The sequence below is a fragment of the Tachypleus tridentatus genome, chromosome 7, assembly GCF_004210375.1.
Source record: "Tachypleus tridentatus isolate NWPU-2018 chromosome 7, ASM421037v1, whole genome shotgun sequence".
NCBI classification, from domain to species: domain Eukaryota; kingdom Metazoa; phylum Arthropoda; class Merostomata; order Xiphosura; family Limulidae; genus Tachypleus; species Tachypleus tridentatus.
Genome location: NC_134831.1, coordinates 149,441,923 through 149,730,280, shown reverse-complemented (window position 1 = coordinate 149,730,280; position 288,358 = coordinate 149,441,923). Strand labels below are relative to the sequence as shown.

At 32.8% G+C, this 288,358-nt stretch overlaps 5 protein-coding genes across 6 annotated transcripts; all 5 read left to right on the top strand.

Annotated features, from left to right (window-relative positions):
• Positions 1–66,217: 66,217 nt before the first annotated feature.
• On the top strand, positions 66,218–73,041 carry LOC143258165 (uncharacterized). Its single transcript, XM_076517174.1, has 3 exons — positions 66,218–66,458; positions 68,081–68,545; positions 72,635–73,041. The coding sequence occupies exons 2-3, from the start codon at positions 68,093–68,095 to the stop codon at positions 72,653–72,655; spliced, it is 474 nt and encodes a 157-aa protein (XP_076373289.1). The 5' UTR covers positions 66,218–66,458; positions 68,081–68,092; the 3' UTR covers positions 72,656–73,041.
• Positions 73,042–91,226: 18,185 nt separating this feature from the next.
• LOC143256890 (trafficking protein particle complex subunit 14-like) lies at positions 91,227–122,425 on the top strand. The gene is made up of 10 exons (XM_076514709.1): positions 91,227–91,316; positions 95,656–95,766; positions 96,333–96,395; positions 99,900–99,999; positions 106,558–106,720; positions 107,938–108,098; positions 110,651–110,760; positions 115,343–115,470; positions 116,364–116,577; positions 120,179–122,425. Exons 2-10 carry the CDS (start codon positions 95,676–95,678, stop codon positions 120,196–120,198), a joined length of 1,050 nt encoding a protein of 349 aa, XP_076370824.1. The 5' UTR covers positions 91,227–91,316; positions 95,656–95,675; the 3' UTR covers positions 120,199–122,425.
• Positions 122,426–129,618: 7,193 nt separating this feature from the next.
• On the top strand, positions 129,619–233,024 carry LOC143256889 (serine/threonine-protein kinase mig-15-like). Its single transcript, XM_076514708.1, is given in 28 exon segments — positions 129,619–130,225; positions 133,212–133,277; positions 160,633–160,689; positions 173,536–173,580; positions 175,018–175,098; positions 177,038–177,086; positions 178,474–178,535; positions 178,842–178,932; positions 180,469–180,541; positions 182,452–182,509; positions 183,442–183,496; positions 183,937–184,019; positions 184,021–184,186; positions 184,857–184,932; positions 189,736–189,917; positions 193,900–194,078; positions 194,599–194,870; positions 199,681–199,733; positions 202,008–202,096; positions 205,203–205,427; positions 208,153–208,342; positions 210,972–211,183; positions 214,741–214,807; positions 219,693–219,943; positions 220,633–220,711; positions 221,678–221,758; positions 223,100–223,239; positions 225,787–233,024. Coding segments are annotated over 28 exon segments (3,129 nt in total). The 5' UTR covers positions 129,619–130,162; the 3' UTR covers positions 225,871–233,024.
• A 9,198-nt stretch (positions 233,025–242,222) lies between these two features.
• On the top strand, positions 242,223–243,215 carry LOC143257835 (protein FAM200C-like). Its single transcript, XM_076516866.1, has one exon. The coding sequence runs from the start codon at positions 242,223–242,225 to the stop codon at positions 243,213–243,215; it is 993 nt and encodes a 330-aa protein (XP_076372981.1).
• A 7,895-nt stretch (positions 243,216–251,110) lies between these two features.
• Positions 251,111–288,113, top strand: LOC143256888 (5'-nucleotidase domain-containing protein 3-like). 2 transcript variants are annotated; one of them, XM_076514705.1, is made up of 14 exons: positions 251,111–251,335; positions 255,067–255,242; positions 255,862–255,936; positions 256,861–256,916; positions 259,486–259,576; positions 264,381–264,509; positions 268,595–268,652; positions 274,913–275,015; positions 276,604–276,705; positions 282,174–282,258; positions 282,691–282,831; positions 283,446–283,532; positions 283,622–283,680; positions 284,429–288,113. In XM_076514705.1, the coding sequence occupies exons 1-14, from the start codon at positions 251,113–251,115 to the stop codon at positions 284,631–284,633; spliced, it is 1,590 nt and encodes a 529-aa protein (XP_076370820.1). In that variant the 5' UTR covers positions 251,111–251,112; the 3' UTR covers positions 284,634–288,113. The 2 variants fall into 2 exon arrangements, with proteins under 2 accessions (XP_076370820.1, XP_076370821.1); XM_076514706.1 differs by having other exon boundaries at positions 251,113–251,335; positions 283,602–283,680; positions 284,429–284,567.
• The last annotated feature ends 245 nt before the right edge of the window (positions 288,114–288,358 follow it).

Below are 288,358 nucleotides of genomic sequence, written 5' to 3'. Positions count from 1 at the left end.
TACGCTCAAACAGAAATAAATCCTTTAATGTTTACTTAGAGGCTAATACAATAAAAATTAATAGAACAGAAAGTCTAGATTACCTTCGATACACTAAATAACGTAGTAAGCCTAACATAATCAAACTTTATTCACCTTTTTTGTGTCAAAATACATAGAAAAATAAAAAACACAGTTTTGTAACAACATTTGAAGGCTTCATTCTTTATTTAGTTTTGCACCAAAGCGGTTTGGAACCATGTTTCTTTCGTTATGAGTCTACGTGAGCAAGTGTTGCAAAGGTAAAGCGGTAAAGCTGAAATACGGCAATTTTCACCTCAAGTATTGAGATTTTTTTAAAAATTAATTTACGACGCTCAACTATTAAAGATAACACAGTTTAATGATATATGAAGAGGGTAGATAAAAACACATAACACCATTCATTAGGTGGTAGCAATAGCGTAGAAAGTAGATTCCAAAAGGATAAAAAAATTATATCAGGCTGCCATTAGGTATGGTCAATTGACTCTTATTAGTAGCACATAAACTGCACAAAATATACAGTTAGTTTGTGTGTGTTTGTTATTAATCACACAACTTCAAAATGGGTTATCTGTGCTGTGCCCATCGTCGGTATCGAAATCCTGTTTTTAGCGTTATAAACCTTGAGACGTTCCGCTGTTACTGGAGAGTTACATAACTAGTTCGCGAGGACAGCTACTGCGAGCCTACAGCACTAAGCTCTTCAAAAATTGCACAAACTAACACATTTTACATTTATTATAAATAACGTAATTAATGGTATTAGAGAAGAGATATTGTCAGATGTAATAAAAACGTTTTTCACAAATACCCCCGTCAAAAATAAAGGATGAAAATAAAAACTTAATATGACATACTTTAAGAAAGAAAAAGCTGTAACACGAAAACCTTAAAAAAATCGGTAGTGAAATCATAAGAAATATAGGATTGCCCTTTTTCCTGATTCTGAATATAGTAAAATAATGAGAAAATAACTTCATTAAAATAAATTAATTTGCTGTATTTTATCGTTTATATCACTATTGCATAAAATACATATTTTTCAAAAATTGTTCAAGGATGATATATATATGTAGAAATCAACCTATTATTCTATGTTCGTAGATGTGTACAAGAAATCAAGACACTGAAGTTTAAAAGATACGTGTAGATGTATTACTGGGTTACAAAATGGCGGCTAAGGTAGTTAGCGAAAATTGTATTGTATGAAATAAGGTAAAGAAATGATTTGATAAAGTATAATGTGAAACATTGTGGTTCATATCTTTTGTATTGTACTAGATTTATAGTAAGAGGTTTTGTAAGTTTTTGAAAACAAATAGATCTATACTGAGGTTATAATAAATTTCGATTTGAAAAAAATTCAGAAGCATAGAATTAATGACAATCATAAACTAAAGTATATGTAACTATAGTTTAAGTTTATTATTGTTACAGATAAAGGGAATTAAAGAAGGTACTGACTGACTTAAACACTATCTAAAAGTGAAAGTTTTAATTCTAAGAAACATGATGAAACGTAAAGTAAAAATAGTTTTGAAAGAAAATGATTACGAAAAGAAGTTGAAAACTTGAAAGTAAACGTTTAGTTAAGAATAAACTTTCCGAATATAATACACAAGTTTAATGAACTAGAAAAACAAAGCTACAATTAAAATCTAGTAATCATAAAATATCCAAAGTGTTTTTTGAAGAATACAGAGGTAATAGTTAAGAAAGTGGCTACTGTCTTACACATCATCGTGAGACCTAGTGATGTAGAAATCTCGCACAGAACAGTTGTAAAATACACAGCGAAGAAATTTAGAAAACCTACGATAGTAAAGTTATCAAGAGGCCTTTTCGATAAAAATTGCTATAAGCTATAAACATAAATAAATTATAACAAACGAAGTAAACATTGCTAATGTAGAAGAGAAATACCTAAATGAACACTTATCGACATTTTTAAATATTGTGTACTCAAGGTGAGGAATATGAAAAAGGAAAAAAATATAATTTTCTATGGGCTAATAATGGTAGGGTTTCTATCAGAAAAAGGAATCAACCAATACTATTCACATAGAAATGTAAATAATCTCAAAGTATTGTAAAGTAATGTATTTGTTTTTACTTTTAATAATGGTTAGTAATTTAAGTAGTGTCACCCATTTACATTAAAATGTTGATAATATGGGTGGTTTATATTGAAATTGAAAATAAAATTGGTAATTTTGTTTGTTTGTTGAAATATAAATGGAAAAAGTCTGGGAATGAATATTTGTAATATTTTATTGAAACTACTGTGTATAAAATTTGAGTTTTATTTGTTTATCAGATTCACAGATAGTGATTTAATATTTGATATTCAAGGTAACTCCACATATTTTTCAAACAGGCAAGAAGAAAGGAGAGACATTGCAACTTAACTTAAATAGGAAATATTATTTGATATTTGTCGAAGCTAATTCAGTTTGAATGATGGTATTGAATTTGTAAAATTAAAAGTTAATAATTTTAATTGAGGCTGCCGGTGTAGGCCGCTGAAACGTGACTTAAGAATATTTATGGAAAATATAGCAAATTAATTAGTTATAATAAATACGAAATAAGCACAATTTATTATACATGAATCTTTAATATTAGTCGTTCAAACAATTAGGAAACGCATGTAAATGATGTGTAAAACTTAGTTTATTCTGATCACAGTAACATTATAAGCAAATTTAGCAACAAGATTAAGACCAAAAAGTATTAAAGTACTTGATAATGCTTTCTCTAAGTTTTGAACTTGTTCAAATGAAAGTTGTATCTGATCATTATTCTAGTTTTTGTTTAATTCTTGAAATATTTCAAATGGGAAACAAAAACTAATGGAGAAATCAATGACATGAATATAACGAAGTTATACAATAAGCGAAGTATAATTAATTTCGGTACTCTATACAGTATCCATGAGGCTTACTAAAGTAGTTAAAAGTTTCTGGAGTTATTACAATAACTTTTTGGCGATAGTAACAAGGAATGTTACATATAAAAAAAGGTATTGCAACTGATAAAAATTAGCCTTGGGTAAACAATCAAATAAAAAATAGAATCAGAATAACTTACCTTTTAAAGCTAAATTATTTGATAATAATGATGATAGAAATAAATATTGTGTGTTTAAAAATAAATTAAAAAATTAAAAATATATTACAAATACCAATAAAAGTTATTGAGGTGGTGGCTTACTTTCACCTAGTAATACAAAAAGTAAATGGAACTGCATTAATACGTTATTATTCAATAAATCACAAAAGGCTTTTTTTCATGTTTTAATTGTTCATAATGTGTATGAAAAAAGATTTACTAAGCAAAGCAAATGCATTTAATTGTTTTTTGTTGTTGATGAAATAGAACAGTTAGTGAGAAAGTAATAAAAAAATAATAAACACAAATCTGATAAACCTAAAGATTTATGTTGCGAGTTTTATGTAAAAGTATTATTGATAAAACGAAGAAAATTGAATTTGTCATTACAGTTTATTTGTTTAGAATTAAACTACACAATGGGCTGTCTGTGATCTGTTCATTACGGGTATCGAAACCCAGTTTCTAACGGGTTACTGTTCAAGATTATTAAATATGTGTTATAAATGAAGTTGCTGTTGAAGGTTAGTTGATATGCATTACAAATAAAATTACTGTTCAAGATTAGTAGATATGGGTTACAAATGAAGTTACTGTTGAAAATTAGTAGGTATGCCACAAATTAACTTACTGTTAATTAAATTTTGATAGACATTACGAAAATGAAGTCATTTAACAGGTTAAATTTTGATAGATAAAAAGACATGAATGTTGGCACATAACTACCGTAAAAAACTACGTTAAAATTGTTGTAAAAGAGATTGTATGAAATATCGATAATCTATAGAAAAGTAAGAAAACGTATGCTACGTTTCACTTGTTATAATTTTATAAATTTAGAGAATTGCCACATTTATGATATGCATTTTCAACTTAAACTGTTTAGATAAAATTCCATTTTTTGAGTGTAATTATACTTGATTTAATTCTAGTATATTTGGTTAACTTTTTTTTTATATCTCAGTCACATAGTGGTGGGTGAAGGATATTGTCTTCGTTTCTGTGTGAGAAGAGTAACTTGAAAAGCTTTCATTTAGATTTGATCACACTTGATAAAAAAAAATGTGTCTCTCATTGACCAAATAGTTAGATTTTGTTTAATGTAGAGGGGGTGAACAAAAAGTGGTTCCCCTTCAAAATGTTGTTAATTTATTATATCTTTTATTAAATAGCAGAAAAATATGTAAAACTATACGTTTTTAGAATACATTATGGTGGTTCATCTTTCTGATAATAGTAGTAAAATGAGGTTTTTGAAAAGCGACCAAAAATCAAGAACAAATTAAGATTAAAAAAAAGATAATAATATAGCTATATCTATATTCTCTAGGGTGAAGAAATGATTGGTGTATATTTTAGGATGGCTACTTCAAAAGTAAAAAAAAACAAAAACAATGGGTATAGGGAGGTTGTACTCTCTTTACCCACCAATTTTGTTGTTTAATGTGTGAAGAGAAATCTTTAATTAAACCGAATGCTTGTGTATTGGCCATGAAGTTTTTAAAGGTATTCAATAAAAACAGATCAGATTTTTTAAACGTGCTTTAAGCCACACATTGTCATAGTTTGTTCAAAGACAACAATAAACTTTACTGTTAGATTAACGAAGTACGAAGTATTCATAATCTTCGGAATTTGAAAGCAACATAAATAAAAAAGTGTATTTTTATGTTATTTAAATATTAGTTGGTACAGAAAATTCCATTAATGTAACAAAACGATTAAATTCGATTAAGTTAGAAAATCAGTGCAATCACTGATTTATATTTTGTAGTACATATTTTGTTTAAACATTGAGCCTCTCATGACCTGGTGGTTAATAAGCTCGACTCGCAATTTGTGGATTGCAGGATCGAAATCTATCACTGAATATGTTCGTGGGTGGTATAATGCTACAGTCAATCTCACTCTTCGTTGATAGAGAGTACCTTAAGTCTTAGGACTGGCAACGTTGACTAGTTATCTCTTCTCTAATCTGTCAGTTTAAAATTAGAAATGGCTAGCGCTTAATCTACAACACTCAAGTAGGTTTGCGCGGAGTTCAACAAACATCGACTCAGAGTCACCGCTAAAACTGTTTCACGCAATAAGCAAGACAGGTTTAACTTGACCTCACACAGTGTGTTGTGACGGTTGACAGAACATTATGTAAAAAAAATATCAACTGAATACAAAATTTGAAGGCTTTGTTTAACCTCTGAAGCGAAAACTATAAACTTTTTTGTTAATGAACAACACGAAGTCATAGAACTTGCAGTTTGATGGCTGAGAATGGAGGGTGTAGTTTCAGATGTGCATGCGGAAACTAAATGAAATGATCTAATAATCAGGTCACTAAGTTTGTAGTTTATTTTTTATCTACAATGTTTACATATTCTTTTGTGTTTTTTATATTAGCTATTTACACTTATTTTATACAGTTACTGTTTATTTTGTTTTTAAACACAAAGCTACACAATGAGCCATCTGTTCTGCGGGTATCGAAACCTCATTTGTAGGCTCTTACATTTATTACTGAGTAACCCGGGAGGTGGGTTGTTTAGTGAGAAAATTAAATGTTACTTACAGAGAATAGTCAGATTCTAAATTTGCTTCGTTAGTTTCATTAAATTTACAATTATTTTGTTTGTTGTTAGGCATAAACTCACACAAAAACTATGTGTGTGATAAAAGTAACTGGAAAAGCTTTCATCTGATTTTGATCACACTGGGAGAAAAATTATGTGTTCTCCATGGACCAGCTAGTTTGCTTTTGGTAGTTTAAAGGTCAAGATCACGATTATAATCAATCACTTACAATAGTAGCAAATTGGAAAAGTGGTTAAAAATAGATAATAGATTAAGATAGGGTCTTTACAATTTTACAGATGATCTTGTATTTCGTTTCTTGTAACATAAACTGCCTTTAATGAAGATTACTGTAGTGACGTACCAACTAGCGTTGTTTTTCAAACGTTATTAATTAAAAACCATAGGAAAGTAAGGAAAGTAAAAATATAAAAAAATAAGAAATCAAAAATTGAGAACAGTAAATCTGTGTTTTTGAAATTACGAAACAAAGACATTTAAAAATAGTCTAAAACTATGTTACCCTCACAATAAACATATGAAAACACTTTTAAAGTTATAAATTGTAGGTTTGTAGGTACTTTTCTACTAATAAGCAAACCTTTCAATACAATTGACCGAGATGAGGTGGAATTACTCCCGAAAATATCTCATTAAACGCAACATGTTTGATTAAAAGGAGAATTTATAAGAATAAGAAACTCATTAAATTACAAAATATGATTGTAAAGTTTGTTTTATAGAGTATAATTGGTTCAAGTAATTGCCATTTCATATTTGATATATAGATTATGTTTTATATAAATTAGCAGTTTATTATTGTAATACTATTTTCAATTTATATAAGAGCAATCGGTGTCTTCTAAATGAAACTATCTTTAAATTTTCGTTTTTCATCTGAAAAGGTTGCTCTTTTGTAAGTTTATAACATGTTTAAGTGAACATGAATTGAGAAGTTTTTTTGTTTGTTTTTCTTATAGCAAAGCCACATCGGGCTATCTGCTCAGCCCACCGAGGGGAATCGAACCCCTGACTTTAGCGTTGTAAATCCGGAGACATACCGCTGTACTAGCGGGGGGCATTGAGAAGTTAAATGAGATCCAAAGCGGTATCAGCATGGCCAGGTGGTTAAGGCAGTCAACTCGTAATCCGAGGGTCGCGAGTTCAAATTCCCGTCACGCCAAACATACTCGCTCCTTCAGCCCTAGGTGCGTTATTATGTTACGATTATTTCCACTCTTCTTCGTAAAATAGTAGCCCAAACGTTGGCGGTTGTGGTGATGACTAGCTTCCTTCCATTTAGTCTTACACTGCCAAATTAGAGATGGCTAGCCCAGATAGTCCTCGTGTAGCTTTTCGCGAAATTCAAAACAAACCAATCCTGCGAAGATTTTAGATATCGTAGGTAGATTAATGCCCTCAAGCTAACAAATAATTTCTAGTTTACGTGTTTTAAATTTTAACTTGCTGTTTCATGTAAGATTTTTTATCACATGTTCATAACTTTGAGCTGCAATGGTATTTATTTCTAAAACCTTTATATTGATTAATAAGGTTGTCGTCCTTTGCTTGTAAAGTCACTATACACACCTACATTTCATTCTACATAATACTTGTGAATAATTAATATAAGAGTGGGATGTCTCTCATTTTCCATTTCGAACATATTCTGGAATATCGGTTTTATATTTCTGAAACTTTTTTTTTTTAAATGGTGTTTCCCTGTGCACGTTATGGTTTGTTTTTGAATTTCGCACAAAGCTACACGAGGACTATCTGCGCTAGCCATCTCTAATTTTGCAGTGTAAGACTAGAAGGAAGGCAACTAGTAATAACCACCCACCGTCAGCTCTTGGGTTACTCTTTTACCAAGGAATAGTGGGATTAACTGTCACATTATAATGACCCAGTGGCTGAAAGGGCGAGCATGTTTGGTGTGACAGGGAGCACGTTATGGTGAGATATAATTCACTAAATGATCAACATAAAGCTCAAATAACTAATACAACATTTACTAAATACTAATCAATACTTCTCACTATGTAAATACTGCATGAAAAAGCTATATGTCCATGCAACTTTGCAGAAAATAAATGTCATTGCACTGTACTTATTCCATAATAAAGGTATCTATTTTACTTAAAAGTGTGCATTGGAAAACTGGAGTGAATTTAAACATTAAGCATACATTTTAATAAAAGACTACCAAAACTAAGTCTTCCATATAGTATTCACGTGAGAAATATTTATTCTATAAGATATTTACTGTTTTATGTGAAATTATAAATTAGCTTTTGGATAAAGCTCTTGTAATAAAAAAAGATTCGAAGTATCTTTGTAGTCAAATACAAAACTACACGATGGGCTATCTGTGTCTGCCCACCACAGGTCTCTAAGCCCGGTTGTAAGACCACAGTCATACCGCTTTGCCAGTTGTGTGAAGATTCAAATTATATGTCATAGTTGATGTTTTCAATCTATTCAGTGTCAGGCTTATTAAAAATAGTAACGAAACCAAAAAGTTCACTTGCTGTGTTATAAGCGAAATGAACTTGAATTAAAACAGATGACAGCAAGGTATAAAACATATTAACTCTATGAACAAATCCTAAAATTCATCCTTTACCAAAAAATAACTTTGTATGTATATATTTCATAATAATCAGCAAAGTTCATAATTATTTTATCAACTTGTTAGTAATTTCGTAGGGATATAAAAAAGAATATGATAATGTGTTTAAGTCGTGCGAATAACAGTTTTATCACAACTAGACTTTGAAAAAACTGACTTCAAGGAACGCACAACGTAAATTACATTTCACTAAAACTTATATTTTATGAGTTAGTTCAGCCTTCTGACATTCGAAACCTACTTAGGTTTGTAAGACTGTTATAACTAAACTTTATCCATCTGACTGTGTCAATATGTCTTTGGAGCCAAACCGTCAACTTAAGCTTCATACAACACAAGCCAACTGCAAATAGAGTTACGATTTGAGGTTTTCACAAATTCCGTAACCGTAGTCAGGGTTGATGAAGTCGTTTCATGCCTTTGTTATTTCTCAACGCATGGGTATATTTGTTATGCATACAATAGATAATTTTTCGGGATTTTATTGAAGTGTGTTCGAAAACATTTTTTTTTTCAGCCAGAAAAAAAAAAGTCTTTTATGACGTAACATTTAAGTCTGTAGTCCCTGTTTCTGTAAACAGCGTTATTTCAAATCAGAATTTCCATGAAACTGAGCTGATAAAGAAGGAAAGTTTTAGGACTAACGTGTAATCGAGGTAAGAGTAATGTATGGAAAACTTCCTAAACACTTGTCTTTCATTAAAACTCTTCTAGTGTTCTTACTTTAGGGTAATATTTTTAAACAATTGTGTTACTCTGTCAAGTAATATTTCGAATTAGGCTGAATGTATTAATATTTCCACGGTTCTGACATATATAAAGGACATCCTTATTTTATTTTTATGCACCAGTTCGTAGTGTCTGATAATTTATATACATGTATACGTTACTAAAATGCTGCAGTAGTTGTATATGTCTCAAAATTTGTCAGAAAAAGTAGTTATTAGGTTTTAGATTTTATGTTTTATTAAACTTTTTTAAACATTTTATTATACTGTAATTTATTATTTGCGTTATTCTGTATTATAATTATCATGGTATACTTATTAGTTTATAAAGTGGCTTAGAGATGGCACTAGTTTATAGTTTTTGTTCTGAGTACGGTAAATTACACATATCAATTTTATTTTGAAAGTGTAATATTGAGCTGTTAGCTTGTCTTTGTTTTAAAACGTGTAAGTCATATAATATAAATATACTAAAATGAATTTGCAAGTTTAGTTATTTTACTTAAATTATCTTATATTCTTCTTACTGAATATAACAAAAAAAAAAAAATCCTTATTCCTGCCACCTCATCGGAAAAAAACAAACGTTCTTACGTGCTTCTCATATTGTCAAAAAAGATACTAAAGTACTTGACAATTATTGGGAAATTTCCTATAAACTCTCCCATTTTATTGAAAATGTCGTCTTGTAACCTATCGGTTCAGTAAATCGTTCCTATACACCTGACATTTTGTGGAGTATCTGACTTTGTTGGAAATTTGCCCATAAATCTGCCATCTCATGGCAAAATTCATATGAGCTTGAAGTTCTTGAAATGATTCTGTATATTCGTACAGTGAAAACTAAATGTTATGGACTTCTTCTTTAATACTTTTAGTATTTGTTGATTCCAAGCTAGCGTTTATGGAATTTTTAATAACGCCAGTTAAACTTAATAGAAGAGAAATGATCCCCTTTGAACAAATTGATATATCAATGTTTACGACGTGCTGCCATCTAGTGTGAATTATATTTTAGGAAATATTTAGTTGATTTCAAACGGTGAGGATATTTACAGACGGCTGAATATGCCATAAAGGAAATACCAATCAAGGTCATTAATTTCTTATGACGTGAGTTGTTTGTTTCTGTAAGTGTCATACGGTAAGACGACCTTTCGCCCTGGCCGTCTTACCCCACATCAGTGACATATATTTGCGTAACAGGCTTCTGATGCAATGCACCAATGTATGCCATTGCTCTACACTAGTACCGGAATGATTTAGCACCATTGTTTTTGGCAATCATTATTAAAATACAAAATACGTGTATATGGTATACGGGTTTTCCAATCCCTGCTAAAAATATTGAAATCAACATTTATTTTAAATTGGACTTATTATGAGATAGATGATGTAATTTTACTCTAAGTTTTCTCAGATCTTTCACTTATTGCCCAAATGGCCATCACCCCAATAAGTAGAGTGGGGATTCGAATACGCGCCCTGTAGATTGCAAGTCAATTGACCCTAACTCCTTAGCCATGTCGTGCCCCAGCTTTCTTTCCCTAAAATATATTGTTCAAAAAGAAGCGTAATAACTAGCTAATAATATGATACATTCAAATGTTTGTACTTTTTACTCTTAACGTTGAATACAGTATTGGTGTTCGTATTTTGAATTTCGCGCAAAGCTAAACGAGGACTACCAGCGCTAACCGTCCCAAATTTTGAAGTATAAGTCTACAGAGTTAAAGGAAGGCAACTATTAATCACCACCTACTGCCAACTCGTGAGCTCCTCTTTTACCAACGAATAGTGTGATTGACCGTTATATTATAACGCCCCCATAGCTGAAAGGGCAATCATGTTTAGTCTAACGGGGATTTAAACCCGTGACTTTCAGATGACGAGTAGAGCGCCCTAACCACCTGGCCACGCCTGCTCACAGTATTAGTGAACTAAAATGTATGGAAGTTCAAGCATCTTACCCAGAATGAGTTTTGAGAAAAAATGAATTGTTGTACATATATAAGTAATAAAAAGGTGCATACCTAAATAAAGTTATTCACTTTCAGAAACAATTATCAGATATTTGATATGTATACGTACATGGTCAGATATAGCTTAGTTTCTTCATATTTTCTTTACCTCTTTATAAAACTTGTTAATTATAGAATAAGCAGGATCATTAAAGGCAACGCTTTTAATGTCCGGTTTTTGAGTTATTATCAAATCACTTACATAAGCATCTTGATAATTTACCATAGGCAACATTACTTTGTGATTCCTTCAAACACAGGTTGTTTCACCGTTGGTTGGATATTTAGGTATTGGGATAAAAAAACAGATTTTAACTATATTTTATCCATTATTTATAAACAAATAACTTCTTTAATAGGAATTTAATGTTAAGTCCTGAAGATGATCTTATGAATATCAAAATAACATTTACTACTAAGAAAAACAGGTGTAGTTCAGAGAAGCTTTGAGGAAACCATGTTATTTACGTTCCATAATAAATTTTTATTAATTATATATTTCTTGACTACTTAGATAAAAAAATGATGCGTTTATGCCTACCACCCTTCATTTTTTGAAAAAAATGGGATTTTAAATTTCTTACTATGCGAAAAAACACCTCTTTAAGGTTTATTGTCTAATCACAGTATCTCTTAAAAGTTGTCCATAACTTTCAAATACACGAAAGACAGGGTTTCAAATACAGAAGGCCCAGCATGGCCATATGGTTAAGGCACTCAACTCATAATCTGAGGGTCACGGTTTCGAATTTCCGTCACACCAAACATGCTCGCCCTTTCAGCCGTGGGGGCGTTATTATGAATCGGTCAATCCCACTATTCGTTGGTAAAAAGGTAGCCCAAGAGTTGGCGGTGGGTGGTGATGACTAGCTACCTTCCCTCTTGTCTCACACTGCTAAGTTAGGGAAAGCTAGCGCAAATAGCCCTCGAGTAGCTTTGCGCGAAATTCAAACCAAACCAAACCAATGAAATACAGAAATGATCGATAGGGTGGAAATTGGGGAACACCTCGGTACAAGTGATTATTGCTGCATTAGTTTCAATGTTTTGTTGCATATGGAGATAAGAAATAATGATATTTTGTTACAAATTTATAAAAAGCAAATTTTGAAGGGATGCAACAAGAATTATCTGTTGTGGATTGGGTAACCGAATTATTTATAGACACCGGTCGTATCTGGAAAATGTTTAAGGATAATATTCAAGTTAAGCATATTTCTTAGAAAGAAAATAGTAGCTGCATGTAAAAACCAGGTTAACTCACAAAGAATTTAAGAGATAAAATTAAAGAAAGACATAAGAAGTTTAAATTGACTGGTATGGCAGGAGATTTTCGAAGATTATAGATGATCAAAAACGTTGTTTAAACAGAAAATTAGAACATCAAAAAGGATGTATATATGAGAAAAGATTAGCTGAAAATATAAAAATTAACTGTAAGGATTTCTTTAAATAAATTAAGGATAAACAAAATGTTAACATGGGGTAGGACCCTTAGGGATAATAAAGAAAGGCTTGTATCTGATAATTAGGAGATGGCTGGGTTATTAAATTTTGCTTTTTCTTTGGTTTTTACTGAAGAAGATTTAAGCAGTATTCCACATCATGGACAGTTGATAGATGGAAACGAGATGACTGCATCAATTCTGACTGTTTAAGAAAGAATTGGGAACTTTGAAAAAAAGGTAAAGTTTCTTGTTCAGATAATATTTCCCTAAAGATTCATGGGAAGTTAAATATTGGAAATGTGAGTCATATGCTACTATTTTTGTCAGTCCTTGAACAGCAGACAGGCACCAGAAAATTGGAAGTCAGCTAACGTAACTTCACTTTTCAAGGGAGATGATAAAAGGTGTCCCTATAATTATGAACTCACTAATCTTACATCAGTTTTGGAAAAAGTTTCGGAATGTCTATTAGAATATGCCTTGCAAAGTCATTTAACAAATTTTAGAATTTTACTGAATGGTCAGCATGGTATCGCTAAGGGAAAATCTTGCCTTACAAACCTTTTGACATTCTTTGAAAAGGTTACTGCTTATGTAGACAAGGGTAAGAGTTTGGAGTTGGTGTATCTGGATTTTCATAAATCATTTTAAAAGGTGACACATAAAAGGCTCGTAAAAATCTCTATTGATGTGGGGTATAAGTTAACAAATTAGATAAAAGAGTGTCTGAATGGAAGAAAGCAGCGAGTTGTTACAAATGGAGTTCAGTCAAACTGGATTAATGTTGCAAGTGGTGTAGCTCAGGGCTCAGTCTCAGGGCCATTGCTGTTTTTGATATACATTAATGACATGGATAAAGGAATGGTCAATAAATTACTTACATTTGCTGATGATGTCAAAGTCTTAAGTGTTGCTGACTGTGAAGAGGATGCTGCTGATTTACAAAAGGATTTGTTAGTCCACATTTGGAATATAGTGTTCAAGTCTTGGACTTCTTACCACAGAAAATACATTGAATTGTTAGAAAGGATTCAGAGAAGGGTTACTAAACTGGTACCTGCAATGGAGGGGTTGTGAAGTTAGGAGATATTACGACCCTTAAAATTCGTGATGACGAGAAAACCCACTTGTAGAGAAAATATATATGTGAAAACGGCTGGTATGGTTAGAGAAAGCACTATGTAGAGGAACGAACAACGTTTCCTGACGATAACCGAAGAAGGTCGAAACGTTGTTCGCTCCTCTACGTAGTGCTTTCTCTTCCAATACCACCCGTTTTTACCTATATAATAACCCTTAAAATTGTTTCCTATTGAGAAACAAAAGAGTTAAAGGGGACCTGAATGATTTTTTAAATATTATAAAGGGTATTGATGGTGTTGATGCATCGTCTTTTTTCAACTATAACAAAGAGAATAGTAGGGCTAGGAGACACAGATATAAATTTTGTCAGGATATGAGTCATCTTCAGCTAAGACAGTTTTATTTTTCTAATAGGGTGGTTGGTCTTTTGAATGGGGTGCCTTCGAATGTTGTGGATGCAGTAAATTTAATTGATATTATGAAAAAGCTTAATAAATATATAAGTGACAAGGGATGACGATAAGGTTTTTTAAAATTTATTTATTAATAATATAGTTTAGAGGATGGAACAATAGAGATAGACCAATAGGTGCCATGTTGTCCTATAGTGTTATGTTATATTAGAAAATGTATGGTTATATAGCTACTAGTGGTGGTTATCGAAAACTACTAAGTAATGTCGAACTTGGTTTATTAGTAATTATGATATACATCTTAACTCGAATACGCTAACACATTTTGTCTGGGCAGATGTTACAATTCAACTGTTTGAAAATAAACCATTAAACCAAAGATCTACTCATGGCTCTACTAACATTTTTTTTTATCAGATACATTTTACACCGTTTTAGTGCGTCCTTTGCAAAATACCTTTCAATTTTCACACCAACAGAATAAGCTACACTTTAAGTTAGCTGAAGCATATGACTGGTAGTTTTCACAGGTACATTTATTTACTTTTAAGAAGTAGTCTGACGTTAATGGTGCGTATTTTAGCAACAATACAGATTTTTTAGTGTACCTGTCATCCATTTCTACGTTACAAGATTTAAAACGGTCACTTTGAGGTTCTGTGACAGTTTTCTTAATACAAGCTTGTAATTGGGCTCTCCTACCATTCATTTCAAATGTCCCAATTGTTGTGTTAGGGATATAGCCCACAGCTACAAATGTGGGCGATTCCTGTATAATATCTGCGTGTTTAAATTAAAATACAAAGATTGCTGAACGTATAATCCTTCACTCACTTCCAATAAACCTGCACACATTTTGCCCAAATGCAGTGGATAAAACAAATCTTACGTGACCTCCTTGGTGTGATAAAATGAGACATATATCACTTATACTTGTAAATACATATCATAAAAATATAAACTATGCAACTTCGATAGATGGGTAATAGTGAGTGGAAAATAATGCATTTTCTGCAAAATAGTTAAAGGTGCCTGGTGGGTGTTCCTTCAGGTCATTTACCTACTTGGTCAGTGTATACAAAATGAAGAAAAAATCGTAGTTGAACCTAAATTGCAAAGTAAGCCTAAAATTTTTCAGTTTGTCTGCCAGACTAGTGCATTCAATATAAATTTCCAACTTATAAAATTATTTTATATGAATTATTGCAATACGTTATTTGTATTGAAGTGTTAAAATTTTCTGCAGATAAATACGACAGATTATATAAGATAAGGATAAATTCGAATAAAATATTAATTCGATAGGATAAATGTTTTAAGATAGTTTATGTACGAAAGGACGGTAAATTTTGTATTGCTGGCCTGATGGTTATGGTAGTCGACTCGCAATGTTTTCAAGTCTCCGTCAACGGATATACTTTTCAGCCGTTATAATGCAATGGTCAATCCCACTGTTTGTCGGTAAAAGAGTAGCTTAAACGTTGCCGGTGAGTGATGTTGACAAGCAACGTTCTATTTTGGTTGTCACTGCTAAATTAGAGACAGCTAACGCAAATAGACTTCGATCTTTTTGGGCTAAATTTCAAACAAAACTATTTCTTTGTATATTAGTTATAGTCACTTGTTTTATTTATATATATATAATATGTTGAATAACAGCAGTTTCTATAAAATTAAAATAAAGTATTTTTGTGTATAAACAATTAATCATGGTAGATAAGGAAATGAGACAATATTTCACAGTACGACACCAAAAGGCGTTCAAAATTTTAAATTATTTACAAGAAAAAGTTACATGCTTTGGGTTTTAAATCCGAAATGAACAATTTAACCGGAATTTGAAGAAAAAGTCTACAGTTAACTTGATTTTTTTCAAAAAATTTAGGACTATTGGCATTTTAAACCACAAATTTTAAAAAATGTATAAAGCATGCATTCAGTCGCGGTGAACTGCTTCAATATGGAAAAGTATTTGCTATAAATACAAAGACAGACCGACATGGCCAGGTGGTTAAGGCACTCGACTCGTAATTTAAGGGTCGCAGATTCGAATCCCCGTCACACCAAGTATGCCCGTTGTTCCGGCCGTGAGGACCTTATGATGTGACGGCCAATCCAACTATTCGATGGTAAAAGAGTAGCCCAAGAGTTGGCGGTGGATGGTGATGATTAGCTCCTTTTCCTCTACATTGCAAAATTAGGGTCGGCTAGCGTAGATAACCTTCGTGTAGCTTTGCGCGAAATTCAAAACAAACAAATACGATAATATTAATATCATTTCCAAACGTGGTAGGAGTCATGATATCATTAACATAAATGCGACGAAGTGAAATCGCTGAACCAAAGAAAAGCTAAGAGGTAAACACAGTGTATGTACAATGTCTATAATCTATTGTTATCACAACTTTAATAGACACGAGTCTACATAAAACTCTTTGAAATTTGGGTTTTAAGAGTAAATGTCGTCAGGATATGTGAATAAAACCTTTTGTGACATGATTTACTAACCTAAGCTTCTTTTGTTTTGCAGCTAACGTCGCTCTTAGAAATGTTGCTTCTTATATTTTATAAGAAAATTCTGAATTGTATGATATACATTAATCTATGTGTATGTCATTTGGTAGGCCTACTTTATCCAGTTGTATGGATTAATACTGATGAAGTAAAATGCCACCAGTGAAGTTGATCCTGCCTATTTTATTGTTAGGCATAACAACAACTGGCTCCAGCAGTTACCACAATCATCCAAACACCATTTATGTGACGAAATGGCAACCAGACTACCAGGACACTTATAATTCTGAGAATCGCTATACTTACATTCCTCATGTAGGGTTCGTCAATCCAGGAGCATTACTACTGATTGCTATTCTTCCAGTGGGGGTTCTGTTAGCTTTAGGAATTTTTCTTCTTCCTCCTCTAGTAATAGCTCCAGTAGTTTTAAACTTCCTGTTGACTCAAATACCGCAGGTACTTCAAGGATTGCAGACCACACTTGGAATAGGACGTCGCTGAAGAGAAGTCCATGATGTCCATGTTTTATTAAATAGCAACTTAGAAGAATATTTAAAAATCTTAGATACAGCACTCGAATAATATTCTGGTTGTTAGAGTACGATTAAATAAACTAATAATGTATTAAAGCGATAAAAGTGTGAGTGTACTGATATCAAGTATATATCAATCCTACATCAAAAAAGTGACAATTAGTTAAAGACAGTGTTTAAAAAAACAAATGTATTAGCCGAGAAGCAAGAACTGTAAAATTTATGGTGAAGTAAGATAAATTTGACAGAAATAAAGTAAAATTATTAATTAGTCGTTAATTTTTATACATATATACTAATTAATTTATATCCCACGTTTTGACTGCTCATCTGCTGCTACATTCACTGAGAGGGAATGTTTATAACAGTAGATACTGGGAATCGATGTTGGATCTTCTTGTTACAAAGCAAATACATTGTGATATGCACTGCTGGTATATTCCATCAGGTCAGAGGTCTCTTCGAAAACATACAGGGTTGTTAGAGCAACATAAAATCAAAATAGTATTCATGAGCCACAACACACTACGATTGCAGGTAGCGTAAAAAAAAAAAAAAACATCTTTGACTAAATGGAGAGCAAAAACATTTTGAACATCTCATGTGAGTGCAGACTCCAAGACATTGTATAAAGAAATATGCTAATAAAGGTTATAATTTAGAAGCTTAATAAACATAAGATACTATAATACCAATCTATTTACAATAGTTCATCATCTTAGGAAATAAATCCATACAACAAAATTAAATAACATTACAGTGGTGGGATATGAACCATACATGAGAAAAATTAAAGAAACCCACAGCATCCACCTAACTCATTTCATATACTTAATCTAATACAGAAGTAAAAAAATGTGGATACCCTCCAAGCTAGAGACCTCGAACACGTGGGTAGCGCTTCCGTCTTTCTAACAAAAAAATTCAGACTCGAATCCCGGCATAAACAATAACGTTCAGAACCTCCATGCAGGCGGCAGCAGTTTAACAACTGAAATCTACAAATGCTGTAATGTTTTGAAACTATACCCAAAACTCGACCGCCTTCGAACAATAGTCAACTATTCGAAAGCAATCGAGTCTGGGATTTCGTGTGAAAACATGAAAACTGTTTATATTCGATCGGTACAATATTACGGTGTCAAGAAAATATAGATTAATATCCAAATAAAGAGGACAATTGGAGACAAAGTCAAGGTTTCAGTGATGACGAGAAACCCAATTGTTGAAAAATTTATATGCAAAATCGGCTCGTTTGGGCTGAGAAAAGTGTTTTCTCAGCCCAAACGAGCCGTTTTTGCATATAAAAGTCAAGGTTTGTTGAATATTTTAATGTCAAAATAAAGTTTATGCAGTATTATAAAATATATGAGAAAATTAAAATGTCTTCTACTGAAAAGATGACACTGTTTCCATCAAGCCAAATAGTGTTTGTGAAATCAAACTTGATGACGAAATATGCGCTTTGAGGCAAATAAAGATTGGAAAAGGCTTGAATGAGTAATGAATAAAACCTTAATACAACTGTAACATATTAACAAATGTACAAGGCTTTAACATCAGGTTCCTTTGTATTTTTGTTTTTGTTGATTATTCCAAAATTCCTGGTATGTGCGAAGTAGCTATCTTCAGGAACGGTTTTTTGTTTCAGTGAATGAATATTTTAGTACAAAATTATCTATTTTTGAATTGTAGCTAAATATTACACGACTTTTTTAAAAGATGTAACTTGGCCAGAAGCCATATTTTATAACATTTTAGTAAAATGTTCAAATAAAGTAAGGAAATAGAGATTAATCTATTATTAAAAGATAATGAGCATTTATTAACATTCTCATCAGTAATAACTAATCTCAGTGTGAGAACTAGTTAATATATCATATAAAATTATTTTTAAATATTTTAATTAAAACTTGATTAAGAGAAATGACAGAAAAGTGACTTATATGTTAAATATTGAAAAAATCCTAATATTATTAAATGATGCATCTTTTCCAGTCATTGGTAAAGATGAAATATAGGAACGTTAAATGGACTTTTTTTGGACATTAAAACAAGTGTTTAGAAAAATAAAGTTCCAAGTAAAAAAGTCGTATAAATGTGTCCTGAGAGTAAACTGTTTTATTTCGTGCACATTATGGATTATTTTCATAAAGATACTTGAAAGTTGATGTGTTTAGATCCATTCATTTGTTTCTTTATTTACGGTTTTTCGTTTTCTGCAAATGAAAAACTTTTTATTTGTTTTTATTTATTTATTTATATAAATAAAAAACGTGTATATTATTTCACCTAAGAGTGGGTTTGTATGTTACGTAGTAACAGAGTTTGAAATATGCTTTAAGAAAAACATAAATTGTGTGTTTCAAACAGTTTCTATGCTTATGTGACATAAACAGGTATAGCATTTGAAGTGTCTATTGTTAATTAAACACTATTTTCAATACATTTTAGGAAATGAGTTTCAATTGTTTTGCAAATATAAGTGCAACTTAAACTCATTTGAAACCTTAGTTCAAATATACAAACGTTGAGTACGTTACGTTAAAACGATTTTGAAATCTCACCATGATGTTACAGTCAATGTCACAACGTACGATTATGCTTTAACTGAGAACTTGCTCCTACTCATAATCAGCGGCTAGACCAGTATGTCTTCGTGTGGAATAACATGGAGATATATATTTCGTTCTTCAGTTGCTTGTAGCATAGAAATGTTGAACTGAAATGCCATAAAAGCAACTCGTGTCACATTTCCAAACTGAGATGCTTCTTGATTACGTTGTGCCTGAGACAAGTGCACTGCTTTTGCCACTGATCTTTGCATTCTTAGATCCTTACCGGTAACAAGGAGCCACACTTTTCTTGTTGCGGCTGAGTTACGACTTGTTAAATGTCTTTTTTTAATGGTTTTGAACTCTCGAAATGATCCATCTTCCTTTGTTTTCCAATGTCATTAAATATAAGAGATATCCCCGTTCTAGAAGTTCTAAATATCCGGTCTGATCTGAGTGTATAAATATCTTGCATCGGAAAATGCTACATGCTCTTTCCAAGAGCAATCAATTTTCGGTGGATTCATACTACGAATTTCAAACACAGTCAAATCTAGTTCTACTACGCATGGCCAAGCGCGTAAGGCGTGCGACTCGTAATCCGACGGTCGCGGGTTCGTGCCCGCGTCGCGCCAAACATGCTCGCTCTTTCAGCCGTGGGGGCGTTAAAATGTGACGGTCAATCCCACTATTAGTTGGTAAAAGAGTAGCCCAAGAGTTGGCGGTGGGTGGTGATGACTAGCTGCCTTCCTTCTAGTCTTACACTGCTAAATTAGGGACGGCTAGCACAGATAGCCCTCGAGTAGCTTTGTCCGAAATTCCAAAACAACAAAAAAGTTCTACTACACGCTATGCTACTGTTACTTTATATCGGTGGTGTTTGTCACGTGAATTGCTGGTTTGCATATTCAAAACTGTTTTAACATAATGTACGCATCTTTTTATATTAACATTAAATATAAATGAATAAATACACCAATATCAAAGTTTTACCAGTTGTAAAATATTGCTAACGGTTAATCCTAACTGTATTTATTGTTCTAGCATCTAAAAGTGTTTGAGATATTCTGTCTCATTAATATTTTTTACTTGTGTATTTGAAAATAATAAACATACAATAGTAAATAATTTGTGTTCGTTATCTTTATGTGCATGGGAGTCCTTTAAATGTCATACGTATAGCATAATACTAAATGTACATTCTAGTTACAAAGACACTAATACACTACAACATATAATCAATTAAACAAACACCTGTAAGCTTTCAACAATTCACAGTCTATTGAAAAACTTTACACTAGCTAAACCAAGACTAGCCTATCTTTAATTTGAAATTCATAATACATGGATTAAGAGGAATGTGGAAAGCTATAAACCATTTGTAATCTAAGTTATTTGTTATAATAAATATCAGATATATTGATCCAAGTGCTTTAGCAGTCTTGATCATTCAAACTGAAATATTGATATTTTATGCTACCTATATATAAATAGCATTTCAGATAAAACTTTGACTTTTATCATCTAGCCCCGATGACGCATTTTGGTATTAACAATAGGTCTCCTAGGTAGAAACTCGTGTGAAACAAAAATAGCCCTGAAGTTTTATTTCTATATGCTTTTGATTTGAGACTCGTAATCTGAGGGTCGTAGGTTTGAATCCCCGTCACAACAAACATTATCGATCTTTCAGCCATGGGGGCGTTATAATGTGATGGTCAATCCCACTATTCGTTGGTAAAAGAGTAGCCCAAGAGTTGGCGGTAGGTGGTGATGACTAGCTGTCTTCCCTCTAGTCTTATGCTGCAAAATTATAAACGGCTAGCGCAGATAGCTTTCGTGTAGCTTTACGCGAAATTCAAACCAAACCAATCCAGCCTTTTGATTGGAAATCTATAATACACAAACTAAGAGGAAGAAAAAAGTCTTCTGAAGCCTGAACGACCTTTTATCGCAAATATTAGTTCTGTTTGTAGTAAACCCCTCAGAATCAGTGTATATATTATAGCACGATATAGTGTATTACATTAACATTGTATTACTATTATGTTTTAGAATCACTATAATTGTATTTTGTACAAACTGAGGTTTGCCGTATTACCTGGAATAGACCATTTTAAATCTATTTATGCAAATATGTAATTGCATAAATTCATATAGAGCAAGAAATTACTAACCCACAAAGTTAGCTCCACGTTAACCAACAATACCATACAATTACTCTAGACGATGGCACACTAGTTGGATTTTAATAGCTGATTTGGATGGGTTTGACTGGCGTTGGAAATCCAGGGAAATTTATATACAATAAACAAAATCCAATAAAGTAGATGAATGGTAGAACCATACTGCCTAAAGTTTAGATCTTGTTTTACAAAAATTTTTAGTAGGGAGAAAGCCGAGAAAGAGGGTTAGAGCATCAGCAATCTTTAATATGATATAGAAAGAAACTTGAGTTCCAGCGAATACGTAGGTAAAGAAAATGACAACTTACTATGAGACAAAACGTATAATAGGGTTTGTTGTGCTGAAACAAAGACTGTCAGACAAGGATTACATGTTTAATTTTAAAGACTGTCAAACAAGGATTACATGTTTAACTTAATCAATAAAACACTCGTACAAAGGACGATAAGAAGAATGAGTTAATCCTATTTTTGTGTTCAGTGTAGTTTATATAGCACATTTCAAGTCGCTATTTGCTCTGAAGAAGAACCAAAAATTTAGTCAGAGGAAAGAAAAAAATTACAGTGATCTGGGATTGTTTTGTCGTCTTGAAATGTTTAGTTGCTCAATAGTAATTTCTGTAGGCTGAATCTGAAAATGATATGCATTTTTCTCCATCACAAAATTTTTTCACAAAATATCATACGCGCTTTTGCATAAGTGAATAATTTTAATTGAAATAGGGTCATATTTTGTTATGCTTAAAATATTGACAAACACTAGCTACAGATTTCTCTAGACCAAACGCGACGTGAGGGTTTTATCGATCATTCTAAAACACACGAGAAACGTGACAGTAGTATATAAACGGTTAACAGATCGAATGATGTGTCATTTATGGATAGTATTTAGTTGTGCGTGTACTTTGACATTATTTTTTTAATTTTCAATATTATTCATTCATTGCTATGGCAATAAGAGGTTGTGTAAATTACCCAAAGATATTTTGTTATATTTGTGGCAAATTAGTTGTAAAGAAACGAAGGCAAAGCATGACAGAATTTGTCAGAAAAGCGCATTATGCGTACATTGAAACTAAATTTGGGGACCAAGACAAATTAGCCCTCTTGTAGTTTTGCGCGAAATTCAAAAACAAACAAACCAAGAAAAATCATAGGCGCTGCACAAAGTTTGCAACACGTGTGTTGAAGAGTATAGACAATGGACTGATACTAAGAAAAAAAATCTTTGTATTTTGGAATTCCAGTGGTCTGGCGTAAGCCTAGAAACCACAGAGATCACTGATCACTGCTATTTTTGCATATGTAACGTGCAAGGATACAATACTCGAAATAAAAAGGAACTTTCTTATCCAAACCTTTGGCTTTCTATAAGATCTGCTATTCGTGAACCTGATGTACCTGTACCTACTCCATTGGAGATTCATGATACAGTCTATCTGATTCTAAATTAATACCAATAAATAGAAGCTGTAGTCTGTGAACCAAGTGAGTAGCTATTGTTTATTGATTCCTCCAAAAGAAGTCTAAATAGGGGTCTTCTTCACCATGGTAGCATATATACATCTGTTTATATTGCTCATTCCAAAATCTCAAACTTCTTAATAAGTTCAAATACAAAGGGCGTGGTTGACTATTTTGTGGAGACTTGAAAGTTCTTTGTACGTTGATGGATCAACAGTTCGGTTATACGAAGGTTCCATGTTTGTTTGTTTTCGTAAAGAGCACAGCAGAGCACCAAATCAGCACTGAATAAAGAAGCAATTGCCACACAGAGACAGGTTGATACTAAGATAAAAAACATTAAATGTGAATATTCGTTGACACAAAGAAGGTTCTATTACATTTACTTTACATAAAATTGGGCTTGATGAAGCAGTTTATAAAGGCCTTAGCAAAGATGGCGACTGTTTCAAATAACTATGTGGGTAAATCCCAGCTCTTTTTGAAGAGAAAAATGTTGGGCTCTCATATTAGGAGAATGACTTCGGATGAACAGTTCAAAAAACAATGACAAAAGTTGGAAACAAGTGGTGATTGCCTTTAAAGATGTTATTGACAAAGTTTAACGAAACAAAAAGGTCTCAAATTACGAAAATATTGTCAAAACGTTCTTGATAAATTCAAAGAGTTGGTTGTAATATGAGCTTCAAAGCATATTTCTTAAACTCACATATTGACTCGTTCCTCGAAAGTCTCGAAGCCGTCAATGAAAAACAAGAGAAAAGGTTTTTTCAAGACATCAAGGAAACGAATAGAAGGTATCAGAAAAGGTGGAACATCTGATTACTGTTGGCCATTGAAACGAGATTCTCCAGGCGCTGTGCATAAAAGAAAAACCCCTAAACGTAGTAGTTTTAAGATAAGAAAATGTAGATTTCAAACACACACAGAAAATCGGGATGAATGATGATACATATCTGTCTGACTTCCGATTTTCTTCAGTTTGTTTTCTATCTTTGTTAACAATCATGGAAATAAAAATATTCATGATGGTAAACAAAATAATAATTTGATCTAAATAAGATTTTTTTCACGATTTGTAAAAAATCTTCACGTGATAGAAAAAAATTAATATTATTATCGATATCTGAGTACCTAAAATGTGGAACATTTGTTATTAAAACTAAAACAACTTTTATGAACTATAAATTCCCAGGCCTGTGCAATATGGCTACTGACAACAGCTCCAAGAAGACTTAAGCATTCTGTTTAACAATCCATACAGAAAGGTTCCGTTTAAAGACAGAGCACTGGAGAAGAAAAGTGTGATGACTTGTCTTATCTGTCTGTCATTTCATTCCCTGTGGTCTCAGTTTGTCCAGTAATCCGGAAACAGACAATCTAGCGATCACCAGAAACTATACTATGATAGAGAAGACAACACACACTCAGAAACCAGCATCATTATTAAAATTATAAATAACACAAAACGTTAAAATAAGTGTTCTATTAAAAAATTTAATTCAGGTCAATATATGACTATTAAAAAGTCGACTCTACATATTTTAACGTTGCAAGGTCATCTTCAAGAGTGAGCTGCAAAACATAATCGTGTCTTATCTGTACCTTTTGTTGTTGTGTTTGTTTTTTGAATTTCGCGCAAAGCTACACGAGGGTTATCTTCGTTAGCCGTCCCTAATTTAGCAGTGTAAGACTAAAGGTAAGACAGCTAGTCAGCACCACTCACCGCCAACTCTAGAGCTACTAATGAAGGTAGTGTTTGTATGATTGCTAGTAAATTGTGTTTGGAACTTTACATTTTAAATTACTAATTGTAGTGTGATATTTATAAAAAGAAATTGCATTATTAACACGTTATTCATTTGGCATTTGTCTTGAAAGTCTATTCTGATTAGTCAAATAAAGTGAGAGTTATTTTTATGTGTACAGTAACTATTAATTAAAGCATTGGGTTAGAAAGGATTTGGCGCGATGGGCATTCCAACCCGAGACCCTCAGATTACGTACGAGTCGAGCGCCTTAACCATCCGGCCATGCCGAGCCTTTCTTGTTGTGAAATAGATCATATGATCTATTTAGAGGTTTGCAATCCCCGCGGGAAAATTTTAGAGAAGGTTCTCTCATATTTTTGCATAATTATTCGCTGGACTTTCGTCTTTATTTAATAATACGTGATCCTTTTTATATTTAATTGTTTCCAAAATTCTCAAATATTATTAGCTATAATATCTTTTGTTTGAACTAATATCACAGTATTTTCCCACAATAATGCATGTTGTGTTTCATCTTCATGCTCTGCCATAGCTGAATATTTATTTTTTTTATTTTTTAGGTATCTTTTATGCAGTATATTTGCGAACTTACAACGCTAGAATCCTGGTTTCGATATCTGTGGTGCACAGAGCACATTAATCCGTGATGACGAGAAAACCCACTTGTAGAGAAAAATATATATGTAAAAAACGGCTGGTATGGGTTGAGAAATAGTTGTTCGCTCCTCTACATAAAGAAATTTTCTCAACCAATACCAGCTGTTTTTCACATATTTTGATAATCCATTATTTAGTTTTGTACTTAATTACAAACAAACAAAATCATTAAATGAGATTTTATATTACGTTTAATCTGTCTAATATAAATATTTCCACACTTTTTGTTGACCTAAAGATGACCTAAGAAGAACAGAAAGTTGTTCTTTATTTTAATAAAAGTTTTAGCACCCATGCCAGCAGTCTTGAGATACATTTCCACACTTACATTTAGTTTTAGACACTCCTGTTTTTTTCATTAATTGTGCGCTATCTTTAGTACATAAATTTTCCTTTATCTCACTAATCGATTTAAATAAAAGATAAAATGTTTGTTGTTTTTTAAACACTTCAAACACATTATTGGTTAAACCTGGAATATTTGGCAAAATTAAAACTTTCTTTTTAATTTTTTTCATAAATGGGTTTCAAAGCAATTCTTTGATCAGTGATTAGTGAATTTTTTAACAGCTCTAACTACAACGTTCTGATTAAATCCCTTTTCAGTTATATATATACTAAACAAGAACTGAAAAACCAGTTGTTACTTTTTTTTTAATTTCGCGCAAAGCTACTCGAGGAGCTATCTGCGCTAGCCGTCCCTCATATAACAGTATAAGACTAGAGGGAAGGCAATAGTCATTACCACCCACCACCAACTCTTGGGCTACTATTTTACCAACGAATAGTAAGATTGACCGTCACATTATAATGCCTCCATGGCTGAAAGGGCGAGCATGTTTGTTGCAACGGGGGTTCAAACCCACGATCCTTGGATTACGGGTCGAACGTCTTAACTCACCTGGCCATGCCAGGCACCAGTTGTTGCTAACGAAACTTTAACGTTTTGTGTTATTTGTTATTTTACCATTATACACAAGTGCAATGATATAATACTCAGTATCATTATTATTGTCATGGTGTTTCTAAACGGAGAGAGCTATTAATCGAATGAGCACAGACTCGACCTATTGAACCAATACCTTAGTAAAGAAATACTGACTATAAATCCAAATCTATCAGGTGTGACTACACGAACTGTACTAAGCTATTAGTGAACAGTACGAGTCAGTTGTACACAAAAAATCAGATGTGTTAAAAAAGTATTTGTACGAATGATGTAATTGCGTATTAATAAAGTCAGAGTGCATGTATGTTCATGTGGAGAAGTGAAATATTTTTGTCCATTCTAAAGTTTGCATACTGCATAACTTCTATAAATTTGTTTCAGTATTTACTCCCATCCACATCCTCTAGTGGATTAGTCCAGTAATTTTACGGACTTAGAACGCTAAAATCGGGAGTTCAATTCCACCTAATGGACACAACAAAGAATAGCCTGGTGCGACTTTGCTATAACAAAACACACTCTTCTACTACGAAATGTGGCTACATCAACAGTTTAGAGTAAAATGAATAGCTTATAAGTGTATCATCAAAAGCATAACAACAAATTTAATGGAATTCTGAAAAAGGTAGTAAAAGGGTCAAATAATCAATAAACATAGCTATATGCTCTTTTCAGTTGTAGTACTAATTTGTAACTGCTTTGTTACAGCCATAATCTTCCCGTTTCTTGGACATGCGTGATTTATTAGTAGATCCATCGTTGAAGGACATAAATTTCTCATTTTTGGTACTGAAAGTTGTATCATTTGTGTTGATCTCATAATTCACAAATTATTTTAATTTGTTTGCTTACTTTTTCATAAATATTAAATTTGTTGTAGAGTTTAACTTTTTTTCGCCAGTAAAATTAAAACATTGTCTTACTAACACTGTGAAACAGAATAGAGATTACACTGTTTTGGGCTGATGCCCTGATTCAGTGATATTCATTTTCACGGAACGTCAGGCAACACCAACCGGATATTATATTTTCTTTACAGCTGATTGCTTTATCTCCAGAAACTTCCGTTACCATTAAAATATCAATTATTTGTAGGTATGATATCCAAACATAATCTAATATAGCTGCATAATGTACGTATAACAAAACGTTGGAGTGGAGAGGACAACAAACATTTTTTCTCAATAATTTTGATAATGTGGTCTGCTGGGAACGTATTAGCTTCCCCATATTCCCATTATGATAATGACAAACTCTTGTAATTAGTTTTCTCAAGTCAGCCATGTTAAAGCTAGATGTTATGCGTAAAAATCTTTACCGTTTACATAGTCACCAAACACTATAAAGGACATGACCTTTTCACTAACTTGCGTTTCTCTTTGACATAATGTAACCTTGGTAACCCTGAGGTCACATTTTATATCACGTTGTTGTTTTGTTTTTTCTACCTATGGCTGTAGCAAGCATGTTAAATCAAGCATGGATCTGTATATAAAAAAACAGCACATTTTTTGCATCAACATTAAAAGTGTTAAGTTATCAAGATACACTGGATCGTTATTGTTACATTAACAATTTCAAAACAGCGCACAGAAAACCAAGGTAAGGGGCTTGTACAATTGTATATTTTGAGACTTAACAAAACATATCACGTTGCTGGCTAAGTTAAATTTCAATCAGTTAGAATATATTTTCTGAAGTCCGCTGATTATTGTGTTTTAATTGCTGTACAAGAAAACATATTTTGATTGCTGGAAAAAAGTAACTAGTCTGTTTATAACTTAAACAGAAATATAATTCTATTTTTCAAAAATTTTGCACGAAAAAATAAGTTGGTTTCAAATTAAACTTTTCAAACTTTTGACGCATAAAGAAGATTTTGAGTCTTCTGTAATGTTTGTAATGTTTTCTCCGTGTAGAATCTAAAATCAACAAGTTACAGCTAATAAGATTCGTTAATTCTTCCAGTGCCACGTTTATAAATAAGTAACTGTCAGGTTTATTTTTAAACATACAATATAAAATAAACGTGAAACTTGAAAATGGCAAACCTCGAAAAGGAATGTCTTTCTTCGATATTCGTGTTTAAATGATATCATACTTTTCAAAACTAAAAGAAAAGTCATAAAATTCGTCTCATATAAATATTTGTGACAGAAAAAGAATTAAACTTAAGTATAAAAATTGCTTTTTTCTCTGAGACAAGATTAAATGATAACAAATTGTGCTTTCGAGAGACACATACGGGTGTGTCATACGACCTAAAAACATGTAACAGCTTCTTTCTGCTACGGGAGTATTCGTATAATAATAACGATATAAAATGATATTGTAGTATCAAAGTAAATGAATCTTTTGTAGGCTGTAGGTAATTTATTTTCTAGAAAAGTAATTAGATTTCTGGGATTACAATGGCGAAAATACGTTTGAAATATAGTTTTTTCTTTTATTTCTATAATTATCAAGTAATGTATTAAGATGATATTGAAAAATGAGATCCATTTATACGGAAATTTATTGAAATTTAGTTCTCTCTTAGAGTGCTACTCTATTTGTTTACAAATAAAACCTTATTTAAGTTGTAGTAAAGAAAAGTATGTAAAGTTAGGAATAAAAGTTGAAACGCATGCTTGACACACGTTTATTTCAACTATGTCTACTTTTGCAGATATGTTCTCCTTCATTAAGGCGGTACTCTCAATTCATTTATACCTTCTTAGCGTTGCTGTAGCCACGGAGCTTCCGTCTAAAACTTCCGAATCATCAGAAGTAAGGCAGTTGTTTAGTGGACTCACTTCTGGATTAGGACTTTCAGATCCACTGATTATTATTGTATTAATTTTATTGATTCCTTTGATTCTTGGAATTACTGGCCTGCCTTTTTTACTTCTACTGTCCTCTACGTTGACAGGTGGTTTATCAGGAATTTTTACGGGAAGGAAAAAGAGAACCACTGCCCCAGGGACTACGAACGAACTTGGAAAACAAGCAAGAGATGTTTGGTTGCTTTTCGAAAAAGCACAAGAAGCTTACAATCAGTATGAATAATTTCTACCAGAAACGACAGATTTTGTTGAAAACTGAAAGTGATTGTTGTCGAAAACAATTACAAAGATTCACAATCATTTGGATTTTCCATATTCTAAGTGTTTAAAAAGTAAAATAACGTAATTTATTTTGTTAAGTTTATTGTGTTATTTATATATATTTATTAATGATTCTGACTTGAATTTAATTGCTGAGTTTTGATAAAGATATATCTTTGAGAGCATAATGTATATACAAATATTTATGTATACGTATAGCTTCATTGAGAAAGTGCGCGAAATAAAATACGATAATTTTAATTAAGCAACATATATTAATGAGCTTTACGTAACTTATCAATGTTGAATCTGTTTCTAATAAAGATGTAGATTTCACTTTTAATTCAATTAGTGTAAGATTTCATTAACTCTCTGTACAGTTTTTGAATAAGCCACATCATGAATTATTTATAAATATCGAAAATAAAATATATATTTAACACATCTTACTAGCTTTTTAAATTACAGAAATAAAGTTAATTTTTAATGTATTTTTACCGTCACATAAAATCTCTCAAGTAACCTGCAGTCTATCAAAAAACGCACTTGTTTAACATGCTAATACAACACTTCTTGGTGTCATTTTAAATGGTAAAACGAATAGTGCGACATTAGTATAAACTGTTACAACGAACTAAATGCGATCTGTCCACCACAGGGAATTGAACCCCGGATTCATAAGCCGATAAACTTACCGTTGACCTACCGAAGGACAGCATCCGTGAATTACCCAACGTACACCCTTATCCTAGGCATGGTCTATAAGGTCAACGTTTGCAGAGCATTAATATGTTTCAAAGATTGTAAACAAGTATTTTCTAGTTACTCCATTATCACTACAGTTTGACAAAGCATTAAGACAGTTTATTCATGCTTTGATGATATTAAGAATGTTCATGAAACAATAGTAAGACGTTTTATCAACAATGCATTTAGTTATTTCAGTATGATGACATATTTCTATATGAAAACAGATTTTTTCCAGAAGAAAACACAAACACATAAATATATTTTATTCTTTAAACACCGAGAAAGCTGGGGAAGGATTAATAGAAACCAACAGGCCTTACATTTATCATAAAAATCAAAAATCATAAACTCCTAATGTCTCTCTTTCCGCACTCCTCTCATGATGACCATTTTTGATTTAAAAAAACGAAACAGATGCGTGTAAAACTAGCATTTTATATTTTTGTATTTTTGCTACCACCAGTATTTGTCCACGAGGACGTTCATTCAAGAAATACCTGGAGAAAAAAAAACGATTTACGTGTTTTTTATCACAACTTTTAGGCTTCGAGTTCGTTTTTATAACAGAAAATATATTTTGTTTATAAATACAGACATATTTATCAAAAAATATTTTGTTAGGACAGCAATAAAAATTTCAGTAAGTAAATAAGACATTGTTCAAACATAACACACATAAACAATTTTTTAGGCTTAAAAACATCAAATATGAGGCACCTTGTAATGCGTTTTCACAGTAATTTTCACTTCTCAGTTTTTGATAAGTTTGATTACCTACCAAAAATCTCTTTATTGACTAATTTATATGTAAAATTTGTAATTAGTATAAATATTTAAGATTTATTGCGCAGTCTCTGAAAGTACACCAAATTCAAGAATAAATAAAACCAAAATTAAGATATACAAATATTTTTATCTCTTACCTTTGAAGTTCATATACCATGCTGTGTTGTAGCCTACATAGTGCACAATTCTTCTCATGGTTTATGAAATGTGCTCATTTTACTAACGTTACAGCAATACATATTGCAACGTTAAGCATCCCTTATGTGAAAAGGCCCGGCATGGCCAGGTGTTTGAGGTACTCGACTCGTAGTATGAGGGTCGCGGGCTCGAATCTCCGTCACACTAAACATCTTTGCTCTTTCAGCCGTGGGAACGTTATAATGTGACGGTCAATCCCATTATTCGTTGGTAAAAGAGTAGTCCAAGAGTTGGCGGTGGGTGGTGATGACTAGCTACCTTCCCTCTAGTCTTACACTGCTAAATTAGGGACGGCTAGCGCAGATTGTCCTCGTGTAGCTTTGCCGAAATTCAAGACAAACCAAACCCTTACGTGACGGCATTTTAGTTTCTACTGACTGACTGACAGACAACACACTACTGTACACTTGTGCTAGTGGTTAAAACATCTGACCACGCTAGATGACATTCGACTCTCTTTCGAAGAAATAATATCATAATAGGATAACTATTATTATGTACTGAGTTTTCAACTGTATATATAAAGTCATTTAAAAATACAAATGAATGATATTATAGACAGATATAAATAACTAAATTTTATTAATTCTCTCGCTGTACGTTTCATATTCTAATGATAATGTGCCATAATTTATTTATTTTTATTTTCAAGTCATTAAAATGTTTTACTTATCTAAAATAACCACAAACCTGATTCTCGTCTAAGCGTTTCTGCACAGGTTGAAGATGCATGCTCTTCTAGTTTTACTCAGCAACGTAACTGAGCTCTCGAACTAATTATTTTTAACTGATCGATAATGATTATGCAATCCTGACGGACTCAAGAACTCTTTATTCACCAACGTTATTGCTCAAAAACCGTGCTTTCTCAAGCTTGCACGAAAGTGTTAATTTAGTCTTTTCTAAGATAAAACCAGTCAAAGCATTAAATCACTATTGTCTATTAACCAAATCAATAGCTAACCGGATTAATCATAACTATTAGATATAAACCAATTTTTGATACATACTGCATGAAAAATACAGAGTATTCCACTACGTGATTTGTAAATGTTATCGACTCATTCGGATTTAATCAGTGAGCTATGTAAAAAAACAACAAAAAAACTGGAAAATGACACCACTCTGAGAAACAGACACAATTCCGATACAGTGACAGTTATTTCACATGGCCCGACGTGGTTTTGCTATAAGAAAACACCCAAACACACTCAAAAAAGGAATAATCAAAATGCTAAAATAATGCCTATCGTCATAAAGGGCCGAAATGTAATTTGGTTTTATTTTTTCTTTGTAGTTCAAGTTTCCCTAGAATAAATGTTTTCTTTGATTTTTTGTTTGTTTGTTTTTAGTGCATAGTTGTTGTGGTTTGTCTTCTTGTCAACAATCTGTATGGATCGTGCTCAACCGCACTTCGCTTTCCCTTCAACTTTGTTAAGGTTGTATTTATTTCTACAAAGCTACACATCGGGCTATATATGCTTTGCTCTCCAAGGGTATCAAAACCCGGTTTCTAGCCCTGTAAGTCCTAAACATGCTGCTGTGCTACTGGGGAGCATTTTATACATAAAGCAATAGATAATTGTCAAAATATGTAAAGTTAGTTATTGGATGTGTATAATATTTATCTCGATTTCAAATGATGAATTTATCTACGAGTTGAGATATTATGTCTGAGAAAACGTATTACATGACATATGTAATGCAAAGTATCTGTTTGTTATAACAATTGTCTCTTTAAATCAGGTCTCTGACTTGTAAAGTATTGAAACTTTTCTGACACATGGAAATTAATTATTAATTGAAAACAGTCAGCTATATTAACTGTCTTAGTCAAATATATGCTTTACTAGTAAAGTATTAAATACATTTTTTATTTAACTACAGAAATAAAGACCACATTCTTGATGACGAGAAACCCACTAGAAATAAAAATGTATCTCAGAACAACTGGTATGGGTATTTATTAGTAACGGCCCGGCATGGCCAAGCGCGTTAAGGCGTGCGACTCGTAATCTGAGGGTCGCGGGTTCGCATCCCCGTCACACCAAACATGCTCGCCCTTTCAGCCGTGAGGGCGTTATAATGTGACAGTCAATCCCACTATTCGTTGGTAAAAGAGTAGCCCAAGAGTTGGCGGTGGGTGGTGATGACTAGCTGCCTTCCCTCTACTCTTACACTGCTAAATTAGGGACGGCTAGCATAGATAGTCCTCGAGTAGCTTTGTGCGAAATTCAAAAACAAACAAAGAGTTTTCTGGAGTAAATATGGGATGCTCAGATCTGTTAATAATTGTTAGATGCACGATGCTTTTAGAAGAAGAAATAATGCTCATATATCTAAAAAAAACCTTGAAGAAAACATATCTTAGAAAAAAATGTTAAAATAGTACATGATTTTTCTAATCAGATGCATCAAATGTTGCATGGCGATGTGAAAAGTCAGAATTTGACATATAAAACTAATAATAAAATTAATCATGGCATTTCAAAGAATTGGCATTCAGCTCATAACAATGCCAAATGCCATTAGAGACAAGAAAGACTATAATAGTTAAATATATTTGAAACTCTCCTCTAGATTAGCTATTTCGAAATGGAACAAAATTCTACTTTTCTCACTTTCGTTTTTCTTCTTATTCCTGTATTTCAAAGTTATTTTTTCTTTAACATGTAAATTTTCTACTTTTTGAATAAAACTAATATTTTAAAAATGATAGTAGTACTGACATTCTGTGTTTGACTTCTTAGTAAGGTGTGCCAGGTGAATAGAAAACAAATTAATATTTGCCTTAGAAGGTTTTATGTTAATAGACTGTATATTTAAATAAATGTTTCTCCCTCTACACTTTTACAAGTTATGAAACTACTTTTTTTTTTCTGCCAGAACAAAGAACTCTTTGGGAACTAGGTTCCCAGATTCTTGTATTTTTTCAGCTCTAATCGTTTTGCAAAATCATAATGATTAATTATTGTTTACTTTTTAATTGTTCGTGATTTAAAAAAATGTATTGTAATTTATACATATATTCGCTTTATTATGGTAACACAACTCCTGTAAACCCAGTCTACGCTTAGGTGTAGTTTAAGTTTAAATGTATTATTTAATAGCGTGTGTCCACACTGTTCAAAGAGGGGTAAGGTAAATACACAATGTTCCCCACTCTCATTGAAAATTATTCAAAAGCTTGTCTTTCTCGAAATCACCAATCCTAACAAGGTGACCAAGATAGCTCATATGTCGAAGAAAATCCGTTTTTAGCACGGTAGTAGTAATATTTTTTAAATTTAATTATATAAAAAGACTAACTCGTGGTTTAGACTTATATAATAATCGATTACTCGGTGTTATTGACCTTATTTGTGAAGAGACCTATTGAGAATTTCATTTATAATATATAAATATAAAATATACGAGTTTGCCTACATATTTGCACACGTTAAATATTTGCGCTATAACTTTTCATACATGTCTTTCTGCACAAAATACAGTAGACGTTTAGTAGAGATTATAAGTATTTTGTACACAAAAAATCAGATTTTTAATGGAATATTTTACTAAATATTTATTTGTGCAAATATCGAGTCTGTTTCGTTATTATTCTGAGTACAAAGTGATTTCGTGTTATAGTTAAAAACTATTGTTCATCCCACAAAATATCAAATTTATTATATTTTATTTTATATTCTATACTTTAACTATGTGGGATCTGTCACTTGACCAACCTCATAACCACCATAAAAAAAGGAAGAAATATAAATTATGCTTTTTATCGTGGATCGGCATGGCCAGATGGTTAAGGCCTCGACTCGTAATATATACTAGATGTATTTGCGCAGTCTCCGAAAGTACACCAAATTCAAAAATAAATAAAACCAAAATTAAGAAGTACAAATAGTTTTATTTCTTGCTTTTGAAGTTCATATACCATGCTGTGTCGTAGCCCACATAGTGCATACTTCTCATAATTTATGGAATATGCTCATTTTACTGACGTAACAACAGTATATATTGCAACGTTAAGCGTACCTGATGTGGCAAGCCCCGGCATAGCCAGGTGGTTAAGGAACTCGACTCGTAATCTGAGAGTCGTGGGCTTGAATCCTCATCACACTAAACATCCTCGCTCTTTTAGCCACGGGGACATTATAATGTGACGGTCAATCAAGAGTTGGCGGTGGGTGGTGATGACTAGCTGTCTTCCCTGCTAAATTAGGGACGGCTAGCGCAGATATCCCTCGTGTAGCTTTGTACGAAACTGAAAACACACAAGCTTTTTTCGTGCTAGAATGACTTTATATTGTAAGACAAAAATACAAATGTTTAGTTTAAGTAGCTTAAGTTTCATAAACTATATATATTTATTATTTTTAATTATACTGACCTTTTAGTCATGTGTAGCTAACATTACATAACTTGAAGTGAAAGGGTGAACTTGCACTCGTATTAGGTATCCAATAATATAAAACTGAACTTTAGTCTTTCCTGTCTTGACTTTTTTAGTGGACTAGTATTTTTAATATACAGTTACATTTCAATTTTTATATATTATATATGTATATAGGTTGTTAATTTAGAAATAAATAATTAAGCTTGTTTTTCTTAAAATAACAATAAATCAAGAAGTAAAGCAATCAATTATCTCTTCCAGGTACAATCTTTGGATTCGGTTGCTGTTGGACGGAGGTCGCTAAGCCTTTTTGAATTTCATACGTGGAGGATATTTATAAAAAGTTGTTTTTTTTAGTTTTAGGCATACAGCTGAATAACATAATATATAATAACTATACTGATACCATAGAATTCCACCATAATTTATTAAACTTAGTAACTAAGATGTATTTTGATTTTTTTTTTAATATTAAACTTTGAGCAGACTAAAGACATGACCTACCTTCTTGAAATCTTTGTTCGAAAGAATGTGGTAGCATTTTCACAGGTTAACATGGCTGAAGAAACTACTAGGGGTGAAATAAAAACTTTATAACCCGAGCACTTTCGAAAGGTGAACCTTTATTCTTCTGGGGCAAACTGGGAGCTTTGCCATTTCTATCAAGCTTTATTGAACCTACGTGTCTTTCTAACATCATAAAAAATCACTAGGGGTCATTCTAAACTGTCAGTTATTTCTTCACATGTAAGTGTATATAAGGGACCGTTTTCAAAAATGGAAAGAAGTGAGCTGGACCAATGCGTTTGATTCAGTACATAAGCCATATATCAGCAAAGTAATGAGATATGATGTTCTTATTTTATATTCTATCTCGTTAATATTGGTAATTTGAGTTCCTGATTTGTATGAAATTATGTACTTAGTATTTTTGACATCACAAACATCTAAATTTTAAACAGTGCTACATGCAACATACCATGTAATTCACTGAAATCTATATTTAGGTGTATTGTCTTAATATTTACTGTTAAAGTAAGAAATTAGCTGGTATATAATATTAAAATTTGAATTATAATCTATAACTAGATTCCATACTTAGTGACATAAATTCGTAAAATAATAGTTCAATAAAATGTTGAATTCAAGTCAACAAACGAGTTGACATTGCCTTTGACCCGTGACCCGTCGCGAAAGGAGAGATCTACAAGAGGGTGAAGCAATGACTACTTATGCTTCAAGAATAATAAGAAACTGAAGAAAACAGTTAACCTGTCGAAATGTCTGGTTTTATAAGCTTAAATGTATAGTATAGTGAGCCATTAACAAAATAATGCTAATTTGTTATGTCAGCTGCTATAAAACTTATTTAATTTGACCAACGTTTCAACCAGTCCAATTATTTTCTAGAAAAGAGAAAGAATAGTGTAATCGACCTTCTAATAAAAATGATATTTTATTGTTTATAATTAAACTCAAAGCTACACAATAGGCTATATGTAATCTGCCAACTACGGGTATCGAAACCCGGCTTATAGCGTTGTAACTTCTCAGACATGTCGCTGTGCCACTGGGAGGGGCTCTAATAACTATAACGATTCAGTTAGTTTAGCCAAAGTTTCAACCTGTCCAATTGTACACCAATGAACAAATCTACTAAACTTGAAATAAACAGAGTCAGAAAAGAAAAAATAAATATTTTTGTATTTTTTCTTCTCTTACATATATATGCGTGAAATACTTGTTTGGGAATGGAGAACACAATTAGCACGTTTCTTTCTTGGTTTATGTCATTGAAGTCAATTCATATACCGCTTCGTGCTAGTATAGCGGTAAGTCTACGGATTTACAACACTAAAATCAGGGGTTCGATTCCTTGCGGTGGACTCTGCAGATAGCCTGCTGTGACTTTGGTATAAGAAAACACATGATTCACATAAAACCTTTTATTACAAAATTCAGAATATATTTCTTGAAATTCTAACAACACTGTAAACAAAACAACTAAGGGTTAAATAATATAAACATATGAAAAACGTAGCAGTCAAAAGTACAGACTGTTATATTTTTTCATTCGACATCAATTTTTCACACTACGATATAAAATCCTGTGTTTATTTTACACTGAAGAAATCGTGCAAAGACAATGCACATTCAGCCAGTTAAGGAAATCCTTAATTGGGTGAAACTTGTCATTAGTGTGTTTGTTTGTATTACATGATTCTTCTTCTTCTGTGACTTGGTCAACAAAACTACAATAATTCTATTGGTTCCGGAAACTTGCGACTTCCTTTTCCAAAAAGTTAAAAATCTTAACTATACAAAGTTAAATAAACCTTACCTTTTCAATCTGCAGTGAAATAAACGGAGGTATATAAACGCTCAGATTTTCTACTTTTATTATAGTTTTGTATCCCTTTAAATATATCTTTTTGAGCTTTTCTCATTGTTTCTGTATATAAGCGTGTTTGGGTTGAAGCAGGTAAGCCAGATAAACAGCGTACTATATTTGGTTTAAAATCTAAGAACTATCATTGTGTTAGTTGTAAGCTGTAAAATCTGTTTGGTTGCTTGTGCACTAGATGTTGTTAAATAATTTGACTTCTGTAAATTTTAAGAACTATTTCATTATTGTTGAGCTACTGTCTGGTTGCAAACTGTAACAGCTATTTTATTATTGTTGTTAAGTTGTTTTAACAGAAATTATATCTAGTATATGTACTTCAGCACCCAAACTTTGCATAAGCTAGCCTTCCCAAAAACGTTTGAAATGTATATTATTCCTACCTGCTGAGCAGTTGTTGGACCAAAGCTGTTGTAATATCAACTCTCAGAACTATGATTAGAACTGAAGAGTTGATTTATGCGTAAGAAGAAAGATAAATTAATCAAATCAACTTAAAATGCACACTTTGTGCTGACTTGAAGGATATTAATCATCTAAACTACCACCGTATGTCATTTATTGTTGTACTTCACAGACATTTCATCATATAGATCACTTTCATACTGTTGTTTACTGTACGTTTTATTTATTGTTTTATTTCAACAACATTTTTGTAATCTAGATCACACTTATTACTTATTTTACACAGAGTGATGGAAGCCACAAAGATCATCCTTTTATTCCACTTCTTGGTTTTGTTAGCTTCAACCGATGTCCTGTCTAAAAACCAAAACAAAGACACGTTAACATCATCACGACAGTTCATTAACAATGCACTGGATAGTGGTTTACTCGATAATTCATTTGGAAATGTTTCACCTTATGATCCTTTAGCTGTTATCATTGTTGTTGCTATATTAACACCTATTGGATTAGCGGTTTTAGGCTTACCGTTACTTATGGTATTGGCCATCCTAGCAGCTCTTCTCCAGACATTTACAGGAAACGCTAGCATACTATCTACTACTGCAGCCGGTCGACGCAAGAGAGGGACTCCGATGAATGTTGCTTCGTTACAGTTTGATAAACTTACAGAAACGTTAAAGAGTTTGGAGAAAGCCATAGAAAAGTTTGAGTATTAGCTGGTCTTTGGAAAATCGTTTTGATTGATTTACATACCTTGTAGTAGAAATTTGTTGCCCACCTTTTATAAGCACATACAAGATTTATTTCCTCTCTCTCAAAATTATACAGCATTTATTTCCTACATATAGGTATTTAATAATATAGTAACTGTATACTGTGAATACCTAAGCTTATATTTACTATAATATATTTGGATCATGTGTGTTGTTTGTTTTTCTTATAGCAAAGTCACATCAGGCTATGTGCTGAGTCCACCGAGAGAAATCGAACCCTGATTTTAGCGCTGTAAATCCGTAGACTTACCGCTGGACCGGGAGGGGCATGTTTGTTGTTTAAATTATATTTAGCGTCACAGAAGTACACTGATAATTATTTAATAAAAATCCTTCAAACGTATTTTGATTTCCGCGGTGTGTACCGCTCAGTCGTTCACTGTGCGGCTCTAAGGAAACAAACATGCTTTTAAATTAATTAGTGATATTTTGAAAACGAGGTACCTGTTGCTGATAAAATAAATGTAATGTGGTTAACCTTTTAGTCAAAACTTGTACCTAAATCACAAATTTGTTTCAGCTAATCCTAAATACTTATCGGACTCAGGAGATAACCCGATGTGGCTTTGCTATAAGAAAACACACACACACACACACAAATACTTATCTGTTTTACAATTCAAAATTTGAACCTTGCTAATTTGAAAATAAAATTGTAAATTTATCTTTTCCCACGGGTTTTCACGTTTCCAATTATTTGTGTTCTTTTTACCATTTTGTTCTTAATATTTGTATGTATTATAGATCTATAATAAAGGATTTCAAGTCTATCACTATATAATTATTAATTAATTTCATTGAACACAACAAATATGAATACTGGTTGAGTGCAGTTACAATAGTTCTTATTAAATTTCTAGGAAAATGTTTTATGGGGCTACTTTAACCTTCAAACATAGAAAAGGGATAAAGTAAACAGACCTCCCACCCAGCCTTCCATTGGCCAAGTGTTTAGGGCTCTCGAGGTGTAATCTGTGACCCGTGGGTTCAATTCCTGTCACACCGAACATGCTTGACCCTTCATCCGAGGGGATGTTATATTGTTACGGCCAATCACTGTTTGTTGCTACAGGAGTAAACCAAGAGCTGGCGGTAGGTAATATTGATTAGCTGCCTTCCCTCTAATTTATCACAATTACATTATAAACGGTTAGCGAAGACAACCTTCGTGTAGCGTTGCGCGAAATTAAACACAAGCCAAACATAGATCATACGAAATATATTAGTAACTACAAAATTATTATAAATCAAATGCCAAATTAATATATTTTAAAATCTATGCTTAATAAAGGAACTAAATATCATCAGAGGCGCATCGAATGTAATAGGTTCTGTTCAGAAAAGTTTGAACATGGTACAATGTGTTTCGGGAATTTACGTTGGGTTTTCATTCTCAATCAGGAAACCTAGTCTATCCCCAAGTGAACCAACTTCAAGATTAATTTGTTCTGGACAGTATTTATTGATCTTTTCAATATTCTGAACGCTAACACGCATTACATTGAATCAATTAATCTCGTGTTGCTGGGAGATTTAAAAAAAAAAGAGAAATAAAAGCAATTATTTGCGAGAAATGCGAGTTAAGCATGCAGAATAAAATGGTTTTGAAACATACGGTACCGTGTTAAACTTTCTTGAATAAATCATATGATCCTCATTGTGTAATTTATTACTCCAGACAAGTTAGTTGCTTCTTAAAACATAATATTCGTTTTATAATTAGGCTTTAAATATTCGCGTCTCCATATTATTCGTTTTTATATATTTATGAATATCTTACGTGCACTGTGGTACTACCTTTTTGACGGACCATGGTAACCTTTAGGTCACAAGGTACAGGTTGATTACTAAATTAGAAGATACTTCATAATCTATATCACGTTTCCTAAGTGATCTACAGTTTGAATCTGTCAGTTTGCTCTGCCTTGTTGGTTTCTAGGTTACTAGACGTAACATCGTTACCTAGAAGAGCTGGTCGTAGTTGCCGAAGGTCAAACTCACCTTGTAGTTAAAGTTGATGCTTCCCCTTAGTTACTCAAGAGTTTATCCAGCATTCTAGTTCGTAATAACCCGGACTAAATGTTATCAACACCGAACTGGTAATTTTGCAAACAAGTACAGTTCCCCAAAGGCTAGGAAACACAACACACTTTGTATTAAAATTTAGGTAAAATAATAAGTTATAGATTTTGACAATTTTTCCCCTAAAACAATGCAACTAGGCATGAAAAATTCTGTAACGGAAGCTTCATTGTAATTAAAAGTTTGGTTCGGGCTTATTGATATCATACAATGAACAATCATCATACAGTTACGTAATGTGGAGTTTATAAAACATTAAAATAATGTTCCTGCGGGTAATAATGTCTTGCCAAAAAAAGAAGTTTTCAGATATATTGGATGGCTTCCATATATTTAAGGACTTCGTGTAAATGCGTTTTCTGATAAACTGGGGGAAGCTTTAGAACGTTTTCAGTAACATATATATTGCGAATTTTTTCTTTTTATAATAACATGACGGGCCTGGCATGGCCTAGCGCGTTAAGGCGTGCGCTTCGTAATCTGAGGGTCGCGGGTTCGCGCCCGAGTCGCGCCAAACATGCTCGCCCTCCCAGCCGTGGGGGGCGTTATAATGTGATGGTCAATCCCACTTTTCGTTGGTAAAAGAGTAGCCCAAGAGTTGGCGGTGGGTGGTGATGACTAGCTGCCTTCCCTCTAGTCTTACACTGCTAAATTGGGGACGGCTAGCACAGATAGCCCTCGAGTTGCTTTGTGCGAAATTCCAAAACAAACAAAATAACATGAAATAAATCGAAATAAACTTAAAACTGCAGAGTGGTTTTGAGAATACCTCACAATAGTTTTGAAACTTGAGAACGTTTTCTTTACAAACATAAAATTCAAAGCTAGAATTCTCTAAATATTACATCAGACAACAACAAATTATCTCATACGAATGCCTTGATGATATCGTTAAAAAAAGTCGATCACAAACTCACTGTTTACATTGGTACCAAATATGCAAATTCTCTTTGATTCAAACATATAAGAGCCCGGCATGGCCAGGCGGGTTTAGGCGTTCGACTCGTAATCTGAATATCACGGATTCGAATCCTCGTCGCACCAAACATGCTCGCCTTTTCAGCGGTGGGAGCGTTATAATGTGACGGCCAAGAGTTGGCGGTGGATGGTGATGACTAGCTACCTTCCCTCTAGTCTTACACTGCTAAATTAGGGAGGGCTAGCGCAGATAGCCCTTGTGTAGCTTTGCGCGAAATTCAAAAACAAACAATCAAACATAAAAATTATAAACTTTTTATTACGTTGTGAGAGAAATATTTGTTTTTGTTAATTTGTTGAATTCGTGCGTCAATAATGAATATAATTAAATAATAATAAACTAATCCAAAAGTTATAAAGTAAAAAAACAAAAAAATATCAGATTATGGAAGTCTGTGTTGAAAATTGTATTTAATAGCTTGTGTGTCACTTTCGAGCAACTGCTTTTTAAGAAATAACATCTGATATTAAAACGCTTTGCTACCATTCAAGTTTAGAATAGTTTTATTATTTTCTGATTTGGTGAGATTATAGTTGGAAAAGTTTAAAGCTGAATAAAAACTTATAATTATCATGACAATTAATTATGTTTGATTTTGACTTCTGGGTGACATGATAGTACCACTTTCTTTGGTACTTCTGGCTTATTTGCATATTTCGACTAAACACTGTGGAGATCTAGAAAGCATGATAGGAAGACGATCTAACGATTTTGTCTAATTTACTTTTTATCCGAGATTCCTAAAGAGTTTATACCCTGCCCTACAGATTGCAAAACGATCGTCTTTAGCAACATAGTTCCAAGAATTTTCTCACTCTCACCACTACCATCAGATTCTTGATATCAAAAGTAAAAATGTGTCTTTTAGTTATTTTACAGTTCTACTCACAAGATTACATTTGTTTTTTTTTCCTTAGACTCAAGTATACATTTAATAAATTGTCTATCAATTTAAGTCAGGGGATAAGAAACATTTTCCTTAAAAATACAAGTAATTATTTCGTATCTTCTTAATGTGATATCCAGATCAAAACTTATCTCAGATCTTCAGTAAGCTCTAAATCTCCAAACGATTATTCTGATCATAATCCATGACAAGTCTTCAAAAGATATTCACACAGTTATCATTCCAAAGGTTCTAACTTTGCACTTATATCAAATATTTAAACAATAATTCCTCATTGGCATTCTTCTCAAGTTTGTAAAAGGCAAAATTCATTTTATTTTCTTTCCAATCCCCAAAAGGGAATGCGCATTATCCATTGCACTAGAATAATTGCAGCTCATTATCCTTCTCATGTCTTGAATATGATAACTCCAATTTATCACTCAAGTCTCCAAGAAGATATATCCAGATCTCTTCTGTCCCAAATCTTCAAAAATAGAACTAAATTTGAACGAAATGTTCCTTAACTAAAACATAAAAAATTTCATTTAGTAAAATAAATTTATCTAGTAATCCCAGCAGTTAATCTAGAAAAAAAACATAAATAATATTTTTTTTAATGTAGGTATGTAATCCTTTTCTTTAATTCCTTTTTGACGACAATAAAACTTTATTTGAAAGAAATATTTTACTTTCATTTTATATATTTTAGTTACATAAATAAGATTGTAAAACGGTTAATTTGGATTTAGTCACATATTTTTTACGTTATACTTCTGATAGCCTAAAGTAATGATGTTCTTGTCAATTTCTTCAAATAAAATCAAAATATTGACGTTATCTCACTCATTAAAAATATTTGTATTTTTGTATTCTGAAAAATGAACACAAAACTTACTATTGACGGTTGGTACATTCTTCAAAAGTTGCCATGTTTAGTTTCACTTATTCACATTACAAAACCTTTACTTACAAATTAATTTTTACGTCAGTATTATAAACGCTTAAAAAAAACATGAATATTAACTTTTAATACAGATATTTAGATATATAATGTGATTCACAAATTATATATATATAACGACCTGAAATCATTTGTAGTAGATAGGGGTACAATTTAGTAAATTGGTTCTTAATAACATGCCTATTATTAGTAGTAGCATAATTTTGTGCCTCTAGCAGCACATAAGACATACAATTCCGAATCCAGATGTGGTTATTTGAGTTATATAAAATGTTTTGATAGTTTTAGAAAAACATAGGTGTGAGAGGAACCGTTAAATTTATTTAAAAAGTTTGATTTTAACATAGCTTCTTTCTTAGTTTTTTTAATATAAAGCTATATGCTTGATATATCTCTCTCTAGGCCTGGCGTGCGACTCGTAATCCAAGGGTCGCGGGTTCGCGCCCGCGTTGAGCCAAACATGCTCGCCCTCCCAGTCGTGGGGGCGTTATAATGTGCGGTCAATCCCACTATTCGTTGGTAAAAGAGTAGCCCACGAGTTGGCGGTGGGTGGTGCTAACTAACTACCTTCCCTCTAGTCTTACGTGCTAAATTAGAGACGGCTAGCGCAGATAGCTTTCGTGTAGCTTTATGAGAAATTTTGAACAAACAAACATACAAAATTCAAATTAAGAATACAAAATTCGTTGTTGAAGAGTTATCCTTTGTCTCTCTCTATATATATATATGTTTTATATATTTTTGTTGTTTTAAATTTCTAGTTGAAACATAAATGGACCTTTAAGACAATAATAGCCTCACCATAGTTTGACTTTTAATAGTTTACAAAAGTTTAATATAAATGCCAGTGACGGTTTATAAGTGAGAAACAAATGGAGCATTTCGATGATTTTATAATGTTACTCGCCGTGCTAAGACTTTTACAGTGAACGTGTGATCGAATGCTGTTCCTCTAGTTTCTAAAATTTCTCGTGCTATACCTAATGAAATCATAAATTCATTGTATTTCCTTTAAAAAAAAGAGTTATTGGACAGCAGGATCATACTGTAACCTCAAGGAAAGTTGTGTCATTACTGTGTCGCTGATGTATAATCTCGCTTTGTATCGATAAGTGTCCAAGAATTAAGGATATGAACACATTTGAAACATAGAAAAGTAGTGCGAAAGAGTCTGGCATGTTTCCAAGGGCTATTAATTCATCTGTAAAGGAAGTTAGAACTAGATAGTGGTGAGGGCAAAGATAATCTAAATGAAACAAAATTGAGATGTAAAGGAAAGTTAATACAGGAAATCAATATAAAAGTAAGAATAGGCTTAATTGTTATTATTGTAATACTAAAAGTATAAATAACAAAATAGATTATTTTAGGGCACTAGTAGAAATAGACGATTTTTATATTATGAGAATAACTGAAAAATGGTTACGTGTACATGATTTTGACGGTAGAAATTTCTTTGAAATGCATGGTTATAAAATATTTAATAGTGATAAAGCAGTAAAGAGAGTGTTAGGAGTGACTCCATTTGAAAGGTGTGAGTTACATCCTGTAAGTTGAGAATATTAAAAATAATAACAAGGAGACTGAATCCATTTGGGTTTCTGTTAGTGAATATCAAGGGAAAATGTTGAACAGTGGACAACTACCAACAGATTAGATATTAGCTAATATGATTTTTATGTTCAAGCGAAATAATAGAAGTTATGCCAGTAATTATCGGTCTATTAGTCTTACATCAGTTGTGGGAAAAGTTTTGGCAAGCCTGAAGGAAAAGATACTTTGCAAAGCCTTTTAACAAAGTTTAGAATTTTATCGGATAATCAACAAGGTTTCCCTAAGAGAAAATCTTGCCTTACAAATCTTTCGACATATTTTTAAAATGTTACTGCATATGTAGATGAGAGTAATAGTACACATTTGATGTATCTGGATTTTCAGAAAGCAATTCACAAAGTGCCACATAAAAAGCTTGTAAAGAAACTTATTTTTATATATGTGGGGATAAGTTAACTAACTGGATGTAAAACTGGCTTGATAGAAGAAAGCAGGAGATTGTTATAAATGGAATTCAGTGAAACTAGATCACTGTTGCAAGTGGTGTATCTCAGGACTCAGTCTTAGGACCAGGTCTTGAGTGTTGCTGGCTGGGAAAAGAACTGCTTTACAAAAGGATTTAAATCATTTAGCGAGTTAGTCAAATAAATGGCAGATGGGTTTTAATTATGAAAAATGTAAGATATTTCTTGTGCAATATAATAATTTGAATTACAAGTATAATTTGGATGGAAATATCTTTAACAATGCCATGAAAGAAAAGAATATTGGTGTAATGGTTGATCAGTATCTTAAGACATCCAAACATTGTGCTGTTGCTTGTGGTATGGAAAATAGTAGTTTAAGTTGTATCTGCAAAAATACTGAATACAAGTCTAAAGAGGCTATAATTTCATTGTATAGGCCACTGATTAGGCTATTTTTGGAATATTGTGTTCAGTGTTGGTCTCCTTATCTTAAGAAAGACATTGAATTGTTGGAAAAGGTTCAGAGAAGGGTTATTAAAATGGTACTTGGAATGGGTGGATTGTTATATGGGGAGAGATTAAGATCCTTATAACTGTTTTCTCTTGAAAGAAAAGAATAGTTAAAGGGATTCTGACTGAAGAGTTAAAGAATGTGAAAGGAGTGAATAATGTTGATGCATCAACATTTTTCATACTTAACAGCGAGAATTACAGAACTAGGGTACACAAATGTAGGCTTAGGCAAGGTAGAAGTAGTCTTTAGCTGGGACAATTTTATATACGAGTGAGTTTAAAAGAAACCTTGATAGATCTGTGGATGGTAAGGGCTGGCTTTAAAACACTATTTTCTAAATTGATTTATTTAATAATTATAGTTTGGTTTAGAGTATGGGACAAACTAGACGGACCAATAGGTTCCTTGTTGTTCTTAAATATTATCTTAAATATTATTATACTTACAGTATAAGTTCTTTTAGCTTTGGTTAGATCAATATTATATAATATGCAACCATGTCTATTGAAGTCAACAAGATGAAGTTTGATTTGTTTTTACATTACAAGCCACATTGGGCTATCTGCTGTTTCCATCACGGTTAATCTAACACCGGATTTTAGCGTTATGAGCTTGTAAACTTACTGCTATCCCACTAGAGCACATGAAGCTTGAAAATATTTCTTGCTTGTTTTAAAAATCTACAGTTGTCTTTTAGTTATAGATAGTTGCAGTAAACTGACCCATTAGGGGACAAAATGTATGACAGAAGAAATATTATGAATACATCGTAAGTACTCAACATGCTGATAACGATTTTAAACTTAAGTTAGGAAATAAATGTATCTAAATGTTTGACACAAATACGATATAGACTTTAAAGGTTTCGGGTAAAAACATGAGAGATGTGGATCAAAAGGTTAACTGAATACAACGTAAAAACGTAACTACGATGCCTCAAGAAAAAATTCCACAGAGTTTCAACAATAAGCTTACGAACTTATAACTCTAAAATCCATGATTAGATTCTCCGTGGTGAACAGAGCGGGCAGTCACTTGTGTAGCTTTGCGGTAAAATAAACATAAAAACTTAAAAAGAAAATAACATATGAACTAAGAAATAACATATCGTAAGGACGGTGAGCTTTAACTGCAAATCTCCAATATCAGAGTACAAATATGCTTTAAATCGTGTTTACTGCGCCATTAATTTCTAAACGTTTTGCTTGTGGTCTTGAAAACCAATTAATCATCAGGGTATTCGTACAATAAATACCATATACAAAGGATTATACTTTACATGTTCTTAAAGAACAATTCACCAAAGGCACTTTGAGAATTGTAAGGTTTATTTAGAAAAGTTTAAACACAGTACTCGTGTTTCTAAACCATGTTACACTGTATATCTAATTCACTTTCATCAAAACTAGCATTTCTGTTCAATCTCTTTCTGCCAACAGTTTCAAGATAAGATCAATGGACATTATGCTGACAAGATAATGCTCGCAGCAGCTTCTTTTAGTGACAAGCTTAACAGGAATCAGAGAAACATACTGAACACCTTACGTAAATTTATAAGCCACGATATACGATGTCCAAAGCATTAATGATTCTGATGAAATGTACTTCTTCTGGAACACGTAAACTTAATATCCTGATGATAATCGCATATGAAGAGACAAAACTTATAAAACATCAATCGTTCGTTTTTGAATAAATTAACCAAACTTTTTAACATCCTTTCAGCTCTTTAAAAGTTAAAATAACTTATTTTTATTTCTAGTAAGTTATATGAGCTGTGATGATTGCAGCTGACCCATTATCAGCAACAACCAACATCTGTCAAACTATCATCATTTCTTGTAGACACCCAAACATCTATGGCATCTATCGTGATATATATAGTCTGTTTCAAAATAAAAGTTTAGTTATATAAGAGAGAGAAGTATCAAAATACGTAAATAATAGCTAACGCCAGACAATAACTGCAGAATAAGAGAGATCCTGTTACATAGTCTAAAAAAACACGGCACAGTCGTCTTATAGGTCATCATCTTTGTTCTGTTCATTCACAAAAGAATCTATATGGTGTAAATAAAGACATGAGAGAAATCAGATCACATTTGAAGAATCATAGCTTGTAGTTCACAACTGATATTTCTATTCGCGCGATTTTAGCTTATTGAAGCGTTTATGTATATTGTTGAAATGTTATGCCTCACTTATCAGGTGATGGGTCTTGACCTAGGTGCTTTAGCTCTTTGTTCGTGTTCCTCTTCCTCTAAGTGCAAATGTGTTTAGTGTGCACAGTGCGTCGCCACCCTTAGTACACGGATTAGTTCATTTAGCATTTCACTAGTATTTAGATATAATTCTCACACAGCTTGTTATGGCCTTATAACCCCTCCCCTCTTCTCGAGATTTTATTTTTTTCCATTGTTTCATTGGTTCAAAAAATTACCTCGAGACATTCAGTGTGTGAAGGATTTTAAAATTGTCACTGTATTTATTACTCACTGAATTTTAAACCTTATTTGGTCATATATCCGCTTCTTAGACTATTTAAACGTCAAGGACGTTTTAGAACTTGTTAGTTCATATGTTACGAATGCCTTTGTTGTAATAATTTAGTACTGAAAAACCGTGAACGATTTCTTTTCCACCCTCTACTGCAGTACCCTTCAGGTAGGTTATGATATCTCCTAACCTAGTAATTTGTACATATCAGCAAACTTCGTAGAAAGATAAATTACTTATGATTTTCTGCAGAAATTGAAAACTTGTCCATATGGAATTCAAATATTTTATGTTTTAGCAATTCCAATTTTTAAAGATAAAAGTTTCAGCTTATGAAATATTTATATTTATCTCATCTACTTGATTCCATTTATTTTTATTCTCTTAAGCGTAGATGTAGTAGAAAAAGTAATGCTTGTTTCTTCTAAATCACAACCGTTAATTGAATATGACTTTACCTCTTGACTGCATGATATTTTAAAATCCACTTGAGAAAATTTCAGATCTCATGCATTTTTTAAAACTTCAAATTATTCTACCAATCACAAAACAACTAACTGTCATCCTGTATTATATCTTATTTTATAGTGCTTTGCCTTTACTTATTATCATTGGCTTTACCACCATTACTTATTAATCATCTTTGATTGTCAAAAGACTTTAACGAATTAATATTTCCATTGAAAACTCATAGAAAGCTCCATATGAAATATAACATTAGGTTTAACATTTGTATGTAATATGTTTAATTTTTTCCACATATCTAAGATGCAAAATACATTAGCATTATTCAAAAATAAAAATCAATAATATTTCCAGAATGCATTTTCGTGTGAGAAGGTTTCTACCTCTGATGGTGGCGTTCGTTACACTTTGGAGTTCTACAGTTTTATGTGAGAAGACCAAGAAGTCAGATAGCGAAATAGAACGTCAAACTAATACTTTTGGGACATTAGGAACTTCTGGTCTCAGTTCCATCATTGTTCCGATTCTTATCTTAATTGGTCTTGGTTTTATTGGAATTCTCGTTATCCCAGTTATTGGAGCTATTATCTCTGCCTTTGCTGCTGCACTTGGTCTTGGAACGTCGAGTTTAAGTTCAGGATTTGGCACAGGATTAGGAGGAACTAGTGGATTTTCAGGATTAGGAGGAACTAGTGGATTTTCAGGATTAGGAGGAAGTGGAGGTTTTTTTCCAGGAGTAGGTAAAAAGAAGAGGTCCATAACGGAACCGTATTCACTGTTCCTTCAAGAAAACATTTTGAAAGTTTTAACAGAGGTGGATAAAGCTCTTGATTTGGTGACTAAAAAATACAATAGTCAATAATAAAAAATTATAAACCATATAAAATGTAATTCAAGCTCTTTCATTCCACTTGAAGAATTTCGGTAAAAATGAACCACAACTTTCGCCTTATTCTCTGAAGACCACAAAAAAAATGTTTCCTAAAGAATCGATCTTACTTTCTGTAACTATGAAAAACCACATAATAATGGAATAAAGTATCCGTTGAAGGATTATGTTTCAATTATATCTCTGTGAAAGCGGTTGAGTCTATTATTCCTATTAGTTGTGTACGATAGTTATATTTCACCTTCACATGATGTAGAAGTGTTTGTCTCGGTAGCTAGCTTACTACGTGTGATACTCCACATATTATATTTAGTTTTTATTAACTTATATTTTGAACAGTGTTAGAAAGAGCTCAAACTGATAATGTAATGAAGTTTTTAAAGTGAATAAATCATGACTGGGTGTATATATTTCTCAAGTACTTCTCTTGATATGATATTTACGAATTTTGAATAAAAATTTGCATTTTTTTCTGTCATAAGTTCAGGATGTCTTTCATTACAAGAACTCGTTAGCTGACATGAGCTTATGACAGCCAAAAGTATATCTGAAATATCACTTATACTCTCATATATCACTGTAATAATTTTCTTTCAGTACATGCTCATAACATCGATATACAAGTTTAATTTTTATGTTTATATAAATGATTTAAGAAAACATTGAATATTAGTGATTTTTGTTGGTGTCGTTACTAAATTTTGAACTATGCATTTAGATTACACTGTTTCATAATTTTTGTTAAGAATACGTTTTTGGACTGTGGTAATTCCAACACTGGAGTACATTATAGTTTTAACTGAAAATACAAAGCGTGACATTTAAAATATCAAATTCGGATTTTTTATTTTATTTTTATAAAATTAGCGTGGGATAAAATTACTTATTAAAATTAAAATTACTTAATAGCTCGTCCATACGATATGCTTCGTAAATTGTATAATAATTCAGTAATGTTTGTGACAAATAGCCTGTTCCGATACCTTATCACACAACACTCACTTTTTAGTGTTTCAGAAAAAATTATTTTAGAACAGTTACAGTGTTAAACTTTTAATTCAAATGTATTTTAAAAACTTCTCGAAAAACTAGAGGTGTGGTGAACCGACTATAGTCTTTTAAACCATAAAAAGACAGATGAAGTAAAATAGAATGTAACAAATGACCTAGAAACTTTAGTTCTGTGGATTGAGATCCTTCTAATACGGCTATGGTTTGTTAAAATTGTTATTAAGTAGTAGGAATGAAGTAACAGTTACATTATAGTTTAAACACTATTCGAAAATTACTAAATATTTCGACTTTCTTTCTTCTCTGTTAAGAATATTTGGGTCTGTTTAAATATTTTAGTTATCTAGCCGTCTTATACCATGGTGTTTGAAGTCGATAAACTTTTGTATATTTTAAGCTTGAATGTTTAAGAGAGTTAAAATAAAGCCATATGCTCCCCCATAAAATACAAACATGTAACAAAAATTTCGAAATTTCTATTTTAATTACCGTACATAAATTACATGTAACATATTTTATCCTTAGACGACCAAAAGTTATTACTGAAAAGGTTTGTAATATGCAATTTTTTAAACTTATTACAACGTATTATGAAAACTATCTGTTAAACAAATCATTGATTCTTTGTTTTGTGGTTTTAAAGAATTTGGTTACAGGCTATCATCAGTAGCCGTTTTCCAATTTTATCATTGATTTCGGATTTTTACGCAATTGGTTATATTAGTTGAGAGATTAAATAATATTTGCATCTAAAGTAATAATATAATTTTGGGGTCACTGATAAGAAGTTATGAAGTGATTTCCAGTTAATGTTTTGTAATTTTAATGCTTAGATGTCATTACAATATTCAAAACTTACCTTAAATGTTGACTTTTCTCTTTAAGAAAACAAAAACACTTACCACTAACCACGGTCTAATCGTTCCTCTTATCCATATAGGTATTACTCTAATGAAACTTCGTAAAACAAAAAAATTGTATCTCGAAATGTCAAATGTACTGCAAGCACAGGATAAGCCAGTGAGAAATATCCTACTGATGTTCCATTGGAAGTATTTAGTACACCAACGACATAAATATACGTTACTGAAATAGAACACTTAGCTTGTAACGATGTCAGTTAGAATATCTGGATTTTAACGATGTATTCTACCAACTTTATTGCGTTTCTCAATTCTGGTAAATGATCTTCTCGCAGACTTTTAGAGTTATATGCTTACCACACTAGGTGATTCTATCCATGAGTTTATTGATAGTCTATATTTTTATCGACATACACTTTGTCTTTAATGAAACATCACAAGAAAAAAATCCAGTGGGACTACAATTGATAAACGAGGAAACTCTTTCATTGAGTCATTTATACTTATACAGCTTGCACACGTGACAGTTAACTTTTCTACCATCGGGAGTGTTCCGTCCTGCTGGAAATGAACCTCACGAACAGGACTCCCACGCTGATGTTGCCTCAGAAGAACAAACTGAAACAGTATCAGATATTCCTCATTACTGACAGTATCTTATGGAAACAAGAATAGCTTTGCTATCTTTTCGGTAAACAATATGCACCATATATTAATTCTGGGGGAGACCAGTGTATGCCATGGCTCATGAACTGGTTGCTTTTTCGGCCCATATCACGCAGTTATGTTTATTGGCATAGCCAAACACTGGAATATTGCTTTTTCTGTAAAGAACGGCAGCAATTTCATTTCTTCAGATCCAAACATAGCGATCACCTCTTATGATACTTCCACTTGTTTCAGAAAATCTGTGCTTACATCAATACAAAATGTGAATATGAAAAGTTTTCAAGTTCAGATCATCGTGCAAAATACGGAACTCATTTCCGTAGAATATTTCAACTCCAGATTTCCTCTTCGAATGAGCTCCTAAGAACTGTTCGGAAGAGCATTGTGCATCCGCAGCATTTTTTCTCATAAGAGTATCTGAGATTGGCTGTTATGAGTATTAACAATTTTACTAATAAAGCAGAGAACAACGTTTCGACCTTCCTAGACCATCTTCAGGTTGGGCCCAATATGGCCAAGCGCGTTAAGGCGTGCAACTCGTAATCCGAGGGTTGCGGGTTCGCATCCCCGTCGCGCCAAACATGCTCGCCCTTTCAGCCGTGGGGGCGTTACAACGTTACGGTCAATCCCACTATTCGTTGGTAAAAGAGTAGTTGGCGGTGGGTGGTGATGACTAGCTGTCTTCCCTCTAGTCTTACACTGCTAAATTAGGGACGGCTAGCACAGATAGCCCTCGAGTAGCTTTGTGCGAAATTCAAAAACAAACAAACCATCTTCAGGTGAATAAAGGGAAAGTTTGCAACTGACTGCTGTCGGGCGCACGTCTTAGGGACGAGAGTATGGGGGGCAACTATCAATTCCTAACTTTCTCTTTGTTAATCTGGAGATGACCTTGGAAGGTCAAAGCACTGTTTTCCGCTTTATTTTAGTAAGTGTTAATACCCACCAGCTGTTCTGAGATACATTTTTATTTCAAGTGGGTTTCTCGACATCAAGAATTTTCTCATTAGTGCTCTTTACTTTGATCTTTCCTGGATGTTGTTTAAACATACCAGATTTCACTGAACATTTTAAGAAATTTGTAAAGTACGTCCAAATGTCTCTTGAAACGAATGCTCAGTATGTACAAGTAAGTTATGTATGAGGAGATTACATTCAAGCCACCACGTTCTTTCCTTCACGTAAGATAGGGAGCCATCTCATAAGTATTTCACTTAAAAACAAAATAAAATATGGTTACCCAAAAACTTTAGAGTATTACATTTTCCACATTAGAAATCAATATCCATTGTTGGATCACCCTGCACATTTAACCTTATTTTTCTGTTTGAACATACATAATTCACACTATGTCCTAGGTAAAGTTCGGCATGTGTTAGGTGATTGTGGTGTGGTAATGTCTATGTTCAAGGTGAGGTTCGGAATGTACCAGATGATTGTGGTGTGGTAATGTATTATATTCAAGGTAGAATTCAGTGTGTGTGTGGTGATTGTGGCTCGGTTATGTTTTATGTTCAAGGTGAAGTTTGGCGTTTGATAGGTGATTGTGGTGCGGTAGTGTCTCTTACCATGCTTATAATTCTAAAATTTCAATACTATCTTATTAAAGTTGTTGTTAATTTTATAACATATTACTATTTTACATTTTACTAAACAACCCTTATACATAACACAATTAAACACATTATTTAGCTGGGATCTGTAATAATAATTCGTTAAAATACAAATGACAACAACAAAAATAAATTTTCATTGTTCCTCTATTTCAATAATTAGCCCTTCCCTCTGGTGGTTTAACAGCTTATAGTCCTAAAAACTGAATTTTTGTTCCCGTGGTGGGCGCAGCATAGATCGTTCATTGTGTAACTTTGAGCTTAATAATATATATTCAGTAATTACAATTAAGTTGTGTGTACTATTTTACTTTGTTATTTGAATTATATCTAAATAAGTGATCAAAACTTCATTTCAAAAATGAATTAATAAATCGGTTATGTGATTTTAAGTCCTTAATAAATATTATGTAAGCACGTTTTTTTTAAAATCCAGCGAGTCACTCATAACATTCCTTGTAATTCTGAAGATATTGGAAGACATTGTTACATCACGATTATGCGACAAATGCTGAATTCCATAATGAACATGGTAGAAAATACTGCTGCAACGCAACCACTCGACCCACCTTGAACACGAGGGGAGACACTTTATCTGAAATGTTGAACTTTTGAAAAAAATTAAAAACTGAAAGAATCCACATTCTCCAGTACTTCATCTTTTCATATTTTAGTAACATTTTCAACGTAGAGAGTATGCGAAGATAACAAACTTTTGTTGGTGTTTTATAACTGAATGTATTTCATCAAGTATAAAAATTTTAATCATTAAAGATGATAAATATTCAAAAGTTATGTGTGATAATATTTTCAATAACTAGGTTTATAATTCAAGTAAAGCAATATTAAATGCAAATTCAGAGTTACTCTGTGCTTATATTTTTTCTTAAATTTGGATCATGAGAAATAGACAGCTCTACAAAAACGTTTCGTTATATTACGAGCTCAGTTCCTAAAAGATAAGATTAAAAATTGCAATATCTTTATATTTACTTAAATAAACTAAATCAAATGTAAAATAAAGTTAATTAATGCATAAAGAAGCAGCATGTTTTTGATAGGTTACTTACTACTTAAGAACTCAAGAAATAAAAATTTAATCTTATTTCCCTGTTTTAATAGCCATACAAATTCAGAATTCTTAAAAATAAACTACATGTTTCTTTGTTAAAATTAAACACAAAGCTACAAAAAAGGGCTATCTGTGCTCTTCCCACCACGAACATTGAAACTCAGTTTCTAGTGTTGTAAGTTCGCAGAATTGGCGGTGTGCCACTAGGGGGCTGAGAATTGTTTGTTTGCTTTTGAATTTCGCGAAAAGCTACAGGAGGACTATCTGCGCTAGCCATCCATAATTTAGCAGTGTAGGACTAGAAGAAAAACAACTAGTCATCAACACCAAGGGCCAACTCTTGGGCTGCTATTTCATCAACGAGTATTGGAAATAACTGTCACATTATAACGCCCCCATGGCTAAGAGGGTGAGCATGCTTAGGTGTGATGAGGATTCGAACCCCCGACCCTCAGATTACGAGTCGAGTGCCTTAACTACCTGGCCATACCAGGCCAGGGTGCCGCGAAATAAAGTACCAAGTATCGTTCGAAATTTTAAACTATTATGTGTGAGAAATCAACCTATATTATACTGACTTATCTTAAGCTGATTTCTTTTTCCTCACAAGAACAGAATTTTGTTGTCATAATAATGTCTTGTTTAAACTGTCACAACTTTAGAATTTCTTTTTCTTTGGCTTGACTAACAAATTCATCAGACAAACGAATTAGAATGATCATGGACATGGTAACCCGTTGCTTTAATTTTCATTCGGATCAAAAGAAACAAATCAGAGAATATCACGAGAGAATTGGGTTGGTCTAGTAGCAAAGCTATGGAGTTATGAGATAATTAAATCGGTTCGAATCTGTATTATACCATAAAATATTTCCCAAACTTAAAGATGTTGGTGCATTTTAAAACTAACAGTCAAACATTAGTGTGAAGGCTGGGTTTTAGGGGGCCGCTGATCGACTGTTTTTATTACAATTAGTAGTTCAGAATTATCGAAAATAGTCTTAGTAACTTTACATCTTGCATCAGTAAATATGGAAAGTAACGTTTAACAAGGGTTAAGACACAACCCCACGTGATACTGTTCTGAACTTTTCAACTCATAGCTCTTCAATTTCAGAAGAGAGAAGCTTATTGACCCTGCAAGATGACATTGCAAATATGTTTGATTTATATGTTTCTTGGGTGTATTTACATTTGTGTTTAACATCCTCTCTTTCGCTATAAAGCTGAGAGACAACTATGGATATCATACGGGAAACTTACTTCATGGCATGCTCTTATAAGTGTTTCAGAGCAGCTCGGAAAGCCTTTTAATATTTGTTTTGTAAGTGATATCGGCTTATCCTCCTATCTGTTTGCTTCAAGTATATTTCAAAAGGTAAATTATTTTCATTGAATTGTTTCATGAATAATTTTTAATTTGAAAACTATAACGTTTAGTTTTACTCTCTTTTTACTTCTTCTTGTATCATTTTGTTTAGCGCTATTATAAGCCTGTTAAATGACTTTCTTTGGAATTTGGATAAAATCTCTCTCTGTGTTCTTTGTTTTGTTTTTAATGTTTTACTCCACATGTATGTTTTTATGTGTTTACAGATGTGCTTTAAGATAAACTCTGCATTTCCGGTCATCTGTGTTTGTCTTCTGCTACACTTCCAGCTGTATATGACAGAACAATCCAGTCAGAACCACAATCAGCAGTTGAAGGGAAGACAGTATGATTACTACGGCGCTGACTTGTATGGTTATGCCAAGGTTCTATTTCCCTTCCTTTTGCTTTTTGCTGTCGCTGGTGTGACAATGCCCATTATGCCAAGTCTCATCACTGCCATTAACAATTTAACAGCCAGGTCCTTCAAGTCCAGAAATAGTGACATCTTCGACTATTTAATAATATTTATTCGTGCATTGGAGAAGTTTTCAGAACAATGAAAAGAAAAGACAAATTAACTTTTATTAAAAGCATGATCTCTATTTTACGTATTTTAATTCTGGTAACTTGTGTGTTTGGAAACGATTTATAATGTTATCATTCTCATGTGTAGCTTCTGACATGTGTCATGCAGGAGCACCAAGAGTTCTTGAAATCAAAATTAATCATATTTAATAATGTTGTATTCAGCTCTTTTATGAATTCTTTCTCTCAATTGTTTTGATTATAGCTAACTTATAAAGAGTGTATTTAAGAATACAATAAAACCATGTCAAAGTTTATAGTTTTGAGCAAGATGTTTGATTTTTATCAATTAATTTTATACATTTATACTGTTAGACAATTACCTAAATTAATCAATGAAACATTTTTTTAAGAAACAATAACAAGCTCCAGATTAAAAATTACAATGATCAGAATTGCTTAATGGTAAAAAGCTAGTTGGAACTTCTCATAAACGTTTCATAAACATAACAGGTATGGCTTAATATAGTTTGCACTGTTGTAATGCTTAAAATATATAATACATAAGCTCAGAGCGAAAACGAATAATTAGAATAAAAATCACTCCTTTATCCCTGAAGATGTGAAAAGCTGAAAAGAAACTTTGAATTCGATTAATCAGTATCATTTTAATACGTAAAACCCTAATATGGTCTAACATTTAGAAAAACAAACACAAAAAAAACCTGTCGTTCTCATTACCTGTAATGTGACCATCCTTGCAACCCCTGATGAACTCAACTCTCAGTAAATGTTACTATGTTTATGAACATCTGATTTATTGTTCATTTCCTTACTAAATCTTGCAGACTTTCAAAATTGCCATTTATAGATCTAAATAGTTTCTGCTTCACTGTTTCTTCACAAAAATACTAATTTCAGTTATAATTATAAATAGTTTATTACTGTATTTGTCCAACAACCCGGAAAGGATCCTCTAAAACTCCGTGACCTTGTTTTTGTGCTTCGGTCAAATATAATGGTAGGTAAATATCGTCCATGCATGATGAGTAAAAACTAAATAAAACATATTCAGTTTCCGGCTTGAAAGCAGAAACAGGCAGATGTGTCTTTAGAGTGTGGAAGAAAATACATATTTTTTTCGCCACTTTGATATTATTCACCGGAAAAGAAACAAAATTATTCGTAATAATATTGGTTACATTTGGACAGATAGAGTTGGTAAATGTATTTCTGAATGTTCATTGATAAGTATTCTGTTTCAAGACTAAATTAAATCATAATTAAGAGTAAGAAGTATTTTTATTTTTTTGCTTTTGAAGTTCATATGTCATTATGTATTATAACCTACAGAATGTATCATTCTTCTCAAGATTCATAGCATGCGCAAGTTTTACTAACATCACAACAGTACAAACTGTAACGTTAAGTCACATATGTGACGTCATTTTAGTGTCTACTGACTGATTGACAGATAACACACAACTGTATGTTGGAGGGAGTGGTTAAAACAAATGACTCTTCCAGGCGGCCTTCGGTTCCCTTTCGGAAAAAAAAATTATAATCTAAACTACATATATTTCAACCTCGACAAGACAATAAATATCTTTATATTTAACGGTATTGCTTAGATACCTTGCTTCACACATATTATAAAGAACAAAAACGAAGTTAAAGAGTAGAATGACTTCAACGATAGTTTCCTCTTTTACAGAGCTCGAGCTTTTGAGTTGTTTTTAATCTGACCAATATAGTCATTGAGTAAAGACGTACGGTATGGTATCGTTTTATTTAGAATTGACTATACATATGTATTGTTCTAAGTCAAGGTATATTATTTACTTTTAAGTTGTTTTAACCTGTTAAGTTCAACACAAAAAGATAGTTGTCACGAATTGTGAACACAATGGGATAATGTTAGTGTGGTCTGGTGATCCATTCACTGAAATGTTGTATTAAACAGGGCATCACAAGGCACTAGACCATTAAAGATAATTATATATTGCAAGTTATCCTCGTATTATTTTCTAATATAAAATAAAACGATGCCGTTTTAACACATTGGTGTCTTGAAAATGAAAGACAGACAACCCTCCAAGTAGTTAAAAATATTTATTCCTTTCATGATAGCAGGTAATAAAAATCACCTTTACAATTTTAGTTTTGAGGCGTCTAGCATGACACCTACTCTTCAGAGCATTAGAAAGTTGATTTTATGCGATAAGCTAGATGGCTCTCCTAAAATAAGGCTAATAAGTAATAAGCAAATGCAGATGCAACAAGATAATAAGCGATAATTTAAGATGGTTAAAAAAATGTCATGGGAGAAAAACTGTTGCCATCATTTTCGATAAGTAAGCCTTAGCTCTGAAAGTATTTTGTTTGGGTCAGAGCATTGGTCATACTTTAATGGTTTTTTCCTCTCTTTTGCCTTTAGAGAGTTAGAGTTTCAAAGTTAACCTGGATACTATAAACTTGGTGTGTTGACATTTTGAAATAGTTTAAAAACACTATTATTTACACGTTCAAGTAAAACTTCTCTTATGTACATGTTCGAATGATTCTTGTACGCTCTGTTAGTTGTGTAGGTCGTCAATTTATCTAATGTCATCACAAAATTATAAGATTGTAATTTTTTATCCCGAGCTAGCATAGCCTGGTGGTTTGGACGCTTCACTTAAAACCTGTGGGTCGCGGGATCGAAAATTGTAGTTGAATAAGCTTTGCCTCTTTCAGCGCTGGGGTGTGAAATATGACAATTAATCCCTTTAGTCGTTGATAAAGAAGCGTTGATGATTGGGTGTTGCCAAGCTTTCTTCCGTCTAGTCTATCAGATCAAAAAAAAAACCCTTCAGTGTCGTTAGACAGAAATCAACAAACTTTTTTTTTTGCAATGAAGAGAGTTAATTGAACTGTAGACCACTCTTGAACTAGGATAAAATATTGAAAGATAATAAATTATTTTTAGGTACAGCCCTGATGATGGTAACTAATTAGCTCAGGTATTAATAATAAGACATTTATTCTTCACTGAACAGGAAACATATCGACGTTTATTTTACTTCACTACAGAAAAATTCCATATGTATTAATATATACTTGAAGCTAAGAAAATAGAATCCCATCGAGTAAAGATTTTTCTGGTTTTGAATTTATAATAAAGAAATGTTGTATACAGATCTTTAGTGAACAATGAAATTATTACATTTAGTTCGTTCAGTTTATATGGATAACCTATTATTATCATTGAGATCTAAATAAAAGGTTCGAAAGCATTATGTGACAAATGCAAACCTAGCGTACTCCCATTTCGAGATGCCCTTCATAAGTTAGATACCATCAACTTAAACTACGATTCAGAATCAGCTCTACATAAACTATTGTTTATGTATATAATAACCGTCAGGTTTTATCAAATAACGAAGATCAGTTGAAATTTACAAACACTTTGACTTCAGAACACTTTATTTTCTAATATTCTTGTAACTGTTTTGGTTTCTATTTTTAATCATATTTTGATCACATAACGTTTAAGAACAATCGGGGACTTAATGGTCCATATCGGCTACCCATCCTCTAAACTAAACTAAAACTATTAAATAAATAAATTTTAAAAAGCCAGCCATTATTATTCAAGTATTATTAATTGCCATAGCCATGATATTTATCTTTTACCACAACAGTTGTCTTTCAGTTAAGACCAAAACACTTGTTTACCCTACAGAAAAAAAGGTGTATCTAGTATCAGAATGATAACCTAAACCTCCCTAAGAGTGAGTAACAATAAATTATCTAATCATTATCCGTACTTTTCTCCATTATCTAAACAATGTACTAACCATCGAAATACTTTGAAATTATTCATAACCCATAACCCTGTTTTCTTTATATATTTCTTATTCGTAAATAATCATATACAAAATTTTAAGATGTATTTTAGTAAAATAGACAGTTTTATAATATTTGCCTAACGTAACTGATTGTGCCAAAATGTTTAATTTATTTTTTGCAGTTTTCATGCAATTATAAAACTTGAGCCACATATAGGCGATCCATCTTTAAGGGACAAATAAACAAGTGCATTAACACGTAAAACACAACATAGAAGATATATATAATATATGTCGTCCGATGCAAAAAAGAAATAATGTATTAAAATACATTATGTCCCCTCAGTGGCTCAGCGGAAAGTCTAATGGCTTATAAAGCTAAAAGGAGGTTTTGAAACTCGCAGTTGGCAAAACACTCTTATTGTGCTTATCAATAAACAAACAAATCATGTTATTTAATTCTGAAATAACCATCGTTTGTAATATCCCAATTAAAAAAAACAAAATAGGAACTTTAAGCCACTGTTCTGAAAACACTTAACGACTATCTTCTGATTTATTATTTCTTCACATTACACAGGCAAATTACGTGAGCCCTAAATGTGATTTTAGAAATAGACACCAGATATGTGTCCCAACACATCAGTTACGTGGCTGTGGAATGTTTCTCTCCCGTAACGTGACAATGCACAAACTTGCTAAATACAATGATGACAGTGTGTGAAAAAAGATACTAAACGACACTCAATCTATGTTTAAACTACGTTTCATTTCGTCTTTCTGAAAAAAAAGATAGAAAGATATGAAATATTTCAGCAACAAAGATATCTAGAACTCTCTTTTGTGTCCATACACACGCACCTTATAAACAATAAATAAGCAAAACTCCATGAGGGTTACGAGTTAGGATTAACTTAAGGATTGAGCTTGTACCTGTTACATTAAAGCTTGTTTGTTTGTTTGTTTTTGAATTTCGCGCAAAGATACTCAAGGGCTATCTGCGTTGGCCGTCCCTAATTTAGCAGTGTAAGACTAGAGGGAAGGCAGCTAGTCATCACCACCCACCGCCAACTCTTGGGCTACTATTTACCAATGAATAGTGAAATTAACCGTGACATTATAGCGCTCTCACAGCGGAAAGGGCGAGCATGTTTGGTGTGACGGGGATTCGAACCCGCGACCTTAAAATTATGAGTCGAGCGCCTTAACAACCTGGCCATTCAGGGCCACATTGATTTTATTAATAATGAAATTAAAAATAGTAAAGTGTAGTGCAGAAACACAAGAAGTGTTATTTTCTAAACGTTCTGATAAAAGTGATAGTCATTAAATCTGCACCCCAGTGGCTCAGCGGTGTGTCTGCGGACTTACTACGCTAAAAACCGGGTTTCGATACCCGTGGTGGGCAAAGCACAGATAGCCCATTGTGTAGCTCGGTGCTTAATTCAACAACAACCACATTAAATCTGATTCCTAAAAAGGATTCGTTTCAGCATATTCTTCAGTAATAACTGGTTGAAAGTAAAGATGTGTTGTACATATCGCGCTCCTAACGTTATACTGGTAATAATGACATTGGTGCTGTACGTTCTTACTTCTGTTTATTGACTGAATATAGTAAAGGCAGTTTCCTACAGAAACTTCCCTGTCCTATGTAAAAACTATGTAATTTATTATTGCGACAAATTTTTCGGTAAACAACGAAAATATCTAGAAAATTTCAACTAAAGGTGATAAAAATTCCTAAGTAGAACGTGTAAAGCACATTAAGCTGTCGACGGTTCTAACATTTTTAGCACTTTATTTTCATTAGGCATCTTCTTGTTAAAAATATCCAGATTCTTCTACTTTGCATACAAATTCAGCCATATATTCCCTCCACATAAATATAGACACGTTGCTTCGTTCCTGGCGAATATTGGTATATTTTGATAGTAGTTGATGTTTTTTATGAGTAACGTTGATCCCACAGCGGTACGAATTATAACTCTAAAAATCGTATTTCGATACTTGTTATGACCACAGCACAGAAAGTTCATTGGGTAGATTTGCGCTTAACAACAGAAAAACATACCTGTAACAGATTTTTATAAGCTATAAAAATGTGATCCTTTGTAATTATCATTAAGATGTACGAGTTATATAACACGCTGACTAATAACGTAAGCACTAAACAATTATATGTTATAATATAGAATTGTAAGACACTCGTCTGATCTTAAAACGTTTTCATGGAGGTAATTAGTGAAAATTTGAATTTTTGCCAACAAAGTCGATTTTATAAATTTAGCCCTTTCGCTACGGGCTTGTTGTAATATACACGAGTTCGTCTAAACATTTGTATACGTCAAATATTTGCACTGTAACTTATGATACCTCATGTGTATCTTCATAAAATTTGGGATGCCTTTTGTTAGTAAAGAGTACAAGTTTTTGCACCAAAAATATGATTTTTTAATGACATATTTTTACTAAAGATTTGTTTGTGAAAATAGAGTGTGTTTCGTTACTGAATGCAAAGTGATTTCATGTTATGGTTAAGAAAATTATTCTTCGTCCTCAAAATCAGTGCAATCGATATAACTAGCATACAAGTTCAAACAGGGCGATCAGAAATGTCAGTTTTTCCTCAGTCCCGTTCGCGGAATTAAGGTAAGGTGCTACTAAAATATAGTGATGACAATACCAGGAGGGTATAGTTAATACCGTAATACTTGGAGTTGGTCTAAGTTTATGTTAACATTATAAACCACAGGAAGAGCTTTGAACAAGGACGGAAAGTAGAAAAGGATAGGAAGCTTGGATGATAGGCAGTGGTAACTAGGTCTTCCATGAAAAGCGAAGAAGACCAAGGCTGTGACGAAATAGTGAGTTCTTGGATTATGTGACTATAGCTATCAATATAAACTTATTTATTGTAACAGTAGATTTAGATTGAAATTTGCTTGAAGCTGTGGTAGGAATCACCTTGTTCATTCACGGTCTGGAGTTTTTGTCTTTCTTGACGATCCGGGTTTGAGTCTTCTTACTAGATGTTGGCTGGTTGTTCATAGGGGACGTCATGTTGACTGTCTTCATACATATGGTGTGGATCTGGGACGTGGTAGATTGATAATGTTTAAGTGAATTTGGTACTGGTTGTTTTTGTTGGTAGACTACCATGTGTGATCGTCTGCGTGGAGTTATCCTGTGGGACAAATAAATTGTGTTAATGATAGGTGGCACTGTGCACAGCATCATGTATCTCCTTGTATATCACACTTGCTGGACTTCAAGAAATGTAGTGGCGATCAATGATGGTGGGCGTTCGGCTCCAAAGTGAAAGAAATGAAAGAAACAGCCATTAGCTAGAAGGTGGTTATTACTTTCATGAACTGGGTGAGGAGGCCTGTAATTCTGGACTGGATCCGATGATATGGAGATTCGATTCAGTGGCTGCTTAGATTGAGTGCTAAATATCTCCTGGGTGAATGGAAGGGTGGACGTTTCTTAATAAAGCAGGAAAGAAAGAAATTTGGCTTTTATGGGAAGAAAACTTGACATTTATACCGGCATTCCAGGGTCCAACGAGTTAAACAACCTGTGAAATTTAGTAGTTCCTGTGTTTTATTCATTCTTTTTTCATGGTTCTTGTGTTTTTAGTCAAGTTACAAAAAAAGTCTAATAAAACACTAATGTTACGAAGTTTTTGTCTTTTTTTTACTTCTTGCTCAAAATAAGTATTTATTCCACTCAGAAATGTGTGTAAAGATATCGAACTACAAAGACTTACCAGACGAAGGTAGTTCATACTCCACATGTAAAGTGTTCATTTTAGGTCCTGCTTTTTTGTCTAGCCTTCAATTAAATTTTAACCCATAAAAAAAATCAACTTTCAAAGAAATTCATTTCTGAATTCGTCAGTTGCTCTCTTTAAAGGTTATAAATGCATTCAAAGTCAGTCAGGAAGAGAAAAAAACAGTCTCAACACTGACTCTAAATCTGCTAGTTTATCTTCTTATCAAATGAGAAACCGGTTACACTAATACAATATGCGCATCTGATACACAGAACGAAAGTCTTTGTAAGGTAACACTACCTGTGTCTGTTTTTCTGATCTTGCAAAATCCACCCATTTGTCTTGTCAAAGCCTGAAATGTGAGCACACTTTTATTTTTGTCCAGGTCAGTGTGTGAGAAATATGGCACAGTTCTGTTTAGGAGAAATAGAAAACATTCTCAAACAAGGTAAACAAAGAAATTAATTAGCATAACTTATAATGTTTTTCCAAGTCAGCCCGTTTAATAGCACTAAATAAAGAGAAGTATGTCTCTTCCGTCTCCTGTTCTACATTAGTTCAGTTATTTCTCGCCTCGAGGTGAGAAGAGAAGCCGGCAGTGCTATAGAGACAAGCAAGATTGTAGTATTATATCTATATTTATCTTGATTTACGTGCCAGCCTTCTTCGAGTCTACGTCATTATAAAAACCTGATGGTTGACTTGACTAACTAAACAGGTTACACTTTGAGCGAACTAATGGACTGCAAACCCTTGTTTTTTCGCTCCTACTTGGGTAGGTAAAACTGATTAGGGCATCGTGACGACATTGCTCATCAGGTCTTGTCTCTATATATAAACACGAGAATTTGCTTCTGTTTCCTTAAACTTGCAATCTGTCGGAGAAATATTCACGTAGCGTAGACTGTCTTGTTTTTGGGTGAGTTGGGGTGTTTGAATTGTGGACTACTATACCAGCGGCTACAGAATTTAACAGGTTTGTATAAAACTTTTGAGTTTGACAAATACTCATTCGAACTTCGCCTACTTGTGGTTAAAATGAATTGTGCAATTTACTTTTTTGAAATAGTGCATTAAGTAAATCCTTGTTCACAACATCGTGGCACAGTGCATGTAAATATATGACTTGATTATTTAAAATAGTACCTCGATTAAAATCATGAAAGAAAACATCGTAGCGTGGTGCATGTGAATTGTGTGATTTATTTGAAATAGAATCACCACTCCTTAGTGCTTTAGTTTTAATTTTCTACTTACTTAATAATTAGAAATTCTAATAAGTTTAACAGTGGAATTCATTATATTAGTTTTAATTTTCTAGTTACATTATAATTAGAGATTCTAATAACAGTGGAATTCATTATATTAGTTTTAATTTTCTAGTTACATTATAATTAGAGATTCTAATAACAGTGGCATCCACTATTTTAGTTTTGATTTTCTAGCTAGTTTATTATAAGAGGTTATAGTAGTTTTTTTATGAAATGCCAGTTGAGATTCTATGTTATATTTTTAAACAATATTTATCAGGTTAAATTATGATTCTCATTTAAGAACCTACTGTACGGAGTTTTCTATAAGCCGGTAATTTTTTTTCCACCGACGTATTTATTACTAACATCTTTTCTATACAAATAATTCACAGATATATTTGAATTTACTTCTGTTCATATGAACATATTTCAAAGACTGTGAAACTTCATTGTAATAGATCTTACTGTGCGTTTCAGAAGTTTGTGTATTTAAAAATAAATCGTTCTCGTATTTCAAAAAATTGGTTGAAAATAATATATTCGTCTGTTGAAGGTGAATACAGCTTGCTCGTGATTAGAGCTTTGATGAGAAATGTTGTAAGCAACAGATTTTTTGGACAACATATTAGTCCCTTGCTAAAAGGGCAAGACATGGCCTGGTGGTTAGGGTGCTTGACTCGTCACTGAACATACTCACCCTTTCAGCTGTGAGGACGTTAAAATGTGACAGTCAATTCCACCATCCGTTATTTAAAAATAGCCCAAGAACTGGTCGTGGGTAACGTTGACTTCAAAACTATGTACGGCTTTTGCGTAGGTTTGCCCGAAAATTCAAGAAATTTGCTAAAAGCGTCAACAAGAATATCAAAACCTTCTTCAATATGCTTCTAGGCCCGACATGGCCAGGTGGATTAAGGAGTTCGACTCGTGATCTGAGGGTCGCGGGTTTGAATGCCCGTCGTACCCAACAAGCTTGCCCTTTCAGCCGTGGCTGCGTTATAATGTGACGGTCAATCCCACTCTTCGTTGGTAAAAGAGTAGCCCAAGAGTTGGCGGTGGATGGTGGTGACGAGCTGCCTTCCTTCTAGTTTACACTGCTAAATTAGGGACAACTAGCACAGATAGCCCTCGTGTAGCTTTGCGCGAAATTAAAAACAAACAAACAAAACCATATGCTTTTATCATATTGTTTTTTTTTTTGCTCAGTTTTGATTTTAAAGCTCAATTTTATTTCGTTCTATAGTAATTAGACACTAATTAGAGAATCCAATGTTATTCTGTAATGAGAAAGCTATTAATTGTTTTATAACATAACGTGTCTCTTCTTTTTTTTTAACGCCGACAGGTTTAAACCAAAATGAAGTTTGCAGTATTCTTGTTATTGGTGTGCTGTTTTCTCCCTGCTCTTACTACTGCTAGAAACTCAGGTAAGAATGAAGTATTAAGACAAGAAACTGCCGCTGCGGGTGCTGGGACCAACATTATAAACACCATTACCAACCTTCTGTCATCTTTACCATCTTCTCTTGGTGTGCTCCTGCTTCTACCACTGCTGCCGTTGTTACTTATTTTGTCAGGAGCTGGACCACTGTTTTCTTCACTCACTAATAGTGGTTTAGGAAACCTGGGTGCTCTAGGTGCTGGTGCTGGTGGTCTTTCTAACCTGTTAGCTGGAACAGGAGCAACTGCTGCGGCTGCTGCAGCCAATCCAGGATTTTACTACCGCGAACAAAGATCAGCTAATGCGGATGGAGGAAGCAGCTTTTGGGAAATCTTGACAACAGTGGACAACGCCCTAAAGAAGTACGAGGTTAGTGATCGAGAATGTCAGCTTCGCTTGACCTGTGAAGTCCATCGACAGGGTCTTAGTTCTTCCACAGGTTCCTTCGCCGAGAAGTTAGTCCAGGCTTTTGGGTAAGGCCTGAGATTGACTCTAACTTCTTTCAAAATCCTCCTGTAGATAGATCTCTTAAAAACTACCTATTTATGTCCAATCCTGAAATTAATCGTAACCTCTTTTCTTTTTTAACACCTATTACGACTGAGCTTCGAATACCTAAAACTACTTTCTTGGTTGTTTCATGATCAATCCTGAAATTATTGTATTTTTATTTTTACTTTAGGTTTACATTTATTCAACATTTAATCCGAAAAAAATCCCAACTACTTCCTTAAGTCTTCCTTTAAATCATTTCTTTGCAGGCACATAGTGCTGTTAATATATTAGAAGTAAAACACAAAATGACTTTTTTATATAATGGAAAATAAAGTACTGTATTAGTTGTTTCAGCTGAAAAGTTTCAGTAAAATAGCCCTGATGATGGTAACTATACTATCAAAACTAATCTATCAAAACAACTAATAAAAAGCTTTATATTTCTTACTGAGCCAAACGATATCGTTTTTTAGTTCCCACTTCTAATATACTTGTTTTATATGTTTTTTTAAGAAATATATCTTACAGCAAACCCGAAGAGACTGTAACTTTTGTTTTAATCTAACTTTATATATTGCAAAGTAAAATAAAAAACTAACATTAGACTGTCCAACACTCTTTTCACATTTCCTTTCTTCTACTTCTTCTTGTATGGTTAGAGGTATATCATTAAACACAAATGCTTCTTAAAAACTAAACATTAGTCACGTATTCTATACATGTAAAAACGGCTGGAATGGTTAGAGAAGGCTCTATGCAGAGGAGCGAGCAACGTTTCGACTTTCTTTGGTCATCGTCAGGAAACGTTGTTGGCTTCTCCACATAGATCTATCTCTATCCATACCAGCCGTTTTTACATGTATATTTTTCTCTGCAAGTGTGTTTTCTCGTCATCACGGATCACGAGTCATGTTCTATTTCTGAAGCCTTTTTTCTACTTTTTCTTCACTACATTTTTCATTCTAAATGCCTAAGCCATAGTTTATTTTCTCTTGCATTTTTTCTCTTAAATTAAGTAAGAATGCCCCTAGTGGCACAGCGGGATGTCTGGAGACTCATACTGCTAAGAACCGGGATTCGATTGCCGTGGTGGGCAGAGCACAGATCGCCCAATGTGTAAGTTTTTAAATTACGTAAAAATAGCCCCCCATGGTCACAGCGGGATGTCTGCAGACTTATACTGCTAAAAACCGAGATTCTAGTGCCGTGGTGGGCAGAGCACATATAGTCCATTGTGTAAATTTTTAAATTACGTAAGAATGGCCTCCCAGTGGCACAGCGGTATATATGCAGAGTCACATTGCTAAGAACCGAGATTCGATTGCCGTGGTGGACAGAGAACGGATAGTCCATTGTGTAAGTTTTTGCTTAATTTCAATCAATAAATCAATTAAGTAGGAATGATGTCGAACATTAAGTACTTCATACTAACCTCTTACAACATAATACATCATATTAACCTCTTACAGCATAATACTTCATACTAACCTCTTACAACATAATACATCATATTAACCTCTTACAACATAATACATTATATTAACCTCTTACAACATAATACATGTTTTATCATAGAAAACAGTCTAGTGATTCAGCGGTATGTCAGAAAACTTATAACGCTAACAACTGGGTTTCGTTACACGTGGTGGTTACAGCACAGATAACTCATTGTATAGCTTTGCTCTTAACAACAAAGAAACAAATAACATAGAAAAAAGGTCAATCAATATTTTAAACACATTAATTTAAAACTAGTAAAACATTATGGGTTATGTTACAAATTTTGTATTGTACAATTTATATATATATATAGTAGCGTGATTGACTTATAATTCTTTTGGGTGTAACTACAAAAGTTATTCTATCATCTCTATTACTATCCTTTTATAACACTTCAAAGGGCAAAAACTCATAAAATACGAGAAATGCTTTAATTGTAGTGCAACTGTAGATTTAGTGTTAGAAAACTACTTACCCTTTAAACAATACATCTTGCACAAACTGTAATAAAATCAAACTCTGAAGAAATAAAAAACTACGAATACATAAGGATGGACTTATAAACGTTCTACACTTTGAATCACTAGAATAAGTTCTGATTTAGAAATGTCTTTGCAACTTCCAAGAAAGGAAAAATTATCAGCATATGCTGTTAGGGAGAAATTGTATTTTTAATTTTAAATATATGTGTATTCAGAAATACTTGTACATACAATCGTTAATTAAAGTCAAAATGTATGAAGATTCTTACAATTTGTAGGTTTAGATTATCATTATAAAGCGGATAAATTGGAAGAAAACACTGCCAATAAACTTGATTTTTCAGATTTATTTGTTAGCACAGTTCTTAAGGTAAGAGTCCCACAGAGGGTCAGTGATTACATTGTGGAATTACAACACTACAATTTCGGTTTCTGTTTCCCTGAATTAACTCATTATGTAGTTTTGTGTTAAAATGAACAATCTTTAAAAAATCCTAGTGTTGGATAATGATATGATCACTGGATCGATAAAATAAGATTGATATTTAGTTTCGCATGTTGACACGATTATTTGGGTTCATGGACAAGAAAGAAATTTGGTGCTAGATGTGAATAGATCACTGCATTGATCAAATGAGAAATATATTTGTTGTTATTCAATAACAAGATCATTAGACTGATTAGATAAGAGAAATATTTGGTGCTATACATTGATGGATATAATTTAACATTTGAAAAAGCAATATAATTTGAAAAATGAAAACTGAGACGATAATTTAAGAATACAAAATAAACTTCCAAATTGGTCAAACATAATGTAGTAATTGAAATAATCGTAGTATTATTAATTTTAATTCAACCTCCAGGAGCAGAACGGTATGTCTACGGACTCACATCACTAGAAATCGGGTTTCGATACCTATGGTGGGCAGAACACAGATAGTCCATTGTGTAGCTTTGTGCTTAATTCCAAATAGTCGATCAATAATTTTAGTTCGTTCTAAAGTACTTGATCTAGGTCTGTTTCTTGTTTCAGTGTTTCACAGGTTAATTTTTTTGGAAAATACTTAAATGCTGTTACCACCTGTGTTGTTGTATAAAATTTATCATCTAATTAATTGATATATCAGTGCAAATGTTATAGTTTTATATTTTCATCTGTATTTAATGTTTTTATATAATAATTACTTCAGTTTTATCTCCATTTACAAAAAAAAACAACGAAAAATTTGTCTTCATAGCGATATGATAATGTTTGGAGACAGCTTAAATTGATAACAAAGAAAACGTTTTTACGATTTTAACTCAGTAAGCAAATGTACAGATTTAAACCAGATTTTGTCATCATCAGATGGAAAATCTTGTTGAAATGTTGCAGATTTGCTTCTATGTTAAACATGCAATGAAGTTTTCTTCGTAATTCATTCAAGCCATGTATGAGCTTTATTAATATCATGGTGAGTTATGAGCTTTATTAATATCATGGTGAGTTACTCATCACCGAATTTATTCACCAATATACTGGTTGTATACATATTCTTCTGTTTGGATTTTCAAACGAAAATGTAAAATTAACGTTAAGTTATTTTTGCTGATGATAATAGATGTATAGAACATATAGACACTATGTCATATTTTAATATCCATGCACAGTAATTAATTCAATAATTACGAAGAGTATAATCCACTATTATCATTGTCAAGGTGATGTGATGCAGTAAAACAAATGTGATAATTTATAAACCTTTTTATATCTAAAAGTCAAAATTATTCTGTAAACGTGAAAGATGCTTTATAAAATACAATGGTTTAAAAGTATGAAAACTGAAAGCATGATAAGTTGTAAGTTTTATCATGAAACTAAGATAGAACAATCAAATATTAAATCAAAGGAACATTTAAAATATTCGATCATAAAATATTTATTATGTTAACTTAATCACAAAATATCAATTTGTTCAATCATCTCTTTCTTCAACAGAATAGAGAGTCGAATAGCTAAATCCAGTTTCGGCAAAAGTACGAAAAAGGCTATGAACGACTTTTTCAAGGCTGCTCGATACGGAATGGCCCATAAAGATTGTGCTTCTATTTACTTCCGCTGTACGGAGTATCAGAACTAACCCATCGAAACATTTGAAGAAACCTGGTTTGCCTTTATTTCTGTACACTGGTGATCACAGCAGTCATTTAGAAATTAATATTAGGAACTATAAAAAAATAAAATATAAACGGGTAGAGCTATTTCCATGAGCAGAATATTTTATATTGGAGTATATATTTCTGTTTCTCATACTTTGAGAAATAAAAACAGTTATCTAACTTTATATAATGAAAAACTGCTAATGGTTTCTTATACGTACAAAATTTTATCTTAAGGAATCTATAAAAGAAATACGTATAAATCTCAATAAATAATTCAGCAATAGTTAAAATAAATGGCTTATATGGTTATACTTTCTAGAAGAATAAAGCTATTTTTTGGATGACAGGTTATATATAACTCAAGCATTTCGCCTCATGAATGTTGTTTTTTATGTAACGCTTTGCTATCAATGCGTTTGTTTTTAATTTCTATGCTTTTCAACGACGTTTTATTTTTCTTACTCATATTACTTCATATTAAAATTAAACACCACCAACCGAACTTGTTTTGTATCTTTTACAGTCTAATATTAGACCTCAATTGAAAAGGAGACATTTTTTAAATTTTTTTTTCATAAAACAGGGTGGTCAAGCAATTGCTCAAAAATTGTGCTTGGAGGAAGTTCTAAACTATTGTAAAATAGTTTTTCCAAGTACTTTACCAACCGACTACTATCACACTTGGTTGATTTCTGCCATGATAATTGTTCTTTGTTCTGTTTTCGTTTTGTTTTTGCGAAACCATTTTAGTATTTTTGACTGGATAAACAATTTCCCCAGTAAGCATTTTTGTTTAATTAAAACATCTTTTGCAGAAAATAAACGTTACAAAATTTCACAAGTAAAAGTTTTCATCTGTTGTCTCGTGATTGTTTCTCATTCATTCGTTAGGTCAAACGTATTTTGTGTAAATAATTCTATTAAAGAATTTCTTTATTACCTGAATAAAACATTCTATTTTATAGTATTAACATATTTATTACCATTTGATATAAGTTTCCTTCCCGTGTATTTTATATTTTACTGTAATTATGATATAATATCACATAATTTTCCCATTTTTACTATAGGATTTGATTTTGAAGTTTACGTTGTATTTCGTTAAACTAAAAAACTTTTTTCTGTTGGAAACACTATATTATGTGATCAGTGATGTTGAGAATATGTAGGTGTTTGTGTGCGTATTTATTGGTTCGCTTAGTAAATCATACAATGTAACAAAATTGTTTTACATGTATTTTGGGATCGTTTTTACATAATGTCTATGGGTACTACCATCCAACTATAGTTGAAAAACTAATATTTTTCTTTTTTTCTATGTTATTTTGTAAAGTGTTATGCTATACTTTCTTGCGCGTGCAATGTTTACAAGTATCTATTACGTCAGTCGATGGTTTGATATGTTATTGTATTAGTTCTGCCATTTTCAATTAATAAAAAGGAATTTTAAAACTGATTTTTCCGTTTTCCTTCTGAACAAAATAGGGCGTTATTAGTAACGATAACAAATGTGTAGCCTAGTGGTTACTGTCGAACTGCGGGTCGAAATGTCCGGGGATCGAGGAGTGGTGACACTAAGCATGATCTGCATTTTCGATTCTGAAAGTGCTATAAAAGTAACATTCAATCCTGATATTCGACTTCAAGAACCAGAAGTCGATTTGGTAGCGAGTGATTCAAGCTGGCTGTTATATCTTTGATCAGTAGTTCAAAATAAAGGGCGATGACATTTAAACTCCAGATATCTCTGACCTGTACGTCTAGCCCATGTGCTCATTAGGTGTCGGTTTTGTTTAAAATTCCAGTGTCGAAAACACGAAGTAGGCTTAAAATCGCGCAGCATGACTTGTTCTTTTCTAAGTATTCCTGAATTAATACACTGAAAATGGGACAATTATTTTCTACATTTTTAGTTATATATTACAATTTATCCTACAAAAGTCCCGAATGTATTACGTAACGTACTATAATTTCGACTAGCCTGAAATTGAGTTAAATGATAATTTAGATTTGGAAGCTAAATAAATGTCGATATGTATCCAATTTATGATACTAACCAACAAGATTGACACACATAGATTCTTTCGTTTTTGATACAAATATATTTTACTATTCAAACAACAACACAATTTACAGTAATGGTTAATACAAATAATGATTTATGTACAAGAGTTTTACAAACTTACAAACAATATTGAGTCCTTTATCTTCTCTGAGCTCCCTTGGTATCTTATCGAGAGTTCACGATGAGCATATTAATTTTGAGTTAATTCACTTGACAGGAAACTAGCTAGCTCCGCGTTCTTCGCTGATCACACGTCGAATATTCCACTGCTGAAGTTGTACAATGTTTGCGTATAATACCAATGTTCGATGTAAATCTGCTGATGTTAAATGGTTTACGGTGTTCGAAATTTGGAAACGTTCCTGGTCAATTATCTTAAGTTCCCAATTAATAAGTGTTAATCACAGTTATAGCTTCGGATATTTTTTGTACACTAGCTATAGCAAACCAATATTATATATTGTGTATTAGTGTGTCGCCTTGGTTATATTTATAGGTGTGAGGAAAGCTTTTAGAAACTTAAGTTTAGGCAACAATATAAAAGATACATTAGTGCTTACGTACACACATATATCGTAGATTCTTACACTCAAGAATCTTATACAATTTTAGTGGATATGCGGGAATTTCGTAATACGGATTTAACAAGATAAGTTATTCACGTTTCTAAATATAAATGTAACTTAATCAAAGACTGACATCGAAATATATTTATGATAAAAAATACATCACATCTCCATCCTTATAGAATTAAAAACTGACTTTAGACAATTTTAACTAAAATATTATATATATGTATATACATTGACAACAATAGATTAAATATAATACATTATCACAGAATTATACAATTTCAATAAGGCTATTTGTATAGATTGTGATTTTAAAATTACATAGCACGTGAAAATGCATCAGCACAAATGTTATCAATCCCATTCACATGGATTATCTTCAAATTATACTCTTCTATTTTATCCATTAACTTGATTGAGAAACGTCAACGGGTTAGGATCAGTGTAAATGACAATAGGTTGTTGTGATACAGGTACACATACATTAAATTGTTCTATAACTAACACCAAAGTCAATATTTCTTTTTACATAGTAAAATAATTCTTTTACGAAAATTAAAGCTTTTAGAAAAATAACAAATATGGAGTCTAATTGTAATAGAATGGCATCATTAACAAAACTGCTGGCATCAAGAACTAATGCGAAAGGCTTATCAAAATCAGGTGTCATCAATACAAGGTAAATGCACAATAAAGATGTGACCTTTCAAAAGTAAATTGACATGTTTCAGACCAATTGAACTTTTGATTTTCGATCAGTAGGTTTGTTAATGGCACAGTAATGTCAGCAAAATTTTTTACAAATTTTCCTGTATTAAACAGCTATTTTTAAAACTCTCATCAAACTTTTCTTGTTGGTCAGAATTAGATAATTCATATCACAATCAACCTTGGCTGAATGTCAGAATTACTCAGTTTCATGTTGCATTCATCTCCATTTTTTTCTCAAATTCACGGGTGTCTGAGTCAAAGCAATTGTCATCAGTATCAGAAGAACACTCAACGGTTAAAATATTTTCGGATATATCTTGGATGTAATAGGACATCAAATTATCGATATGACAAAGCTGAGTAGCCTTTCAACAACTGGGTGATTTTACAACATAGTCTGTATCATTGACTTTCCAAACAACCTTACAGGGACCATGGTACCTACCTTTGAGTAGATGTTCTACAGTGAGTTACAATACTAACACCATTTCACCAGGACAAAAATTGTGCTCTTTAGCCTTGTGGTCATAAACGTTTTTCATTTTAGCTTAAGATGAAATCAAATTTTCCCAAGCCAATTCACAAGTGTGTAAGAATCTCGACTAAAATTTGGAAACGTAACCCAATAAGTGCATTTATCTCGAGTAATTTTATAATTATTGTTCCTTCAGCAACCTCAAATTGAAACAAATTTCTAACAATATTGGAAAAATTTACACTTTCTCTGTAGTAGAATTTTGTATAAGAAAATGTGTAATTTGTCTTCGCTATTGAAGGACAGGTGGCACACTCTGAAATATAAAAAAAATAAAATTATTTCCAGCCTAAAAACACCTTAAGCAACACATAAGCTAAACGACCTGGTTAAAGACCTCTAGAATGCAAGCAGAGTCATTCCTAATTTAAAACTGTCGACTATAAGGAGTGCGGCAAGTCGGCTAATCCCACTGCTTATGTTACTGCTCTTCTCCGAATAACGTAATAGTTTTGTTTGTTTGTTTGTAATTAAGCACAAAGCTACACGAGGACTATCCGCGCTAGCCGTCCCTAAGTTAACAGTGTAAGACTAGAGGGAAGGCAGCTAGTCATCATCACTTACCGCCAACTCTTGGGCTACTCTTTTACCAACGAATAGTGGGATTAACCGTAACATTATAACGTCCCACGGCTGAAAGGATTAGCATGTTTGGTGTGACGAGAATTCGAACCTGTGACCCTCGGATTACGAGTCGAACGCCTTAACTCACCTTGTCATGCCGGGCCTTAGCGTGATTGACTGACACAGTTAAAACGTACTACGGCTGAAAGTAAGGATCGTATCGCGGCTTGAGCCTTGGACTTTCTGATCCGAAGTCTGAATTATTAGACCCCTTCCCAGCATGATTGATATATGGTGAAGGTAGTGGTTAAAAGTGAATGAGTAGTTCGCTCTCTCTCTCTTATGGTTATTTGGGAATTTGTGATTATATACCCCAGAAGGTCAGGTTTCGTCGACCTCTTTCTCCTTCCTATGTATTTGTTTTAGCAACTGTCAAGTGTATTTATACATTGTACACCAGGGCCAGAGTAACCTGCACTTACTCAGGCCCCTGCCCCCACAGTGGCTCAGCGGTATTTCTGCGGACTTACAACACTAATAACAGGGTTTCTATACCCGTGATGGGCAGAGCACAGATAGTCCATAATTGTGCTTAATTCCAAAACAACAACAAAAACAACAACTATTCAGGCCCCTATCAGGGCAATATCCATGCATTATCTACATATACACTTGGTGCAAATATATCATTTCTCTTTATAGTTCCATAACAATTTGAACTATCCTTAGACAAGTATCAACTATAAAACATTCACATAAATCCCTTTCAATGTTTATTAGCTATTCTTTAACTAATGTGGAGTCTAGTTTATAGGTGATCTTTTTGTTTTACTTAAGAAACAAATAATTAAAAAATACTGACTGAAAAGACATATTCTTATTAAACCAATAATACACACATGAGCCCTCTATATTTCAAAACGTGATCATGTTAGCGATTTCTAGGGTTTATATAAAATAAAGCGTATTTTCCTGACGCTAATGTTAAGTAAAAATAAGAGGAAATTTGTCAAACGTTAAATATTTATTTAATGAATTCATTTTTCTAACTTTTTTAATTCATATGTAAAAGTAATGAATATTCATAAATCGTAGAAATCTTTCTATTTCTAATTCCACGTATTATGATGGCTATGCATAATAATTTAAAACAGAGTCAGTAATTACGTTATTCTGTCGTAAATCCCATAAAAATGAATAGCAATAATGGAAATATGTCTGCAACAAGGTTAAACATAGTAAAATAGATTTTTAAATGTGGTTCGAGTTTTCTGTAAGAAAATGGGATTTATGGGATTTCTTAAACAATGCGTAAAGTAAATGCCCACACTACCTGACAGCTTTACTATTATTATTATTATAAAAACTCAACGCTCATATATTATAGAAGTATTAAAATATCTTTACAGAGACTCAAATCCCAAGTATAGTGTTGGTGGGAATTAGATGGGAATCCCACTGACTTCCTGAAAAATTTAGCAAACAAGGTCACGGTCACGGTCACGTGTGTTTGCTGTTGTAATACTTAACGAGACGGAATGTTACGTTATTTCATTCAAAGTCCTGCCAAACCACACCTACCATGAACTTGACCGGGAACAGAGAACATTGAACTCGTTGAACAAACCAGAAAATTTAGTTGTTAAGTTCATTACCAAAACGAATCTGTGTTCCGCAAAAGGTCAGGTTTGTTAATCTAAATTTGAATTATGTCATTTATTTTAAAAAAAATGAATTTTTCAATAACGTATTTTCCTTGTTATAATTCTTTATCATTTTTATCACTTGTTAAAATTCCAGCACGCTACATTAATAATGATTTAAAATTGTAGACACCTAAAATTAAATTAGACAAAAAAGAAAAATCAAATTAACTACAAATCTGTATTTCCAAATTAGTCATGTGTTTTTATAGAGATTTAATGTGAAAATATAGACTGTTACTATTTTAAGGCTCGGCAAGGACAGATGGTTAAAGCACTCGTCTCCTCATCCAAGAGTTGCGGGTTCGAATCCCTGCGCACCCAATATGCTCGCCTTTTTAGCCATGGGGCGTTATAATATGACGATTAATCCCTTTATTCGTTGGTAAAAGAGTAGCCTTCTAGTCTTACACTGCTAAATTAGGAACAGATAGCCCTCGGGCAGCTTTGCGCGAAATTCAAACGAAACTAATATTTTAAATTCTAGATTGTTCTATCTTCTATTTTAGAACAAATAGTTTTGCATGTAGTCGGAGTTATTGAATATATATTGTGTATATATAATATACAATTACTTCTTTAAAATTATAATTTTTGAAACTTCCTTTCTACAGCGTATTACATAACATATAAAACTGTGTATCACTTTTTTTTATCACTATTGAAGGCCACAAACACTTGTGTTAACAATTAACACATGGATGCATATACATAATTATCATTCTTTTTACTGTAAATCAACGTTTCCCAAGTCATCAACGACTCCTTAAACAAATATGGTTTCTTGCGTCCCCTCTTTTTTAAATGAATAAAAAAGTGAGTTAAGTGATGAGATATAATACACGTTTACACATTAAAATGCTATATGTATTTTAGTAATCACGTATTATTTTCATTAATTAAAAAAACACATTAAAATGCTTAATTTTGTATTATCCCACTATTGACTTTGCCCTGATCCTTCACTCCCCAAACAAAAGATTACTTGCTCTCCCCCTGGCGAGATGTGCGCTACACACCTTTAAAAACGTTGCTGTAAAAGACAGAATGATACCGTAATGATGATTTTACAGAAAATAAAATGATAATTATTCAGCAGAGTATTAATTAGAACGATTTATCCCAAAGGTAATGCGGCCGAAAACTGGAGGATAGTGCGTGACCTTTTGTTATTGCGTAGTATTGCAAATCTGAAAGTCAAATATTAAAGCTGCGAAAAATTACTCAACATGCTACACGCAATCAAACTGGGGATGTTATAACTACGAGAATGTGTTTGTTTGTTTCGTTATTTTCGCGTAACGCCACACAAAGAGGAATCTACGTAGATCCGTCTCTAATTTTAAGATAACAGAGAAATAATCTAGTCAACAGCGGCCACCGACAATTCTGAGGCTACTCTTGTGTGGCCAAATAGTGGAATTTGACTGTTACTCCTATAATACCCCCACAGCCCAAAAGAGCGCAATGCGTTTCTGTGGCAATGTGTTACAAATCATAAACCTTAAGATCCACAGTCAGTGTACGTTTTGAAGTATATTTGTTGTTATTAATAAATAAATAGAAATCATACATAAAGTATGATAGATAATCTGAGCAAAACACTTTATACGTAAAAAGCAGGCAAGTTGTAATATACAGATTAACTTTATAAAAATATAATATCCACACACACTCAGAAAATAACCAAGTTAAATTAAATTCCAAGTTCTGTAGAAATGAAATTAAGAGAAAAAAAAAGAATATATGTGGAGACATAATGTTAAATCGACTAAGTTACACACTATATGTGTCCTCTATTGACTAATGGGTAAGTCGATGCACTTACAACACAATAATCTGGGGCCTGGCATGCCAAGTGTATTAAGGCGTTCGACTCGTAATCCGAGGGTCGCTGGTTTGAATCTCGGTCGCACCAAACATGCCCGCCCTTTCGGCCGTGGGAGCGTTATAATGTGACAATCAATCCCACTATTCGTTTGTAAAAAAGTAGCCCAAGAACTGGCGGTGGGTGATGATGACTAGTTCCCTTTCCTCTATTCTTACACTGCAAAATTAGGGACGGCTAGCGCAGGTAGTCCTCGCGTAGCTTTGCGCGAAGTTAAAAACAACCATTTTCGGGTATTGCCACAGAAGGTAAAATAATTAATAAAACTGCAAACCATTAATAACTTTTAAGTAGTGTGAATTGAAACAATAAAATTAATTGTGAGAACTGAACAATCTACCAGCTTTTATTATGCTTGGCTTATTTCATAAGTTTTACAGCACCATGTAAACAGTTGGTTCTCATTAAAAAAAATTTTTTACGTTGAATTTTTCGCCATTTAAAAAGAAATCAGTCTTCTTGCATGATCAGTTAATCATATTGAATTGGATTATATAAATAATTTGCGTTTGATTTATTAAACAGTTAGGTATATCTTATGTCCCTGCAGATACTATCCATAACTGTTTGTTTTTGAAAGTAAGCACAAACCTACACGATTCTAGCATTTTAAGTCCGCAGACAAACCGCTGCAGCATGGGGAGGGGGGAGGTGACACGATCCATCCCTGAGTATTATTAACACATCCATGTATGATGCGTTTTATATAATCCAATTTAACTAAGTATTAAATTGGTGCTATCCGTTGGGTAAGTGGTAAGTTTACGTACTCACATCGCTAAAATCTGGAGATGAACAAAACGAAAATAGCTGGTAGTTTGTCTATGTAAGAAAGCAAACACATCTAGATTGCATTGCCCTCCAGTGGCATAAGTTGAAATGTCTACATTTTCTATAAAGTCCATTGTGCCCGTACTAACAGAAGAATGCATAAATGGAACAAGGTCGGAATAATTTGTGAACATATTTGCATATACATTTGCATAATACTAAGCTAACAGTAGGTAAAACCACGGAATAAAACATGGACGAACATTAGTATAAATGAAAATTCACAAATTACTATAACTAACAGAAATATCCGCCCTCAGTTGCTACTACTTCCTGCGGCATTTTCCAGAATCGTCAGACAGTTCCACAGCAATGTACCCATATTTGACATTCAATTAATGTTTACCATCCATAAGAAAAAAGATGTTATTGAAATTTTAGTTTAAAAATGAACTACCATCACAGCATTACATCACAGAGTAACTTTAATGAAGTATTTATTCGTAGACGTAGTTAGCAACGAAAGCATCTTGCTTTTCTGTTGCAACACTCACGAGATTTTCACTAAAGAAAAACAAATATTTTTAAGCTTGTTTTGTGATTGTTTTATATTTGAAACTTACACCTTTTTGTCATTTTTATTGTTTGAATCTGAAACTCCATTGTGTTTGTAAATTTTATTGGTTAAATCTGAAACTCCAAGTGTTTGTAAATTTTATTGGTTAAATTGGAAACTCCATTGTGTTTGTACATTTTATTAGTTAAATCTGAAACTCCATTGTGTTTGTAAATTTTATTGGTTAATTCTGAAGCATATTATTTTGGGGGAATATTAGTTGTTTTACTTATTGCTCAGTTCTAAAAATGTTACCCAGTTACGATCGGTGCGGTAGTTTCCGAGATCTGAGTTTAGGATCTATACATCACAAGCTCCATTATAAGATTGTGCTGAATATTTTTGAGAGTTAATTCTTTGTTTTACATATACTCTCTGTTCGTAGTTCAAACAGAAGAAAGAACACGACCATAACGGAATAAACAAATAATTTCAACTACAAATGTGCTGAAGTGCTACTGACTTCCCACAGGAAAGTAGGTAAATCCATAAGAGAAATATACCTATTGCATTAACAACCACGTGTTTAGCATTGGTTGTATTAGAAAACAGGAAGTATAACACTAATTATTTTATAGTGACTAAAAAAAACACGTTAATTCTAACATATTTATTAATTTAAACAACCATAACTTTTAAAAGGTCAAAAAAGTTTTACCCTAAAGAAGGAAGGTCCACTTTTCGAAAGCGCTCGGATCACAGGGTTTCTATTTCATTTTTATCAAGACTTCTTGAACCTACGTGTTTTTCTAACATCATGAATTTTAAAAGGTCGATTTATAATTTACCGAAATATTTATATTTTGAAAACGTAATGTTTCTCTAGAGTCCAAACGAGTTAGCTGATCTTTAGAGAAAATGTACTTCTTTGTTGTAAATTACTCCCCGTCGCGCCAAACATGCTTGCCTTTTCAGACGTGGGAGCGTTATAATGTGACGGTCAATCCCACTATTCGTTGGTAAAAGAGTAGCCCAAGAGTTGGCGGTGGGTGGTGATGACTAGCTGCCTTCCCTCTAGTCTTACACTGCTAAATTAGGGACGGCTAGCACAGATAGCCCTCGAGTAGCTTTGTGCGAAATTAAAAAAAAAAACTTGTTGTGAATTACAAAGCTACACAATGGGTTATTTATGCTTTGACCACTATGTGTATCAAACCCAATTTTGGTTTTAAAAGCCACCAGAGAAACCAGGAAATGCAAAACAAAATCTGATCAAAGCTATAAAAACTACTCAACATCTCAAACAACCTTGTAAAGAAATAATGATTTTTCAGTTTTTTTTAGCATAGTAGCATCCAAAGGCGAAGCCAAGATTGGATCCGATCGGGCAGGTACCAGCTCAATGTGTCAGTGAGCAGTTATAACTTTATGATTTATAAAGGAACTGAAGCGTATAAAATGGTTTGTTGCAATGGGGTTGTACCAAAGGTGATGAGGGGAAACAAATAAACAAGGAACTGATTGAATCACGTATTAGTGTGTATCTAAGTTTATATCATTTAGATTCTAAGATTAAACGGTCTCTGTGCATAGAAATTTATTTGTTTGGAATTAAGAGTAAACCTACACAATGAGATATCTATGCTCTGCTGACCACGGGTATCGAAACCCGGTTTATAGCATTGTAAGTCCGCAAACGTTCCACAGTGCTACTGGGGGCCTGCGCGTAGAAAGGATGGCCTGGCTAGTTTTGTATAAAATCCGGTATATTTTTATGTAATCAGATAAAATGAAATGCCAAAATCGGTGTTAAAAATAAACTGATAAATATTATTCTATTTTTAATTCTGAATCTAGGTTTTAAATAATATAAATAAAATTGACAATAATTACAATACCCTTAATTAATGTAGTGACACTATAATGGTTGGTTTTCATGAAACTGACGATTTAAATAGTGTCTCAACCATTTGTGTATCTGTGGTATCTAAGCCAGTCTGATGAGCCCCGCTGTTGAACGAAAGGCTTTCTCGATGCAGTATAGCTGCCATATTGTTACATATTTTATTGTCCTATTACTCATAAGTCCTCAGAATTATTTCTTTGACCACGGATTCAAGGATGTTATGTATACAGGAATACCAAAGTGTTGTCAGCAATATAAACGTACCCTGGTGGTAATAGAGTAACTTGTCTGTACCACAGGTCACACTACCTATACCTATATTTTTTATTTCGTTGAATTTACATAATTTTAGTTAAGTAGTTTCCATCTTTGCAAGATCACTTATTCTAATCTTTAGAAAGCCACCTAAAATACTGTAGGTAGCAAACAGTACGGTCGTATTTTTTATTTATTTCTAGAATGGGAGGATTTTAGAATAGAGAATATATTTTTTTAACGTAACTTACCTGTTTCTTATAAAATATTTGAAACTTTATTTGTTTTCTCCCTCCCTCTGTGTACTTACCTCTTATGATGTTTTATATAGTTTTTCATCATTTATTTATTATACTATTCGGAAAAACAACTTACACTTTATTGTTTTGATTATAAAAGGTTTCAGATATTTTTATTATTTTCTTTCTTTCAATATTTTACACAAAGCTATAAAAGAACTATCTTCGCATGGCCGTTCCACATTTTAAACCGACAGACTGGTATACCGGGACGGTAGCTAGTCAACAGCACCCATTGCCAATTCTGTATCTCAGAATGGCTGGTATGGGTATTAACACTTTTATTGATAAGCAGAGAACAACGTTTCGATCTTCCTGAAGATGACATAGGAAGGTCGAAACGTTGTTCTTTGCTTATCAATAAAAGTGATAATACTCTTACCAGCCGTTCTGAGATACATTTTTATTTCAAGTGAGTTTCTCGTCATCAAGAATTACAATACATTGTCATTCTGCTGCTACCGTTTCTCTCCTTCTACACAGATGGCGGCACGGTCGAGGGTGAAAAATATATTGCGTAATATCCAGACTTTTTTTAGCAAATGTAATCATTGTATTTGCTATCTAATCAGTGCAGCAGTATGATGCAAACTGGTTCCTTTCCAGGATCAATGTAATTCTTTATTGATCTGGATCCAGCCAGTGGTCAACAAACTATAATGGATTATAGAAAGCTGATAACATGACCAAAACGTGAGTTTTTTTTACTAAAGTGTGTGAACATGAGAGCTCTGAATCAGCATAAGTACATGAGCAGTTGTAGCTCTGATTCACCTTCAGTCTGCTGTGGTAGATAACTGAATAAAATACAGTATTAATAAGATTATTGAATTTCAAGATTGAACTTAAACTTGAAAGTTCCAAAAACTAATTAAATTTAGAAGTGAATTTACATCAACTACGAGTATCAAACCCCGGTTTCTACTGTTATAAGCCATCAGACTCAACGTTAAAATACTGGGAGATTACAGTATAGTATTGTAGGTTTTCCTACAACAACAGATCCAATGCATAAGTCATTGCAATATGTCTGTGTGCTGTAGTTCATTCTAACCAACTTCAAGTATAGAGCAGTTGATATATGTGATAATATGCAGAGTTGTTAGTTATTACTAAACCAGACCTGAGTGATAATAATAATAACTTTGCTTGCGTCATACAAAACGTTTAAAGAATGATTAACCTCAACGGGGTTTTAAAGGTACAACGCCCTGTCCTTAACATGACTGCATTTTTTTTTCCTGTTAAGTATAACATTTAAATTTCAGTCCTAATAACAAAGAATCATCTGTTGTGATGGTGTCTAAAATGCAAATGCTATCTTAATGTTGTAATCTACATATTAAAAAAAATTAATGCGTTTGTTAATTAGAGAAAGCAGTAAGGTTTAATGGTACTTTTAAGTTAGAGAACACAAGGTTGTTCTAGACATAACGTTCCAATATACTAAACGTAGATTATATAGCGATATTTTGTGAAATATAAAGTTAGTTGAGACAAAAGACAGGTATTATACTAGTTTATGCAAGTAAATTCATTAATTGAAAAATGTTGTTTTGAATGAAGCACAAAGCTACACAATGGGCTATCTGTGCTCTGCCCACCATCGGTATCGAAACCCGGTTTTTAGCGCTGTAAGTCCACAGACTTACCACTGAGCCACTGGAGGGCAAATGAAAAATGTAAAAGTCTGTAAAGAAGCATTATAAAGGAAAACTGATTTATCTTTTTCTAAAGTCAACCAGGTAATTCTTAAAAAAACATAAAGAACCTATATTATAACTGACAGTACTCGCAATACAATTGCATTCAAAATTTTAAAAATGGGCTGAATGTATTATTCCCAGTTTCTTATATGTGAAAAAAGTACTTAAATATCCTCTATTTTATTTTGAGGTTAAGTACTACACTTCACAGTAAATCTACCCTTACAAAATTTCATAGTTCTAAAAGAAACAAACTTGCATAATTTTTACTTAAAAAATGCCCTGTTTTGTAATTTACAAGGACTTCTGTAAAAGTACTGTGAAGGTTTGTACTCTGTATCCAGTTTCTAACTTACATATTTATTTAAAATGCGACCAAATATACAGCGAGATTTTAAATATTTATCAACTAGAATGTTTACCGTTCTTCGTAATTTTACAGAAAACTCTTAGATCCTAACTTCTAACATAAAAGTCAACAATTTTAAGCTGGTATAGGATAACTTTGTTGTTTTTTTTTCTTCAGTACAAGTTGAAATATTTTGAAAGTATTTTTGTTGTGCACTTTATAACATAACTAAAAGTTTACTATAATTTTGGGTTTTCATCATCCCAAACGAAAATGTTCATTAATCAAAACAAAAAACAACGATAGACATTGTAAAAAACTACTAAACTCATTTGGTGTTCATGCGTGGTACAAAATAATGTACCGTGAATTAACAGACCGAAATATAAACTGTAAGGTAAGAAGTATAAAACAGAAAATAAACTATTATTTATTTAATTCATTATATCATCATATTTGAATAGTGTTAATGTCTGTAATAGAAATTTGTTACTCATCTTTTGTGTTCTGGAAAAAACAATTTCTTCGCTTACTGTTGAACTACTTGATAAATATAAACCATAATAATCCCATTTATATTCAAATTATATCATCATCATAAGTTGATTCAAGTTGTACAAGGTCAAAATGAAATAAGAAAACACAAAAGCTTTGTTAAAAATACGGGCATTTTTATACACATAATGATGTATTGTTTGGGATTAGAATTTTGTCTGTTAGGTATTAAACTATTAATGTTATTAAACTGGTGGATATATTGGCTAACATCTGAAAGCTCTTTTCATACATACACGCGATAAATTTATCTTTCACTTGGAGTTACAACCCAATATCATTATGATATGTAATATTCTCAAAAACTAGATGCATTTTACTATGTTTGTTTTCATGTAAATACTAATGAGCCAGATATTATTATGAAAACTTTACAAGATATAAACCTGCAGAACAATGAATGCTTAAATAGAAAGATTATTGTTCGGTATTTCAATGCAATTTGTCTTGGCAGTGGATTAGTTGCTGCAAACTCACCCAGATGGCAGGCCTGTATTTTTTTATTTATTGAAAACTGATATTCAGCACGAAGCTAAACAATGAGCTATTTGTGTTCTGCCCACCACGGGTATTGAAGTTCGGCTTCTAGCGTTGAAAAGTCTACAGATATATTAATGTGGCAATTTATAGGGCAGTGTATTACTAATACTGTGGCTGCATACTTATAAATTAGATACCTCAGTTGTATTTTAGTTACTGTTTGATATATCACGAAATTCATTAAAACTCAACTTCGCTGACAACACTGGTCAGTACAGAATTAAGTTGGCATTTCAGCAACGTGTTAAAGAACCGTATTGTAAAAAAAAATCATAAACGATGAGTTGTGTTTTCATTTACTTATCAAATAATAAACATTAATGAGCATTATGTAAAGTTTGTTACAAATTTAAAAAGAGACAAGCACTTCCACACATTTCAGGAAAATTATTACAATTAAGTTGGATTTTAAGTGGTTTTTACGAAATACGAATATCACAAACTTAAATAAGAAAACATTGGATGTACTAGATTAGAAGCTAATAATGTAAATTCTTGTGAACTCCGAACTCAAAATTACTGTGAGATTAGTATGTTAAATATGTTTGTCCCATGAGTAGTTTTACAAACTTACCATGGGCCACAAAAAAATTAATGTGTTTATAAATTTATGTATGCGTTTGTCATCCTATAGCTGCCATGGGTGATCTTATAAACTTAAACAGCATCGTCTTTAAACCTTCTTTTGTTCAGAAAAAATCAGATATTTTATTCTTATAAAATATCCCTTCCTTTATCCCACATATCATCCTTTTAATCTGTTCTGAACTCTGTCTAATAGGTCAATATCCTTTCTTGGATATGGCTCCCAAAACAGTGCGTAGTAATGATTTGTATGAAGTGGTAATTACCTCTTTCCACTTCTAAACAAGATATATGGGTAATGCAATTACAAACATTACTAGCACAGATAGGCTACAATTAGCAAATGTTATCAGTCCATCTTAGAATTGCTTTGAATGAGTAGATACATTTTCCTCTTCTTTAATGCTCTGGTGAGAGTATTCTTTACTCAGCTTCTTTAAAATATCCACTCAAGTAAGTTGTAACTAGTTAAGTGTAGAAGTTGCTTCTTTATTCTATTTTCTTTCCATCTGATTTACTAACTTTACAAACCTATGTAAAACATGTTTTGTTTCGAAGTCCTGAAATTGAATTTTACGGTATTATGTTTTGTTTTAGAATTCTAATACGTATTTTACAGAGTTCTTGTCATATATTTGCACGCTGTAAAGCATTACCTGATAAGAAACGGTTTAAGTTTCTTTATTTATGTTACTTTTGTAAAACTTGTAACTAAATTGCACAAAAGTGTTTTCAGAAACAGCCATAAGTTTACATATGAAAGGTTTTTATATAATGATACGTCATTTTCTATATAGTCTTTGTAGTTTTATAACATTTTACTTTTAGTAAAACCGAGCACTTGTAAGAAGGACCACCTTATCAAGCTGAGCGGCGTTACGGTAGTAGGGTAGAGTTACCAGACAATCATGGATGAAGTTGGGATGTCAGATTTGATTAAATTGTAATTAATTAAATTCTTAGGACTGTCTGCCGAGGCTACGTGTCGTAAACTTCTTATCATGCTGATAGGGTTGTTTTGTTTTTTTAATTTCGTACAAAGCTACATGAGGGCTATCTGCGCTAGCCGTTCCTAATTTAGCAGTGTAAGACTAGAGGAAAGGTAGCTAGTCATCACCACCCACTGCCAACTCTTTGGCTACTCTTCTACCAATGAATAGTAGGATTGACCGTAACATTATAATGCCCCCACAGCTGAAAGGGCGAGAATGTTTGGTGCGACGGGGATTCGAACCCGCTACCCTCAGATTACGAGTCGTACGCTTTAACCCACGTGGCCATTAGTTGTTAAATATTAACGTAAATCTTCATGTGTCATAGTTTGTAATTTTTATGTCACATTTTACAAAATCTTGGAAGTAAACATCTCCAGTGTAACATCTTAAAAGTAATTATGCTGCCACTAGATGGCAGTACAGCGCTAACACACATAGATATAAATAACGCTATTGGCAAGTCACTATAGTTTATTATTGAATTATTGAGAGGAATGTGCCAATGTTAAAGTTTGAACTGACAGAAAATGTAAAATGGCCGAGAGAGCCAGTTACTGCCTACGTAACGACCGGAAAGAATGAAGGTAACACAGTGCTATGTCATTAACTTACAAGTACCATAACAAAGAGTCGAAGGCGGAAGATGTTACATTCCACCACTAAGTAAAACTTTTTTCTGTAATATATGAAGTTGCAGTGGAAAACATCACCGTAGTAATTAATGATGGCGATATTGAACTGTCGTGGGTTGTGTATCTAACACCGCCCTTTATATTCCGGCACTCAGTTACACAACTACTTTCAAACATGTGGTCAGCTTCCGGTCAGTTACCTCTTTCTTTCTTTGTGAACCTGACGATGACCGAAGAAAGTCGAAACGTTGTTCGCTCCTCTACGTAAAATATTTTCTCAACCCAAACGAGCCGCTTTTATATATATATATCTGACCACTATGTTTACTCCACCGCGGCTGAATGTTTTAATCTATGCGCATGCGCTAATGTGTTTTAGATACACGTACGTATCTGCTCAGAAAAATCGAAGTTACATTTTGCGCGCAGTAAACAGTTACGTATGATTGAGAGTTTGGTTCTTTTTTTTTAAGAAATAAATTGTAAGTAGTAGCAAATTTAGGGCAAAAATCAGTAGATTAAATAGTCCATAACTTCGACAGCAGTTCTAAGCTTGTAGAAAGGAGTATAGTGGGCCATTATATCGACCAAAGTAAGTAGTTGTAGTACAATTAGCTTTCCATCGTATTTTTAGTCCAACTTCTCCTTGATGAATTTCAAAAGTATTTGCACAATAAATTTTAGCCGCGACATAATAGTTCGAAGAACGGATCTGAGGTTTTGGTTTTTTGTTTTTCAAGTACAAACTTTCATCTCGTAGTCCGTTACTTTTTATCGATTTTAGATCCAATTACAGTTTTGAATTCAGGAGGTTGAACCCTTTTAGTTGGTGTATTTAATCACGCCTATTGTATTATAGATTAATTTATTCAAATTCTGCCTGAAGGAATTTCAAGTGCCGCGGCTATTGAGGGTTCTCTCTACTTTTTTAGAATATATGTGCTTATTGAAGAACAATCCATGTGAATTTTACAAATGTTTAAGTTTATAGCATGAATACAAACCGGTTAAGACAATAATATATACGAAGTAGAAAAATTTTGCAACTAGAACGTTATTTGAATAAATAAGAAATGTAACATTTTTTCTTGGCTGAGGACCAATGGAATATGCTAAAAACCTTAAAGCTCGATTCACACAGAATCATGTATGTCTTTTTGGTGAGTCAGCCTCGCATGAGTAAATGTACAGCTGCAAATATAACCCTGCATGTGTTGAAATATGCAACGATTTCTGACAATTTATACTTCTACCGTTAACATGCTGTGCTGGTGCCAGACACACCATAAAACCACCAAGAAATCAGCAGCAGAAGGGGGTTGTAAACCATGGTGAGCAATAAAGGAATATTCACAAAACAAGTACACTTTCAAAAGCTATAGATAATGTTTCTCCGTAATAGTTTTGACATATTGTTAGAGCTAAATTCCTACTTCTGTTAGTTTAGCTTTATTGTTGCGGATTTGAATTTATTTTAGCCGCGGCATAGTGGCTCATAAAATGGCTCTGAGTTTTTTGTTAATTTTTTTTCAAGTAAAATCTTTTAGCTCGTAACTCCATCACCTCTTGACCGATTTGAGATATAAATACAGTTTGGACGCAGAAGGTTAAACTCTTTAGTGTTACATATTTGACCACGCCCATAGATTAATTTGCTTTAATCCTGCCTTAACCAAATTTCAATTTGAGGGTCGGCTGGTAAAGACCCAGATGGGTTCGAATCCCCATTGCATCAAACATGCTCGTCCTATCAGCCATTGGGGCGTTGTAATGTGAGGGTCAATCCCACTATTCGTTGGTAAAAGAGTAACCTAAGAGTCGGCGGTGGGTGGTGATGACTAGCTACCTTCCCTCTAGTCTTACACTGCTAAATTAGGATCGGCTAGCGCGGATAGTCCTCGTGTAGCTTTGCGCGAAATTCAAAAACAAGCAAACAAAGACCCAGATGAGTTAAATATTTGAATTGGGTATACGCGTGCCCCACACTACGTATTGCTGGCGCACAAAAATGTAACTAATAATAAGGGGAAAAGGTCATATACATTAACTTAATCTAATTCTGCTTAAAATAATTTCAAGTTCTGCGGCTATTAAAGATTCCTTCTTGTTAACGTAACGTATGTATACAGTTATAAATATCTTAAACAGCGATTGGAGAGATACATCATCGACTTTTTTTAAAATTTCAATAGAAAAAATGAATATTTTACCACATATCATACTTACAGAATAAATTAGAAGTGTTAAGATTGAAGCTCAAGTTGTCCAACCTTACGCCCCCTGGTGTTTTTATTAACCTTATAATTCTGGGTTTTACAGTTGTAAAAGAGAAACAAAATGATCTCATGAAACTTTTGTCAGTTATCGTTTTTCTTTTTTAATGTATTTTTTATTTCTTCGTCGTCACTTGTAAAAAAAACTGTAGTTTCCAGTTTTTAAATCCAATTTTTTTTCATATTATGTTAATTATGTATTATGTTTGTAAAATCCGTTTAATGGGATGGTAACAACGCAGTCGGATTGTCTTAACACTGAAACGTTACGAAAATACAAGCGCTAGTTTCATTGGAATGTAATTTAGTTAGCATAATAGACATTATAAGGTTAAAATTTTCAACAGTCTGCATCTATTTTACACCCCTGTGCAAATTAATTGAAACAAATGGTCATTTTACAATATTTTCAGCATGGCGCCAGTGTAGACTCGCTGGTCCCGCTGATTTTCTTTAATAGTCATTTTTTCACACAGACAGCGTCATTAGCTGTGTTTTGCAGTACGGTTGACCTATATTTGGGATATATGACGAAATTTTGAGGAATATTACGTCATTCGAAATTGCGTTAGAAGGGCAAGGAGACCAGTCACAAAACAACTTCTTACCAACTCAATGAAGAAAAAACGGTATCAATGTGGTCTGAAATACAAGAAATGGACGCAAGAACATTGGAGGAAGGTGTTATTCAGTGACGAGACTCATTTCTTTGTACAGGGTCCAAGAAGTCTGCATGTTCGCAGATCTCCAGGTGAGAAACTTCGAAAATCTTACATCAATCAGTTCGTAAGACATCCCTTGAGGAAGATGGTTTGGGGCTTTTTCAGCTACTTTGGCGTCGGAGGCTTAAATATCGTAGAAGGTATGATGCGAGGACCACAGTACATCGAAGTTTTGCAGAGAAGAGTCGTTCCAGAATTGAAAAAGAGATTTCCAGATGGATCTGGCATTTTTCAGCAAGATCTGGCTCCGTGCCACACATCGAAACTTGTGAAGAATTTTATGACTACAACGCGAATAAAGGTGCTGGACTGGCCTGGAAACTCTCCGGACTTAAATCCTATTAAAAATCTTTGGGTGATTTGTAAAGAAAGACTTCGGGGAAAAGACTGTACTACAAAAGATAAGCTAATTGAAGTGTGGTACCGCAATCCAAAAAAGATAGCAATCAACTCATGGACTTGAAGCCAAAGTGAATTAATGATCTTTTGAAAAATAATTTGTGAGTAATTTTTGGATTCTCAGAAAGAAAACACAAAAAATTGAAAAACTCGTAATTTTCCGTCTTGTTTCAATTAATTTGCACAAGGGTGTATTTTGTATTTGGAGCTGAGTGTCTTTCGGTTTTTTGCCCTCAAGATACACAACAGAAACAGTTCACAAGAATTTGTAAATCTAGTACAAATACGAGAACTAATTTGATTCCTGAACTAAAATAAACATTTGTTATTTTCCAGTAACTGTATTTGGTTGTGTTTTTTTTTTTACATTTCTAAATATATTTTGATTGCATTACCAATTTTTTGTAAGAACTAGTACTTATGATAATTGGACTGTACACACTTCAAAGAAAGTACAGGAAAACTAAATTCAAGATCACATTGATTGTTAACTATCAGTAGAAAAATTAATATTGAACAAGTTGCGCCGAATATCAGAAGAATGGTAAGGGTAGGGTTTGTTTGTTTGTTTGTTTTGGAATTTCGCACAAAGCTACTCGAGGGCTATCTGTGCTAGCCGTCCCTAATTTAGCAGTGTAAGACTAGAGGGAAGGCAGCTAGTCATCACCACCCACCGCCAACTCTTGGGCTACTCTTTTACCAACGAAAAGTGGGATTGACCGTAACATTATAACGCCCCCACGGCTGGGAGGGCGAGTATGTTTGGCGCGACTCGGGCGCGAACCCGCGACCCTCAGATTACAAAGTACACGCCTTAACGCGCTAGGGGTAAGGGTAGGGAGAAATATCGGTGTAGAAACAAAAATTCACATAAACTATTAGTGTATATGCTAATGTGTAGAACCTACAAAGTTGACTGAATTTGAAATTATCTTTGTTTTCATGTCATACAACATTGAAAACCTTTACTTAGCCTAAAAACATTGTTTGTGTTCACCTGTTTCATTTCTAAACACAGTTAGGCCTAAAATTTTATTGTCAGATGAACTTTGATTTTTTAAAGAAACGCCTAACAACTTTTTCTCAAGAAAGAAATTAAAATGTATTTAAATAACAAATTACTCATTGTCATAATAAACTGTTTTATGATCCTTTATCATGATTTCCTGTCCCCCGATTGGACAGCAATAAGTCTTCGGATTTACAACGCTAAAATAAGGGGTTCGATTCCTCTCGGTGGACACAGCAGATACCACAATGTGGCTTTACTATATGAAAACACATAAAAATTCATGAATCCCAGTTGATGATGTTATAAGCTAAAAATGTCGAAAGGTATTTTCAAACATGTTGGTCCCCCGGTGTGACAACGACAAGTCTATAGACTTACAACGTTAATATTTGGGGATCGATTCTCCGCGGTGGGCACGTCGGATAACTGAATGTGACTTTGTTCTAAAACAAACAACAAATCAAACATGCTGTTCTTCAATTGTTCACAATTAAAATACAAAGTATCAGGTGCCTTCCATAACTAGAATATAAAGTACCTGGTTTCTTCCCTAAATGCCCCCCTCTAATACGGTATGTCTCCGGATTTGCAACGCTAAATTCAGGGGTTCGATTCCTCGCGGTGGGCTCAGCAGATAGCCTATGTAACTTTACTATGAGAAAAACACACACATATTCTTCCATTACATTGAGCTGGATGTTACTTTAACAAAACTCAGAACGATTCAGTAAATACTTAAGTTCGTGTTGTACTGTTCATATCCTAGTGTTAGTTTATAATTTCACTGTAAATTGTGTTCGTTTTCTTGGATTTTTTTTCGTGATTATTTGTTTCTTTGCCTGTTGGTAGTCACTCCCCAGTGGCACAGCGGTATGTATATGGATTTAAGCTCGCTGGATACTAGTTTTAGTGTAGCTTTGGGATTAACTACAACCAAACAAAGAAAAAGCTTTTTTTGTAATCTAACGGCATTAAATTTATCTATACATGATGTTAAAGTAGCACCTTGGCCAAACTTCTTACAGTAAAATGAGTTTTATTAACTTGTCATACATCTTGGTTGTTATCATACCCTTGTTATGAACTGAAATTTAAGAGATGAATAATAAGAAAAACTGTAATCATGATTTGCTTTCACGTTTAGTTTATGTTACATTTAACGAAAAACTTCGACTGTAATTATATGGCTTGTTGTTAAATGTGTATGCAGACGAGCATGAGAAAGTAATTGTCGTGTGTTATATTCGTCTTAATAATTTTGTAGAAAAACTGAAGAAATCAAACATGGAAAAGTCTCATTCCTCGATAGCTGAAGAACACGATGAGGCTGCGAAAATACCACTTGTAGATGTCAATGAAGATCGAAATTCCACCGGTAAGCAATATATTGAAAGAAAGGAGAACATGAATGAACACTGTTTCAGTTACTTCAAGATATTGTTGTCTATTGTACTATTCAGTCAATGCAAAGTTTTACAATGGAAAATTTTCGTTATAAGTTACTAATACAATCCCTTAGTGTAAACTGTGAATGGTAAGATGCTGGCGATTGGCTGCCTTGTGTCGGGTCAATAACGCAAAATTAGGAATGGCGGCTGATAGCTTTAGTAATTTTGCCATAAATACAAATTCAAGTGACTGCCTGCTATGTTAATGCTTAACAACACCTATGTTTAAGTACGTTAAGCTTACAAAATTTGATTGAAATACAATCTATCATGCAACAACATTGCTATTAACAAATATATTTTTTTTCACAACATTATATTTTTAGTGATAAGATAAAAATTATTATTATGTTCTTCAATGTACACCAACTCCCATACTTGGTACACTAATACAAGTGATACTTAAATTATTTTTTTTAATTTAGCTGCAGGGTAAGCTGAGTGTTTTATTATTATTATTTGCTTTATCTTATTCATGTGTTGTTTTTTCCAGATTCTTTGGCTGTAATTTCCAGTTTTTTCACAGTTGATCGGCACCACTTTTGCTGTATTAACTGTAAGTGAGTGTGTATTTTGGAATAACCTTACATTCAAATTATAAAAGGAATTATTTTATTTGTAGCTTGTTGGTAGCTTAATCCTTTGAAAAGCTGTTTAGTGCATTTTGTGCAAAGCTGCACATTGGCCTATCTGCCTGGTACCCACTGTGGGTATCAAACACAGGTTTTTAATTTTATAAGCTGTAAAGCTTACTGCTGAGCTACTAGATATGACAGTAGTCAGCCATACCAATCAAAACAATTGTGGAAACAGTGATTTAAAATGGGTGTCAAATATAAACATTAAATGAAAAATATCTGCATCACAGTACAATAACATATCAATAGTTATTGTGATTGGCTGTCATTAAACCAATTCGACAATGCCACATAAGCATATAGTGTCCAAAAATTAATAATAACTACTGATCAGAGTAATCTATGTACTTAGAGCGAAACCCAAAATCTACCTGGTTTTAGGAGAGCTAATTTAATACATTTTTCCTTACGTTTCTCTTTGTACAAATAATGTGATGCAATGTTATGCCAGTTGTTAGTTCTAAACAAGTATTTTAAGCAGTACTAGTATTCCAATTATAATGCCTCACAGTATAAAAATGTCACATGATTAGTGTGCATACATGGTTAAAGTTATTCCATCTGACTGATTGAGTGGAAACTTCACGTTTTGAAATTAAAGTGGGTATGTGAAGCTAGTAGAATTGAGAATAGAAACATTTGAAATGGAGAACTCAGACTTTTCAAAAATTATGTTATTTATTATATGTTCTGTACATGATAATTTAGTGTATATATATAGAGAGAGAGAGATTGTCAATTCCAAAGCTCTGATTGAATATGAACACCATAACAGTGCAATAAACATTAGTGACTTTACTGGGTGTATAGGTGTTCAAAAACCATTGCTTACAGAGATAACCAAAGCAAAAGACCGAAATGGACATCAAATTTCAAACAATGGGATTAACAAGGCTAGGCGAGGCTGCTTTTCATAGGTGTACTTAAATTAAAATTGCTTGGAAGCAATCAAGAAACATGGTATAATGGTCAACGTAACTTCTGCAGCATTGCATCTCGGCCACTGGTGCTCAAGATCTACACAAAATTAATGTCACCTTGACTGTTTAGAGGTGCAAGTTAATTTTTAAGCTTCATGGCATTTCCTATTAGGCACAGATTCTTCTTCCATTAAAACACTGTTATGATATAAAAGGCTGTTTACTGTAGATATTATTAATTTATTTATTTTGACAAAAGGAACATATGGTTACTGGAAGAGCAGTATATGACTGTGGTAACTCACTTTATAATTGTAAGTGAATTATACACGAAGTACTAGTGCGATAGAAATAGAGAAAAGTTGTTCGACTTGTAAACTGAATTTCCAAAGCAATTGATTAAACCTAAGCGTACGTTTGACAACAAGAAGAGAATTATATATAAAGTTTATAATATGCCTATCAGCTCTACAGGGTAAATAATTTGTTGTACATATGTTTAACTAGTTCTAATATATTATTTTAAAGACAAGTTGACACATCCATATACTTATTCACTACATATATACAAACTAAAAAGTATGTCTCTGACAGATACTGATCCCATGCATGCAGAAATATTGTGTAATGATGCCTGAAAGCAGAAAGAGGAAGACAGAGTATTTACAATTATGGCTTGTTTAGGTAAAGTCCTGATATAAGACTATCAGATTTACTTGGAAACTAAAATGTAAAATAGCAACCTAATAAATTAACTTAATTGTGGATAGTAATACAGAATATTTTGGAACAGTATTTCGTAATCATACATTGATAAGCTTGTTGTGTCATAAAAGCAGGATGTGCCGTTCTGTTTAAAGCACATATTAAAGACAAGTGCATTGTATTTTCTATATCAAGTGTTTTATTAGCGACGAGCCCATAATTTATTTGCAGTTAGTCATTGTTTATGACTCCATTGAGTGTATCACTTATGCATTTCTGTAATTATTTTTAAAGTTTGTATATTGTTTGAAAAAAAAAAAAACATTGTACATAAAATTCAATGTTGTCAGTGTTTCACTGAAAATGTTTGAAATAAACAAAGACATAATGAAAGTTGTACACCCTCGTTATAATCGTGCTTAATATAATATTTTATGGTTAGTTTGGTGTTTGTTGAATTTCGCGCAAAACTACTCGAGGGCTATTTGCGCCAGCCGTCCCCAATTTAGCTGTGTAAGACCAGAGGGAAAGCAGTTAGTCATCACCACCCACCGCCAACTCTTGGACTACTGTTTTAACCAACGCATAGTAGGATTGCCGTTACATTATAACGCCCTCATGGCTGAAAAGGCGAGCATGTTTGGTGCGACGGGGATGCGAACCCGCGACCCTCAGAACGCCTTAACCCACCTGGCCATGCCGGGCTTAAATATAATGAAATATCTCAAACTAGTATTATAAATAAAAGAGACTTTAAAACATGAAAGATAAATTTATATAAAAGAGGTAACAAATTTATTTGAAAATTTTAAATAAAGGAATTAGTTTTATTCATGCGCCCAACCTTATACTCTCATCTCTGTAAAATGTTTGAGGCTGTCCTATTTCTTGACTTTCGTATCTGCTCAAAGTTACGATGTTGTTAGATTAAGACAAAACAAGAAATTCGCGTTAAGTCAGAAAGCACGTGTAATGACTACCTCAGATATGAAGTTTTAAATTATTTCGTCTCTTTTTTGTTTTTCATTTTACTTAAGCCTTTTTATGTTTAAGCTATTGGTAACTGCATTACTGCTAAAAACTACACTAATTTGACAGACGTTGCGTGTTTTATTCTTTGTTTAGTGTAGTCGCTGTTATGCGAGTAGAAAATTTTCAATTAAAAATCGTAATAAAAACTTAAGATAAGAATCATATAGATGTCTTTATTTGAATATTTTTAACATTATTAGTTCTCGATGTGGCCAAGTAGTTAGCGTGACAGACTGAAACCGTAGGATTTACAAATCACATCCCCTTGCCACGAAAACTTGTTGGGCTATGTTCTTTGCGATTGTGAGTTCATTGTAAGATTGAGAGTCAAATGCCATTGTTCGATTAGAGTACTGTAGTCCAAGAATTGACAGTTAGCGTTGTTCACTACATGTCTTCCCTTTAGTCTTTCAATTCAAAATTACGGACTGCTAGCTCTATGTGTAATATTGCGCGAATGTCTGAAGCCCAAAAGCTTTGGTTATTTAGGTCATAACGAATGTGATATGATTAACCCATAAATATCTGATCACATGTAATTTACGATATAATTAAAAACATACAATAATACTTACCACTAGAAACTGGATTCATATGTTTCATTTGAGTCTAACGACAACGCGAATAAATTGGATTTGTAAAATATTAAATAATATATCATAACTGAGAAGTAAAACAGCAACAATAAAAAAGGAACAAATAGTGTTTGTATTTATATTTTAAAATATACAGTTCAATTAAATAATTATTATTTAAATTATTTAGTAGTCAACGCAGACGAAGATATTGTCATTCAAAGTCTTCATATTCAGACTGAAGAAAGAAATGATCTACTGGTGCGAACGTTCTATAACAGTGAATCCAGGTGAAAGAATTTCCATTTTAGTAGCGTATATGTAGATCTAGATTTACTGGTTATGCTATTACTACAAATTTAAAGATACAAATATCTTGTACAATACGTATCAGTTCTCAATTTTATCACATGTGACTCATATACAAGTTAGGATTTTTCGTATTACATGTTCTGCAAGTTTAGAAAATGATGATGTTGTTGTTTTTGGAATTTCGCACAAAGCTACTCGAGGGCTATCTCTGCTGGCCGTCCCTAATTTAGCAGTGTAAAACTAGAGGGAAGGCAGCTAGTCATCACCACCCACCGCCAACTCTTGGGCTACTCTTTTACCAACGAATAGTGGGATTGACCGTCACATTATAACGCCCCCACGGCTGGGAGGGCGAGCATGTTTGGCACGACTCGGGCGCGAACCCGCGACCCTCAGAGTACGAAACGCACGCCTTAACGCGCTAGGCCATGCCAGGCCCCTAGAAAATGAAACAGAAACACATGAAATAATAAACAATAAATAAATAGTTCTCTAGTCATATAGTGGTGAGAAAACATTTTATGACTTTCCTTTAGTTGTGTCACCCCCACCCCACAGCAACCTCTGTAAAAATAATCCGAATTTTAAAATAACACATTGTGTAAGATAAAAGGTTTCAGTCTATTCTACGGTTTAGTTGGGAAGATAGGCTTAAGCCTGAGATAAGATGTGCTCTCTTCTTGATTGGATTGTTAACACAGCAACCCTGATATCTCCCTCTTCCTGCAGATGAGATCTCTGTTTCAGTTTTTGTCACTTAAGTCTGTGAACGATCTGCGTCTGTTCCCCGTAATTAACAACTCTGTAAGTGAAACCATATTTTAGATCATTTTACTGGTACTTATGCCCTCTAGTGTTTGCTATGGTGTTCAGGTTACTGACAAAAGCTGTAGAAATGAAAACTGAAGAAGTACTTGGTACAGCTACGGATCCATCATTTTGTTGTTTTTCGTTACTACAATCACTTATCAATTTCTTTTGTTTGTTTAATTCTTAGCCGACACTGGAACAAACAAGAGATTGTTTCTTGCCGATCTATAACATCTATTTATCCACGTTTATTAGCAAACTGGTAAATCTACAAAACAAAGAAATAACAAGCTGGGAAATGTGTAAAAAATCTCGATACCAAGGTCACTCAATCAACAGTCACATTTCTTTTTACTTATAATTAGGCACGACTGTGGCTACATTTCGGTGTCGTTGGCTTAAAAATATTATTATATGATAATTGGGGCTTCATGTTTAAACACCTATGTTCTGTGATTAGGAAAGGGGTATTATTGCCTGGATTATAAAATGCTTCTAATAAAATGAGCTTTTAAAACGTAACACTTCTGTGTAAATAGCGTAAATGGTTATTTTATTCCAAATTATTTACATGTTTTCTTTAGCTGAAGCAAACACGCGCAGGTAAAACAATAAATACTAAAGAAGTTTAATTAGATAAATAAGAATATGATAAATTAAACAGCTTCATGGACTGATCCGCATAACCTATCGGTTCCTAATTTAACAGTGTAAGACTGGAAGAAAGATAACTAGTCATCACTACCCACCGTCAACTCTTGGGCTACTCTATGCCAACGAGTGGTGGGATTAATCGTAACATAATAACTCTCCACTCAGCTGAAAAGTCGAGCATGAGCGTGATTTGAACCCGTGACACTTAGATTGTGAATTGAGCACCCTAACCACGTGGCCATCCAAGACGTACTATGCGTGTCTTATCTTATTACCTAAATAATATTAATGCATCTGTTACTTTTGAAAATTAAACTATTGCGTTCTTCTGTATATGTAAGGTTTAAGATCAGTCAATATCTTCATGTGGATTTACACGTGATAACGTACATGTTCGAGTTTCATAATGTGATGGTTTTTGACGTTGAGCCATGCCATATTTACGGTGACTTATATAGAAACGAGTTTTGTAGTAGCCTGTGTGTATGTGTAGTTAGGTGGGATAGGTAGTTTAGACACATCCTGTGCTTTTACACTGTTTTTACCAGTCAGTGACCTACATTTCATTATATTCTCGCTAATAGAAATAAGTAAGAAAGCAGATGTATTGATTATTCGTCCTAACTTCATTGCCTTCTGGTAATCATATATTTTTGATATTGGTAACTTCTATACATATAGATGAAAGGAAAATTCACGATATTAGGAAAACACGCAAGTTGAAAAAGTTAATTAAAGATTAAAAAATACGAAATCCTATGACCCAAGCACTTTCGAAAGATGGACCTATATTCATTGATTGGTCCTTGATGGAGAAAGGTCCACTTTTTGGAAACGTCAAGTTACAGGGTTATGACAAAACTACATTTATTAAACTGTATAGACAGGTGATACATAAACCACATTTTCAATATCTTAATAAAACAAATCGATTTTTAAAATAATCTGAACACTTAATATTCTAAATTGAAATCAAATTACTTTATCTCATTGTAACTACTGAAAAGTTCTAGAAACCTTGAATATTTCGGATAAATATTCAAATTAATGTTAATCGAAAGTTCCTTGTATTATTTTGAATGTTCAATCGTCATTAATGACCATATTTTCCTAAAATAATATCTCGTAAAAATTGAATACAAGTAATGAGAGTTAAAATATTGTACTCAAAGGCAAGCAAAATAAAATGGAAAACAAAAACGCCTTTTGAGCTGACGCTGAGGTTAATCATATGGTAAAAGCTTCAAGGTCTTAATAGTTTTGTTACAACGAGGTGTCTGATGTATATCGATTCATTAATTTAGGAAACAAAACAAATTACTCCTTTTTTCTCGAAAAATGTATGCACATTAAATTATAGGAATATCCCTACCTATCATAGGTTTCTAGTCATTACACATGCTTTGTATCTGACAGACTGTGTTAATACATACTGCTCAAAAAAATTAAAGGAACAAGTACATATTTCATTATATTTTTGTCATAATTAAATTTATCTATGAAATACATATCAGTTCATCCTTAAGTGTATTTTTAAGCTTGCGAGTGAAGTTTGAAGCAACTCAAACGAAACTCACCTCACTCAAGGATAATACAACTCAAGGTACCCTATATAAGACTGTTACGTGAAACTATGCATTCCTCATTAATTCTCGAAAGAAACACCAACATGGATCTTTTGTGGCTTGTTTTGTCAGTGTGTTCCTTCATCTTGTGTACCCAAGTAGTCAGGTGCCATCTGACAAAGAACGAGGTGGCCAGAGCGGTCCAAATGCTGGAAAATGGTCAAATCCAAAGGAGAGTGGCACAATGCGTCGGTGTGTCACCAAGCGTCATCAGTCGACTTTGGCGACGCTACTAGGAGACGAACTTTTATGGCAGGAGACTAGGCCAAGGCCGTCATCGCTGTACAATAGCCAGAGATGATCGCTACATCGTAAAAAAAAAATCCGAAATGACATTCAGCATTCCACTGGAACCTGTATCGACCCAAACAGTTCACAATCGTCTGCACGAAGGACGCCTTAGGGCCAGACGGCCTGCAAGAGGCGTATTCTGTCAGCGCGACACCGTGCAGCCAGGTTGGCGTTTGCTCGTCAGCACCTGGGCTGGGAACTTCGTCAATGGGCCATCGTGCTGTAAACAAACGACAGCAGGTTCACTGTGTCTCATGATGATGGACATGTCAGAGCGTGGAGACGCCGAGGAGAGCGATTTTCCACCTGTAACATTGTGCAAGTCGACGCTTATGGAGGAGGTTCTGTAATGGTCTGAGCAGGCATATGCTTGGGTGGCCGCACGGGCTTACTCATACTCGACAGGGGTGCGCTGAACGCACGACGATATAGAGACGAAATTCGGGAACCCATTTCGTGGCCTTTTGCCGATGCTGTCGGCGATGGGTTAATTCTCACGTAGTAACGCGCGAGTCCATGTCGCCAGACTGTGTATGGACTTCCTTAACGAGGAAGGAACAGAGACTTTTGAATGGCCCGCCAGATCTCCAGATTTAAATCCGATTGAACAATGTTGGGATATGTTGTCGAGGCGTGTTAGTGACGCCAGCACCCTCCTCAGAATGTACAGGAACTCTAACAAGCCCTGGTACACGAGTGGGCTGTCATGCCCCAAGATAACATCGTAGACTGATTCGAAGAGTGCCAAATCGGTGTCAGAAGTGTGTCACAGCCCGTGGAGGTCACATTAGATATTGAATGTTTCAAACATTTCTTGAATAAATGCGTATAAACTGTTTAAAGCATTGTTTCATATGGGATATCAGTTTTGGTGATATTGGTCATTTTAAAAAAATTATTACTCCATGTTTTACCCTTCATCACACATTAAATAATGGATACAGATGGAACTGGAATGAGGCAAATTACCTAAAATTAAAAATATTGTCACATTTGGAACACTAAGATAAATCGTACAAGAAAACGTACTTGTTCCTATAATTTTTAACAGTTTACGTATACAGATAAACACAAACTAAAAATACGCTCTTTTAGTGTGAAAATATGTTTTTATAAATCCATAGAGAAACCAATAGTGAAAAGAGCGTGTAAAACTTATATGTATAATGTTTTGTCCATCATAACGGTCACATCCCAATATCGTTAGCAAAAACTTTTCCTGTGCACGAGCTTATTACAGGTTATGCAATTACAGGAAAAAACCAGTACACACAAAGAGCTAAATAGCCACATGTTGGAAAAGCGTTAAAAGAGTGAAACATTTTTCACTCTAATAATCAATGAAGGAAAGTTTGTAGGCTTACTAAATATAACATAAATAAATATTTTCAAAACTACACTGAAATAAAAACATTGTCTTTTATAACAATTATCTAGCCATTTTAATATGCAATATGATTATACTTTTTAAACTATTATACTTTTAATATTTTTATTATTCCTAACTATTTGTACTGTATTAAGTTGTATTTATAAAATTGAATTTTAATCAATCAAATATCTGTTTTGTTAACAAACACTCGTTTTCTTAAAAACAACAAATAATTTGCATACAGTTCTATAAATGAAGCCTTTTCTAGTCTCAAAATTACAATCAAGCACAAATAACTCAATGTACAGGATAAAAGTCAGTAAAAAAAACCTGACGAGAGCGGAAGATGGCCTCATACTCTGTATGTTTTGACGTATACCACCGCGTAATTCTCAGGAATGTAATATTTTGCAATATAAGAGGATACTAAAATTATGCTCTAAACAGGATGACAATAATAAGTTATTATTAAATAATGGCATAGCAGTAAAAGAGGTTTTAATCCTGATATTGTCGACAGAGCTGACAAGAAACTGAAAAGCAGGGATAAAAATATTAAGTCAAAACCATTTCCTGAAAAATTAAAAAAAGAATGTTTGATACTATTATTTATACTGGGCTTATCTTATCAAATAATGAAAAAAATAGAACAAAAATAAATATTATTCCGATATACAAATCGATAAACAAAGTTAGCTAAATTCTTAATATAATTAATAATAAAATTATTTAATGGAAAATTTGGTATATATAAAATATCATCTCAATGTAGGGCCTGGCATGGCCTAGCGCGTTAAGATGTGCGCTTCGTAATCTGAGGGTCGTGGGTTCACGCCCGAGTCGCGCCAAACATGCTCGCCCTTTCAGCCGTGGGGGCGTTATAATGTTACGGTCAATCCCACTATTCGTTGATAAAAGAGTAGTTCAAGAGTTGGCGGTGGGTGGTGATGACTAGCTGCCTTCCCTCTAGTCTTACACTGCTAAATTAGGGACGGATAGCACAGATAGCCCTCGAGTAGCTTTGTGCGAAATTCCAAAACAAACAAATCATCTCAATGTAAAAAGTTTACATAGGACAAAGTAGAAAAGATCTAAAATTCAGAATCAAGGAACACAAATGTTTGAAACAATAATATTACTATTTCACCTCTAGCAGAACACGTCAGTGAAACTAAACACAGTTCAACTGGGAAAAAAAACTTTTTTATAGCACAACCTGAAAATTTAAAGAGTATTACACTACGTGAATGTATTGAGATAATTAAATACAAAAAAAGTAAATTTAAATTATAGAATAAGGATGATAGACATCATGGAAATTTTGTCAGTAGAAGGCATGAAATTCTTTCGTATATAAATTGGTTATCTGGTAGTTGTATCAATAAATGTCATTGTTTGTATCATACTCTTGAGAATGACATAATGATATATGTTAAAACATATAGAGTGTATGAGACTGTTTTTTGGTTCTCTTTGGTTGTTTTTTTAATAATTTTTATTCTGTACAGTAAGTTATTTGTATTATATTGTAATTTTGTGACAGTCTCATTTTTAGAACTGTGTATAAAACAATCATTGTTTTTTAATAAATTGAGAATTCTTAACATTGAACATTGCTCAAGTGCCAAGGAATTGTAAAAGTGTTTTGTGTTAGATTTCAAAAATGTTATTATTTCCCAATGTGGTTTTATTATGTTTGAAATACTTGTGTATATTGGTGTCCATTTCATTGAAAACTAGTCATTTCCAAATAACAATATTTTTGTTTCTTGTGTGTGCTGTAGAAATAACCCAAAAGACGAATTTAAGTTACTCACGCACTCGGTACTGACCATAACATTTTCTGCTTGGGGAAGCCAGTTTCCGATTAGGTTGAAACCTTGGGAGAAACACAGCTGCCTTTTCTTGCTCAATGTGAGCAAGATTGATTTTAAATCAATGATCAAGGTAATGAATGACCAAATAATTATAACTATAATATTTTTAAATACGGAAACAAATATAATATAAAATAAAACACTTATGGCACCGAATGCTCAATTATCACAGTTGCATCACTGGCCTATATGTATTTTTAATAGAACAGCTTCTAGAATTTATTAATCTGGTTTTAAAATGTCACATATCACGAAAGAAGTTTAATCGACCTGACCATATCATCAGAGAATGATGTGGCTAGATAGGTGTCTTTTGCTACTAGCTTTGAAGTGTACTTTGTAAGTATGATACACTATTCTTTACTACTGTTTTGAACAGTTTTCGTTTTGTAGGTATAGATTTCTGATGTTCAGTTTTCACCATTCCAATCTATCGAAATATTACAAATAAGAGTGTAGGTGTGATTAAGAAAACCGAATTAATTTGTAATACATGTATTCATTTATAACACAATAGTTTCGTGGAAACCAGAGGGAGAATCAAATATTAATAACGACAGAGAAAAATGAACATTTGCTGATTTTTCTTAACACAACCAAATTACAACTCTTCATATAATTACTGTTTAAAACAGTGTTATCTCTTGAACAATATTTGTTTGCATTTTTTTCTTATAGCAAAGCCACATCACGTTATCCGCTGTGTCCACCGAATCGAACCCCCTGATTTTAGTGTTGTAAATCCGTAGACTTACCTCTCTCTCAGCGAGGGATTGAACACTGTGTAAATTGAAATTAAAACATTAAACAACTGTTTGCATTGTAACAAAATTTCGAAACTTGTATTCACACACATACATAATGGAATTTAAAATGATATGGAACTTTTTTCTTGAACAACTTATAAAGTGAAATTAAAACAACAAAACATTTGGTTTGCGATGTATTAAAAAAATAACTTATGGTGTAAATACGTTGGGGAATATAACTGCAAATAATATAAGAAGTCTGATACTAACTATCATTAAAGGACTTTTTTGCGTTTAAGTTTTTATATATTATGAAATCGTATTTTAAAATAAATAGTTATGTCTATATTAAAGTGCGTAACAACTGAATCAAAAAACTTTTGCAAAAACGACAACAATAACAGCATATAAAAATACACAAATATTGGGTCGTTTAATTGGCCATCGTCAAAACAGTTTTGTGTGTGTATCTCTAAACGTTGTTTGCTTTATTAAAGTGCATATTGTTTGCGCTGTTTCTTTATTTCTTTATATTTAGGATATTGAAATTCAGTTGTCTGCAGTATTGCAGATAGAAAACCAAAGAAGTAATTTGCGTAATAAAACTATTGTGCATGTCCTTCCCTTCTTACGAATCAAACATCAACCACTTTTCACTATGACAGCCGAATGTAATCCACCAGTTGTTTTAGGAGACAGGTAAAAATTCAGACTTGTTATCGATATGTAAAAATACGGTACATTAAAAATTTGTACAAAGCTGGTTATGCTTGAATACGATTTTGAAATTATGTTAGTGGATAAAAAAAAACATTTTATAAATAACTGAATGCAGATAACGTAAATACCAGCTTTCACGGGTGCTGAGAAAATAGGGGTGGAAGAAATAATAATCCGTGATGACGAGAAAACCCACTTGTAGAGAAAATTATATATGTAAAAAAACAGCTGGTATGGATAGAGAAAGCATAACGTAGAGGAGAAACAACGTTGTTCTCTCCTCTACATTATGCTTTCTCTATCCATACCAGCTGTTTTTACATATATAATTTAGGGGTGGAGGAATTCATATTTGTATATGCATTTTTTTAGTTATTTTTTCTCACCATAGTGTACCTATATTTATATGGGGTTTTAAATACATATAATAATGATGCTACTAATTTATTAGTTTCTATTATTCAGTAAGCAAGTTGTATAAGGTACTAAGAATTAACCTGACGCCAAATCTATCATTCGACTCACCACCTTTTTCACTAAGTTATACAGTTCTAGGGTAAATTTACCCCTCATCAGTAACCCTGGACCGCAACAGATTGAAAAAAATATATATTGGGCTTCTTATAGTGGTAAGATGCACGTTATATCCATAGTATGTTTAACTGTCTTTTTCTCATAGAAACAAGTATAACTACGTGATAAGTGGTATATCGAATAATGGATCGGGTTTCATACTTATTTTTTAGTAAGGTTCATATTTATTTCGTTATCACAGTACAACTAAATAACCAAACCATTACTAGAAGACAAGTAAGAGTTTGATATAAAGTTTCAAACATTTTCTGGTGTATAAACTTCTGTTGGTTCTTTTATAGAAATAATAATTTCCACTCTTTCTCTGTATATCTTAATATTAGCTAGACCAAGATCAATAACAACTGTTACATTTGAAACGACGATGAATTTTAAAGTTGCGGTAGCTGACACGTGAATGCGAAAGTCTGTTGTTTGGCGGGGTCACAAAAATCCTCGCATTAATATAGAAGATAATCTACAAATAAACTAATCATCCCTTTCATTGACTATTGGACCGTTTGACTTCAGAAAATATTTTAGCTGGCGTAGAAACTCGTGCAATGACTTTCAAACCGTTTAATTTCACAGGCATTTCATTGATGACTACATGGTATAAAGCTTTTAACTTGTCAATGCTGCGAAAAATAATGGTTATAGGATTCTTGTTAAATGTATTTATATCTTAAGGTTTAACGCGAGATCTGAGACTGAATTTTTAATTTGAGTACAAGTATCGTAAAACGTATTTATGTAGCGTTTTATTCCAGTAAATACTCTTTGGAAACAGCCTTTCGGGTTCAGCAATAAAATAATCTCATTAAGAAACTTTCTTTGAAAGAGCTGTTCAGTTTTAGTGGACACCACTTTGGTTCTGTTATTCATTTTTAGGTTAAGTCATAATGATTTACACAAACTGAGTGCACGCTTGGTACTATGTTATTTATAGCTGAACGATCACCCGTAAATTCTGAAACATTGTCCAACAGTACACATATACTGACTGGTATGAAAGTAACAGATTATTTGTTTCTCGAGGGCATAAGTGCTGGCCTTCTCTAACTCCCGAAGGCCAACAAATAATGTGTTGTTTGAAACAACCAATAAATGTTTTATTTTACCCATCCGTGTTCAGTTTACTAAAATCTGTTTAATCAGTGCTGTCACATAGTATATTTAGCCTACATACCAGGACTTTTTCATGCAAATATTAAATTTTAATGTTTGACTAAAGATTTTGATCTAATGTTGAGAATTTATAATTATAAATTATTAAGGTTTAGAAACCGTTTAATTATCAAAATATGATGGCTCATCATCATGAGATAATACCAATTAAACTATGAAATACGCATCTGCTAACCTCAACATAAAATCTGTCCACAACGCTTGTGAGATTTTCCGTTGTTTGTAAAATATGCCTAAATGAATCTACATATTTTAACTGTGCTTTAGTCCCCCAATGGCATAACGATATGTTTGCAGTTTTAAAACATTAGAAACTGATTTTTTAACACCCGTGATTTGCAGAGCTAAGATAACCCATTTGTATCTTTGTGCTTAAACTACAAACATACAAACTGTGGTGCAAAAGCTTTTCGTCTGCGAAGTACTTCTGCCAAAACGAGTTGTACTTGCGTGACGTCATATATGCATGGTAACAGACTTGACAACTAAACAACAGTCATACTCCCAGCGTTTTAAGGTAATAATAGTTCAAATGTTTTATAGAACGTTATGCACTCTCAGCCAGTAACGGAGAACAAATCACGCTTAGTAACAGAATAAAGTGAGTTTCCCCAGTCCTTCGTTTGTTACAAATATACACTTGTTCCAATTTCACTATACTTGTAAGAATTTTGTTGTTGGTTTTTATTGGTTAACACCGTACCTATCATTTCATCTGTAAAACCACAAAGTTTATTATTTATTAACAACATGTTATATTTTGCATGTAGTTGTGAAGTGAAGTATACCGTAACCAATTACCTTCAAGACTTCCGAGCAATTTATATTTTATGGGATTCACCGACTCGAGCTAGACACTCCTCATTACCAATCAATCAAAGTAAGAAAAATAACCTGTGTGTTCACGATACAAAAATTAGTTTGTTTCGTATGATGTGGTTCACTAAGTTCTTAAATAAAAAAGGTATATATTTTTTTAATTTATCAAGTATTCGGTTTCCGTTCTATAACAAAATGGCTCATAAAAAGATGTTCTAATTAAATTTAATGATACTTACAAAATGTAGTCTTGCGTTTGTTGAACGTGAAGGCCCGGCATAGCTAGGTGATTAAGGCGCTCGACTCGTAATCTGACAGTCTCAGGTTCAAATCACCGTCACACCAATGATGCTTGCCTTTTCAGCCGTGGGGTGTTATAATGTTACAATCAATCCCACTTTTCGTTGGTAACAGAGTAGCCCAAGAATTGGCGGTGGGTGGTGATGACTAGCTGCCTTTCCTCTAGTCTTACACTGCTAAAGTAGGGCCAGCTAACCCTCGTGTAGCTTTGCGCGAAATTCAAACCAAACCTAAACCTCACAATAAATATCATCTCGATATTTTAAGCAATGCACTACATATTTCTACAGTCACTAAAAGTGAACCAAGTTACCATGTAACGAATTTACTGTTGTACATTTATTTTAGTGTCTACGCTTATTTCTGTGGTAGTCTTTGTTTGTTTTTGCCTGTGATGTATATTGTTAACAGTATAGTGCACAAGTCCCGCCTGTTCTGGAAATTTATAGAAAAATTTTTAAAGTGAAAAATCAACAATACTTGTTTCACGAAAGTGCACGAGAATTTTGTCGAAATTTCTACAAACTCGTATGATTCTTATAAAAAGCGGCTAGCCGAAAGACAGTAGGAGAATATTATTAGACAGGTACAGTCAGTGAGCTATAAGCCTTGAAAGCTATAATTGTGACTAACATCTATTTATTAGAAAACTACAGAATTAGACCAGGAACGTTATATATTTCCAACATTACAAATAGTTCAACTTCTGTGAATTACTTCGGACGTTATTGTTCCTGCGAGGATTTAAATATTCTTCATTATTATGAATTGTATTTTTTATGTTTGTATATTAAAATATATTTGTGTTAAACATTTTGTGTATCAATTTTGTTGACAAATAACATAAATTTAATATATAATAACATTTAATTAACTAATAACCTCAAATTCAAAATTCCAGATATTTTGAAATAGTAATATGTTAAGTGTGTAACATAACAAATCCCAGACTCATCCCAAATAGTACCCCGCTACTACAGCGATAAGTCTACGGACTTACAAAACTAAAATCGGGGGTCCGATTTCTCTCGGTGGACTCAGCAGATAGCCCGATGTGGCTTTGCTATAAGAAAACAAACACACACTCATCGCAAATAAATAATACGTGATAAATTGGGGGCTCGTCTTGGATCTGAATCATAGACAAAATTCAAAGTAAATTAAAATTCAATTTATATTTATCAGTTCCAGCAACATTTGATTTTGGCTGATTATCAAAGTTTTCTTGAACAACTAAAAAATATAATAAAACTGAATTACTTGAAACTACCAAAATTCTAGAATTACAGGCTAAAAATCAATGAGAAAAAAGGAACTAAAAAGTGTATTTTTGAAATATTAGTCGATGATGATTTGTTGTCTAAGGGAGCATTCGGGGAATGCTTTAGTGTCTCCACTAGTTAATCAGAATTGAGTGAAAAATATAAGTTAGAAATCCAGTTAAAAGCTCAAACGAATTGAGCTTAAAATCCCATATTCAAGCTGAAAAAGGGAGAAAGAGTACGCTCAGAAATAGGAAGCCCTATTGAAGCCGAAAAGGAAATTAAGCTGAAAGAAATGGAAATGAGACTCAACTCAGATCAACTAAAGCAAAATGACAACTTTGAACTCAATCGATATATTAAGGTACCAGGTACCACCATTTAATGAAAATGAAGTTGAAAAGTATTTCTAATATTTTAGAGAAATTTGCCCAAACCATGGAATGACCCCCGGAAAAAGGTCATTATAATTACAGTTGTTTAACTAGTAAAGCCCGAGCAGCTTTTGCTGCTCTTTCTCTAGAAGATTGTACCAATTATGATAAGGTTAAAGCAATTATCTTCAAAGCATACGAGTTAGTTCCGGAGGCTTATCTCTAAAAGTTTTGCGGTTATCATAAGCAAGATAGCTAAACTTATATGGAATTCGCTCAAGTAAAAAAAAAGGTTTATTTCAATCGATGATGTAACTCTATGCATATTGGCAACAGTTTTGACAAATTAAGACAATTATGCCTGTTGAAGAATTTAAATGTTGTACAAGTGACGACCTCATGACTTATTTGGATGAAAAGAAAATGAAACACTACAGGAAGCGGCTTTTCTTTCTGATGATTACGCTTTAATACACAAGACAACTTTTCATAAAATGAAATTTTTTGCTGTCTCAGCAAAAAACAATATCTGTCCAACCCACTATAGTTGGGGATTCTTTTTAAAAATTCAGCTTCTATGGTTCGAAATCTTCAGACAGTCATGATAAAACTTTATTAAAACCATCAAAGCCTGTCTTTTATTTCGGTAAAAGCCTGGTCATTTTTACCTCTGATTATTGGAGTTTGAAAACAGAAAAGAAGAGGAGGGAAAACCCAATGAGTTTGTGTTCACACAAAGACGTAGTTTCACCATATCACCCAATATTATTTATTTAACCACTGATAAAAGGCTGATGAAATAAGAGAGGAATTAGAACCTTTTGTGTCTGTTTATTCTGTGTCGTTGGTAAATGATGCTGCTAATCCCATACTCATATGTATTTTATATGATACTGGGGCGGCTCAGTCATTTTGTAAGAAGGTGTATTGCCTTTAAATTCGGGTTCTGCCACTTGTAACTTTGTTATTGTTCAAGGTATTGAGTGTGGTTTTATTACTGTTCCTCTTTATAACATTTACTTAGCATCAGACCTAGATTCGGGACCAATTGTGGTTAGAGTAAGACCTACTCTGCCAGTGCAGGGTATATCATTGTTGTTGGGAAACGATTTGGCTGAGGGAAAAGTTGTTGCCAAAGTGAACATGGGTAGCGAGCCGATCACTATTTCATCTAAGGAGAATCCAGAAGTATTTCCTTCATGTAATGTGATTCGAGCTCAGGTAAAGAAATTTAGTCAAAATGTAATGATAGACATGTGTTTAGAGAAAGAAATTGTAGATTTGTCTCAGAAAATTTTTGGGTGTGTGTTTTTTCTTATAGCAAAGCCACAATGGGCTATCTGCTGAGCCCACCGAGGGGAATTGAACCCCTGATTTTAGCGTTATAATTCCGTCGACTTACCGCTGTACTAGCGGGGAGGGGCTGCTTTTAGGGTCTGACATGGATCTTATTAGTGATTGTCCTGCTGACAAATCTTTAAGTGACAATGATGGACGTGAGAAATCTGGCTCACCTGGTGTAGTTTGTCTTTTGTTTTTTGAATTTTGCGCAAAGCTACTCGAGGGCTATTTGTGCTAGTCGTCCCTAATTTAGCAGTGTAAGGCTAGAGGTAAGGCAGCTAGTCATCACCACCCACCGCCAAGTCTTGGGCTACTCTTTTACCAACGAATAGTGGGATTGACCATCACATTATAACTACCCCCACGGCTGAAAGGGCGAGCATGTTTGGTGCGACGAGGATTCGAACCCGCGACCTTCAGATTACGAGTCGAACGCCTTAACTTACCTGGCCATGCCGGGCAGAATTCAGGTTATTTGAAATAGTAATACGTAACCTGCGTAACATAATAAATCGCAGACTCATCCGAAATAAATAATAAAGCGTAACAAATAAAAAAGTAGTCTTACAATTTTTAGGAAAACAACACAAGTGAGTTAAGCTAATTTGAAGTTTGTTTTAGAAAAATAACATTATGCCTACTCACGCCTTTGTTAAGGGTTAAGATATGTTTCATTGACAATACATTTTTATTACGTTGTTCAGAGAGCGATGTGTTTTTGTTCCGCTAAGAAATGCATCAGACATAATGTTTACTGTCACGGTGGGCTTCGGTAATAAAATATTCATAATTAGCTTTTTTATTTTAACTGCAAAGTCAACTTTATTCAGTTTAACTTGGACTATTTTATAGACTTAAACTAACGATTTTATTTGATTTTCTACGAAATTATTTTCAAAGTATATAGTAAGTTTTTAAAGTTATTCCCATGAGATATTTAATTTTTAAATTTATTACTGCGTAGTATTTAATTGATTATTAAGATTTAAAATTGCAATTCAGTTCAACATTAATGAAAATACGAGATCTCCATAGCTTAAGGGGCTTCCTTTATGCATCAAGATCTTGATATCTTCATATAATTAGGGATGTTTTCCCCTAAATTAAAATAAAAGGGTAGTTTTAATAGTTTTAATCCCTTGACCTACTCTTGATAATCAAAGTAAAATTCCATAATCTGAGAAAATTTCTTTTTCTTTGGATAAACATAATTATGTCTCTGCCTCTGTGAATGTGAGGGATATTTAGTTATAATACTGTAGTTACATAAAACTGTATATATATAAAAACTTTTTTGGCATACATGCATTTTGAAGTAATATCCGTTTTGTTGAGGTTACACATTCGCTCTTGTATTGTGATACAGGTATTAAAGCACAAGAAAGCAGGACTCTAATATGCCATAAGCCTCTTTCAAACTTGGGTTTTTGTAGAGAGGGATCAAAATTACAAACAACGGTTTGCTTCTCGGTAACCAAAGAGGGAGTTTATGAGGTAAGTTTCAAAGTAAAAAAAAAAAAAATTGGGGCTTACACGTACAACAAGGTACTGGCTGAATATTATTAGTTCGATTACAAGTATGTTTCAAACCTAAAACGTTTCTGGAAAACCAAACTTTTATTTTCTTTCAACATTAATTGTATTTGTTTATATTCGTGTATTTCGTAAGTAGAAAACAGTTTAAACACTTGAGTAAAGTGCACATTATGTTCATATAATAACAGGTTGGCAAACAATGATTCACAAGCATAAGGAAGAATGTTTCGACAGAACATTGTTCTGTTTTAATTAGATGCATACAAATATATATTACTAAAATAAGAGTAAAAATGAAAGGTTTGTTTATTGTTGTTAAGCACAAAGCTGTACATTGTGCCATCTGTATTGTGCCCACAGAACAACAGATATTCACGTTATAAAATTTGTTCTATACAGATTTGGAATATTTTCGTTGGTAATGGTCACCTAATTTCTCTTTGATCTTATAGCAAAAGATAAATCATAGTCACCTGGGAAATACACTATACCTCCAGTTTATAACATGTTTCGAAATGTACATATTTAATTTTTTTTTTTCTAATTTTACTATAATTTCTTTTATTAGATTTGCTTCGTTCCAACATTTATAATTACCATTCACTTCTACGTCTACCAATATTAATATTTTTAAACAAAAAATCTTTCTACGTATTTCCTAGTGGTACATACCTGTTGTGAACAGAACACAGTTTTGTACTTAATAGCAAACAACAAGACTTTTCTACGTATCAATGTTGTACCATAAAAATGCAAATGTATCGTTCATAATGGTGACAATAGTATTTTGGATTTACAAGTCTAGAAATTGTATATATACTAAACTGTATTGTGTTTTGAACATATTTTAGGTGGGACAACACATGAAACTGAAACTCCACTACACAACCGAACCTCTGACAATTACTAATTCGCCATCTTCTTTATTCAGAAAACCAGATCAGAAGCTTGTTACAAGTTTCTCAGATATCAATTTTCAGTCATATGATGATCAATCTTCCGTTGTCTTAGCTCTTGACAGAATCATTAAGCAGCCTTGTGAAATATATTTCTTCAAATCATTTGGTATGTGTTAGCATCACTTGCATAGCTACAGTTCTTTTAACGATTGTATTTGGTCGTGTTAAAGATTTTAGTGTGTAATCAAAACATTTGTTTGTAATTCTCATTAAAAATTGTATATATTTTACGTACAACAAAATAATACCTCTAAATAATATACGGTAAACTTAAAAGTTAAAGCTGAAAACTACAGCTGAATTCCAAATCCAAAAATTAATATCGTTATTTATGTATATATTTTACATGTATTTCCATGATAATGCAATGTGTTTTATCTCATTTTGAGCGTGTTATCCGCTCTGGAAGACAGCATACCTCTATTAAGGGCTGATTATTTCACGTTTGTTGGTCGTCTAAATTATAAATACTTTTTATAGTAAAACTGTCTAGTAAGAATGGCAAATACACGTTTTTGTTGCGGAATTACCGACAGTCAGAACTCTTCAATATTAGGAATTGGATGAGCACTCACCGATGATACGTTTAACTGAAGATGGACTCAGTTGTAAAATTTTTCAATAATAAATTTATTCTTGATACTGGATCATACTGCCACAATTGTGATAAACTACTAACTCTATGTTATGTAATAGCTTGATTTTGTCAAATATTATTGATAAGATATTCTATAGGTCATGCCCACATCTAAATTCCTTTTTGAACACCTTAAGTATCTTCTTTATGTTAGAAATTGAAGAATAGAACAGGAATTCCTATAAAAACATTCGCCGATTGAACTAAATAATGAGATTTAGAATCATAAACTCTCATTCTCAAGAGGAAGTGGTTGTGTCCTCATTAACCATTATCTCTTTCTTCCCCTCGGTGGGCTGAGCAGATAGCCCTTTGTGGCTTTGCTATACGAAAAACACACACACGTCTCTTTCTTGCGGCCCGGCATGGCCAAGCGTGTTAAGGCGTGCGACTCGTAATCTGAGGGTCGCGGGTTCGAATCCCCTTCGCACCAAACATGCTCGCCCTTTCAGCCGTGGGAGCATTATAATGTGATGGTCAATCCCACTATTCGTTGGTAAAAGAGTAGCCCAAGACTTGGCGGTGGGCGGTGATGACTAGCTGCCTTCCCTCAAGTCTTACACTGCTAAATTAGGGACGGCTAGCACAGATAGCCCTCGAGTAGCTTTGTGCGAAATTCAAAACAAACAATCTCTTTCTTTTGTTAAACGTTTTTTTTTTCATATTCAGGTCGATTCAATTAGATCCTGACTCTGAACTCTTTAAAGTTTGGTTTACTCACATTTCACTTTTTATAGCATTGTGTTGTCAAGGGAAGTAGTACTTCTGCTGTATTAATTAATACATAGTGCATCGTAAATACACTAATTTAAGCATTTGGTTGTAGAACGATTCTTCCCTGTTTAATTTTCTAGAGCAGTTCCTTTCTCTATGACACTACAATATTCACATATCGTCAATTTTCGTTTTATACCTGTAACATTTCTGGGTGTTTAAGGTGTTTTTTCTTCTTGTAACCTCATTTATAATTCTACCGTAAATGTCAGATTACAAAAATTATGGAAATTGTTTCTTTATAACAAGCAAATGATCTTTCAAACAACTTTCTATATAATGGTAATGGGCTTTATTGTCCAAAAAATACCTCACAAATAAAGGATTTAAAAAAAATACTAGTTTCAGACTTTGGCCTACATCAAGTGTCAGTTAACTGAATACAATTTTCATTGTTGAAAGAACGTTATTTTTCAAAGCACGTTCAAATGTACACGTCTTTGACCACTAATACTGACGTTCATAGAGAAAATAAAGAAACGTCAAAGCTTGTTAGATGCAATACGTATTTTAAACTTTTTCTAAATATACAAAAATATGTATTAAGGGTTAGAAAGGTTTGTCTTTATTGAGTAGCAGTCCATGCAAATCTCTTACGTAAGTGCTGAATTTTCATTCCCGCTAACGATACTCCGAGTTATTTTTCTATTAATGGATTTAAAAATGTTTAAAACTATTTCATTGTAAAAGAAATATTAGGGACAGGTTCGTCGTTGTAGTAAGGAGCATAATGTGAATTGCAAGGTTGATAGTTATCCCTTTTCTTAACATCTCTGGCATGTCTTTCTGTCTTCTTCGATCTCAATTTTTTTTTATTTCAGAAGAGTAGAAAATTTACTTCAAACTAACCATCAGCGAAGATACCCTTATCAAGTTAGCACCCGACTTTATTCGATTTTTGTTCCTCTGAGGTAGCAATCTCGGTGAAAGAGAAAAGCAAGACAGTCATGAATTTTTTAACCATGTTTTATTCTTAATAATCATTTAAGCCATGAGCGAAACGAAGATAGATTGGATAATCTCTGAACACCCTTGAATTATTTAAAATCTAAATTCCTTCCAAATGTTTGGATTTCAGTTTGGTCTTATCCCTACAGATGGAATTTCTTGACACCGCAATGACAGATGGTAAATGGAATGATAGATTGGGCTTCTTATCCTATTTTTGGAGAGCTTTATTATTTCGCTATTTTTTGTGGAACGTCTTGTTAGTTATTTATACCTCATGCATTCTTGAACGTGGTCTGAAAAGATACGTTCTTTCCAACAATGTAAAACGTATTCAATTAACTGAACACCTGATGTAAGTTTATAGCCGAAACTTATAACATATGTAAGGTAATAAACCTTATTAACTTCAAATAAAAAGTTGCTGGAAAAATCTGTTTAAGCACACTTACAAGGACACTGCGTTATTTAAATAAAATGAATATCACTTGATCAGGCCTCAGCTACCACTTATTATCAACAAAATTATTCTCTATCTTACTGGATAGACAATCTTTGATCTGGTTACATTCGTGACTCACAGTAAAATCGTAGGTTGAAAACATACAACATTTTATTTTCAATTAATAAGTATTAAAACAAATTTAAAAGAAATACTCCAGATTTTGACCTCACTAATATTACATCCGTGATATAGCTATTTTCGCACTGACAATCCAATTAACCTAAGTATAATACTAGTGAAATAACGACATATACCTCCATATATATTTCTAATGAGTAAACTTGTAGTTTATCGATAGCTCTTGATGAAGGTCTAACAGTAAATTATCGAACCAATAAAGATACATTCTGGAGATATAGATCGTTATATTATTTACCCTAATAGAAATGTATCGTAATGTACTTGATTTTGCGTTAAACACAGTTAAGAGTAATGAATTATAATATCGTAGTTTGGCAGGCTAGACTGTGTTGCAACTGAACGCACATTCTACTAAACTATTAGTTTAACACTAAAAAACTAAAGGTTAAGGGTATCCCTCGCTATACCCTTTAGTTTACTGTAAATGTAACTGTAAGTTTAAATAGTGCTTCACCTTTAAAATTTGTGGTATAAACAATTTATTATGTACTTTACGTTTCTCAAATTAAAATTGTATGACATTAATTCTTTTCAAACATTTTCCGTATAATGTTTAACTTTTTTTCACCAATAAATTTACCTTGAATAAAGTAATAATTTGTAATAGCAGGAAACTAAATAAACATATATTAAAAATTCATTGTTCAAAAATCGCAAACTTTGTGTCATTATCTTTACATGTTTGTTTGTTTTTCTTTACAGAAAAGGTATGGAAGACGTGACTACAGTTTCCTACATTAACAGAAGACACTTAAGAGAACACTGTTCTTTGCGAGAATTTTTACATCAGAGGTCGTTGCTTAAAATATGAAATTAAAAATATATATATATAACTTTATAGCTTTTCTTAAAGCTAGAAACAATCATTGGGTTTCGCTTTGAATTAGAACGTTTTTTTTTTTTTATAAACAACAGCTAATTGACATAAGTTGAGGTTTAAACCACTGGTCTGAATATCTATTGGTAGCAAACGCTATTATCAAATCATGGTAGGGTATGAAGTTACTACCTACAGCTGTTTTCCTGCACTCGTACAAAGTCAATCCCACTATATTATAACTATTACTTTTTAGTAATTTTGATCAAGATGCCTTGTTGTTCTGTCTTTGGATGCAGCAAAATATTGACCTAAGGATGTAGAAATACTTTGTACTTATAAGTATTTACTTTATAAAAGTTCATTATTTATTAGTTAAATTAATTTCATTATCTTTATATCGAGAATGAGTGCTGTCTGTAATGCACGTGTGACAAACACAAATCCCATACATTTTATGTACGCGTGTTAAATCTTACTTAATGTAAGATACATATGCCTACATTAATGACCACTGCTTACTTGATAAATTTAAAAAAATGAAATCGTGCTCAGAATAATGTGTAAAACTATCTTCCTGAGGTCCTTCTGGCTGTAACATGTTCATTCAGCCTCTTCAGCACTGGGTAAATTTTTTTCACTTTCGTGTGTATAATTTAACAAGCCATTTTGCACAGTGACAACTGTTTGTTTGTTTGTTTTGAATTTCACGCAAAGCTACACAAGGACTATCTGCACGAGCCGTCCCTAATTTAGCAGTGTAAGACAAAAGGGAAAGCAGCTAGTCATCACCATCCACCGCCAACTCTTGGGCTACTCTTTTATCAACGAATAGTGGGATTGATAGTAACATTATAACGCCCTCACGACTGAAAAGGCGAGCATGTTTGGTGTGACGGGGATTCGAATCCACGATCCTGAAATTACGAGTCGAGTGCCCTAACCACACTGGCCATGCCTGACCCAGTAACAAATAAAACGTTAAATTAGATCGGTTACTAAACATCTTTTTAACTATGCTATTACCCAGAATACAACTCATCTGGGCACGTGTAAAGTAGGAGGAAACAGCGACTGCTCAATTAAATGCAACTAGAGAAACTGTAAGTATTGTAATGAGTAACTGTTTTGCGATATTTAAATTATTTGCTGTTATAGTATATAAACTTTTATTATGTAAACTATACATTGCTGCTCTCGCATAATGCGTATTTTCAGCAATGCAATATTTGATAGACTGGTTTCAAAATGGTAAAATTAAACTCCTATCTTTCATAACGCACGCAACTCAAGCGCATGCTGTATACACCCCTTTGATGACTTACATGTTTGACTTAGAATCCAACAGCAATTATATCTTTCCTTGATAAAGTAGATATCTTTATGCTTTTCCAATATCAGGCTACAATACTTGATCTGGTCATTCGTAGGCCCTGCCACTGGTAAGCTAATGATAAAGACTCATTTTGTTTAGGTACAGTTGGAAATTTGTAATTACAATGTCTCAGAACTTCATTATCTTTACATAAAGTTATTCATACAGACCTTTATGCCAAACTACTATGTGCTTGTAGTGTTATTGTAAATTATGTTTGAATAAAATAAAGTTTATTTTTTGCGTGTAATTGTTTTAGAGAATTCATTTGTAATCTAGTTTATGTGTTTTCGTTTATCAACACATTGTTACACCGATCGGAGAAATATTTAACTTGTCAACTTATTTAATATATTTGTCATATTTCTAGTTAATTAGCAGTTTACTTTTTTCTCCACCACCAAAACCTTAACCGCAATAGTTATTACAGTAAGCTATAAAAATGCCAGAACCAGAATAATTGATAGATTCTATAACAACTGTGTTGTTTATCGATAATTAATTTTAATTTTTATGAAAATGTTGAGAAATATCGTAAATGTTATTTACGTTTGTATACAGGTTTCCTGTATCACATCTTTCTAATAAATCTAAACATAATCATTCAGTTAATCCGTTCTTCATTCATGTATTGATGTTTTAAATTTATCTGTACGAATAATTCCTTCATTCAGTATCAACAGAATTGGTAAAACTCATGAATAAATGTTTTTTCTTCTGTATTTCTATGAAGAATGAGAGAAATTCCACAACTGTTTTATTTGGCATACTGTTATCCATATATTAGACTCACAGTAAGCAATCTAATGTATACTATGAGGTGTTAGAACAAGAGCATTTTAAAGACGCATAATATGTTAGGCATTCTAGCATTTTGATGTAAATGTTTATTTATTTCATTGAGTCCTAATTAGTATTGGTTGTTGCTAAAATTGTAATCAACTTTAAAAGTCTCTTAGTGACTATTGTTAGTTGTCTGCTTTTATTTCTATGATGACAGAAAAAGTTACTTGAAAGGAATAATGCAAATTAAATTTTATATACTTACAGTGTATCCTAATTCAAAAGATATAATCTTGTTCATTAATTCTCAAACATACCAATGCGAAAATTTTATGTACTTTGATATCATATATCTTCATCCATTTGGAAAGGAATTAGCTCTGCTACCCTAGATAATGGCGTCATCCTTTGACTATAGTGTACACCAACTGTGCTCTCCTGTCATTTTAAATTTATAAAAATAGATTTAATGTCAACTCAGCATTTAAGGTTTTATTCAGTCTTGAAAAAAACACAAGTAAATACATATACATATTTGCAGCTGATTGATGTCGTTTGCTATAAGTTGTCCTTCGCCTTTTCGAGGCCTTTTGAGCATGAGCAATATCGGATTTGAGTTTATAACCTTCCTTTTCCAACCTGGATGAGAGATCTCCACCCTTGAGTTGCCAGTCCTCTTCTAATTTTGAAAGAGCCCAAACTTTTGTCCACTTCTCAACTTGGACCTACGAATGATGTTTGAACACAAAAAGCTCCTGAAGTGTATGTTGTGGGATACTTGTCAGAATCTTAGTTTGATGGAATGCATTCGCTGAAGCAGAGATTATTTGAGCAGTGGTGAAGCTCCCATTCATGTTGAAGTCCCAACGTTGAAGATTTGGTCACTTCAGGCTATGCAATCAACGTCATAGCCACCTTAGCCTGAGTGCTAGGATACGTTTATGTCTTTACACAATACAAGTATCTCCCAATGTCTTGCAGTCTTGTTTGGTTCTGACTTGACAGAAGCTGCCTCTGGCATTGAGTTCATTTTTAGACTATTGATGGACTTATCTCAGAGTATCAGCTTTTGTTGCGATTTCTTAGTTTTTTTAATGTCTAGAACAACATTAACAGTTAAAGGTGATCCGATTATCTTCAATAACTAAAGCTAACACATTCATCATTTTTGCAGAACTTTGAATGTCTGAGGCGTTTAAAAGCTCTTTTTCCTCCACTGAACAACAACACTAAATCAGCATTAGTAGTCCTTGGGACTGAGATACGTTTCCAAGTCACCTAGATAACCAAAAACAGAGCTCACCTCTTACATTAGTTTTCTCCTTCCACGGTACTGAATTGCATGGTTAATCAGTTACAGATGTGAATTAAAACACAACTGACAAGTTAAGTAAGTAAGGTATCCAAAAGGTCAAATATTTGGTATTATACAGAGGAAATCAGGGTTAAAGATGTGTAGTCAATCAGAAGTTAAACTAAATGTGTAGGTTTCAAAGCTGTAATGGTATAGTTACATTTAGGGCCTCATCTAAACCTTCCTCTTAGAAACACTGTTAAAGCGATTGCTCCAGTAATTTGTCATGTTTAAAGGCTTGAATGTACTCACATTTATAACATGTACTAAACAAATGCCTTCCTCCTTTGAAATTTCTGGCTCACAAGCCTTTTTTAAGTTTTACACTTGACCAACACACAGCTATGCTGTTTACTCTTACAGTTGACAATATGACAACAGCTAACACAACTACTTGTAACCTATCCACACCATCTCCACTACTCTGTGGTTATATGATCAGAACCAGGATCCAGAAGGGGTGAAATTGTAAGTATTGGCTTCTATATAAATAACCAAGTCAAACTCGCTGCAATAAAAACGTCAACCATGGGAATCTATTAGAACAGATATCTTACTTCCATTTTCGTACAGACAATGATGACTTCAAAGCAATACCGTGTTGGTTTTAATTTCTGCCTCAGGCTGTACCCTCACATTTTGCTCATTTGTGCATTTCAACTACACTCTGTACTGTTCAGTAAGTATTCTGTGAACTGCATGGCTACAAAAGTTTAAAATCTGTACGACTGAAAATATTAACTTTCAACCAACTAAAACACTGAGCTTAATAGGTTTACACTTGGCATGACACATATAGTACTATCTGTGGACTTTTACAGATAATTTTTCCCGCTTATAAATATCAAGTCATCAAATAAGTAATATCCGAAAAGTTAATACAGAAAATGCATCATCATTTCTCTCTTTGAGCTATTGCATTAAAATGTCTCTTTACACTTCTGCTGGCTCTTTGGAATTGCTTGAAAAAAATAATGGAAAATCCAACCTACTCAATGTTAAAAAAGCATTTTATTACTTTCACTACAAGTTCAGGACTTACATGGTTTTACAGGATAATGATAAGCCTAACGTCACAAGTAATGATAAACAGTCAATTACTCGCTAAATTTTCTCATATTTATGGTATTTCTCACCTCTCCATTTTTTTTTGTCAAAATATAAACACGCCCGGCATGGACAGGTGGTTAAGGCACTCGACTCTTAATCCGATGGTCGCGGGTCCGAATCCCCGTCACATCAAACATGCTTGCCCTTTCAGCCATGGGGGTGTTATAATGTGACGGTCAATCCCACTATTCGTTGGTAAAAGAGTAGCCCAAGAGTTGACGGTGTGTAGTGATGACTAGCTGCCTTACCTCTAGTCTTACACTGCTAAATTAGGGACGGCTAGCGCAGATAACCCTCGTGTAGCTCTGCTCGAAATTCAAAACAAACCAAACCAAAACTGATTAAAGTACCAGACAGAGCATCAATCCAATAATCAATCAATTACAGTTGCGGTATGCAAACATACCATATGTTTGCTACTTTCTTGTTTGAATATAAAACATTTTTAAAATTTGTATATTCAGGTAAATAACGTTTTTACAGAATATCAATCAAGAAAGTCACTAAATTCATTTTGTCCTAGATACATTGTTCAGATTTATATGCCTACGTTATAAACTTATTGTCCTGTGGGAAGGGTTCCTGCATAGTTTGAAACATTATTGTGAAAGAAAACCATGACCTTTTGCACTGTCAGATCAAGTGCTGTCTCGAAGATATATTTTCCCTTATGTTTCAGTTGAAATAGCCAACAGTCACGTGAGCCGCATTTGTGTTCCGAGAAGACTAGTATTGTTGTTTTGTGTTTATAATACTATATTTTTTCACAGTGGAATACGTTATTCAGATTTAACAAAATTAACAACTTCTTACACTTAGAAATATTTTTTCTAATCAAGTGGAAGACAAGGAGTGGTGATTACGATCAACTCGCAATCAACAGGTGGCGAATTCGAATTCCTTCACCGAATACACCCTTTTAGCTGTTGGTAAAGTGTAGCCCAAGAATTGACGGTAAGCGGTGTTTTCGAGCTGCCTTCTTCTCTCTAGTCTATCACTTCAAAATTAAAGACAGCTAATACAGACAGACCACGAGTAGCTTTGTGCGAAATTAAAAATAAACAAACTCTCCAACAGCAGTGCCATCTTTTATTCATTAAAGACACTTTTATTATTTTTGAGTGTGTGAATACAGATTGTTTCATTGTGTCCAGGCTCCTTCATATTTCATATTGAGTCGAAGTTAGATTTACTCTGTGATATAGTTCTTTATCTAACCTCCTGTTTTACTGGAGCCTATTTTGTTACTCTTGGGGAAAGTCAGTGCACCTGAGAACACCGTATTGTAACAGACTCATTACTTCATCCACAATTCAATCTTATTTCTTCAAACTTTATGGTATGTGGAGCTTTAGATTAACTATTGCTTGAAACTCAGTTATAATATATAAGTGTTGTAATATTAAAAATAGTTTGTGATAATTATGAGCAATAGATAATTATAGAGTTTGAAAGTGTTGTATCAAATTTTGTGATAACGTACAAAGTTAGGTTTTTATATTTAGTTATTTTATACTCACTCTGTGTTTAATGATTAGTATATGATCTTTTTATAGTTATATTCAAAATTGATTATCTTATTATTAATATATGTCAATAAACTTTTCATCAAAATATAGTTTATAATTCTAATTTTAATATCATCTAAATTTCAATTTTTTAGTTGAAAAACAAAAGATTTGAATAACTTCTCAGTCTTCGCTTCTTTATGTCATGTGTCAGGTTTGGTGGTGTCGTTTGTAGAATTCTGAGTCTACCATTTTCGAACCGTGAGTGTATTTTGTTCAATTTGTAAGAGTAATTTAAAATTATCGTTTTTTAAGAATCCAGATTTCAACATTTCACATGTTTTTATAGTTGAAGAAAATGTTACTTACATACTATTTTGTACACAACAAAATCCTAAGTCATAACATGCCGTTTCTTTTATGTGAAAATACAATAGATTTCTTAAATTTTCCATTATAGTATAGCAGATCAGATGAGAAGTGTTATGTTTTCCTTTAGTAGTAACATCCTCAATAAATATCTTGTAAATATATAAAATAGTTTCTTAGTCTTGGAGACACTATTTGAATTATAAATACGAAATTTCTATTTTGAATACCTAAATGTATCATATAGACTAATATTGTATTTTAAGTTGACATGGTCTAGCGCGTTAAGGCGTGCGCTTCGCAATCCGAGGGTCGTGGGTTCGCGCCCGAGTCACGCAAACATGCTCTCCCTCCCAGCCGTGGGGGCGTTATAATGTGACGGTCAATCCCACTATTCGTTGGTAAAAGAGTAGCCCAAGAGTTGGCGGTGGGTGGTGTTGACTAGCTGCCTTCCCTCTAGTCTTACACTACTAAATTAGGGACGGCTAGCACAGATAGCCCTCGAGTAGCTTTGTGCGAAATTCCAAAAAAACAAACAAATGTATTTTAAGCTGCGGTGGGGAAAATTATGAAATAGCGAGAACAGGTAATTTAAAAAATAATAATAATACAGGAACCTTGTAAGCGTGTACCAGAAGTGAAGCGTTTTATTCAGCATAAGAAAGTTTCAAATTCTAATGAAAATGTAAAAGAAACTGAAAAAAAAGTAAACTTTGATTTGAAGGTAGGAATGACTCTCGAGATTTAGTGAATCAACTTCCAAACTGTCACACGAACGGGATGACTTTTTCGTCACAAATATCGTACCTTACGAGTCCAATTACGAAATTTATCATAAGATCGCACAGTGTCAAAAAAAAAAGAAAAAAGACAAGCAAACTTAAAAGTGGCAATGTGAAAACTGAAAATATTTCACCATTAAAGTACGTTTAACACTTCATTTGACTGGAGTATTCAAAGTAGAAAGAAAATTCTTACTATTCGTTAGTAAAAGAGTAACCCAAAAGTTGGTGATGGGTGGTGCCGACTAGCTGCTTTCCTTCTTGTCTAACGATAAAATTAGGGACGGCCAGCGCAGATAGTCCTCGTGTGGCTTTGCGCGAAATTTAAAACAAACCAAATCAGTTTCATCTCCTTTGCTGTTAACCACCTAGTTAATGTTAACTTTGAATTTGACATTTTAATCATGTAATCGAAAGTCGTCCAAGAATGAGTTTTAATCGCACCTCAGCGTTTTCTCAAGGCTGGACACATAAGTCAAAACAATGTTCTAATTGAGGTTTTAAAATTGTGGGTTTTTTTTAACGGTCATTTGTACACTAATGTTCAAGCCCTTTAACGTTTAAGTGTTTATAGTAATTTTTCAACTTAAAAATTAACACTTGGATTTGAACTTAAAGTAGACAAAAAAAAAACTCAAGTTCTTTAGGAGTAATGTTTCATGCAACTCAGTCATTTTATTAATACTTCTGAATCCTGACATTTCGTTGTAACGAGTAACTTTTTTGATCAGCGGCTTAGGGAGGTAAGAGAGATCGTAGCGCCCCTTCACTTCTAAATTTAGCATTATATTACTGCTAGTTACGACTTATTATAATCGTTGGTTTGAATCCCCATCGCACCAAACATGCTCGCCCTTTCAGCCGTGGGGGCGTTATAATGTTACGATCAATCCCGCTATTCGTTGGTAAAAGAGTAGCCCAAGAATTGGCGGTGGGTAATGATGACTAGGTGCCTTCCCTGTGGTCTTACACAAATTAATTAGAGACGGCTAGCGCAGATATCCCTTATGCAACTTCGCTTTGTACCTTGTATTGTGTTTAACATATTTGTAATTTATCGCGCACTGGTATTAATACATGTTGTTTGGTATATAATATGAATAACTTTGTTGTTGTTGTTTATCTCAAATTAAAATGGTGTATGAAATAAAACAACTTCCATCTTTAAAAAATACATTTTTTGTCACGTAAATTTTAAGAGGTATTATTTTAGGACCTTGAAAAGTAAGTTAAATTATTTCAGATGTACAAACTACAACAATTTTGAAAGAACACATGTGAATCTGTACATTATATTTACTATTAAGATCATTATTATTTTTTCTTGATACCATTTACTTAATGTCTAAAATAAGGTGCTGACAAACACGTATTAGTAAATTTCTCGTATACATTTTGTGTTCTATCGTACAGAGTAATAAGACAGAGTTATCACAGCTTCTAACACCAAATGTCAACTTCAAATATTTCGTAATATCATCCAAAGTATACAATTTCCAATTTTCGATATTAGCAACATTGTAGCTCAATTAAAGTATATACTGTATACTAATATAAAAGTAGTTATTTAGCTAAAAAAGCATAACATTAAAATTATCACAGATTAAGAAAACGATCATTTATGCACAATCATTTACAAATTACTCGTAAAAAGCAGGTGAGTCTTTCAAACTGGATTCAATATTTTTAAAACACAGATTGTTTATATTCCTCGGTACGTTTAACTGTTTATTGTACAAATAATTATACCTATAATCAAATATACTATTAGCAGGTATAGCTTTTGTTAACGAACACTACTGATGTTAAAAACAAGAAGGAAATTGCATTTTTATAAAATAAGACATTTAAACGGCATGTAAAATTAACAAACAATCCTAAAAATAAAACTTTTTAAACTTCTTTTTTTTTTGAGAAATAGAATCGGTATTGGAAATTTCGCTATTTCGTTATGAGACTTGAAGCAAACAAACATTAATCAAAGTATTAATTTTTTTTTTTTGTTATTAGAGGGCAGCACAATGCGTAAAAATGAAGCACCGCGGGGATTGATTAAACCGGCGTACGCTGACTTGAGGTTAAGGCAGAAAAGTGGAATCATCGGTTAGAAAGAAGTGAAAGATGAAGTTCAAAACTTATGTTTTCGGGTATTTTAGTATTTGTTTATATATTTCTTAACATGGTGAGAGTATCTGAAGAAGACTCAACTCCAAGTAAAGTAGATTAATTTACTTTTATATCACAAATAAACCTAAAAGAAAAACGGTGAATTATTGAATGATTTATTTAGTTGTATCACTTTCCGGCAAAAGCCTGTTTACCATAGTATCAGCAATATCGGTAACAGCTGAGCAGTGTGACGCTAAATTGACTCTTTAAGAGGCGTCCGTGCATGTGTTCAATGTTAATGTATCTGAAAGTTAATATTGTGGCTTTAATAATATCAGAATCTGAGTTTAATGGTATCACGATTGAGGCTTAAATGAATGAAATACTGGTGCTTTCAGACCATTTAAACAATCTCTTGGTTATTTATTGCATTTGAAAGTGCTCATTTTAAAATAGCCGGTTGACTGTATTCGAAAAAAATGGCGCTCTCTCAACATACTATCAACTGTAGTCTGGATGATATCGATTTAAATAGTCTGAAGGTAAGTTGAATGCATCAGTCGTTATAATCATTTACAATAAAAAAAACTTTGCTTTGTGAGTTATCTTTTTCTACTCGTGTTGTTGTTAAGTAATGTATTGTTAAAGAGCATAAATATTAACCGTAAGTTAGATTTTATTTTTAGAACACTAGTGGATGTACTCGTCTGATACACGATGAGAGGTTTATGAAAAACAAATAGTTTATATGATTCATTTATTTATTTAATAAAGAAGCTCCATTATTTCGTTTTATCTATGACAATGTCTGTGCTGGGACTTATAGCTATGCAGGTAAAGGAGATATCTTAATTTACAAAAATTACGTTTAGAGATGCATTTGATTTGTCTGTAATGGTTAACAGTGATTCATTAATGAAAGGATAAAACTATTGCACATTCTTTGTTATCTGATCATAGCAAGTTATGTAATAACATACAATTATATTCAATGTAAAATATGGAAGCAATTATTTCAGTACCAAATGAACTGCATAATTTGTAGGTCATAGAACTTAAAATTGTACTTAAATAATTACATCTTGAGTTTTCATTACAAGTGACAATTTGTAAAAAGCTGCCTATGAGAAACTCTCACATTAGAAAAAAATCATTTTCAATAGACTTCACAAATCTTTTTTTCTTTCAGTTGACATTTCTAATTTTGATAAACTTTTCTTGATACTTTATTTGGTATGATCAGACACTAATTGAAATGTTAAATACAAAAATAAAAAAGTGTATATTTAGATATAATAAAGTACACACTGTTGAAAAGTGTTGTTAATGTTATGAGGTGTTTATATCAATAAATTTTGACTAGTGGGATTTGGAAAGGAAACAACCATTTTGAACATGAATATATCTTTCCTTATTCTAAATTTTGTAATAAGTATGTCAGTAATAGTTGAAGTTTTATGGTCTGTATATAAGTGTATAAATATTATATAGTATGCTATATAATAAAAGAGGAAACTGCAGAAATTCTATCAGTACCCTTAATGGCTATTCCCACTGACTGATCTGTATTTATCTATGACTGGAGCTATGACATCTACGAATAAGAAACAGCAACAAATAACAACCTTCTCACACATCCTGAATAATTTCTAGGTGCTTAAACTTTTTTTTTTCAAGTCCAAATACAAAAGCCTTGGATAAGTTAGAAAACAAAACAAACAAACTTCTCTCAAGGTATAGTGGGATGTGTTTCAACTTAGAAATGAAAAAATGGTTATATATTCTTAGAATGACACATTTAAGAACTGATTGAAAGTAACAAATATACAACATAGTGGGACTTACCATTCCTTATAAAAAGTTTTTTTTATGAATGTGAACTTAAGCATGTTGCATCTTTGGAAAAAATCTCAATTGAAAAGTGGTTACTTCAGTATTAACTTACTGGAGTAAATAATACATCAGTGATGTAAGCTGTTAAGTTACATCAGTTTTTAAATCTTGGAGTCTCCAGTTTTATTCCAAATACTTTTTAAATTTTGGTCTAGATTCAGCAAAATTAAATATTCCATTGTTTACTATATCTTAGTGGAACATTGGAAATTGAAATAATTCATTGAATATTTGGTGTGAATAAAGTGCATTGAAAATATGCACATCACAAGAATGTAGTTGTACTGAACACTATGGATCAGTAAGCATATCCATGAAAATTAAATTAAAAGAAAATCCTGATTTAGTTGGCCACTTTTTTTTCTGGACCATATAACAATGGTTCAAAGAGAATTAAGCTATTACAATTTGTGTTTACTTTAGCAGGATTTAAATTGTGTGAATTTGTTTTATTTCCCTTGAATGACAAACTGTGTGTACTTGTATGAGTTGGTAATTTTGAACATTTTGAGTGTTGTAGGCTTAAGTTTTAGAGTCATGAGTTGGAAATTATTTTTCAAATTGCTTAATTTTTTTAAAAATCAGATTAAACCTGTGCTTGAAGGTATTTCAGTCTTTGTTAATATATTGTAAACTTGTTTGACACTTTTTACCATAATGTTCCTACCACAAGGACTAATAAGCTGCTTAAAATTTACAACTCACTAATTATTCTGACACTGCGTGGTAGTGTATATGATTTACTTTCTCATCTTATTAGCAGTGTATATATCTAATAAAAGTAATATTTCGTATGATTATGCTCTAACAGAGAATTTCTATTTCACAGTTTCTAAGTGTACTGAGACATCATGCTTGATTATAAATTATATCCTGTGTAACAATTTTGTTTTATAGTTTCTGATAAATTTATGTTTTAGAATGTAGCTTTACAATACTGTTATACACATATAATTTAACCATTGTTTAAAAGTTTCTGTAGTGTATGTTTCAGTCATAATATAACTTCAAATGTATTTTCACACAAATTAGAACAACAAAAAGCCTAAGTTGACAGAAAGTCATTTTTCCTGTAAATGTTACCTGTCTCTCAAACACCAAATGGTCAAAATAAAATTAAATGTATCCTTTATATTCTTGTCTTTACCCAACAGAATTCAAAGAAAATGAGACAACTACAAAAATCACAATACTAAACCAACTGCTACACAGATTTTTACTCTCCTAAATACTCTTTCCAACATACCAACATCTTTCATATGATAAAGGGCATAAATGTACATAGTACTTCAGATTTTTAAACAGTGCATCTTGTGGTTAAGATCTATCTTCAATAACTACCACTGTATAAGACTAGTGATCACAGATGTTTTAGAACTATTTATAGTATGAGATGTTTGCTTTGTTAATGCCATTGAGAACAACTGTTGAACACCATTGGGTTGAAAATATTGTCCCTTCAGTATAAGATATACCTTTATTAGTACCATTGTCTTCTGTATGTGATTTACATCTACTGTTAGATAAAAAATACTGATTGTAAAAAAATAAAACAAGGGAGTCCTATAAATGTAAAAGCTTCTGACCAAATTTCTACTTTTTGATGTGTACAAGTGCTTGTGTATTTATTTCCAGGACCCTGCTGGGATATTTGAACTGATTGAAGTTGTAGGGAATGGAACCTATGGTCAGGTGTACAAGGTAAGTAAATTATCATCTTTGTTTGTGCTGACTTGTTTGATCTTTGGAACGGTTTTCTTTTCTCATTAAGGTTCGATGTCTGAATTTCTTAGGATCATAAAATATTTCTAAGGAATACAATTTTCAAGTTAAAATTTCATACTTTTGAAGGATGGTAGGTGTGATAACACTGTGATGATTTACTTGTTGCTTTAAATGCAGTTAAACAGTGTTGCTTTTCTTTACCTAGTAATTTGTGGTCGTGCTGCATTCTGTAAGATCATTTGAGCTACAGTTTTGGATTATTTAAGCTTGTATTACATTTTAAAATATTCTCTTTTTATTTTAAAATTAATAAACACTTTCCAAAGTAAAGAAGTTTGGCCATGAGAAATATCAAAATTTGCTATTCTGAATGTTGACTCGTATGAAAACATAATTGTTCTATCAGTTTACTTTTTAAAATATTTTATAATTCCTTCAATTATAGATTGTACCAAATAATTCACTGCAGTGAATAAATATAATACCTCTATGTCAACCAACCCAAGTCTTGTTTTTGTAGTTCGATGAACAGTCTATCATTCTGGTATTTGTTCACAATATTTTTAAGGAAAATATTAATACTTGTATTTAATGAGCACTTTATAACTGAACAGCTGCTACATATATGATTACTGGAGTAAAAATATTCAACTTTGTAAAAACTGATAGAAACAAAATTTTGCCAAAATAATTCTATAATGAGTCTAGTGATAACATTTTGGTGAAATTTTTATTATTTTCCAGTCAGAGATCAACTATTCAAAACTAAAGAAACTTTAAGAAAAAAATTGTGTAGAATAATGCATTCAAAAGCATAAGAAAAACCAATTAAAGTTTGAAAAGCCAGATCATACATAAACAAAATATTTTTTCTAGAACATACTCCATATAAAGTTTTCAATACATCAGAAATTATAATTGTTCAGGCTGTCCATTTTTTTTTGTATTATCATTAATCACAGCTTCAACTACTAATTGCAGTTTTATGACATATTCTTACAAAAGCTTATCAGCTGTAGTTTGAAAAATGGTTTGTGATATGCATTTATAAAATTATTTAAGTTTTTTATGCTAACAGACTAAACACCAAAATCTAGTATTTATTTTCATGAAAGAGAGCCAGAGGTCACCTGGAGGGGCTACCTGTTTTAACTATTAGCACCACTATACAGTCGCGTGTTTGTCAGTCAGTCAGTAGAAACTAAAATGATGTCACTTAAGGGACGTTTAACGTTGCAATCTGCACATGCCATGAAACATGTAAAGACTTCTGTACTTTGTAGGTTACAACATGACATACATGAATTTCAAAAGCTAGAATATTTTCTTAATTTTGATTTTATTTAATCTTGAAACACGATATGTTCAGAAACCTTTCAGATGTACATCTTGTGTATATCCATTTTATGCACGTGCATATTCTGTCTTAAACCACTCATTGAAATTTACAAATATTTATAGACCAGCTAGGCAATTTAAAAAAAAACTAAAACTTATGAAAAACTGTTAAATTTACTAAAATACTTCATTTTAACATAGCTGCATTTATGACACACGAATAAATATCACATACTCTTCAACTTTTCGTGTAACGTTTATGTGTACATAGTATAGTTATGATTTTAAGTTGCATTGTGTTTTTATAATCATATTATGATTATTTTTGCTGTTTGAGCATACCAATGTTTTTATCTTTAAACACCTTGTATAAGATCCAAGGAAAAATACCTTGGTTTCAATTATTACTGAAATATTTACCTTCATTTCCAAACTTCCTTATGCTTTCTTTCATTGAAATTCTAGGCAGCATAAACAGCAGTGCCTTGATTCCATATCAAACAATGGTTTTTCTATTATTTTTCATATTATTATTACTAAGTACTTGTTCTCCAAATCATTTTTCCAAGGCCTTGTTAGATTTTTAATTTTAAATACATTTGTTTTTCATATAGGAAATGGTTATACCATAAAGAAGAATAAATATAATCATTAAAAAAAGAAGCGTTTCATATTTTCGGGCCATGGGTACATTTTAAGAATGACAGTCAAATTCTACGAATTGACCCATTGGTGTGAATTCTTGCACATAGTGAGGAGACCTTCTAAAGAAGGTTCTGTACTTTAAGTTCACATACTCCGGGATCTAAACGTCGACCCACATGTTTGCTATGCGTGATGGCCCATGAAGGGGAGGAGAGGATCCTGGTGTATCCCTCCCCCCAGGATCAATCGGCTGGCCCATTTAGGCTAGGGTCAACCAAGTGCCAGTGTTGGATGTTCTCAAGGGGTGTTGTGGATATTGTGTCTGATGCTGGTTTTTTGTACAGTGCTCTCGAAACTCTGTCGTTGTTGCAATGTTTTTGTTTGCCATTGTAGTGCATGCCCTCATAGGGCTCTGTGGTGAGTGGGGTCAGTGGGCACCAAAATATTCTTTTTTTTTGTAATGGATCCCCCAACTCAAAATAAAACTAAAAAAAACAAACCATAAGTAAACGACCACATCTTGAAGGTTCTAAACAGCAATCTTCAACTTCTTCAACACCTGTACCTTATTTTCTGATATTACACTTTTTATCAGACAAATATTTGGGGCAAATGTCTTCTTTTTTCTATTCAGAAGGGACTAGAGGGGCTTGCTGGCTCTCCTTAAATCAGTCAAAAAGCTACGTTCTGGGGACATTTTGATGGAAACATCAATTTCAAAACAGAGTGAACTCCTCTTGCAATCGAAGGTATTAGGGATATACCCATTGAGGTTATTCCTCATGCTACTTTCAATTTGTCATGAGGAATTATTATTGAGAAGGATTTGAAGAATATCTTCAAGTCTGAGATCCTCACTGTTTTCTCCATTCAAGGAGTTTCTGCAGTGAAGCGTATCTCCACCCGCAAAGATGGAATTATGATGCCAACCAGTGCCCTAATTTGGACATTTAAATCACCATGTTCACCTGCCACCATCAAGGTAAGTTATTTAATATTTAATGTGCAGCCATATATTTTAAACCCTCTTGGATGTTTCCAATGTCAGCATTTCAGTCATTTGAAGACATCATGTAGTGGTTTCTTGGTGTGTGATCATTGCAATGGCAAGGACCATTATGCCTACCAGTGCAAAATGGACCATCATTGTGCTAGTTGTTCTACTGTTTACAGTAAGAAAAAGAGGCACAGTGCAGTTCACATTTCTTAGCCCAAGGCTCAAAACTTACTGTCCACCACTCCATATCAAATGTACGCTTCTGCTCTGTTCTACAAGTTCATTTGCAAAGTTCATTTGCAAACTACGTGAAGAAGCTTTTGCCCTCCATGGTTAAGAAAGTTGCAAGGCAATGTCAATACTTATATCTATCCCTACCATTTCTTCCAGCAGCTCCCTGGATCCACTTCCTTTGACTCCAACTTCTAGTGTTTCCTCAGGTCCATCTTCGTCTTTGGCCCCAAGATGCAGAACGATTATTCGTTCATGCCCTCAGTCACTGGAATCTTTATCTACTGACAGAGACCTACCTGCTTGGCTCAGGGCAAGATCCATGGAGGTTAATGGACTTTCTAATAAAGAGAAACGACATGGTCAAAAACAGAAGAGCTCTTTATCCAATTCTTCTTCACATAAGTAAAAATAACTACTTTAATACAGTGGAACTGTCGAGGTTTCTGTTCTAATTTAGATGACATCAAAGCACTGATTGATTCATACTATTCTGTGTGTCTTTCCTTACAGAAAACATTTATGAAACCTGCTAACACAGTCACCTTTTGACAGTTTTCTTTGTATAGAAATAATAGGTTGTATGATGGACGGTTGTATGGAGAGGTGGCACTGGTGATTGATCAGCATGTGCCCACCCCATCTTTGCCACTCAATACACCCTTGAAGGCTGTAGCCATCCGTGCTTCCTTGTGTCATATCATCACCGTTTGGTCTCTCTACCTCTTTCCTGAGGAAACCTATGATCAATCAGACCTTGATGCTCTCATTGAACAGTTGCTGTCTCCTGGCAGACTTTGATGAACATAATTCCCTCTGGGGTGGTGCTGATATTGATGGGATGGATCATTCTGTACAGCATATGCTCTCAGATCATATTACTTCATTACTGAGGATCATATATCTTCATTACTGGTACTTGTGCCTGTTTTGATGCACCTACTCAGTCTTTTACTGCTGTTGATCTCCTTCTGCTCCCATTCATTTTTCTCTCACCTCTCCTGGGGGGTTTACAGTGACCCACGGGCCAGTGATCATTTTCCTATCATATTGAGGGAGACTGACTCTGTTCGATGCCATTCGATCCGCGTGCCACAGTTGAAGCTTGACCAGTCGAACTGACCTTCTTTAAAAAAAAAGACACTGCTCTTTCGGAATTTGATCCTGCTGTCGTCTGTAAACCATCAATAGACGACTGTGTGGCAGCAGTAACTAACTGTATTATCTAAACAACTGCTTAATCTATTCCCAAAATTTCGACATAGGCCTGCTTTTTCAGTATAGACGGTCTACCATTGCCCTTTTTGGTTTTCGTATCCAGGCACAGTTGGTTAAATTGGGTTTGTCCTTATATGGCGTTGCTCTCCTCTGGTCAGCCCATCCCACTATGGTCTATTACCATATCCAAGTGCGACTTTTCTTTGAGTCATCTGAAGAAGATAGATACTCCCTATTCAATGTATCGTCTTATCTTTGCCGAACATCTTTTTAACCATCCTCCCATCCTAATTTAAACAGATGGTTTGAAATGAGGTGACTCTGCCATGATATGTTATGTTTAAGTGGTTGCACACAGGATCCCTTCTATAGTTTTTGTGTTCACGGCCGAACTATATGCCATTTCTCTTGTTCTGGATCACATAGAAGCTATGCAGTACACGAACTGTACTATTTATACCGATTCACTTAACTCTCTACTGGCCCTGGAATCGCTTCACGTTAGTTCTCATCCTGTTCTCGTCGATGTTCGAAACCGACTAGCTCATTTCTTTTTATTAACAATTTCTATCCAGTTCTTGTGGATACCGGACCACTTTGGTATTCGCGGGAACGAGCTTGCTCTGGTGCTGTCACGACCGTGCCTGTCCCATACATGGACTACGGTCCTGTGTTCAAGGCTCGACTCCGCGCTAGTTGGCAGATCACTAAGAGTGAGGAACATGACAACAAGCTTTTCCAAATAAAACTTTCTATTGGACTTTGTCCGTCTTGTTTCCATAAGGATCGGAAGGAGGAATTTGCTACAGTTAGGCTACGCATTGGCCACAGGTTTTGAACTCATCGTTTTCTTTTATCTGGGACTGATACCCCAATGTGTCTATACCCCAATGTGTGTCTGTGTGACACTCAAATCACAATAGCCCACATTTTACTGTCGTGCCGTCGTTACAACTCTGAACGACAGCACCATATTAGACATTTTTACCCTGGGTTCACCCTTGACGTTGGACAGTGTCATTGGTGATGGTGACATTGTCTTCCTCAGTTGTGTTTTTTTTTTTTTTTAAGGACCATTGGCTTTTAAACTCTAATTTTATAATTCAAAAATTGGACATGTAGTAAGATGATTCCTTTATACGAATTTTAATAATTCTGTGTTTATGTGTGTTTTTCATCAGGCTATTTGCTGAATCCACCGAAGGGAATCGAACTCCTGATTTTAGTGTTGTAAATCTGTAGACTTACTCGCTGCGCTGTACTAGCGGGGGGCGTTTACTAATTCCACTTTTATTTTTTATTTTTTACCGGTTGTATGGCGCAGATAGTCTAGTTGCTTTGCGCCAATAAACGCGATACAACCATTTAACCCACGAATTGACGGTGAGTGGTGGTGTGGAGCTGCCTTCCCTATTTTCTGCTACTTCAAAATTACAGACGGATACCTCGAAGATAGCCATGGAGTAATTTTACCGGAAAATAAAAAGACTGATTCCAGCTGTAAGCAAAAAAAAAAAAAAAAAGCAACAGCAAAAGGTGTTTTCTTATATTTTAAAATAAAAGTTTGTATTTTTCTCTCGTAAAATATTTGACATCTAGATATGTTTTACAGTCATCACTATTACTTTTTATTTTCATATCACTACAACAGATCTCAGGTAGCCTTCCTGTGGGTCAGCAGTATGTTTAAGGACTTACAACGCTAAAATCCTAGATTCGATTCCTTGCGGTAGACAGCACATAACCCAATTTGGCTTTGCTCCAAAATAACCAACCAAGATTTTAGGTAAATTGATAAGTACTTTGATTTACTGAGTCATAAATATAATGAAAAATATAGCCGAAGAGTTGAACATTATAATATTTTTTTAAAAGTGAAATTTCATACAATGAATGTTAGAATCTAGTTCCTTCATGAACTTTTATTAGTCGGGAAGTCAAAGGAGTTTTGCGTATGTCTTTAATCTGTATGGAAGGATTCGTAACAGGGAAGAGTTGCTGACGCACGTTAACACAGCAAGAGTTTCGCGTATATAATTAATAAGACAATTTCATAAGTTTTATATGAGGTGAGTTGGACAAACTGGCACATATGATGTCTCCAGTTGGTGATGTCAGCAGTTAATTAAGTTATGTCAACGCCTACGTATTAATGTAAGTTTGAAAATAGTGGTACAGTTTAATTCGATTTAACATCTGTACTTCTCCGTTTATTGTAGTGTTAGAAACATGGAGATGTTACAGTAGGATCCGTAGTAGACAAAAGTGTGCGAGAATGTACAAACATATAGCAGGCGCTGTAATCACAAATATATTTTATAAAGTTAAACGAGGTAACTTTAATACTAACTTTGCTTGATTGCCGAGTAAGATTTTTATTGTGCTCAAACTCGTTTAATTTTACACCCTTTCTCTCAGTAAAAAAATTAATCTTTTGACTACACTATGATCGTCATATTTATTGTAGATTTTTACTCAACCCTCATGACAATAGTAAACACGTAATGAAACTGGCTTATCGACTGCTCCAGATATCAGAACGTGATATCGGAGCTGTGACTGTGATAAGTAAAATAATTTTTTACTCAACCTTTATGAAACGTGTTTAAATATATATATGCTCCAAAAATTACTTACAGACAATAATAAACAAATGTAATGAAATTTACCTACCGACTGCTCTCCCCTCGGTGTGGATTCCTATACGTGGTGAGGGGACCTCCCAGGAAAGGTTCTGTTCTTTCAGGTTACCTCCTCTGGGATCTAAACATCCACCCACGTGTTTGTCGTGCGTGGCGACCCGTGAAGGGGAGGAGAGGATCTTGTTGGGTGAAGGGTTCAACCCTAACACACCATTTTGGCCTTTAATTCCTGTAGATGGGCGGCCTTTGGGTGAATCGACTGGTCCACTTGGGCTAGAGTCAACCAAGTACCAGTGTTGGAAGTTCTCAACGGGTGTTGTGGACATTGTGTCTGATGCTGGTGTTTGAGAATAGTGCTCAAGAAACCCTGGCGTTGCTGCAGTGTCCTTGCTTGACATTGTAGTGCGTCCCCTCGTAGGGCTCCATGGTGAGTAGGATCAGTGGGCACCTAAATTTTCTTTTTTTCTATGGATCCTCTGACTAAAAATTTAAATAAAATAGTGAAAAAACAGTCAATAGGTAAACATCACGTCTTGAAGACTCTGATCAGCAATTTTCAACATTTGTACCACCAGTAGAACCTCATTTTCTTATCCTACATTCTCCTTCAGAAAAATCTTTAGGGCAAATGTCCCCCTTTCGTATTCGGAAGGGACTAGAGGGACTTGCTGGCTCTCCAAAATCAGTAAAGAAGCTTCGATCTGGAGACATGTTGGTTGAAACATCCACATCCCAACACAGTGAACTCTTGAATTCAAAGGCTATTGGGGATGTACCTATTTAGGCTGCCCCTCATGCTACCTTGAATTCATCACGAGGAGTTATTGTTGGGAGAGATTTGAAGAACATCCCGAGTTAGAGATTCTCGCTGGTTTCTCTGCTCAAGGAGGTTTTGCAGTGAGGTGCATCTCCACTCGCAAAGATGAAGTTACACTGCCGACAGATATCCTCGTTTTGACATTTACATCACCACGTGCATCTGCCACCATCACAGCAGGTTATCTAAATTGCAGAGTACGGCCATACATTCCAAACTTTCTCCGATGTTTCCAATGTCAGAAGTTGGGCCACTGAAAGACGTCATGTCGTGGTTCCCTGACATGTGCTCGTTGTGGTGGCAAGGACCACGATGCCTCTGAGTGTGAAACAGACCCACATTGTGTCAATTGCAATAGTTCTCATCCTTCCTACTTTCGTTCTTGCCCTAAATGGTTGGAGTAAAAAGAGGTGCAGCAGTTGAAAACGACTCATAACATTACTTATCCTGAGGCAGACAGATCTCTCTGTGCCTCCAAGAGAATCGTTCTCAAAACACATGAAAAGCATTTTGCCCTACATGGTTAAAAAAGTTGATGAATCAACTTTTACACCAATCTCTGTTCCTCTCGTACATTCCAACAAACCCCAAGACCCACATCCTTTGGTTTCAAATACAGGCATTTCTTCAGATACATTTTTTTCTCCCACCCAAAGATGCAAAACAATCATTCGTTTGCGTCCTCAGTCGTTGGAATTCCCTTCCAACAACAAAGACCTTCCCCGAATAAGGACAGTAACGAAAAAAGACGTGGTCGTAAACAGAAGGGTTCTCCAGCCAATTTGCCTACACGTCATTAAAAATGGCCACCTTGATACAATGGAACTGTCGAGGTTTACGTTCTACTCTGGATGACATCAAAACACTGATTGTTTCTTACCATCCTGTATGTCTTTCCTTACAAGAAACATTTCTGAAACCTGTCGATACAGTCACTTTTCGGCAGTTTTCTCTGTACAGAAATATGACAGGCACTGTCATGGAGCGGTGGCACTGTTGGTTGATCGGCATGTGCCCACCCTGTCTTTGTCACTCAACACACCCTTGGAGGCCGTAGCCATCCGTGTTTTCTTGGGCCATACCATCACTGTTTGTTCTCTCCACCTATCACCTGGAGAGACATATGATCAATCATGCCTTGATTCTCTCGTTGAACAGTTGCCGTCTCCCTTTCTAATCCTGGGGACTTCAATGGACATCATCCCCTCTGGGGAAGTGCTGTTATTGATAGGAGAGGTTGCTCTGTAGAGCATATGCTCTCTGATCACAACCTTTCTCTTTTAAATACTGGTTCTTCCACTTGTTTTAACGCATCTAGTCAGTCCTTTACTGCTATTGATCTCTTGGTTTGCTCCCCTTCTTTATTCTCCCATTTTTCATGGAGGGTTGACAATAATCCACGAGGCAGTGATCATTTTCCTATACTTTTGAGAGAGACTGGTCGTGGTCGATGCCACCCTACCCACGTGCCCTCGTGGAAGCTGGATCAGGCAGACTGGTCAACTTTCACTGCTCTCGCAGAACTTCATCCTATCATCGTCTGTCAGCCATCAATAGATGACTGTGTGGCAGCAGTAACTGACTGTATTATACAAGCAGCTGCTCAATGTATTTCTAAAACCTCGACACGTTTTCCACTATATCCTCGTCCGTGGTGGAATCCTGCCTGTCACATGGCACGGAAGGCTCAAAAACGGGCCTGGGATACTTTCCGTAGATATCCCACACTTTCAAACTGCATCACTTTCCAATGGGCTGCACCATCTATCTCCTGCTTTTCGTGATATTCTTCAACTTGTTTTTAATTAGATCTGGCAGGAGAATGTCTTTCCTGATGCCTGGCGCCAGGCTATTATCTTACTTTCTCTAAGCCTGGGAAGGATCCCAAGTTTTCTTCAAACTACTGTCCAATTACTTTGACGAACTATCTTTGTAAGACCTTAGAGAGGATGGTTAATGCTCGTCTTGTTTGGTTCCTCGAATCAAACAATCTCCTCTCGTCCACCCAGTGTTGGTTTCGACGACAGCACTCCACCATGGGCCACCTAATTCGACATGAAACGTCAATTAGAAAAGCCTTTCTCAAATGACAACATCTTGTATCAATATTCTTTGACATTGAAATGGTTTATGACACAACATGGAGGTATGGCATTTTGCGAGACCTCCATACACATATATGGGTAAGGTGGTCATTTACCCATTTTTCTTTAACAATATTTAATGGACAGGAGATTCAAAGTTCGAGTGGGTTCAATACTTTCCCGTTATTTTCTACAGTAACTTGGGGTCCCTCAGGGCTGTGTTTTGAGTGTTACACTTTTCAGTATAAAGATTAATACCATCACTGAACAACTCCCTCTCACTGTTGCAAACGGGCTCTATTTTGACGACTCGTACATCTCGTGTCAGTCATCGAACATGAGATATATTGAGCAGCAACTACAAGCTGCCCTCGATCGTGTACTAAAGTGGACCATGGCAAACTGCTTTAATTTCTCTCTCTCTAAAACCATTTGCATGCACTTTTGCCGCCAACGGCATATTCACCCTGATTCGGTGAAGTTTCGCTGCCTGTGGTCCCTGAGACCAAGTTCTTGGGGCTTATCTTTAACCGTAAGCTGACCTTTATACCACACTTAAAGCAGCTATGGGTCAAATGCAAGCACTGAACATACTCCTGCCCTCTCTACTAGATCTGGTAGATCTAGTAATATATCTACAATAAAGATATATTGTACTCTTATTCGATCGAAACTCGACAATGGATCACTTGTCTATGGCTTTGCTCAGCCTTAAAGATGCTGGACGACATTCGTCATCAAGGACTTCAACTCTGCACTGGGGCTTTCTGCACTTCCCCAGTTCAGTGCTTATATGTAGAATCTCATGAACCTTTGCACTTTCATTGTTTGCAACTGTCTTTACTATATTCTTCGAAACTTCATTCTTTACCAAAGCATCCCACCTGGGGTTGTGTTTTCCTTCCTTGGTGGGCCATACTTTTTCAGAACAGACGATCTGCCATTGCTCCTTTTGGCCTTCGCGTCCAGGCACAATTGGATGAATTGGATCTGACCATGGATAACATTGCAGAATCCACTGGTCAGCCCATCCCACCATGACTTATTACAGTCCCCAAACGTGACCTTTCTTTAAGTCATCTGAGAAAGGCAGATACTCCCGATTGGAAGTTTCGTCTTTTAGGTACTGAATATCTTTCGAACAATCTTTCCATTCCAATTTATACGGATGGTTCCAAATCAGGTAACTCTGTGGGCTCTGCCATAGTTTGTTGCGGTTCAGTGGTTGTGCGCAGAATCCCCTTTACAGATTTTGTGTTCACTGTTGAACTGTACGCCATTTCTCTTGCCCTGGATCATATTGAAGCTAAGCAGTACTCCAACTGCATTATTTATTCTGACTCACTTAGTTCTCTACTGGCCCTGGAATCACTTCACGTTGGTTCACACCCTATTCTCGCTGATATTCAAAACCGACTGGCCCATTTCTCTTTAACATCTACTTCTATCCAGTTTCTCTGGATAACGGGCCACGTTGGTATTCGCGGGAACGAGCTCGCCGACACTGCAGCTAAGTCTATCTACTCTGACACTATCACCGCTGTGCCTGTCCCATACATGGACTATGGTCCTTTATTCAAGGCTCAGCTCCGTGCCAGTTGGCAGTCGACTTGGAGTGAGCAACGCGAAAACAAGCTTTTCCAATTAAAACCCTATACTGAACTTTGGCCGTCTTGCTTCTGTAGGGATCGGAAGGAGGAAGTTGTTCTAACTAGACTACGCATTGGTCACAGTTTTTTAACTCATCGTTTTCTTTTATCTGGAATTGATGCACCGGTTTGTAGTTTGTGTAACACTCAGGTCACAATAAGCCACATTGTACTTTCTTGTCATCGTTATGATTCACAACGATGGCACCATTTTAAACATGTTCTGTTCCAACGTTAGACAATGTTATTGGTGATGGTGACACTGTCCACCTTGATCAAGTTTTTATTTTTTTAACGGCCGTTGACCTTTGTAGTGTCATTTAAGTGTTTTATATTTCTTTCATAAACCTTGTTTTATTGTGGTTCCCTTTTAAGAGTCACAATCTCTGTAGTTCGATTTGAAATTAGAAAATAGCTGTAACATTAAATAACTCGACACCAGGACTGGAAAGGCCAACTTCAGGTGATTAACACTGCTGTTTGAATTATCCGTTAGTCATCCTGGTGAGTTATTATTACAATTTTACTGCATGTCTTTTAACACTTTTATTACTTTACCTTTTGATAATGTCCGTAATGACACACAACCTGCAACCAGGACTGGAAAGGTCAACTTCCGGTGACTGACGGTGGTTCTTGTACTAACCTGTTAGTCTTCCTGGCGGGTTATGATCATTACCATTATGCTACAGAAAGTCTTTTACAACTTCTCTTACTCTGGTTTCTCTCTTAACATTGTAGACTGGATGTCAACATTGGTTTTATGCTATTTATGTTTTTAAATGCTGTTTTATTTTACCTTCATTTCCTTTTATGAATTTTGCTACATTTACTTTAATTTACGTTTTTACTGGACGTTTGGCGCAGATAGCCTAGTTGCTTTGTGCCATAAAACACTAAATCAACCAACCGACTGCTCTAGATATCAGGGCTTGATATCGAAGCTATGATTGATAAGTGAATATCGGTTTAAATTTTCTATTTACGTTCTGACATTATTCGATTTTCCTTGCTTTAATTTATGTACTAGTATAAAAAAGAAATGTTTCAGACGTTTACTTGGGTTTTCAATACAAAGTTTCTGACTTACTGTGAGAGCCCCATGCTTTAATATTTATCATCCACTGACGAAACTCTTAACAATTGTATAACAATGAAAAATCGGGACATTGTGCGGTTTCCTTAACGTTACACGGTATTATGTTCGACTTGTGACAGTAAATCGAGTGAAGTATTTAAGAGATACATCTGTAAAGATTTCTCGTGAAGCGAGCACGGGCTCTGTATTTTTCTTAAATGCCAAAAGTTTATTCTTTTTTATCCTTTATAGTACTGCATATCATTCGTTAACGTCAGTATACAGTACAATTCGTGTGCTGAGATTTTCAACTCCCTCTGTGTTCTTTCAAGAAAGATGTTTTACAATATCATAATATACATAAGTGCTTAAACAAATAAATAAGCATATTATAGTACAAGTGTTTCTTCTGTTGTTTCTTTTCCATTAGCAAAATGTTGAACAAAATGTCTCCTCCAAGGATAAACAGGGTTGATTTTTGACAGCTCCTTACGTAAAGGCATATTTCCTGTAGGACACCGCATTAATGACATGTTTCTTAAGCCAGCCAAAAAAAAACAAATAAAACCTTCCGATAACATACTCGTAATTAATCCTGTTTCGGAAACGTTAGCAGTGATTCAGTCACGGCTTATAAATAAACAATTTATGTTGATGTTAGTGAACGTTTTATGTAAGAACAATATTTTTTCTTGGTGTCTTAATTAGTTCTCTATGCCACAATGCTTTGTTGTATTTATTCTACTGTTTTTCACCTCTTTCTGAGTGATCAACTTGACTGTAATTTACTCAGGATGCCATAATTGGATGTAAAGAGGAGATACTTTGTTTACGTTTTGTGTATTAACCTGTCAAGTAAAAATTATGTATTTTATTGAACTTGTTCTGTATTTATTTTTCAAAATGTATTTTCTATCTTTTTAAAATATACTCCTTTTGTCGCTTCTCGTTGTTTATTCTAAAAATACTTTTGTGATACTATCGTTAAAGTAAGATTAATCTGAATTAAATTTTTTGTACACACACATTGTGTTTGTATGTAACTGGCAAAAGGTGATCGCCCATAGTTTTTTTTATTGTAAAATATGTTAAAATAATTTTTGGAATTAACTAAATTATTAAAATATCCTGGAACGTATGTTATTTTGAAATTTCGATAACGAAAATGTCGAAACTAGATTTATTGGAGTTCCATTGGCGCAAATTCTACTTATACTATAGCTGGCGAACAAGGTTCGAATTTACACTGTACCACAAAATATTCCCTTCCCCTACATTTAAAGCTGTGGGTGTGTTATAAGAATAACAGTCAACATTGGCGTGAATAGTAGGTAGTTCGAAGAGTCTGCTGACCGACTTTCTTGTCCTACTTTGTAGTTCAAAGATAAAGACAGCGGTCAACAGCCTTAGTAACTTTGCCATGAATACAAAGTTCAAATAGTATCACCATCTTTTGATGGACGTAGTAGAAGAGTTAAATAATTATAATTAATAGTTCAATCAGATGTCTCGGTACGGAGACATTTTAATGTTTATAGAGCGTTACGGTGATTGATTCAGGAATAAATGCTCAAATTTTTGTAGGTTTTAAATTGTCTTTCTGAAGTTTAAGAATCCAAAACAGTTGTTACACGTTATGTTCGTAGTTTAGTGTAAACTAGAAACTTTGAACTTACACTTCTAAAAAGAATGCTATCAGCAGCAACGGCTTTCGGCGGTGTAACTCTGAAAATGAAATTGTTAATAGTAATGCTACAACTATTCTTTCGAACGCTAAACAGATCGATGACTTTGTTTTAGAGTTGCATAATAGCCTGAATATTTTATGAAATATATATCACTTATTTCACCTAATGAACTCTACATTAGGGTCTTACTACAGAAGCCAGTTACAGTGAGCTTGAATTAGATCGAGATGGGTTCAGCATTTATGGCGCTGTGCACTAAATAGCCTCAACGCCCTAAGAACATGTTCCATAAAATGTCTGCTGTTTAAAAGAGTATACAGCTCACGATGCTCAGGAGACAAGATAATGTAATATTTTATAAGATCAGACATACTGCGACGTCAACCAATAAATAACGCTTGGAACGAGTAGGATTAAATTGTTAGTTTGTAGATATGTAGGCTAGTGTTGTCTGTTTTTGTTTTTCTTTTATTCATGCGGAGAAACAAGTATGTTTAATGTTTGTTTTCATGGCTACGGATCGTGTAGGTTCTGTTTTGAAAGACATGAACATTGTTGGTTTATCGCCAATTTAGAGTTTGTCATTATTGACGTACCTAGGATAAAAGGGTTAGTTTTGTGTGTGTGTGTTTCGGATATTCACGCAAAACTTTACAAGGATACCTGCTTTAGCCGCTTCTAATTTTGAACTTTTTGTATTTGAAGGAAGTCAAGAGCGTCAGCCGCCAACTTTTGGGCAACTCTAATCGATAGGGACTTAACCGTCACTTATAACTCACCCATCGCCCGATCTTATGATAGTGGAACACAAACCGTGGACCATCAAATATACATTCCAGTACAATAATCATTAAGCCACGTTTGGGTCAAGAGAATTAACCTTGGATTAAAAGTCTTATTACAACGAGCAGAATAAATAATTGTTCATTTGGCAGTCATGTACATCTTGTATCTACCGATTTAAAACTGTTTTTGTTAATAATCCTATATCCTTATGTCTATTATATATATCTCCATATACAACTGTTTGCTCTTTTTAACCGCTATATTTTTTTGTATTTGCTAAGTTATTAGCTTCTCTGTGTATCTTTATATACGTTTGTCTTTGTTTACCTTTTAAAAACAGAATTAGTTATCAACATTAGTCCGTCTCTGTGTATATGTAGCTTTTTTTTTATCTACCTTGTCTGTTATGTGACATTATTTTACAAATGACATCTTGTCAGCAAAGAGGGAAAGAAGAGAGCAACTAGCACTTGTTTTCACAAGATACAGACTTCGTTGTGTATCTGTTTTCGTACAGATTGAAAATGGCGTATACGCTTTATAACATCTGTTACAGTTAAGTACAGTGACAACTCACAGCGGGAGATTTACTGGAGTTGAACAAAAATGTGTATGGTGTAATGTTGCGTTTATTAAGTGTTACGATTTTCTTCAGTTTGATATATTACAACATCGATTTTCATAATTTTAACAGCTACTGTTTATACTGCATGCCAGAATGTAAAATTAACTTTGGTATATGAGAAGCGGATGTTTCCATGTCTATCCATCTCGTGAGCTCATTTGAGGAATTTGCTCAAATTAAGGTTAATTTTCTTATTTTCTTTGGTCCGGCATGACCAGGTAGTTAAGGCGCTCGACTCGTAATCTGTAGGTTGCGGGTTCGTATCCCCGTCACACTAAACATGCTTGTCCTTTCACTCATGAGGGCATTATAATGTGACGGTCAGTACCACTATTCATTGATAAAAGAGTAGCCAAAGAGTTGGCGGTGAGTGGTGGTGACTAGCTGCTTTTCCTCTAGCCTTGCACTGCTAAATTAGGGACGGCTAGCGCAGATAGCCCTCCTGTAGCTTTGCGCGAAATTCAAAATACAATATTATTTTCAGCATTTTTTAAAGATTTTATTTCAGCGCCGTCTTAAAACAAGTATTCGATATGTTGTTCATCACGTAAGATGTGGTAAAATTGATATGTGGCATGACATATTGTAAAGACTGGCCAGTGATTTATGTAAGTATAACTTTGAAATGTAATACCTCATGACATGCAGAAAGTATAAATGTTGAAAAATTTGTAAACAACTCCTTAAGAAGACGTAGAAGGCGTCGAAACAAGTAACGTATAGACTATATAGGGTGTTCTTAAGTGGCAGTCATTGGCGGCTTTAGTAAACAGCTTTTAATTATGTACAAATATGAAATGTGAAATGTTAATTACTTGATTTCTACTCACTCATATTTATTAAAATATAACGTTGTTTAAAGATGGCGTTGGCTAACTTGTAAAAATATATTGTTTATTATTAAACACAAAGCTGCACAATAGATCGTACGTTTATGCTAAAATATCAGTATTCATATTGTTTCAAATTTCGATATGTTAAGAGTGTTTTGTAATACAACTCTGTTACATGCAGAAGATAACTATTGAACAAATTAACACTTAATTAAACCTTATGCCGTATCAGCCAGTGAAATCGCACCTTAGTAGAATTTGACTCACGACCGCAATTACAATTCCGTTAGATAAAAACATTTTTGTAATTATGAAGCTTTACGTAATTTTGTTTTTCTCACATTATTTAATGAGTTTTTGATGTGTTTTTTTTATATGTAAAGCTTACGCTAAAGTAATGTTACTGGTAAATTATTCGGTCATGTCGAAGAAATATAAATATATCGTATGTCACATGAAATGTGGATCTAAATGAAGAAGATGATATCAGGACTACGTAATGATGAACTAAGAAGGTATTCTCAAAGAGAGAAGAAAATTCCTGCTGGTCCTAGCATGGCCAGGTGGTTAGGGCACTCAACTTGCAATCTGAAGGCCACTTGTTCGAATCCCCCTCACACTAAACATGCTTGTCCTTTCAACCGTAGGGGCTTTGTAATAGATGTGACTGTTAACCCAGCTATTCATTGGTGAAAGAGTAGCCTAAAAGTTGACGGTGGGTGGTGATGATTAGCTGCCATCCCTCGAGTTTTACACTGCTAAATTAGTGACGGCTAGCACAGGTAGCCCTCAGTAGTTTTCCGCAAAATTCAAAAACGAACAAATAAACTCCTGCTGAAGAAGGTTCTCATTCACTTGTACTAAATATCATAAACAGCAAAATGATTCCAAACACTATTCGCTCAGAGCCCCTCCCCAAAGGTACACCTGAAGATTTAATACTAATTACCAGGCCCATGAGTTATGCCAAATGTTTTATGTACTTAAATGTACTCATCTGGCTGCTATATCATTTGAAGCACAGATGGAAGTATTTTCACTCTTGGAGAAAAACTTATCCCACGTGTTAGATGCAAAGACGAAAAGACTTTACCAATTGTAACAAAGCTTTGTTGGATTGTAGAAAAATAAATGACTGCCTAAAACAGTGGAAGATGCTACTGGACTTGGTATTTCCCAACCTGCAGGTTATTTTATAGGGGATTATTTGAAAATTGAATGTTATTTTTAAATGCTATCGGCCCGCTATAATACAAAACGCAGAAGTCGACTGTGGAGTCAGATAAGGAATGTTCTAACTGTTAATATAACCTAACACACTCCAGCAGGTTGCAACCTAGAAATTTATCGTGAAAGAAAAAGATTAAAGCAGGTATTGCGACACTGACCTTTCCACAGTTCTCTGAAGAATGTCAGAGGTTACTAACATTGAGTGGATAGAAGTTAAAACAGGCGGTATTATACAAACAGAAGTAACTACCTGAAGATGGACTGTATGATATGTGGGTTACCAGTGAAATAAGTTGTCTTCCCAGTGTAAACATAGTATAACAGAGTGATTCACCTATAATAGCGTGGTATAGGCTGTGCGGCGCAAGAATATTGTGGTACTGTGCACAACATGGCATGAATAATTTCGTTACTGGGTTTCAAATGATCCAAGACCAGTTTCATAAGATCAGAATTCAGAGCTGAAGGTGTTTTAAGTTACACTGTGACAACCATTGATAATATTTCTGGTGAATTGGCAAGTCCTCGAAATGGAACACAGACACTTAGTTCACATAGTGTATGATATGATATTTGATGGGTAAGCTATTGAAAAGAATGAAAACGATTTTCTAGTCTTTTTTTGTGCCGGGTTGTTCAGCAACCGTGAAATAAAATGAACACAACGTACGTAAATGAATAAATGTTAAGACTAGCATAATTGCTATCTTATAGTTCTTTCTGTTTTACTTTGTTATTAATGTTGCTTTCCAAACAACGATTCGAAAATAAAGGCAATTAGACACAAAATATTCTCTATTTAATAGCAACCTAATCAAAATACGTGCAAGCTCCAACAAAGCCCACAGACACTACAAACAGCGTATCGATTGTACCTGAATTGTCGGCAATATTTTTAGGCGTGGCATAACGGTTTCTAACCACGTTACGTGGCCCGTAGAATAGTTCTGAGTATTTTAAGAACAAACTTTTAACTTGCAGTTCTGTCATTTCTTAACTCATTTAACATCAAATTACAGTTTTGGACTCGGGAAGTCAAACCCTTTCGATTGATATATTTGACCATGTGAAAGGTCTTATAAATTAATTTACTCTAATTCTGCCTCAAAATAATTTCAGTTTGAGGGTAGGGTAGTCGAGATCCTGACGAATCATAAAATCGAACACGCATGCCTGGTTTTGTCGGAGCACACAAGTGTAGATAATAAAGGGGGAGGTCTGCCTAAAAGTGCCGCAGTACTGAGGATTTCCTCTTGTTTATCCGTTTTGTATATCAGTTATCAAAAAACGCTTTTAAACAATATGGAAATCAGATTCCTTTATAGCAAACATTCACCCCCTCAGAAAAAGATCGTTTTTCACACTTTGGGGCTATGTATGTATCATAAGAATGGCAGCGGTCAATTTTATCATTTGATTAAAGTTGTCCACGATCTAGCGATGGGTGACATTCACTAGTTGCCTTCCCTTTAGAGTGTAGGTATTTTAAAAATTGCGGATGTCTAGCGCAAATAGCCCTCGAAAAGCTTTGCGCCTAAGTCAATAAACTTTTCTGAGGCATTGACCAAGGAAGGCTAACACATTATACATATATATACCAGCAACGTATAAAACAGCACTGAAGAATTATTTGCTGATTTAATATTATTGATTTTTGTCCTTTGAATTCGTGAATTAGAGTATGTATAAAAGTGAAAAAAAAAAAACAACTTTAAACACAAGTGCACAATTATTAAAAATTATTAACCGATTGCTCGGCTGGTCAGATAGTGCTCACTAACTCTATTTTATAAAAGCATGTTTGAAACATGTTTACAACTTTAGAACACTGTATAAATAAATACAAATGTTTCAGATCTCCAGTTTGGTCTGTCACAATTTTCCGTTTATTTGAAGCTATTAGATTGAATTTGATAGCCCTCGTATAGCTTTGCGCGAAATTCAAAACAAACCAATCTTTCCAGATAAGGCCCGGCATAGCCAGCCAGGTGGTTAAGACACTCGACTCGTAATCTGAGGATCGCGGGTTCGAATCTTCGTCACATCAAACATGCTCTTCCTTTCATTCGTAAGGGTATTATAATGTAACGATTAATCATACTATTTGTTGGCCAAAGAGTAGCCCAAGAGTTGGCGGTGGGTGGTGATGACTAGCTGCCTTTCCTCTAGTCTTACAATGCAAAATAGCCCTCGTGTAGCTTTGCGCGAATTTCAAAAACAAACAAATATGAGTTAGTGGTTACCGTAATAGGTCACTGAACTCATTCTGTACTTTTAGTTACATGGGTGTTATAACCACGACTGTCATCTCTAATATTCGATTAAGGATATAGTCATGTAGCTATTGGGTACAGTTAGTCAACACTTCTAAATTAGAGATAGCTTTACCTGAACAATTAGGTGGCCTTTAACCTAATCGTTTAATCCATGTGTTTCGAAAAGTGTCATTCAGGTTGAAAATACTAAGTATCTGAACTGGTTTTAAGCGCCTTCTTCAGAAATGTACAGCTTCTCTTATTGATAAACAGAGCGTCAAAGATGACTGAACGATCGATAAACTCACAACAGTAGACACTGCGCCCTTTAACAACAGTTATCTTTGTTCTAAGTTAAAATTTCATATAATTCTTCCATATCCTAATGTACATTATAAGGTTAGTGCGTATACTATTACACTTAAACATAATTAGTTGTTTTCTATCTTATAATCACAAAAGAATGCATAGTTAAGAAATGAAAATCCAACTTGCAGTTAATTTCATTTTACTCGACGTTCAACCACTGAACAATAGCGATACAAGTACGTTGGTACTTTTATAACTGGACCAAAATTCAAAGAAACGTTTTAAAGTATCTTCATTTGAGGTTGTGTTCTCTTGGTTCGTACTTTAAACATAATATAAAAAGAAGTTTTAAAACTTAAGTTTTAAACACGTGCTTAAGTGAAAGAACTTGGTAAATACTTTTCTCAAAAACCTTTAAAAAACGTTATTAACGTTATCGAATAACGTTCAGGTTGATAATTCTTTTACGCATTTACAAAACTTCAATATTAATTCATCGTGCAGTTTTCATATCACTATTCCATGTATTGATATTTTAATGTATTTTTTTGTTTGATAAACAACTTTTCGGGATTATAATAATGGAAAGCTTATTGTACATGGTTTCAAAACTTCCTGGAAATATAATGAAAGTGACATATATGTATAATATTTATATATTTAGTGAAATTAAATAATTGCATCCAAGTGAAGATAAATGAATAAACAAAATCACGAGGAAGGACTGCGTTAAAAACCGCAAATTCCAACCTCTGATTAATTCTATTATAAACATAAATTTTTAAGCCATAAACAAAATACGCCGCATATTTTTTTTTTGAATATGCAGCGCATGTTTTTTAATTTTAATGTTTTGTTTATGGATTAAAAATTAAATTTATGGTTGTGTGTGTTTGTGTACTAATCTAACATCTCGCACCAATTATATGAAACTTCATATCTTTGCATTATATTCAACAACAACAATTCATAGCACTGACACGTTACTTAACTATAATATCTAAAAATATCAAAATTTTTAATATACAGTGAATTTTTCACTTTTTAGCCAATATTAATGTTCTAAGTGTTCATCACTACTCTTAGGAGGCCCGGCCTGGCCAGGTGGGTTAATGCGTTCGAATCGTAATCTGAGGGTCGTGGGTTCGAATACCTGTCGCACCAAACATGCTCGCCATTTCAGCCGTGGGGACGTTATAATGTTGCTATCAATCCCACTATTCGTTGGTGAAAGAGTAGCCCAAGAGTTGGCGGTGGGTGGTGATGACTAGCTGCCTTCCCTCTATTCTTACACTTCTAAATTAGGGACGGCTAGCGCATATAGCCCTTGTGTAGCTTTGCGCGAAATTCAAACAAACAAATCCCACTGTTCGACTCAAGTAGCCCAAGAGTTGTTTTGTCGCTTCAATATCGGTAACGAGTAACGCAGATATAACCCTTGAGTAGTTTTGCTTTAAATCCAACAAACAACACGATGCGAGCCGTAATATTTTATAAAATGTATTGGAAATACTTTATAGCGGTTTACATTAAATTTTGTGATGTAGTTTATTCTAGTGTAACTTATTTAATCACGAACACAAAGTGTCGCACCATTATATGCGTTTAAAAGGAGAGACAGTCATACCATGCCCACGTAGTAATACAAATCCAGTCATGGCTGCCAGGATTGAAGTACCTTATGTGACAAGCTTGCAAAAATCAAAGTTTTGGCTTGTCAAGAACAATTCACGCAAAAAAAAAGCACTAATATTCGAAAATTCAGTAGGAGCTTTATACAAATCTCAGAGTGTGGTATTAGTAACAATAGGAGAGATCGAGGAAGAAAATATTAGCTTTCCTAAAGTGACATTAATTATTTCGGAGTACGTTCGTTAGGATGTAAACAACGGTAGGATACAGATCTAGCCTAGTGACCCTGACGTTAACAGTTGTGGGAATATTATGTATGTTTTCTTATAGCAAAGCCACATCGGGCTATCTGCTGAATCCACCGAGGGGAATCGAACCCCTGATTTTAGCGTTGTAAATCCGTAGACTTGCCGCTGTACCAGCGGAGGACAGGTGGAAATATTATTTGTATGACAATATGATACACATTAGCACAAAGTAATCTCTGTAATTGAAAAGTTTAAAACTGACTTCGGACGAAGAACAGAATGACCGAAGTAAAAGATGTGTGCACTTTCCAAGTGAGCGCAGATAGCCCTCGTGTAGCTTTGCGCGAAATTCAAAACAAACCAATCTATCCAGATGAGGAGGCCCGGCATAGCCAGGTGGTTAAGTCACTCGACTCATAATTTGAGGGTCGCAGGTTCGAATTCCCGTCACTCCAAACATGCTATCCCTTTTAACCCTGGGGGTGTTATAATGTGACGGTCAATCCCAGTATTCGTTGGCAAAAGAGTATCCCACGAGTAGGCGGTGGGTGGTGATGACTAGCTGCCTTCCCTCTAGTCTTACACTACTACATTATGAACGGCTAGCCCAGACAGCCCTCGCATAGCTTTGCGCGAAATTCAAACCAAACTTTCCAGATGAACCTAAGTTCATATTGTTCGGCAAAAATTAACGACAGTGTGTTCGACGACGGAGTAGGAAAATAGTATAGTAAATGTTACAACATCTACAGTCAAACAATCAATAAAAGTTTGGTGCTGTAACTCAACCGACGTGTCGGTGATCTACATAGAATTGATGGTACTTTGACTGCCTAAAAACGTAAAGACAGATAATACTATTCCCTCAGGAAAACTGTTTATCTTTCACCAAAATTAGTTAACCCATGCATATAGCAAATTTGATGAAACTGTAAAGAGGTCAGTGGAAAACTCATAACCATGACTTAACTTGGCTTGCCTCGGTCATAAATATTTTTTAAGCTGTTTGGGCTTAAATAAAATATGAGAAGATCAAAAGGTGACCAAACAAATTGGCTGAATTGTGGGAAAGGGGTGTAGAACGTTTAGTACAATGTTTCACAATATTATGCTTTAATTGACACATGAAAACATTTCATGTAAGGACTAAGCACAAAATATTTGTATAGTAACGTGTACAACTTGTTGTCTTGCATGTTTCATGTTATAATGTTTTGTACCATCAATAAATCCATCATTCTACTGTTTTTATTTTCGCTTACGAGTTCTGTGAATCTTGTATCTGTATCGCATGTTTCCATTACTGTGTGTGTCTCTCAGTTATTGTTTGTTATTAAGCACAAAGCTACACAAAGGGCTATCCGTGCTTTGCCCACCATGGATATGGAAATCCGTTCTATAGCGGTATACGTTTGCAGACATAAAGATCATTGCAAGACGTAAGAGTTGTTCCTGAGAACAAAGAGGCGTGTATTAATTTCGCAAAAGTTTCTCTTAACGTTAGAAAAGATATCACAGAACAGCGGTTTATTTTTTAGTAGCTGTCAGCCACTGCTGATAGTTTCGTTATGTTTGTTCACATGATTAAATACATTGTGGTGAATCCACTGTAACTAATTTTTTACGACGTTTTATTTCACTGTTACAGCTGTAATCTTCAGGTGTTATAAACATTAGCATATCCCCAACCCCTTGCATTCTTCAATCGTTGTAGGTGTTATGCAAGCACTTAAAACGTTTTTAATGTACTCAAGATATGCAATTGTCATATTTCTAATTTTTTTTATACTGTAACGCTCAATATTAGTATTCTTGTATTAAGGAAATTTTACAAAAGATTATAATCTGCAGTTATAATAAGTTTTAGAGTAATGACATTCCTAACAATTTTTTCCAGCTCAAAAGTCGTGCACGTTTTCTGTGCGCAGAATTATTGGGTTATTTCAAAGAAAGTTTAACTCTTTCACTTCCATGTTTACATATAGATTACTCTCCTATAACCAGTCGCACATCGGCATATCTGCACATTAACAACGCTAGAGACTGGGTTTCGATACCCACGGTGGACAGAGTACGGATAACCTATTGTGAAGTTTGTTGCGTAATTACAAACAAACTAACTCTCCTATATAGTAGCAAACTTTTTTTTAGACGTAATAACAAAATGAAATAACTAAGAGCGTGTGTCGTGACCTGTCTGAAACTCGAAACGGGTAAACTGTGGGAAGTTTTTGGATGGTTTGTTTGTTTTTGAATTTCGCACAAAACTACTCGAGGGCTATCTGAGCTAGTCGTCCCTAATTTAGCAGTGTAAGACTTGAGGGAAGGCAGCTAGTCATCAGCACCAACCGCCAACTCTTGAGCTACTCTTTTACCAACAAATAGTGGGATTGATCATAACATTATAACGCGCCCCACGGCTGAAATGGCTAGCATGTTTGGTATGACGGTGATTTGAACCCGCGACCCTAAGATTACGACTCGAACTATTTAATCCACCTGGCCATGCCGATCCCTTTTTGGAAGGATTTACCCTTCCTTCATAATCTTACTGTATTTCAAACATTCATAGCAGTGTTCTAGAAAGGGATAATTAATCCATATCGTAACATATTCCAAAATTGTAATTATTATTAAAATCAGAATTTAATTCTTTGTATGTGCTTTATTGTTAGTACACCTAATTATATTTTTTATTCGTATCGTTCATTACCACGTCGGACAGGTGCGTACAAATGTGTCTACCTGTAGTTGGCAAAAGCTACACAACTAAGTATTTTTATAAATCAGACTGCAAAGACACAAAGTATTATTCATATTAATTTATTTTCAGACACATTAGTTTACTATATTAAAAGTAAAAAAAAAAATAGAACCATGTTATAGGCACAATGAAAGATAAAATCCTTACTATTAGATGCAGCCGATTAGACTTGGTGACACAGTTATCAACGCTGTAGATGCTAGCCCTAATGATAGTAATTGTTCGACTTAACCTTTCATTGTTTAAAATAAAATAAAATAAAAAACAAGAAAATTTAGCTTTTGTATTTTTATTCAATATAATATTCTTTATATTTCTGGTTTCCTGGACGTTTTTGAGCTTATACCATCCAAAATTGTCACCTTTTCGTCACCGCTTCATTTCCAATCCTTCGAGGAAAGAAACTGACAACAGTCTACCGGATTTCTTTAATCATTTGAAGGAGGGCCGTTGTATTGACAACGCTCCTTTTTATGTATGAAAATCTCGAATATTTCTTAGTCCATTGTTACTTGACTATCTATGCTATTAGCACCTTACTAACCACTCTAACGAACATTGCTTCTCTCGAATCTGGTGCTGCTGTTTTATTATAGTTTAGTTGGTTGGTTTGGTGTTCTATGGCTATCTAACTAGGCTATCTGTGTCTTATAGTTTAGATACAGTTTTTGTTTTGTTTATAATATCGCTTTTTACTCGTCTTATTTCATAACTTGTATACATCTTTGTTATTATATCCTACTAGATCTTGTGAACTTCTTTACACTCAGTAGGTGGTGTAACGAAATTAATTGTTTACCTTTATCCGTCGTCTAAGAATGAGAAAAATCCTGACCAGCAGTTTGTTTCATGCGTGGGGTCCAGAGGGTGAGAGAAGCACTGCTGATGGTGTATCTTTTGAATTCCTGATATCAACAATGCGAGGAATCCATCTCAACCACAGATATGCAGTCGTAAAAACACGTCATGACATCTAAAACGCGGATACATAATATCATAATAGTCATCAGAAAATAACGTAACGGTAGTGGTAAAACATCTGTGGTAATTTTATCTCTGTGATAATCAAGAAGTCTAATTGGCTAGAGGGTTGGTCAGTGTAAACCCTATGTTTTTCTGAAATGATGCAACAATCGAATACTTTAAAAAATAACCAAATTTTTAAATTGTTGGTGCTTTTAATGTGTGCCAAACAGATTTTATTGGCTTCACCTTGGAAATAAAAATTAACGTTGTTTATTTTAGCAAATATCTCATTAAAAGATAGTTATATTGTTTATTAACTTTTATTTAAGTGAAAGGTAGGATGATATGAACCTTTGTTTGGTAAAACTTATGATCAATAACAGGTAATTTGAAATTGGTCTTCCAAAGTTCCTAGTTGTCACACTTTGTTTCTATTTTTCTGTATTTGGCAATAGCTAATTTTTCGTACTTTTGTAATGGAAAATTAAACTTTTAAAGAATACTTAATATTACCTTCTTCATTTCAGTTTTACATATGGTTTAATTTTGTAATGTCTGTGTGTAAGTATCCAGTTTAAGAGGTAGTTTTTAGTGGTCATCAGTTGAATAGTTAAAAAAGTTCAGTTAGTCTAATGTTTGGGACGACAAACAGGTAATTATAAATTTTGTGTATTTATAATATTACCTTAGACCTCTTCGTCAGAGTTTGGCATGGCCATGCGGTTAGGGTGCTCGACCCGCAGTTTGTGGGTCACAGGCTCAAATTCACATCCCACCAAACATGCTCGCCCTTTCAAATGTCAGTCCCAATATTCATTAGTAAAAGAATAACCCAAGAGCTGAAGGTAAATGGTGATGGCTAGTTCCCTCTCGTTTTTCACTTCTAAATTAGAGATAGCTGTCTCGTATAGCTTTGCACGAAATTAAAACAACCCAACCCGTGGTACATGGCCCTGAAAAGGAAAGAGTACCAGTAAGGACAAGTCAAATTCACTACCAGTCTGCTAAATACATTACTCAAGCTTAAAATTAACGATAGTTCAGAAAGGAGGAAGAGATCTGTAACAAACAAAAGAGGGATCTTGATGCTGATACGAGAGTAGACTGTGCTCGTATCTCTTTCAGGTAAAGGTTTGTATATTTGTGTTGTGGTGACCAAAGAGGAAAGATTATGGATGCATTTGTTGTCTACAGAAATAGGCAGCGTATTGGAAATTTTTTTTATTTAAATGATGTTTGAACTTTGATCATTATTTTAATTTTAGTTTGTTTTTTTTTTTCATTTTCTATTTTTAGGGTCGCCACACAAAGACTGGACAGTTAGCAGCGATCAAAATAATGGACGTTACTGAGGTAAAGATCATTATTCGTATTTGATTAATTAGGAGATACATCCGGATAGCTGAACTTCAGCAACACAACAGCATCGTAAGGTGTTTAAAATTTTCGTACCCAAAGCTTATTATATATATATAGTAGCATTTCATATGATGCTTTGTCGTTGTGTTTTTTTTTAGTTCGTTAATCTATTTAAGTTTTTTATGTAGGAATTAATTTAGGTACTTAATAAGAGGGCTATAATAATATAGCAAACCTGTAGTCCTACGGCCGAGACAATGCAAATTTAATGATTGAACTACTGTTTTGTGATTTTGTTAAAATTAATTACCATTATTGTTATGATACGAATTTATTTTCTTTAACCAAGTTGGAAACGGTAATTAGTAGGTCGATTTATTTACGTGCTGTAATTTAAGTCAGTGTCAATCTTGGGGTCCGTTTGCATGAGATGACCGTAAAAGTAGTGCCGCGAAATACATCAAGTCTTTGAGAAGTTGAGTGAAAAGTTTTTGCCTTTGTGCACACTTCGGGGCTGGAATTTTTGGCAACATTTAGCGAACGCGTGGGTAAAATGCAATTGCATCTCATTTTTGTTTGTTTATTTTGTTTTTTAATTTCGCGCAAAGCTACACAAGGTCTATCTGTGCTACCCGTCCCTAATTGAGTAGTGTAAGACTAGGGGGAAGGCAGCTAGTCATCACCACCCACCGCCAACTTTTGGGCTACTATTTTACCAACGAATAGTGGGGTTGATCGTAACATTATAACGCTTTCACGGCTGAAAGGGCAAGCACGTTTGGTGTGACGGGGATTCGAACTCGCGACCCTCAATTGCATCTTATACAAATCGTTTAAATAGAATTATAGTCTGATATTGGATATTTCTGAATAAGCACCATCATATTTCCAACGGTTTTTATTGTTTCGTAATCTTTACCTTATTGTAAAAATTAAATGTTTCGTTTTACGTTTATTTTTCACTCAACTAATTTGTTTAATAATTCGACTTTATAATATTTTTGTTTTTACTTTCAATATACATTAGTAGCGACATATTTTGAAATAACAAGTTTGAAACTACTTCCACCGTAATACTTGCAAATGCAAAAAAAAATGTACAAATGAACCTAAACGTATGTCATTGTTTCGTGTTATTTATTCTAATCAAACAAATATGAAGCACTTTAAAATATGCTGTAATTACCAGGGCAGTTAAATCAGATTCTATAACTTTATTTTTAATATTAAAGAAACTTGTTTGTAAAATAATATTTCCCATATGCTTCTATATCATGAAATCACTACCTTATAGACAGTAACAATAAAACGGATTTATAACTCACTGTTAATACAACAATATATTCATCAAATCAATATTTAAATAAGTAGTGTGTGCGTCTTTCAGTCAGGCAAATTTATATACTTATAAAAGTAGACACCTTAGAAGAAAAATGCAAACTAGATTTATAACATTAGTATGAATATTTCATCACCAGATAACAGCGAAGTACAAAACATGTAAACCGTTTATGTTAAGATGTTCAGTGAAGTGCTTATAACATACATACATGCCTGTGTGTGTATGTGTTTGCATTTTTTGTTTTTAATTATAAACGCGTTGTTGTGTTGGAAAATGTAGGACACGTGTTTGTGCTTATGTTGCAAACATGTCTATTTTATTGTGTTAGTGTTGTGTACGTTAGGCACCGCCAACAGCGTGTAGTCTAAAGATAATAAAAGGGCGGTTCCACAGCAAGTTATCGATCTCCGAAAACTGTTGTTCAGTACAGGCACTGAACGTTAATTCACCAATGAAACTTGTTCGCAGTAGAGTACGCTGATATTCAGTTATATTGAAACACTGGAAGCATATGTTAACGTGCCCCTTATGGGGTAAAAAAACACTAATAAAAAATATATACAACCTCCATCAATTTCTCATTCTCTAACAGTATCCCCTCTCCACCAACATAAGATTGGTTTACAATTCTGATTGACTAAGAGTTAGCGAACTACTACAGGTATATTCAACATTTTAAAATGTACATTGTATTTGTATTTTTTGATAGAAGATTTAATCTGTAAGTTTTGTTAATATACGATTACTGGTTGAACTTTCAAGCAAACGCAGTAATTTTTGTTGTTTAAAACTTTGAAATTTTAAATATTTACAGCATGATTAAAGTTAAACTATAATGTTAGGGGGCTGGTACAAAGCAACGTGTGGTGACAAGAGAACCATACGACCCACACATTGGTCAGTTTATAAAAGTGTATGAAACCATATGAATAATTCGTTTATGTGTGTGTATTTGTGTAAAACGACCGTAAATGATAAGATTGAATTCGGAATTATTTACTTAAACTTTATTTGATTGTGTCATGCCATAATTAGTGATTCATAATCCATTTCCTCCACTTTGATAAAAGTGTTATAGACTGTCAGGGATATATAGATGTTATGAAGTTAGGTGTAAGGAATATCGGTTGAAGTTCAGAGAGGTGAAAAAACGTATCTTGCCTAAATTCTATGAATTTAGAAAATTACAGTATTCATAAATCATTAGAAGGTGATTAAAATGAGTGTCTCCCTTTTTACGTTTAGTTGACACTCATGATGAACAGTGAACAGGTAGTCGAATGTGCTGCTCTGCGCTTAACAATCAATTCTAAATTCAGCCAGGTTGGATACTACGAAACTACTTATAATTATGAAATGTTATAGACCGACATTTGGTAAACAGACATAATTCAGAATAGGAGTTTGAGAAAGGAATATAAAAGACAGGAGTTCAACGAAATGAGAAAATAAGAATGGAATAGGTTTGAGAGAATGGATAAACTTATAAAGAGATGAAGTAATAACGTAATTTCCTGCTAGTGAGTAAACATCTATTTCTAAATCTATCTATTATTGATTATAGTATACTGGTAATTGGAGAATTGATGAGAAAAAGATATTATAATGGGTTTAACTCCACAGCAGGGAGGAAGACTTAGTATAATGTGTGCTCTTTGCTCAAATTATATTCAAATGTCAAACTTTTGAAGGTGAAAAAGTTGTATCCCTTATCTGATTTTACTTGGTAATGAGGCAGAAGCTGTGGGGTTGCAAAATACACCAATACCATGTAGTTAAACAAGCTAGATAACAAATGAGGTTAGAGAAAACTTTGAAACAGTGGTAAGGCACCACTGAAGAAAAAAATCACCAAGTAAATGATAGAAGTAATTTTTTTTTTATTGCTGTCAGAATAGGGAGTAGGAGTCAATAACAAATAACTAAAGAGCAGTTAGAAAGTGTATAAATACATAAAATGTATAAAAAAGTAACACCCTTGTAGAGAAACTAAAACTAGCTATAAACTATGATAAAATTATTGTTACTGGTGGGAAGAAGTATTTACTCGTAAATGTAATGGGAATTATGTAATGGGTAGTAGAGATCAAATACCTCTCTGAAGGAATGTAGATAAACAGTATTAGAGTTATGATGAAGTGTTGGTTGTACATTTAGTTGTAGCTAAAATGAAAGATAGGATCAGTAAATACTACTGGCCATGTATGTTTGGAGATACAGAGACTTGTGTAAAGAGCTGTTCAGCATATCTACTACTTGGTAAGAGAGGCATGAAAGTTAAAGCTAGATGGTTAATTTACTAATTATTTGTGAGCCATTTAGTTCCATTAACATCATTATTATTGGACAACTTTTAGTAACAGAGCAAGGTAATGAATATATTCTGAGAGTGGCTGATCCTGCTACTTGATACACAGATATAGTAGCACTAGATTCTGTGGAAGCAGAGAAAATGTAAGATACTTATAGTAATATTCTCATGGGTTAGCTTTTCAGAAAAAAATCTTATTTAGCTTACAATATTGAATCAAAAATAATCCAAAAAATATGGAAGGTAACAAGGTTAAAAATGAAGCACACTAATCTTTATGGACCGTAAATGAATGGGATGTGTGAGAAAGAAAATTGGAACAATAGATAACATGCTAAGAGTAATGGTATAAGAGGATCCTGCTGATGTGGATGTAATGATATTGCTTTTTCTGCTGTTTGCATATTGAGAAGTGCTCCAAGCTACAACAGGATTTTTACCCTTTGAGTTAATATATGGTGTAAATGTTAAGGATACTTTAGACTTGTTCAGAATAAGTTCGTCTAGAGACAGAGCCAAAGCACAAAATGTGTTAGCATATGTGATCAGCTTAAGAGTAAGATAAACAAAAGCTTTACTCTGATAATATTGCTACAGAACAGAAACTTAAGTTGAAGCAGTTAGTTGTGGTACTGAAAATAGTTTAGGACAAGATGGATAGGTTCTTTCCCTTTAAGTAAGCAGTGAAGTGATATAAGGGATAGAAATAGAGGAAGCAGAGTAGTAGTGGGGATGAATATATCATGTAAATATGCTTAATTCATGATGAATTAAAGTTGCACCTTAACCTGTTCAAATGATCTTTCTAAAGGCTAGTTGTGCCAAGTGTAAACAGGAAACTATCTTACATCCATAAGGCAGGACATTAAAATTTTATAGGATTAAGCAACTGGAGGAAGTGTGAGTGATTGTGAAATGTTATGCGAGTATATTTCATTATAGGGCAGGGCAGACCTAGCTAGTTAAATACATGATGAAATTAATCTCTTCTGTTGAAATAAAGAAACTCAAGAACTGTTGAGGAGAAACTTCAACAGGTGAGACAGAGAAATTGATAACAAAGAAAAATGAAGGTATTTCTAGCTCTTATGTAGAGTTAATACTTAAAACTGACATGTTAAGGTTATGTATTGATCTGAGAAAGTTACTGTTGCCAGGTTTTACTGTGTACCTCACATGAGAATTTAGTAAATGAAGTTAGTCAAGCATAGTATGTTAGTAAAACTTGATTTATTGAAAGGATATTTCCAAGTTGAATTAGAGGAAAGAGGATAAAGTGAAAACAGCATGCTCCACTTCACTGTGGATTATTGGATTTAAGGTAATGTCCATGGTAGCAAAGCTGCACATAAATTGAGACCACTTTGTGCTAATTTGTATCTGACCATTCTAGAGATAACATTCATACTTGTACTTAAAGCAGAGCAGATGCAGGATTTGTTTGTGACCATTGTCTATCCCCAAAGTATATCAAAGAATATACCTTGATATATTTAACTTCTTTTGAAGAGTTTCAGTTTCGTGTTTCTCTCGTCTGCTTCCGTTATTGATAGTGCTAGTCTCAGGGTCTTGTGAAAAGCTCCTATTGAGTCTTGTCACAATGTTTCATGTGGACTATCCTAGACTAGTAAATGAGTAATTCAGTCCTGGAAACCATTACTAGATTCATACAACTACTGTTGCACATGGTATGTTTGCTTATAGTTTTATAGCTGTTGTAATGATGTGATACGTTGGGATTGTATCACATTGTAGACTGAATTTTTTTTTTAAATAAACAACGTATGGTCAGAGGATACTTTAAAAATTTATAACTCAAAAAGTAGGTTGAAAACCATCCTGATTTTTTTTTTGTAGATCATATTCAGAGATGTAAGAATATATGGTAAAAATCTGAAAAGGCTGAATAACTGGTGACATGGTCAAACTGTGTCCTGAAGTAGGGCTATTTTTAGCTAAATCATAAAAAGTTGCATGCAGCTAAATTTTTTCACAGGAGATCTAACAGACGTTTAATTACAACAATTGCTGATTTATCAACTAATATGTTATAGGATATTAGAAAAAAAAATTCAGCTTTGTATCATATTACGTCTTAGAGCTATGGCTTATTACATAAATAAGCCAATGTTTTTTACAATTTTGGATTCTCAGGTGATTTTACTGCCTCACTATGCAAATCCTAAGAGAAATAAACTTGGTTTGAGACCATTTTTGAATTCTGTGAGATTAATTCAGTCATTGTAGCAAATTTCAGCCTTCTACCACCATTACTCTTGCTGCTTTAAGCAGCCAAAGTTGCCCGAAAATGAATTCACCAAAAATAAAAAAAAATATTAACTAAATTTTATAGGGCTGTAAATCAGAAACTATTAGAGATATTGATCTAATCTTTGGCAATTTTTCATTATATGGATAGATGAGCACATGCGAATTTTTTCAAAGCATTCTGTGGGGTCACCTGCAGCCCCCTGGATGATTTGACATAGAATGACCCTGTATTATGATGCACTTTGTGGTGACACGAGAAAGGGGTGGAGTTCCAATAACAATTATTTTTGTTTTACCACAAGTTATGTAAATATTTCCAATACCATACATACAGAGAATGTCAAAATAAGTGTACAAACTCGCATGACCGCAGTACCTTAGGGCACGAAGTATAACAGTTGGTTTCAGGTTGCTTTGCTTTATGTAGGTTTGGCGTAATATCTAGCCAAAAGTTCGTAGCGTGGCTGTGAAGAAGTACAGTTATGTTTTTGAAGAGATGAATATAACAGCTTGTTTATACATGCTGCTGACCCACTTGGGAACTTTAGTTGGAAACATACCCTGAAAAAATAAATCCGATTTTCCGTGGTGGACAGAACGCACACAGCTCGTAGTGTAAAAAAAAAACAACGAAACAAAACGAGATTTGCCCCATCGTGGTTCATACAGTTAACTTAAGGACCTGTTTTACTAAAAAAATCGATATTCGGCACAGTTTGGTTTGTTTTCAATTTCGTCTGCACACACCAGATACTGTAGTTTTGCACTTAAACACAAACAATTAAAGTAGATTTAGGTAGTATGTTCGAAGACAAATTATAGTAGACATCCCTTCTTTCTTTGGTATTCGTGTCTTGCCTTCAGCCCCTTAACTTTCCACACTGCCAAACATGAAAAATACAGTCTGCAAGTAGAAAGTGTATTTATTTTTTTCCCGCAATTCATTAAAAAGTTGCACACAAGGAAATTCAAAACAACGAAACCATTTACTCACCGAGAAGCACGAAACAACGATTAAATTTAAAATATTATCCGTTAATACAAATTATTTTTGGAAAATTAGTTTTCCACATTACTCTGAGGCTATTAGTTTAAAATGTGGTTACGCATGAGACATCCGATCCTGAGGGAAATTCATAATTTACACCATATCACACCAAAATACTAAAATAGGGTAACACAAGAAGGTGGCGTATTGTATACTAATAACTACCTTAATGTTCCAACAGAAATAATTTGGAGATCAATGCATTCCAGTACTACGTCATAGTTATTGTTCGTAATGATACTCAATGCAAAATTATTGCACAAAATTCTTTATGCTTAGAACAAAGTAGGTAACGTTTGCATTTATTAGTATTTCATTAAAACTTACAATATGGGCATAACCTTTTTATTCTTTTGAAATATATTTCCTTCTTAAATATACGCATCTAACGACAATCGTTACGTTAACAAGAGAAAAATGATATTTGGTATACAAAATTCAGGTGTTTCTAAATACGGGCCTTCTGTGGTAAATTTGCATTAATTCATTTGGTCTCAGTAGCGTTTCAAGTTTTGATTTTTGTATCTGTGTCAAGGTTCCCGCATGGAAAAGTTAAGCGTATATTCCTGTATATGTGGCCCAGCATGGCCCAGTGGTTAAGGCGTTTGACTCGTAATGTGAGGGTCGCGGGTTCGAATCCACATCGCACCAAACATGCTCACTCTTTAAGTCGTAGGGTGTTATAAGTGCGGTCAATCCCACTATTCGTTGGTAAACGAGTAGCCTAAGAGCTGATGGTGGGTGGTTATGACAAGCTGCCTTCCTTCTGGTCTTACACTGCTAAATTAGGGACGGCTAGCGCAGATAGCCCTTTTGTAGTCTTGTGCGAAATTCAAAAACAAACAATCTTCCTGTATATATACAGTCATGTGAAAACGTTTGGACACCCTATGAAAGCCTGTGTATTTTTGTATCATTTTTGGATATACAGATATTTAATCTCAATTTTAATAATACTGAGAGATAGGAATATAACTAAACAATTAAAACTGAAGAAAATACTTTTCAAGATCTTCTGTACATGTAATTCTACAAAAATGCATATTATAACTTAGGTAAAAGTTAGGACACCCTACTCCCTAATAGCTAGTGTTACCCCCTTTGGCTGAAATAACTGCAGTGAGACGCTTCTTGTAGCCATCTACCAGTCTCTGACATCAGTCTGAAGAAAGTTTGCCCCACACCTAAATACAGAATTCTTTCAGCTGTGAGATGTTTGAGGGGTTTCTTGCATGTACAGCCCGTTTCAAGTCACCCCACAGCATCTCAATGGGATTACGATCTGGGCTTTGACTCTGCCATTCCAGAACTCTCCATTTCTTAGTTTTTAGCCAGTCCTTGGTGGATTTACTGGTATGTTTCGGGTTATTGTCGTATTGCAGGGTCCAGTTCCGCTTCAGCTTTAATTTTCGTACAGATGGTCTCACATGATCCTCAAGCACCCTCTGATACACAGTAAAATTCATGGTGGATTCTATGATTGTGAGCTGTCCAGGTCCTGCTGCAGCAAAGCAGCTCAAAACCATGACACTTCCACCTCCATGCTTCATAGTTGGTATGAGGTTCTTTTCCTGGAATGCTGTATTTGGTTTACGCCAAACATGTCCTCTGTTCTGGTGTCTAAATAATTCAATTTTGGACTCATCTGTCCAAAGAACATTATTCCAGAAGTCCTGGTCTTTGTCTACATTCTCTCTGGCAAACTTCAGTCTGGCCTTGATGTTTCTCTTAGAGAGGAAAGGCTTCCTCCTTGCACACCTCCCGTGCAAGTTAAACTTGTACAGTCTCTTTCTGATTGTAGAAGCATGCACTTTCACATCAACAGTAGCCAGAGCCTACTGTAGATCCCGTGATGACATGTTAGGGTGTTTGGAAACCTCTTTTAGCATCTTGCGGTCTGCTATCGGGGTGAACTTGTTTGGACGACCAGACCTGGGCATGTTGGCAGTTGTTTTGAAAGCCCTCCACTTGTTGACTATTTTCCGGACAGTGGAATGGCTGATTTCAAAATCTTTTGGGGTTTTTTTAAATCCCTTACCAGACTCATAAGCTGCTACAGTTTTCTTTTTGAAGGCCTCAGACAGCTCTTTTGCTCTCACTTCAACAGTCAGGAACACACCAAACTAAATGTCTGAGGTTTAAATAGGGCAAGCCTCATTCAAAATGCTGAGTAACGATCTTCTAATCATGCGCACCTGGTGTGAGAGTTGAGCCATATTAAGTTGGAATAAATGTGGGGGTGTCCTACCTTTTTCCTCAGTTAGAATATCCATTTTTGTAGAATTACATTTACAGAAGATCTTAAAAAGTCTTTTCTTCAGTTATAATTGTTTAGTTATATTCTTATAATCTCTCAGTGTTGTTAAAATTGAGATTAAATATCTATATATCCAAAAATACACAGGGTGCCCTAACTTTTTCATATGACTGTATATCAAAGCATTGGGCAAATATGTATTACTTATTTTGCAATGAAGCTCTTCTGTGGACGACTGTATGAGCTGTGATCATAACGGATCCTGTTTGTTTAATATAAATGATCCTTGTATGTAAATATACATTCAAAACTTGTTTGCATTTTATTATCATTTTACGGAAATTTTAAAACTTCGTTTTTGTCTTCTGTTTACATAGTTGTTTGTATTGCCACAAAAATGAATAATTGAGATCATAAGTGTAATAGGTGTGCAATGTATTGATATAGAAAAGAGAAACGTGAACGAGCACTAGACTTCGAATACACTAATTTAAAGAAAGGTTTGCAAAATACGTGTAACACATGTCGCACGGGTAATTCAGGCATAAATGAAGCTGGTACGAAGGACATTACAGAGAAAAAAAAAGGTATGGTTTCAGGTACGAGTGTTAATATTTTGTTTGTTTTAACTCTGTTCAGACGTTGCAGCAAACATTTGATACCAATAGCGCAAATTAATTATTTAATTTATTTTAAAGATCAGTGATCTTATTTTTCTTCAGCGGATGTGAGGGTTGCCTACGAAACGTCGACAGAAGTTAATGGACTTACAACACTAAAATTCAGGGTTAGGTTTCCTTTGGTAGACAGAACAGAAATAGCGCGTCGTGTAGCTTTGCGTTAAGAAATAACAATAGTAGCAGCGTACGAAATTTAATTATTGTAGCCAAGACCGATCGTGAATCATCGCGAGGTTTTTTTATGGTGAATATGAAAGGAGACTGGTTAACGAAAGGGAACACCATTCATATGATCAAGATCTTCTTCGTCAAAAGCTGCTAAGTGGTAAAAAATGAAAGTCAGTTTGAATCACACAATTTTTTTGCTTGTATATACAGTCGAAAAATCGTATATTCACTGTGTTCGTTTATGTGTATCACTTCAAAGAAAACAACTCGTTGGATAAATGTTATTTAATGATGAAAACCCTACCCAATCCATATTGTTTCCTTGGCGTTTGAAGTAGGCTGTGCTTCGATCGAAACGTGTAGTATATTTAAATAATGTTAATTTTTGTTTTCTTTAAACGAATGTTTACCATAAATAACTTTTGGTTACCAGGGCTTAGTTTATGGAATTGTAAACCTTGATGAAATTATAAACATACAAATGTAATTTACTTACATACAATATTCTACTATATCCAATGTAAATTAGGTTATTTTAGGTATTTATTGTAGTTTAGTTTCAGGGATTTATTTTGTTAATACGGCATTTGATATAAAAATAAAAACGTAATTAATCTACTGTACTGAAATAGAAGACAAATTACCCTCACGTAAATCATTACAGAGTTACTATTTATGTGAACCTGAAACGTAAAAAGATCATTTGAAGCAGGCAAACGTAGTAACACATGTACAGTTTGTTTTTTTAAAGCATAACCTTATATTTTTGGGGTAACAAATGTAAATTAGTAAGGCATTTTATACGCATAGAAAGAGATACAGCCTTTTAAATAACATTTAAGCTTTATATTTTTAATTCTTCAAAATTAAAAACCATAGAGTATCAAAGAAACAAGTTCAAATATAACAATGCACTACAGTCATTAGAAAATTTAGAAAAGTTAAAATTGGCAAAAAAAAGAGAGTACAAAACAGATATTTGGTCATAGTGATGCTATTTCAGATTGTTAATAATGTTCTTAAATCTATGAGAAAATTATTTTGATATTATTAGTAAGAAATATAGTGGAATAGCTACATAGTTCACAATTTCATAACAAATCAAACCTTTAAATAAGATCTTTATAGTTGCAGTATACAATCATGTTCTGGTCCATCCTGTAAGTAAAATGCCATATTATGGGTGTTAGACTGTAAGCAGTACTTCTAGTTATTTGTCAAGATCCTGGAAGTTCAATAAAATCCAAATTTATCCCAAATAGTTTAAACAATATTGAATGGTTACTGTATAATAAAAGTGTTTTCTTCATGAAGTTGTTTTTATCGTATGGATTGCAGAGGGTACAAGTTATAAGATCTAAATGATTAGATTCATTAATATTAAATTTTATCATTATAAACAGCATAATGGCCTTAGAAAAGTAATCTCTTTTTTAATTCCTTCAATAGTTATAGGAGTATTTCATCAGTTTTTTTTTTTTTGTTCAGTGTGACTCAGTGGCTTAGTGCTTTGGACTCTGAAGTTTTCAGATTTTGAGTCTGGTCTGTGTTATGTTGATGAGCCTTTGAGTAGGAAAATTTACCCTACTTATCCACTTATATGATGGGTACCATCTGTTAGCTGGGGTTAACCTGAATAAACTGCTATCCCAACCAGAGTAATTGTTTTAATCTTTTATAAGGATTTTTTCATTTTCTCTCGAGACTTCTTGAACCTGCATGTTTTCTTAATGCCATGAATGTGTCAGTTTTCTGATCTGCTTATTCCACTTGAAACCAGAGTTTGAAAGAACTGGCCATATGTTACTTGCAAAAGCATGGCAAGGATTTAACTTGTTCAGTTTGAATTATAGCATTTTTCATGTAATGATGTACTTTGTTTTCCAGCTAAATCTAAACACATATTAAATTTCTTTGTGGTTAATCTGAGAACATTTGTGTTTTTGAAGGAATAATTTTGTATTGACCAGTTTATAATTCTGAATTTAGAAATCTGTTGCAGATGTTGAACTTTCCTTATTAAGTAAATGGAAGAAATGTTTAAAAACTGTTTTGTATATTTGATACTGATTTAATTTTAAATATGAATGTTTCCTTGTAAAAAAACACTAGCTTATAAAGTCAGAGTCTTGTAACTAACTGTGAGAGGACTGATTCAAAGAGGATGTATGTATGTGGAAAGATATTGTAAGTCAGGTGTTCTAGAACTTTGCTTTTAACTTGGAATTTCTCCTTGTAAATATTTGTATGTATATATAGCCCTAGAACTATACATAGCATATACATATTTATGATTTGATCACATATGTATGGAGCTGCTCATAAACTACATTGGTTAAAACAATAGCTCATGATTCAAACTGTATGTAATCAAATCAGTAATATAAACATGACCATTTCTATATGGAAGAAAAAGATGAGAGAAATAGTTAGAGGTAAAGTATTTGTGGTTCATGGCTTGTTACTGCAAAATAATTACTTTAGGTGTAAGTGTATTATAAGAGTGACAGTTAAATCCAATTTTCCTATTAGATAAGAGTTGTAGTGAGTGGTGCTCATTGTTTGCCTTCTTGCTATTTTATGACTTCAAACTGATTGGGCTATGTGTAACAGGACAAAAATCTCAAAGTACATTTTTTTCCTCAATAAAGTGTTTTGAATTTCAAGAGCTGGCCCTAGCTTTTGTATTCATTATAAAATTGTTATATATTTCATCTTGCCTAGCTTTTAATGTAGTTGATTGATAAATAATTTATTTTACAGGATGAAGAAGAAGAAATCAAGCTTGAAATAAATGTCTTGAAAAAGGTAGGAAAGAAATGTATGGCAACAACAGTACATTTCATGAAACAGTTTAATTAATACTCAATATTTTCTTTGTTTTTATAAAATGTAATTTTTCTAGTGTTTTAAAGATCAAAGCTGTTAATGTTTATAACCATATGTTTATATATGTAATTAGTTATAATCAGGGTTTGATTTTTTGGAGTATTTTAGTTTTCTTTTATTAAGAATAGAAGCTATTTTTCAAGTGCATTTTGCTGTATAATCTTTTAAATTCTATTTACGTAGCATTTTGTAATAAATTTTGTATATATCTGTTTCATTTAAAGAATAAAAAGCATATTTATAAATACTACTTACCAAGGGAGTAATGACTGTTTTTGCTAGTTGATAAAATCTTAATGGAAGGAGCGAGTGAGATAATTAGAATAACAGAAGAGTGAAGTGTGTGTAGTAGAGGGCTAAGAGATCTTTGAATTGTATTAAATAGCAGCAAGAAAAAATGATGTAAAAAAGGTAAATTCTCTCTTAATGCCTTGTCTGTTTCTTTAAATCAATCAGAAACTCGAAAAGAAAATAATTAAATAAAGCTTCTGGTATAAAAGAGCAAAGTTAATTACAAGTAAAATGTCACTCAAAACTTTTGTTAGTCTTGCTGGGTTTAATGTCTTCCAGGAATCAGCAGAAAGTTTACAGACTTACATTGCTAAAATATGGTGTTTGATTCCTTGCAGTAGACAGAAGACATATACTGTCCATTGTGTAGCTCTGTGCTGCAAAACAGCAATAAGAACTGTGTGTAATATCAAGTTTAAAATTTTAAAAGAAACAGTAACAGGCAGCATCTACATACAATAGCAACCTCTAATACCCAGAATTACCTTAATTTAAAACTTTGTTTTGAAATAGCATCACTATTAAAAAATAACATCAACACAGGTGTCAAAAAAAATGTGTGCTCTATACAAAAATACTGTGTGGATGAAAAGGTAGACAGTTTCCATAATAAGGGCATTAAATGCTGTCTTTGGTGTACAGTGTGGAGAAATATTAATTTTATGGATATATATATATCCATAATATGATTAACTGTTAAAATATGATTAACAGTTTTCTTATGGACTTTTTTCTTCGCCTTTCAGTTTTGTTTTGGTATTGAAACCACATTTTGGGCTTTAGGCTTAAGATTTTAACCTTAAATCTATTAATAGGACTTAGCTTGTATTCTAAAACATTGTATACATTACACAATCTGCATGTCAGACACAATACCTAACTCCACCTGGAAAGAAGATTCAGTTTTATGGGTTTTTCATTTATTTAACCAATGTCCAAAAAGTAAATTACCTCAGGCAGCAGATATGGTGTATATATATTGTTCTTTCATATTAAAATATCTATCATGTGAAATTGTACTGGAACTAACTAAATCTCTATTTAATTTTTGTAATTCTCTTTTAGTATTCTCACCACAGAAACATTGCAACATATTATGGTGCTTTTATCCAAAAGAGTCCACCAGGAAAAGATGACAAACTGTGGGTATGCTGGCTGGTTTTTTCTATTACTTTATCTTCTACTCTCAGTAAGAGAAATATAAAGGTCAGGATTGCTAGGTAAAGTTGCAGGTTAAAGAAATATGTTTATTTGTTGCTATTTTGTTATGTTTTTCACTGCCGGCAAGTGAAAGGAATCAAACATCACATAGACTGAGCAGTAGGCTATGTCTTTTCTACAATTGGTTGGACTATGGATTGAGCAGTTACAAGCAAAATAATTATTTTTCTCTATTTCATGGTGTAATAAAAAGAAAAACTAAAACACAAAATACACAATTCCCTCTTCAGATGAAAATAAAGTTGTATTGATCAGTTTATCTTAAACAACCATGTTTTTTCCCACTATTTCTAATTCTACTTTAGACTTAAAACTAACTTTATAATTGTTTTTGCACTGCAATGTAATTGCTTGAGCTCATATAAACATTATGTTGTGTTATTAGATATTATACTTTATATCAAGAAAACTTGCAATGGAATATCTACTAAACTGCCTCTGAAAGACTAGTATCAAGAAACAAGTTTCTGTGTCCATTCATACATACTTAATGGCACAGTTCTTATGTTACTACATTTCAGTTGGTCAAGTTTTAGAGTTTTTTTTTGTATTTTAGCTTGTCAGTATTAGTAATTTGAGTTCCTAATTATAGACTTAGGATTTTGACATCACAAACATGTAATTTTAAACAGTGCCACATTCAACATACCACATGACTGACTAAAATCTAGTTTACATGTGTTCTTTTACTTTTTAAGTTCAAATTAAGAAATTAACTTGTATATGGTATTAAAGTTTAAATTATAATCTGTAATTTGATTCCAGACTTACTGAATAAATTCATAAAATAGTTTAATAAAATTTTGAATGCAAGTCAACATACAAGATTACAAGACCTTTTGAACCTTGACCCACTGGGAAAGGGTTAAACACTGGTCCTGAGTTGGAGACTTTGAATGCAGAATTACATATTAAAAACAAGAGACAGAAGCCTCAAATTAATCATAAGAAGCAAGTAATTTTAAGGATGTTTACATTTTAAATAAAATATTTCATTTAGTTCACTCCAGCTGAACATGCATATGCATATTTGTGTATTTTAAGGTGTGATACTTGCAGGTGAAAATAATCTTTGTATGAGTATTTGGTAAGTTTGTTTTATAATAGGAGGTTCAATCAGAAACATTATTAAGTATTTGAGTTTAACTAATCTACTGAGTTTAAGCTAAGAAAATACACAGATTAAACGTGATATAAAGTGAAACAATTTTTATCAGATGAAAAGTAAAAAACTGTGCATACTCATGTTGACACTGGACATTCTTCTAGATCAGTAAATCAGCCAACAGCTTTCTTCTCACAGTTCCTTCCATTGATTCGTTCACTGCATTGACCAATTAGAATTGATGTGAATCAAATGCTGCATTATAATAGGAGACATCTAATTTAACTAGTATAAAGCATATTAGAATGTGGCAGGACGTACTTCTGGGGCAGGGTCTGTAACATATTGACTACAATGATGATTTCTGTATTCAATGTTTACTTGAGGCTATTTTATAGACTCAGTACAAATTGAATGTTGCATGGAATCTCACTGAAGGATTTTTTTTTATAAATTATATCTTGTGCTAGAATAATATTTTATTGTTCATTATTTTAGTTCTTCAGCAAATTGGCTGTCTGTAAAATAAAGCTCAGCACAACTAATATTGTACAAATAAATAAGTTTAAAATTAAGAAATGAAAAAGTGCAGAAAGTGTAGGATCTCTTTTTTTATGATACATTTAGAGTGCAACTCGATTAAAAACCATTATTAAAAATTATAAATGAAAACAGTGCTTATTTAGATGCTGCTGTTTTTATCTGTAAAATATATTTAGAACATTGAGTCAACTCTTGTGAATGGTTTCTTTGTAATAGCTGGTGATGGAATATTGTGGAGCAGGTTCAATCACAGATCTTGTCAAATGTAAGTACAATGTTTGTCTTGAAGCTATACACATAGTACATTAATTGTAACAGAGAAAAATATCAGATTTGTAGATTTTTCTTTTGTGTACAGATAAAAAACTGAGACTAAGCACAAAAATAGGGGAAGTTGGAATAATATAATAAAATATTCAATTTATTTAACAGATAGGCTTCTAGCATGTCTAATTTTTCATTACCACAAAACTGACCCATATGTATTAAACCAACATAAGAAATTCTATATTGAATATTAAAAAATGTTTTGCCTATAAATAACTATAATTTGGCAATGACCATATGATAAAACTTTGTTTTTATTGATCACTTGTGCAACATTCTTATAAATTTACTTGTTTTGTCTCTATAAACATGTTATTAGGAAGACTTGTTAACTAGTAACTGAAGCTAAGGTTATGAAAATTGGTCTGTTAGTCCTAGTGAATAGTTTGTCTACAGACCCTACAATATACATAGTAGTTAATTTAACAGACTATTTTGTATTACTTGTAAATGTTTTTATTTTATTTTGAGATTTATGAGTTGTTAACATGATTTGTACTTGCTACATTGTTTTGGCATCTTATTCTATTTCTGATTAACTTTATATACAAAAAGACATCTACTTCTCTCAGAAATGGGCAAAGCATGAATTTTAAACATTTGTTTAATAAATCTTCAAACATCTAACAGAAATGTTTTTTTGAAGTTGTAATACAACTTTCTGGAAGTTAACATTTTACTATGTAGGAAAAACATGTAAAGATTCAGTACATGAATATCTGATTTCAGAGAGCTTGATCAAAGTCAAAAAAGGTTTGAATAAAAAAATTTAAAACCAAGAAAGTCTGTTAACAACGAATTCGTAAAGTTCTTAAGACTGGAATTTTAACAAAATTGTCATGTTTTAATTACAACTGTATATAACAATCAAGTTTGGGATAAACTAATTTTTTTGTGTATTAAGACTGCTATGTACATAAACTGTTTAACACTTTGAAATAACAGATGTAATTTGACATTAAGTTAAAACTCAAAGGTAATGTTTTTTCTTATTGTCGGGTTTTGTAGTTAAAGGTTATATTTATGTTTGAATTTGTACAAAACTTAACTAGAGGTTAAGGTTATTTTCATGGTCACAAGATCATGGTTAGATACATGAACATTTTTTTTGTATGTGTGCCATAATAGGATCATATTGAATTGCAGATATTTTGTGGTTCTTATCTGTGACAGACATATTTAAGTTAGTTTATTTCTCACTTAAAATTATACTTTCTTTTATTATTTTACCTTTAATTAAACTAACTTCATTAAATTTTGTTCTAAAACATCTAGTAGCATAGTTTTTGAACCAGTCTAAATATTCATGCTATCTTTTGTCTCAGCAACCAAAGGACTATCTCTGAAAGAAGAGTGGATAGCTTATGTTTGTAGGGAAATTCTTAGGGTAAGTTTTTGTGATATCTTAAAATTTATAGAAGATACAAAGGAAACTTGTTACATCAGATTTCACTGTAATAACTGTTACCAGAAGAAAAATAAATACACTGTAGAAACAAGCATATCTAGTGTTATTTATAAAAGTGATCTTTAAATTTTTACAAAATTTTATTCCTAAGAAAACAGATAATCCCAAAAATGCATTTTGGCAGAAATATTTCTAATAAAACAATCAACTATAAAGTGCAACATAGTTTTCTAGTTATTATAATTTTGTAAGGTTATATAGAAATTATTTTACTTTAATTCTTAGGGCCTAAGTCATCTGCATGCAAACAAGATCATTCATAGAGATATTAAAGGTCAAAACGTCCTTCTAACAGATAATGCAGAAGTAAAACTGGGTATGTACTAACTTTCTTAACATGGGCTTGATCAGTTTGACTGACCATATGACCTTTTTGTACTCATTTAAAGTCTTTGTTGTTTAATATTTTTAACTTTCAGTATAGTGGATATATCTTCACGAAATGTAGCAGTCTTTTACATAACATTATAAGACTTTTGCTCACAAACAATCTTATTTTAGTGAAGTATTTTTAGTAAACTAAAATTAAAATTTGTTCAGGAATATATTAAGTACTTGTTTTGAATAGTCCACATGGAAAGTTATTTTCATATTAAGATTAAAAGTACTTTTCTTTTTTCAAGAAACTCAAATTTCCTCTGTGTAGTTTCTAAAACTTAAATATATTTCAAACTTTTTTTTTCAGAAAACTTTATTTTTTGTTATTTTCTTTAACTGGACTAAAATCTAGATCAGTCAATTTGACCAGAATTTTAAACCACCAAAAAGAAAAAATTTGAAATAAACTTCCATTATCCCCTCCTTTTGTTTTTTGTCTAGAATGTCTTCAAATTGTAACAGAAAACTATATTAGTTTATCCGAAGTAGTTTTAAGCTCATAACCATATACTTCTGTTTGTGATTAAATAATATTGTTTTATTGCCTTCTTGATTGTTCTTTGAATGATAGCTAACTAATATTCATGCCATCATAAGTTGTAAATCACTCAGGGCACATACAGCTATCATTAGACTATTGAATTATGCTAACTACTTGTGGCTCATGCATTTTTTTATTTATTTTGCCTAATATAATTTTAACTAACCTAAAAAAAGATCCCTATTTTTGTATTTTACTTGCATTTATAATAATAAATAAAGAATAAACATGAAAAACGAGAAATAAATTAATTACTTAATCTTCTTCATTGCTGTTGATTGTAAAGGACATGTATACTATTTTATGCTAATAGTAGTAATGCACCAAAGAATATAAGTGAATCATTTATTATGAGAAAATATTGCTATGTTTTCTATCTAGGCTTTTTTTATAATAAAGTAATTGACCTGCTGCTTTTATTTGTGAATTTATGTTTGTGAAACTTGAATCTTTCTGTAGCTTTATAGTAGTGTATTGTTAACCTGACTCCTCATCAAGTACTGTTTTTAAAGAGTTGTAAATATATTTAGAAAACAAGCAAGCAAAAAATACCCACAAAAAATCTAAAATTAAATACTTCAGGGAAAGTCAATTTGTATTAGTTTTTAACAGTATGTGTAAGATCAAATTTAGTTACATCAGAGATTTTAGTGACTAACTGTATACAGTGAAATACCTGCTACAGCAATTAAAACTTCTTGATGGAATTGCACTGATCTGTTAGTTGAATATTCACTGATAACATTATTTTCATCTTGTAAGATTTAAGTTGGGACTAAATCCTTTTATCCTAAGCCACCAGCATAAATTAATTGTTTTGTATGATTATAAAATGTTTAAAAAATCAAACAAGTCTTAAAAGTAGAAATTCTTGCATTTTTGCAAATCTCATAGAAAGTTATATTTAAAAGAAATATGATTTTCAATTTTTAGTTGATTTTGGAGTGAGTGCCCAGCTGGATAGGACAATTGGGAGGAGAAACACATTCATTGGCACACCATATTGGTAAAAATTGTATTTCATATTGCAGTATGTGTAATTGTTGAGATACTTCAAAGATTAACAAAAATGCTTCTGAGAATAGTGATAGATCTTTTTTTATGTTTTCTTTTAAATATTTAATTTATTTATAATTTTGCAAGCTTTTTTATGAGTGAAATAATTTTATTTTTGAATATCCAGGCTTATGTGGTCCCAGTAATTTCCAAGGTGCCACAAAAAATACTGTGAATTAGCTGAGTTGTTGGTTTTCTGAACCATCTTATCTTAATGAAATTCTTGAGCAGTTATAACAAAACATAGTCAGAGAATGGTATTACCACGATGAATATAGTAAAACTCAGAGAATATCCTTACTGTAATGAGTCTGATAAAAGATGGCTATAAGAATTCTGTATATTTCTATAACTATCAAGACACAGTATTATTAGGAGAAAAACATTCATTCTCAAATACATATGTAAGGAGGCACATTATTATAACGTAGTAAATTAACAAACAGTAGTTTTTAAGAACAATGTTTATATTTATTATAAAAATAAATTCATGTTTTAACAGTATCTTAGTACAGTGGAGCGCCATTAAGCCGTGAACCAGAAAACCGCGAAATTGCTTAAGCCGCTGTAGCAAGTCTTGTGAGCAAGGATTATCGCGGCTCACCGCTAATTTAAGAACGTGTAAAAACGTGGCTTACAAATTTAATCCTGGCTTTATAATTTCAAGGGGATATTTAAAAAGGATTTGCTTTAATTTGGGAAATAAATAAAATATATTACAATAGAAATCGACCGTTAATCTACCTTATCCGCTCTCTGTGTCAGCTTTATGGAGGCCTCCATTGTTACCGAATCACACCTCTCCATACATTAAAGTTAATTCGCGGTAAATCCGTGAAAAAAGTGATCAATAATTAAAGTATTATTTCTAATTTGATAATCCGATATAATGATCACGCAATGGCCCGGATGAGGCTCCTTGGCAGAGCTGTTGGCGACTTCGGCTTTTCAGTCACAAAGGTTTGAGTTGCGGTTAAGCAGGTTGACCCCCCCAAATACTGCGGCTTAACAGCGCTCAACTGTATGTCTTGATTTGTGGTAGTTAAGTGATTATAATGTTTAGTACTCTTGAGCTGTCATCATTTAATAGGTTTTTGGATGTTTCTATATATGTTTATCAAAGGATGTACTTTGAGTTAAGTGACTTGTTAAAAAGAAATGTACTAAGATGCTGTTTAAATATTTAGTATGTTTTCTACATTAAATATCACCATGCATAAAAATCATTGTTTGTATTATAATCCATAGTCAAAATACACACAGATATAATGTTACCGTACAACTTTCAAATGACTAAAATCTATGGTTGTACATATATATTATATTACAAAGTATTTAGAATGCACATTCCCATCAAGACAAGTTCACTTAATAATCTGGTAATATGCTACTTCTAAGAGCTTATAAATGGCATAAACTGCCACTTTGCAGTCATTTAGTGTCAAAAACTCCACCTTGTCCAACCCAGGCATTGACCTAACTCAAGTTGAACCATTTTGGTTATTTTTGAATGCCATCTAAGGGACAGACCCTAAAATCTCATGGTGGTTGAAACAGATCTACAAGAAAAGAAAGTGGCTGTACTACCAGATGTGTACAACCAGTTGATGGCTCATAACAGGGTTCAGGTTGAAACAGTGTCAAAGATGGTCCCATTCTCATATAAACTGAGGTCTAAAGAGAAACATTGTTTATTAATCTGTTCTGTCCCAGTACATTTGGTCAAATAATGTGTGTGAACTCTCATCTATAAATTTTAAAATGAAAAAAAAAAAAGATCACTTGCTATTGTCATGTAGCTTGATTGACATTTTTTATTATTATTGGTGAGTACTACATATAGTTGATATTTTCTGATAGGATGGCACCTGAAGTTATTGCTTGTGATGAAAATCCTGATGCCACTTATGATAACCGAGTGAGTGCTGTTTCAGTACATAAATAAACCATTTTAAATGATGGTGACACCACCACCCTGCGTAGTTTTTGCTGACTTGAAAGTAACAGTTGTTTATATAAGAAAAATGTACACTGAATCCAAAAATGACTTTAGTATCAGGTCAGGTTTTCCCACAAAAGTTGGAAAACAAAATTATGAATTTCATTTATTTTTTATAATTAATTATACTATATTATTAATCTCAATATATTAATCATATTTTTTAATATTAATTATGCTTTTAGTAATAACTAGTTTGTTTTGTTTTTTTCAGATTGAATTTTGAAATTTAACTGCAACAAGTGTAGTAGTATAATGGATCATATAAAGTGCAGATATAGTCACATAATATAGTTTATACTGTTCATATGTGTCTTTGGACCTGGTTTTAGTTAGAAATATGCACCTTTATTTCTTAATTTTTTAATTATATATTCTAATCAGCATTCATGCATTCAGGTACAATGTAAATTTACTATACTGGTAAATTTTTTAAATGTAATTTGTGAAATACTCTGACCTGATAGAAGAAAAAGGAACTTATTTCCAAATTCAGGGCCATTGAATTAACTATACTCAGGTCTTAAAGCTAAATCAGCAGGAAAAAAGTTTCCAGATGTAGGCTAGTGTAATATTAACTTCAATTTTACTTTATAATTAGCTTTACATGTTGGACTAAGTTAAGAATTAAAACACAGACTAATGATCACTTCCTGTAATATTTTAAGAAGCAACTGTTTCATTATATAATGTCCATACCTCTGAATTTTTTTAGTTGTTTCTAAGAGATTTAGTTTTATTATGAATAACTAAAAATCACTGGGATAAGTTTATCAATTATGATTGTATAAAATTTTGACTAAAACGTTTTTTTTATCTAGTCTTTTTAAAAAAAGTTTTATTTTGTTTAGAGTGACCTTTGGTCTTTGGGAATTACTGCTCTCGAAATGGCAGAATCTCAACCACGTAAGTTAATTCATATGCATGGTTATCTAATATTCAAAAATATATTTAATTTTAATACATCACTGCCAGGTCTGCAATTTTCAGAAGAGGGAAAACATAACTCAGTGTAGTTTAGGGTCAAGAGATAATGGAAAACAGCTCCAAACACAACTTAACTTTTTATTTTTTGGTGAGAAGGTGGATATGTATCAGCTTACATTATGTGCTGGGACCACCAATGAAATTTGAAATTCATATAATGTTTAAGATAGAAAACATTTTTAAGAAAATGTATACTTTCTCTGATGTTTTTTTATAAACACACTCTTCTAAGGTAAGCTGTCATTTTATATGTATATATATGTTTGATTATTAAATATATTGAATATTTATGCTTAAAATATTGCTGATTGTTGTTAGAAAGTTTGTCATAAATAGGTAATTTTCTCTGTTTACTACAGCCTTATGTGACATGCATCCAATGCGAGCTTTGTTTCTAATTCCTCGTAACCCATCTCCCCGCCTGAAATACAAAAAGTGGTCAAAAAAAGTTTCATAGTTTTATTGAAACAGTACTTGTGAAAGACTACCAACATCGACCATACACAGACCAACTTCTTAAACATCCTTTCATCAGGGACCAACCTACTGAAAGACAAGTTCGGATTCAATTGAAAGATCATATTGACAGGTGTCAAAAACAAAAAAAAGGTAATTTTTGTTTCAGTTAGTTTTGATTATTATTGTATGTATTACTTCATATATTATTGCAATAGTGATGGACTTATGTTTTTTCATTACATTCTTTTGTAGAGAGTGCTAGTACAATCTTTGAAATTTATGACATCTGTGTGCTATCCATCCTCCAGTGTGTATTATGACACATTACAGAAAAATTTAGCAGTTTTTGTGCATATAAGGAAATGGTGCCACCTATGAATGTAATTAAGATTAACTTTTGTCAAATATAATAAATATTGAATAACATCAATTATAGGAGGTGGAAGGGTCGTTGGAAGGCCCTTGTTCTAAACTATCATCCTGCATAATTTGGCTGAGATTGTCCCAGTGACTTAGTAGTAGTTAGATAACGGACAAACAGACACACAGATTTTTTTTATGTGCCTTATTTATGTATGTATTTAATGTAAAATGTTTTTTAATGACTTCTCATGTTTCACTTTCTAACTACCAAATAGATTTTTTACAACTGATAGGTAAAGCCCAAAGAGTTTTATGATGTACCTGAAAGTTAACTTGGGTACAAAAATAACTTAGTTATATTGATATTAATGAAAGTAAAAAATTAGTTTAAAGTTTTTCCTAATATATGCTTTAAACTCTAGTAAGTGAAGCCTTTGGTTTATATACCTTTTGATAGGAGAGTCACAGGAAGTTTATCGATATAGTGGGAGTGAAGGGGATGAAGAAGACACTCCACTGCCAGGACAGTCCAGGTAGTTATCTGCATATTCTCATCATCACATAAAATATTACAAGGCAGTAGATAATGTTTTTGATTGCTTATCTGGGTTATGGAAAAGAAAATGCTGTATATAATGTATGTCAAAAGTATTTATATTAAACTAAAAATGGTGATTAATGTCAAAAACAAGTTCCATGTATAAACATCCTCTTCTTTGTATGTAAACTTCACAATTTCACAATAGCAGTTTTATTGAAGTGCATCAGTACACTTAATGTAATCTCAATATTAAATCCAGCTGCTTTAACACGTTACCCACTAATGAAATCTACAGCTAAATGGTATAAGACTAGATGAATTAAATAAAAAGAATATATAAAAATAATCTTTTAAAATCAATCACTGGTAAACTTTTATATTGACTGGCTACTTTATTAGGGCCCTATATACAACTGTAGAATATCCACATTTATTACCTGGTGCAAAACAGACTTGTATTGTGGTTATTTAAGCAATATAGTTAGTTAGTAAGGGTAAGGATCTTTAACTTTCAAAAAGACCTGATAATGGGTGCTCATTTAGTAGCACAGTTTGCACAGTTATGAAAATTGTGGGAAGTCAGTGAATTTTTAACACTGCAAACCATGAAACATTATTGACTTTTATTAATTGATCCTGGAACTGTGCAACCCAGTCTCTTTTAGAGTAAAAGGTTTTGTGCTTCTAACAGATGTACCTCTGTCTGCAAGTGTCAGGTTTCACAACTATTTTGAAATGACACTTTTACCATAAATTAAGTTTAATGCTCATGTTATAAATCTAAAATCATAAAGTTGTTTAGAAGTTAAAGAACATGGATGTTTTAGATCTAGTTTCATTTTCAGCATAAACACTGAAAATATAATAAACATTTCTAGTGTAGGTTATTTATTTGTTGTTGCCTGAAACTTGTTAAGAAAAAGAAAGAGAGAAAGACAAACAGCAATAATATGATAGAATGGGTGTATAAATCTAACCACCCTGAATAACATTATCAAATATTTTCCATAAAAAAAGCTTGTCAGCTTATATTTGATGAAGTCATTCATTATTTATATAGTGATCACTGTAAGTCAGAATATTCTAAGTGACATTTTGGATACCACTGCTGAGTATTTTATGGACAGTCGTGAGTGTAAACATAGTGTTATGATGTATATTGTTGAGTGTAAACATAGTGTTATGATGTGTATTGTTGAGTGTAAACATAGTGTTATGATGTATATTATTGAGTGTAAACATAGTGTTATGATGTATATTATTTATATTATTTTGTCTCGTTGTTTCCTTATTTGATTTTCTTTCAAACCTAAAATTAATAAAATTCCTAAACTGGTTCAGGATTTTAATTGTTGTGCTGTTATGGCTGAAAAATAACACAGCTCCCTTGATTACAAAGAAAATTATTCAGAACTATTACTGTTTTGAGTATTAATTAAATTTGAGTATATGTTATTGTACAAGGTTATTTACTGACTGAACACTGCATTTAAATACAAAGAGTTTTTAACTCACAAGATTTATAGTTCTTTGATAAAAAATGTTATTAGGTGGAATTACAGCAGTAAATTGAGGAAGCTTAAGAATAATGAAATGCAACTGTGTAGAAAAATCATGAGATGTATAGTAGAAGCAACAATGTGGGAGTAGTTTTAGTAACAATATGAGTGTGAGTACGTGCTTGGTTAGCATAGTGACATATGTTCAGCAGGAAGTCAGATACAAGTTGACTATTTTGCCCTGTTGGCAAGTTGAGACAGTATTTTTGACAAATATTTAGTTTTGGCTATTTGTTACAGGAGTTTTTAGCCCCAGGACTGTAAATGACAAAGAATTTGTTAGAGCTCTGTTCAATAATATAGTCATCTAGAAGTTGTTTAAACAGTTTGTTTTTCATCTTTCATTAAGTGTTTTTTTTATAACTCAGTTGTTCTGTCATTGGTACAATAGTTTGTTCAGCTGTTATTTTTTTGTATAAAAAATTAGTTAAATGCAGCACATGTTATTAAAATCAATGAAGTAGATCCTTCAAGTCACAGTTTCTTCCAGAAAGACTTGAAAATTATTTCCAATAAAAGTAACCCATGTGAAACATGTAGTAGTAGAATCATTGCTATCAAAAAGTATCTGCTTTACCAGATCTTCAAATAATTCTTTGTTCATAGTTCATCAACATTGAGAATCAAAACAAAACACAATAGAAAAAACTATTGTTATCAAACACTGATGATCACTAGAGGATTCAAGGTGGGTCAAAAGAAAGCCATGGCCTTCCTAAATGAAAGGAAAAGAAGATATGATTTTTTTAGCCTGCAAACAAGCAGTTTGTTAGTATGAGGTGAGTTTTTAGTCATTCCTAGACACGTTTGTCTATTCCAGATGACACAAGGGAACAACTTCTGGGGTGTCATCCTTGGACACCACTAGTGGCCCTAAAATGAGCCCATGGACCCTGTGCTATAGATTCTCTTACTTGAATTGACACCTTTTGAATCATTTTTTAATAACTTTAGCCTCGAAAAGCACTAATTCGGGATTTATCAGTGTTGGTGATTGATCAACAAGATGATTGAACAAACATTAGTGTGTGGGCTAAGTTCTTCATTAGTGGCCAGTATTCTATAATATTCAATCTTACAATCCAAAACACATTATTAAAACAGTTTGAAAATTATTACCTTAGATGCAAACAGAAAAACACTTCTTCAGTGGTATTTAGTCAAACTATGGATATTTGAAGGACTGAAAACATATTATATGTTTCAGGATATTTTGCACTTACAGTAAAATAAAAAAATGCTGGATAAAACCATAAGAATATCGTGACCTTTCATCTTCACAATGACCCTTAAGTGTAATTTCCATTGTAAAAAGCTACTTTATAAGGCTTGCTTGTGCAAAGAACACCACACCTCCCAGCATACTTTTCATAATCTGTGTAATGTACAAGGATGGTAGTTTTGAAGTGTTATTTTCATAAGTCCAATAACACATCTACAGGTGCTACATCCAGCAACTTTACTAATGTGTCTTTGTACAGAACAGGATAAACACCTTTCATTCTCCAGCTGTTTGAGGTTTGTATTAGTTGAGGAGGAAATATGACTGGAAGACTTATCTTTGTGGAATCACATCCAGTATTTTTATACAAAGCATCTGGAACAATATTTTTTAACATCAGCAGAGTCCACCTCTGTTTGTATTCACTTTAGCAATCCCTAACTTTCTTCTGGCACAGTATTCAGTGATTATTACAAACCTCTTCAAGAATATTTTGCATCATGCTGTTTACAAGTTTTTGAAAATTTTCATTCATTTCCAGCAGAAGATAGTACAAGACTTCTTAAAATTACCATGTACACATACAATTCATCACTGCCATTTTTCGACAGATAGATACTGTATATATAATTTTGTACAGTTGGTCTTAATTTCTTGGATATGTCATGGAACCAGCTTGTGCACACGACTTTTGTTACTTTTTCCAACAGAAATCCTTTTTGATTATATAGTGTACTGTTTCTTGGACACATAGATGGTTCTCGCCACTGTATTTTGTGTTCTTGGATTCACATCTGTCACAAGAAGCTGTACTTTGCTTATTGTGGCTGATTACATTTTGTTGTAGGTCTCTTCTAAATGGTCTGGCTGGTTACATTTTGTTGCAGGTCTCTGTAAATGGTCATACTAACCTCAGTTGATCCATATTTCTTTGTTTTTTACAGTCATTAAGTACATAAGGTATATCTGTTGCATAAATTATAAATTTCAGATCTGAAACCACCATCTTTGTGACCAGATTGTTTCTGCACCTGAAGGAGTTGTTACTTACCTGCCTCTATTTAAAACTGATCAACTTTCCATCACATCATATTGCTTACAAAATGCCAAACATTGTGAAAATGTATTTGTGATTCCTCCATGACTCATTGACTTGCACATTCAAAATAATTTCAGTATGACATATTTAACCTTCTGTAGTTTAAAAACTAATTTTTCATTTATATCTTAGTAATACATTTTTTTTTTTATAAGCACATGCACTATTTAAAATTATGCACATACTTTTACATTTCACTAAAATTGATATCAATAGGAACATCAAATTTGTAATTGCTAGATATATAAATCTTTGTGCAGTGGGTGAACCTCCATTGCCATTATTTTTCTTTGTTTACACAGAAAATTTTTTCATCACCATTCATGTTTGATATCACTTGAAGTAGTATATTTTGTTTTATTTTATTTTTAAAGGAAGATCAGTGAGATATTAGCCATAAGCTATATATGTCCTTTCACCTTGCTGTGTTACATTGAGTACCCAAAGATTTCCAATAGGCAACTTGTATTAGAAATTATGTGAAAATTACAACTTCATTATAACTTCATGTTTTGAATAATTGTGTTAATTAACCTGAAGGCTAGAATGAAAAATTTGAAGGAAAGAAGATACAAGTACATTAATCATATTACTCATATTTCAAAAATGCTGTCATGGCAACCACATGTCTAATGTACAATATACATAAAATAACCAAACAAATTTGCTGCCAACCTACTTTCAAACCTTAGGATGTGAAGATTTTAAGGAAAGTAGAGTTCTGTAAACAGGTTGAGATTATATTTTCCAGGTATTTCACTGTATAAAAGCCATCAAAATATTTTTTTTATGGAAACGTATCTACTTTCTATGTAAATAACATGTACATGTGATATATTTAATTATGTTTTTGAATTATCTGTGTAATTTGCAAACTCTTTTTAACTGTTAAAATGAAAATGTTTTCCTCCTAAGTTCAATTAATCCTCTACAACATGATTCAACTCTGAGGAGGAATTTTCAACACCTTCAGGAGGGTCACAAACTTCCTTACAGTGACTGCTTGGATACCATTAATTCCTCTCCTCCTCCTGTGGAATCACCAGAGACTCCAGGCCCTGTAGAGAGACCACCAGTACCTCCTCAAAGACTAATAGGTGAGTCGTTAAACAAGATTAACTTTCTTCATGAAAGTACAAAGTTTGATAGGTTGCATTGTTGTGGTGTGGGTTGTGAAAAAACCTGTTTCTGTATGTCTTAGCTTCAATATTATTAATTACATTAATCATTAATAGGCAGTTAAAATTATCCTAATAAAATAATAATTAATTTAATATAAAATAAGCATTAAGATTTTGATAAAGATTCCTTTGTTATTCAGAGTTGTCCTTAAAGTCACAGTAAGTGATTCATTTATATGCAAAAACGGCTTGCTTGGGTTGAGAAAATATTTTACATAGAAGGTCGAAACGTTGTTCGCTCTTCTATGTAAAATATCTTCTCAACCCAAGCGAGTCGTTTTTGCATATATATTTCTCTACAAGTGGGTTTTCTTGACATCACTGAAGTGATTCATTTGGTAATATCTCCTAAATGTATTAGGGGATGTCCCATCTGTGAGACAAAATCCAAATGCTGATGTTAAACTATCTAGCAAAAATGGAAAATCAATTAAGGATATGAAGTTGAGTGCTTATACCAACATTGTCTCAACTGTTACTGCCCTTCACTGTTTACAACAAGTTTTAGGAAGAAAGTTACCCTTAAAGGTTCTTATAGTTCCTAAAGTAAAAATAAAACCACTCTCAGATTTCTGCTAGTTGCAATTTCCTATCTCCATCCTCACAAAAGAAATAAGATAAATTATTTTATAAATAACTACAAATCCTACCTTAATAGTTTTTATGTAGTTCTTATATTCCAAATCCCCTCCTTTTTTCTTACATTTATTTAAGTATAACCCAGGAAAGCTGAGACATGTCAGTCCTCAAATTATGGGCAGGTACCAGCAGATTAGAAGTTGGCTAATGTAACTCATCTTTTTAAAGGTAGTGATAACAATTATCTCGGTAATTATAGACTCGTTAGCCTTACATAAATTGTGGGTAAAATTGAAAGTCTGATAAAAGATGCTTTGTAAAATAATTTAACAAAGTTTAGAATTTTATTTGAGAGTCAACATTGTCTTTCTAAGGGAAAATCTTGCCTTACAAATCTTTTAACATTCTTTGAAATGGCTACTGCTTATGTAGATGTAGGAAAGAGGGTGTATTTGGTGTATCTGGATTATCAGAAAGCATCTGATAAGGTGCCATATAAAAGGCTTGTAAAAAATATCTCTGTGGGTGTGGACGATAAGTTAGAAAATTGAATAGAAGAGTGGCTGGATGGAAGAAAGCAAAGGTTGTTACAAATGGAGCTCAGTGAAACCGGATTAATGTAACAAGAGGGGTACTGCCAGACTATCATTGATTTATATCATTGACATAAATGAAATAATGATCAATAAATTACTTAAATTTGAATATGATATTAAAGTCTTTCATGTTGGTAGCTGTGAAGAGGATAATGCTAATTTACAAAATGATTTAGATCATTCAGTGAGTTGGGCAAGTAAATGACAAATGGGTTTTAATTATAATAAATAGTGCATTTAGGTTACCATAATTTGAATTATGAGTATAATATGGATGGAAATAACCTTGAAAGAAAAGGATATTGGTATAATATTTGATCACTCTCTAAAGTCATCCAAACAGTGTGCTGTTGTTAGTGGTATGATAAATAAGATTTTATGTTCTATCTACAGAAATATTGAACACAAGTCTAAAGAGATTATAATTTCATTGTATAGGTCACATGGTTAGGCCTCATTTGGAATATTGCAAGTGGGTCATGGCCACCTGGCCCTCTTTCACCACTCTATTATAATTTAATCCTGATATCTTATGTCTGCCCTCTATTGACGACTGAGTGGGAGCAGTGTCTGACTAGAGTCTCAGTAGCTTCTCGTTCTATTCCTGTGACCTCAACATGTTTTCTACCATATCCTCATCCATGGTGAAATCTGACTGGTTAGGAAAGCTATGAAATGGAGATGGTGGAACTAAAGATGTTAGAGGTGATCTTAATTCAAGATTCCTTTTGATTAGTGAGCTTTACACCTCCTAACTAACTCCTTTCAAACTTGCTCCTACATGGCTGGGAAGTCGACAATAGACAGTTTTTTTTATCTTTCCAGCTCTTTTGCCTCCTCCCCAGTCTTCTTGGCCATCAAGACTCAGACTGAGAGTTTGCCACTTTCCTTTTGAGAGGTGGGTTCTTTTAACTACATTTGCCTGTGGAACTGCAAATCATTCTCCATTGGTCTGGCAGTACATCAGTTAGACCACGCAGTATTCATTATGAGATGCTTCAACTGGACTTGGCAGGAGGACATTTTTCCTGATGCTTCACATCAGGCTATTATACTACTATTTTATAAGTTTGGGAAGGATCTGAAAGTTCCAACAAACTAGAGAGAACATCTAGTTTGTCTTCTTCAATCTTAAAGTTTTTAACACAACTTTTTACTTGACAGGCAATTCCAGATTTGTGGAGGTTCTACACGTTCTTGTTCATTCCTATGGGATCTTGGAGTTCCTCAGGGCTGTGTTTTGAGTGTCACACTTTTCAGTATTATGATTGATGCTATCATTCATCAACTTTAACATTTTGGTTTGTTGTTGAACACGAGGTTTATCGAGCAGCAGTTTCAGACTGCTTTTGATTGTCTTGTGCATTGTACATTCACACAGTTTTTCTTTTTTGAAAACTCTTTGCATGGCACTTTCATCTCAAGTTGGGATCTTGATTTTGATTGAAACCTGACTTTTATTCCACATATCAAGCAGCTTTCATTCTGCAAAGTATTCATTCTGTACTTTGTAGGTCCAGAGTTTGTACATAGTCCCATGAACCATCTTTACATCTTTGTTTGCAACTCTCCCTGCAGTACACTGCTAAACTACATTCCTTGCCACAGCATCCCATCTGGGATTGTTTTCAATCCTCAGTGGTCTCTTCTCTTCAATAAAAGATGATCTATTATTCCACTTTTTGGCCTCTGTGTATGGCAAAATGGATCTATCATTGAATGACATCTCTGATTCTATTGTTCATCCCATTCCTTCAGTGCATGTCACCATTTGCCCATGTGATCTTTCTCTTAGTTAACTGAAGAACATGAATACTTCAGACTGAAATTACAGCCTCCTCTTTGCCAAACATCTTTTGAACTATTTTTTTAAAGCTATTTAGCTTTGTAGCTAAACCTGTCTGCTCCGGTGCCATTACAGCTGGGTCTGTTTTGTGTATGGATTACAATCCTGTGATACATACAGCTTGGCTTTACAAGATCTGGCTTTGGGTGAAGAACATTCTAACAAGCTTTTCCAGATCAAACCTACTCTTACTTTTTGGTTATCTAGTTTCTGCAAAGATCATAAGGAGAAAGTTGTCTTGACAAGGCTCCTTTTTTCTGATATTGATGCACCACTGTGTAGACTTTGACACCCACATCACAATAGTCTGCATTTTATGGTTGTACCATAATTACAACCAGGAGCAGTGGTACCATTTTAGACATGTTTACACTCAGAATTTGCCATTGACTTTGTATTATGTCATTGGTAATGGTGACATTGTCCATCTTGACTGTGTTTTTAGCTTTTTATGGACCAGTGACATTTTAAATTCTGTTTAGGTTTTACATTTTTCTGTAATTTCAACAACAACAAAAACAGAAATCTCATATTATGTCACAAAGTTTTACCTTATTTACTTTTAAATGTTGTATATTTGTTTGCTATGTTTTATTATTTTTTTACCTTTTTAATGTTTTTCAGGGAATTGTTTTATTTCCAAAAATAAGTGAAACAATTCCTGTTTTTTTTTACAAAGGTTAATTCACTCTTTTACCACCAATTTGACAAATATGGCCTTGTTGGTTTGAACCATTAAATACCAAACAACCAACTGACCAATCGTTTATTTCATTACTTTAAAATTAGGAGGTGTAGTGGAGATTGTCCTTGTGTAACTCTGCTTAAAATAAAAAAAGAAACTTTCATTAATTTTGTACTGAATTCTTAATTTTAGTTGTACCAGACCCTCTACCCCCAAATAAACCACTACCACCCATTCCAGTTGAAGAGGAAAGACAAGAAAAAGAAAGGAAACCAGCAACACCTCCAAAAAATCAAAATCCAGCCCAGCCTTCAAGATCTGCAGAAAACCACAGTTCCGTAATGATTAAAGCTCCACTTCGAAGACCAGAAGTAAGAGCATAGTCTTAATAATCAATTTTAATAAATTTTAAAAAACATTGACAGAAACAAATGAAATCATGCATTATAATAGAATCGATATTGCAGTATCATATGTGGATCAGAAGTATATATATTGGTATTCTTTATATATTGAATTTTGTTTAAAATTAATTTCATATTATCTCAAAAATTTATTAATTTTTAGATCATTAGTTTAATTTCCCAAATTTACAACTCATATTATGGTTAATTCATTGCAACAAAGTACTACTAGAAAATTTAAATTATGTGTGATCATTGAATGTTAAAAAAAGATCATAAACTGTGAGAAGCCCATTTTCAAACAGTTTGATAGAGAAAAATAAGAGCTAGATGTATGCACGTTGCAAAATTATATCAGTTTATGGTTGTTTGTCTTTTGCAATATTTTTAGTTAAAAATATTTTACTCTGGTTTCCTTTTAAATCTTTATATGTATATGTATTTTAGTTTTTATAATGAAGTAAATATAAGGTCTGGTTACTTTCAGGATTTAGAATTATTGGCAGCACAGTTAAATGAATTAGCACATGAAAGTAACAGTAGTGAATTAGGTACTAGTTTGGCTGGAATGGAGAAAGCCAGTGGAAAAGGACCAGCAATGCCAACTGTGAGTGAACGTGTAACATGGGTCAATGCAAACACACATGAACAGGGTGTTTCTGCTACTGTTGCATCTTCTGATTCTGATGAAGAGGAAGATGATGATGGTTGTGTGCAGAATGATGGAACACTTCTAGCATCAGATCCACCAAGGCCACTGTAAGTATACAAGAACTGTGCAATGTCTATATAACATTCAATTATATATGTTAGATCAAAAGTACAACTAGTCTAAAAGAATTTATTAACATCATATAGTTATACATTTTATGAACACAAGTTATAGTGTGTACCCTTGGATGTCTGAGCTTGGTGTGGTTTAATGGCCAGTGTGCTAAGCTGATTGGATCAAAAGGTTCGAGATTTGTTATGTGGTGCCATTAAATAATCAAAAAACTTCTACCTTAGGATACAGTATACAAGTAATAGTTAATCCCATTACTTGGTTGAAGCTTGACCAAGCCTTTATAGTTACAGGTGTTGCTGATCTCAACAGTAGCTCAAAATTAGGGACAGCTATATTTCAATTCTAAAGGACTCTGGCTTGACCACTTAGCCTTTGTCACATAACATGTTGTTCAGGCTAAAGATATGAATGTCTTGAATTTTCATTTTTTTTTTTCTTACCTTAAACTTTTCTTCTTGTAATGGTTATCCATCAGTGGAACAGCAATAAGCCTATGGAATTACATTGTTAATATCCAGGGTTTGATTTCCAGTGGTAGATAGCTATTTGAGTTTACTATAAAACAATCAAATTTTTTATGGTCAGCATTGTTTGAGGGATAGAATAATGAGATTTCTAAGACCTTTTTTCTAATTTCATTTGCTTTTCAACTAAAATGTCATTGGGAGTTCTTTGTCGTCCAGAAAATCATGTAGGTGCAGGAAAATAAACAATTTTTAATTTTCTTTGCAAGGATAAAGACAAATCATGCTTGTGACAAAATTATCAGTGAAATATTAAGGAAGTAAATATGCATGATTTTAAAAAATTGATACTTCTGAAACTTTTGTTTCTTGAAATAATGTATTGATAAAGTAGGTTTTATTCTTTGTATCATCAACCATACTAAAGGCAATAAATAATTTTGTGTTAGTTAGCTTGATATGATATAGTCAAAACTGTAAGGAAATTATTACTTAACTGCTTCAGCATGGGGTCATTCTCAAGAACCAACCTCATAACCTTTTTATGCTTGTTATAGTTTTCATGCTATAACTGTAAAATTAGTAAGTGTATCTTCCCAAAAACATTTTTGTGTTGTCAGTAAATGTTACAAGACTTTTGTCTTTTTGAATCTTGATTATCTAACATGCAAAGTAATTTTAATTTTAAAATTAAAAATACTTTTATGCATCAGAAAAATTTCAAAATTCTCATACAAAATATTTATTAATATTCAGATAATTATCAAACTTTTATTTTAGAAAAAACTTTGTTTTATTTGTTATTTTCACCTGGCATCTCTGTACAGGTTGGGTTAATTTGACAGACCTTGTAATTACCATAAGGAATTAGGAAATATAAATTATACTTATTTTGTGTTATATAATGACTACAAAGTATAACACAAAAACACGAGTATTTAGTCTAAATAGTTTAAATCTAATAACATTTTGCATTTGTTTATATTGATTATTTCTATTATATTGATTTTTAAGCCATGCTTGGTTAGCATTATGAAAGTAATGCTGATATAGTGCAGATGCACTCATGTTACTGTAGCCAAGGATATAAAACTGGTCTTTACAAAGTGACTTGTCTTGGGTGTGTTTTAGTGGAGTAATATTTTGGAAAATATAGTAGCATTTCAGTTATAATATGTTGTATACTTATACATATTATTACTATTTACAAATAAATTTATAAACATATTTTCATTTAAATGAAGAACAGTAAGTAAAGATGTATAACAAATAATTATTTCTTCTAGTTATGAACATTGTACCTTTTGCTGCTTGTCATAGTTTCCTAAGCCTTATGATAATTTTTACACATTGAGAATGTGAAATGAAATATTTATTTTTAGTTTTACTTGTACATTTTAAAATAACCACATATCATAAATTAGTATATCAATTCCACAGAATCCCACTATAATTTATCAAGCTTAGTTACTGAACTGGATTTGGGTCTAAAAAATATGAAATTCTGAGGTCACTAATGTCTTACCATGTGAAATCCAGCATAAAAAGAAAGAGTTTGCTTTGCAAATGCTATGAAAACTACTAGGGAAACATTCTGAGCTTTTGATTGGTTATACACTCATCTCTGAGCAAAGTATGTGTACATAAGCAAGTATTTTCAAACAAATAGAAGAGATAGGCAGAGCCACTTGGTTGATTCAATAAATATATTAAGATCTCAGAAAATAGAAAGGATAAGAGGTTCTTATCTTAGATTTTGGCTTGTCAATATTGGTAATTTGAGTATGTAATTTGTAAGAAACTATAGACTTTGTATTAGGGTACAACAAATATCTAATTTGAATGAATGCTGCATTCAGTTACAAAATGACATATAAAAGTTGATGCTTGGGTTTTTTTAAATATTTATTTCTAAATTAAGAAATTAACTAATGTATCATACTAAAATTTTAATTATCTATAATTTGATACAAATCATATTAATATACCTTCAAAATTGTTCAATAAAATTTTGAATGCAAGTCAACAAATGCAATGACATTGCTTTTGACCTGTGTTAGTAGAGTTAAGTTTCAAGAAAAAGGGCATGGCCTGGTAGTTAAGACATTCAATTTGCAATCTGCAGGCCACAATTTTGCATCTTGTTACTTAACATGCTCATCATTTCAGATGTGAGGGCATTATAATTTGACTGTTAGTCAATCTTTTATTGTCGCTCCTGTTATGTATGTTACATATAATTTATTCCAGATGTGCCTCCAATTTATTATATTACATACTACAATTTCAAATAGCCTGAAATTTTTAATTTGGAAGCTAATTGAATGTTTGTGTCAAATTCGTGATATTTGTCATCAAGATTGATATACACAATTTTCTTTCTTATTACAAATATATTGTAATACACAAACAACAACACAACTTATAATAATGATTGTTACAAATAATGATTTATATACAAAAGTTTTACAAACTTACAAACAATAATTAATTTTCTATCTGGTTTGGAACTAATATTTTATCAATGGTTCACAATGAGCAAATGTATCCTGTGTTGATATTGTTACATCTTTGCTGGCCTCATTTCATTTTTATGCAAGCTGACTTTTCTTCAACAAAAATATCTAATGTCTGAAGTTGAAAGGTTCATGATATTCGAAATCTATAAATGTTCTTGTTCAAGTATTTGTAGTTTTTCTATTAATTAGTGTTTATGAAAGTTATAACTTCTGAGGTTTATAATACACTACCTGTAGCAGACCAACAATATATAAAACTGTCTCTTGGCATATTGGTTTTTAAATCTTAAGGTTATGTTGTAGAGATTTCTGTTGGCAACATAAAATATATATTGTTGGTTCTTACACTTGAGAATCTTCTACAAATTTATAGAATAGGCAAGAATTTTGTAACATATATTTAACACTATGAGTTACTTTCATTTCTAAATATGTATTTAACTGAAACAAATGACAATATTAAAATAAATGCATAATGGTAAATCTGTTACACCCCCAATGGCTCATTGTTAAGCCTGAAGACTTATAACACTGAGAACTAGGTTTTCTTACCGATAGGGGACACAACATAGATAGACTATTGTGTAGCTTTGTGCTTAATAAAAATGAACAAACAAATTTCAAGTGTTATAAACATATTGTGTATGGAAGACCCACCTTCAAAAAGGAGTTTCAAAATAAGAAATCCATATTATTAAGGTATGCAGAAAATTGGATATAAGTAACTAAAATGTTTTTAGCTTGCATATGTATAAAATGTATGATAAAGACTTGCTTTGAATCCTAAGGAATCATGTGTAAACTTTTCTGGCCTATTATTTATAAAGAAAACACAATACTCTGAGATAACTTTCTTCTTTATAATCAAAATTATATCTTTTCAAATTGTACAAATGAAAGACAAAACTGATATCCATTCAAGCCAATCTTTAATGTATCCAAAGTGTAGTTTTAATTTTGTGTGAATAATACACTTTTAATTTCTTGCAGCCAAAACGTGGGATTTTATACCTGTAACATGTAATTACATACAACAGTGCTTGTTCATCCTTATAGGTGAAACACACATTGTATTATTATTTGTGGGAAACTGTCTCAATGTTTAAATACTTAAGAGCAGAACTAATATTTACATACTTTTATTCTGGTTGCAAGGACAGTGTGGTGGTGAAAGGTTACCTATTATCCTTGCAACTTGGCATACAAACTTTCTCATCATTTGTATTTAGCTAAAAACAGAAATATCAAGATCTGTTAGAATAGTAATACATTTGTTTTTTGCATAAACTTCTTTTTTACTTTTTTAAATCAGTGTGTTATTTTAATTTTTTTTAATTTCATTATAGTTGAAGGTCCATATTTTGCCAGCATTATAATTTAACAAATTGTGAATTAAAATTCAAACACAGTGTAGTGTCTCCTTTTGTTGACATGCTTTATAAATTAGCTACAGAGTAAATAATACTTGAGTACAAAATTTAAGTTCAAGGAGAGAACTTTAAACTTTTAATTTTTCTATAAAAGAGCATAAAGCTGCATATAACAAAATCAGCACTAACCTTCCAATGATTTTTGTTTGCCTGTAAATAAAGAGCCATTGTTTACTTGGAAACCTCTGTATTTGTAGTCCTGTGTTTCTCTTAAGATGCTGTTCACTTCTCAGTTTTATTGTGGCTCTTTGACAGTTAATGCTCACAAGAATTTTGGAATATCACAGTGTAAATTTATTTTACAAAATAAAGACATTTCTATTGTTTTTATAAAAATGTATTTAATGTTTACTCTTTTATTTTAAATAGACCATTAGAGGGCTACAACAATGGTACATTAAAATCTTTGGTTGTCCATGAAGGTAAGTGCAAATTTTTATTTATACACCATAAAAAAACTTAAATATTCTTATTGTACATGTATTTGGGGATTTTTTTTAATTAAAAAAAGTCAAAATAAATTGTCTTGGTTTATTTCATTCCTATGTAAGAGTTTGACACATGACTGATAAATTGACAGTATTTGAACTTCAATCAACAGTATAGCTTCAAATATAGTTAACATAGTATCTTTGGAGGGCCAGGCATAGCCTAGTGGTTGTTGTATGCTCAATTTGTGAAGTTCATTTTGAACATGAACATTTCAAGAATCTGGATGTGCTGTAAGAGTGTCAATCAAATCCCACTATTCAGTCAATGAAGAACAGTGCATGAGTTTGTAATGGGTTCATTTTACTGGTTGCCATCCCTCTAGTCTGTCATTTCAAAATTAAGGACAGCTGTGCAAAAATAATACTTTATGTAATTTGTAGCTTTGTGCAAAAGACAAAGTTGAAATAGCTGAAATACTGTGAAATGTAAGATTGATTCAGATGTTCCTTTACACAACATAAATTGCAATCTTTAGATCATACCTATACTGATTCATGTGGTATTGATGTCTATTGACATCCAGCAGATAAGTTAAAGGATATCTGCAAAATATGGATTTAGAAATTAAACTGGAGAAACATTTCAAAGTTGGACAGCAAAGGATAGAAATAAATGCAAGTAACTAAGTAAACAAAATCTTTACTTGTAATTATTTCCGTAATGTGTGTTTACAGACTGTGTGGTCTTCTTGATCACAGCTTACTATACTGGCTGCTCCAGGTGAGAGAATTCTTCAAAACACTTGTACAGGACAAAGGATATAAGAATACTTGATACATCCACAAGGGAGAAGGACAAATTCTCAGTACATAAATGTGAGACAATTACAAAAAGGAATTTTGATGTACTGCTGAACTTTAAAATAAAGTACTAGTGTTGTATATCAGAACCAATTACTGTATGTACAGACACCACACCAAAATAATTTGTCTTTCTCACCATTAGCATGTGCAAACTTTACCTCATTGAAAGGATTTTTACTTGTTTATTGTTCATGATCTTTCAGTGTTTAAATATGTCAATACATGCAGAATTTATCATTGACTACATACACAAGCACACAAGGTAAATGGAATTGGTACACAATTAATTGGTATACACTTAAGTGTAGAAATTTTATTTTTAAACTGCAGGAACTACTTCAAATGAGCTTATAGATTAAAATATGCAGAAAGATACTGGTAGAATAACTGACTTTAAAAAAGAACTTTATCTTTTTCATCTTCAAATTGACTCCTCCATGAATTTGAAGGAGCTAACATTTATTAATTTTCAAGATTTTTTTTTTCAGTCAAAAGGTTCATCTTGCTTGTTGATAATAACATTTAGCAGTTATCATACAATAATTTGTACACCTCTCAAATGTGAAAGTTTAATGTACCAATGTTTTATTTCTGATGTGTTATGAGTTTATGGCATTCATTGTGTTGGATTGTGAATCCAAGGGTTCAGAGCTTGCATTACATTTACTACTAAATCACACTCCACACATTGAGATTAATGATTTAGAAGATGTTATTATTAGAGTAACTGTCAAATTAGTTCAATTAGAGTAGTCCAAGTTTTGATTTTGGTGCTGTTTGCTATTTGTCTTCCCTCTAATCTGTCAGTTTAAAATTATAGATTGATAGTTTTTATAAATTTATGGTTAGCTTCAATCAAATATCAGAAACACTTGATATTAATCTAAATCAAAGGTAAGTTTTAGTTGTAGTCATTTTTTTTCATTTTTGAAATCCAGTTCAGTTAAGTTACTTCTCTCAGTTTAAAGTAAAATATCCTTAAACTTAAGTATGCATTTATTGTGAATGAATTCATCCTTTTCCCCATTGTGAATGATACTATATTGATTCTATAGTTTGCTCTTTACCTATTCATATAAAAGAACATACAAAATAAATTGTGTAGAAATCTTTCATTTGTCACCATAATTGTGAATTTATGAGATGAAAACTTCAGAAATTTTTCCTTCAGTCTTTAGTGAAAACCTCTATGTAAAATAATCTCTTGATTTTCATATAAAGCCATTCTGAGGACCTGGATATGTGTACATCTAGTAGTATTTATCCATCAAAGCTAACTCACAATTGCAGCTGTACTTAGACAGTTGGTTTAAGAACACCATACTATTTTATATTTGTATCACTTGTTTTTATGTATTAAATTATTTACTGTACTTGTAGATATTAATTTATTTGTTTCAGAATTGCTTGATTGTCAAGCACCAAACAGACCCCTACCTCCGACTCCTGATGATGATGAAAGTAATGATGGCACTCTAGTGGTAAAGAGGGTGAGATAAATAATTTTCTTTTGACTAATTTGTTTGATTTTTTAATGCTGTTAGTTCAGAAATATTTTTTAAATGATGCGTGTAAAGTTTTAAAATTAGTAACAAAAACAAAACATAATTAAGTGTAAGAATTGTCATAAACTATTTATTTCTAGGTTTTAATAATCATCTTTATCACCAGTTTTGGAAAGTTTTTAATTGTATTTTAACAGGAATCATTCCTCCTTTTTTATTTTCATAATGATTACATATATTATACTTGAAATATGTTGCATTTTGTTAGATAAATATTTTACTTTAATGTGTAAGCACTTCTAGCTTAATATCAGAGTTGAATACTAGGTGATGTCCAACAGTGTTTACTAATTCTGAAACTCAAGGTTTATCTTACAACTTTCATGAATTGAGATTCTTATTTGTGATTGCGTTTGCATAGATTCTATAGAAGTCTACAATAAAGGACTTGTAACTGAAGAAATAACTAGTATAAAGTAACTTGCAGTATTTGTAAAAGTGATATGCAACAATCTGTAACTAACCCTATCTCCACAGACAGCTTTATCTCTACATATCACAAGGTTTTAATGAGTTACATTCAGAAGTTAATTTCCCTGGTATACTGATAAATACAGCATGATATAAAATAAATAATCCATGTTTTAATACTATGTAAGTTTTATGTTTTTACTTTTACAAGGCAATATAAAACAAATCTGGAATTTCATCTGGTGTGAGTATTAACATTTGCTCTCTAGACTTCCCCTATTCATTAATTTATTTACCATCCCACCAAGAAGTATAACATTTAAGGTAAATTACTCATTATTTATCATAATATCCTCATCATTCAGACAAAGTACAATTTTCATGGTCTTCAATTTTAATTGGTTTAGAACCATAAAATAGACAATTACTGTGTGTTTTCTTATAACAAAGCCACATTGAGCTACTTGCTGTGTCCACCAAGGGCAATCAAAACCTTTATTTTAGCATTGCTAATCCAAAGACTTATTCCCTCTCCCACTGTTTAACAGTAGACAATTAGACTCCCCTTGCCACACCTATTTTTCAGAAATTGCCATAGGTCTCACTGATGTTCAATGCTATTATTTATAACCAATAGAAATACAAGGTTTTCATCTTTGAAAAAACATATTATATTTCTTTGTTTCCTTTAAGTAGAATAGTCAATTTCACTTTCAGTTTGAGCTTAACTGCCACAGAAAACACATTGATGAGCTTAGATAAAGTTTTAATGGCTCTTTTACCATAGTAAAAAAGCCAGAAACATTGTGATAATTATGGAAAGTTGTCTGCTTTATACACATAATAATTTTGTGTTCTTTGATGCATTATTTAATTAAATAAAAAAATATTTTGTGCAATACTACCATTAGCATAAAAAAAGTATAGTAAAGTGTCATTGACAGTTGACAGAAAAAAAAAGTGTTTTTTTATTTTTCTTGGGTATTCTTTATTTGTTATTATAAAGTCACTTAAATGTAAATATATGAAACTGTTGTTAGTTAAGGTTAGATTAGGTGAAATAAATAATAGGGTAATAATAAAATTGTTCTACAAAGTATACTTGTGAGTAGTTCATGCATAATATAATTTGATAGTGCAACATAAGCTGCACATTTGCCAAGTTATTTATAACTTATAACTGGGTGAATAGCAGTTAGGCAGGGTTCATAGTGCAATAAAACAATATAATTTAAGTATAAATAGATCTGTACTGTTATGAGTTTAAATCTATTTAGGATAAACAAATGTAGTCTCATATTACAAGTTGAAGCCAGTACAAAAAAATGTAATTTAGAATTATTTATATTTTTGCAAGTTTCTGCAAAAGCTATACTAAAATTACTTTATAGCATAGCTAACATCATAGCTCACTTTACATTTTATAAACTTTGAGCATTCAGTTACAAAATACCACAACCAAAAGAATTTTTCATATGCAAAGCATGAATTTTTTTTCTCCTAGTTAAATATAAAAACTGAACTGTAATTAGCAGTATGAAAACATTTAATGATTAATTATGTGTTTTGAGTGGGAATTTTTTACTACCTTTTGTTATAGTGTGTATAATGAAAAATGTCATTTGCACATTTAGGTGCTTAAATAAAGTTGTAAATCTGATATATGTGTTAGAGGAACTTTATTTAAAAGAAAAGACAAAAAGCAGTGTGATTTATTAAGAAATATGCCAATACTTTCACTGGATAGTTGGTAAAACCATTTACTATTTTTTGGTATTCATCTTTCATCTGAGGATTATTTTGTTAATTCAGGATTCTGTGCTCCCTAGATATTTAACTGAAGAGTACCTTTTTGAAAGCATTCACTTGATTTATATATGTTTGAATACATAGTGATTATAAAAGTAGTTTTAGTTATTTCTAAAACTTTTAGTTCCATAGGTTGAAAATTGTATGTTAAATTTTATGGAAAATGTTAATGGTACTGAATGAATTTTTTACATAATGTACTGTTTATTTGTTTGCCACATTACTCATTGTTGAAAGATCTTGAATATGTAGAGAATATGTAGAGGTTGATATTCAACAGGAAAATTATTTTGATATAAAGAGACTGGATGTTCACCTCCTTGATACTCACAGCAGAAGCATGTACATTAATAATTTCAAAGTTTACATTTACAGTGTACCAAGTTAGTTTTACTGTGTTACAAAAGTGGGTGTAACAATGCTGCAAGTTATTACTTTTCTCCAGCAAGCAACTGGTGGCAAAGTAGTGCATCATAGTGTGTGACTATGATATAATATTTCTTTGCATAGTCGTTTGTATACACATACCCTCCAGTTTTCATGATCTTCAGTCAATGTTAAATGAATTTTGAATTATTGTGTGTAATTCTATAATACTTTAGTTGTATATACTGCATTCTTGTTTTGAAAATTGCTCGAGTTAAATTATTTTGTATATCTATCTTTAGATTGTTATCAGTTTATTACACTGAATTAAAATAAAATGGTTAAGTAGTGTACTAAAGAATAATATGACAAATATTAAGTCATAAAATTTATGAGAAAAAGGGAATTAAATTTTTAATATTCAAGATTATATGTATCTTTACAGACCAATAGAGATCATTCTGAACAAAGAACATCTTTCTCAAGTGAAGGGCTTAGTCGTGGTTTCGTGCAAAGGTTAGAATCATCCCACAGTTCTCCAGGAAATATTGCCAACCTTGCAGATCGATCTAGTAGAGTGCTTCCAGATTTGCTTCCACAAAATAGTCATATTCAACCCATGTTGCTAGCTGGACAGTTGAGGCAGTTAGACAAGAGTGTTTCTGAAGAGGTATTATATTTTTGTGTTCAATATTGTTTCTGTAAAAGAGGCTTCATTATGAAAAAAAATCAACACCAGAACCTTATTAATCTTAACTAGGATTCTGTCATTTATTTCTAATTTGTGTGTCTTTTTACTGAAGCCTTTCTCAGAGTGCTTATAAATAATAGCTTTTTAAATACATAGGCAGTGGTAATGTTCCTAGCGTATACTTACTTTAAGTTTGAAAATATTAGCCACACATTGTGATATTTATTTTTGAACCTATTATTATTCTAATATGCCTAGGTGAAATATATAATTAATTATTTGTTTTTGGAAATATTTAAATAAACTTAACAATAACTTGTTTTGTTTAATGATTACCAAACAGTATTTTTTTCATTAACTTAGAGAGATAAATAGTGATGGTTGCTATTATATGACTTCAGAAATCTTTAGTTTAAAGAATTATACATAATTTGGTTTTGTTAAACAATTTAATTTGTAAGAACGTTATTATTTTAACGTGAACAGTACACATTGTTATGGTTAATATATTGTTAAAAACTTCAGAATATGATTTTTGTACCTTTACTGACTTTATTCCTGTGGGATTTATAAGATTCGAAGAATATTTTTATCACAAAAAATAATTTGTTATTGTCTGTGTTTTTTTTTTCTTAGTTATTTTTATTGGTTTTTGTTTGACAGAATTGTTTTTGCACATTGCACCTTGAAGTTAATTAAGTAAAAAATAAACTGAGACAGATTTTTACCATGTATTTTTACAAATTGTTTTAAATGTATCCTATAAAGATACTGTATTTTGCACCAATTCTTGCAAGAGGGGCATATCGCTTCAGATTCCAAGTTTGTAGGCTATTTATGAATTAGCAACAAAATTGTACATTATAATATACCCAGTTCAGCATAAACATTCATCTTTTAAATACTATAAATATTCAACTTTAAAGTTCTTTTCAGTTAGAAGTTTTATAAAGCAGTTGTTCTGTTGTTGTTATTATCCGAACATGATTTATTTATTTTTACAAGAGTTACAACTTTGCACCATGTTTTGACTTCTTTACCAATTTCTTTTATTGTGAAGTGTGTTTGAATTTTTACCAAATACCATCTTTTTTGTAAACTAATACTGGATTTATTATCCTTGGGTTTTTATGTATTTTAACCTCATATAATGAGTCAGAATATTCCATTCTTTCCAGCTAATCTTTAAAACATCATTCAGTTTGTTATCAGACCAACTACATTTTTTGTTCGTAGGTTTTAAATTTTTCTCTAAAAGATTTATTTTTACTCTGTCTTTATGATTTTTCTGCATTCTGTTACTTTATTTTATGCCATAGATTTCTAAACTGTAGTCTTATACATAAGAGATCAAGGAGTTTTATTGTACTAATTTTGTTTTATGGTCAAACATAATATGCTGAAAATGGACTGACTTTGAGTTACATGTTAAAATGTTGACAAACACTTACAATATGAATGAACCATTATTTAGAAAGAACTATGCTTATTTAGTATTTTAAAGGGCATATAGATAACTTTTATGCAAACTAAAGCTTTGAAATCAAAGTTTCAGTTTTGGTTTTGTGTGTAGTACATGCATTAGTTTTATAAATATTGTTCAATGAATGTTACTTTGTTGTCTAAAACTGACCCATTTCATGATAATAATTACTGAATTGTTTTTTATTGGTAGCTCATGATTTTTTCATTTTAATTTTTATGCTTTTTTTTAGATTTGAACTTTTATAGAAGTTTAAGTTCATCTATGTCATATTTGTGCTATAATATTAAAGGTTGTTACTGTAGTATCTACTGTTGTCAAATACATTTTCATAGGCAGGTTTTTGAAGACATTTTATGAAATGTTTGTGATTTATTATACTGTTAATCAGTTAGGATACACATATCCCTCTCTGTCAAGGTAATATATTCCTGTTTTTATAAAGCAAACATGCTTGTTTACCACAAAACTACATAATATCAGGAGTTATTACAAACTTTTGCCAAATAAGATTGTGTTGGTAATAAATTTTCAATTGTTTTCAAAGTATGTCTTCCTAACAATTTTTTGTATACAAATTTCATCTTCCATTCAGATTAAATGAAACTGCAGTATAAAATCTTAAAAAAGAATGTTATCCACTTTTGTACAGTATATTTCATGATTATACTTAAATTCACAAGTGTTTATTCCATTGTTCCCTTGTTGGTATTTTTTTCAGTAATATGTTTGGTATTAATGTAAGATAAAAAAAAGTATCATATTCAAAGAATAATTAATATTATGAATTCTAAGACCAAGTCAGCATTTTCCACATAATTGCTTTGTTTGCTCCAAAACAAAGCTACACGGTAGGTATGACAATTACTTTTGAACAATTTTATTCTCAGATTTTTAATTTTGAACTTCATCTTTTAAACAAAGAAACTTTGCTGATTGATAAGTTACAAACTAAACTGAATCAGCCTTTTGAGTCTGTTACTAGTTAAATAAATCTGAATATCATACTTCCCTAAAATATAAAAAGATAGGTATAATACCTCAATACGCATATACATTTATGATATCGGTGTGTGAGACTATTCTTTTTTCATTTGTTTGTTTATAACATTTATTTTTATAAAGTTTTGTTAAACTGATATAGAGAGATGTATCTTGGATTATGTTATATAAAGCTGGTGAAATTCTCAAGCAGTGATCAAAGTTTCACCTCCATTATAGCATAAGCAGCATTCCTTCCTAACATTTGGGTTTGGTGCTGGAAGTGGCGGACCTAATCCACCTCCTAGAAGAGAGTCCCACATCAATGTCAATGTAACGCCCCCTTCTCATGAAACTTCCTCTGACACGCCAGAGATACGGAAATATAAGAAGAGGTTTACTTCTGAAATACTATGTGCTGCTCTTTGGGGTGAGTTTACTGATATGAATCAAATAAAAGATATATGTGATTGTTCAACTTCTTCAAATAGTTTTGCTATTGTCATTAAAAAATATATTTGATAATATTGATGTGCAAATTCGTATAATTTCACCAAAATTTACAACAGTTTAATTATCATAAACCAGTTTTTCACCTTGTTTATCTATTCTGAAGAATAATGTCAAATACAAATGGTAAAGCTGTAACTTTTATATGCTGTTGTATAATCAGCTCTTTTTCCACAATCACAGTTCGTCTAAGATGAAATTTTCACTAGCCCAACAACTGATCCTGGTCTATTTTAAGCTATTTGATAGTGATCGTTTAGGTTGTATTTTTAACAAAGTGTTGCAGAATACTTCAAAAAACTAATCAAATAAATTTCATACTTGTTACAGCATCACCTAGATGACAAACATCTTTATAGAATGTTTTTGTTTTCTCAAAAGTAAAGAAATGATCTTCAGAGATTTCTCTATAAATAATAAAGTTTGTATATTGGCTTCAAACCTAATCAGGATGAAGGAGAAGTTACTCCTTTCTAGTATAGGTCTTAGTTTGTTGGTATTGAAATATATCAGTTTTTTTTCTACCCCATAAAGATAGAGGTTTGAGGTGACAGCATAGTTGCTTTAGGTTGAATATTTAATTATTCTATTGAACAATACAAGGAGAATTTTAAGCATTTAAAAGCTTTGTTTTTACTTGTTTTTTAGGGTTTAAAAAAATCAGTTTTCGTCAAGCTCAAACAATAATTCTCTCTGCATCAAGTATAAAACAGGATTAAAATGTTATCATTTATATGATTTATTTCATCAAATATTTATTTTGCTTATAAAGAATTACTTCATAAGATTTTAATTAGGATAAAATTGATTAATTAACACATACTTAAGACACACAAAATGGAAAGGAAAGGTTATCACCATCATAAAACTTTTCCTGATTTTTTTTTTATAAATGATTTTTATCATTGATGCATTTAAAAAATGTTGCAATTTTTCTTATAGCCCAACATAAGTATCAGTATAACCCTTGCTTTAATACAGCCAGATGCTTACCTGATTTGATTTATTGCTTTTACACAAAAAGAGGGTCTTTTAGTACATTAATACTATCATAAAATTAAAATAAAAAATTTGGAAAGGTTAGAATCTTAGGGTATTAAGATAATTGTAATATCTATATCATTCTATGGAAAAATGGTATTATTCATTTTATAAGTTTAAACTTTAATTTTCACTTTTAAATTTCACTTTACATAGATGATTTTCACACATTTAGTGTTAAGGTAGAGAAAGTAACAGATACAATACAAAATTTTTACCAAACACAAACTTGATGTTCCTTCAGGAGGCTTCAGAAGCAATGCAGCTGAAATAGGTAAACTGTAAGATGAAAATAATATTTTTATTTTTAGCATGGATATCACTTTACATTCACATGAACTCAGGAAATGCTTTAGAAATTCACTGAAAACCCTTAATAGAAATACTTTAATACAGTTCTGATGTTTTTCTGTATATAAGAGACTGGTAATGTTTACTAAAAATTTGCCAAATTTTGTAAGATAAATTTTATAATTCAGAATTATATTATCTATAGTTTCACATTTCCAAGATTGGTCAAATTGAACCACTTCATACTTAGTGTTAATGTTAATCTTTTATTAATATAAAAATAATTATGATACTAATATCACAGATACATATCTAAAGATGTGTGTGTTCATGAGCTATTCCATTCTTACCCTGTAATCACTGAGAATAAACAGAAGTGAATTATTAGTTTCACACAGATAGTTGAACATTTGACAATGATAAAATATTAGTGTTGGAATAATACCTTGTTTGAAATGTTCTATATTATATTTGCTTCTAAACTGAATTTTTATTCATTAGTTATATTACTTGTATAAGTGTTGGTTCAGAGTAATAAAATTTGTCTCTGTAATGAATAAGTTCTTGAATAAAACATTACCTCATTACCTGTAATAACGATAAAAAGAATAGGTGTACCTCTGATAGATAAAATGGTTATAAAAATCTGTTATATACTTTATGTAGAAAATTTAAAACTTAATTACAGTGTGTTAATAATTATTCTGCAATAACATTAGTGCATGATGGGGTTAGAGTTTGCATTTCATGACTTTTTGCAGTTACATTTAAAATGAATTAGTATACTTTATTGTCAATGTACATCAATAATCTTGTCTTCAAAATAAAATTAATAAATCAACTTTTTATGTCACATAAATGAGTTTAATTTCAAACGAAAAAGGTCAGTACTCACTTTTATGCTTCACACAAAACACCCATGGTGTAAGTTGTTCATTTTACATTTTATTACTTCTCCAATACAACATCAACAGAGGTTAACTGTACGAAAACTCGAAACTTTCCATACTTGTAAGACAAAATATTAGAACCTTCTATCTTCTTCATTTGCTGAGATATCAATTATTTTAGGAAAAGCTTCTGTACATTTCATAACACAAATACTTGTGAAAATAAAATAGGTGATAGAGTTTGGTGTATCTTAACATGGTTATCAAAATCTAGTATAGAAAGAGGTTGAATTTTTTCAATACATGTACTTACACAACTGATTATAGGTGTCAACCTTTTGATTGGGACTGAAAATGGTCTGATGCTGCTGGACAGAAGTGGTCAAGGAAAAGTTTATAATCTCATTACTAGACGAAGATTTCAGCAGATGGAAGTATCTGAGGGTCAAAACATTCTGGTAACAGTGTCGGGGAGAAAATCTCGTGTACGAGTGTACTATCTTTCCTGGTTGAAGAACAAGATTTTACGGATGGATGGGGTAGGAAAATGTTTTTGCTAGATGGGAATTTATAATATTTATATACTTTAATTTACTATCATTACATTGACATCAAATAGAAATATAGGAAATTTCTTAATAATGTATGATTCAACATTTTAGTTTAATGTTAAGTTCAAGGTGTTTGTCCATTCAACCAATTTGGTTAAAATATTAATGTTTACTCTTACTCTGAATTTACTAAGTGCCCCTTCATGAAATCAGGTACACTTCTACTGAACACGATCAGTATATTATATGCGAGAAGTCTAAATTTTTACTAAAGTTTCTGAATTTATTTTAAGTCTGTCTTGTTCACTTGTTCAGATTCTGACTAGTCTGAGTGCAAGGTAATTTTCATGTTAAAAACAAAAATAATTTTTTCACCTTACAATTTTTACATTTCATTTGTATAACCTCTAGAATTTTTTAAATTAATAACTTTTTTTATTTTACAGTGAAACTTCATATTTTATCTCTTAATTTTCCCTACCATAACACTATATGGGCTTGGTCCATATGACTTACCTAGAAACTACAAAAAAAAACTTCTTTGCAGAGTGACTGTTTATTATGACAGAAAATACTATTATTTATCCTAAACAGACTCAGGGTCATAACAGTTTACATTTAATCTTATTGTTTTATTTTTCTTTGAACTATGTCTAACTACCATTAAGAGGAATAGATCACCCAGTGGGAGTGTGGAAAGTTTAGGATAAACAAAATTTCAGATTACGTACCTTGATGCCTAACTACACGTATTTCTCATGCATTACACAAGGCAAATATTTATTTTTTTCCATTTCACTTCATTTTGTCTAGCCTGATAAGTTTTTAATTTTTGCATGTTAGTTACTTTTGTTAAACATTATACATCTATAAATGAAAACTAAACTTAGCAGTTACATTAAGATTGAGGACTTTTACTCTTGGCAGTTGGTCTTCATTTACCCTTAATTTTTTAAAACTACGTTCATTGTTTAAAAGTAATCCATGAAATTTTCAAATACATTCATAGAGCATTCAAATATGCATTTTAAAACAATAAACATAATTCAAATGGTAAAACAGAATACCCCAAAACTACTGTAATGTATTTAGCTCTAAAAAATTTCATTACTTACTGGAACACTGACTTTAATATTTACTCAATCAAATCTGCTTACATTGACACCTTTTGCTGAAATAAATTAACATAAAAAATTATAATCATGTAGTTAATAAATTAGCCTTTCTGTTGATTATAAAAAATATACCACTGACAATTAAGCATGAGTAAGTAAGTAATGGAAAATCATCAAGAGATGAGAGGAGGTTGGAGGTTCTTATTTTAAATTCTGGGTTGTTAGTTTCTATAGTTGATGTTTTTGGGGGTTTTTTTCCCTGATTGATGAACCTTTTCAAACCCTTATGAGGGAAAAGATAAAATCTGAAATAGAGAATTCAGAGATGTAAAGGTTTAGAATTTATTTAAATATCTCCTTTTTAAATTAGAAAATTAAAGTGTATAAGGTATTAGCCTTTGAATTATAAACTATATTTTGAGACTAAGGTGTTACACATTATAATGAACCTCGGACAAACTTTCAATTTATGTTAAGTATGTTAATGTATTGCAATTTTAAATAGCTGGAAATTTTAATTTCGAAGTTAATTATCTGTTTATATATCAAATTTATATTTACCAGTAAGATTGACATGCACAATTTTCTTTCTTAACAAATATATTTTAATATACAAACAGCAATACAATTTATAAAAAGTTATTACAAATAGTTGTTATAACTACTGGTTTATACACAAGAGTTTTACAAACAATACTGAGTTCTTTTATGTGGTCTGGAACTGAATGTGTTATCAATGCTCATGAAGAGCAAATTAATTCAATGTTGATACACACATACACTTCTCTTGGTGGCTAGCTATGTTTTAACACTACATTTTTCATGGACCACAATATATGATGTCCAAAGTTAATTCACAGAAATTAAATGGTTTCTAATGTTTGAAATATATAAACATTTTTGGTCCAATTCTGTAGTTTTCCGTTTAATAAGCAGTAATCATGATTATAACTTCCGAGGCTTGTACTATACTAACTGTGGCTGACCAACATTATTCTGTTACTGTCTCTGTGTCTTGTAATAGCTAGATTCTTAAAAATTCAGGTGTTCCAACAATATATTAGTGCTTTCATAAAACATTGTTGATTCAAGAATCTTCAGCAAATTTAGAGAACAGTCTGAATTTGTGCAATACACATCCAACAGTATGCATCACATGCATCAAACTGAAATGAATATAGGTATTGATATAAATGCATAACAGTAAAAACTATATTTTACGAACAAGGTTATTTACATGCATTGATAATAGTATTTAAATAAGTTATGAATATAATTCTGCAAAAGTATGTGGCATGCACACTAACCCCCACAAGTGCACATAGGATTGAGTACTGTTCCAAGTAGATTTTACTATAATATTTTTTTAAGTTGATTATTGTGAAGGTTTCCAAGATCTACTTTTTAAAATACAATGAGCTATGTGGACATTAGATACTTTGTATGTAATAGTGACCATAATTATTTTTATTAATATACCTCCAGAGTAATTGATTATTTCTTGATTCATCAGTTCAGTGCCTTTTTTTTACACTTGCCAGGTAACAGTATTGATTTATATTTGTTGGAACAACAATAATTATCAAACATTATTGTGTATTGCACAGTTATATGACAAGAGCCAGCTGCCCCAAATTTTGTGAAACTTCATTGAAATTTTAGTTGTTTTGGTGTACTTTTTATTCTTCACATGAAGATTTTTAAGTTTAATTTTGTTATGATTATTTCAAAATATACGGTACAATAAAATTAACTAGCATATGTACCCATGTAATGCACAATGGGAGATTTATAAAAATTAATAAATCATTTATTTATTTTATAGAAAATGGTCAATGTCACATCTTTACTGTAGAAGCACTCTCATATGTATTGCATAGTATGTCTCCTTTATGCTGGTTATAATTTTGAATGAAGCTTTTGTAAGCTGAAGTTGCTTTGTGTTTGTAAGTATAAAGAACACCTAGAGACCAATGCAGTGAATCTTATTATCATGCCTTGAACAACTACTTCAAGAGAAAACTTACTGTGTAGAGACCAATGTAGTGAATCTTATTATCATGCCTTGAACAACTACTTCAAGAGAAAACTTACTGTGTAGAGACCAATATGCAGTTTACTGGATGCTGGATTTATGTACAAAAATAATCTTGATGAAATATAGTCACCTTTCAACATGTATTAACAAAAAATGAATTTTTTAAAAATTAGTTATGCAAAATTAATTATATTTTGGCTTACAATAAAAAGAAAAGCATTTTACATTGGGACATTGTTCATAAATTTTATTTTTAAATTTATAATTTCAATATTTTATGGAGAACCAAAGGCAGGAGTTCAGACATTTGTTAATAACCTTTTAAAGATGATGTTTGTGACAACTTAGAGCACATTAGTTATTATTCTCAGTAACTTAACCTTTCTTGACAGCAGCTGGAAAAAAGAAGTGGTTGGACTAATGTGGGAGAACTGCAAGGAGCTGTACATTTCAGAATAAGTGAGTACTAAACTATATTAAATGCTTTTAAAGCAGCAGTCTTAAATGATATAAAAATAGACTTACATTTTGAAAAGGAGTTGAGAATCAGACTTGTATGTTTTGAGACATGGCTTCATATGTATGATGAAGAAATTCTCTTTGATATGTAATGTTCTTGAGTCATCATCATTTATTGGAATTGAAATTTCACTGTTGAATTTTTCCCATATTCTTTTATGAAGTAATGTAAGGAGCTTAAATGTTTTAAATGTAATGAGTGGTACTGACAATATTTACATAGTCCTGTCCACAGTTGAAATAAATAATAGCTGGCATAAGAAATATCTTTAAAGAAAGTAACACTTTTCAAACAATCTTTGAAGTTCAATGACAATCTGAAATACATGCAGAAAAAAAAAGTTTGAAGATCATTCTGAAGGTGATGAACTATTATAAATCAAAGAATAGAGTTGTTTGGTTTTTATGAATGTGCAAGCTGAATTTTGATAGTGGGTGTCTGTGACTTGTTGGCAATAAATCTGTATTATCAGGTTTAGTAGTATAAAGTGTTCAATAGTGATTTTCATACCATTTACATTTGGGTCTACAGAGTCCAAAAATAGCATAAAAAAGTGAAATGCATGATGATATACAACTTCCAAACTAGTTGTCATAATTGACCTATTTTAATCATGGTTGATTACTATTTTCACTCTAAACTTGTCCAGAAACTTGGATAGTTCAACAGAGTCGATAATCAAAAGTAACTGAAGAAAAGATGCAACAAACAAAGTATATGTAAAAAATTCTTAGCAAAGGGAATGAGGGATGGGCTTCAAGATTAACTTTCTAAATACCTGATTCTCCATTTCGAGACCCAAGACAACAGGGATTTTTGTGTTCAAAGAATCACAAGAAACTTTTGTTTTTATATCTTTTTAATTTTATTATTTTGTTGTTTTTTTTCAGAAACTTTCTTTTGCATTCTTACACTTGATACCTTGTGTCCAATGATTATCCAGTTGTGGTCACATCCATGTCAATTACATTTATTGTGCTTAAAATACTTATTCATTTTACAGTTCCAAGTAAGAAGAGGCATATCATGTTCTGAAATGTCCATAGTGTTTTAAATTATCTTTTGTGCTTTATAAAAGAAAATAGCACAGAAGGAAATAATTGATTTTAGGCCAGAAATTGAAAAATATTGATTAAAAAAGAAGGACAACAAATATTGGATGAAACAGTAGTGAAATAAATTACCAACTGACTTTTTGCATTCATAGGATTGAATCCACAGTTACTGTTTTAGCATGTGTTCAAAAAGTAAATTTATTACTATAATGTTGGCCCAACATGGCTAGGTGGTTAGGGTGCTCAACTCGTAATATGAGCATCATAGGTTCAAATCCCCATCACACCAAACACGCTCATCCTTTCAGCCACAGGGGCATTGAAATGTGATAGTCAATCCCACTATTTGTTGGTAAAAGTGTAGCCCAAGAGTTGGCAATGGATGCTTAGGACTAACTGTCTTTCCTCTAGTCTTACACTGCTCAATTAAGGATGGCTAGTGCAGATAGCCCTCGTGTAGCTTTGCACGAAATTCAAAAAACAAACAATCTAACATCAGTAATTTGAGGACTAATAAACTGCATGTTTACAAACTATTCCTGTGCATGTGCTTATCTTGCTGAAATTAACATTCATGAAATGGTTTTGTAAATATTTAAAAACACATACTTCAACTTATCAAAATAATTTTACATCCACATCATGCATTGAAAGAGGGAGGGTAATTTTGTTTTGTAGATATAGTTAGCTTTGTGCAAAATTAAAAACAATCTGTACTAGCTATTCATAATTTTAGACTCTTCTTTTAATAATGAATACTGGGATTGACCATCACATTATAAGTCCTCCATGGCTGAAACTACAAGTATGTTCTGTGTGGTAGGAGTTCAAACTCTAATTTCAGACTGTGAGTCGAGTGCCCTAACCTCCAGGCTTTGTTCTATATAAATAGTATCTTTAGTGTTTTTTAAATATAAAATTCATTTTCAGCTGAGAGGAAAGGTATGTTATGTTAAAATGATTATGAATATGGAAATTATCAAATTATATTACTACCACAGCTGATATGAAGTTGTAATGAAAAGGAGTGTATCAGAACTTCATTTTGAAGTTGTTTGACATTTTAGAGGTAGTGTGAATGCCACTTAAAAATTACTAAAATTTAGAAAGATACACAACAGCTCTTTTCAACACAAAATATTCATATAATCAGATCATAAAAAATGTATTATTATCAAGAATGTAGATGAAGATTTAAATGAGGATAGATATTCTTTGTGCTTAATGACACTCAAAAACAAACACATGGACGAACTTGGACACCAGGACCCACTCAGAAAGAAAAAGTGAGAACACATGAACACAAAAATGAATGAAAATACTGCCCATGTGCCCCAGGCAACAGGGTAAATCATAACAAAAAGAAGAATATTCATCAGAAAACTAAGTGAACAGAGTATGCGCTCACCAAGTAAAGCTTCCAGTAATACCTCTCATTCAACTGCCATATATATCAATCTCCTAGAGAATGATACAGGTATTCATACTGTTCCAACTGAAGACATAAAAATCAAGTCTGCAAATGCAGTACCTTTGGATTTATGTACAATCAAGTTGTTGAAATGGCCAATGAGAAACAGCTGTCCTCATATACTAGATTGATTATGAAAAGTGTGCAGGGAGGTATGATGTGTTTAAGACATTGTAACATTATGATGCTATTCTGCAGGACAACTGCCAAGTTACACAGTCATCAAATAGAGCATGATTGAATGAGAGAGCATGTTAAGGCTCCAGAATCATTTTAATGTAATGCACTCAACCTGTATAGTAATCTATACAGTTACATATTTTTTTTGCTGTCATTACAGTTCATCTTGCTCGTTTGTAGATAGAATTAAGTGTCTATGCTTACATGAAAGGATTCTGGTTTCTGAATAGGTTCCATATTTATTTCCATTGCTAAACAAATTACAACAAGCAAGTTAAAATAATTTGATTAACATCCTTCCTATGTACAGAATTGTGGAAAACAAAGATATTGTACATTTCACAAATATTTCATTCATTATGACCATAGTTATCTTAATTCTGTAATTGTGGAGTTTTGCTAATTACTGATGGTTCCGAGTATTATATCCTTCATATGTTCTGAATATTTGTGTTGTGTAATGTGTTTAAGCTAATATTGGAAAGTGCCTTATTAAAATTTACCTGACTAGCAGGTTTTAAGTGTTATTAGAATGTTGTATGTAATGTAAAAAAAATGTTGGGGTCTTTAATAACATTTTTATATATAAATATTAGATGAAACCCTTAAATGTTGAAGTTTATTTTAACCAATAAAGATGTATATAAACTGCAGTTTTTTTGCAATATTAATTTTTCTTTATTTTAGTTGTGGTATTTTCTGGTACACAGATTTCTCGCACAGCAATATGTAGAGTTCTCTTAACAGCAAGTCAAATAGATATTTGTTGCAAATGTAAGAGTTCTTTACTTTCCAAACTCTTACTGAGTTTATCTAATAAGAAGTCAGTACACAATATATACCAAACAACAGTTTATCAGCAGAGACAAATTGAAACAATCATAAGGTACAATATGCAACAAGAGCAAGTGTTTGCAATAATTGTGTTGCACTGGCAAGAGAGAAAAGTGGAAAAAAAGAACCTTTACTGATTCTCTCACTAGTTCAGTGTGAACTCTCTCCTTCCATAATTCACCCCTCAAAATTAAAGTGAAACAAAACTAGCTAAAAATGAAACAAAACTCAATATAAAATTAGAATCTAAAATAGCTAAATTTTGAAACTAGTCTCAAACGAAAACAACAACAATGCTGCTTATCAAGGGAGATCAGAAACATGGTGATGGGAATATTCCACTTGTCAGCAGAATTTTTTTATTTGTTGTTGTTTTTAAGAAAATCTCAAGAGAAAAAACTATTCTTATTGTGATGAATTAGTAAGTAAATAATGAAAATGCTGGAAAGAATTCAACAAACGTGTGACAAAATTTGGTAAAATCCCTAATTGGATAACTTCATTATACTATGTAAATAAAGTAAAAAGAGAAGCAAAATACTCAGACTACTTTCAACATCCTGCCAAAGTATAATAACACAAACAGAGCAAGGCTGCCCACAGCATGTCTCACACATATGACTTTAATCCATTTAATTCCAACTTTGGGAGCAGTGAAGCCCCTAGCCCATTAAATGATTTGCCAACAGAAAAAATAGTTATCTGTTTTGGTATATCATGAGTGAAATTGTGGCTATCTTTCAGGAAGGAAAACATGTTTAAGGACTGATTAGTGAAATATGGACCTGTATGGAGCTCTACAAAGTAAAGTTCTTTGACTGGCTTTCTACATCCAAAATAAACTGAAAAATAGAAATACTAAAACATTTACATACTTATTCAAGGATTAGGAAATATGCTGTCCTGGATCATTCAAGTTAACTTTTGTGAAATGTATACTTTTTTTCATGTAATACTGTGCTTTGTACATTCAAATAGATGTTTTTTTAGATTTACCAAAGACATCTGAGTTATCACCATGAATTACAGAACAACAAATTCTCAAGGAACATCTGGAATCCATTATCAATTAATTTGGACCTTTATGGAATAGAGTTATTTATCATATACTAGAATATTTCATTTTATAAATGAATAAATTATCTTTTATTATGAACTGATGAAACAAATAAAAATAAAATTACTATACTATTTAACATTTTTAATCAATATCACATCATTATATTTTTTAAATATTTATTTCACTCCACAATTTATTAAAATGATGGAATCATTCTATTTCAGTTAAGTATGAAAGGATTAAGTTCCTTGTTGTAGCTCTACAAGACAGTTTAGAAATCTATGCATGGGCACCAAAACCCTACCACAAGTTTATGGCCTTCAAATCCTTCCCTGAACTGGTACATATGCCACTTTTAGTAGATATGACAATAGAAGAAGGCGTTCGATTGAAAGTGATTTATGGGTCAGCTGAAGGATTTCACGCTGTAGATGTTGATTCAGGCTCTGTGTATGACATCTATACTCTAGCTCATGTAAGTTAAATTTAGCTAGATAATTTACCATTTTGTATTGCAATGCCAAGTTTTTTTAGAAATTTATTGTTTTGGAAGCTAGGAAATGGGAGAAGTACTGAAATGTATTTGTGTGTGCCTAATGCCAAAATAAAGATTTTGCAGAAGTTGTGTAAGATGAGGTTTTGTAAAAAAAATTTTAGACATTGACCATTTTCTAGTTGCATTAGTGCTATTCCAATTCTGTATTCTGTTTTGTTAATCTGCTTAGTGTATTGTAGAAACAAACACTTGGAAAAACAGAAGAAAGAGTCTTTTCAACAGTGTTAAGTTATTTTCATATACTTTATTTGTAGTCTATCAGATAAATTTTCAAACACTTAGATTAACCATTTCCCTTACCTTTCATGCTTTACTTTTGTTAAGTGATAGCCATTGTGTTACAGGAGAGAATATGTACTTATCAACAGATTGACACCATAACCTAAACTGTATTTCATCTGAGATTCAAACTATTCCATATATTCAAATGTATTATTTTTGTTTTCTCTGATATTGAAGTATAAATTATTATGCAAGTTGTGTTTTGTAATTATTTAAATAAATTTGCATCTAAGGCTTTGAAATGTATTTTAGTTTCACTGTGTTTTATACAAGAGTTATCATATTTGGTACTTTGTTAGAATAATGTGGTACTGAAATTGTTACAGAGTCAAGGTCCAATAACTCCTCACATCATTGTTACTATGCCCAACTCCAAAGGGATGCAGCTTCTGTTGTGCTATGATAGTAAGTCTGTAAAAACATTCTTATAATTTAGTATTTTCTTTAGTAATCTTGGTAATAGTTGTAGTCATGGACTAAAAAGTTAACAAATTAACTGAAGTAACTGTTAAAAAAATAATGATTACCATAGTATCACATAAGGTAAATACTAGTCACTATGAAACTTAAATCCGTGATATCTAAAAGAGAGTAAGTTAAGCAGGTTATTATTATTTGCCATATATGGTAATTTCATGGTGACAAATTTAACTTGTAAGCAAGGCTTTTGTGAGGCAGAATTTTATAAGAAGTGAAAGCTATTTCGAAAATAGCTTTTTCGAAAGTTATGAAAAAAACAAAAACAAATTATAATCCAAAGATATTTGTATTTCTTTATTTTTCTAAAATGTGCATCAGTTGAAAAGAACATTTTATATACACATTCTATTACTTGGAAAAACTCCAGAAATAGAACTTTCAAAATAAAGGGAAATTGGCATTTTTATTATGGTAACTTTAAATTGTTAAACATACTTTGGATGAACACTTCATTTACCTATCAAATTTTAAGTCAAAGATAATTTAAACAGCTGTCAAGAGTGCTAGCACTACAATCTTCCTTAATTAGCACACTGCTGAATCTTTTGTTTGTGAAGTATTTTGAAATGGTAGTTCTTTTGTACAAGGAAACACAGTTTGAACCTTGAAATTAAATTAAGCCATGTTCTTTAAAATCTCAGCATCGGTACTTGTTCAGTGTATAAAATCCAATTAACTATAAGTTTTAAACTTAGAATTGAAAAATAACTAAAGTTTTGTCTAACGTGGTTATAAATTAGATGTGTGATAATACCCAAATTGAAAGTTTGACAGGTAAATCAAACATGAATGTTTTTGTTTCTTTTTTATAATTTATAGTCCTATAATATTAGCTAACTTTATAAAACTATATTTTAAGAGTAATATAAACCATTATTTTGTTGATTACAGATGAGGGTGTTTATGTCAATACATATGGAAAAGTCAGTAAAAACATAGTTCTTCAATGGGGAGAAATGCCAACATCAGTAGGTCAGTATATAACAGATATATATATCCACCTGTAAATGACACCAATACCATCATGAGACTGGTTGTATGTAATATGTAATTAAACATAAAAGTGAACTATGAACGTATTCTAAAAGAGAGGATGTGTGTGTGTGGCTAGAAAGGTTTGATATTCTATTGATAGCTCTGTAACCAAATAAAACTGAAAGCTATAAAAACTGTGATTTGTTATATAATAACAATTCTATAGTGAGCAATTTGTTTAATTTCTTATTCTTTCAAGGAATGGTGGGTAAAATAAAGAAAATAAGTTACCTAGAGAAAATGTCATGAGTGTACCACTGAGGGGAAATTCAAGATTCTTTTAAATATTTTCTTGAAGAATTAGGAACGTAAAACTTCTGTACTGTTAAAATGTAGATTATTAGCTAAGGTTTATGTTATACTAATTGGCATAACATAAACAAAAAGTAATTTAATAAAATGTTGAATGTAAGACACTAAAACTATGTGTCGTGTAGTAAAGGATAACCAGGTTGAAAGAGTTAACTTGACAAGTCAATTCAGTTGCAAGAGATTCAGTAGAAGTGTATTTTACTTGCATTTTAGTCTTAATGGTACTAAAGTTTGATTTAAGTTAAATTTTGGTCTTAAAGTCTTGATGAAGTGTCTTTAATCTTGAGCAGTCTTCACAACCTGCTAAACCAGTGATTTACTGGTTGATGCAAACAGGAAGACCATAGTTTCATGCATACTTTTATACAAATGATAGCATGTCATTTATTGTTATGAAGTGCTCAAAGTCAAACTAGTGTAACCTCTCTTACAGTGAAGACATGGATATGTATATGATGACATTGGAATATTTGAGTAATTGAATACTGTCCTTGACATAGATCAAGGTTTCAATTCCTTTTCAGGATCTGAACTAATTCTGACATTAGTTTGCATGTAACTTCTTATTGGTCTTTAGTTTTACTATTTATTTTTCTGTCAAGTCTCTATATTTTATATATTATTTGATCAAAATATTCATTATTTATTCAGTATTTTTGTTACATTAGATAGTTTCGACTACAGCATAAAAATATTCTGAAAATGGCTAAAATGTTATAAGGCAAAGATCAAGTTTACAAATGCTGCTGCTAGGTGACGTTCATCACAGATAAACATTTAATAATGTATAAAGTCTAGTATTCATAAATATACTGCACTTTGAAAGATTTAACAAAAAAACGACAGTGAACATTTTATTTGACTAATCATTTTTCTTCCCTTTAATATATATTTCCCAAAACAATCCCTTGTTTGTGTAACTTAATGTAACAATAATTTGTTTTCTTTTTTTCTTTTTTATGGCAGCTTACATTGGAACAGGACAAGTGATGGGATGGGGTAACAAAGCTATTGAAATTCGAAATGTAGAAACAGGACTGCTTGATGGGGTTTTCATGCATAAAAAGTCTCAAAAACTAAAATTTCTGTGTGAAAGAAATGACAAGGTGAGTTTATTTTTCTTCATTCTTATTGTTTATCTTAAACTTGTCATGTGATTACAACTGATTCATCAGGGGGAAGGAAACATTTGATAAAAAAATATAAACACAGTAGTACCAAGAAATATCTTTCATTAAAGTTTTTTTGGAATAGATTCAAATTCCATTATCTGCATTAAAATCTCAAAATGTTGATTTACAGTGTTCTTAGTACAAAATAAAAGATTAGCTATTAAACAAGTAGTTTTTGAAACAATGAAAAGTATGGAAAGAACACAAAATCAAATGGTAATGATAATAACAAACAAGGTAAAATGTGCAGCAGACATATGTTTAAGAATATTCTTTACACATCCATTAGAACCCAAGGAGTGTCTTTACACTACAGTCTGTTGAAAGTTAAAAGTAAGTTCAGTTCTGAAACTTTCAGTGAGGGCGGTTTTGGATCTATCTTTTAAGGGCAAGTTTTCATTTGTTATTTGGTAAATTTTTAAGTGAAATACAGCACCTTTATTTCTCAATACTAGCTAGCTAATATTTACTCCTAGGGAGTAAATTCGGTATGTATCAGTAAACCCACATTCTTAGCATCGTTAATTAAGCAGTTTCCAACTTTTTATGCTTTTGCTTTCATCTTTTACATGTTTAACTTCCAATTTAGATACAAATGATTTCACATGCAATTCAGTAAGGAAGGTTGTAGTATCACGATAATTAGCAGTAAGATGAGGACAAGAACACTTTGAAAGCAGCTACAGGTATATATTGTACTTGACAGTATCTACCAAGGTTGTTCTAAATGGTTCGTCAGTACCTCTGTGTATCAGTTGGAGACTTCCATGCTTCTTGTGCCTGTGATGTTCTGTTGGATTTCAGTCATCTTACCTTTTGGGTGTTCCTAGTTGTGAAAAGGATACTGTTGATTTACAAAAGGAGCAATATCATTTAGTGATTTGGGCAAGTAAATGGCAAATGGGTTTTATTTATAATAAATACAAAATGGATTATAATAATTTGAATTATAAGTATAATGAACTTAATAGTATCATGAAAGAAAAAGATTTTGCATAATAATCTTAAGCCATCCAAGCAGTGTGCTGTTACTAGTGGCATGGCAAGTTGGATTTAAGGTTGTATCTACAGTAATATTGAATTATAAGTCTATAATTTTATTGTATAGGTCACTGGTTAGGCCACATTTTGAATATTGTGTTCAGTCTTGGGCTCCTTACTTCAGGAAAGATGTTGAATTATTGGAAAGGACTTACAATAGGGTTACTAGAATGATGCCTCAAATGGAAGGGTTGTCATACAAAGAGCAATTGAAATCTCTCAAATTGTTTTCTTTTCAAAATAAAAAGAAGAGATAGGGGGAATCTGATTGAGGTGTTTAAGATTGTAAAGGGAATTGATAGTGTTGATGCATCGTTTTGTTTTATTCTTAACAGTGAGAACAGTAAGACAATGGGACACAAATATAAATTTGTGGAGTCATCTTCAGCTCAGACAGTTTTATTTTTTTAACAGGGCAGGTTCCCTTTGGATGTTATGGAGGCAATACATTTAAGTGAGTCTAAGAGAAAGCTTGATAAATATGACTTTTAAAGGCCAACTTTAAGATTTTTTGTTGTAATAGTTTTATTTTAGTTAGTATGGGGTAGCTAAGATGAACCAATAGGTCCCATGTTGTCTTAATATGTAATGTTATATTTGTAAATGACATGCAGTTTTATCAATACAGATAATACAGGTGGTAAAGGTAAATTGAACCATGAGTCCATAAGGATGAGTAAAACATATTTTGTATTAAACAATACTTAATTCTAAATGTTGACTTAAGTACTAAACATAGCTTAATGTTTGAATAATATCTTGGTTTCCTCTTGAATTAGAGGTTTGAGTTTAAACATTTGTTGCACATGAAAGGAGTCATAAGAATCAGTGGATATTTTAAGATGGTGGATGTCTTCCTTATAGGGTATAATTATTGAAAATGTTTGAGTGGTAGAGTATAATAAATTAAGGGGATGGCCACTACTTTGCAGTATTTTGTGACTTTTGGAAGTTTGAAGTGCAGACAAAAGTAGTGATAATAGATATATGTGCTGCTTAGGAGATGTAGAACAGATTACATTTGATAGTCTGATATGAAACTGTTGAAATACGTGTATAAGCCAGTAAATGTTTTTTTGTGATAGACAGAGGTTGCAAAGAGTTTTTTATTTTGTTTAATTAGATGCTTAAAAACAGATAAGTGAACAAAATAAACTACATTCAATATTTTAGAGTTAGACACTGTTTTCTAATATTTTTCAGCCATCAAATAACAATTAATTATCCATTATAAACTGAATTTATTTTAAAGTTTGGATTGATATTACATATAACATAAAGGAAATACCTTAAATATGTCTTTGCTAATAGGATGATCACAATTACTGATCTGAAGATGTTTTAAGTGAAAATCAACTCTGTTTTTGTAAAGAGAAATAACAAGCTAGTTGCACCATACTTCTGCATCCCTTTTCATAAGTACTTTTGCTTATTTATTAGGTCTTCTTTTCTTCAGCCAAAGGAGGATCATCATGCCAGATTTATTTCATGACTCTGAACAAGCCAGGTATGGCACATTGGTAGTAACAGAAACAGAGAAGCTTTATTCGACGTGAACATTAATTTCATCAAAGTCAGTAAACAATGTCCAAATGGAATACTATTCTTGCCATCATATACCTTAGGCAATTTTTTTTTTAGTCTGTAATAAATAATTTTGTGACTAGCTTGTTTCAAGCATACTCATTTTGTTTAAGTTCTTTTGTAAATGCTCACGAAGCACCAGACACACAAAACAGCGTTCATGTGTGTATGTGAATGTATGAGGAATTGTTAAAATGGTTGATTGTCTTTGCCAAAAGCTTTGTAAATATTGCTGTTTGTATTGGATAACCATTGATGTCTTTTTTCCCTAAAAATGAACTTGCATACACAAAACAACTTTGTCTTCATGTGTCATAACTTAAAAAAAAAACAAAATATGCTGCCTAATGTGCTAAGTAGTCCACAAGTAATACTACAGAGAGAAGTTTCTTTATAATTACTTCAAAAATCTTGCCTACTCAATTAATTATCGTATAAATTGTGATTGTGAAAGGTACCAGATGGAATTAGTTGAAATTCGTAACATATCATTTTATTTTTTTTGGTTTTATAGAGTGAATTATAATTGTTATTCATTATGCCTTATTCTAAATGATTATAGTTAGCTGTACAACAGACTTGCTGATTCTAGTCACTCCAAATTTTTAGCAGCTGAGAAAGAAAAGAGTAAGCAATTAAGTTTTATCAAGTTACACTGATATATTGTTAAGTTTTGTAGCACTTTTTTAAAGGGTTAATTCAGTGTGTTAAATACTTACAAAGCTGTTTTATTAACACAAAGATTACTGCAGATTTTCTTAATCTTTGTTTTTTAATAAATATTAAGATTGAAATATTGGTTCTTAAAGATTTAAATGTCAAAAAAACTATTTGCTTCTTATTTTCTCAGATCTATTCACATTTTTTACTCTTGGTAATGTAAAGATAGTTGTTACACGTAAGTACAAAATGCAAACAAATCTTAGTATTTTAATAAAACAGCTTGATAGTTATTGCTTGTCAAACACCTCGACTTGCTCTTAAAGTAGAAATACTTTGAAGATTTACCAACAAAACCAGTATAATTCTTAGTAATGTCTTGGTAATTCTGTAGTACATTTATTATATCTGTTGTTATGATATTAATATTTTTATTCATTATGATACATTTTTATTTATGCTAGTTGTTTTTGCAACTTTATGAAGAAATTGGAATATAAAATGACATTAAAAACTTACTTCTGAATATCAGTAGCTGAAATAAACCTTTTTAATGTGAAAGTAGATTGAGTGATCAACCACTGGAGGATATGCATAGCTTTAATTTAATCTGATTCTTCCATGAAATATTGAAAAAATTAAAATGAACTTAAACAATTCAAGTAATATATTACTAAGGACACTTTCAAATTAATAGTTATACAATGTCTTGATTGCAAAAGAGGTTCCCTAATACACAAGCCTCTCTCAGTGAAACCTGAAAAAAAAAAAAAAAAAAAGAATATGAACTATTTTATTCCAAATTAATATGATTCTTTAGTTTGAAAATAATTTTATTAGATTTTTGGTTTCCACTGAGCCAAAGACTTGGATGTTAGGTAGTCTGTTAGAGTAAGTGTGTTGTGCCTGAGTATACATATGCAGAAGTCCTTGTAAGTTTACAGATTTTCTCAAAGCTACCAATCCTGGTCATTAATGGTATGTTGCTTACTTTCTAAGACTAGATTTGCTACCTTAGTGTTTAGATTGTCAACTTAGAAACTAATGTACTATAACCATCAAAAACTTTTCAAGTGATTCTTATTTTTTAAAAAAAAAAGCAAATAACTATACTGATTAATTATCTACAACTTAGCAAAATTATAAAGAACATTGTGGCTTCTTAACCAAAAGGTTAAGCAATACTAGTAATATTTATTAATTGTGAAAACTAGTAAACTTGTGATATTGGTCTGCGATATATTTTTAAAATCTTATAGTGTATAAATTATCTGTTTGTCCTCTCCTGAGGTGCTCAGGTAAAACATACTCTTTGAAGTTCTTTTCTGTATTGGTTTTTTACTAAGCATTGCTGTAGTTATTATTTATCTCTGAATAAATGGCTTGTTTATCATATTTTTAGATTTGTTTCTTTTTAATTGATTTTTTTAAATACAAAACTTTATAATTTTGACATCACAGACTCCACTGCAGTATGCTAGTTTTGCTGAATTCACAACTCATCACTGTTGCTCAGAAGAGCAAAACAAATGAGTGAAGTAGACCTCATATGATGGTGATATTTCAACAGTTATGTGAATTGGCTTTGAGGTAAAAAATGAATAGAAAAATGTCTTAGGCCACTAAATAATTTTTTTCTTCACTGAAATTCACATTTTGGAAAATAAAATAAATAAATAAATAAAAACAATTGGCCTGTTAAATAAATAATGAATAATTAGATATGATGGTATTTCATATATTAATCAAACACCAAAAGTAAGTTAGACCATTCGTAACAAGTAAATAACTATATGTCAAAACCAAACAAACTGTTTAAGTTCCATCATTATATGAGAACTACTTTATTTGTTAAAAATCAGTTTTTTACGACTGTCACGGTGTAAAGAATATTACTGTTTAACAGTTGTTCTAAGATTATAGTATCATTATGATAGTAACTATATTATTACATAAACATTTGACATAAATTACTTGTGTGAAATTGAAAAATAAAGACAAATTGTTTTATTATGTGTTCTTTATTAAAAGAAAATACATGGTTGAGAAGCTAGATTTTAAGTTGAATTCATCTACACTTACTGTGCTAATATAATAAAACTGCAGTTACTGAGACAACAAGTATTTAAGGTTACTAGTCTGTGTTTATGAGGTTAACCAATAAGATGTAAAGTAATTGGACTAATATTTATAGTTTGAAATAACTAATTTATTGGAAGATTTATTGGATTTATTTTTACTAGAACCTTACTTCACATGCCAAGGCAATCCATTAACAAATGAGACATAAAATTACAATTTTGATTGAATTTGTTCCTTTTTCTTTTATTTGTACATTAAAAGTATGGAAAATTTATATGATAGAAGAATATACATAAATTTTGGTTACAAATATATCTTTACAAGTTACAATTAGGTGTCATATGTGGTCTAAATATAACCACATGTGGAAAGTTATTCAATAAAAACTGCTCAGATTTTATCAAAATTTTTGTGCACACCTGTTAAAAAAGTCATGTGAGCTATTGGTCTCAAAAGTTTCCTATTGCTTCATCTTAGAGTCAGACTGTACAATTTTTAGTTTTTTTGCCAACTGATTAAAGATAATAGATTTCAATCAGCAAAACTACAGAGTGAAAAGATGTGCATGCAGATTGGTTAGGCCAGGGAAACTAGATTATCAGTTTCTAACTAAAGGTTTCAAAAGAATCATATGAGTGAACAGTTCTCATTCATTGCCAACTTTTAAGTAAAAATTGCTAAGTTTCATGAAAAAAACGATAGGTAAGGGGTGAACAAAAAATGCGACCCCCCTCCTTGAAAATGTTGTTAATTTGGTATATCTTTAATTAAATAACAGAAAAATATGTAAAATTATGTTTTTAGAATGCACTTGATGAAATTTGTTTAAATATTACCTCAAATCCTAATTTTTAACACTGTAAATACCTGATCTTTTCATGATTTTAGTTAAATATTTTCATCAAAAGTATTGTGAACCTGCTGTAGTTTCTTAGATCTTATTCCAGTTAACCTACAAAATGATCAAAAAAGTTTCTCTGCAATAATTGAATGAAAAATTAAAACTCAAAATAATACAAACCAGTTTCACAAATGAATATTTAGTCGATATTCCCTTGGATTTTGTACTGCTTTAACTCGATACAGCATGCTTTCAATGAGTTTTTGCACATATTCCTGAGGGATTAACTGCCATCCTTCTTTGAGTACTTCGAAAAGTTCATCTTCCATGTTTGGCTTTAATTGGTTTAACTCAGCCAATAAATTTTCAAAAGGTGATTAACCTGGCCATTCCATAACATCAATTCTCTTATTTTTAAGATATCTTTTAACAACTCCATAAAATTTATGCTTTTTAGGTTTAAAATTCAAAGAACGTGAATTCTGCATGATTTGTTGAGTTTCATACAAAGTTAATGTCAGGACTATTTGTGCAAAATATCCTTGATTTTGAAGTGGTATACTTAAAAGGAAGACAACTCATCAACATCATCTGCAATCAACTGTTAGGGTTACTCATGTCGGAATGTCAAACCAACTAATTGGATTCCAGTGTCATCATGATGATGTACACATTTCCACCAACTAAAACACACAGGTCAAACTTATCACTGACTGCACAGTGACATGTGTATTCCACTTTACTGGGCAATGCTTATTATATGAAAACTAATGAAAAATCACCCAGCTAATGTTTTATAACACATTTTGTATGTGTTATAGTTTAACTGTTGTTTTACAATGTTATAAAATTACCACATTCCTATTTGAAAATAGCTTTAATACAATGTTAGAGCTACAAAACTAACTACTACATGTAAGTTGTTCTTAGATATTCATACCAATAAAAGATTTTACCCCAGAAGTTGAGAATCATTATATAAATATAAATTTCTTAATGATATTGTAGAAGAAATTCATCAATGTTCTGAGCATTATGGTTACAAATGGAATATTAAAATAGGCATCAATAAATAAGTCAATTAGTCCAATCTATGTATATCTCTTAACATATTTGTTCTACATGTAATTAATGCTTAGAAGATTACATTTTGACTCATCACTCATAACAGTAATTGCAGATTCTTCTTACTTTTCTAAACTTTAATTTTTAAAACTAAATGGTAACCATAATCACTAAAACTAAGTTGATATGCACTAAACATGTACTTTTATATTTTCATACAAAAATTAACAAATTTTATTTTATTATTTGGATAATTTTTTCTTAGCACTCAGTTTCAGGCTTTTTACATGGACAACAATTCAGTGTGACAACATATGTGCAGTCAATATCAAATAAAGAATAATGTCCACCAATTACCAGAAAACAACAGCTACTAGCAGTATGACTTATTAATATAACATCAAGTTCCAGTTAATTTTACCAAATAATTACAGTTGTTGTTTTGGTACAAAGCTACACAATGGGCTACCTGCAACTTACCATCGACCCATCAAGGGGCAATAATTAGAGAAAAATGAACATTTAATTTACACTAGCAGTGTGATGATTCATAATATAATGTTACTTTCACAAGGTCCACCTGGTAACACATACTTTGAAAAAGTTTAGTTTAACAAACACGTGGCATATTTCTAGATATATCCACATGTATCTTGTTAAGAATTGTATTTTATTCATGAAGTATTCAGTAATAAGTAAAGGTAAGGTTTTATATGAGAACATTCAGGAAATGCTCCAAGAAAGGCTTTTGTTAGAAATGTTGAAGGTTAGCATCTACATTTCAGCTCTGTCAACTGTATAATGAATGTGGTAAATTAAGTGGGCTTTATGGCACAATAACATCAATCTTTTAGTTTAACAAAAACATTTAAGACTGCAAGAACTTGTAAGACTTTCATAGAAATGAAATGAATGTACTATTACACACGGGTTAAGACAGGTTTTCACTTGTTAATACTTATTAAATTTCCTCCATTTTTTAATATAAATATATTGTGTAGTAAATACTAACAAAAATACTGGAAGCACTGGCTGAGGAAAATACTAGAATACACAGATTTATTGGCTTAACTGGAAAAGAAATCCAAATTTACACTTTAGGATTTTTTTAACATTCACATTATACAAAACTTTGAGTTACCAAATATTGATACAGCTTATGCCCCAATCCAAAAAACATCAATTTTTTTCTCATAATCTATGTGTATTGAAGCCCAGTTAAGCTTCATACAGTGCTTTATTTACTAATACATTTTCAAGTTTACAATTTCAAACCTTACAAGAGAAAGAAAATGACAATAGTAAACACTGAAATTTTAATACTTTTCTTTATGTTCTAACAAAATGAATAAGTACTTGGAGTACCAATTAGCATGAGGAATTCAGGAACCTGAAAAGGCTGTATCAATAAAACAATGTAAAATTAGAAATGAAATTCATTCAAAATCATGGTTAGTTTGCCATATCACCATGTCAGTTAGTGTTCGAACAAATACATTTACTCTGAAGTCAAGTTAAATCACTTTGATTACATGCAGATAGAGACAATTACAGTAATTTTTGTGACCTTTAACACTAATCTTTTGCATCTGAACTGATTTAGGGTTGTTATAACAATGTGGTTGAATATTTATGCAATTGAAAATATTCTAATTTTCAGCAATTTTGGCTTGGAAAATATTATATAGATTCTAAATATAAAAGTTCTATTTGAGTGTTTCATGATTACAAACTCAGATGGCAACAAAATGTAGAAACTTTGAAGTGGGGTGAAAATTTTTACAAGGCACTCTATGTAATTTTTTATGTTTTTTTGTTAATGAAGGAAGCCAAAGCTTTGTAAATTAAAATATCAGCTCCTGAAAGTTCAGTGTACTGAGACAAAGAGTTGATTTTCACATATTCTATCCACGTGGACAGGCAGATACAAGTGCTGTAAGAAATACTACTTAATAATCTTTAAATGCTCAACCTTTTGTACGTTACTAACATTTATTATTGAAAGTATTTCTAATGCCTCACCTGACATGGGAACAATGTGTACTTTCGCTGTATGAAACATTTTTAGCATTGATTTCCTATTAACAATATATCATTGTCTTAATTTTAGTGTTAACACTGGTAACCTTGAAATATTCTTATACTTATAATCAAGTTAATTAAAATATCAATTTTAGACTAGGATATCCTTAATGTTGACAATGGAAGTTGCAAAAGGTCAACAGAGAAAGAAAAAAGTAGTACCAAGGGATGAAACAGTAGGAAAAGGAACCAGCAGAAAGAAACTGTGAAGACAATGAAACAACCCTAGCAGGTACAGAACATAAATTGTCAACTGGACCTGACTGGGATTAAAGGTATGAGATAAAAGGAAACTAAAACAAGGAAAAACGTGTCTCATGAACTGCTAAAATGGAGGACAGGAAAAACTGATTCAGAACAAAAAGGATATATCAAGCTGAAGCAGCTGAGAAAACCAGATCTGTGTAGGCCAAGAAGGAATGATTACAAAGGAATGGCATAGAGTAGAAAGGATAAACAAAAATCACCCTGTTTAGGTGATGAATGGAATGAGAAAATAAATTAATAACTAGGTTTCAATCCTGTTTGAATACATTTTTCACTGTGGGGTTGGATACTGGTTTTGTGCCAGCTGTTGTAAAAATAAGTATATATAATTAGGGTTAAAATTTCAAGTAAAAGAAGATACAGAAGAAATGCCGGTACAGGTACGCAAGACTTATGCATTGTGATATGCTTAGTTTAAAGGTTGATTGATTGATTTAGTGTTTTATGGCACAAAGCAGCGAGGCTATCTGCGCCAGACATTCGGTAAAAATGTAAAAAAAAAAAAAAATAAATAAATAAATGTAGTAATAGACATAAATGGAAATGAAGGTAAAACAAAAAAGTATAAATCCAATGTTGACACCTAGTCTACAATGTTAAGATAGAAGGCAGAGTATAAGAAGTTGTAAGGTATTTACTCTAGCAAAAAGGTAATGATCATAACCCGCCAGGAAGACTAACAGGTAAGTTCAAGAACCACCGTCAATCACCTGAAGTTGGCCTTTCCACTCCTGGTTCCGGGTTATGTGTCATAGCAGCTATTATCAAAATGTAAAAGAATAAAAGTTTTAAAAGACACGTAGCAAAATCGTAATAATGAGTAGCCAAATGTCCAGTAAAAAGATAAAAGTCAAGTAAATGGAGTAAAATTTGTAAAAGTAATTGAAGATAAAGCAAAACGGCAATTAAAACAGAAAATGGCGTAAAAACCAATGTTGACATCCAGTCAACAAAGTTGTAAAGAACTACCTGTAGCAGAATGGTAATGATCATAACCCGCCAGGAAGACTAACAGGTAAGTATAAAAAACACCGTCAGTCACCTGAAGTTGGTCTTTCCAGTCCTGGTTCCGGGTTATGAGTCAATATGGCCAGTACTAAAAAGTTAAGTAGTAAAAGTATAATAACAACTCGCCAGGACGACTAACGAGTAGTTCAAACAGTAGCGTTAGTCACCTGAAGTTGGCCTTTCCAGTCCTGGTGTCGAGTTATTTAATGTTCTGGCCATTGTCCAACGTCAAATTGAAGGAGAGAGATTAAAACTGTAAAAAAGGAACCACAATTAAAAAGGTGTAATGAATAAATGTGCAACACTTAAATGAGATTAAAAAGATTAATGGCCATTAAAAAATTAAAAACATTATCAAGGTGGACAGAGTCACCATCACCAATAACTCTGTTCAATGTTACAGACTGACCCTGGGAAAAAATATGTTTAAAATATTGCCGTCGTTGAGAATTGTAACGATGGCAAGAAAGTAAAACGTGGCTGACAGTGATTTGAGTGTAACACAAACTACACATTGGTGCATCAGTTCCAGATAAAAGAAAATTATGAGTTAAAAAACTGTGACCAATGCGTAGCCTAGTGAGAACAACTTCCTCCTTCCGAACTTTACGGAAGCTAGATGGCCAAAGTCCAATTTTGGGTTTGATTTGAAAAAGTTTGTTGTCACGTTGCTCACTTTAAGTGGACTGCCAGCTGGCACGGAGCCGAGCCTTGAAGACAACACCATAGTCCATGTACGGAATAGGCATAGGAGTGATGTTGCTGAAGCAGACATATTGAGCTGCCATGTCTGCAAGCTCGTTCCCGCGAATACCAACATGGCCTGGTATCCAGAAAAACTGGATTGAAGTAGCTGCTAATGAGAAATGGGCCAGTCGGTTTCAAATATCAGCGAGAATAGGATGTGAGCTAACATGTAGCGATTCCAAGGCAAGTATAGAACTAAGCGAATCAGTATAAATAGTGCAGTTGGAGTACTGCTCAGCTGCAATATGATCCAGGGCAAGAGATATGGCATACAGTTCAGCAGTAAACACAGAAGCTGTAGAAGGAATTCTGCGCGCAACTACTGACCCATAGCAAACCATAGCAGAGCCCACTGTATTACCTGATTTGGAACCATCTGTATAAATGGGAACTGAATGATTGTTTGAAAGATATTCATTGAATAAAAGACGGTACTTCCAATCTGGAGTATCTGCATTTTTTAGGTGACTGAAAGAAAGGTCACATTTGGGGGCTGTAATAAGCCATGGTGGGATGGGCCAACCTGTGGAATCTGCAATGTTATCCAAGGACAGACCCAATTCATCCAATTGCACCCGGATGCGAAGGCCAAACGGAGCAATGACAGATCGTCTGTTCTGAAAAAGTACTGCCCACCGAGGAAGGAAAACACATTTCCAGGTGGGATGCTTTGGTAAGGAATGAAGTTTCGAAGTATATTGTAAAAATAGTTGCAAACGGCGAAGGTGTAGAGAAGGTTCATGAGATTCAATGTATATAGTTTGAACTGGAGAGGTACGGAAAGCCCCAGTGCAGAGTCGAAGTCCTTGGTGATGAATGGGGTCCAGCATCTTTAAGGCCGAGGGTCTGGCAGAGCCATAGACCATTGATCCATAATCGAGTTTCGATCTAATAAGAGCACGATATACCTTTAACATTGAACAGCGATCTGCCCCCCAACTGGTAGAAGGGAGAACACGGAGGATGTTCAGTGCTCTTGTGCATTTGACCCGCAGCTGCTTTAAGTGTGGTATAAAGGTCAGTTTACGATCAAAGATAAGCCCCAAGAACTTGGTCTCCGGGACCACTGGCAGCAAAACTTCACCGATATGAAGTTCAGGATCAGGGTGAATACCCCGTCGACGGCAAAAGTGCATGCATACAGTTTTGGAGAGAGAGAAATTAAAGCCGTTTGCCAGAGTCCACTTCCGTACACAATTGAGGGCAGTTTGTAGTTGCCGCTCAATATATCTCATGTTTGACGACTGACATGAGATGTGAAAGTCGTCGACATACAGCCCATTCGCAACAGTGAGAGGGAGTTGTTCAGTGATGGCATTTATCTTTATACTGAAGAGTGTAACACTCAATACACAGCCTTGAGGGACTCCAAGTTCCTGTACAAAAGAACGGGAAAGTGTCGAACCCACATGAACTTGGAATCTCCTGTCCATTAAAATTTTTTTAATAAACATAGGTAGATGGCCACGTAACCCATATGTATGGAGGTCTCGCAAAACGACATACCTCCATGTTGTGTCGTAAGCCTTCTCTATGTCAAAGAATATTGATACGAGATGTTGGGGGTTAAGAAAGGCTTCTCTGATAGATGTTTCAAGACGAATTAGGTGGACTGTGGTGAAGTGCTGTCGACGGAACCCACACTGGGTGGGCGAGAGGAGGTTGTTTGATTCAAGGAACCAAACAAGACGAGCATTAACCATCCTTTCTAATGTCTTACAGAGACAGCTCGTCAAAGCAATTGGACGGTGGTTTGAAGGAATCTTGGGATCTTTCCCTAGCTTAGAGAAAGGTAAAATAATAGCCTGGCGCCAGGCATCAGGAAAAAACATTCTCCTGCCAGATCCGGTTGAAAACAATCAGAAGGACATCAAGAGAAGCAGGAGATAGATGGTGCAGCATGTCATAATGAATATCATCAGGTCCAACAGACCTGAAAGGAAAAGGAAAGAGGTGATCGCTCTGCCCGAGTCTTGATGGCCAGGAAGGTGGAGGAACAAGCAGAAGTGCTAAATACCCAGCAAAAGCTTTCACCTAGAGTGTTAGCGATGTTCCGATCATCAGTCACCTCCTGACCATCAGAGAGTAAGATCGAGAGGGGGATAGAATTGTAGTGTCCATTAACCTTTCGAATCCTGTCCCATATGCCCTTGGAACTGGTGGTAGAAGATATGCTGGTTCTGAACTTAATCCAAGATTCCTTCTGGCTTTGACGTCTTACCCACCTAGCATGTGCACGGGCCCGTTGGAAAGCAACCCGGTTTGAAAGTGTGGGATATCTACGAAAAGTATCCCAGGCCCGCTTTTGAGCCTTCCGTGCTAAGTGGCAAGAAGGATTCCACCACGGACGAGGATATCGTGGAAAACGTGTCGAGGTTTTAGGAATACACTGAGCAGCTGCATGTGTAATACAGTCAGTTACCGCTGCTACACAGTCGTCTATTGATGGCTGATTTACGATGGCAGGATCAAGTTCTGCGAGAGCAGTGAAAGTGGATCAGTCTGCCTGATCCAGCTTCCACCGGGGCACGCGGGTAGGGTGGCATCGACCACGGCCAGTCTCTCTCAAAAGGATCGGAAAATGATCACTGCCTAGTGGATTACTGTCAACCCTCCATGAAAAATGGGAGAATAATGAAGGGTAGCAAACTGAGAGATCAATAGCGGTAAAGGACTGACTATGTGCATGAAAGTAAGTGGAAGAACCAGTATTGAAAAGAGAAAGATTGTGATCAGAGAGCGCCCGCTCTACAGATCGGCCCCTCCCATCAATAATAACACTTCCCCAGAGGGGATGATGTCCATTAAAATCCCCTAGGATTAGAAATGAAGATGGCAATTGTTCAACGAGAGCATCAAGATCTGATTGATCATATGTCTCTCCAGGGGACAGGTACAGAGAAAAACAGTGATGGTATGACCCAAGGAAACACGGATGGCTACAGCCTCCAAGGGTGTGTTGAGTGACAAAGACAGGGTGGGCACGTGTTGATCAACCAACAGTGCCACCCCTCCATGTACTCGACCATCACACAACCTGTCATTTCTGTACAGAGAAAACTGCCGAATGGAGACAGTATCAGCAGTTTTGAGAAATGTTTCTTGTAAAGAAAGACAAACAGGATGGTAGGAAGCAATCAGCGTTTTGATATCATCCAGATTAGAACGTAAACCTCGACAGTTCCATTGTATCAAGGTGGCCATTTTTAAGAACGGGTAGGTGAAGTGGCTGGAGAACCCTTCGGTTTACGACCACGTCTTTTTTCTTTATTGTCTTTAGTCGGAGGAGGTCTATCAACCTCCATGGATCCTGCTCTGGGTCGGGTGGGCAGGTTTTGTTATTGGAAGGAAAATCCAGTGACTGAGGACGCGAACGAATAATTGTTTTGTCTCTTGTGGTGGGAGAAAAAGATGTATCAGAATAAATGCCCGTATTTGAAACTGAAGGACGTGGATCTTGAGGTTTGTTGGAAGGTATGGGAGGAACAAAGATTGGTGTGGAAGTCGATTCATCAACCTTTTTAACCACGGAGGTCAAAAGGCTTTTCATTTGTTTTGAAAACGATTCTCTTTGCGGCACAGAGAGATCTGTTTGCACTCCCACTGTAGATGTGGGATGAAGTGCAGCAGCATATGTCCGAGATGGAGTTGTGGACAGCAATTTTCGAGCCTCAGGATAACTAATGTTATGTGTCGTTTTCAAACGCTGCACCTCTTTTTCCTCCAACCATTTTGGGCAAGAATGAAAGTAAGAGGGGTGAGAACCATTGCAGTTTACGCAATGTGGGTTCATGTCACAGTCATAGGCATCGTGGTCCTTGCCTCCACAACGAGCACATGTCAGGGAACCACGACAAGATGTCTTTGAGTGGCCGAATCTCTGACATTGGAAACATCGAAGAGGGTTTGGTATGTATGGCCAAACCCTGCAAATGAGATAACCTGCCTTGATGGTGACAGGTGCACGTGGTGAAGTAAATGTTAAAACGAGGGTATTTGTTGGCAGTGTAGCTCCATCTTTGCGAGTGGAGATGCGCCTCACTGCAGAAACTCCTTGAGTGGAGAGACCAGCGAGAATCTCTGACTCGGGAACGTTCTTCAAATCCCTTTCAACAATAACTCCTCGTGAAGAATTCAAGGTAGCATGGGGTGTAACCTCAATAGGTATATCCCCAATTGCCTTTGAATTCAAGAGGAGTTCACTGTGTTGGGATGTGGATGTTTCAACCAATATGTCACCAGATCGAAGTTTCTTTACTGATTTTGGAGAGCCAGCAAGTCCCTCTAGTCCCTTTTGAATAAAAAAAGGGGACATTTGCCCTAAAGGTTTTTCCAAAAGAGAATGTAATATAAGAAAATGAGGCACGTGTGTTACTGATTTTGAAGATGGCTGTTCTGAGTATTCAAGACGTGGTCGCTTACCCATTGACTGTTTTTTTTACAATTTTATTTAAATTTTTTAGAGAATCCATAGGAAAAAGAAAAAATTTCGGTACCCACTGACCCCACCCACCATGGAGCCCTACAAGGGGACGCATTACAAAGTCACGCAAGGACAATGCAGCAACGCCAGGGTTTCGTGAGCACTATACCCAAACACCAGCATCAGGCACAATGTCCACAACACCCGTTGAGAACTTCCAACACTGGTACTTGGTTGACTCTAGCCCAAGTGGACCAGCCGATTGACCCAAGAGGGCCACCCAAAGGCCGCCCGTCTACAGGAATTCGAGGCCAAAGTGGTGTGTTAGGGTTGGACCCCTTTAACCACCAGGATCCTCTCCTCCCCTTCACGGGTCGCCACGCACGGCAAACACGTGGGTGGATGTTTAGATCCCAGAGAAGGTAACCAGATAGAACAGAACCTTCCCTGGGAGGTCCCCTCACCACGTACAGGAATCCACACCGAGGGGTAGTTTAAAGGTAAAAAAAAAATTTTGTTTGTAGTTAAGCACAAAATTACAAAATCGGCTATCTGTGCTGTGCCCAAAACTGGTATCGAAACTTAGTTTCTAGCGTTGTATGTCCGCAGAGATACCGCGTGCCACTAACAAGCATTGTTTGTTTGTTTGTTTTGGAATTTCACACAAAGCTACTCGAGGGCTATCTGTGCTAGCCGTCCCTAATTTAGCAGTGTAAGACTAGAGGGAAGGCAGCTAGTCATCACCACCCACCGCCAACTCTTGGGCTACTCTTTTACCAACGAATAGTGGGATTGACCGTCACTTTATACGCCCCCACGGCTGGGTGGGCGAGCATGTTTAGCGCGACGCGGGCGCGAACCTCGGATTACGAGTCGCACGCCTTACGCGCTTGACTAACAAGCAAAAAATAAAACACACAACAAAAGAATCAGTATTTAAAGACTAGGTTAAAATGATAGTATAAGTTAGGCAGTGTTTGCATATTACACTGTAAATTAGCCATTCTCAACGGGGTCTCTGAAACATTTGAAGGGAGCCACACACTGAAAACTGTGAGAAGGAGTTTTTGTTTGTTTGGAAATTTCGCACAAAGCTACTCGAAGGCTATCTGTGCTAGCCGTCCCTAATTTAGCAGTGTAAGACTAGAGGGAAGGCAGCTAGTCATCACCACCCACCGCCAACTCTTGGGCTACTCTTTACCAACGAATAGTGGGATTGACCGTCACATTATACACCCCCACGGCTGGGAGGGCGAGCATGTTTAGCGCGACGCGGGCGCGAACCCGCGACCCTCGGATTACGAGTCGCACGCCTTACGCGCTAGGCCATGCCGGGCCATGTGAGAAGGAGAGCCCAAGAACTTATGGGAACCCTGGTAACTGAATCGATGAAATACCTAAGCAGCATTTTATGATCGTGCCACAATGTTTTAGGCTACCGAATACTACCGACACTTTTTTATCGCCAAGGAACTCATGAGTAGAATTATTTCTAAAAATAATAAAAATAATTATGAGGCGCTTATTACAAGGAAAATAATGAACAAATGGCTAGTTTTAAAAATATAAACAAATGTAAACAATTACGATAACCATTAATAAGAATTTCATGTATCGCACATAGCATGTCAAATTAAATCATTATTTTTACAAATCAAGCAGAAAAGATAAATTGGAAGCCTTGTTTACAAAGAAAAATAAAAGAGTTTGTAAACTTCAATCATAATAAAAATTAAAGAATATTTAGTGTGTATCTATTTATGTATGAACATACATACACAGCCACTAACGAGAAAAATTGCACTACACACGAGAATGGTGAAATTTAACTGTTGAAAGCTCAACACTGTTCTACAGCGGGGAGAACTCACCCAATAATATTTTCTGAAGAAAGAAGCTAATTGTTAATTTATATTTCTTTTCATTCGTTTTGTCATAATATATCGTTACTGTATTTTCAATTCAGTCAACCATTACTGTTAGTTTTTTGAGCTTTATAACATTTAAATTACACATTTACATTTTCAATTCTGTAAAAGAAATTTGGCTATTAATTAATTTGTATTGCAGATTTAATGTTAATATTTGATTTTTATTTACAGATACTGTTGCTAATTATATTAATTATTATTTTATCATTCTAAACGATATTCAGGGCTATTTTAATATTTTAAGTTTCCGATCTGTTATACTTAAATTATTAATATCTGTTATTTGCTTTCTTTGCATCGTGAATAGAAAGACAGTTAAGAGATTCATTGTTTAATTTCAACTTGAAAGGTGATTGCATATTTATAGTTTACGTCTGCTGAACAAAAGCATTCAGTTATGCAACAAGCGTGGAACATTAGTGCTTAGTGTAACGTGGTTTACACTGACTAAATATTTTTAATATATAAATAAACTAATTTATTTCTCTTTATAAACAAAGCTTCCAATTTAACTTTTCTACTTAATTTGTAAAAATAATGATTTAATTTGACATGCCATGTGCGATACATGAAATTCTTGTTAATGTGTAATCATAACTGTTGAAACTAGCCATTTGTTCATTATTTTCCTTATAAAGATGGCCCGGCATGGCCAAGCGTGTTACGTCGCGCCAAACATGCTCGCCCTTTCAGCCGTGGGGGCGTTATAATGTGTCGGTCAATCCCACTATTCGTTGGTAAAAGTGTAGCCCAAGAGTTGGCGGTGGGTGGTGATGACTAGCTGCCCTTCCCTTTAGTATTACACTGCTAAATTAGGGACTAGCACAGATAGCCCTCGGCTAGCTTTGTGCGAAACTTAAAAAACAAACAAACCTTGTAAAGAATGCCTCATAATTATTTTCATCATTTTCAGAAGTAATTCTACCTATGAGTTCCTTGGCGAAAAAAAAAAGTGTTGGCAGTATTCGGTGGAATACTTATCGTATGGTTTTATCGCATTTCCGCAAAACCCACTTTTGCTCATGTGTTTAAACTGCATGACTACATTATCAAATGAAAGCATGAGGCCAAGCAAATTGAAAAAAAAAAAACATCTGGATGCCTCGCATCCAGAGAAGAAAGATAAACCCTTGGATTTCTTCAAAACCTTCTAGGTAATTTCGAGAGAAGACCAACGCTGAAACAAATGTTTGCTCAAACGTCACAGAAATTAGACAAAGGTCTTGTTGCGCCATATCAAATTAATAAACTGATTGCTAAAACTGGAAATGCTCACAACATTAGTGAGTCGCTTATTCTGCCTTCAGTGTCCATAATAATATCTGATGTAGTGAATTTGAGGGCTAAAGAAACAATTCAGGTAATTCCTTTGAGTAACTCCACTGCTGTAAGAAGAATCGATGAGGTGGCACGAAACAGTGAAGAGGAATTGGTCAGTTTAGTACATTCCAAGAAATTCTCTTTACAATTAGACAAAACTTCTTTACAAAATAACGACGCTTTTCTCATGGCTTGTGTGAGATTCTGGAACGGAAACGAAATGATGAAAGAGATTTTGTTTGCCAGAAGGATTAAAACAGACACTATAGAGTTGTCTATTTTTGAAGAAGTCAAAAATTACTCAAGCGAGAACAACATTCCAATGCAGAATATAATAGCTTCTATGGTTGGTCGATACAGAGGATTCATCGCCCATTTAAAAAAAGTTATACCTTCTGTTTTTGCTATTCATTGCGTCATTCACAGGGAACGCCTAGTAGCTAAAGACTTAGGAGAACGTCTCAATTTTTCGCTTTTAGTTATCATAAAGGCTGTAAACTTCATCAAATCCCATGCCCTTCAGGATCGTCTTTTCCGGCAACTGTATAAAGAAACTGACGAAGACTTCCGGACGCAGCTGCTGCATACCAAGGTGAGGTGGCTTTCCAAGGGAAACTGTCTTAAACGTTTTGTTATACTCTGGGACACCATAGTTTTCTTCGTGTCTGATAAACAGCATGAAGAAAGACTCGTTGATGCTAAGGCGGACATATTTTATCTGGCAGATATCTTTCAAAAACTTAATTTGTTAAAGAAAACCCTACAGGACAAAAACAGTAACTTCGTAGATGTTAAGGAAGTCATTGTTTCTTTCCTTAAGAAACTCGAAGTCTATTGGCACAACATAGGACGCCGGTAATTTTTACAATTTCCAAATCTAAAGACAATCGCAGAGGCACTGAAAGACGATGACCTTACCGTTTATGTGAAACATCTCAAGCAGATACACAAGGATATGCAAGAAAGATTTAATGACTCGGTATCCCAGATTGGATTTTGAATCAATTCGAAGTACAATCCACGCAAGTTCAGGCAGAAATTCAAGAGAGTTTGATTGATATTAAGAGTGATATAACTGTACGTTGTCAGTTCAGTCAGATTCAAAAAGATTTTTGGATCTAAAAGTGATCTGCTGAATAAATTTCCAATACTGTGGGAAAAAGCCCAAAGATTTTTTCTTGCGCTTTCCTCAACATATTTGGTTGAGTGCGGATTCAGCAAGGTAGTTTCTTTAATAAAATTCAGGAACAGAATTAATATCGCGACAAGAGGTGACCTCTGACTGTCATTGTCTAATTTTGAGCCCGATATCATGAAACTTGCAGAAAAGCATGAAGCTCAAGGATCGTATTAGGCTTGATAGATGTTTAATTTCATACAGTTCTTTTTTTAAGTTTTGCTCAATTTGTCGGATTGTTCAAGTTTTTTCTGTGTTAAAATATAAATAAATTTCTGTCTGCCTGTTCGTGCTGTATCCTTGTTTAGCAAGAGGGCATGAAACCTGAGAAAAGCTCCTAAGGAAGCTGTGGCCAAAACAAGGTTCAAAATGTTATATTTTTATGGGGGGCGAGATCGAAGACACAATATATTGGAAGGTGATCACTGTCAACATCTTTTCCCACTTGAAATTTTATTATTTTTTGGCTCAGATTATATGTACACATGCACAGGTCTAGTATGTCACTGGAGTTAGTGGCATACGCTATGTGTGTAGGGGTGGCATCGTTTAATAATACTATATTGTTATCATCTATGAATTGTAATAGACTTCTACCATTGTAGTTTGAGCTCCGGCATCCAAAGGTAACATTTTTACTATTTAAGTCACCCATATCTATGGAGTTTTGGTTGTGAGAAAAGATGTTGCTGAGTAATGCTATATCTAGTTGTTCATTAGGTGAGCAATAAATTCCTGCTACAGTTACTTTTGTTTTATTTCTTTGCAGGATATCGACAGTAACATGTTCATTACTACTGCTCAATTTAATTTTTATTACTGATAGCTCCATTTTGTAGAGCAGCATAATGCCTCTGTTTTCATCATTTTTATTTGTTCTGTCTTTCCTTATTGTTGAATAATTTGGTATTTTAAATCTATTGTTATTGTTTCGCTTACTATTATAATGTGGGGGGTTAGTTTCTCGTATTAGGTCTTCGGTCTCATGTTTCTTGGAAGCTATTGCACCTTGGATGTTGATATATACTACTGTGAACATTATTCTGTGAGCATGTAACCAGTAAGTGTTGATATTATATAGGGTATGTATGGTGTGATGTGTTTTTTGGAGATATTAATCAGTAATTCGAAGCAGTTGGTTGTTTGGTTCGGTTTTGTGTATTTTGTTACAAATTCTGTAAATATGTTTTTGATTATGGCTGTGAAAAGGCTTGTTTTATCTGGTGTGTTAGTATTCATTTCTTGGAAGGTGGTGCTGTTTTCTTGTGGCTTTTGTGTTTGTGTTAAGGTGTTCTTATCCTGAGTAATAATGTTCTGTTCTTGCTGTTTGTGGGGTTCTTTTCCTTTTAACATTTCTGCATATGTGGTTTTAGTTGTTTTATTAAATTCTGTTGATATGTCTTGTTTTTGGTTGTCTGTTTGTATTTGGTTGATTCTGTGATGATGGTGTTCTTATCTGATAAATACGTTGTCTTATTTGTTTGTATTTATCACATCCTTTATAGTTGGCTATGTGGGTTTGACCACAGTTACAACATTTGGGTGTTTCTTTATCTTTTTTGCACTGGGTATCACCCAGTGATACAGGGTGTTCCCTGCCACAGCCGCAGCACCTCGGTGTTGCTAAGAAGGCAGCAGAAACATGTCCGTATCTTTGGCAATTGTAACATTACATTGTGTTACTACAATTGCCGGAGTTTTTAGCTGTTCTACTTGGTATTTTTTGATACCAAAGCGTTATTCCATTATTTATTAGTTTTAGAATGTTGTAACTGTCGTCTATGTCTATACGTATAAGATTAGTGGGTGCCTGTGTTTTCTTTGAAATTATTCTTAGTATGTGGAATGCCTTGTTCGTCTAAAGCTTGTATAATTGATTCAAGGATAATGGTTTGGTGAACCCCTCTTACTACAATGGCTTTAGGCTGCGGCTTACTTCCTGTCCTGGCAGGTGGATTTTATTTTTACCTGGTTTGAAAGCATCTGCTGGCCAATCTTTTACTAATCTGTTTAGGTCAGCAGCGTCTTGTCCTTGAACAAGGACACCGCCTCTGGGCAGACGCTTGATATTAACAATAGATACATGCGGCTTGCAGCGTTTAACCTCTGTCACAAGTAGGGGTTGGTTGTACTGGCCTGGAATACCTTCTATAATGATTGAGAATTGTGGTGGTTTTGTTTTTGTGCCATATTGTTACTTATTTTTTGTTCTTTCTGTAATTTTTTTTTTTTTGATGTGACTGTAATAAAGCCTTCTTGATCTTCGGTGTCTGACTCACTGTCTGTGGTATTTTTCACAATATTATTTTGAGTGTTTTCGGTAGATCTATCAACATCCACGGCGTTTGTTTTTACTTCTATTTCTTTTACATTGTTAGTTATTTTATTGTTAATGTTAAATGCAGGGGAAGCGACCTCTACCTCGGTATTAGTAACAACAACTGCTTCTTCTTCATTTTCGAAATTTTTCGTAGAGTTAGTTTAATAATTTTTCTTTTGACTTTTCTTCTTTTTCTTACATTATTTTCATTTGTTTTTTCTGCTGTACTAAGTTCCTTTTTAGTTATAGTACATAGCGCTAATAATGGTGAGCTAGTTAAATTACTTTTCGATTTGCCACTAACAAGACTTGACTTGTTTTCTGTATATCCTGATCGGCATCGGTACTTTTTCCGTCTGCCATAGTTTGTTCTGGTCTGATTTTAGTCTTCAGGTGAGATCTTAAACGCGGTTTCCAGCTCTGCTGTCAGTGATTTCTTTAGGTGGCCGCCGCTGTAGTAGTAGTCAATCGCACTGGTAATGTCTTATATATTTTTTTCAGCTGTATTAGTTGGGGAAGCCTATCTATTCAATCTTTCCTTTTTAGCGTTGAGAGAACACGTCTGTATCTTTCTCACTCTCGCTAAAAGATCAAGAATTAGAGAACCGACTTTGAGGTTGTTTTTTTTTTTAATTTCGCGCAAAGCTACATGAGGGCTATCTACGCTAGCCGTCCCAAATTTAGCAATGTAAGACTAGAGGGAAGGCAGCTAGTCATCACCACCCATCGCCAACTCTTGGGCTACTCTTTTACCAACGATTAGTGGGATTGACTGTCACATTATAACGCCCTCACGGCTGAAAGGGCTAGCATGTTTGGTGTGATGGGGATTCGAAATCGCGACCCACGGATTACGAATCGAGTGCCTTAACCACCTGGCAATGCCGGGCATCAAGGTTTAAGTTAGGCTGTTATAAACAACTGCAACAGTTCTCATTTCGATATTTAAAACTTCGAAATAAAACAGTATATATATATATGAGAAATATGCTCAGATGTCTAAAAATGATGAATTGAAAAATTTGAGGGACATTTTGTAAAAATTGTGAATTATATTAGAAGTGGAAGCTTTCTCATCCATCGACAGTTATTGAATCTTTGATGAAAAGCAGTAACTGTACTTTTGATGATCTTACTGATATTGTAAATGTAAGATGGTTAAGTAGATAAAAGTCTTGGAATGATTTACTTCCTTATTTTCTCAAATAAAAGAGTATCTTGTTGAAAAAGGTGAGATTGAAAATTTCCCCGATATTAAAACTTTGTTATGGCAGTTTGATTTGCACTTTCTGTGCGGCATGATGGCACACTTTAATAATTTGAATGCGAAACGTCAGGGAAGAGGTAAATAATAAGCGAGCAATCACAGTTGATTTATAAATTTCAATTAAAGCTAAACCTTCTTGTGAAACAATTACAAAAGAATTATTTGACACATTTTGCAAAGTTGAATAGTTTTCTAGAAAATAATGATTATAATTTCTCTGATACTAAAGATAATTTATGTAAACTGGATCAAAAATCTATCTCAACAATTTGAATCACGTTTCTCCGCATTTAAAAATTTTAAATTGATATTTGAATTTTTGCATGATTCACTTTAATCTGACTTAGGAAATTTCAGTAAGGAAATTACATTTTTTTTTGTCTTTGAATAAGTGGATTTGAAGACGAGATTCTTACTCTGCAAATTGTCGAACACATAAAACGTAAACAAAAATGTTCTGACAAATGAGAGTCTTTCAAATTCAAAGATAGCAATTTCAAAATTATTTTCCACATGTGTTTGTGAATCAACATTTTCAACGCTAGATTTTCTCGAGTCTGGATACGGATTTCGGTTTACTGACGTAATTTTGGAGACATAAATATTAAGTTAAATTTCACGGAACTTGTTGATGAAAACCCCCATCAATTTTCACATTGAAGGTTAGCTAAAATGCGATTATTTTGATTAAACTAACTTTTTTTTTAAATAGTGTAGCTAACGTTGTTTTCATTAGCCACAGTTGTGGCCACTATGAAAAATAAGTTGTCCACCCTTGGTATAGTTATTGTTGTTCGATTTCTTATTGACAGACTGATGGATCGTGCTCTATCGCACGTCCCTTTCATTTCAATTTTGTTAGGTTGTACTTACTTCTATCAGGTTTTGCATTTGTTTGAAGTTAAGCATAAAGTTACAGAATGAATTATCTGTGCTCTGCCCTCCACGGGTGTCGAAAAAAATGTAGTATAATAAGTCCACAGACATACCACTGTGCCACTTGGGGGCTTCTATTATGAATTAATTCATACCAAATTGAGACACAAGTTTCTGTTTGTTACTATATCAACAACACATAGTGAAATTAGGTTTTGTTTCTTTCTGAAAGCTTTTATTTTCTTTCTTCACCATTTTCGATTTATTTGGTTACTCTTAACGCCTCCCAGCCTCATTTTTTTCATCAGTCACTTTCGTTTGATTTTATGAGAAAATTTGGTGGATTAAAAACATTATTATTGGTAAGTGAGAAATTAATTTTGGTTACAAAGGCTAAGTGAGTAAATCCGAAGAAGATTGATACTGCTTATTTGTGTAAAAAAGAAACCAAGGCTGCAATGATAGTAACCAGTTTCAAGTAGTCTTAATGGTCTGTACATGGTAAAAATTTTTGTCTAAATAAAAGCAAAGCTTTATGATAAAAAACATTGATAAATGGAAAATGGGTAATATAAGGTACGAAGTTAAAACGTTGAGACGGCTCTTTTCAGTGCGAAGTCTAAAGACATTTTTTACATGTTAAACATTTGCCCTTTACACTTTTCTTTCAAACAAACACGTCGAACAAATCTGTTTTTTTCATATTATGATTATCATGCTTCGTAAACATAGGAATTCTTGAAGCTTCCAAGTCTGGTTTACGTAGAAATGGGGCCATTTTTTCTAATAAACTTTTAACCACTTCGCGCTGTTTAGAGACTGACCAAAAGACGGCCGCTTTATGACACTTTTCAAACCGAACGATTTCTTACGGCGAATTCGATAATAATAGTGACTTTATGTTTTCATTGCCTTTATGGTACGTCTTGTTTTACGGTGATCCAACATGTGCGAATCCAAGAACATCCCGTGTCTGCTAACTAACGAAGTTGAAAGGTACTTGAAACCTTAAGCTACTTATCGAAGGTGCACCATTTTAGCACAAGGATATGTTTGCGGTCTTATAACACTAAAAAGAGGGTTTCGATACCCATGGTGGAGAGAGCACAGATAGTTTATTGTGTAGCTATTTGCTTAACTACAAACAAACTTATCAGAGGAATTTTACATATGCGGTAAAGAAACCAAGGTAATATGTAACTGTCAGGTCATTCCATAAGTAATGTTTGAGAATTTAATACAGAAAGTGCATCATCATTTCTGTCTTTATAGTAAGCTTTAATGACTAAATATTGTAGTAGGACGTGTATAAAAATGTTCAAACAAATAAAAAGAAACAACCCAACTCCACTTTTTCAGATCATTAATCAAATAAATCCCTATAAAAATGAACGTATCTAAAGAGCACATTAGGCATATAATGCTTTATGCGTTTAAAAAAGGCAGTGGTGCAGCAGAAACTACACAAAACGTTCAAGCTATTTATGGTGCGGAGTCTCTCTATGAAAGAAAACGTTGAAGTTGATTTCAGAAGTTCAGATCAGGTGATTACAGCTCAAGTGATGCACCACTTTCAGGTCTTCCTGTTGAGTTTAATGATGTCTTGCTTCTGGCTACACTTGATGAAGATTGTGCTGTAACAGTTGAATAACTAGCACGGAAGCTTAATTCAACCCATTCAACAGTTCACCGTCATCTGCAACAGTTTGGAAAGGTGTCAAAACTTTGAAAATGGTTACTACATGATTTGACAGAAGCCAGCCTTAGAATAAGAGTGGACATTTGCACTTCTCTGCACTCTCGTGAATGTAACTTACCTTTGTGGGACAAGTTGGTGACTGGAGATGAAAAATGGATATTTTATAAAAATATTAAGTGCTGCAGACAATGGCTTAGTGCAGGCGCACAGCCTAAAATAGACCTCCACTCGAGGAAAGTTTTGTTACGCGTTTGGTGGGATATTGTTGGTGTGACCCACTTTTAGTTGCTACCACTCCATGTAACTATTACATCAGGCTTCTATTGTCAACAGTTAGAGCGCTTGAATGTTGCACTGAAAGAAACGAGGCCTGCTTTGATCAGTCGTAAAGGTGTTGTGTTACACCAGGATAGAGCACGGCCCCATACAGCAAGGATCACATCTGCAAAGATTGAAGAGCTAGACTTGGAGAAACGTTCACATCTTCCTTATTCTCCAGACCTTGCCCCATCTGATTATAATTTATTCCGAAATTTGAAGATCTGTCTTGATGGAAAACAGTTTGGAAGACATGAAGATGTCAAAACTACCCTCTCTACATTCTTTTCCTCCAAACCCCAAGAATTTTATAAATGTGGCATTCAGAAGCTTGTAAATCGTTTGAAGGAAGTAATTAGTAATAATGGAATATAAATTATTGATTAAATAACATTAAAAGCGTTTGAAATCCTTTCTCTTTTTCTGGACCTAAAATCGGGCATTACTTACGGGATAGAATCACAAGTGTTGAGGAGAGCCGAAATGGGCAGGTGGTTTTTCAACTGCAATCTGAGTCTCGCGGGTTCGAATCCCTGTTACACCAAATATGCCTACCCTTTCAGTTGTGAGGGCGGTATAATGTGATGGTCAATCACACTATTCGTTGGTAAAAGAATAGCCCAAGAGTTGGCGATGGGTGGTGATGACTAGCTGCCTTACCTCTAGTCTTTCACTGCTAAATTAGAGACAGCTAGCGCAGATAGTCCTCGTGTAGCTTTGTACGAAATTCAGAAACAAATAACTTTAGAGGAAGACGTTTTAAAAATATTCCGATATTCGTCTTTAGTCGTCCTCTACTTTTATGTTTCTACAACAGACAGTTGCTGTCTATTTCAGCAAAGTTGAAATATATTTCCCGATTTTTGTTACATTCGTGTAATATCACTTTGTGGAGTTTTTTTTAAGCTGGTAATATTTCTTTTAATAAAAAATAACATCTTTATAATGCTGATAATTTACTGGAGTTTATGTTTCATCTATCTTGTACACTAATAACCGAATAAAAGTGATTTATATTGCAAAATTAATTTACATATTTATATATTAATAATAATACCATATTTCCATGAGATAATATGTCAAAATTGTTTAAAGAAACATGGCGAGTAGCGTGTTTTGTGTGGTATTCCATAGTCTTTCTCGAGTTATTTTTCGAGAAAGCATCTTAATGTTGAAGCATGTTCCTACTAATTCGTTAGACAAGATAAATAAAAGTTTTGCAAGAGTTTTTGCGGTTAAAATGCATTACTCAACGTCATACGGGCAAAAAGATAAAAATGTTCTACTAGAAAAATATTTTAGCGCAAAAGAAGCCAGCGACGGTAAGGTGTTATGTTTAGAAGTGATAACTAGTACGTCACGGGTGTAATCTGATATTAGTATCATTAACAGTAACAGATGTAAGAATATAATAAAACCAAATAAATTGGGTGCTTCCAAATGGTGGACCTTTCTACTTCAGGGAGAAACTTTTTCAATTTTACTATTAGTAACAGTGATTGCTATTATAATTAATCCTTTGGGACAAGATAGTTATATTTATCATATCTAGAAAATTTCTCAATATCGCAAATCATACTTTACACGCTATAGCAAGGGAATATGAAACTGACATTCCAGCAGGGTGTCATTCAAATGTCAATTGTCACATCTTGCCACTGTGACTTAAAATCTGATCAATCATAGCAACCATACAAAATGTGCTACTCAACATCCAGCACATATAACATTGGGACAATATATGTTACAGCAATAACTTGTATCTCATCTCATGATGACAGGAAACCCACTTTAAGTTATAATATATCTCAAGATGGCTGGTATGAGTATTAATGCTTTTATTGAAATAAAGTAAAGAACAGCAGTTGCAAACTCCCTCTGTTCACTTGAAGATGACCAAGGAAGGTCAAAATATTGTTCTCTACTTTATTTTAATAAAAGTTTTCATATCCATATCAACTGTATTGGGATACATTATGTCAGCTAGTATGCAGACCATTTTACAAACGGTTGAAACTTTTAGAAGTGGAATTATATGAAACTTCTCATGATGCACTTGGAATTCATTTGTTTTGTTTGGTGAGCAAATTGGCCATTAACAAGGAAAATAAACGTGTCACCCTACATGAAAACTGTGGTGTTGCATTTTGCTACTGCAGCTTAGGATCGCCTTGGTTATGAGTTATGCATAGTACACTACACCCTTGAGTGTGTAGATTTGCTGGGGGTGTGCTGTATTGATTCTTCAAAAATATATGGTCCAGTAACAAACTACCTCTGAAACCACACTGTTATGTCATTTAGTATCATGGAGGTATGTAAGAAATCTTACATATGAATCAGTTTCAGACTGATAAAGCAGTGTCTAGTTCTTTGTCAGTCCATAAAGTATTAGTAGATCATTAGTCATTGACATCTATGGAGTTTTGTGAAGAACTCCAATATGAAATAAACACATTGACTTAAATCCTTTTTTTTTTTTTTTTGATTGAACATAATGCATTTACAAAGTTGTAAAGAACCTTGTAAAAAGTTGTAATTGACAAATCCAAACAATGAACTGTTGCACCCTTATTCATTTGTATTTGTTTATCTGCTATGGCATGGTTGACCTTAGTAGTACTTATTAGGTATTGATGGTGTACCTGTGACCTGACATATAACAAATATACCTTGTTTCTTCAAGTTTTTATCATGAATTTTTGCAGCAACACTTTAACAAGGTACTCTGCAGATGTTATTTACTTTTGTGGTATTACTTGAAAACTGTCTCAGTGTTGCATCTTTGATGTAATAATGTTTTACTAGCTCATGTCTTTGCATGCTTGTCTGTTTCATGTTGATAGAATGAGCTGCACTTTAATCAACATGCCTTTTTTTACCCATGGGAAATAAGCAAAATAAACCAGAGTGAGAACATGTGATATTAACACATGCATTATAATAATACTTGCATCACCACTGTGCAGTTTCACAGTTCTAAGTCATACAAGTTGTGAGGTGTGCTAAATTGAGAAACTTTCTTTATAATTATCCAGTATTATGAGATTTAGAGATCTTATACTTGTACACCTTCAATAGACTCAGCACATAGCCCAATGTGTCTTTGCTATAAGAAAACACAAACACACCTTAGCTTTAAAATTTTGATGTTAATTTTTTCATTCCTTTCACAAACCATCAAGTGTATAGGAAATTATAAATAGATAACTTTCTTAATTTGGTTAACTACAGTTAGGCACAGCAGTAGTAAGTTGTATAACTTAGTTACCCTAATTAATTGTTTTCTTAGTACCTTGCCTCACTCCTTGAAACTTGTGAATTGAAACATTTTCAGATTGTTTTTCCTCAGTGCTTGGCGTAAACTAATAAACATTGTATTAATATCTTCAGTTAACTTTAGCATTCTTTGATGTGAAGAATTGGTGAAGGTTATTTTTTTCTGCAGAAAAATAAACTGCATTTTGTAAATATAATGTAGTATAAACCATCATCAAAATTATTATATTCTTCTCTGAAATCATTAATTGTTAGTGTGAAACAAATATAAAAGAAAATATGTGAAACATGACCCTGTTAATGTAGTGTTAATAAAGACTAAATATTTATTCTAATCTTATCCATTTAAATGAGTGCAGAGTGTTGCAGTAGAAGAGGTAAGTATCAGAAAGTAATAACTTGTTTACAGCTTCATAAGTTCTTTATGAAAAAATAATCTTGATAATATTAAAATGATAAAAACTGATATTGTAAAGATGGATGTATACTGTATGGGGTTCATGTTTGAACATCTATAAAATTAACACTGCTCATCATAGAGCAACAGTTCTTGGTAGATTTACTAATGAAACCATGAGGAACACAAATATGTAGTCATCAGAGGGTGCTATCTGTGCATTGTGACAATCATTCATGCCAGTGATGACTTGCATCTTGTGGTTAATGTGATATACAGCTGAACAGATTTGTCTGATATTACTTTCTTATATTTTAACATTCTTCCTCAGTACACAAGTAGGTAGTATTAGACCATTCCTTGTACACACACTGTAACAAAGTTTTATTATACTCCTAATTTTAAGTCATTGTCCACTAATGTCTGATGAGATTACAACAATTTTGCAAAATTCAGCTAAAACAAAACTGAAAGTGTATATTGTTGGTCACCTGGGATCTGACCAAACCCCAACACAAGTGTATTCTTATAGTAGGCTATGGATTGAAAATACAATAAGCAGAATATTTACAACAATTATCAAACATAGTTTCTGTAAAATAGGGTATTATAATCAATCATCACTAAGAACACTTGTTGAGGAATGAGATGCACAAACATGCTTGCCAAAATAATGTTATAGACAAATAGAGACAAAAAAATATTGTACTACTTTGATGGATTATTCTCTATGACAGCCTATATAGTAAAATAATTGTTTAGAAGTTTTTTTTGTATGCTACAGGGCAAACTGCATGCATAGTGATGGTCAGTAATAGTATGGGTTCCACATGGACTCCAGATAAATATTAGATTATAGTTACATACCCCATCTGCCTGTTTTGAAAATAATGATGTCATATTGATCCAGCTTTTCAGCTGCACAATTACATGAACTGATTTAAAGTTTTAATAATTATGTAAATGTGGATTGCAGGTATGTTGATGAGGTTAGCAAAGGATTATAAAATAATTTAGTGTGAATATTTACAATACAATTGACCATCTGTAATGTTTAAACTGTCAGTAGTATTTTTCTACAGATGTAAAAGAAATTTATGATCAGCAGTAGTTCTTTAGGCCTCAAATCTTTAAGTTAAATTCTAAACAAAGATATTTTAGTGAAGAGTCTTAAAAATAAACTTAATATTTCAGTATGCCCTCAATTTATGAACAAGTTACAAGTCTAATGCAAACCTGATAATTTATTACAGTGTGTATTTTCTTTCTTAAAAACCTAGAGTTTCCGATGAGTGATGAGTTTGTAAGAACATACATATGGCAGCCAGTACGTTTATGACACATTTTAATCTCTTTTTTTTTTAATTATTTTTGTAGTTGAGTTACCTTATCCTGATGTTAATCCTCATGGAGTATTTGCAAATAATGAGCTTTGTCTTGCTGATATTGAAGTCTATGGATTTGACTATGATTACACATTAGCAGTGTATAAAGAATCCCTTCATTACTTAATTTATGATCTTGGTCGAGATTGGTTAATCAACAAGTTTAAGGTACTGGTAATATTTTCTCATCTCTTGTACATCTGTAACTAATAATACATAGATTTTATAGAAATTTAACTTGTGGGATGTTTTTATATGTGGTGTGTTTTGAGTTTAATATATTTTGATATTATTTTTGGATTGTTGAACAGCAAATAATTTACTGCTCATGACCTTCACAGTGTCATAAAATTCCAAATACACAGAGACCTACCACTAAATTTCTTCAACTTTTATTTATATTCTTATCTTATTTGAAAGCTAGGAATTTGCTGAAAGGTTTCAAATTTGATGGGTAGGGTAGACTAAATTTTCAGTAGTAAGGAGTAGCATGGTTTTAAGTTTCTCTGGTACGTGTAAAATACGTATTTTAATACAACTGGGAAAGAGCACAATCAACTTTTCTTGTATCTACTCTTCAAAATTTTTGTGGACTTGTAGTTGAGAATATATGGTCTGAATAAGTGTATCTATTACATAAATAGACCTTTGTTTACCATTGATGCAGTGTTTGTGTACTTAATTTTAATTTATGTACTTGTACAATACAAGTATTTAAAAATACGTTTTAAGCCAGGAATTTTTATGTCCCAAGTGCTTCACTTTTTTTTTTACCTTTTCTTGATAGTATCCCAAGGAGATAGGACAGCTTGAATATAGACCTGGTTTTGCAATCCGTGGACTTCATTATGACATTCATGAAGTAAGTGTCATAAAGATACTAATTATGGTGATTATATTTATAAGAACTATCTTTGTGTATATTTGTTTACATTTTGTGTGAGCATGGATATTTCTTACATTAAAATATTTTGCAGCATATTTTTGCTGTGGGAGTTGAGGAGGGTGTTAGCTGTCATGAGTTTGAACTTAAGATTCCATAGAAAGTGAACTTATGATAAAGTGTGATATTATAATAATATGTTAGTATTTTTAGATTACTCATTTGTTTAAATACTAACTTTTTAGTTTAAGCATAGTTTTAATTTTGTTGTATTCCTGCTAATGATCTGGAGATATGTGAACTCATTTAAATGCATGCAATATATATTTATTTATGCTCAAATGTACATATTTAGAATGACACAAACTTAATAGATGATGGTTTTTTTCACCATCAGTAAAGGTATGCACATTTTATATATGTGTGTATGACACAGAAGTCTAAAAAGTTAATCAAACATATGTTCAGTGAATATATAGAATAAAACTAACTGGATGATAAAAGGAGGTTCATGGTAAGATTTATGTAAAAGTCTTCATTAGGATAGATCAGATATGTAATAGAAAGGAGATAGGAGTGGAAGGTGTATTCTATTACTACTATCTCTAACTAATAATGCTTACCACTAATTCTCATAACATCAAAAGCTATTAATTGTTAGATGTGTTCTCTGTTTATGCTGTTATATTGTCCTGGTCAGATGATCATTTGCTGTCATAATACTTTAGTCTTTAACACTTGTAAGTTAATGCTGTTAATTGACTTCACAATTTCTGGGTTTTTTTCATTGTATGCAATCATTACACAAAATGATGTGGAGCAAACTATTTACTTCAAGGTCCTCTCTTGAAGGTTTGAGACAAAGCCAGTGTTTTCTAGCTTTCGTGAAACTTTTTTTTTCAGGGACTGTTGATGAAAATTGATTCTTTCCATCAAATTCAGTTTGGAAGTGTATACAGGTATGTTTTGTATTTATTTGCATATTATGCTCTTTCAGATTTTTCAGCTCTTTTCTTTTAGAAAAGATGAAGTCATTTATACAAAACGATACAGCATAGTATGGCTCCTGGCTGACTTGTATATGTAACACTGTGTGTAGTACTCATGAAAGAGTGTTAATAGTTTCAGGATTCTAGTTTGCACTAATCACACAAATGTTATTTTACTCTGAGTGAGAATTAATTTTATTTTATTTTTTACTACAGAGAATAAACTATTATTATTGTGAAAGTAAACCTATCAGTCATTCCTGAATTTTAAGATATTTTTTTAGATAAGTGTGTAATAGGGCTCAAATGCAAATAAAAGTGAAATTATTTTTGAAAAAGTAAGGAAATTCTTTTATATTAATACTGAAACAACCATGTTTTCAAACTTCAATTTTTTCAGTTATTTGAATTTTCTCTTTTTATCAGAATCCTTACATTTCACAGCATAAGTAATTAGGAAAGACTTACTATATGATAATAGATGTATCCAAGGAGATCAGATTTTGCAACATCCAGTTACACCGTAAAATGTTCAGCTGTGCATATAAATTTGTCACAGGTTTTGAAATTTGCATAAGTAAGTAAAGGAAACTGTTTTTGTTTATATGGTTATAGCTACAACCACAATCCTGATGTTTTATTGCACCCTTTTCAAGGTTTGCAGCAAAAGTTAAATATAATTAATACAATAAAACCTGTCTAAGCCAGCAGCTGCGTAGGGCGGAAACCTGTACAAGCCAGAAATATCAAAATTTTGCAGCATTATCATAAGATTTCTCTTATGAAAGGCCCTCTATATGGTGGAACCTGTGTAATGCAGACAGAACACCATCTTTCATCTACCTCATCTATCAACAAGTAGGATTAGAACCTGAATAAGGTAGAAAAAATGTTGTTGATTAAATATTAATTTCTTATTTAATTAATAATTTCTTTAAATATTAATAATTCTTGGACATTTTGTGACAGTAAGTATTGGTTAAATATATTCTGTTCTTTTCCTGCTGTTATTATTCTGGAGTTTGCTATTCGAAAGAACAGTTGACTGTATTTTTGATCACATTTGCTGATGGAAAACTAGAGAAACCATGGGTAATGGGTAAAAGTGAAAACTCACACTGTTTGAAAAATTTAAGGAAGAATCAACTTCCTGTGGAATAGAAAGCAAATAATAAAGCATGGATGACAAGTGTTATATTCAAGGAATTTTTGAACAAATTAAACAAAAGAATAGAACATGAAAATAGGAATATTTTATTTTTCCTAGATAATGTAACTTGTCACCCAAAAGCTCAACTTTCAAATGTTCATTTAGTCTTTCTACCTCCATGTACAACATCAGTTCTACATCCACTAGATAACAGAATTATACATTGTATAAAATTGAAGTATAGAAAATTGATGCTTCAGCATACTATTACAAACATGGACGACTGTAAGAGAGCATCTGAAATGAACATGAAAACTGATGTGTTAGATGCAATTGCATTTTTAAGTCATTCAATCAAATGCGTAATAAAATGCTTTTGAAACTGTGGATTTATTCTTGATAATAGTGGAGATTGTGAAGAAGTTATTTGTTATGATGATTCTAGCGAAATCTAAACTCTGATTGAGAAGATTGATGCAGATGATTCTGTGAACGTTGACAAGAATGTTTTAACAGAAACTTATGAAATTGATTTAAAATCTGTAATAGAATCACAAGATAGTAATAGTGTGAGAGATTCAGAAGATGGACAAAATGGAAAAGCTAGTGAGGAAATAGAAATTCCTACTTCATCGCAAGTGTTAAGTTATATTAACGCTAGCAAATTGTATGCAAAAATGAAGGGGAAAATGAACTTCATGAAAAAGCCGTAGAATTGGCATTCTCTTTTAACTGCATGAGAAAAGTAATAAAAAAAAATGAAACAGTTGAAATTGGACACTTTTTTCAAATAAATTTGATTAAGATTGTGTGTACTTATGTATGTTTTGAATGCCTATTTTGTTCTCATTCTAATAAATATAGCATAAACAGTACAATGACTTCATTCACAAACGTCTTGCTTCCCTTGAGTCAAGCAAGTATAATGTTCTGCTCAAAAATTATATATAATTAAGGAAATGTATGTTCACTGTTTAAGTCGGAAAACCTGCTTAAGCCGGAAATTTTACTTGGTCTCATGCAATTCTGCCTTAGACAGGTTTTACTGTAATGTAAAAACAAGTTATGCAGTTTTGTATTACTAAATAAAAACTTTTCAATATTAAAAAATAAATCAAATATACCAAGTTAAAATTGTAACATATTACTTTTATAATGTTCTTAAAATTTAAATTCCTATACAAATTATATACAGCATCTTGCACCTTTTTTATGAATGGATAACTTTTAAGAAATTTCTGAACAAGGTTTCTGTGAAGTTAAGCATATGTTATAAAGTTGCCTATGTTATATTTTTATTTTTAGTACAAAATATACTCATTCAGAAATGTTTTGTTGTATGCTAAGTAAAAACTGATGCTAACTTTTTAATTATTTTTGTCTTTATAGAGGACTAACCCCAATCCCTGATGAAGAAGTGTCAAGAATTTATGGTGGTACTTACATTCCACAGAATCTGATAAGAGGAACTGGATCTGAGGTGAACTATATTCAAACTTGGATTGTTGTAAAATAAACAGTTCAAATACTGATCTGATTTTTTTTCATTAATACAATTTCTTTAAAATAGTTACATGTCCCTTGATACCATGATTCTCTAATGATGTATAAATGTGTGAGAAGTTTATTCAGCTCCTTCTCTCCCTGTACTCAGAAACTGTCAAACAACTGTACAAACTTTTTTCATCCATGATAAGATGGATCCAAACTTAATGACTATTTATGTGAACCCTTCTATACTAAGTTGCAAGTGACTTACTTCTCACATCAACTTATATCTCTCAAAATTATACTTCTCAGTTGAGCATATTATATGTTTTATTATCAAATGTGTCTTTTTATCTACAATAACACGTTTGCTGAATTTCTGTAAACACACAGTGGGAGACAAAAGTTATACGTGTTTGAATGTGTATTGTTTCTCTTTTGCTTTTTTGTTTTCTCTAATAATTTACCTAATATCATTACTAACTCTATTAATACGAGCTGGGCTGATTTGATCAACCACATGACCTCTTTGTACTTGTTTAAAGTCTTTTTAGATTTAATACTTCTAACTTTCAACGTAACATGTATCTTCACAAAATTTGCAAACATCATATTTTTTAGTGAAGCATTTTTAATAAAATAAAATAAAGATTTGGCCATGAATATATTGAGTATTTGTTTTGAATAGTCCATTTTTAAATTAATTTTTTTGTTAAAATTAAAAATGCTTTTTCTCATCTCACAGATCTCAACTTTTTTGTGTGTGTAATATTTAAAACAGGGATGGTGTACCTTTTTGAGAGTGTGTGCCCAAATTAGGGAGAAACTTATAAAAATTATCTTCATGTCCATGGTAATTTTTAGCAGTAGATTATCATTTATTAATATTCTGAATTATTTTAAATGAAACAACTTTAGGAGTTACATGTTATTAATAACTATAATAATTCACAAGAAATAAAATAAATGAAGTAGTAACAATAATAATGGATTTTTTTTTAAGGAAAAAGGAATCCTCTTGTTTAATTATGTTTATTTATTGTTTTACTATAAACAGAAACCATTTTGTGAAATGATAAGCTTTGGTTCATATTATGTAACATTAAAAAAATAAAAAACCAAGGAAAGTAAAGTAAGCATATTTTATTCTTAGTTAGACTGTTGCACCAAAGAGGACACATATTTTATATCAGGTTTGTATTTGCTTGTTTTGAGAGCTATGCATGCAGCACTACTAGTTTCAACAGCATGTCTGTTCCTATAATTACACTTTACAAAATTCATCACTGAAAATAATAACTCGCATAAATACGTTGATGGAAATATTGTTACTACTGCCATTGTGACACTTTTCAAACAGTCAAAAGTTTCTGGAATAGAATTCCAGAGTTTCAAAACCTCATTTTCTGCACTTTTCTTGTCACTAACCGATTTCTTTCAATATTTTCTAGTTTGGCTATCATGTTGACAAATATATGCCTCCAAATTGAGCTGCTTTGTAAATCAATCAGTTGCATCTCAAAATTATTTAAGTCAATTCACTACAACATTTCCAAATTCAGTTTGTTTGATGTTACACTGCAAAATTCATAAAGTGTGCATGACAAATAAAAAATTCATGGAAATGAATTTTAAAATCTGTCATGTTTTTTAGGTTTGGGAAATATTTAAAAGTGCCATTGTAAACATCATATTTAAAAATGTTCAGTTTGATTTCAAAAGCTTTTATGTTATCAAACATAACATCAAGTGTTTTGCCAGATCCCTGCAGTTTGGTGTTCAAGTCATTTAAATGTGAGGAGTAATCTGTGAAAAACATCAGTCTACAGATCCACACAAGAGAAGAAAATTTTTTTATTTGTCAAAAACAGACAAATTTCATCAAAACACTCAACAAATCGCTTAAGAGCAGAACCTTTACTTAGCTAATGAGCATTGTTGTACATAAATAGTCCTGTCTACACCAGTTTTGCCTCTCACAGTAAATTCTGAAATTGTATTTTTTCAAAGCATATGCAAAAATAAAATTAACTACCTTGGTTACAATTTCCACCACTTTTTCAAGCTCTGTAAGGCCAGCTTTTGCACACAAAACTTCCTCTTGTATAATACAATAAAAGCCTTCCAGTGGATGTCCAACATATTTTGTAAACAAATTTGCAAAACCTGCTTCTTTACCAATCATGCTGAGTGTATCATCCATAGTGATGGAAACTGTTTTTGAAAGATCATCCTGTTGATCGGATAATTAATTTATTACTGCCTTACATGTTTCAGCTCCTATGGTATTTTCATGTAATGTCACCAAGTTAACCAGTTCTTTGCAGATTTTATCACCCCTACAAAATCGAGCAATAGTGGCTAGTCTAACTGATGATGTAGCATTAGTGCTCTCATCAAGACAAATGGAAAGGAATTTACTTGAACCAATATCTTTGGTCAGTTGTTCTACTTTGTTTGTTTCCATCTTTAATATTTTATCTTTTACTGTGTTTCTACTCACTGGCAATTCCTTAATGTGCTGAATAAATTTTTAATTTTCTGGAAAACCATCAAAATGGAGAGGAGCACATTCTAGCCATGGTTCTTTAATATACTCCCCATCACTAAGTAGTATTCCATGTTGATCAATAATCTTTGAAATTTAAAAACTAGCAGCAACTAAGCTGGAACTACCTGAAACAAATTTCATCAAAACATTTTACTGCATGTTGTTGTTGCTGACTTTTTAAGAAATCTGTTCTTTTTGTTCTTGCTCACTCTTATCACAAAGCCATTTATGAACCTTTTCTTATTATTGTTATTTATTTTAACTAATATAAAAGGATCCCTTTTTTTACATTTTAGTTACTTTTATAGTTATACATAAAGAATGAACATGAAAAACAAAATAATGAAGTACTTAACTCAATCTCCTTTTTTCTTGCTGTTGATTGTCAAAGAGAGTTAACCCTAATTTTTAATTGTAATGTACTGAATAATTTATATTTGGTTAAATAATGCACCAAACAATATTAACTAAAAAGTAAACACATTTCCTTACCTCTCAAAATTTTTCTGGCTTTCTAACTCTGTGACAAGAATTGTTACAAATTCATCCAAGCTGGTCATTAACTTTCTCACAGGTACAATGCTGGTACTCTTAAGTGAAATTGGCATTTAACCATTCAAAACATAATGTCATACATGTCATTTGATAGATGAAAACCTTGCCTTCCTATTGGTTATAGTTAATATATAATTAAACCTAAGGTAGAACCATTAACGAGTTTTGAATGAGAAAATGTAGCAGGAAGGGTCTGATTTTCTCTTTGATCGCTCTGTAAGTAAACAAAATCGAAGACTAAAAGATATAGTTTGTATAAGGAATGACAATTTTATAGAAAGTAATGTACATTTAAATCTATATTTTTTTCAAGAAGAAGTAGGTAAAATAGGAAAGATGGCATGTTAAGAGAAAATATGCCACACCAGGGGAAATTTAGAATCTTTTTAATATTGCTATGTAGAATTAAGAATTTAAAACTTATATACTGTTAAAATATAGATCATTAGCTAAGATTTTATGCTATTCTAACTGATGTAACATAGACAAAAATTGCTTAATAAGCTTTTAAATGTAACACTAAAACCTTGTGACATGCATAATAACATATGCTCATGGTGATATGGTTAAACTGTTATCTTAAATCCGTTTAAAATGTGGTGCTTCATTTTTGTCTGACTCTGTATTGTTAAAAGTTATGTTTGTGTAATTTAGTACTTAAATTTACTGTGTTGTATGTAGACCAGGCATAGCTTGTGGTTAGCATACTTGAACTGTGAAAATACTCTCCTTGTGATGGAGCTCTTAACATAACGTAAGAATGACAGACAAATTACATTACTCATTCAACCAAGTGTAGTTCAAGAACTGGTGGTGGATACTGTTATCTAGCTGACTTTTTTCAATTCAAAATTAGGAATGACTTTGAGCAGATAGATACCCCTTATATAGCTTTATATAGAAATTCTGAACAAACAAACAAGTTTTATGGTTTTTTTTTAAGGCTGTATTGAAAATTTGTGTTTTGCAGTTGTTGTTTTTTGTGAAAGTATTTGACATTACTTCATTTTAATAGTTTTCCTGTTGTAATTTCAGTATTTCAGCCATTAAGTTTTTGTTTGTATAGAGATAAACAAAATTTCTCATATCTTGAAATTCTGACTTTGCTAAAATTACAAATTTGCGTAGAAAGATTGAATGGAAAGAAAAAACAAACTTGATAGATAAATGCAGAAAACAATTACTGCAATGAGTAGAACACTGAATTTTGTGGGGAAAGTATTTTATGTGATTGCAAACCATTGTTGTGTGTTTGAATTTTGTCTATCATGTTTTATTTCATAGAAAAAAGGTGACACGTTTGTTGATCCACATGTCTGAAAGTACTGTACTCACTCCTCTTACACAAATACATATGTAAATAGTATAATAAATATATATATAACTAAGATTTTCTTTTTTTGACAGTGATAATAAACATCAATGTTTTTATACATTCAAATGTGTATGTACATGGCTACATAGAAAGATAGACTTATATAAACTAACAAGCACACACTTGGTGACAGTTTTATTAGCCTTCAAGCATTAGTAACAAATATGCTTTTAATGCTGTGTAATACTTTTCAATTTCTGAATAATTCTAAATGCTTTCCAAAAAATGGTGCTTTGAATATCATTAGCTTACATTACTTAATGAAATCTGTGTTGGCTATTTAAATATATGGTTGATATATTCTCTGTTTTTCAGCCTAGCCGGATGAAGCAGTTAAATGATCTGTTTTCTGTTCCAGAGATATGTTTGCTTTCCAATGTCACAGAGTATTTTGAAAAACATAATATAGCATATCACCCTGAAATCCTTTTTAATGATATTCAAGTAAGGAATGAAATTTTTTGTTTTATAATCAGATTAAATATCATGTATATTTTCACTTGAAAAATAAAATTTCTAAGTTTAAAAGATAAAATATTTTTAAATATTTCAGTGAAATTTAATATAAATTTTTCTTGATAAAAAATAAAAATTGATAAAACTTCATTAATGAATAATAATTTGCCTAGAGGCCCCAGATAATCTCAGAGAGTTGTGCAGTATATTTGGTAACAACTTGTCCATACAATTACTTTGCCTCTGACAATCTCTGTGGTTTGTACCTGCAGATGTTGAAAGCCATGACTCTCTTGTTGTAACTGAATTGAATGAGATGATTTGCAAGCATAAGTGACCCTTCTTTGGAGAGTTACATTACAGTCTTCTGATAATGATTCACCTACATTTAGAAATATGGTGCAAAGCAGTATCATATTTAGTATGCATTCAGATGTAAACAAATATGTGCCTTAAGACAGTTGTAAATAAAGTTATACATTAGATGATTCACAAAAAAAAGGGCAATAAGGAATGTAATACTTTATGTAAAGGAGAATTTATCTTAAGTATGTGAAATAAGTTTCAAAAAGAATCTACATCAGCCTCATGTAGTCTGACATCATACTATTAGAGTATGTATCAAGACTACTACTTGTGATGTACTTTTGTTTTACTGACATAACCTTAATCAATTGATAATGAAAAAGTATCAGGTTGGATATGTACTGATTTCTTACAAGGAATATTTAAAAGCTAAAGTCATGTTTAAAGATTGGGCTAAACTAAAGATATCTATTCATTAATGTGGTGAAACATATTCTTCATGTCACTGTATATATGATATTTTACTTTCTTCTGAGGAGAAGGTTTATTGAAATTCACTTGATGAATGGAAGAGGTTTTGTGCTTTTGAGGATAATCACAATTTTAAGCATTGTATTTGTCAATGTATATGTAATGTAGAAAACAGAGTTAGGGACACTTTTAAATAATCAAATTTTGATCCTCAAATATAAAAAGTATTTTTTTTTCTAAATAAGTATTTTTGTTATTAATCCTATTAGATAATTCTATGCTTTGTTTTAATTCCTCTGTGCAACTAATTAGAATCATAATCATTGGATGAAGAAATTTGTATAAAAATGTAGTAGATGAAACAGGGTCAAAATGTTACTTCAACTGAAAGATTTATTTTGAAATACTTTAAGGCATTTGTAATGTACAACCTCTACTATATCTAATTCAATTAAAATATTATTCCTATTTTTAACCAAATAGTATAACAGTTGGTCAGTATAAATATTCATTATTATTCCAATTTGTTCTACAAAATAACACTATATTTATAGTTATCTGACAGCATGAATTGCTTTTCACTCTGGGTATATTCTTTTGGAGATGGTTGTGAGTATCATAGGTATGATAAAATTGTGTTAATTCAGCCTTATTTACACTTGGTGAAGTGAGCAATAATTTATTTTAATGTTTCACTATTTTTACAATTGTAGTATTGTAAATTTCTCAGTTTTTAGCTGAAATAAATTTATTATTAAAAATTGTAAGTAACTGATAATTAGTATTGCACTTTATCACATTTGTAGGGAGGGTTTAACAATATAAAATAATCATGGGAGAGGCAGCCCTGTTTTTATTCAGTCTCTCATAAAATTCATGCTTCTCACCTCTCCCCTCAAAAATTAATTATAAAAGTGAAAATGAATCAAATCATCACTATTCTAGTTGTGAGCGACCAACCTTCTCAAGTGCAATTAAGAAATCTGACGTTTTATTGGCAGACTTTTATTTCTTTCAACATAAGCTCGGTCCCTGGGACCAACTTCATAACAATTTTGTGTTTGTTATAGTTTTCCTGCCAGTACTTTGAATTTGTTAAGTGTATATTAATGAAATTTGGTATATTAACAGTAAACATTACAATGCTGTCATACACAAAATATCAATTTTTTTTATTAAGTCTTACCTTTTTTTTCTTTTGTATATTGTCTCCCTAAAATAAAAGTAATATTTTTTAAGATTGAAAATACATTTATGCATCCGAAATTTTTCAGATGCAAAATTCTTATAATATCTATACAGTTATCAAACATTTTGTAAGAAAAATCTTTATATTTTATTTGTTATTTTCACTTACAAATTTCTGTATAGATTCAGTTGATTTGAATGATGGTATAAACACCATAAAAAATTAGAAAATATAAATTATACCTTTTAAATTCTAGAAGAACAACAGCTTATAACACAAAAACGTAAGTGCTTATATTAAATAGCTTAAATCTCATAACATTATTGACTATATATATATTATTTTTATTATATCAACTTTTCAGCCATGTTTGGTTAATAAAACAGAAGTTATGATGACATGACACATCTGCACATATGTTACATATACAATAATATAAAACTGATGTTTAATCTTTACAAAGTGAACTGTCTTTAATGTGTTTTAGAAAACTAGGATTTTTAAAAATACAATCACATTTTGATGGTTATATATTATATATTTAAATAGACTATAACTATTCAGAAATATGCTCTTAAAGTTATCTTTCTTGGAATATAAAACAATAAATAAAGAAGTAAAGTAAGCAATTGTCATTTCTAGTTGTAAGCCTTATACTCAGTTTTTGTTTGTTGTAGGTTAGTAAGTCTTAAAATTTTGCACATGGATGATATGAAATTAAATAATATTTTTTAGGTTTTATAAATACAGTTAAATAACCAATAAATTCATAAATTACTATATCAACACCACATAATTCCACTATACTTTATCAAGCTTAAGAACTAAGCTGTATTTTGATTTACAAAATATGAAAATTTGAGACAACTAAAAACACAAGCTACCTCCTTGAAATTTTTCTTCAAAAGAATGGGATAACATTGTAACACTTTAAAATGCCTGAAAAAGCCATTAAAAGGACATTCTGAGGTTTTGACTGGATATTCACATGTTGTATATTGAAGTAAGTGTATACGAGAAACCATTTTCAAAAATTGAAAGAAGTGAATGGGACCACTGTGTTTGATTAAGTACATGAACAATATCTCTGCAAATAGAAGATATATGAAGTTATTCTAGGTTGTCAATATCTGTAATTTGAGTTCATAATTCATATGAAGTTATTGACTTTATATTTTGACATCACAAACATTTAATTTGAGTACTGCATTCAACATACCACATGATACATAAAAAATCAATTTTTAAGTGTTTTTTTTAATATTTTGTTTCAAATTAAGAAATTGAATAATGTATTATACCAAAATTTGAATTATAATCTACAGTTTTATACCAAACTTATTGATGTTAGTTTATGAAATAGTAGTTAAATAAAATTTTGAATGACATAGCCTTTGACCCATGACCCTTCTAAAAAGGGTTACATTCTTGAAATTGATAAATTGCAATCATGATATTCTTTAGTTTCTGTTTATTATGCTGTAATCATTTGGTAATTTGATGAACTGTTATTTGAAAAATCAATTAAGCCTTTGGTTATAGAGGAAATATTTTAATGCCAAAGAAACATTTGTTTACTGAACAGTATAAATTTCAAACCTTTTTTTATTACAATTTAATTCCAATTAAATTTTCTTTTAAATAGGCCATTTTAATTTTCCATAAATTTTATTATAAAAAAAACTGCATCTTTATTTGTAAGCCTGTAAAAATATTTCAGCCCCCAAAGACTGATGATGCATTTCTTTTTGGTTCTGGAATAATTTGGTTTGTTTAATTCTGGTGTATCATGGTTAGTGTAAAGACTGAAAATTGACTGCTTTGTGAGTAACTGTAATTGTTCAGGTTGGATACACTGATATAAATATATTGCAACTATACATACAATATAAGTACTGCAGTGCAAAATCTAGCACCAAAATGTGGGCAACCAGTGAATTGTGATGACTGATCAAAATACAGAAAAAGAATGTGTTGTTTGTGGTGGAAAGAGGAGTATTCTTAACATAATCTAATTTTGTTTTGAAGGTTATTGTTTTTACATATATATATATTTTTTTAAAGGAATTTCAGTTACTGATGTGATATCAACTATTTCTTTCAACAGAATGCTGTGCAAAGTATCCATCCTGTTATTCATGATAAACTGGATGAGGGCTGTATAGGTAAGAAGTGTAAAGTATGTTGTATAGATTTTTATAAGATAATGGACTTACAAAGAGATTTAAATACAAATGAAGAGCTTTTCACATTTGTTAAGGCTAGTGACCATTGTATCTTTTTTTTAATTTTAACCAAAATTTGTGGGGTGCAATTTGAAACAACTCTCTTCATGAGCATCTTTTCCTGTGCATGTCATGAGATTTAACAAGCTACATTCAAAGTGCAATTAAACTTGTTACAGAGCATTCAAATAGAAAACCAGATCCCTTTTGCCATGCCCACCTGTTACATCCTCTTATTTAGAAATTGCCATTAGCTCTCTCTCTAACATTCAATATTATATTATTTATAACTATTACAAAGTCAAAGTTATCAAGTGATGTATCAAATTGTCTTCTGTACAGAGAATTGCCAATTTTGCTTTTAGTTAAATTTTATTCCTACAAAAAAACACAATTAATATTTAATGGTTCTTGTCACATAGTTAGAAAGCTAGAAAAATACTGATAGTTATGAGACATTGTCTGTTTCTTGCTTATTATTATTTTGTGCTCTTTGGTGTAGTATTTACTTAAAACTGTATGTAATACAGTACTGCCATTGGTATTAAAAAAAAGTAGGGTTAAATTAGTTGTGTAATAAAAATTATAATGGCACATGTAATAGCTACACACAGTTCAAATGGCAATAAAACAATAAAATTTAAGTATTGAGTATTATGTTACACATTTAAAGCTGGTTAGGATAAATAAATATAATTTTAAGTTACAATATGAAGTAACTCTATAAAAACAAAAAGGTTATTTTAATTTCTTTTAGTGGTTATGAGGTCAGTCAAGCTGACCAACCTTGTATATACTTAGTGTAGAGAAAATGACAGATAAAATCTCAAGTTTTACTGAAAATAAAAGATATTTGTTTTGGAGGTTTTAGAGATTATACAAAAGAAATCTGAAACTTTTGAGATAAAGAAAAGTACTTTTAACCTTAAGGTGGAAATCTCTTTATGATTGGAATAGCAAAAATAAAAAAGGCCTTATATATATTTATTAACAAATCTTTAGTAAAATACTTCATTACAAAATCTGATATTGTGTACAAAAGATGTATAACATTTACTAAAAGTCTACTAAATTTTGTAAAGCTACACTTACTGTGTCAAAAGCTATAGTGTGAAAACTATAACAGAGAGAAAGTGGCTACAAGGTCAACCAGTCCATTTAACCTTGTAACAAGAGAGTTAATTTAGATATCTCTGTATATAATTTTAATTTAAAAATTTGATATGATACCTTACTTCTCATATATTAGTATTTTTTGATATACTCTATTTGTATAATTTTTGCTCTCAACTAAACTTTCGTGTTTCCATGTGGTATTACAGCACATATATGAGCATACGACAACTCTCCACCAATATGAGTGTGATGCACCCTGCTAATTTAGTTGACTCCTACTGTACTAATTATTAAATCATCACTTCTTTATTTAACACTCCCATGCAATGTGTTACCTCTTTTTGTGCTCAAAACATTTTCTGATATAGGTGATTTTTTTTAAGTAGAAGTATCTACAAAGACATTACATATTATTGGTTATGTATAAAACCAATAATATAGAGGGTGTTATTCTTCCTTCTTCTCACCCTAGTCTCCATCTGTTTTCAAATGCCCCTTAAGAAGGTGAGTGAGGCAGTGGGAATATTTCAACTCTCAAGTGAATTTGAATCAGTAGTCACACAACAGTTGTACCATCATATCCATCTCTTATAATTTTACTGGTTTGTTGAGTTTTTGTTCAGATCATTTTCATGTGATGGCTCATGGATGTTGAGTGATGATACATACAGCCACATCTACTGTTGTTTCCTATATCAGTCACCAGAGTGACACTCAGTGTTACCAACTATATGTCAACTTTCTTGACCTTTTCCAGGCTCATTCTGTACAAGTATCTCCTATAGATTGTTATATTCTGGAAACCCTGAGCCTTATCACAGATTGTCTCTTGAGGTCTGATAGGATACTACCTACAGAGTGGCCTCTCACTTCTCTTCTAAATGTTTTTGCCAATAACCTTAACACCATAATTATTCTTTTTTGGTCCCTTTAACCTCAGCTGTAGATGTATTCATAACTGGTCCAACAGTTTTCTATGCTCACCCTTCTAGTCATCTTTTCCCTAGTATGCTTTCCCTCATTCAAAACACTATTGAATCCTCCTGACAGCCTCTTAAAGGCCAGTTTAGTCTTGATTTCCTTTATTTACCATTCTGTTACTCTATATTTCATCCTTACTTCTCCTTCTATCTGACAGTAGTGTCACTGTAGCATTATGTGTGGGTTTTGTCTGTTTTTTTGTGGAATGTTTTACTCTCTTTTTTTGTAGCCTTCCTTCTCTCTTGTTCTGTTTGTTTTTCCTCCCTCCTTATCTGTCCAGAAATATGACACACATTCTGAAGTTGGTTTCTGCTTCATATTTTCTTCCCATCCTGCATCTTTATCCTATGTCTTTCTGAATTTTTACATTGCTGTTTGACCAAGGTCTGTTGCTTTTGGCCATTGCTGGTTATAGGCCAGTTCTACCTAATACTTTCATGTTTTTCCATTATTTGGTATTCTCTTCAACTGATCTTCTGTACTCTTTCATTCTTTTTGTCACCTTCATTCCTCTCATCTTGCATTCCTTCCAGGTTCAGACATAAATGTTTTTCATGTCCTTATTCCTCCTTTCTCTGAACCTTTAGTCTCTTGTTCCTTGTGGTCATAGTAGATCTGATGTGTATGCTACTGATGCTTCCTGTATTCTTGTCTGTCATTCTTATACTTGTCATTATCTTGTTTATGCTTTTCTCCCTCATGTATTGTTGGCTCATGAAATGGCCAGTGTGTTAATTCCTATTTCTCTACATTCCATTTCTCACTTTTATTCTCATTCTGATCCAGATTGTTTGTTCTGTCCCATCCATGCAGTTCATTGTTATTTGGTCTGCACTGCTACTTTTCTTAGTTCACATTACTGTCCATTTATTCTTTGGAATTCCTCATTGCCTGAGACATCTCTCCCATTATCCTCATGGGAAAGTTACAGCAGCCCACCTATCCAGCCTATGCTTCATCAGATGTAGATTCATGTTGACTTTCTCAGGTATCCTCTCACCACATCTGGCTGCTCATTTCCATCATCCATTGAAAGAGATTGTGTAGACATTCCAACACTTTTGGTGCATATTACCTTTATCATCTGGCCATCTTTCCTTCAGGATGTTATCTTCCCATCATCGTTCAACATAAACCTTACTAGCTCTAACTGGGTAGCTTCTTTGTCTTTCTCACATTTCAAGGAGCCCTATTCTAAGTTTCAGAATCCTGCTGAGTGGCAGGCAGTCTGTCATAGTATATTTATATTTAAATCCACACTATGTGGCCATTTGGGTCTCAACTGCACACTGATGAGATGGTTTGTTCTGCAAAACCACTAGAGGTTTCCTTGCAGTATGTAAGGTATGATAAAAAAGTTCTAGGACTTTTATTCCAAAGATTAATGTACATACATCAGCATTATATGCTATTCCTTTCAAAGTAATCTCCCCCAGGTGATACATACTTATTTTAACATTCCTGCCATTTTTGGAAGCAGTGCTAGAAGTCTTCAACTGTTATGCAACTAAGTTCTGGTATCACATTATTATGGATGGTTGGAATGTCATCATATCTCTTTCCTTTCAATTTAATTTTGATTTTTGGGAACAGAAAAAAAATCACACTGGACAAGATTGGGAGAATATGGGAGATGTAGTATCACAGGAATGTTTTTTCTGCCAAAAATTCTTGAACAGACACAGCAGTATGTGAAGGCATGCTGTCATGATGAAGAAACTAATGACCATTCTTCCACAGCTTGCAGCAGTTTCTTCTGACTTTCTCCCTCAGATAAATTAAGATTTTTTCATAAAAGGCCTGGTTAATTGTCTGGCCATGAGGTATGAATTCATGATAAACAATACCTTGAACATCAATAAATACAATTAACATTGTCTTCACAATTGATTGGGACTGTTGTGCCTTCTTTGGATATGATGTTGATAGAGACTTCCACTGGGATGACTGGAGTTTCATTTCAGGGTCATACCATGACTCATCATCAGTAATAATGATGTTGATGAAATTAGGAATAATTTCTAGCCTTCTTTTCAGATCTTCGCACACTTGTCAATGTCAACGGTGAAACTTTGTCATCACCCTTGGATCAAATTTTGCAGACACTTGACACGTGCAGAGTTTTTCAGTTAAAATTGCCTGGCACGATCCAAAGGAAATGTCCAGTTCATCAGTAAATTCATGGATAGTTAATTGTTGACCACTTTGAATTTTTGCTTTTAACTTAGCAACTGTTTCATCAGTGGACAATGTCAACTGTTGCCCAGAACATGGGTCATCCTTGACTGATTCTTGGTCATCTTGGAAGTGTTTTATCCACTTAAGCAATCATCATCAAAGGCAGTTCTTAACATTTCGAAGATTTCTGTTCCTCCTTTACCATTTTTCACACAAAATTTGATGCAAACACATTGCTTTTCCATTTTTATTACGACAAGGGCAAGGTATACGTCTGTCTTTGAACACATTTTTCACAATACTGGTATAAGGTCCTTTGGCTGGCTTTCCCTCATTCTACTGCTGCCTGAATATCTGTTCTTGGGCAGTCCAGTATTGGTTGCCAGAGCACCATCCAACATAAATTCTCTCAGGGTTAGTAGGGACCCTCCTCCTATCATGGACTGGAAGGAAAATTCCCCATGCTGCCTGGTTTTGGACTGGAGTTCATTTGCCACATACAGTCAAGTGTACCCTATGCATATTATGCCATTAAGTATGTCCATTTTTCATCAAAGTTTCTTGATTTTCTTCTTTTCTGCTCATCTTGCTGATACGTGTCTTCACTATGGGAAGAGTATACCCTGGTACAGAAGAAGTGCAGTCTTCCATGGGTGTACCTTTATTCTTTCATGGTTTAGAGTGTCATACTCCATAGGGTTCTCTTTGAGGACTTTTCAAAGGGGGCTTATCTAGATAACTTTTTACACCAGTCTCTCTACCACATCAATGTGACATTCTAGCTAATATATAAATGAAGATAAGATTTTGTAAAATACTTACCACTTTTCACATTTTCCACCCATCCTCTGTACTTCCAGTTCATCTTTTTATGCCTAATCTCAAAATTATGATTGAATAATTAGTATAAAAGGAGTCAGCTGTGGTAAGAGGGTATGTTGTACTCCTGGTGATGGAAGATTGTCACATGCTAATTTGCATACTACAGTGTAGCAATACCATGTGGAAGCATGTAAGTTTAGGTTTGGACCTTAAGGCCAATAGTGAGCAAAACATAGTGAATATAGAGGGAGCTTAAAATCAAGGAAAGCTATTATGTAGGGGGATGTAAGTAGCTATCAGAAATGCATTTTCTCTGTTTGATAATATTAATTTGTGGGAATAAGAGAAGATATGATTCCAATCTAGAACACTTACAAGAATTTATTATAGCTAAATTAGGTCAAACAAAACAACTTTGTAACAGTGTAGTAACACTTTTGATACAAAAATACTTTTTTTTTTTTTCACACACCTTGCAGTCAGTGCAATTACATGTTATTAAATCTTCAGTTTTCATTTGCATCTGTTTTTTGTTTCCTTCATATTCACTTATCCTGGTGTCTGGATTCTAAATCATCAAGAAATTTTGTTTTCTGTACAAATTTTTTTTAGTATGTAATACTGAAAATTTTAGTGTGTGACCAAAGACACTGTGTTATTCAATAACATACTTTGGTGAGAAAAAGAAATTAAATATTTGATAAAGCAGTACCAGTGAAATAAGGAAAATTTGAAACTAATGACTGTATTATAAAGAGTAGAGTGTATAAAAAGATATAATTCTGAAAACAACTGATTCAGAGTAGATGTTGTTCTGAATTAAGCACAAAGCTACACAATGGGCTATCTGTGCTCTGTCCACCACAGGTATCAAAACCTAGTTTTTAGCATTGTCAGTCCGTAGACATACCACTGAGCCACTAGGGGCAATTCAGAGTAGAATGTTTGCTATGTAATTTTTTCTGTAATGTTTTTACCATGTAATACTTCCTGATCTTTGTGCATTTTACTTGACTACCTTTAAATGTTTGTAATAAGTAACATAAATTTCAATTTTACGTTTTGTCAGCAGTTTAAAATTTCTATAATTATTATTATTCTAGAAAATTATTTAGAAAAAAATGAAGAATTATCACTCTTTCTTCAGCGGCTGCAAAATGCAGGGAATAAAATGTTTTTAGTGACCAACAGTCCTTTTAAATTTGTGTAAGTTATTTTGACATCTGACTCTTCTTTTACTTGTACATATATGATCATTTTTTAAATTTGTATAATTGTTTATTTAGCTTTTTCATTACTACAAATACTAAAATAAATTTTTTTTCACTTAAAACAGATGAATACAGTAATTACTGTACACTTAAACAGTTTAGTTCCACCTGTTCTTATCAACAGTGACTGTTCCATATCAGTTGCCATTTATGCTTATTTTGTAATAACTGAGTCATTTTTCAAATAAAGTATTATATAAAGATTTCTTCTAATAACATGGTCTAGTGATTAGGTTTCAAATCCTGCCAACAAACATTCTCACCCTTTCTTATGTCACAGTCAGTTCTTCTTTACATTGATAAGAGTAGCTCAAGAGTTGGAAGAATATAATTTTGACAAGTTGCTTTCACTCTAGTCTGTAACTTTGAAATTAGAGATGGCTGGTAACAATATACCTTGAATAGCTTTGCACAAAGTCCAACAAAAAAAAACAAACCCTCTAGAACCTATCATAAACATAATAATGTTACTGATTAAACAAGTAGAATTTCTGTATATAAATTTTTCTGAGAGCAAATGAGTTTTTCTTTAATTTTTTGAAACCTTATTCTGAATTATGATTCAAATAAAATGCATTAAATAATTGATAAACCTATTTAAAAAGATATAAACATGATGGAATGATTAGTATTTTTAAAGAAATAACTTTTTAGGTAAAATGTTGTACTTAGGATGATAAAATGTATGTTGTTATAGAAAACTTTGATATTTTGTTCAGATCCAAATATTTGTCTTAATGGACAAGGCCTATTAGCTAGTATGCCCTTAGCTGTAAACCTAAGAGTTAATGGTTCTCATACATATTCTTACCATAAAAATTAAGCCTGCCCTTTGGGATCATGGGTGCATTTAAGAGTAACAGTCAGATTACTTCGTTGGATAAGAGTAGTCCAAGATTCGGCAGTGGGTGCTTTTGACTAGCTAATTTCTTGTTAGGCTGCCATTGGGATAATTATGTGCATATATCCTTTGGTGTAGTTATTCATGAAAATTATGATACAAAAAATTTGAAATAGGATACTTTCAAATGATAAATTAAAATCTTCTTTTATATAATGAAAAAAAGAGAAGTTTCTGAAAGACTTAAATTCATAGTGTAAAACTAAGCCTGTATTGTTTATAAGCTTATGTAGATTGCTTATATAACAATTTTGTGCAAAACTGTTAGATTTTAACTGTTTTGATTTTCTGTTTCAATTTAAGATAAAAAATATTAATGAATTTATTTTCATTTAACTTGTTACTCTATCCCAGCATTAATTAACTAACTATATATAAGCATATTAAATAAATTTTAGTCAATTGTGTGCTTTTGTTTTGCAACTCTAATTTCAAGTTCTGATAAGTCAACCCATAAATAATTTCTGCTTGGTGCTTATGGCTGTAACAAAATTTAAATATAATGATAGTTAACATAGATGTTTTTTGTAGTTTTTTTACTTTTGCATGTGTTTTTTGTAGTTTTAAATATATTCAGTTTATGAAATCTAATAATTATTTTTTGTTTTGTTTTTTCAACCAGGCACCATGGTATGAAATATATGATTGGTCCAAATTGGAGAGAATTTTTTGATATCATAATTGTTCAAGCCAGAAAACCTAACTTTTTCACTGAACAACATAGGTGTGGTTTGCTCTTTAACACAAATTTATCTGATAATTATTCTAGGTTTATTGGCCAAAAAATATAAAGAAGTTAATCCTGGAGTAAATGTTCTTTATGATCATAATGCAAGTTCAAAAATTTTGTTGGGTTAATAGAAGCAGGTACAATATAAAAAATTCAATTTATTATCATCACCTGAAAGTTTAATAAAAACCAACTCATTTTAATAATCAAGATTGTTTGGTTTGCCTGCCAATGTGGAAGCTAGTGTTAAAATGTGTCTTACCAGCTTTCTTGTTAAATATTGTAAAAACTTTGTCCAAAATCTGGTTTTGTAAATGTGTGAATCATTCATATCAGTATTGATTATTATACAGTAAATAGTTTTTTTGTGTGGAATCGCTGTAGTGATGAGGGAACATCCCAGAAAAGGTTCTGTAATATCAGTTTACCTCCTCAGGGATCCAAACATCCACCAAAGTGTTTGCCGTGCATGGTGATGTTTGAAGGGAAGAAAAGGATCCTGGTGGTTTAGGGGTCCAACCCTGACACACCACTTTGGCCTTGAATTCCTGCAAACAGGCAGCCTTTGAATGGATTCCCCAGGTTCAGTTGGCTAGTCCACGTGGGATAGGATCAACCACGTACCAGTGTTGGACATTCTTAATGGGTGTTGTGGACATTGTGTCTGATGCTGATGTTTGGATGTAGTGCTCACATAATCTTGGCTTTGCTGCAGTGTTCTTGTTTGGCACTGTAGTGCATCCCATTGTAGGGCTTCATGGTGAATGGGGACAGTGGTCACTGAAATGCTCTAATTTTATTATGGATACCTCCAGTCATGAACAAAAAAATAAAAATGAAAAAACAGTAAAAAAGCAGATTATCAGAAAACAACCATCAAAGTTGGACTCAACACCTCAATTTCCCATTCTGCATTCATTGTCTGATAAATCTTGATGGAAACATCTTGATCGCAATACTCCAAACTCCTCCTGAGTTTGAAGAGCATTGGGAATCTACCCATCAGGGATACTTCCTATGCTACTTTTAATTCCTCAAGAGGAGTTATTGTTGAGAGAGACTTGAAGAACATTCCTAAGTCTGAAATCCTTGCTGGGTTTTCCAGCCAAGGTGTTTTGGTGGTATGCCAAATCTCCATTCACAAAGACAGAATTATGATGCCTACAAATGTTCTTATTTTGATGTTTACATCATTTCGTTCACCTGCCACAGTCATGGTAGGCTATCTAAACTGGAAGATATGGCCATACATTCCTAACCCTCTCAGATAATTCCAGTGTCAGTGATTCAGTCACTCAAAGACATCATGTCGTGGTTCTTTAACATTTACTCGTTATGGTAGCAAAGACCATGATGCCTACAAGTGGGAACTGGAATAACACTGTGTTAACTGTAGTGTTTCACACAACTCTCTTACTCTAGTTCTTCTCCTAAGTGGGGAGAGAAGAAAGAGGTCCAATACTTGAGGACTGTGAACAGTATCTCCTACCCAGAGGCTCAGAAGTTATTGTCCTCCACTCCATCTTGGACATATACTGATGCACTCCATTCCACTGCCACAGTGGAAGTGCATACAGATCTCTCCATGCCTCCAGCAGTCATTTTCAAAACATCTGAAGAGTCTTTTGCTCTCCATGGTTAAAAGAGTTGACGTCTTCTCCCATCTCTGTCCCAGCCACTCCTTCTGTTAGCTATCTGGATCCACTTCCTTTGGCTTTGGACATTTCCTTAGTTCCATCTTCTTCTCCAGCACAAAGATGCAAAACCATTATTTGTTCACACTGTCAGTTGCTATAATCTCTGTATGCTGCCTACTCGACCAAGGGCAGGATCCATAGAGACTAATAGACCTCCAAATAAAGAAAAGAAATGTGGTCAAAACAGAAGGGCTCCCTGCCCCATTCTCCTCCAAATAAATAAAAATGACCACTTCGATGCAGTGGAACTGTCAGCATTTTTGTTCACATATGGATGGCATTAAAGATTTGATTGATTCTTGTCATTCCGTTTGTCTCTCCTTACAGGAAACATTTCTGAAACTTGCCAATACATTCATCATGCAGCAGGTTTATTTTTACAGAATTGAAAGGTTGTGTGATGGACAAGTGCCTGAAGGGGTGGCACTGCTGGTCAGTCAGCATGTGCCTGCTCTGTCTTTTCCACTCGATATGCCCTTGGATGCTATAGCCATCTGTGTTTCCTTGTGTCTTACCATCATCATTTGTTCTCTCTACCTGTCTCTTGAAGAGACCTATGATGCCCTCATTGAACAGTTATTGTCTGTCTCTTTAATCCTCGGGGATTTTAATGGAAGTAATCACCTCTGGGGTGGTGCTGATATTGATGAGAGGGGATGTTCCATAGAGCATATGCTCTCAGATCACAACCTTTTTTTCTTTAATACTGGTTCTTATGCTTCTTTTCATACACCTAGTCAGTCTATTACTGCTATTGATCTCTCTATTTGCTCCCCTTCACTTTTCTCTCACTTTTCTTGGAAGGTTGACAGTAACCCATGGGTCAATGATCATTTTCCTATCTTTAAGAGATAGACTGGCTGTAGTCAGTGCCACCTGACCCATATAACTTGATGAAAGCTGGACCAAGCCAACTGGCACTCTTTCAGTGCTCTCTTAGAACTTGGTCCTGCCATCAATAGATGACTGCTTGGCAGCATTAACTGACTTTACTGTCCAGCAGCTCAGTATATTCCTAAAACCTTGACATGTTTTTCATGATATCTTTGTCCTTTGTGGAAACCTGCATGCCATGTGGCATAGAAAGCTCAAAAGTGGGCCTGAGATACCTTTCATAGGTGTCCTACACTTCTAAAGTGCATTGATTTTCAGCAAGCATGTGCACATGCTCGGCAGGTCAGACGTCAAAGCCAGAAGGAGTCTTGGATTAAGTGCATGACTAGTATCTCTTCTACCACCAGTTCCAAAGTCATATGGCACAAAATTTGGAAGGTCATGGTGCAATATATTTCTGCCTCCTTTTCAATCTTGCTCTCTGATGACCAGAAAGTTGCTGATGCCCAGAACATTGCCGATGCTTTTGGCAAAAGCTTTTCTTGTGGATATACCACTCCTACTTCATCCCCTACCTTCTTATCCATCAAGACTCGAACAGAGCAGTCACCTCTTCCCTTTGGACTGATTGTCTCTATAACTGTAATCGTGCCTTTACACTGGTGGAACTTGAGCTTGCCCTTCATTAGTATGGCAGTACATCAGTCAGACCTGATGATATTCACTACAAGATGCTGCGCCATCTCTCTCCTGCCTTTCTTGCTATTCTTCTGGTTGTTTTTAACTGGTTCTGGCAGGAGAATGCTTTTCTGATGCTTGGTGCTGGGCTATTGTTCTGTTTTTTTCCAAGCATGGACTGTGTTTTGACTGGACAACCCTAACAGTTGCTAACAGACTATTGTGACAACTTCCTCATCTCATGTCAGTTGTCGAGCATGAGGTTTATTGAGCAATAGCTACAAACTGCCTTCAATCATTTACTGAAGTGTACAACAGCAAATGCTTTTACCTTTACACTCTCTAAAACCATCTGTTTACCATTTTGCCACCAATTTAGTATTCACCTTGATCCCAAGCTTCCTCTCAGTGAAGTTGTGCTTTCTGTGGTCCTCAAAGCAAAGTTCTTGGAGTTTATATTTGACTGTAAGCTGATTTTTATATCATACATCAAACAGCTACAAGTCAAGTATACAAGGGAACTGAACATCCTCCATGTCCTCTCTTCTACTTCTTAGGGAGTGGATCAATGTTCTATGCTCATGATCTATCATGCTCTCTTTGATGGAAACTGGACTATGAGTCTCTGGTCTGTGGCTCTGCTAGGATGTCGATCTTAAAGATGTTGGACTCCGTTCACCATCTGGGGCATCGACTCTGCATGCAGACTTTTTGCACTCCTTCAGTTGGTACACAGAGTCTCATGAACCTCTTCTACACCTCTGCTGTTTGCAACTGTCTTTACTGTATGCTTCGAAAGTTCGATCCTTATCACTTCATCCCATCTGGGGTTGTGTTTTCTGTCCTCAGTGGGCCATGGTTTTTCAGAATAGATTGTCTGCCATTGTTCCTTTTGGCCTTCATATCCTGGGACAGTTGGCTGAATTAGGTGTATATTTGGATGATGTTGCTGCTTCCACAGGTCAACCCATCCTTCCATTCCCATATATATGGATGGTTCAAAATCAGGTGACTCTGTGGGCTCTGCCATGGTGTTTTGTGATTTGATGGTTGCACACAGGATCCACTATATAGTTTTTATATTCACTGCTGAATTGTATGCCATTTCTTGCCCTGGATCACATAGAAGCTATGTGTACCATAGTTTTTGAGAGCAACTATTGCTCTCTTTGATGGAAAGTTTGCATCCATCAAGATCTAACAAAGAATCTAATTTGTTTGGAATACAACAAATTGTACTATTCATACTGATTTGCTTAGCTCTCTAGTGCCCCTTTAATTATATCGCCTTAGTTCTCACCCTATTCTCATCAATATTCAAAACTGACTAGTCCTTTTTTTTTCTTTATCATCTACTTCTATCCAGTTTTTCTGGATATCAGGCTACATTGGTATTTGCAGGAACGAGCTCACTGACACTGCAGCTAAGTCTGTCTGCTCTGGTACTATCACTGCCTGCTGTGCCTTTTCTATATGTGGACTACAGCCCTGTATTCAAGGCTTGGCTCCTCACTAGATGGCAGTTGGCATGGAGTGAATAATGTGATAACAAGCTTTTTCAGATAAAAACCTTCTATTGGACTTTGACCGTCTAGTGTCATAATTAGGCTACCCATTGGTCACAGTTTTTTAACTCATCGTTTTCTTTTATCTGGAACTGATTCATCACTGTGTAGTCTGTGTAACACACAAGTTACAATTGCTCACATTTTACCGTCATGTCATTGTTATGACTGTGAGCAATGGCACCATTTTATACATGGGTTTACCCCTGATATTGGACAGTGCCATTGGCAGTGATGACACTGTCCATTTTACAAATATTTTTAATTTTTTTAAGGACCATTGACCTTTTTAATTCTATTTAAGTTTTTATTGAATGTTTTTGTTTTAACTTAATTTCCCTTTACATTTTATAATACTTTCATTGTTTATTTTTTTTACTGGTTGTTTGGTGCAGATAGCCTAGTTGCTTACTTCCATAAAGTGCCAAACAGCAACAACTTGTGAGGAAAGCAATTTGAGTAGTAATGAATATTATTACAGAAGACAGTTTTTATTAATCTGCCATGAAATCAGAATAAGAGTGAATAATTATAATAATAGTTTGTACATTTAGTTTTTTACTTCTTTGTCAAATTACAAAAACATCAGTGATTATTACTTCAGTCTGCTTTAACTTAATTGCTTTAAAGAATTGTTATGCTGCACAACTTATTGAGATAATTATTTGCTTGAAATGTTTTCCTCCAGGCCTGTGAGAATCTTTGACCCCATCACTCGAAGTCAACTGTGGGAGAGGGTAACCATGATGGAAAAGGGAAAGATCTATATGGAGGTTTGATAATGTAGAATAAGTAATATTTTAAAGAGGAACAAGTAGAAAGCCATCACATATTAAAACTTTAGCTTTCTATATCAATTTATGTACAGTATTGAAAACAATAATAAAAATAGCTAATGGGATTAGTATAAAATGCAAATATTAAGTTGTATGGAGGACAACACAAGAGTTCAGTTGTGTGCTGCTAGTTTATGTTGTGATTGACTATCATCCAACCAACTTCAGTGCCACTCCGTAACTATGTACATATAGTCATATTGTTCCTAGTAGTTGTGTAATGATACTCTCACAACTCTCAAAACAGAAATTGTAAAAATAAGAGTTTTGGTTGGAAAAGGGTTAATGTTGCATTTTTTTCTAGAAAATAAGTTGTACTCTTCAGTGTCATGTATCATTAGATGAAAATTACTTCTACTATATTTATAGGGCACATTGAAACAACTACAGGAAATGACAGGGTGGCGAGGTAGCTCTGTATTGTATTTTGGTGACCAGATCTATAATGATCTAGCTGATCTAACCCTTCATTATGGCTGGAAAACTGGAGCAATTATTGATGAATTAGCAGTAAGTTGTTTATTCAACTGAATATTATTTTAATAACCCATTTTGTTTTTCAAATATGGTTGGTCTAAAATGAATTACACTAATTTTATCACTTACAAATCAGTTTAAATCTAATGTTTCATGCTATAACACGATGATGACATATTTATTGAAATTTTGAATATGAAATGTCTTTATAATTTAATATTTTCATGGTTGAGTTTATCCATAGATCTGTTACAGAAGGTTGGTACATTATATTAAAAGGATTTTTTAATGTGGAAAGAAAAAAGTTTCATGACAATCGCAAGTAAAATAAAGTTTGGGTGGAAAAGCATGTGTTACACCTACATTTCGACATTGTTTTAAATTTCATAAGTAGTGTAATACCACCAAAAATACAATGCTTTTAGGAGAGGAATGTAACAATCCTTTTTTATATGTAAAATACTCATACAGTTAGATAATAAAGATATGTTTAAAATTGGAATTTAGTATTTCCAAGGTGAAGACATCTCTTTTACTTAACAGCATTGGAAAAAAAAAAGGAATATGGACCAATGTGGGGAACCAATGGTTATCCAGAAAGAATATATTCAATTTGAAATATGTTTAACAATTTTTTTTTGTTTTAGAATGAAATAAAGATTCTGAATTCAGAAGAATTTCGACACTCCATTAGCTGGATGCAAACTTTGCAACATTTAATAGAAGAAATGCAAGTAAGTTTTCATTTTTTTCTTTAACTGTTAATTGTATAAAAAATTAAAAGTTTTTCAATAAAATCAAAGTTTCTGTTATCTGTTTGTAGGACCATGAAGATGCAGAAGAGATAATAGCAGAATTATTAGAAGAGAGAGATCAGTTACGGTAAGCTGGAGATATGTAATTAAGAACAGAAATGGTAAATTAATTCTTGTTAATAAAAATATCAGTTGTGGTAAGTTGTTATAGTAAAAATAAGTAATTTCTAAAACAAATCTATTAAAAGTAACTTAGAGTGTTATGTACTTAATTACTATGTTTTTAAAACCGATTGTATATACAATTGTGTGTACTTGATTACTGTACACATTCTATTATTTTGTTGACTGAGTAAGTGTAATTGATTACAATATGAAATAGAGCAGGTTTGGTTTTCTGATAAAAATATTTTATATCACTAACAAATGAAAAGTTTCATAAAAATATGAGTTACTTGATATTTGTTATACTTAGTTATATTGTGTTAAGAAATTAAAAAACAAAAAACAGTTCATATTATTTTCTGTTAAGTTATTTTTGCACTTGATGATAGAATTTCTTATACTGATAAGTGTTTAAATTTCTTTTTTGTATAAAGAAATTAGTTTCATGTTAGGGTTATAATAAATAAATTTGACATTTTTATTTCCAAAAATTATATTGTAATTTTATTATTTATTTACAATGAAGACAGATATTTACATCCTCTAGTAATAGTATAAAAATAATATTTTAAATGTTAATGTAAGATTTTTAATTAGATGACAGAGCTACTACAAAAGTTAAATTATAATAATTGTACTTGTTATTGAGCTAAACACCTAGATTTTGTTATTACTTGCAGAAGTTTGAATAATCCCATTTTATTTTATAGAATTACAACCAAATCACTGTTTAATCCCCAGTTTGGGAGTATCTTCAGAACTTACCATAACCCAACTTATTTCTCTCGGCGACTCTTCCGTTACTCAGATATATACATGTCTCGTGTCACTAATCTTCTGAATTATTCTCTCAAACATACATTTTATCCCCGCAGAGGAGCTCTCCCTCATGAAAGTAAAATACCTTATATGTAACTGAAATAAAACTTTAGAAGTAGTTGTTGGATGTTTGAGTTGCAAAAAAAGACTAATTACCTTGTTTGTACTGGTTTTACTGAGAAGTGGAATAAGATTTTATGATTTATAATTATTTCAGTTTTTATCTAGACAGTATCAGATTTTTATTTTAAACTTACTCTGTTAATACTTAGAAACTGAAATATTGAATAGTGTTAACTTCTATAAGTATTCAATTTTATTTAAAAAAAAAATTTAAAAGACAGTGACATCTAGTGGTAGAGCAATGTACCAATTTCATTTCAGTAGAAACTTGTGGAACTTGTAAACAGTGCCTGAAAATATTATCAGTTATGTCTGACAGTCATTCTTTGTTGATATAACTGATGATGGGGAGGGAAAGAGAGAGTAATATTCCTTATAAAAGAAATTCCAAAATATTTAGAAATAAAATCAACAAATTCATAGTTTTTTTAATATAAAATTACATGTTCTTTTACAGTTTACAATGTTTATCACATACTTTCTAAGTGTGTAAAATTTGTAAACATTGGAAGGAACAGTTTGTGTTATTTTAGATATTTGACAGATGGCTAGGTTGTAGTGATATTTAAACAGTTTTAATGTTTTTTTAATTAATGCACATAATATGATAGTTGTATGCTATATTAGCAGAAGTAATTAGTTATACAACATATAGCTTACATCATTCTGAAAACACAAACTTCATTTGAATTGATTTATATGTTTAAACTATATAGTTAGAGCTATATTTACAACATTAGTTTTATCAGTGTAAGAAGATGTACATGGTGTAGGGTTTTACACATTTTTCTTGTTATTTAATGTATCAAACATAAACACTGTGAAGTTGTATACCTTTCTAAACTATAGCAGTATGGTCATGTGACCAAAGGGTATTAACATTTTTCTTCCCTTGGAGTTATATGTTTGTCAGTAAGTGCAAAACTGCATAATTTTATTCCATTAAAAGCTGTAAATGCATTTGAAATATGCAAGTTTCATTAGTTATATGAACACACAGTTGGCATCTGTTTGTAGGTATAGGTCTTTCTGTAGCATGCCAGTGTGATCAATAGATAAAAAACATTTCTATTTATTCTAGAGTTGCACCCCTTTTAAAACTACGATAGCCTGATTATCACAGATAGAAAAACTTGGTGAAACTCTCTATCTAAAGTTACAGCTCTTTAAAAAACTGAATCATTCTGATCGATAGACATGGAAACACTAGTTACATTCCATCTGAGGTTGTGCATCATAAGTTGAAACACATAATTGCATTCCATGTAAATTATACATCTTTCTAAAGCAGTGTTTCTTAACCTTTTTTGGATCATGAACTGCTGGTTCAGAACCCTTGTTCTAAAGGATAGATGTCTGCTCAGTAGATGTAGAAACCCACAGTTGCATACTATATAAATTACATATCTATCTAATGGATACATGTCTGCTCAGTAGATGTAAGTACATACATTTGCATTCTTTCTGAGGTTAAAAGTTATGTTAGTATATTGAATAGACTAACACAATCAAGATGGAATGTAACCAGCTATTGAATCAGAGACCTGGTTACATTCCATCTTGATTATGTTAGTCTGTACACTAGAAATAGAACCATATTTTGGCTTATACAGTTGTTTTAATTACATCATTATACTTAGTAGAAGAATTCAGCTTTGCCAGTCTAGGATGACAGGTCTTCAGAAATTATATCACTTAGGTCAATGAAAGTAGAAAACATTTTATTAGTTACACACTTATCTATGCTCACTTGTCGTTGGTAGGAGTATAAGAATACGTTGTTATGTAAGATGTTACACAGTTACCAAGAGTGTGGCCTTGTCTATAATTAATAAAACTTGGGGCAACTTTTAATTTTCGTTATATGGCAGACATCAAAAGTGTGATTTAATGTTTTTAATAAAATGTTCTTTCCACTATAACATCTGTTTGGCAGTTATTGAGATGTAGCTCTTGAAATAATATTTTGTTATATATATCCCTGTTTGCTTCACAACTTTTAATAAAAAACATTTCTTTTTATATACGTTGTGTAATATTCACATGTTCATCCAAAAATATGTTTTACGATTATTTAAAAGAAAACGAAAAATTCAGTTTTTCCGTTAATCTTTTGTGTGTGTATGTGTGCGTGCTTAAGTGATCTACCATAAAAGTATATTGTAAATATTTTCCTATCGATTTCCCACTTAAAAATATTAATATCACATAATGATTTAAAGGGAAAAAGTTTATTGAAAAATATTTCAGAAAAGAAATATTTACTGTAGTTTTGAATTACAATGTGTATTCCTGTGATAATTGTGGTTGAAAATTTATATTCAGGAAATCCCGTTTTGTGAATGCGTAATATATCCGTTTTATGCAGTTAATGTTCTGCCAACATTCTCACTAATAATTCAAAGCATAATATGAAATTTGTAGAATTAATGTGAGATTGTAAATTTGTATTAAGTATTCTGTCCTTTTTTCTATATGAATACATTGTTGCTAACTGTTATTAATGAACTTTTATGAGTAACAAAATCGAGTAGTAGTTACTGTATTTTCCGTTAGATAGAGCCACTTGTTTAATTTGATGTTTTAAGGTTAAGTATGCTTTCCAGAAAATGCAGTTTTAGCACGGTCTTAAAAATAATTTAGGTTTTATGTGTTATATACAAATATTTGCTAGTTCCAGTGTTTCTTTCTTTTTGCAGTGTGTGACGTTACTGTGTTATCTAAAATTTGTTCTTCAGAGGAAAATTGTATTTTTTAATCATTATTGCATACTAAAAATTGGCCATACAGTATTTTTTTATAAGGGTGTTGGATGTAAACAAATTTATAAATTCTACACCGAGTTACTGATAGAAAATTATTTTGCCATTTCAACTTAAAATGACGAGATATTGGTGCAACACCCCGTCGTACTGATTGCTTAAAGTCCACTGTCTTTCGCACGGCAGGTAACAAGTGTGAATGGTCCCAGCATAATTTTACTCCACTGACCCCATGAGATCTAGTTCTGCTGTTGGCACTATTGTTGGTGTACAAACAACACAAAAATCTAATATGTATAACTAGTTGTAGTCAGAGCGGATTAATAATTCATTATAATCTGAGTGTTGCTCGTCTTCACACACACACACACACACCTCTGTCATAAAATATATCCATATTTATAGCTGTTATGGTGAATGTTAAGTATTTTTTTAAGGACAGTGTAGCCCTTCATTCTCTGTACAGTTCTAGAAGGAGAGGGCTATAATAGTTACATTAAGATTTTTACAGAAAAAATATGAAAGTTATTAAGGAAATGTGTTTTCAATACGTTTTTGTAATTCATTTTTTATCATTTTTTTAAACAAAGATTTATTAAATCCTATAAACGACTGGTGCACATGAGCCTTTCTCTGAACTGCAGAACCTTTCGTTAATTTGCCCCTGGTTGAAGTTTTAATAAATGTTTTTTTTTATTTTATTTTGAAGGTATTAGTGCGTTTTTACTTTCCCGGAAGTGTCCTCATATTGCAATATTCAAAGAAAAGCTCACTCAATATACACGTTGTAGCACATGTTGGTTGTTACATAAAAATATTTCGAGTAAAATAAACAGGCACTCCCGTAGTTCTTGTAATCTGTTTGTCTTGGTGTCACAAAGTCTTTAGTAATCTTCTATTTCTTAACAGCTGTAAGTGTTAAAGAAAATATTGTTC

What these genes read in the sequence shown, in the direction of transcription:
- LOC143258165 (XM_076517174.1), top strand. Translation starts at nt 68,093, where the DNA reads ATGAAGTTTGCAGTATTCTTGTTATTGGTGTGCTGTTTTCTCCCTGCT. An exon ending in ACGCCCTAAAGAAGTACGAG is followed by an intron (nt 68,546 to 72,634) that starts GTTAGTGATCGA and finishes TTTCTTCAACAG; the next exon opens with AATAGAGAGTCGAATAGCTA.
- LOC143256890 (XM_076514709.1), top strand. Translation starts at nt 95,676, where the DNA reads ATGGAAAAGTCTCATTCCTCGATAGCTGAAGAACACGATGAGGCTGCG. An exon ending in TGAAGATCGAAATTCCACCG is followed by an intron (nt 95,767 to 96,332) that starts GTAAGCAATATA and finishes TGTTTTTTCCAG; the next exon opens with ATTCTTTGGCTGTAATTTCC. An exon ending in CTCATTACCAATCAATCAAA is followed by an intron (nt 110,761 to 115,342) that starts GTAAGAAAAATA and finishes ATTGTGATACAG; the next exon opens with GTATTAAAGCACAAGAAAGC.
- LOC143257835 (XM_076516866.1), top strand. Translation starts at nt 242,223, where the DNA reads ATGTTTGCTCAAACGTCACAGAAATTAGACAAAGGTCTTGTTGCGCCA.
- LOC143256888 (XM_076514705.1), top strand. Translation starts at nt 251,113, where the DNA reads ATGGCGAGTAGCGTGTTTTGTGTGGTATTCCATAGTCTTTCTCGAGTT. An exon ending in TTCATTATGACATTCATGAA is followed by an intron (nt 255,937 to 256,860) that starts GTAAGTGTCATA and finishes TTTTTTTTTCAG; the next exon opens with GGACTGTTGATGAAAATTGA. An exon ending in GAAGAGAGAGATCAGTTACG is followed by an intron (nt 283,681 to 284,428) that starts GTAAGCTGGAGA and finishes TTTATTTTATAG; the next exon opens with AATTACAACCAAATCACTGT.